A 288358-nucleotide genomic window follows, 5' to 3' on the forward strand; every position below is an offset into this window, starting at 1 on the left:
CTACTCTACTCTACTCTACTCTGTTCTACTCTACTCTACTCTACTCTTACTCTACTCTGTTCTACTCCGCTCTGTTCTACTTTACACTACTCTACTCTACTCTACTCAACTCTACTCTACTCTTACTCTACTCTGTTCTACTCCACTCTGTTCTACTCTACTTTACACTACACTACTCTACTCTACTTTTACTCTACTCTACTCTGTTCTACTCTGCTCTGTTCTACTCTACTTTACACTACTCTACTCTACTCTGTTCTACTCCGCTCTGTTCTACTCTACTTTACACTACTCTACTCTACTCTACTCTTAATCTACTCTACTCTACTCTGCTCTGTTCTACTCTGCTCTGTTCTACTCTACTTTACTTAAGCATTACATCACACGCAGGAGTGGTTTGTGACCAATAAACCATGCCTAGGGGTGGTTGTTAGGCCCGAGGCGCAGCCGAGGGTCGTTAGACCCCCCTAGGCATGGTTTATTGGTCACAAATCACGACTGCACGTGGTGTAAAGCTTTTATACAACTGCCAGATTCATCCAACCTTATTTCTATACAATAAACACACATTAATCGAAGATTTATTGAAAAAACCATCCGCCAGAAAAAGTAGTTCCCACAACTCCATGTGGAAGCAGCTTGAAGTGCATCCAACCAAACTAACACATCCAACTGTGTATTATTGGAATGATTGAGAGAAGTTGCCTCATGTGGAAGCAGCTTGAAGTGCATCCAACCAACTAACACATCCAACTGTGTATTATTGGAATGATTGATTGAAAATTTATTAAAACGTTTTCTTTGCCCTATAGGAAAAAAACGTTTTCTTCGCCCTATTTTTTTATTTATTTCTTTTAGCCTAAACTTAACCAGTTGGAAACCAGGGGTACAGTAATAAAATTAGCAATCAACCAATCAATCAATTCAATAGACCATGCTCACTTAAAACAGCGCTGCTTCTCTCTCAGTCTGACTCCCCCGCTGTTGCAGACAGGAGTGTGTGTGTGTGTGTGCGTGTGTGTGTGTGTGTGTGTGTGTGTGTGTCACAGTGTGTGTGTGCGTGTGTGTGTGTATGTGTGTGTGTGTGTGTGTGTGTATGTGTGTGTTTGTGGGTACGCCAGCGTCGGACAGTGTGAGAGAGAACGCTGCAGTCGGAAAGTAGGAAGGAAGAAATTTAAATCAATCAATTAATCTATCAATCAATCCGCGATTTTTCTTTTGTTCTAGATTGAGTCAAGACCCATCAATTACATCATCCAACATTGTTTAAAATACTAACACATTCCCCTTGACAGAATCGCTTCATATTTAGTCGTTATGGTGCTTTCAACATAACCATTTGTTGTCCGAGATCCTGTTTTCTCCCGGAGTGAGCCGGGGAGGGTTATGTGATTTGGTTGTGGGCGGGTCCTGAGCCCAGGACCGTGGATTGTTACCAATAAAGACGTGTGAATGGCCAATCAGAATCGAGAAATTTGCATGCCGTTGTATAAACTACACTACTCTCTTGTTGTTACTCTTGTTTTCAACTTCCTCTGACAGAAGCAACACATGTCTCTCTCTCTACTGTGTGTGTGTGTGTGTGTGTGTGTGTGTGTGTGTGTGTGTGTGTGTGTGTGTGTGTGTGTGTGTGTGTGTGTGTGTGTGTGTGTGTGTAGTGCCGTGTCCATCAGTCACCATGCTAATCAGAGGGTTGTCAGGACGACACACCTGGACGCTACAACTGAGACACCAACCCAGAGAGACCGGGATGAAGGTAACACACACACACACACACACACACACACACACACACACACAAGCAACTGAACAATTCATCGAAATGTAATCCATATCACATCACATGACCTAGAGCAATATCCATATCACAACTTTTTTTTTAGTCACGACACCCTTCATGCATTTATAGGTCCCACCCTCTGGCCTCTGAAGTTGCTAATGTATTTTTTATTTGGGCCTCACAGGGTTCAAAGTACCCCGTGAGACCGACGGTTGAAAAATTACTAAATCACGTTTAGCCATTTAAAAAAAAAATCATTTGAACACAGGATAACGAAGGTTATCCTATAACCCTAGTTATATGATTAGCGTAGCTGTCTGCTTCGCACTATGGGAATACACTCAGCGCCTGTGCACGTCCAATGAAAACTTCTCACATGCACCTCCCATCTGTCCGACCACGCCCACCTCCGGCCAGCTCATAGCCCAGGTGTGGTTGGTCAGCTCCCCCTTCCGAGTCTGAATTTCAGCGAAACACAGCCAAGGGTCCTCAGGGCTGCGATTAAAAAAACAGCTACGCTAATCATATATAGGGTTATAGGATAACCTTCGTTATATTTCATTAGCTACGCTGTCTGCTTCGCACTATGGGACAACGGGCGAAGCAGGGCGCGTAGCCCTGACAAATGCACCCCCTGAGGCCCCCTTCACGACCATCAGAAAAAATGGGGTGGGGTCCGGCCCCCTTGCGCCTCCTAATGAGGAGCGGAGGGAAGGACGCTAATCATGCGCAGTGGGGCGCAGGTACCCCAAAACACACAAGGTGAGTAGATCATGCGAAAAACCACCTTCTACCTCACCATGCACCCCGCCAGCCGCCCGGCAGCGGGATGCAGAAGGGGTTCCAGCTCCAAGAGCCGCACCTTTCCTTTACGGAGGCGGGGCCTCCCGGCCATGGCCGCGAGACAGAACCCCCCCGAAGGTTCCCATGAGGACCAAAGGACCTCACCCGGATTTACGACAGCGCCTTACCCCGTTTCTGTCTCCACGTCGCGTGTTGCTCTCTCCGTAACTGGCGAGGACGGGGCCCAGGGAACCCTCCTGTTGTCCGGGATTCCCTCTGACACGCTTCCCTCGAAGATGCGCTCCGCCACGTCCAGCCTGCAATTAACCCCACCACGCCACAGCATACCGGCAGTCCTTCGACGAGGAATTGTCTGTCTGCTAGGAAAACTCCATAACGAGCATTACAGCGGCACCTCAAGCACTTCTTCCGAACGCGCCGGGGAAGTCCTGAAACAAGGACTTCGGTGGCATATCCTTACAGCTCTTTTTTTTCTTTTTTTTTGTGCTTTTGTATTAACATTTATAGACAAACAACACTTACACAATACCTACAATGACATCAACAACACAACAGTACATCCAGATGGGCCCCTTGAATTCGGCCGTGCTCAGCCTCCCAGACCTCCATGAGAGGGGACCCCCCCTCGCGCCATCGACCCCCAGAAACAGGGCTCCCCCACATTCCAAGTTTATTTATAAAGTGTGACCCAAGCTAGCACGCATGTTACAACCGGACCAACACACGACGTTTGACTAACAAAAAATTAACAAAATTACTCTTCAGAGATATTTAACATTAGCATGTTCATTTTAGCATATAAATCAGATTAGGTGCATAACCATATCATCCTCATTCTTACCTGTAAATGGGCGATATGAACGAATGAAGCATTGTTGGATGAAGGTGTTGCTGAATTTAAGTCCAAGTTCGCAAAGAATGAGCAAGGTGCAACGCGCTCCAGGTTGTATTATGGAAGTGACATCACCACATCATTCAAATAAAACAATTAACACATAACAAATGACAAATCTGCAATAAACTAAATATTGGCGGGAAGCAATACACAGCAAAAAAAATAGAGAGAGAGAAACGTACTTATGGAATGAAAAAAATTATATAAAAAAAATATTATAATAATTATATAACTTTTTTATTTTTTTTATTCTTTTTACCAATTGTTTGAAGAGCCGCACATTGACGGGCAACGAGCTGCATGCGGCTCACGAGCCGCGGGTTGGACACCCCTGATTTAGAGCAATATCCATATCACATTATGATCTCTGTCTTCTCTTTCTCTCTCTGTGTCTCTCTATCTGTGTCTCTCTCTGTCTCTCCAGCAGGTATTTGTCCCAGAAGCCCCCCGCCCAGTGGCCCAGGAGGATTGTGGGATACGGTTTAATGTCAAACACAGACCTTTCCCTGATGATGTCGACAAGATCCCCTTTGTTAAGGCTGATCTGAGTATACCAGACCTCCATGATATAGTCAACAAGGAGGTACGTACTACTACTATTACTATTACTACTAGTACTACTATTACTGATCTGAGTATACCAGACCTCCATGATATAGTCAACAAGGAGGTACGTACTACTACTATTACTATTACTACTAGTACTACTATTACTGATCTGAGTATACCAGACCTCCATGATATAGTCAACAAGGAGGTACTATTACTATTACTACTAGTACTACTATTACTATTACTGATCTGAGTATACCAGACCTCCATGATATAGTCAACAAGGAGGTACTATTACTATTACTACTAGTACTACTATTACTATTACTGATCTGAGTATACCAGACCTCCATGATATAGTCAACAAGGAGGTACTATTACTATTACTACTAGTACTACTATTACTATTATTGATCTGAGTATACCAGACCTCCATGATATAACGGAACGTAGACCAATCTCAGTCACTCTTATTGTCTGGGACCAAATTCGGTCACGCCCCATTTTGCGCGACATCCAGGCTTTTTTTACCATCAGCGTTTGGGAATTTCATGTCGACAGGTAGATGTAGTGAAATTATACTTATTTTAGAATATATATATCTAATTTCATGAGTATTCATCTATATTTAGTCATCTAAAGACTATTAGATATGAACCTATGTACCCGTAAAAGTGGGAATCTCTAGAATGTGTTTTGGGCGACGGTGTTTACGGAAGTGCGGGTAGCCTCTCAGGTTGACGTTATACTATAACTTACACAACACTTTCTGTTGTCAGTAGATGGCAGCATTGGTTTAAAATTAAAAGGTGAAAATGTAAAAACTACAAAATGAATACAATTCCCAAGACCTTTAGCACAGGTCACAGGTCACTGGGACGCGTCTATTCTTTGACGCGATCTGAACAGCGTTAAACTATTAATGGGATCGAGAATGGTCACCCAATTATCTTAACAAAAGTGCATCATTAGCATTATGTTTATTGTCTAAACGGGAACATAATGGTACAATTTAAGATTTGAATGTTATCCCGCATATAAAGGACAAATAAAACATCGTTCGTTTGTAAGAAACCTCAATGAAAACGGCGCAGGGTAAGTTATATTCGCTGTTGTTATGAAAATGTGATAGAATCCTATAAAAATGTGGACGCATTTGGTCACCGTGACGTTAGTCAACAAGGAGGTACTACCACTATTACTATTATTACTACTAGTACTACTATTATTACTAGTACTACTACTACTACTACTACTACTACTACTACTACTACTACTACTATTACTATTACTACTAGTACCACTATTACTATTACTACTACTACTACTACTACTACTACTACTAGTACTACTATTACTACTAGTACTACTATTATTAACACCAGTACTACTATCTCTCACACTCTGTCTCTCTCTCTATCTATCTATCTCTTTATCTGTCTCTCTATCTCTCTCTATCTCTCTCTATCTCTCTCTATCTCTCTCTGTCTCTGTCTCTCTGTCTCTCTCTCCCAGTTGGAGTTGCAGCATGAGCGACTGCGTGGGCTGATGGGGAGGCAGGTGGAGTACGAGGCGTGGCTGGAGAGGAGCAGTGAGGAGCGTTGGAGGAGGAGGAGGAGTCACCCTGCCCCCTGCACACCTCCTCCCCCTGCTCAGGAGTTCCAGACCGCAAGACTGTTCCTATCACACTTTGGCTTCCTGTCGCTGGAGGCTCTGAAGGTACGGCAGAGAGAGAGAGTGGAGGAGAGAGAGGGAGAGAGGGAGAGGGAGAGAGACAGATATGGTAATGATGAGGAACATCACCCTGTCATCTCTACATTCAGTCTGACTTACAACCTGAGCATCGCTGTCTTATCTGTCTAAGCTATTTCTCTGTCTGTCTAACCCAGGATCCAGGTAACAGTCGCCTCCCTCCCCACCTGGTGGCACTAGACTCCAGTGTAGCAGGTTTCACTGATGACCTCAGCTCACTAGACCTGCTGCCCTGTCGACCCTGTGACACTGCTTTCATCTTCTATATGAGAGCTGGACAGAAGACTAGCACTGAGGTCTGTCGCTCTGTCGGTCTAACCTGTCTGTCTGTCTGGCTGTCTGTCTGTCTGTCTGTCTAACCTGTCGCTCTGTCGGTCTAACCTGTCTATCTGTCTGTTTGTCTGTCTGTCGGCTTAACCTATCTGTCTGTCTGTCGGTCTAACCTGTCTGTCTAACCTGTCGGTCTGTCTGTATGTCTGTCTGTCTGTTTGTCGGTCTGTCTGTTTGTCTGTCTGTCTAACCTGTCTATCTGTCTGTTTGTCTGTCTGTCGGTCTAACCTGTCTATCTGTCTGTTTGTCTGTCTGTCGGTCTAACCTGTCTATCTGTCTGTTTGTCTGTCTGTCGGTCTAACCTGTCTATCTGTTTGTCTGTCTGTCTGTCGGTCTAACCTGTCTATCTGTCTGTTTGTCTGTCTGTCGGTCTAACTTGTCTATCTGTCTAACCTGTCTGTCTGTAGATCTTAAAGAATGTGGAGTCGTCCTCCAGTGTCCAGCCTCAGTTCCTGGAGTTCCTGTTGTCTCTGGGTTGGTCTGTGGAAGTGGGTCATCACCCTGGCTGGACAGGCAGTGTCTACAGCAGCTGGGCCATCAACAACAACAACAACAACCATCACAACAACAACCACAACAACACAGAGAACAACAACAACAACCACAACAACACCACAGAGAACAACAACAACAACAACAACAGCTATTACAGCAGCAAAGGAAGCGACCTCAGCACAGCAGGTCAGACGGACGTCTTACTGGTGTTGATATGAAAGATGCACTTTAATTTAAACCTCTGCCATGGAATGTGTTCGTGAAAAACACATTAGCTCTTTATTGCTTCTACATCACAGAGTGGCGCTGGGCTCAGGCTGAACAAGAAAACACTTCCCAAAAGTGATGTATGAAGCTCTTCCTGAATGTCCCCAAAGGGATCAATTAAGGAAGATCTTCTCTTCTCTTCTGCTCAGCCACACCCAGTGCAGCAAAATCCTTAACCCTTTCACTACCACACTACCAAAGGGTTAACCCTTTCACTGCGACGAATACAGAAGGTTAACCCTTTCACTGCCACGCGACAAAGGGTTAACCCTTTCATAACCACACTACAGAACGGAACCGTAGTGAAAGGTTAACCTTCTGTAGTGTGGTAGTGAAAGGGTTAAAAGGCTTTGATCTCATTGCTAGAGCATAGAATGTGAACGAAACAATGTTACAGTGTTACCCTACTTGAGGAAATGCCTGTTTTATTGCCGCTTTCTCTGGTCACTTAAGGATTAAGTGTCTTGCTCAAGGACACTTCGACAGGAGCCCGGAATTGAACTGGGAATCTTCTGATTACCAGACAACTGCTCTACCTCCTGAGCTACTGTCGCCCCGTCCTCCATGTTTAACTCTTTAATTGCCAAACCCGAGAGAAGTCGGGTTAACTCGCCATGTGTTGGCTGCCAGACCCGAGATATCTCGGGTTTTGGTCGTTTATTCTTTTATTCAATATTTTTATTCATTATTCATCCAGGGACCTCTGTGTTACCATAGGAAATTAGTCTGAGATCGCCAAAGTGCAATACCGGCCGCATCCTGCTAGATGGCAGTATCGAGCACCCTTTGAAACATTATATCTTACTTACCCTGTGTTACGTTCAAATCCCTCCGGGCGCAGTTTTCTGGATCAGGCGAGTCGAGCGGTTGATCGTGCAATGTTTTCATACTGATCCAGCTGATCAGTGTTTTTAGTGTTCAAAACGAATGCAGTTACTGGCAATCAAAGCATCAGAAACGACCCCCCCCCCCCCCCTCTTCATGCATTCATGATGAAACATAATACCTATTATATACATTTGCTTTGGAAATAGTAGCGTGTCCAGGCAAGAAAGGCCAACGCTTATAGTAGAATACACGTAGCGCCCTATAACTCAGCGTTTCATGAATTATCGCGGATCACTCCTAAACTATACTTATATTCACCACAGGATAACGCGCAAACGTATGCATGAAAATTTGTTCTCTTTTTTGCATCTTGGACGGAAGAAAGTCACTGTCAAATGACCATAGTATTGTCTCCATAGCTATAATATAGAATATATATATAGCTTTCCAAACATAGTCAGCACAGTGAAAATATGTAATGGAAACCTGGCACGTTAGCTACAAGGCCAAGACTAATAGCTGGCACTGAATGAGTTAAACAAGGTGCAGTTACCTGTCATGGCCACAGGGTGCCAGTCTTCCATAGTGCAGCCTTAAAGGAAAACTCCAACATTTTGGGAAATTAGCTTATTTGCCATCTACCCTGGAGTTAGACAAGAAGATACATACTTTTTTCTTCTCTGTGCGTGCATTAGGCGAACCACTCCTCTCGGGGCGCAGTCAGTGATTTCAACGTGACGCCGTGTTTGTTTACATTCTCATTTTATTGAAAGGATCCGAACCGATTGAAGTTTATGTATACCATGACTGTCTATACGTTTATTTTGTACATTATCTAATGTTAACACGAACCTAAACTAACGTTACAACTAACCTAAAGTTAGATAATGTACAAAATAAACGTATTTCCGCTGCTACAGTATATACGTCGCTCTTTTATTTTGAAACCCCCCCGACCGGAAGTCATTACCCTTGTTATTTGCTTTAGTGTCCGCCCGGTTCTGTGTTTGTTGGTTAGCTCCGTTAGCTAGCAGCATATCAAGACCAGCCAGACCAGCCATGGGAATACTGTTTTCTAAATTGGGGAGGCTTTTAATCGTCAATGTAAGAGGATTTTAAGTCATGGTATCCATAAACTTCAATCGGTTTGGATCCTTTAAATAAAATGAGAATGTAAACAAACACTGCGTCACGTTGAAATCACTGACTGCGCCCCGAGACGAGTGGTTAGGCAATAAATAGTTCAGAGTATATTTGCTTAGAAAACGTAATTGTCGAATTCAATTATTTTTTATTTCTCCACGTGGTAAATACACAGGTCACAACATGTTTACAGGAACGTTTTGGAGTTGTATTTGGAGTGTATTTTCATGACTGTAGGGCACTGTAGGGAACGTCAGGGTACAAGTCTGACCCAATTCCAGTGATGAAGCTAACGGAGCGGCTGTTCCCTAAGCCTACTGCATGCACAGAGAAGAAAAAAGTATGTATCTTCTTGTCTAACTCCAGGATAGATGGCAAATAAGCTAATTTCCCAAAATGTTGGAGTTTTCCTTTAAGTTATCAGATCTGGAAGAGGGATTTCATCTGTTACTGAAGTGGCAAATTTTTCTTCAATAGAGAGATCTATCATGTGCCAGAAATACAGACAATAAAATGCTTTGATTTCTGCTATTTTGAATACGTCTGTTTGCATCAGATTGAAGTATTAGAGGAGATTCTCCAGTATGGATACCTTGTTGTAGTCTGGTGCCAGGTACCAACCCAGCTGACCTGACTGTGGTTCTGTCTACAGACGATTCTGTTGCCCTGGGCGACAGCGGAGGGGGCGTGTTCAACGGGGAGAGGCGTGTCCTGTACTACGCAGATGCCTTGACAGAAATCGCATTCGTTGTTCCCTCTCTCTCCTCCTCTTCCTCCTCTAATGGTGAGTCTCCTTTAATCTCTCTCCTCTTCCTCCTCTAATGGTGAGTCTTCTTTCATCTCTCTCCTCTTCCTCCTCTAATGGTGAGTCTCCTTTTATCTTTCTCCTCCTCTTCCTCCTCTAATGGTGAGTCTCCTTTACCTCCTTTATATGGTACCTCTTTTTCCTCATGTAGTAGAAAATGTATGGTTTCTATATATATGGGTCGATCTGCACTCTCCCACAGGAGCTCTGTAATATATTAACAGACCTCTGGTGGTATATTGACAGACCTCTGAGGGGATGTGTTGATCTTTACCAGGACGGGGGGGGTATAATGACATCCCGTGCAGGAGCATTTTGGGTCAGGATAGATGAGATCGTATGATGTTAGGGGAGGAGACGCCTGTCATGTTGTCATGTGATCAACTGTTCTAGAATGTCTATAAGTGTCAATGTAAGGGGAGGGACCTCTCTCTTCTCTTCCTCCTTCTTGGCCGGCGCCGGCTCCATATCAATTTGGTTCTGTATTACTTCTGTTCTGTATTACTTCTGTATTAATTCTGTTCTGTACTCTTAAACCAATGCTTTAAGTTGAATAAACTTCTATTGATAATAATTAAGACCAGCCTCGTCTGCTTTTCCTTTAGAAGCCCATTCTCCTTCACTCACCATACTAGATACTAATATTATCACCATACTAGATACTATATTATCACCATACTAGATACTATATTATCACCATACTAGATACTAATATTATCACCATACTAGATACTAATATTATCACCATACTAGATACTATATTTTCACCATACTAGATACCACATTATAACCATACTACTGTAGGTACCAGGGTTTCCCATTAATTACCTAGACTGTGGCGGCCCGCCACAGTCTATTTTTTTTAATATAAAGTTTGCCAATAGGGATGTATCAGTAGTATTGGCAGTGGTAGTAGTCATAATAGTAATCCACTATATTTCTTTATTTTCTAAAAAATAAACCAGTTCAACACAGGTAACCACTTTTGCTTCATTTCTTTGATGGCTCAAATGTATGCTCTAGTCCAGTGGTTCCCAAACCTCTCCTCGAGACACCCCAGCCATTCCATGCATTTGTTAAATTCCACCACCAGCACACCTTGATTCAACTAATAAAGGGCTAGTTAAGTTGAATCAGGTGTGCTGGTGGTGGAATTTAACAAATACATTGAACGGCTGGGGTGCTTCGAGGAGAGGATTGGGAAGCACTAGTCTAGTCGATTTTGTGTTTTGACCACAAAGTTCATCATAGACCTAGCCTCTTTATTTTGCTCTCAAAGTGCACCAGATTGATGCATTTAACTTTAAAATGTACAAACAAAAAAAGTTCAGGGGGGGCATGGCCCCGGACCCCCCTAGAGGGTCGGAGCGGAGGTTCACCCCCCATAGTCTCTGAATATCCTGTGGGAAACACTGAGGTACCATATAATCACAATACTTTGTACACCATAAGTGGGATATGTGTTTTTTTTGTTATCTTGTTGATGATGCTCCTCCCCCTCCTTTAGGTGATTGGCCAGAGAGCGTTGGTGAGGTGGAGCCACAGTTGGAACTATTGCCGCACATGCTGAGACAGTCCAACCTGACCCTGGAGCTGTTTCCTAACAATACTGTCCCCACGCCAAGGGTAAGAATCTGACCTCTAACCCCTAACCTCTGACCCTGGAGCTGTTTCCTAACAATACTGTCCCCAGGTATAATGTGGCGTAATGAGTTATAATTAGGTGTAAAGAGATATATTGAGGTATATTTAGGTGAAAAGAGGTATATTGAGGTATAATGTGGTGTATTGAGGTATAATTAGGTGAAAATTAGTATATTGAGGTGTAATGAGGTATGAGATGGCTTAAGGTGGAAGACAGAGTAAACCAGATAGGGATGTGCTTAGTTCACAGAGAATAGTGCACGGGGTAGTGCCAGTGTACTTTAACAACTACTTCAACCGAATCAGAGACACCCATCCATACCAAACTAGGCGCAGCTCAACTGACTTTGTGCCAGTCAGATTCAGGAGCTGTATTGGGAAGGAGTCTTTTCTGTATTCAGCAGCTATCTATTGGAACAGTCTGCCCAGTGAACTGAAAATCGTAGACAATGCCGTTAGATTCAAGTCCAGCCTGAAGACATGGCTCAAAAGGGACTATACTTGACCTAGACACTTAGCTTAAGGCACCCTTGCATGTTGTATGAGTCTGTATGTATATAAATGTTAAATGGTATATGTGATGTGTTGTGATGTCACGTTTTGTATGATGCATGTATTAAGCATCACACTCCCCCACCCCCCTACAAGGACCACAATGGAAATAAGCTCTGAGCTTTTTTGTGTTTCATCCTTGGCAGTATATCCTGACTGTGCTCTTCTGTCACATGTTTATTTTTATATTGTCAAATAAAGTCATTCATTCATTCAATGAGGTATAATTATGTGTAAAGAGGTTTATTGAGGTGTAATGAGGTATAATTAGGTGTAATTATGTGTAAAGAGGTATATTGAGGTATACTTAGGTGTAAAGAGGTATATTGAGGTATAATGAGGTGTAAAGATTTATATTGGTGTGTAATGAGGTATATTGAGGTATACATATGGTTATTGAGGTATAATGAGATATATTGAGGTATGAGATATTAGGGGTGGGAGGGGAAATCGATAAGTAGTAGTATCGCGATATTTTGCGTGGCGATACTGTATCGATACAGGGACGCCAAGTATCGATATAAATTTTTTTATTAAAAAAAAAACAAAACAAAAAAAATTTGATTTTGTTTTTATTTAATTTTTTTGTATAAGGAAGTTGCATTTGTTAATTTCAATACCTGTAATAGTACAGTAGTCCACACACACATGTGCATTCAGTTAAGTTGGAATATGACTGTAATACAAACAGTTCAGTTTGTCAGGTACATGCAACACAGATTACAGTGTTTAAATCTGTCTGCTTGAGAAAATACCATGTTCTGCAATAAAAATTATTGAAGTGAGATGAACAGACTGAACTTTATTGTATTAGATAAAACATGTTGACAAAGTTTTACTTTGCAGTTGAAAAAAGGTAATAAATCGCAATATATCGCAGTATTAATAGCGCAATACTCAGCATATCGCAATATATTTAGTATCGCAATACTATCGTATCGTGACTCAAGTATCGTGATGGTATCGTATCGTGAGGCCTCTGGTGATTCCCACCCCTATGAGATATATTGAGGTGTAATGACTAATGAGGTATATTGAGGTATAAATATGTATATTGAGGTATAAATATGTATATTGAGGTATAATGAGATATATTGAGGTATAAAATGTATATTGAGGTATAATGAGATATATTGAGGTGTAATGAGGTATAATGAGGGTAGGGTTTACTTTGGGCTTTAGTGGCGCTCACACCTCAGGCTCCTACACCAGAGAGTAACTGGTATCATGTGTTTTATTTTTTTCTCTCTTCTTCCCACAGAGTCCCACGGTGCGGTCTGGTAGGAAGATGCCGGCTGGTCGATCTGTTCCCCCCATCGGCCCTGAAACCAAAGTCCTCATCGTCTGGGTAGAGAGGTTTGACGACATCGGTAAATACTAAACTAACTAGTACTATTACTAATTATATTATATTATCATCCTGGTAGAGGGGTTTGACGACATCTGTAAATACTAAACGAACTAATACTATTACAAATTATATTATCATCTGGGTGGAGAGGTTTGACGACATGTGTAAATACTAAACTAACTAGTACTATTACAAATTATATTATTGTATTATATTGTATTGCCATCATCTGGGTGGGGAAGTTTGACAACATTAATAAATACTTTACTAACTAGTACTATTACAAATTATATTACATTATATTGTCATCTGAGTGGAGCGGTTTGACAACAGGGGTAAATTACAAACTAACCAGTAACACCAGACTATATAATTAATTAATATTAGAAGTGTTGTCGTCTGTTTTGACATGTGGATATGATATTAAAGTCTGGTCTTACTGTGTCTCAGAGAACTTCCCTCTGACTGAGCTGTTGGCTGAGACCAGCACTGGAGTAGAGAGCAACAACACAACTACACGGTAACACACATATGCACACACGCACACATGCACACACATTTACACACATCCAGGCAGAAATGTTGGACAGGCTGGCCGAGATCCGCTCAGAGACTTGGGTGTCTGAGGGAGGAAAGTACAGGAAGAGTTGAGTGTCATCAGCATAGCAGTTATATGAGAAGGCATGAGACGTGATAATGTTACCCAGAGATTTGGTGTAGAGAGAGAAGAGTAGGGGTCCAAGAACTGAGCCCTGGGGGACACCCGTCTGTAGGGGGCCGGGGGCCGACAGGGTACCTCTCCAAGATACTTCCTGGGAGCGGTCATCGAGGTAGGATGATAGCCATGCCAGCGCAGAACCTACAACTCCCATTCCTGCAAGGGGTGTGAGGAGGATCTGATGGTTGACTGGGCTGCTGGTCCAGGAGAATCAGGACAGAGGAGAGGCCTTTTCGCTCTTGCTAAGTGAAGAGCCTCTGTGACTGCTATGAGGGCCATCTTGAAGCCTGACTGATTCGGGTCTAGGAGGTCGTTCTGTAATAGATAATCAGTGAGCTGGTTGGATACGGCACAGTCAAGTGATTTAGAGAGGAAAGAGAGAAGAGAGACAGGGTGATAGTTATCTGTGACAGTGGGGTTCATGGTTGGTTCTTTTATGACCGGTGTGACTCTGGCTTGTTTTAGGGAGGGGGGAACCATCCAGAGTTGAGGGAGGAGTTGACAGTTGCAGTCAGGATGGGAGGATGTCTGGTGCCGTGGTCTGGAGGAGTGGGGAGGGTATCGGGTCCAGCTGGCATGTAGTGGGACGGTTCAACGTCAACAGTGTCAAGACTTTGGCATCTGTAATGGGAGAGAAAGATGACAGAGTGAATGAGGCTCCTGTTTCAATGGGTGGAGGTTGGGAGAAGCATCTACAGATGTTCTCTACCTTTTTCTCAAAGAAGGTGACAAAGTCTTCTGCAGAGAGGGGGTGAGGAGGGAAGACATGGTGGCATGCAGTTTGTGGAGTTTGTGGTAGTAGGGATGTTTTTGGAGAATGCTCACAACATGATAATGCTCATGATAAGTAGTGATGTCGTTTTGCACTTCCTCACTGCCACTCTCAAGCTCGGTCCTTCCTCTCTAACTGTCATCACATCATCATATCATATCATAATACATACACCTATCACAATAAATACACATATCTCTACCCCATTTTCTCTCTCTGTCTCTCTCTAATGGCTCTTTCTGTCTCTAAATCTTTATCTCTCTCTGTATCTCTCTATGTCTCTGTCTCTCCCTGTGTCTCTATGTCTCTCTCTCTGTCTCTATGTCTCTCTGTGTCTCTCTCTGTTTCCACATGTCTCTCTTTCTCTATGTCTCTCTCCGTCTCTCTCTCTCTCTCTCCGTATGTCTCTGTCTCTCCCTGTGTCTCTATGTCTGTCTCTATGTCTCTCTCTCTCTTTCTCTATGTCTCTCTCTGTCTCTCTCTCTCTCTCTCTCCATATCTTTCTATGTATCTGTCTGTCTCTCTCTGTCTTTCTATGTCTCTCTCGCAGTGTGTCAGAGAAGGACATTCAGGTGATATTTATCCATCCACTGAGGACTGGTCTGTTTCGGATCCGTTTCCACGGTAACGCCAGCAGCAAGTTCAGCCTGGTTGTCCCGCTGGTCGACGGAACCCTGGTCAGCAGGAGGGCTCTGGGTATGAACACAAGTGTGTGTGTGTGTGTGTGTGTGTGTATGTGTGTGTGTGTGTGTGTGTGTGTGTGTGTGTGTGTGTGTGTGTGTGTGTGTGTGTGTGTGTGTGTGTGTGTGTGTGTGTGTGTGTAAACAGTAAAGAAATCAACACCAGGTTACAACACTACATTGACAGCAAATTCAACAGTAATTTCAATCAATTAGCTAAAATCTCTAGTCTTAAATATGTCAAAAGTTAAAAAACAAATAATAAAAACAAATCTAAGGAAATAGGTTTTGACAATGTAAAGCCATAAAGTAACAGTATAAACAACTAAAAACACAAGTTCAATACTGATGAACCGGCAAAAATTGAGGAAGCAATTGACCTAAATGTATTCTCTGAGTTATGGAGGAAAAGCAGCTCCTCTGACAATAAGGGGGGAGATCCCAGTAGAAAAGGTGACACATGGAAATCATATTTTGACCAATAATTTTTTTAATCCAGAACACAAAGCTACACTAACACCTACCCGGTATGAATTAATCAATTTAAAGTCCAGGAAAGACCTGTTGAAGTAAATCGAGATGAGCTGGATTCACCTATCACAAAGTTTGAACTACAGGAGGGGGAAAAAACGCCTCCTATTTCCTGTTTTGTTGATTTCAGAAAAGCCTTTGATTCAATTTGGCATAAGGGCTTATTTCTTAAACGTCTTCAAAGAGGGATGAGGGGTCAAATGTATGACATCATAAGGGCAATGTACACAGACAGCAAATGTATGCCATCATAAGGGCAATGTACACAGACAGCAAATGTATGACATCATAAGGGCAATGTACACAGACAGCAAATGCTGTGTCAAGATTGTCCAAAAGAGAACATGATTTTTCCAACAGGGTTAGGAGTAAGACAAGGCTGTAGTCTATGTCCAACCTTGTTTAATATACAGTATATATACTGTATAAACAAATGGGATACATTAATTGAACAATCCCAAAGCCCAGGTCTCTTTTTAAATAGTAAGGTGATGAAACTAGCTTTTTGCAGATTACCTTGTTCTTCTATCTCCTTCTAAAGAGGGACTACAACAAAGACTCGCCCTGTTAGACAAATACTGCCAACACGGGGCATTGACAGTCAATTTAGAAATGGCATCACTGTGACCTCTCAGATATAGAGACTAAAATGCACTTCCTTCTCTCATGTCCAAAATATGTTAAGATAAGGGAAACATATTACCCTAAATTAGCAAATATATTTCCACATTTGAACACCTTTCAGAAACACAACCTTCTGCCTAATATTGGCAGCAAAATATGTAACAACATGCCACAGAATAGACAAAAATCCTGTACTATTGCTGTAATATGGTGTTTCAAATGTAGTGATTTGATTGTGTCTACCTCTGATTAATATTATACTAAATATATTTCAATGATATTTGAATGAGTAGAACAATTTATGCAGAGCTGCTGTACAATTGTTGTTCTTTTTTTATGTCCCATATGTGAATCAAACCTCATCAATGTCAGTGTTCAACCACGGACTGTCTCACGCCCCACTACAGAACCCGTACAGCTAAAACTAGCACTGTTCAACGTTAGAGCGCTGAAACAAAAATCATTTCTGATAAATGAACTCATAGTAAAAAAATGGTGTACATTGTATGTTTTTAGTAGAGACATGGCTAGACAACATCACTGGTGTAGCAACACTGATTGAGACCTGCCCTTCCAATTTTAAATTCTATCAATCAAACAGACAGAGTGAGAGGGGAGGAGGAATAGCAGCCATCATCTCCACTCAGTTTGTGTGCAGTGATATTGACCTGGGAACATTTTCATCATTTGAATACCTTGCTATTGTATTGAAAACAGAACTGCCGGGGGGGGGGGGCAGGTGGCGCACGGAGATTACGTTCGTCACCAACACCGGGAGACACTAGGATTCGCCTGTTCGAATCCATCTCCCGGCGTTGCTATCAGCTTGGCTGGCCTCTCACACTGATACAATTGGCTGTATCAGGGGGTGGGAAAGCTGAAGGGTGGGTCCTGGGCGTTGTGGACAGCGACCCCTACAGTTCGGTCGGGGCGCCTGCTCAGCGAGGGTTGGAACTGAGGAGAGATAGTGTGGCCTCCCACACGCTACACTCTCCCCGGTGAGAACCTGCGCGGCCAGGTTGGCTTGCCCCAGGCTGCACATGCGTCGGAGGAAAGCATGTGACAGTCTCCGGTCTCCCGGACCAACAGTAGGGGAAAGTACGCAACAACCAGGAAGGGTGGGATGGAAGAAAAATCGGGGAAAAGGAGGGGAAGAAAGATTAAAAAAGAAAAAAAACAGAACTGCCAGTAGTGTGTGTGACATTGTATCGACCACCAAAGTACTCACCACTCTTCATACAGGAATTTTCAGAACTCATATCGATCTGCATTACCAGGTATGATCGAATCATTCTAAATGGCGATCTAAACATTCATATCAACAAAAAGGATGACCCCAGGGGTAGCGAGTTTCTGAACCTACTGGACAGTTTTGGACTGATGCAACATGTTCACGAGGCCACCCACCAACATGGCAACACTCTGGACCTACTAATAACAACAGGGCTAAACATTGAGAATGTATCAGTAAAACAAATTCCAATTTCTGACCATTATTGTGTGTTCTATGGTACAAGTCTAATCTTACATAGGACCAGAAGCGAATTCCTAGTTCACAGAAGGCTTCTGGACGCTAGCGCTGAAGCAAAATTCTCTAGTATGATGAAATCATATGATCAATGCAGTGAATCCTCCTTAAATCAGATGGTGCAAAACTTCCACAGCACCTTGTCAACAGTGTTAGATACTGTCGCCCCTCTGAAGGTTAAGAAGGTAAAAACTGGGGAGCTCCAGTAGCTCACCACGTACCGCGAGTGCTATTTCAGCGCCGTGGACAACCGTGCTCGTCACGGATCTGGGGCTGAGCGCGTTCGAATCCCGGACGGCAGCCGTGCCTTTCCCAGAGTGTCTTCCCCCCCATCTGAACCCTTTCAGCCTGCTTCTGTCGGTCGAACTTGACCAAGTATGAATGCGATGAAAAAGCGATAAACGCTAAAAAGAACCAGCTGACTGGTCAAAGTTTAAAAAAAAAAAAAAAAAAAAGTAAAAACTGATAAAATCTCTCCATGGCTAAATAACACCAATGTTAAAGATAACAAGAGAAAATGTAGGATAGCTGAGCGAAAATGGAGGAAATTCAAACTCGCAGCTCACTGTAATTTATACAACGACGCCATGGGTGCATACAATAAGGCAATACAACTTGCGAGAAAGGATTATTTTTCCAAAATGATCTCAGAAAATATGGGTAACTCCAGGGTACTTTTCTCCACCATCGACCGGCTGATTAACATGCCACCCCCCCCCCCCCCCCCCCCATATACCGCAGCAGTCAGCCACAAAGTGTGAAGAGTTCGCAGTTTTCTTTAATGAAAAGATATCTTTGATTAGAGCAAGCATTGTCTCTGATATAGATCTGGCTGAGAGTGGCAACCCACCTGAGATCACTATGGGGAAATTCACATGTATTACATTACCTGACCTCTGTAAGATTGTCTCTGAGTGTAATTCCGCCACCTCCTGCCTTGATCCTATACCAACAGCATTTCTCAAGCGGGTGTTCGATAGCGTCTCAAATCATGTCCTTGAAATCATAAATATGTCGCTTCAAACAGGCACTTTTCCAGATGCATTCAAAACGGCTGTAGTAAAACCACTAAAGAAACCACTAAAGAAAACAAACTTAGATGTAAACGAACTAAAAAGCTATAGGCCAATATCGAACCTTCCATTTATCAGCAAGATATTAGAAAAGATAGTCTCAGTACAAATAAACTCCTTTCTCAAAGATAATAACATCATGGAGGAATTACAATCAGGTTTCAGAACAAATCACAGCACTGAAACTGCCCTTACTAAAATAGTTAGCGACCTCAGGCTAAACTCCGATGCTGGCAAAGTCTCAATTCTTGTCCTATTGGACCTTAGTGCAGCGTTCGATACGATTGACCATAATATCCTGATCAGTCGTCTTGAAAGACTGGTTGGTTTTTCCGGTCATGTACTAAATTGGCTCATAACATACATTAAGGGGAGAAAGTACTATGTTAAGCTTGGAGACAATGTATCCGAGAAACATGACAGCAACTTTGGAGTTGCACAAGGAAGCTGCCTTGGTCCATTACTCTTCTCGCTATATATGCTGCCCCTCGGGGACATAATTCGAGACCACAATGTATGCTTCCATAGTTATGCTGATGATACACAACTATATATCTCTGCAGAACCAAATAACACTACAGCCATACAGTCCATTACAAACTGTCTTTTAGCAATAAATAAGTGGATGAACAATAACTTCCTAAAATTAAACGAAAGCAAGACCAAAATCCTATTGATCGGCCCAAAAGCGAAAAGGGAAGTGCTGTGTGGAAACCTGGGGTCATCCTATGTAAAGACTGAGGTTACAAGCCTAGGTGTCATCTTGGACTCAGACCTGACCTTTAAGTCTCATATTAATAAGGCCATGAAAACGTCATTCTTTCACCTAAGAAACATAGCGAAAGTAAGACCATTCGTAAATAAAAAAGGATGCCGAGACACTGATTCATGCTTTTATCTCAAGCCGGCTTGACTATTGTAATGCACTGTTCACTGGTCTTCCCAAAGCAACCATTGGGAAGCTTCAGCTTATCCAAAACTCTGCAGCTCGATTACTAACTCGTACAAAGAGAAGAGAACATATCACTCCAGTCCTAGCCACAATGCACTGGCTGCCAATAACTCATAGAATTGATTTTAAGGTCCTTTTCCTGACATATAAAGCTATTAATGAGCAAGGCCCAAAATACATAGCAAATTCCCTAGTTAGTTATCTGCCCTCAAGAACGCTACGGTCATCCACTACAGGTTTATTAGACATACCCAGAAACCAAAAGAGGATCGGAAGTATGGCATTTGCCAACTATGCCCCAGAACTATGGAACACACTTCCAACACACATCAGGAACGCCAGCTCCATACACATTTTTAAAGGAAAATTAAAAACGTACCTATACAGTCTAGCTTACAAATAGTGTACCATGCCTTAGGGAAAGCGAGTATCTTATTGAAATGTTTTTATTATTGTTTTTATTTTATTTTATGTATTGATCTTTTACTGAAATGTTATTTTACTGTGCTTTGCCTATTGCCGTACTTTTATTACTGTTGTCTTATTAATGTGATGCTTTATATATGCGTATGTTTGTGTACAGCACTTTGAGCTGCATGACATGTATGAAAGGTGCTTTATAAATAAATACTTACTTACTTACTTACTTACTTACTTACTTACTTACTTACTTACTTACTTACTTACTTACTTACTTACTACTGTTTGATGTTTAATTATTTTATTAAAATAATTGTATTATTATTATTTTTTTTTCTTACTTGCAATGCTTTGGCAACACAAAAGGATCTTGTCCTGCCAATAAAGCGCATTTAGAATCTGAGAGAAAGACAGAGATATAAAAAAAAAAAATTGGCTCCTCCCCCATCTGTCTGACTCCTCCTCCAGGTTTCCTGGTGCGACAGACCGTGATTAACGGTTGCCGCCGGCGACGTCTGGAGAGCGACTCTTACCAGCCGCCTCACGTCCGACGCAAACACAAGATCTCTGACATTGTCCAGCGCTACAGGAACAAGCAGCTGGAGCCCGAGTTCTACACGGCGCTGTTCCAGGACACCGTCACTACGGCTGAACTATGACCTTTGACATATCTGATGTCATCCAGCGGCAAGCGCATGCGTACAATCTGAAGCCCACACTCCTACTCAGAGCTCCTGAACATCACGCAGCCTCGAACAGCTCTGCCCCAAGTGCCTCATTACTGTCACAGACGCTCACCTCCTCCACCAAATCAGTCTAAAATGCTGTAATAACTTTGAATTACGCATAGTATCACAAATAACCAAATAGTGAGCTTGTCTGGACATTGATGAGTCATGCAGTGATTTAGTTATCAGTAAAGTGAACGGACAATTCTTTCTGTGTAAGGAAACATTACCTTTGTGACTGTGTTCGTCGTTGTTTCCATGGACACGGTGAATAAACAAGGCTGCACAGACGTCGGACGTGCAAAGTAGACTCAAGAAGATCGGCGGAGAACAATTAACGTGATATTATTTATTCAATAAGTTGAGGGGAAATAATATGACTATAAGTAGCAGAAATTAGTTTACTTCCTCTTCGGGCAGAGATGTTTGACAGTGAAACGTCGTCCAACTCTCTACGTAGGAGTGTGCCTGAATTCTGCACCGTGATGTTCCAAGACAGCAGCCACTACACCTTGAACTCTGACCCCTCAACCTCTCACCTTTAACCTCTTACATCACAGGAGCAAACAACTGCAACCCTCTTCCAAGATACAGTCAGGAAAGTGGAATTATAATCTCTAAAAGCTACAGGAAGTAAATGAAGCTAACAGGAAGTAAAGCTCTCCTTGTTGACCTTTAAAACAACAGGATGTTCCCATGCTGTGTCTAAAGGGAACCACAACACTAGCTACACCGGGACTGAAGTCAAAACCCAATTCTTTAAACCTGCTCTCTGTAAAGTATGGCTTCTTTAGCAACATGAATCACAAGAGAAAACAATATATGAGCCCTTCTAGTCAGTACAGAGAACCACTTCAACACCACACTATGAAAGATATATACAGTACAGAGAACCATGTTAACACACACTATGAAAGATATATACAGTACAGAGAACCATGTTAACACACACTATGAAATATATATACAGTACAGAGAACCATGTCACACACTATGAAAGATATATACAGTACAGAGAACCACACACTATGAAAGATATATACAGTACAGAGAACCATGTTAACATACTATGAAGGACATGAACAACACTACAGACTACAGCTCCACGCTTCACATGTATGACACTCTGTCCTTGTTTTCTCATCCTCATCTGAGCAGTTACCTCTTGCGGCCACAGGGGGCCACCATCGACAGTTAAATGTGCAGGTTATGTAGTGCAGCTTTAAACTGCTAAAACTTACCCAAGGAACAAACACAAGACCTGAGTCTCATACAGCACTGTGATGACCTCTGACCTCTAAAAGTCACCTTTCACCTTTACAACTCGGCATGGATGTCAAGACCACCTTAGACCAGTCCAGGACAAACCGACATCAGTCTGACATCGGCTCGGGAGGTAGAGCAGGTGGTCTGGTAATCTGAAGGTTCCCGGTTCAATTCCGGCTCCTCCCGGAAGCTGGTCGAGGTGTCCTTGAGCAAGACACTTAACCCCTGACTGCCCAGCGATGTGAATGGGTTAAAAGCTGTTATATAAATGCAGTCCATTTACCAGGACAAACCAAAACTAATCCTAGTGGAGTCTGAGTGAAGGAAGGATCAGAGGGAAGTTCATGATAGTTGACATCATCAACCAAACTGTCTATAGGACCAAGCGACGAAGAATAGATAGAAAACACCACGTTTGAAACACCAAGCCAAGAAGGATTGTTACACCATTGCCATAACAACCTGCTGTCTGCCGCCATCTTGAGTACCTGATTCCTAACGTGGGACAGTGACCCGAGTAGCAGCTGATTGGCTCCACTGGACACATCATCATCTGACCTCTGACCCTGAAACTGTCCACCTGCCAGCTGACTGTTTCTGCTCAGACACACACACACACACCCTCACTCACTCACTCACTCACTCACTCACTCACTCACTCACTCACTCACAGAGTTCACAGTGTCAGTTTAGGGCTGGTAGAGTGATTTACTCTCAGGAAGTTGTCTTGTTGTTTTTCTTCAGTTTTTTGTTCCCAATAGTCTTGTCTGTCTCTCTCTCTCTCTCTCTCTCTCTCTCTCTGTCTGTTTGTCTCTCTGTCGGTCTGTCCTGTCCATTGTGATGCCAAGGGATAGTAGTAAACCTTTGGGTTGTCAGACACGACATGAAATCCCTTTTTAGTTTATTGCAGAGCAGGATTGTCCGTAATTATTTCAGTTGTTTATATAAGCGATGTTCTGAAAAAGGCTTTAAATCTGACTGGAGGAGAACAATGTGCCTGAGTTGAATTATGTTTCAGAATTCTGTCTTAGACACAGAAGACATTGTAACGGTTTTGAATGAGTTTAAAATCACGCTGAACCACATTGTTCATGATTTTCACTGTTATTTATCAGACACAGTATATTTTGTTTTGAGATTATTTCACTGGTTTTCTGTTTTATTCTGTTTTGTTTCTATATTCTATTAATTCTGAGTGTTATTGACTGTTATAGGATGAATCCTACATGACCAATCCAAATAGACATGAAGCTAACGTTACCTAAGAGACATGAAGCTAACGTTAGCTAAATCACATGAAGCTAACGTTAGCTAAGAGACATGAAGCTAACGTTAGCTAAATCACATGAAGCTAACGTTAGCTAAGAGACATGAAGCTAATGTTAGCTAAGAGATATGAAGCTAAAGTTAGCTAAGAGACATGAAGCTAACGTTAGCTAAGATATATGAAGCTAACATTAGCTAAGAGACATGAAGCTAACATTAGCTAAGTCACATTAAGCTAACGTTAGCTAAGAGACATGAAGCTAACGTTAGCTAAGAGACATGAAGCTAACGTTAGCTAAGAGACATGAAGCTAACGTTAGCTAAGAGTGATGTTCTATCTCCATGGCAATGCCAGACCCTGGCTCATAGTGATATACTTTTTTTTTGTATCCACTTTTTCTATTTTTCTTCCATCCCAATTTTGCTGTGCCAATTCTCCCCTGTCTTGAACGTTGCTCGCATATGTCCCCCACTGGCCGGTTGTAGGGAGGATAGAAGCCTTGCATCACGTGTCCCCTCCGATACACGAGGAGGCAGCCTGTCACATCTTTTCACCTGCCAGCGCGGACTCTCATTGACGAGGTGTAACGTGTGGGAGGCTCACACTACCCCCGCCATTTCCTGTCTCTGTTGTGCAGGCGTCCCCCAACCGACCTGTAGGAGTCGCTGTCCACAACGTCCAGATTACCACCCATCGACTTCCACCCGCTAACTCAGCCAATCGAGTTAATATGACGGCCGGCCCAAGCCGGAGGCAATGCCGACACCCGGATTCGAGACCGGAGTCTCTTGCATTGGTGACGAGTGCAATCTCCGCTGCGCCACCCAACCGCCCATCATAGTGATATTCTATCTCCCTGGCGATACCAGACACTCTTAGACCAGAGGAATAACATGTATGAATTGTGAAATTGAACGTTGTTCCCCTTCAACTGTAAATAGGGACATGCAGAGCTGTCAAATCATTACAACATCTAGTTCTGCAGGGACCGTCTCTCATCTCTTACTCTGAATCAGATTTGAGCAACAGGTTGACTTAAATAACATGATCTAGTTATCAATCTGCTTCATGGTTAAACCTGGTCCTTCAGGATAATCTGAGTCCTATACAGTTGAACCCTGGGATATGGAGACAGGGAGCTAAAGTTTGTTGTTTTTGCTGTCGACCAGAACAGTCTTACCTTTATGTAAAGTCATCTACAAGTAAACTAGTGACCACTGCTGTCCCTGTTGTCTGCTGTCAACACCACCATTCCTCCCAGGTGTCCGGCTCCTCATTCACTTCCATTCATCTTGAGGAGCTAGTCTACGTATCATACTTCTGAAGTATAAACAAACTGGTATGTGTAATATATTTTTCTGAATCAAAGGTACTTGTTTTTTGTTTAGTTTTTAGCGAATGTTGCCATTTTCTTAATGATCAGTAAAGGAACTATTTATCACCTGCAGTGTAGTTTGACCAACTGTCAACTTCTCACTCGAATCTTTCAAGGCAGGCAGGTAACCATGGTAACATAACCACTCCCCACCATTCCATGCAGGGCAAAGATACACAGCACACCCAAAGTTTCCAAACCTACAACAAACTGACCACATGGTTTTATTTTTCAAAGGTAATACAACTGTGAAAACACATCAAGTGCCGAAGAAAACGCATACCAGTGACTCAGAATGGTCTGTTTTATTGAAATACTTCAGAAGTATGATATTTTTGACCAGGTGTCCAAAATGAATGACGAGCCGGACACCTGGGAGGAATGGTGGTGTTGACAGCAGACGACAGGGACAGCAGTGGTCACTAGTTTACTAGTAGATGACTTTACATAAAGGTAAGACTGATCCATAGACGGCAAATAGTGGAACAACTCCTAGGACTCTATAGGGTGCGTTCTATGTACTGAAGCAGCACCTTGGACAGCGCTGAACATGGTGTGTTCTATGTACTGAAGCAGACTCTTGGACAGCACTGAAGAGGGTGTGTTCTACTGTATGTACTGAAGCAGCACCTTGGACAGCGCTGAACATGGTGTGTTCTATGTACTGAAGCAGAACCTTGGACAGCACTGAAGAGGGTGTGTTCTACTGTATGTACTGAAGCAGCACCTTGGACAGCGCTGAACATGGTGTGTTCTATGTACTGAAGCAGCACCTTGGACAGCGCTGAACATGGTGTGTTCTATGTACTGAAGCAGAACCTTGGACAGCGCTGAAGAGGGTGTGTTCTATGTACTGAAGAAGCACCTTGGACAGCGCTGAACATGGTGTGTTCTATGTACTGAAGCAGAACCTTGGACAGCACTGAAGAGGGTGTGTTCTATGTACTGAAGAAGCACCTTGGACAGCTCTGAACATGGTGTGTTCTATGTACTGAAAAAGCACCTTGGACAGCACTGAAGAGGGTGTGTTCTATGTACTGAAGCAGCACCTTGGACAGCGCTGAAGAGGGTGTGTTCTATGTACTGAAGCAGAACCTTGGACAGCGCTGAAGAGGGTGTGTTCTATGTACTGAAGCAGAACCTTGTACAGCGCTGAAGAGGGTGTAAATTATGTCCGCAGACTTTCACTCCTATTAAAGGCAAACCTTGATACTCTGGGTTTTAGAAAGTTATTTTTCTTGACCTGGAAATTCTCACGTTGTGGTTAAAAAGGTGGAAACAGCTTCGACGAGCAGCACAGAGATGTTGGCCATGGTGTCAGTGGGTCTCAACATGGACTCCTCCAGGGCGTCCCAGGGGAACAGCTTCACTTTGACAACATGTTATCAGATGGAAGTCCCTGAGACAACATGTGATCAGATGTGATCAATGAGACAACATGTGATCAGATGGGAGTCCCTGAGACAACATGTGATCAGATGTGATCAATGAGACAACATGTGATCAGATGGGAGTCCCTGAGATAACATGTGATCAATGAGACAACATGTGATCAGATGGGAGTCCCTGAGACAACATGTGATCAGATGTGATCAATGGGAGTCCCTGAGACAACATGTGATCAGATGAGACAACATGTGATCAATGGGAGTCCCTGAGACAACATGTGATCAATGGGAGTCCCTGAGACAACATGGGATCAATGGGAGTCCCTGAGACAACATGTGATCAATGGGAGTCCCTGAGACAACATGTGATCAATGGGCTCCACAAGCCTGATTCTGATCAATCTGGTCTCATTGACAGGAAAAAGGTTGAGAGCAACTGGTACCATAGTATCCATCTTTAGTGAAACCCATGGGTTTACATGAAGAAAACTAGCTCCAACAACATGTAATTTCTTGGTTAATTGAAGTAGCAACATGTTACCTTGTGAGGAATGATTTCAGACTGAAAGTCAAAGTGTCACGGTATCTTTTTAGACCCTGCTGTAGCAAAGAGCCACAAGGCTGGTTTGTATTGAAGCCAATGATACTGTTCTAAATATCCTGTATATATATAAAACGTGTGAATCTACAGAACCACATTGCTATTGAATGTAACACAGGATGTAATGATAATACAGTTTTTAATCCACTTCTTAAAGCAGTGTTTCCTGTCTTTATTGTTGTCGATGGAGGGATGACATTGAAGGAGAGAGGGAGGAGAGGATGGAGGGAAAGGAATTGGAAGGAAAGCAGATGATCCAGAGGGGGCGACAGAGAGCTGCAGGCAGGGAGACATCGGTGTGTAACTCATTTAGACCCGTCTCTCTGTACTGAGTCGGTTCCATCTACCATTGTACAGGTCACAGTAGAACAGTAATATCATGCTTTTATCGTGTGTTACCTGCTCTACCACTGCACACAGTAGAACAGTAATATCATGCTTTTATCATGTGTTACCTGCTCTACCACTGCACACAGTAGAACAGTAATATCATGCTTTTATCCTGTGTTACCTGCTCTACCACTGCACACAGTAGAACAGTAATATCATGCTTTTATCATGTGTTACCTGCTCTACCACTGCACACAGTAGAACAGTAATATCATGCTTTTATCATGTGTTACCTGCTCTACCACTGCACACAGTAGAACAGTAATATCATGCTTTTATCCTGTGTTACCTGCTCTACCACTGCACACAGTAGAACAGTAATATCATGCTTTTATCATGTGTTACCTGCTCTACCACTGCACACAGTAGAACAGTAATATCATGCTTTTATCATGTGTTACCTGCTCTACCACTGCACACAGTAGAACAGTAATATCATGCTTTTATCATGTGTTACCTGCTCTACCACTGCACACAGTAGAACAGTAATATCATGCTTTTATCATGTGTTACCTGCTCTACCACTGCACACAGTAGAACAGTAATATCATGCTTTTATCATGTGTTACCTGCTCTACCACTGCACACAGTAGAACAGTAATATCATGCTTTTATCATGTGTTACCTGCTCTACCACTGCACACAGTAGAACAGTAATATCATGCTTTTATCATGTGTTACCTGCTCTACCACTGCACACAGTAGAACAGTAATATCATGCTTTTATCCTGTGTTACCCGCTCCCCTCCACCACCTTTCCTATGATGTCATCCTCTGACATCATCCATGTTTCTCTCTCAAACACAGACCCAACAACACATACAGACATACTGTACACACGTAACCAGGGTGGTTAGTGAGTCAGTTACAGATGATGTACCTGCTCTAAAATGTCATCAGAAATGTCATAGTTGCAATATATTCTAGTGTGGTTACCTGAGGTCTGGTCTCCAAATTATACTCCATGTTGGTAAAAGCAACACTTAACGTTAAACCAATACAGAAACACGATTCTTCACTAACTGACACTGGTATTAAGAATCTGGTACTATTACCATAGTAACACCATGACAACGACCTCAGTACCATAGTAACACCATGACAACGACCTCAGTACCATAGTAACACCATGACAACGACCTCAGTACCATAGTAACACCATGATAACGACCTCAGTAAGTACTGGTCGAATCAAGTAGAGATTCAATTAGAATAAATCCTTTATTTATCCCAAGGGAAATTCGGCACTACAGATCACTCACAGTAAACAATAGGTAGTCAATAAGACTAAAATAAGAATATAATAATATAAAAAATAAGAATAAAATACGGTCCGGGATATACATTCTGGTATGTATATACTTTCTAAAATCTTAAATATAAAATATACATTAATAAGTGTAAAAATAAGAGCGGCTACGTGGTGCAGTGGGCAAGGCGCTCACCACGAATACTGGAGACTGGGCTCGAACAGGTACGAGCCCAGCACTCCACATTGCTTTCAGTTTAGCTGGTTGTCCGCACTAATACACATTGGCCGTATTAGGGGGAGGGAAACTGATGGGTGGGGATCGGGCGTTGTGGACAGCGACTCCTACAGGTCGGTTGGTGCGCCTGTGCAGTAGAATCAGGAAGCGACGGGGGCGGGGCCCCTCCAAAGCCCAGACCCCTGACGCTGAAAGATCGAGCCGCGCAGGTGGAAAGATGCGACTGCTGTTACCTCGAGTATCGGAGGGGACTCGTGCTATGTATGACTTAGTCCACATTGCAGCCGGCTTGTGGGAGGCATGAAACAGCATTCAAAGACAGGGGAGGGTTGAATTGGATGATACGAAAATTGGGATGGGAGAACATTTTAAATGGGAGAAAAAGTGGATAAAAGAAAATCAAAAAAAAAATAAGTGTAAAAATAATAATGTGTAAAGTGTCCAGGAAGATTATGCCAGACTGTACTGTCACCCTGTGCTCAGTGATGCGTTATAGAGATGGCTGTCGGAATGAAGGACTTCCTGTGCCGTTCAGTGTTGCATCTAGGGAGTCTTACACTGAACGCGCTCCTTCTATCAGCCAAGTCCTTGTGTAGTGGGTGGGAAGGATTGTCCATGATGGCGTGGAGCTTAGCAAGGCTCCTCCTCTCCGCCACCACCGCTAGAGAGTCCAGCTCCACCCCTACCACATTACTGGCCTTCCTGACCAGCTTTTCCAGCCTGTTTGTGTCCCCCGCTCTCAGTCCGCTGCCCCAGCAGGTCACAGTGTACAAGAAGGCGCCCGCCACCACCGACTCGTAGAACATCCTCAACATCCTTGTACAGATGTTGAAGGATCTCAGCCTTCTGAGGAAGTAGAGTCAGCTCTGGCCCTTCTTGTAGAGTGCCTCTGCGTTCAATTTGTTTTCGATGTGGACTCCAGGGTATCTGTAGTCCTCAAAAATGTCCACATCGACCCCCCTGATGGAAACGGGAGTCACAGATGTACTCCTCCTCCCCAGATCCACAGCCAGTTCCCTAGTCTTTGTCACATTTAGCTGGAGGTGGTTATTTTCGCACCATGTGACGAAGTTCGCCACCAGTGCCCCGTATTCCTCCTCAACACCGTCCTTTATACATCCCATTATCGCAGCAGAGTCATCAGAAAACTTCTGAAGGTGGCAGGACTCTGACTGATAGTGGAAGTCGTTGGTGTAGACGGTGAAGAGGAAGGGAGAGAGGACTGTCCCCTGCGGGGCCCCGGTGTTGCTGACCAGTGTCTGACACACAGCCTTGTAGGCGCACATACTGTGGTCTGCACGTCAGATAGTAAACAACCCAGGACACCAGGGGGGCCTCTACCTGCATCACCTCCAACTTCTCACCCAGCAGCCCAGGCCTTATGGTATCAAAAGCACTGGAGAAGTCAAAGAACATGACTCTCACAGTGCTCCCCGGCTTGTCTAGGTGAGTGTAGGCTCGGTTCAGCAGGTAGATGACAGCGTCCTCTACCCCCAGTCGGGGCTGGTAGGTGAACTGGAGTGGGTCTAGGTTGGGTTTGATCGCCGGGGCGGAGTTGCTCCAGGACCAACCTCTCCATGGTTTTCATAATGTGAGAGGTTAGAGCCACCTGCCTGTAGTCCTTGGATGTGCTGGGACAGGGCACTTAGGGACAGGGACCACACAGGAGGTTTTCCACAATGTAGGGACTTTCTGCAGCCTCAGGCTTGATTGATTGATTGATTGATTGATTGATTGATTGATTGAACATTTTATTAACAGATTGCAGAATGGGTACAATACAGTACAGCTCAATACACACAATTGTTAAGGGGATGCAGACCAGAGAAAGACTTTCGTCTTGTTTACATCAGGGTCCCCCATTTTCAATTCATCATAACATATATGACATACATGACATACAGATAGACAATACTGCTACATCTATACATTTATGACATACCAGATTTACAAATACAGTATTGTTTGTGATACAGAGAGAGTATATACATTTGACGAAGAAACTGTACATTGGAGGTAGTGGGGTAGGGGGGGGGGGGGTAACTGTACATTGGATTATCGACAAAACCTTACTTGGTCCCAAGAAGAGGGTCTCGTGTATTATTGGGTTAGGGCATTTACTGTACATTGGAGGGGGTTGGGTTAGGACATTTACAGGGGCCTGTTTCGGATTGCAGTTTCCCGTAGGTGCTCTTTGAGAGTGGTTTTGAAAGTGGGTAGTGATTTACATTCCTTTACAGCTCCGGGTAGGGCGTTCCACATTGATGTGGCATAATTGCTAAACGCGTTTAGTCCCTTGTTTGAGCCGAATCTGGGTTTAACATGATTTGTGGAGCTCCCTCTGGTGTTGTTACAGGTTGAAAAAACCCTCAGCTCGGAACTAGGCAAAATCTGCATATGGCTCGCCGACAACAAACTATCATTACACATGGGCAAAACAGAGTCCATTCTCTTCGGTTCAAATAACAAACTCAGCAAGACCGACAGCTTCTCAGTTACAGTGGGTGACAATATTGTCACAAGGAAAGATGAAATTACCTACCTGGGTTCCATCCTAGAGGCTAATCTTTCCTGTGACAAAATGGCATCCAATGTAATAAAAAAAAGTCAACCAACGAACTCGATTCTTGTACCGGATCTCCTCTCTGGTAAACAAGAATACCCTAAATACTCTGGCAGGAGCACTCATTCAAGGGTACTACGACTATGCTTGCACCTCATGGTACCAAAGCACCTCAAAGGCACTAAAAACCAAATTACAAACATCTCAAAACAAACTAGTCAGACTACTACTTGACCTGACTCCTAGAACCCACCTCACCCCTGCCCACTTTGACAACCTAGGATGGCTTAGAGTAGACGACAGAGTACAGCAACTTGCAATGGGCCTGGTCTACAAGATACACTACACGACCAAGGTACCCATGTACATGTCAAAATACTTCCCAAAGGTCAGTGAATACCACGGTCACAACACCAGAGGGAGCTCCACAAATCATGTTAAACCCAGATTCGGCTCAAACAAGGGACTAAACATGTTTCGCAATTATGCCACATCAATGTGGAACGCGCTACCCAAAGCTGTAAAGGAATGTGAATCACTACCCACTTTCAAAAACACTCTCAAAGAACACCTACGGGAGACTGCAATTCGAAACTGGCCCCTACAAATGTCCTAACCCAGTTGTACAGTAAATTACCAAGTATGGCTTTGTCAGTATTCCAATGTACAGTGTACAGTGTCCCCCACCCCCCCCCCCCCCCACACCTCCAATGTACAGCCCCCCCACCCACCCACCCAACCCCACCCCACCTACCCAACCTTCTCCAATGTACAGTTTCTACGTCAAATGTATATACACTCTTTTTCTGGACACTTTTTGTATCACAAACAGTACTGTATTTGCAAATCTGGTATGTCATAAATGTATAGATGTAGCAGTACTGTCTATCTGTATGTCGTGTGTGTCATATATGTTATGATGAATTGAAAATGGGGGACCCTGATGTAAACAAGACGAAAGTCTTTCTCTGGTCTGCATCCCCTTAACAATTGTATGTATTGAGCTGTACTGTACTGTACCCATTCTGCAATCTGTTAATAAACTTTTCAATCAATCAATCAATTGTGGTTGTGGTATTCACTGACCTTTGGGAAGTATTTTGACATGTACATGGGTACCTTAGTGGTGTAGTGTATCTTGTAGACCAGGCCCATTGCAAGTTGCTGTACTCTCGTCTACTCTAAGCCATCCTAGGTTGGCAAAGTGTGCAGGGGTGAGGTGGGTTCTAGGAGTAAGATCAAGCAGTAGTCTGACCAGTTTGTTTTGTGATGTTTGTAATCTTGTTTTTAGCGCCTTTGAGGTGCTTTGGTACCATGAGGTGCAAGCATAGTTGTAACTGAGGGGTACAATTCCCTGACTGTATTGATAAGTATGGTATCATTAAACCACTACCGCTTTATGTACTTTAATTACTGGCCATACAGTACACGATATATGAATATGATGAACACTTCCCACAATGAAATCGGTTCCAGTCAAAGGTATTAATCAAGTATTTAATGGAGCAAAAGGTACATAGGATACTTTACATTATTCTTTGAATGCACTTGTAAGGCAAAGGAATATGCGTAGGCAAATCAATAACGAATGTCCATTCTCTGGTTACGCAGGAGGTAATTATACAACCTGAATCTGAGGGAATTATATCTATGGTGCACTAGTAATATAGCGGAGGATACTGGAAGGGGTTCCCACTGGTTGTAAGCCAGCAGGGGGGTAGAAGATCTGTCGGTAGTAGGACGTCTGGTCAACGATGACTAGGGAGACTTCAGGTACAGAAGCCGGTGCAGTAGCCTCTTGATCCACAGACGAATACAGCTTGGTTCTCTTGTAGACTGTAGCTCCACAGGGAAGAAAGCTAGTCGGCCTCAGGCTCTCTGGGCGCCGACTCGACTTGACTCCTCTCGGGGTAAATCCAACACGTGCAGGCGTCGGCGATTATCCGCTCCATAAATCACAGGACCAAAGCAAATATATTCCAGCCGCAAAGGGCTATGTAGTCGTCGGGTAGATTAATCCAGTGTACATGTCCATACGGTTCTCGCCTAGGTCTCCTCGGGTGAAAGCACCATGCGGTCGGCCCAGCCTGGATAAGAACTCTAGCTAATACGAGAAAGCGTTGGAGATGCTGGTCACTATAGAATTCTAACCGCACGATACACTATACACAAATAGACTATTAAAGACTTAATAGAAATATGTCGCACTCGACGGTATAGCGCCAAACTCTGACAATTCAGTTATTAATTCGCACGCGGTCTCGATGCTCTATTCTGAGGCCAAACAGGCCATACTTCACCGCACGTTGTATCGTGGGTGAGGCTTCAACTTATCGGTAACATACTAAGGACGAAGGGTACGGAGGTAAGGGAAGAAGGGGCTTCTACATTCACCTGCGCCGTATTTATACGCACGGTGAACAAAACTAGTTCCACTCTCACTCCTGTCGCGTATCCCTGGGCAAGGCAGGGCATGTCCAGACACATCTTGACGGTGACTTTGAACCTGGCTACGGAGGCCGGTCCCTGGCGCCAGTGGACCGCTGTCCAATAGGAGAATGAAATATTATGGTCTGGGCTAAAGGGATATTCCGTGTATATGTACAAGGAATATACAGGGGATATCAAACGATATACAAATACTATGCAATATATATCAATAAATAAATATATATATTCGGTTTAATCTGATCCTTTGTAACAGCCGCCCCCTAATTAGTCCCACCTAATTAGCTAAGCAGAGACAGATTAACCGCACTGTCCACTACTCAATGTCTGTTGTGAGGGATCGGTCAGTTCACAAAGTCATGGGGTCATGGTCGTCATCGATGGTATCGGGGAGCCTTGGCAGTTCTATTAGCCTCGCCACGGGTCGGGTGTAGGTCCGCCCTTGGACGAGCACTTCGGCTGCTCGGACCTTTCCGTCGGCACCGGTGATCACTTTGCTTACGCGGCCAGCCGGCCACATAGCTCGGGGTAGTGACTGGTCGATAATCATGACGACTGTTCCTTCTGTCAAATTGTCTCTCTCTTTCACCCATTTCTTGCGGGTCTGTAGAGACGGTAAGTAGTGGAGTAGGAAGCTGTTCCAAAACTTGTCAGCCAATACTTGACTGTACCTCCACATTCTTCGGCCGTTCGCTTCTTCAGGCCTGTACATTGTCTGTGGTAGCGCGGGGTCCAGCCGCACCATCAAGAGTGTGTTGGGGGTGACTGGGTCGACATCTGCTACATCACTTGAGACGTAACCGAGGGGCTTTGAGTTCAATACTCCCTCGATCTCCGTGAGGACTGTCATTAAGACTTCTTCCGCCACGGTCTGGGCCCCAAGCACGGCGTACAGGGCTGTCTTTATTGAACGTACTTCTCGTTCCCAAGTTCCACCGAAGTGAGGTGCGTTCGGGGGATTAAACTGGAAGTCAATCTGGTATGGAGCGAGGTGGGTCTTAAGTTCTGGGCCCATAGCTTGGAAGCTCTCTCTCAGCTCTCTTTCTCCGCCTTTGAAGTTTGTCCCGTGATCAGACAACAATATAGACGGTTTGCCTTTCCGCGATGTGAATCTTCGGAAGGCCATAAGGAATGAGTCTGTGCTCATGGTTGGAAGGAGTTCTATATGCATCGCTCGGGTGGTCATGCATTTGAATACAATACCCCACCGCTTCTCGGTGCCTCTTCCTTTCTTTATATACAGCGGGCCGAAACAGTCCATACCGGTGGAGTGAAAGGGCTTGTCGCCAAGTCGGAGGCGACAGGGAGGTAGGTCAGCCATCCGGGGTATACTGGGCTGCGCTCGCCACTTACGACAGTCTAGACAGGTTCGCTGGAAGCGCCGCACTGCTTCTCTCCCTTGCAGTATCCAATAACGACGTCTGATCTCCGCGAAGACTCTCTCTGCCCCGGCGTGATGCACATCCTCGTCGTATTTCTTTATGATCAGCTCTGTGACCTTGTGTCGGCTGTTTAAGACTATCGGGTACTTGACGTCATCCGGTAAGTCTGGGGCTCTCCGCAAACGACCACCCACTCTGATGAGACCATGGGCGTCGCTCTCTGGGGCTAGGTGGAGCAGTCTGCTGTCTGATGGGACTGGCTTTGCTCCCTGTAGACAGTCTAGCTCATCGGGGAACGAGTCTCTCTGGGCTCGTTGTAGTAGAAGAAGTTCCGCTTCTTCGTAGTCAGCTGCAGTAATGTCAGTAGTGAGCTGAACCTCTGGGTGGTGCCACAGGAATGTCTTTAGCTGCGCACTCTCTAGGGTGAGGCAATCGTCTATGTCGGGGTCTGTGGAGACGAGTGTGTTCAATCCACAGAACATAGATTTCTTGTTTTCTGCCTCCTCTTTACTCGCTTCCCGTGGGGTGGGTGTAGGCCACTCTTCTTCCGGGAGCTTGAGGAACTCTGGCCCGTCACTGTATAGGTTGTGACGGGTGAGGTCATCCAGGGACATTCCCCGGGTGATGACGTCAGCTGGGTTGTGTTTTGTGTCCACATACCTCCAGCTTGCTACTTCTGTTAAATCTTGAATCTCTGTGACTCTGACTCCCACGAAGACCTTGTATCTGCACGAATCAGACCGGATCCATGTGAGTACTGTCGTGGAGTCTGACCACAAGATTGTTCTTTGCACCGGAATGGTGAGTTCACGTTGGATTAACGTGGCGAGTTGCGCTCCTGCTAGGGCTGCGCAGAGCTCTAGACGCGGGATAGATTGTTGCTTTCGTGGGGCTATTCTTGAGCGAGCCAGGATGAAAGCAGTATGTATTTCTCCTCCCTCCTCTCGGGCACGCAAGTAGGCCACCGAACCGTAGGCTACTTCGGAGGCGTCGCTGAAAACGTGCAGGTCCATCTGGCACGTCTCCGGCCTCACTGTGGGTGGGAAGTAGCTGCGGCGTATGTTAACACCTGGGAGTGAGCTGAGTTCCGTCTCCCACTCTCTCCATGTGGATGCAATGTGTTCGGGTATGGGGTCGTCCCAGCCCTGGTCCTTGTCCCATAACGCTCTTACAATCATCTTTGCCCTGGTGGTGTAAGGTAGAATACATCCCAACGGGTCATATTGTCTGGCGAGTGTTCTGTATACACTCCGTCTGGTGGTCGGTAGTGCAGTCGACCTTCCCTGCTCCTTGGTCAGGGGTGTGTGTTTATAATGGAGCGAGTCTGTTTTGAAGCGCCAGACTAGTCCTAATGTCATTTCTTGGGCTTCTCCTGGGGTGGTCGCCATCCAGGTCTCGCTGCTTGCTGCCTTGTCCTCGGGGGAGAGGCTGCGCAATACTTGCGGGTCGCTGCTGGCCCACTGCCTGAGATCAAAGCCGCCTTTGATCAGGGAGGCGCGGAGCTTGAGTAGAAGGGCCTCGGCTTCTTCTGGCGTCGAGACGCTTTGCAGACAGTTGTCCACGTAGAAACTATTTTCTACACTTTTTCGGACCTCTTCATCAGCTGCTGGGTCCTCTGCGACGTGTTTTTGCAGTGCAAACGTAGCACAGCATGGGCTGCATGTGGTTCCGAAAGGGAGGACTTCCCATTGATAGATGGCTGGTTGCTCATCCCCGATCCTCTCTCTCCATAGGAACCGCAGCAGGGGCTTGTCCTCCTCCACTAGTCTCACCTGCAGGAACATCCCTTTGATGTCGCCGCTGATGGCCACCTTGTCCTGGCGGAAACGTAGTAACACGCCTAGTAGGGAGGGGCCGAGTGTTGGGCCGGGCAAGAGCTCTTTATTCAGATTTTGTGATCCGATCTGGTAGCTGCAGTTGAACACAATACGATCCTTGCCGTTGTGGTGGACTTTGTGGTGCGGCACGTACCATGATTCGGTCGTCTGATCGGCCTCTTTAATGTCAATTTTCTTTATGTGTCCCGCTGTGATTAGCTTGTTAATCTCAGCGCGGTACACAGTCTTTTGAGCGGGGTCTCTGGCTAGGCGCCGCTCTGTGTTCAATAGATACCGCTCCGTCGCTTCTTTTGGGGCGTGGAAGGTGGGCATACCCTCTCGCCTCAAGAGTGGAGTTGTGTATCTCATCACTCCGTTGACTTTGACTCTTTGTCCCTTGCTCGAGGAGTGCTATGGCGTAAATGTCTTCCTTGGAACGAATGTCTTTCTTTTCGTTCTTAAAGGGCATTGTCTCTAGTGTCCATAGCCTCTCGACATGCTGTAGGAGGGTGGTGTCTTCTTCTGTCACTCTGGAGTGGAGGCAGCTAGTGGCTGCTGTTCGGTTAAGAGACTTAGCGAGGGGGCCTTGTAATGTCCATCCTAGGCGGGTCTCGACTGCTGCAGGACAGCCTCTGGGCCCTGTGTGGACCCGGTCTATCGGGACTATGAGGTCTGCATGGTCGGAGCCTATCAGCAGGGTCGGGGTGGCGCCGTCTATGAGCGGGATAGGTAGTTGACGCAGGTGCACATATTTATCCATCAGCTTGGCGATGGGGTAGGTATACTGCGACAGGCCTATTTCTTGGCTGGTGAAAGCATTAGTAATCCTATACCGTCTCTCTGGCTGCCCGCTTGCTGCGATAGTGAAGGAGACATTCTCGCCCTTTATCGTCTTTAGATCTCTTCTTATTGTCCGAATCGTCATCTGGTTTTCGCTCCCCCGCAGCCCCAGCTGGGCCGCAGCGGATGCGAGGAGAAGGGTCTTCTCTGACCCGTCGTCAAGGACGGCGTAAGTGTCCATGACCTTGTCTTGGTAACTCAGGGTTACGCGGACCACCTTTAAGAGCACTCGGGCGCCAAACTCTGACAATTCAGTTATTAATTCGCACGCGGTCTCGATGCTCTATTCTGAGGCCAAACAGGCCATACTTCACCGCACGTTGTATCGTGGGTGAGGCTTCAACTTATCGGTAACATACTAAGGACGAAGGGTACGGAGGTAAGGGAAGAAGGGGCTTCTACATTCACCTGCGCCGTATTTATACGCACTGTGAACAAAACTAGTTCCACTCTCACTCCTGTCGCGTATCCCTGGGCAAGGCAGGGCATGTCCAGACACATCTTGACGGTGACTTTGAACCTGGCTACGGAGGCCGGTCCCTGGCGCCGGTGGACCGCTGTCCAATAGGAGAATGAAATATTATGGTCTGGGCTAAAGGGATATTCTGTGTATATGTACAAGGAATATACAGGGGATATCAAACGATATACAAATACTATGCAATATATATCAATAAATAAATATATATATTCGGTTTAATCTGATCCTTTGTAACAATAGTCGTAGTACCCTTGAATGAGTGCTCCTGCCAGAGTCTTCAGGGTATTCTTGTTTACCAGACAGGAGATCTGGTACAAGAATCTAGTTCGTTGGTTGACTTTTTTGATTACATTGGATGCCATTTTGTCACAGGAAAGATTTGCCTCTAGGATGGAACCCAGATAGGTAATTTCATCTTTCCTTGTGACAATGTTGTCACCCACTGTAACTGAGAAGCCGTCGGTCTTTCTGAGTTTGTTATTTGATCCGAAGAGAATGGACTCTGTTTTACCCAGGTGTAATGATAGTTTGTTATCAGCGAGCCAGGTGCAGATTTTGCCTAGTTCAGAGCTGAGGGTTTTTTCAACCTGTAAAGTCTCATATTGATTATGTGCTGGAGCACATCACACAGCTGAGAGGCACAGGCTTTGAGTACCCTTGGGTTTAGGCCTTGCCTGCGTGTATTTTGCTCAGCTGTTTATTCACCTGGTTTGCAGAAAGCCACACTATGGGGGTCTCAGGTGTTGGGGGGAGGGGCGGGTCGTCAAGCTGTACCAGGAAGGCTGCACCAGGAAGGGGGGGGGGGGGTGGGGTTGCTGGAGTTGAGGGGCTGAGAGGCGGCGGACAGGGCAACTGGACTTGTGTGTGTGTGGGGGGGGGGGACAGAGACTAGCAGGGGCCACTGAGTCAATCCTGTTGTAAAACAGGTTTAGCTCATTAGCCCTATCCTTGTCTCCATCCACTCCCCTTCCCCCCGCCGGTTTAATGCCGGTTATGGTTTGCATGCCCAACCAGACTGATTTGACATTGTTTTTCTCGAGTTTACCCTCCAACTTCCTCCTGTAATTGTCTTTGGCCTCCCTGAGGTTGGTTCTCAGCAGCCCCTGAACTCTTTTTACCTCCTCCCTGTTACCTGCGTTGAAAGCCCTCCTCTTTTCGTTCAGTAGGGCTTTGATGTCCTTAGTGACCCATGGCTTGTTGTTAGGGTAGCAGGTAACAGTCCTTGATGGGACATTGGAGTCCACACAAAAGTCGATGTAGTCTGTGATACTGTTGTAATCACGGCGAGAGCCTTCCTCACCCCTCCTCCTTCCTCACCATCACCATCACGGCGGAAGCCTCCCTCACCCCTTATCCTCTCACACCCTTATATGGGCAGCATCCGTTCCCCGGTTTCCCACGCTGCCAGCACCTCAATCAACATGGCTGTGACGGATTCCCTCATCAGCGTGAGTGAGGATACTTCAGCCCGCAGATCCTGTTCTACCCTCGTCGGAGTGTTAACCTTACTTCCTAGGTACGACGACTAGCTCTAGCCTTGCTACTCAAACCTTGTTGAATTGCCTTGTCCTAATCCTGTTCTCTCTGTGCCCCAGGACCACCGTCCTGGTACTTCGCTCACCTGGACGCCCGGTGCGGCACATGGAATGCACCATTCCTCATCTCGAGAACATTCTTGTACCTGTCGCACATTCCTATTTGTGAAACTGTCTGCTTCCCCGTGCGGCACATGGAACGCACCATTCCTCATCTCGAGAACATTCTTGTACCTGTCGCACATTCCTATTTGTGAAACTGTGCTTAGGTAATCATAATTAAAACCAACCTAAACCGCTCCATTCTCTCTCCTCCTGTGTTCTGCAATTGGGCTCCGCCAAACCCCTATCCTAACAGAACACTCCGACCAGATGACGAACCCAGCATCACCGGAGCCCGGAGAATGGAGGGAATTCCAGACCGTCCTCAATGGACACGCCGTTCTGGTAAACCAACACTCACAATTACTGGATGAAACTATTACCCAACTTGGCGCTCTCACACTCAGCTCTGCGGAGCGAGACAACCGATGTAACCGTTTTGATGCATACATCTCTGCCCAGCCAACCCCACCTGTCGCGCCCCCATACTGGGAGCCCCATGTCCCCGCACCAGAACGCTACGACGGGGACGTCTCTAAGTGTCGTGCCTTTATCTTCCAATGTTCATTAGTATTCGGACAACAGCCACAGACCTTCCTAAGTGATAAGTCTAAAGTCTCTTACCTGTCGGGTCTGCTCAAAGGTCCCGCGTTATAATGGGCAACCGCCCTCCACTTCAGTCGGTACCCCCTCTGCGATTCATACTCCGCATATATCGGCGACATGCGCAAAGTCTTCGACAATCCTCCTGGGGGCTCGGATAGTACTGCCGGCTTGTTCACAATCCGCCAAGGTAATCGCAACGTGAGCGAATATGCAATTGAATTCCGTATCCTAGCAGCAGGTTCCGAGTGGAATGACACGCCATTACGAGGGGCTTTTCGCCAAGGCCTCAGTGACGTCCTAAAGCAGGGGTCAGCAACCTTTTTGACATGGAGTGCCTGTTTGAAATATAGTTGTAACTAGTGTGCCTCAACAATATTCTATGCATCATAATTTTTTTTCTCATAATCAGGTATTTTTAATGATAATTTTTACATTATTACATCATTATTGTTATTGTTATTATTTTTGTATTTTATTTTTTTATTGTTATTATTAACAATATTATTATGATGGTTGTATCAACCCTAAATCTGAGTTGGGGGGGGGGGGGGGAATGCAATGCAGACAAACAGCTGCATACAGTGCGACCATTTCACTCACATTTGCCCATTCATTTTTGGACACATCACACACCATCAGTGTGTGTACTGTACGTGTGCTGTCATAGCTCCACCTACAGACCTAATGGAGAACACCAGGAGAACACCAGGATGTGAATGGAGGGTGAATGTGAGGTATATCGTATAAATAAGTTTTGATTGATCGCAAGACTACACTGTAAAAAAAAAATAATAATAAGTTACCAGAACTTAAAAATATTGAGTTCAGTTACTGTGCATTAATGTTTTCAGTTTTCAATCCATAATAAGTTAACAGAAAAATAAGTACACAACCACATTATTTCAACCTAATAAAACTATGTTTATTGTCATTGTTTTAAGAACACAAGTTGACTTGGTAATACTCACATTTAGAGTAAAAAAAATGGCTTTTAACATGTGCAATGTTCAATGAAATAGACAAATAAATAATAAAATGTTGATTAATCCCACTGGTCACAATGGTGACCGTAATAATGTTTTTGTTATAAGGCTCTGCAAATATTACTGAATGATGTAGCAATGTATTTCCAGCTAAATTGAAATAATAAACAAATAAAGGGTCTCAATTAAATATGTGGTAGTAAAAAGAACCTGTGGGAGGATTTCAACAAGATAAATGCGACAACAGTGCAAAATAGTTCACTATAATATATATAAAAAAAAAAAAAATGATATATATATTTTCTTTTATGTTTTTTTTTTAATGCTGCCCCCTGTGCCTATGAAAATGCCCCCGCGTGCCTATGCAGGCACGCGTGCCTAGGGTTGCCTACCCCTGTCCTAAAGGATGAATTGGCGTCCAAGGAGAAGCCGTCTTCCCTAGATGAGCGAATTAATTTAGCCAGAGAACTGGACACGCGCCTTCGCGAACGCCGCAGTGAAAAAGCTAGCGGTGCTCGTCCGCCATTGCCCAGCTCACCTCGCTCTCCCCCCTCCGGGCGCACCGTCCGCGCCGAGCACAGCCTCTCTGAACCTATGGAGCTCGACCGCTCTCACCTCTCTCCCAGCGAACGCCATCACAGACTCCAGACGGGGGCATGCCTGTATTGCGGTCAACTTGGCCACTCCCTCGCTGCATGTCCGATTCGCCCAAACGTTCCGGCTCGACAGTAATGCTGGGGGCATGTTCGGGCCCAAATTATGCTCCCAGCTCCGGTCCAAACATGCAATTCAGTGCCACGCTGTGTTACAACGGCCAACGGGAAGCTTCTCTCGCGAATAACTCGTCACACCAGACCCCTCCGCCTCCTGCTCTCAGGGAATCATAGCGAGGTTATCCGCTTCCACGTCACTAATTCCCCCCATAATCCCATTGTTCTCGGCATGCCTTGGCTAAAGCTGCACAACCAGTGGCGGCTCGCCACTAGGGGCGCAAGGGTGCCGACCCACCTGCTGGCCAGCTGCTGTTAAATCAGAGAAGAAGACAATAAAACTTTTTCGTTTTGGTGTTTTATAGCCCTATAAATAATATAAACATGTTTAAAATGAATAATATTTACTCATTTTAAGTATGTTTGTATTTCCAATGCACAATATAATGTTATTATCTAAATTAAAAAAACATCGTTTTCATGAGCAGGAAGTGACGTTTTTTTTTATTTTTTCGTATTTCTCGCCCGGGCTAGAAGCGATAGCGCTCTGAGTGCGCGTCACAGTTTGATCGCTGTCTCCGTCACAGCCAATCAGTGCATACGGCGTTGTGCGTTGAAATATGACTATTATGTTGGAATACGAGCGCGATTTGAAGCGGTCTAGGCAGCAGCGTGAACTTCCGTGAAGAATTTCCATAGCCGCATTTTCGTGGAGACGCTCTCTGATTGGCCGACGCGATGCCAGTTTTTTTCCATAGCCGCATTTCTCGGGTTGGCTTAGAGAGAGAATGCGCCAGGAGGAGGTTTATCACAGCAACAGCAGTTCAGTCGACTCGTCAACAACAACAGCAACTACACTGAGCTTAGGCACTCTTTCAAAGTTGGTTAAGGTTAGAGTTTGTCTTAGAGCATGGCGATAGAACGCCAGGTAGTTTGCAGGCTGTTCGAGGCGGAAATGGACAAAGACACAGCTCTTCACTCACACAGCTTGTTGGCTAACAACAAGCTATATGGATGCGGACAATGGATGGACATCAACACAGGCTGGATGGACAATGCCATGGAGTGGATATACTTTATCAACAAGCCAACAACAAGGTAGATTAGCGATCTTAACTCTAGTTTAATACATGATACGTTGTCTACTGATGCCGCATAACGTTGTAACGTTACAGCTACTGCTAGCTGTTAGCTCCGTCATCTTAGCTGGCCACTTTTATAATTACTTCATGGAAACGGAGTAACGTTAACGTTTAAACGTTATGTCGAGGTCATACAATACTACAGTCGACATAAGGTTAACGTTACCCCGTTTCCATGAAGTGTTTAAATAGCAGCAATCTTGTTGAAAATGTAACTTTATTAAAATGCTCTCTCTCTCTCGCTCTCGCTCTCTCTCTCTCTCTCTAATTTCGCCGCATGTGGGACATAACCACTCAGACAATGAATGGTAACTTGTTTAAAATAACGAGCTTTACAAATGTGTTTATTATTGAATGGATCTGACATCATCTGAGAGAGAGAGAGCGAGAGAGAGAGAGAGAGCGAGAGAGCTGTGCGTGTTTGTGTTGGGCTTTTTTTACCAAACATTTGCTAAATGTTTGGTATAGCGCCCCTAGTGGCGAAGTACCCAGCGGCCGCCACTGTGCACAACCCTGTGATAAACTGGCCAACAGGCTTGGTCGTGAGCTGGAGCGCTCACTGCCACGCCTCTTGTCTACAGTCAGCTCGGCCGCCACTGGAGGCCGCTGGTTCTCGCGTTCCCAACAAACCCATTGACCTTTCTGCTATCCCTCCAATTTATCATGATTTAGAGGCTGTTTTTAGTAAACAGCGTGCTCTCTCCTTGCCACCCCATCGCCTGTACAACTGTGCTATTGACCTGCTCCCGGGGGGCCGCTCCCCGCTAGTCGCCTGTTCAATCTCTCACGCCCGGAGAGGGAGTCCATGGAGAAATACGTCCACGACTCCCTGGCCTCAGGCATTATTACCCCCTCCTCCTCTCTTCGTTTCCAAAAAAGATGGCTCCCTTCGCCCCTGTATTGACTACCGGGGTCTCAACAACATCACGGTCAAGAACAAGTACCCCCTGCCATTAATTGACTCTGCTTTTGAGCCCCTGCAAGGTGCCACCATTTTCACGAAGCTGGACCTCAGGAACCAGGGTTAGAAATAAACTTTTTTTTTTTCAGGGCTTTTTTTGCCCCCCTTAATTGATTTTCGGGGGCTTTTTTTGTATTTCGGGGGCACTGCATTTTTTTTGATAAATTAACAAAGATTATAAAACATTGTAGACACTTTTTTTTACAGTCTTCGTCCCTATGTTTGATAATGTAATGTTAGTGTCTCCATATATAAGGCTCTACGCTAACCTTTTTCCCAAGGAGCACATCAAATTTAAATAAATAAAATCTAAAGAAAGAAAGAAAATTGTTCAAGTAACAGAGTTTATTAACAAACAATTTATTACATGCATATTATACTGTGCGTGTGCATAGTAAGGGCTAAACATCTGTGCAAATAGCACATACCACCAAAATCACAAATTGGCCCATGCCTACTAGACGCAAAGGATATCAGTTGTCAAGCTGCTTTTGTATGTTGTAGTCTTGTCACGATACCAACATTTTGACTTTGATACAGATAAGAAAGGCAATGGAATATATTATTAGATGACAGAACATGGAAAATTCTTTATACAATTCTTTAATTCATTATAATTGAAACGCTATTGAATAATAGTTAATTAATAGTTAATACAATTATTCTGTTACAGCTACAACCAGGGGCGGACTGGGACACAAATTCAGCCCGGGACATACAGACGCACCAACCCACGCACCGGTCCACGCACCAGCCCCGAAACTGGCCCACACAGCGGCCGTTATGAAACAGTATTAAACAACCCAAGGCTGTGGCTAAGGAGTCAACATCAGGGAGACCAAATCTACACCCCGCCCCTAGATGTGCACTTGTGCACAGTGCACACACACACACACACACACACATATATATACCGTTACTTCCTGTCATTGGCATACGTTCTTTTTCTTTTACTAACATCTTAGTGCCTCATTAGCCTAGGGATTAAGGATACATGAAGTATTAACTACACCGTAATAATATTGAGGTTTTGATCCATAGAAAGGTCTGTGCTACACAATTTCAGTTAGATTAGATTTATTGTCCTTTAATTTTGCACTCATGACATTGATTGATTGATTGATTGATTGATTGATTGAAAACTTTATTAACAGATTGCAGAATGGGTACAATACAGTACAGCTCAATACACACAATTGTTAAGGGGATGCAGACCAGAGAAAGACTTTCGTCTTGTTTACATCAGGGTCCCCCATTTTAGTTGCTTGCCGTTTAATCAACATCGAAAGACCCCCCACTTCCTCCCAGACACCCATTCCAAGAGCCTGTTCGCTTTCCAGGTCTCTCTCTCTCTCTCTCTCTCTCTCTCTCTCTCTCTCTCTCTCTCTCTCTCTCTCTCTCTCTCTCTCTCTCTCTCTCTCTCTCTCTCTCTCTCTCTCTCTCTCTCTCTCTCTCTCTCTCTCTCTCTCTCTCTCTCTCTCTCTCTCTCTCTCTGTCTGTCTGTGTGTCTCTCTCTCTCTGTCTGTGAGAGACAGGTAGATTGCGGGCTGATTTCAAGTAGATCTCGATTTATAAAAGTGTTATTTTTTATTAGATCACTAACAAAATAATAAAAGAAAAAATACTAATTTAATCAGATTAATCACTTTATTCAAATTGAGGATTTAGGCCCTGTCCACACGAGCGCTGGATTTAATATAACCATGATTGTATGTGCGCAGTTGCACTGTTCGGCCACACACAACCGGGGATTTGCTACACTGCAACCGCGGTCTTGAAAACCGGAGCCCAGGGTGAAGTTTTGCGGTTTTGCAGTTGCGTGTGGGCATAGCAACCGAGGTTATTCCCAGTGTTTACAGCAGAGCTGTCGCAATTATTTCCCATGTTCACGGCGGACTGTCAAACAATAGCAAGTTAGCAACCGAGTGCGGGGTAGAGAGATTAGAGCAGAGCCAGCTACACCAGTGTTTACAGCAGAGCTGTCCCAAGTAGCGTTATATGAAAATGATTGTAACAAACTTTTGTTCGAAACGTATCGTCTGTGTTGAAGAGTGTTGTGATCGACTGATGTCTGTTGTCGCATTCCTGACCTGATGCTCAGAGTAAACATGTAGCTGCGGCTAAACTAAACTCATGTGTTGTCAAGTTATTGTTATAAGGAACCCAGTCCAGACTGCATCCCCTTAACAATTGTTTGTATTGAGCCGTATTGTATTGTACCCATTCTGCAATGTGTTAAATAATGTTTGCATCCATTCATAGCGGTAACGTTACCACATTACGTTAGCATTTAAGCTATATACTATACATAGATATAGCCATTCACATTAGCATGTAGCTAACAACACCGGCGGTCTTTTGTGAGACTAATCTATCCGCTCTTGGTGGTAAATTGTGTTGCTGATGGTTTTGTTTCATCAACAAATGAAAGGCAGAACACACAGTGAATGTATCCGTTTGTTTATTGCACTTTTATTGCAGTTTCTTTCTTTGCTGAAAATATATGTTCCGTTGGCAAAATGATGGCTATGGTGTTTCTAAACAGGAAGTTTAGTGAGCGTTCAATCTTTTCTGATTGGTTGAAATGGCCTTCATGTCTGAACAACATCGCCGCCTACTGCTTTGACATTGCACTACATGTATCGGTTTGCTGGTTTTCCAGCCACCGTGAGTACGTAATTATATGCGGTTGTTCACCTGTGTGGACAGAGGTTTATTTTTTTCAAACTTCGGTTACATTAAATCCAGCGCTCGTGTGGACAGGGCCTTAGTTTGAGGATATAAAAAAAAAATTATAAAAGAAAATGAGAATTATTTCTTTTTTATTTAAATTTTTTAATTAAAAACGAAGGTTCGAATGTCAGTTCGAAAAACCCTGACGAAGTTTGAATCACTTTATTCAAATTGAGGATTTAGTTTGAGGGGAAAACAATTATAAAATTATTATTTTTTAATTTAAATTTTTTTCGAAGGTTCGAACGTCCGTTCGAAGAACCCTGATGAAGTTTAAATCCCCAAAAAAGGCTTCGGGGACAGCCTTACCAAACATATTATTTATATTATTCAAATGGCACTCAAACATGTTCCGTTGTGATGTCACAGTATGATGTCATAATAGCACATTCTAGAACATTTGTGATGTCACAGTATGATGTCATAATAGCACATTCTAGAACATTTGTGATGTCACAGTATGATGTCATAGTATGATGTCATAATCAAACATTCTAGAACATTTGTGTATCTATTCAACAATTCTCTCAGAAGATCTCATTGTGCATATTGAAACAGTACTGAACAGATAGACTAAACAACATAGATTGAAGTTTGCATTTCGCAACCAAGGTGCCTTGCCTACCGTTTTGCTGTGGAAAGGCGAGTCCACAACGGCTAGCTAGCTGTTCTACTTCAGGGGTTCCCAAACTTTTCAGGCCGCGACCCAAAAATAACGGGGTCAGAGAGCCGCGACCCCCACTATTATAGGAGGTAAAGAAAATAAAATAAAATTATTATTATTTTTTTTTTTTATTATATATAAATGGAAATGTATGGTTGAAACATGCACACGTTCAAACGCACACACACTAATAAGCATTGGAGGCTTTTAACCAGGGCCGGACTGGGGAAATCATTCAGGCCAGGAAATATTATAATAATAATAATAACTTTATTTGTATAGCACTTTTCATACAGAGGTTGCAGTTCAAAGTGCTTCACAACAGTAAAAAATACAGGCATGAGCGAGCATAGCAAGATATGGCAAATCACAGTGTTTCACATTAGGATCTAGCATCCTAATAGGCTCTCTATTCAGTAATACTCCTGTAATTCCCAACATACTTCACAGTACATATTGCTGTAACTTTAGTGATATTAGATCACAGGGACACGAACCCACACTGTAACTGAGGGGTACAATTCCCTGACTGTATTAATCAAGTACTGATATCATTGAATCACTACCGACTTGTACATTGCTGGCCAACACCGTACAAAGGTATTCTAGATGACGACACTCGCACAATAACAGGTTTTCCACTCAAAATACTCGTTTACAATATTTATTACACAAAGGGGATATTAGGTTACATCACTTGGTCACTTTAGATGCGCTTATAAGGCAAATAGAATGTGCAGGTAAATCAATAATGGATATTAAGGATTATCTAGGGATCTTCTGGGAAAGGGTGTACTACCGGTTGTAAGCCAGCAGAGGGGGCCAAAGCTCTATGCAAGTCAATGGTTCAGGGGGGCAATATCACCCCTGGAGCAGTGGGGATAGGCAACCTGGTCCCAGGATGCGCGCCGTGTAGGTGAGAGCCGTCGAGCCTCTGTTACGACAGAGACAGGCTTGAGTGATGGTCTCACGGGCAGGTGTAAATCCCACAGTAGCAGTGGGGTAGGCGGTTCTCTGTTCCAGCAGCTTGGTCAAAGCAATGAAGAAGAATAATCCTTGCCCGGAGAGTGGCACTGCCGGTGGGGTGTAAGTCCTCCGTGGTGCTGCTGCTCCGGTGTAGATATCCTCTCCGGTGCGGTAATGCACGGCTGAGCTTGACGTTAATATACTATTAGCACGCGGCAATAAGTGCTCTATTATAGACACACAATTACCCACTTCACGTGGTCTTTGACTCGTAATGAAGGTTTACTAATATATAGAGAACGATACGACAAACGGACGTATTTAGGATAACACGATTCTATCTTGGGCGATACGAGCCCTGCTATACCGCACGTTACGTAGTGGGTAAGGCTTTACTTGGTAACTGAACCAGACAACTGAAGGCGAACTGAAGAGGAACTGCAAGGGGGGTTCTGTATTCTTGCGCCATATTTATATCCACGGTGGACAAATAGTGCCTATCTCATTTCTGTCGCCTCTAGGTCTCGTAGCCGTAGGCGAAAAGCGGGCATGTTCAGACATATCTCGTCGGTACCTTTCAAGTCAGCTCGAGGGGGCAAGGCTTTACTCGGTAGCTGGCGCCATGGGATCGCTTCCAATAGAGGAATGAATATTATGGTCTGTCCTGCTAGACTAAAGGGATATTCCGTGCATATTGTACAAGGAATATACAGGGGATATCAAACGATATACAAATATTATACATGGGATCTCAGGCAATAAATATATATATTCGGTTTAGTCTGACCCTTTGTAACACACACTGTAACTTTAGTGATACTAGATCACAGGGACTCGAACCCACACTGTAACTTTAGTGATACTAGATCACAGGGACTCGAACCCACACTGTAACTTTAGTGATACTAGATCACAGGGACTCGAACCCACACTAACTTTAGTGATACTAGATCACAGGGACTCGAACCCACACTGTAACTTTAGTGATACTAGATCACAGGGACTCGAACCCACACTGTAACTTTAGTGATACTAGATCACAGGGACTCGAACCCACACTGTAACTTTAGTGATATTAGATCACAGGGACTCGAACCCATACTAAATAGTGGGACCTATTGCATGAACAAATAATCACAGTGTTTCACATTTGGATCTAGCAAATAATAAAAATAGTTTAAAATGATTCAGTTTAAAAATAGTCATCAGTAAGAAGTAAAAATTGCAATAACCGACACATGAATTTGATAGGCAGTGTATAAGAGTAGGCAGGGTAAGAATAGTGCAGGTAAATACAAGTTGTGTCAGGATATCCCTGATGTTTCCTCTTGCCACTAGGTGGTAGCAGATATCTATCAGTGAAATGCCTGAGCAAAGAGATAGGTTTTAAGCTGTCTTTTAAAGATGTCTAGCGAGTTGGCTTCCCTGATGTTTTGGGGTAGTTTGTTCCATAGTTTTGGGGCATAGTTGATAAAGGCTGCATTACCGATCCTCTTTTGACTGCTTCTGGGAGCCTCTAGTAGTCCAGCAGCTGATGATCGCAGTGTTCTTGCTGGTGTGTAATTTATTAGAGTGTTGGCGATGTAGCTAGGTCCCTGTCCATTTAGAGCTTTGAATGTAAGGAGAAGGACCTTAAAGTCAATTCTAAATGTTACAGGAAGCCAGTGTAAAGCAGCTAAGACTGGACTAATGTGCTCTCTCCTTTTGGTTCTAGTTAGCAGTCGGGCTGCAGAGTTTTGGATTAGCTGAAGCCTCTCTGTGGTTTTCTTAGGGAGACCTGTGAAAAGTGCATTACAGTAGTCTAACCGGCTAGATATGAATGCATGAATTAGCTTCTCAGCATCGTTCTGATTAATAAATGGTCGTACTTTTGCTATATTTCTGAGATGGAAGAACGATGTTTTTGTCACTTTGCTAGTATGAGAATTGAAGTTCAGTTTTGAATCTATGATAACCCCAAGACTAGTGACCTCAGATTTGATCCAAGGGGTTAGTCCCCCCAGGTTCTTTATTAATGTTTCTTTTTTAGTTTTGGAGCCGATAATTAGAATTTCAGTTTTGTTCTCGTTTAGTTTCAGGAAGTTCTTACTCATCCATTTATTTATTGCCAGTAAGCAGTCTGTAATGGAGCTAATCGCTGTATCATTTGGTTCAGCAGATATGTACAGTTGTGTATCATCCGCATAGCTATGGAAATCTACATTATGTTCTCTGATGATATCACCCAGCGGTAACATGTAAAGGGAGAAGAGTAAAGGACCTAAGCAACTCCCTTGTGCAACTCCATAGTTGTTGTCGTATATATCAGACATGTGATCTCCTAGTTTAACATAGAATTTCCTCCCTCTGATGTATGTTTTAAACCAGCCCAGCACATGTTCTGAGAAACCGACATGGTTTTCAAGACGATCGATTAGAATATCGTGATCGATTGTATCAAATGCTGCACTGAGATCTAACAGGATAAGGATGGAGATCTTATTCTCGTCAGAGTTTAGTCTGAGGTCACTGATTATTTTGGTGAGGGCAGTTTCAGTGCTATGATATTTTCTGAATCCTGACTGAAATTCTTCTAAGATGTTGTTTTCTTCAAGAAAGGAATTTATTTGAACTGAAACTATCTTTTCAAGTACTTTACTAATGAATGGTAGGTTGGATATTGGACGATAATTTGCCATTTCATTACTATCCAAGTTAGGTTTTTTTAGTAATGGCTTTACAACTGCTGTTTTAAAGGCATCCGGGAAAATACCAGTCCTAAGGGAAGTGTTTATGATATCTAGCACAGGGCTTGAAATATAGTGCAAAATATAGCCCCAGTCAGGCCACTTTTTAAGCAGGGGGTCTGGGGGCTAGCATATGTATGATTAGCAACAACACTGATTTTGATGGATTTTCAGTTTTTTTGTAATGTCAGATTGAAAATAATACAATCTTTTATTCAACTTCAGCCCTTATCATAACACCACATATTCATTTTATAATTCTAAACCTTTAAATGCCAGTGTGTGTGATGGCATATATTTGCAATATATCAAATGCAAAGTAGATTTTTCTGGGGGGGATTATTACAGGCTAGCATGTGTCAATGATTAGCAACAACAGTTTTTTTGTAAGGGTCCCGCCTCCACCAATCACATGCGGCTCCTTTTGTGAGAGAGAGATAGTTCTCCAACTTGTGTGAGTTGCAGTGATCTCCTGGTTGTTCCCCCCCTAGGTTATCTAACTATTGCGCTGCTGCAACTAGAAACACTGTCCTGGCCTGCTTCTAAGTTCAGTGGCCTGACTGCAAAAAAAAATAGATTTTTTTTAATCTGGCGGTATAGGTGGTTGCTAGGGTGTTTCTATGTGGTTGCTAGGGTGTTATAGGTGGTTGCTAGGGTGTTTCTAGGTGGTTGCTAGGGTGTTATATGTGGTTGCTAGGGTGTTATAGGTGGTTGCTAGGGTGTTATAGCTGGTTGCTAGGGTGTTTCTAGGTGGTTGCTAGGGTGTTATAGGTGGTTGCTAGGGTGTTTCTAGGTGGTTGCTATGGTGTTTCTAGGTGGTTGCTAAGGTGTTATAGGTGGTTGCTAGGGTGTCTAATGTAAGTGGTATAGTTAAAGGGTTAACCCATTGTATAGAGGTCATGGCTAACATCCACCAATGAATGTAGAAGTCAGTACTGAGTTGATTGACACCTCCCTTAAGTGTCAAGCACATGCAGGTGTCAATCAACTCAGTACACCTGCAAGCCTTAATTGATTCAAATCCTGTGGTCAACATAGACCAATGAAAGAGGATATCCCTGAGTACAATGGCACAACCCGCAAGTCTCTACGACAAACGGTTCAAAAGATACACAAAGGGGGAGGAGCCAAACCATGGGGGCCTGGTCAACATAGACCAATGAAAGAGGATATCCCTATTGAGTACAATGGCACAACCCTAACCTCGTTCCCAGTTTTATCTCCTCCGTGAGATAAAGACTGGTAAAGCACTACGGCCGAAAGTGTGAATTTCCGGTGTATGTACTTCCCCTGGAAGCTGCCTCCGAACGGACCAAACTTTTCCCGAATCCTGTCGGCAAACAAGCTAGAACGTCCCGGTCATGTAGTCAATTCTTCAGGCAAAGCCGTTGCAGTGGCTTAAACGAGGAAATATTGTGCACTTCACACATTTCTATAATTGTTTTGTTGAAACCGGAAAGCCTGTAGCCGGTACTTCCTGTACTTCTGTTTTCACACTTTAGGAGGCATATCTTTACCAGCCTAGGCACAACCCGCAAGTCTCTACGACAAGCGTTTCAAAAGATACAAAAAGGGGGCGTGTCCTAATGATCAATGGCACTCCCCTGAAGGGGGAGGAGCCGAGCCATGGGGGCGTGGTCAACATAGACCAATGAAAGGATATCCCTACTGATTATGATGTCATAATAGAACATTCTAGAACATTTGTTTATGTATTCAACCATTCTCTCAGAATATCTCATTGTGCATCTCGAAACAGGTCTTTTCAGTCCTGTTCAGACAGATAGACTTTTTTTTATGACACAAGGGGCAAGCCAATGCTTGTAGTTGGCAAAGAATTTAAATTATGTTTTATGTGCATTGTATGCCTGTACCTGTGCCTTTCATCCAAAAATGAAATACAAATATATTTCTTTTATCCACTTTTTCTCCCATTTTCTATATTTTTCTCCCATCCCAATTTCGTATCATCCAATTCAACCCTCCCCTGTCACGAACGCTGTTTCTTGCCTCCCACAAGCCGGCTGCAATGTGGACTAAGTCATACATAGCACAAGTCCCCTCCAGTACTTGAGGTAACAGCAGTCGCATCTTTTCACCTGCGCAGCTCGATCTCTCAGTAGCGAGGAGTAACGCGTGGGAGGCTCACGCTGCCCCCGACACTTCCTGATTCTACTGCGCAGGTGCACCAACCGACCTGTAGGAGTCGCTGTCCACAACGCCCGATCTCCACCCATCAGTTTCCCACCCCCTAATACGGCCAATGTGTATTAGTATGAACGACCAGCTAAACTGAAAGCAATGTGGAGCGCTGGGCTCGAACAGGCAAGCCCAGCGTCTCCGTCATTCGTGGTGAGCGCCTTGCCCACTACGCCACGTAGCCGCCCTAAATGAAATACAAATATATAATTTTTTTTATTATCTTTTTTAAGACCTCGCTGAATAGATATCCACTCCAAATTCCACGTCAACTTTCTTTAAAAGATTTCTTGGCAATGCCTCAACCTTTTTGTGGATGATGTATAGGGGGGCCCTGACTAATGTTGTTGTTTCTTTCTCTCTTGTTTCCTTTCTCCCAGACGGATGCTGTGCCAGTCGGGTGGAGATATGAATCTGAGGTGGGAGATGAGGCTGGTACTGTCAGCTGTCCTGCTGGTGTTCTGTGGCGCCTCGCCGAATCACATCCTGTACCGGCTGAACGAGGATCAGCCGTACAACACCCTCATCGGCAGCCTGGCGGCGGACGAGAACCTGACCGATTCCGGCCACCTGTACGAACTGGTGGTGGGCTCCCGTTACCTGCGGGTGGACGGCAAGACCGGAGACATCTACACCACCATGCTACCCATCGACCGCGAGAGCGAGACACTGTGCCCCAATGTGTTCGAGGGCGAGTGTTTCCTGGAGTTCAAGGTGTCCATCACGGACATGAAGGGGATCAAGAGAGAGATTGAGGGCCGCATCGAGGTATTGGATGTCAATGACAACACGCCGCAGTTCTCCTCAGACCTCCTCACCCTGTCGATCCCAGAGAACACCCCCCTCCGCGCTCGCTTCACCATCCCCATGGCCCACGACAAGGACTCAGGCCTCAACGCGGTGGCCAACTACTCGCTGATCACCGGGCCGGACGACCCCTTCAGCCTGCAGGTGGACGAGGATATGGGCCAGAAGCTGCCGCAGCTCATCGTCATAGGCCACCTGGACCGCGAGCAGAAGGACTCTTATGACCTGTACATCGGCGTGAAGGACGGGGGCAACCCAATGCTGGCCAGCAGCGCTGTGCTCAGAGTCACCGTCACGGACCAGAACGACAAGTTCGAGAGGAGCCACTATTTGGCTGAGCTGTCGGAGAACAGCCCGACCGGGCACTCTGTCCTGCAGGTGAGATGCACGTGTACACACACACACACACACACACACACACACACACACACACACACACACACACACACACACACACACACACACACACACACAGGGCCGCCTGGGAGAAATGCGAGGCCCTGTGCGAGATTTAAAATAATAGCGCATGTATCATGCCCAGCCTCGGGCAGCGCTATTATTTAAGAATATGTTGACTGTAAATTTTTTTTTTTTTTTTTTTTTTTTTTTTCATACAGTCAACATATTCTTAAATAATAGCGCTGCCCAGGGGAGCTCCAGTAGCTCACCACGTACCGCGAGTGCTATTTCAGCGCCGTGGACAACCGTGCTCGTCACGGATCTGGGGCTGAGCGAGTTCGAATCCCGGACTGCAGCCGTGCCTTTCCCAGAGTGTCTTCCCCCCCATCTGAACCCTTTCAGCCTGCTTCTGTCGGTCGAACTTGACCAAGTATAAATGCGATAAACGTATAAAAGAGCCAGGGAAATGGCCAAAGTTTAAATTAAAAAAAAATAGCGCTGCCCGAGGCTGGGCATGATACAGTCAACATATAGCAAGAGAGAGAGCGAGAGAGAGCTCCCGTTCTACAGTCAATATACAGTGTACAGAGAGAGAGAGAGAGAGAGAGACACATTGGAAAGAAATTGAAATTCTATTTGGCCCTAAACAGAGAGTACACAGTGGCAGAATACCTGAGCACTGTGACTGAAGATCCTTGACTAGGTACAGACTCAGCGAGCACAGCCTAGCCATCGAGAAAGGCCGCCATAGGCAGACTGTGTGTGTTAGAAAGAGAGAGAGAGAGAGAGAGAGAGAGAGAGCATGTCTGTGTCGTGTGTGTGTGTGTTAGAGAGAGAGCATGTATGAGAGAGATAAGCAAAGATGAGCCCCTAAAGGATATTCAACTTTTAATGGAAGAACAAAACAGAAGGAAAAGATAACTTCACAAAGGCAACATGAATATACATAGATCCAAAAGGACAAAGATCAACACTTAAATCCAAAGAGAAGAGGGTCTATACCAGAGAAAACAAAGTAGCAAGGAGCCAATGGCCGACATCAGCTAAATAGGCTAACTGCAAATAGAGTAGCCAGGTACTGACACCAGGCCACACACAGCTTTGGCCAACGCTACCCAAGCTACACAAACGACCAAGACAATTCACACACAGCACATGTCGTATCTCCAAATGTTGTGAAGTAACATATGTTTTGCCTGGAAAAAAACATCGTTATTAACAAAACATTCGGGAGGGGAAGGAAGGAAGAGTGGGGTAATGTCCAATGGACATCTTACCTGCACCAAGGAACGCAGGGCGAAAGGCCGCAACACAGCTCTCCACGTTGACGAAAGGCCTCTCGCTGGCGGGACAAAAAGAAGCTATGGCCGGAGCCTTGTCATGGTGCAGGCCCGACTACATCTTCTGTCAAAGATGATGTCGTAGTCAGAGTGCCAGGGCCTGCTATTCTCACGGCTAATGTCAATGGTCGTAGCACAAGCTAACAGCTAACTCTAGGCTAACTGATAGCATCAAGCTAATGTTCCCAGCCGAGCGAAAACGAGCAGCTAACGTCGTAGCTAAACAGCTAACTGGCTAACAGTTAGCTCAACCCGGCTATCGCTAACCATTAGCTAACGCAGAAGCAAGGTATGCGGCTACCACTGAAAAACTGTACAACGTGAGAAAAGCAATACAGGCCAACACTTCAGACAGCCGCTGTGTTTTCCTCTTCTCATACGGAGAGAGAAGGGAAAAAGAAGGCAATACACGTCCCACTACAGAGTGGTGTTTACCATAGCGGTGCTGGCAACAAGTCCCTCGCGGACTATAGCCGACTTGAGCATGGAGATATTCTCATAATGAAACACCAAGCTCACCTCCCTCGCACCAGGTGCTGACACCAGGCCACACACCGTTAGCTACTAGTACTACAACAGCTAGTCGGCCCGTTTGGCTCCCGAGAGAGAGAGAGAGAGAGAGAGAGAGAGAGAGAGAGAGAGAGAGAGAGAGAGAGAGAGAGAGAGAGATATCCACGGTGGGAATAGAATAGAGTGCATTAAAAACTCACCAAACGTCCAAGAGGATGGAGACAACCGCGTGGAGTTGACGAAGTTCATCTGCCGAACGACCGTCCTCTTCATCTTGGCATAACAATGCTGCACGCGCTGTCTCTAGGTTAGCTAACGCTAGTTAGCCTTTAGCTAAGCTAGCTACTAGCCGACATCATCATGGCTATATCCCGACTGAACCACACGTTAGCACTCAATATTATAACGTAGCTAAAGCTAACTAGCTGTCCCTGTCTTTAGCCGGGATGGCTAGCCTGACTGAACTGTCTAACATGCAACAACTTTCATCTTCAGTCCATCTGCCGAACGATGTCCTCTTCATCTTGGCTGGCATAACCTCCAATGCTGCACGCGCGAAATAGTCAGACGCTACCTTACCTGTAACCCCTCCCCTCATTGAAACCAATTCTGCTGCCTGCAGAGCCTCAGAGCTGCCTCCAATAGTGTATCTGCAGAGCCTCAGAGCCAGGAACAAGTCAGACACATTCTACAAACGTGTCTAATGTGAAATATATAAGCATATAAGCAAAACTAGATTTTAGGTCTGTGATGAAAAAGGGCCTCGCGGGAAGGGGGGCCTCGCAAAAAAAGAAAAAATAAAGAAAAATAATAATAATAAATAAAAAATATATTTTTTTTATTTTTTTTTATTTTTTTTGTGCGAGGCCCCCCTTCCCACGAGGCCCTGTGCGACCGCACTGCTCGCACACCCCCTGAGGCGGCCCTGCACACACACACACACACACACACACACACACACATACACAGACAAACACACACCCAGACAAACACGTACACAGACAAACACACATACACAGACAAACACACACCCAGACAAACACACACACGAACAAACACACACACATACACAGACAAACAAACAAACACACACACAGACAAACACACACACGTACACACACACACACACACACACTCACACACACACACATACACACAAACACACACACAGAGACACACACAAATGCTATCATAATGCAGAAAGAGGTAATATTGTCCTTTGTTTTACCACTTTGTGATCAAGGTATTTAAAACAGAAACATTTTAAACCATTGAATTACACACAGTATTATGTTTCTATACCACTAATTAGAAGGCGTTTAGACTGCAGCATGTGAGGGAGCTGGTAAACTAACATGATAGTTCAAGAGCACTCAAGCCTCCCTCATAGCATGACAAGCAACCTTGTTTAATTAGGGGCCTCGTCTTCCCCCTGGGGCCTGGGCAATGATCCAGAACAATGGGGTTATGGTTAAAGAAACAAGTGAAGTCAAATCAATTGATTGAAATTGATTTCCCTTCTTTAAACACCAGATGTTACAGAACACAAGTTAATTATTGACAAGTTCCTAGAATTGCATATTGAGTTGCAGCATGTGAGCACAGCCGCCACTATGATTAGGCACAGCCATTGAGTTGGCTATTTTCCAGGGTCAATTTGAGGCAAATGTCCAGGCATAAAATTGGTATAAATACTGTTAATCTCCTAGTCAACTATTAGTCGGCACAATCTAGTTATTTTCAATGGGTGTGTTGAGTATGCACCCCCCCCCCCCCCCCCCCCCTTCATAATCTTCCATGGGATGCAGCAGCAAACGAACAGTGGGAGTAAAAGTGGTCTAATTGAAGTCTTAAGCAGGTCAGGAGTGTCAATCAAGCATTTATGCTGCCTCAAAAGAGCCACTCTTCAAATGCACCCTACGTGAAATGATTTCTCTGGGTTTCCAGTGACAGATGTAATAGAATGAGTCACATATAGAGCAATAATACCAATAAGCTCCATGGATAATCTCCTGACGGAGTCAGATTCAGTCACACATGGTGCGGTGGAGGGTTAGCTGGCCCCTATTTGAGGAAGTGATATAGTGCCATGTGATATATCCCCCAAGGTGTGTATGAGGACAAGTGATGCCATAAAATCACATTGCCAAGGTGAGTACTTGGCACGTCTGATGGCACGTGTGACACACATTATTGCAATTGGACCAAGATTGTACTCAACATCTCGGGAGAATCGCAAGTTAACATGTAGTCTAAGTGCTGCACTTACATGACCTAGTAATTTCTATGACCCCACTTTAACACCTGCTGATCTCTACTAAATCAATCAGACCTGAGCTCATAGTCGCCACACTTCTGAAAGTAGCAGTACTGGTCTACATCACATCCAATGTACTATATACACAAGACTTATGATCATAACTCTTACATTAAGATGCTTGATGAATTCAGGCCCTGGACATATGATTGTATCATATTGATTAGTTGATTGATTGATTGGTATTCTGAGAAGACATGGTTGATAGTGTGTAATTCATTATTTAATCAATGCATTTGTGTCCTCAGTATATGAAGATGAATCTTGGCACACTTCCTAAGGAGGGCCAAGCAAATTGATTGTCACCAGTGTCTGTCACTCCTCCATCCTCTTCTAAGGGCATTTTGATAATGAGAGGAACATTAACACAATCACTCATCTGCCCATTAGATGCCAATGACGCATTTGACAATCACAGGATGTTTATATGGACATGGGGGTGTGCACTTAGTTTTCATAAGCCATTATGTAATATGCAGAGCATGAACTAAAAAAGAAAAAAAAATATCAATAAAGCAAAGCTTTGTAGTAATTATATGTATCATGAATGACATATTATTACATAGTAATGGGTAGGGCTGTACCGAATGTCATTTTTTAACATTCGAAGCTTCTATTGAAGTATTCGAACGAAGCTTCGAATGTCTGTCGTCATATTTTATGACGTAATCCAATTTTTTTTTTCTTTTTTATATCCTCAAAAAAAATCCTCAATTTGAATAAAGGGATTAATCTGATTAAATTAGTATTTTTTTTTTATTAAATCAACTTTCTTTAATGAATATAACTCATCAATTTTGTCAACATAAATAATCCAATAAGGGCATGGTTGGTACGAAAGCGCCGAGTGCCAAGCGGATGCTACATTATTTATGATAAATGTTTTATAATAAAATGTATGACTAGTCATATACTATAATAGTATAATACTATAATATTAGTGTAGCCTAATCATTATCTGCAACTGTGAAGAAAAACCCCATTGGTTTAAACAGAATGAATAGACACATTCGGTACAGCCCTAGTAATGGTGTTACTACACGCAATTAAGAAAATGTGTGTATACAGCAAACAAGCTTGGACCTTGTTTTATTTGTCCTGCTAATTCAAAACGTCTCCACTTGTCTGTCCTGCAGGTTAGAGCCAATGACAATGACACAGGCACCAACTGTGAGTTTGTCTACAGCCTTCTCGCGCCATCTGAGACTGTTCAGAGACTCCTCCGCATCGATAACTCGACAGGCATAATCTACGTCAAGGGCCTGGTGGACCGTGAGAAGGAGAACTTGAAATTCCTCATATTCTCTGTGGTGGCCAAAGGCTGTGGTCCCAAGAGCTCAAAGGTCACGGTGAACATCAAAATCAGGGACCAGAATGACAATGCACCGGCCATCGAGATTCGTGGATTTGGCCTCGTCATACACCAGGACGGCGTGGCCAACATTTCAGAGGACATGCCCATCAGGACTCCTGTGGCTATGGTTGAGGTGTCGGACCGCGATGAGGGCGAGAACGCTGTAGTCACCTGTGTGGTGGATGACAACGTACCATTCCAGCTGCGACTCGCTAGCGAGTCGGCCAATGACCACCGCAAGAGTAAGTATTTCCTGCAGACCACCACTTTGCTGGACTATGAGCGCGTCAAGGATTACAGGATCGAGATTGTTGCCGTGGACTCTGGTAACCCAGCCCTGTCCAGCACAAATTCCCTCAAAGTCCAGGTGACAGACATGAATGACAACATTCCCATCTTTTCCCCGACAATGCTGGAGGTGGACTTTGCTGAGGGTAACCAACCAGGTGACAAGGTTTGTTACGTGGTGGCGATGGATGCGGACAGCGGCACCAATGCTGAGCTGACCTATAGCATTATTGAAGCCTCAGCTACCGAGCTTTTTGAAATCGACCCCAACACTGGTGAAGTGCGCGTGAAGAACCTGCTGGATCGGGAAGACACAGAGCGCTATAAGTTCCATGTGGCAGCTGCAGACAAGGGTGTTCCCAGCAAGACGGGCACTGCCACAGTGGTGATCAATGTTCTTGACTGTAACGACAATGACCCCAAGTTTATGTTGAGTGGCTACAGCTTCTCTGTCTCAGAGAACATGGCTCCGCGCAACCCTGTTGGCGTTGTTACAGTCACTGATGCCGATAAAGGTGAGAATGCCAGGGTAAGGCTCTATGTCGAGCCGGACAATGGCAAGTTTGTCATCCAGAATGGCACTGGCACCATCCTGTCCGTTATCTCCTTTGACCGGGAAAAGGAGAGCACCTACACCTTCCGCCTCAAGGCTGTGGATGCCGGGGACCCACCCAGGTCTTCCTACGTAGGGGTGACCATCAACGTCTTAGATGAGAACGACAATGCCCCCTACGTAACCAAGCCGTCCAATTCCACCTACAAATTCCTACCACCTGTTACTGCTCCAGAAACCCGTGTGGAAGTAGTGGAGGCAGAAGACATAGATGCAGGGCCCAACGCTGAGCTTGTGTACAGCATCACTGGCGGCAACCCACATGGACTGTTCCACATCTCGCCTACCAGTGGGGAGATCACACTGGCTCAGGAGTTCACCCGCAAACACAATGGCCTGCACCGCCTGGTTGTGAAGGTCACTGACAAGGGCAAACCCCCTTGCCACACCACCGCCCTGGTCCATATTTTTGTCAATGATACCATTGGCAACGTCAACCTCATAGAGTCCCTAGTAGGACACAGCCTTTACACTCCCCTGACAACAGACATTGCCGGCGACCCTAACTATGCCCTGGCCCAGGGCAGCAACATCCTGTACGGCAGCTTGGCAGGCATCGCTGGGGTCATCCTGGTCATTGTGGCCATAGTGGTGATCAGATATTTAGTCATTTAGCTAACGCTTTTATCCAAAGCGACTTACAAGTTCTGTACGACAAGTCATCAGGAAGGGTACAACTCTATCAGCTGAGTAACAATGTTCATCAAAGTGTTGCGTGTTACAGTGTATGTAACTGAGGGGTACAATTCCCTGACTGTATTAATCAAGTATGGTATCATTAAACCACTACCGTCTTATGTACATTATTCTCTCTTAACTCCTCCACAATGATACGGTTTCCACACAAAGTACTCGTTTAGAAGAATATTTATTAACAGCAAATATTATTACATAATATACTTTACTTAGATTGCGCTTATAAGGCAAAGAATGTGCGTTGGCAAATCAATAATGAATGTTAGGAATTATCTAGGGAATACTTGTAAGGGGGTTACTACCGGTTGTAAGCCAGCAGGGGGAGGCAATGCTCTACTACAAAGTCAATGGTTCCACAGGGACTCTAATAAGCTCCTGCGAGGGGGAGCGGTATTACTCCCTGGCTCAGCGGATGAAAGTCAGCCGCTGTAATCCCAATGTGCGGGCGGCACAGGTGGAACCGGTCAGCCTCCTACAGAGACGGGCTCGAATGATGGTCCTCACGGTAGATCCCACACAGCAGCGGGGTAGACGGTTCTCTGCTCCAGCAGCCACAGTACCAAAGCAATAATCCAGCCGGAAAGGGGCTCTGCTGGCGCCGGTGTAGATATCCTCCGGTGCACGGTGGTTCACAGTTGAACTTGACGTTACTATCCTATTCGCACGCGGCTATAAGTGCTCTATTTAGACACACAATTACTCACTTCCCGTGGTCTTTGACTCGTAATGAAGGCTTACTAGTAAGTAGCGAACGATACGCTGAACAAACGTATTAGGATAAAAACACGACTCTATTTTGGGGCAATACGGGCCCTACTTCACCGCACGTTGCATAGTGGGTGAGGCTTCACTTGGGTGACTCGAACTGAACGGACTGCGGACGGAACTGAACAAGACTGAACCGAAAGCGAACTACTTCTGTATTTCACCTGCGCCATATTTATATGTACGGGGAATAAACAAGTGCCAGCCTCCTCACTGTCTCGTAGCCCTGGGCAAAAGCGGGCATGTTGAGACAAGCCTTGACGGTAGCTTTGAAGTCGGCTCTAGGGGCACGGCACTGGCGCTGGTGGCACGCCATCCAATAGGAGAATGAAATATTATGGTCTGTAGGCTAAAGGGACATTCCGTGTATATGTACAAAGAATACACAAGGGATATCAAACGATATACAAATATTATGCAATATATATCAATCAATAAATACATATATTCGGTTTAATCTGACCCTTTGTAACAGCCGCCCCCTAATTAGTCCCACCTAATTAGCTAAGCAGAGACAGATTAACCGCACTGTCCACTACTCAATGTCCGTTGTGAGGGGTCGGTCAGTTCACAAAGTCATGGGGTCATGGTCGTCATTAAGCGAGTCGGGGAGCCTTGGCGACTCTATCAGCCTCGCCACGGGTCGGTTGTAGGTCCGCCCTTGGCCGAGCACTTCTGCCACTCTGACCTTTCCGTCGGCACCAGTGGTCACTTTGCTTACGCGGCCGGCCGGCCACGCAGCTCGGGGTAGTGACTGGTCTATGGTCATGACGACTGGACGGGATGAAGGGGGCCTTAGGAGGAAGCGGGCCTGAGACTGCTTTGATCTGTGCTTGGCTGTGCCTCCTCCTCCTCCGTCTGTTTCTCTTGTTTGCTCTGTACCCCGTCTGAGGAGGGGCCGGTCCCGGCCGCCCCGTCAAGGAGTCGCTTGGGGTGCTGGGTTCGAGGTCAGCTACGTCTGAAGCGCAGCTGAGGGGGGTGGAGTTCCGAACTCCCTCTGGTACCCACGGTTCTCTCACGGGCCTCTCGCTTAATGTCAATAGCCTCTGCTGTACGGGGGAGAGGCCGGTGTCGCTCGCCTTTGTGTGTAGGCAGCGTGTAGACGTGGGTTGACTGTCAAGTCCGTAGAGGGGGCCCTGGAGCGTCCATCCCAGTCGGGTCTGAACCGCGACTGGGCATCCTTTGGGTCCGACGTGGGCCGCCTCAATTGGGAGAATGAGGTCCGCGTGGTCGGAGCCGATGAGCAGGGTCGGTGTGGCGCCGTCGATAAGCGGTATAGGTAGTTGACGTAGGTGCACATACTTAGCCATCAGCTGTGGGATGGGGTAGGTGTACTGAGACAAGCCTATGTCGTGGCTGGTGAAGACGTTAGTTATACTATACTGCTTCTCGGGCTGGTCCACCGCTGCTATCTTGAAGGAGACCTTTTCACCCTTTATGGTCTTCTGGTCCCTTCTGATGGTGCGTATGGTCATGGTATCTTTGACACCTCGCAGGCCCAACTGGGCTGCTGCGGAAGCGAGGAGGAGAGTCTTTTCAGACCCATCGTCCAGGACGGCGTAAGTGTCCAGGACCTTGTCCTCGTAGCTCAGGAGCACTCTGACCACTTTGAGGAGCACACGGGGGGTCCCGCTATGCTGGTCAATGTGGAGCACTCCTGTTGGTTGGTTGCCTTGGACCTTCTGGTGGGCTCCGCACCGTGTTGCGCGGTAAGCGGCGCCCGCCTGGGCCGCCCCTGCGTGGCAAGCGGCGCCCGCCTGGGCCGCCTCACGCCACTGGTCCACTTGGACGGGGTTCAGTGTCTTATATTCGGCGCACTGTGCCAGCCAGTGTCCGCCGTCGCAGTAGGTACAGTAGGGAGCGGTCTGGTGGCTCTTCGGTACTGGTGCCACCGCCTCGGCATGGTACATTACCGCGACGGGCCCACTCTGTTGTCCTGGCTGACGCCTGTTGATGTCATGCAGGACCTCCAGGTGGGTGCCACCGCACCTGCTGCACTTCTTCTTCAAGCGGCACTCAGCTGCTAGGTGGCTGCGCGCGCAGCGGAAGCAGCGGCGGTGGTCCTTGGTCCACTGGCTCACTTCGTCCGTGGTCAGCTTCCCGAAGGTGTCGCATTGGTACAGCCGATGTTCTCCCTCACAGTACTGGCACTCAATCTTCCACTGGTCCTCTTTCGTCGAGGGGGTGTTGTGGTTCTTGTGCTGCGGTACTGATTCGGCTTGGTGCATAACGGTCACCAACCGGCGGTTATCCGTTTGTCCCCGAGGTCCGAGTCTTGGGCTTGGTCCACTCCATACGAACGTGTCGAGTCGTAGGCTACTGACCTCCCTGGCGAGGAACTCAGATAGGTCTAGGAGGGATGCCTCTGGACCGTTGGGGTCGCGGTAGTCTCTCTGCCGCCTGAAGCGCTCTTGTCGGGCGGGAGGGAGCTTCTCTAATATCCTCTCTACATTAGAGTTAGCGTACAGTTCATAGATACCCTTTTCCTTTTGGGACCCCAGCATCCCTACCAGGGACTGTACCTTGATAGACAGGTCATCTAATGCTCTGTTGTCTCTGGCTGGGGGGAGACGGTCAATGTCTCTTATCTCCTGTATCACATAGTCCCATACGCGTCCATAATGTTGGTCGAGTGCTGCTAGAGCCGCTGTGTATGGGGTAGTAGAGTTGGCATAGGCCAGCGCTATATTGTGCGCTCGGGGCACCTTGAGGTGCTTCAGTAGGATAGCATACTTGTACGGTTCGTCAGCTACATCGGACAACATTGTCTCTAAGCACATTCGTAGCTCCGTGTACTGTGCTCTGTTCTCATGGGTGAAGTCCGGGATGGTCGGTGTGCCAAGGTACGATGCCATGGATGACTGGCACATCGGTGAGCGTTGGGGGAGAGGCCTCCTAGGCGAGTCTCCTCTGGCGTGTCGTCTTGGGCTGGTACTTGGTGGGTACCGAAGGTCGGGTACCCAGGTGCTGTCCCTCGGGGCTGGCGGTGCGTCAAACTCACCCGTGAGTTGAGTCGGGGGTTTGTAGCGCAGGGCCTCGGGGCTGACTTCTGGGCTGTACTGGACCTCCTGGTCCTGAGTACGTTGCTGCTGGTCGGGGCTGTACTGGGCCTCCTGGGCCAGAGTATGTTGCTGCTGGTCGGTTTGACATTCCTCCTCTTCCTCCTCCTCTCCCTCTGCTAGGACCTGGAGTCTTCTGTTCAGTCTCTCGGCGTGGTCCGGTTCTTCCCGGTTGCTGGGTCTCGTATGGACCCGCCGGGGAGGGGGTTCGGAGACGTGGACAGAATCCTCCTGGTGGCGGGGTCCCGGGTCGCTTGGTCGGGTAGGGGAATGTGTCCTAGACCCATGTCTTGACGATCTCTGAGAGCTCCGTGCGGAGTGAGGGGGTGTCGCCATGGCAACCAGTTTGTCTATCAGCTCCGCCTGCAGCCGGTCGCGCTCTGCCTCGCGCTGGGCATGGGCTGCGTCGCGCGCTGCTTCGCGCTGGGCATTGGCGGCGTCGCGCTGCGCATTGGCGCTGGCCTGGGCGGCGTCGCGCTGTGCGTTGGCGGCGTCGCGCTGGCCGTTGGCGCTGGCATGGGCGGCATGGAGCTGTGCATTTGCGACGGCGTGCTGTGCATCGGCGCGGCTTCTTTCAATGTTCTCTTCCGTCTGGAGGCGTCTGGTCTCCAGTCTTATGCGGTCGTCTTCACTCCTTTGTTGCGCCTGGAAGCGCTCTCGCTCGCCTGCAAAATGTTTGCGCTCGCGCGTCTGTTGCGCTTGAAGTCGATCGCGTTCGGTGGAGGCTGCCAGGGTGGCGATGAGTGCCTGTGCCAGCATCTTGTCCGCCTCGCTGGGGGAAGACGCCGTTCGGGGCGATTGGCTCCCGGCAGTACTTGTTGGAGATGCGTTCTCCTGCGGGGAGTCCTGGAGCTCTATCTCCTGGGCGCTCTCCTCTTCTTGTACCGGGCAGAGTTCCATCTCTGGAGGGTTGTCTTTCTCCTGGAGCTCTCCGGGGACTACTTCTTCGGTCTTGGCGGGGGGTAAAGTCGTGTCAGTTCCCTCCTGGTCCCCACCGTGAGCTTGGTCAGTTACATTAGAACCCACTAGGGCCTCTGTTGGCGGGGTAGCCTGGTTGATAGGGTCGGACATAATTTTACTATCCGCTTTAGTTATTTTATCCGTATTTAACTTCCCTTTAAAGCTAGGTATTGGACTGACAGTGTATGCCTCTAGATAGGGAGGTGGCTGCCGTCTGCGCTGCGGGCGATCTAGCTTAGGAGAACCGTTTGTGGAGTGTTCGTCATCGGCCATGTCAATATTAATATTATATTAATATTACGCTAATTATTATCCGGCTCGAAGGACCAATTGTAACTGAGGGGTACAATTCCCTGACTGTATTAATCAAGTATGGTATCATTAAACCACTACCGTCTTATGTACATTATTCTGGCCATACCGTACACAAGTATATGATGAGAACTCCTCCACAATGATACGGTTTCCACACAAAGTACTCGTTTAGAAGAATATTTATTAACAGCAAATATTATTACATAATATACTTTACTTAGATTGCGCTTATAAGGCAAAGAATGTGCGTCGGCAAATCAATAATGAATGTTAGGAATTATCTAGGGAATACTGGTAAGGGGGTTACTACCGGTTGTAAGCCAGCAGGGGGAGGCAATGCTCTACTACAAAGTCAATGGTTCCACAGGGACTCTAATAAGCTCCTGCGAGGGGGAGCGGTATTACTCCCTGGCTCAGCGGATGAAAGTCAGCCGCTGTAATCCCAATGTGCGGGCGGCACAGGTGGAACCGGTCAGCCTCTGGTCCAACAGAGACGGGCTCGAATGATGGTCCTCACGGTAGATCCCACACAGCAGCGGGGTAGACGGTTCTCTGCTCCAGCAGCCACAGTACCAAAGCAATAATCCAGCCGGAAAGGGGCTCTGCTGGCGCCGGTGTAGATATCCTCCGGTGCGCGGTGGTTCACAGTTGAACTTGACGTTACTATCCTATTCGCACGCGGCTATAAGTGCTCTATTTAGACACACAATTACTCACTTCCCGTGGTCTTTGACTCGTAATGAAGGCTTACTAGTAAGTAGCGAACGATACGTTGAACAAACGTATTAGGATAAAAACACGACTCTATTTTGGGGCAATACGGGCCCTACTTCACCGCACGTTGCATAGTGGGTGAGGCTTCACTTGGGTGACTCGAACTGAACAGACTGCGGACGGAACTGAACAAGACTGAACCGAAAGCGAACTACTTCTGTATTTCACCTGCGCCATATTTATATGTACGGGGAATAAACGAGTGCCAGCCTCCTCACTGTCTCGTAGCCCTGGGCAAAAGCGGGCATGTTGAGACAAGCCTTGACGGTAGCTTTGAAGTCGGCTCTAGGGGCACGGCACTGGCGCTGGTGGCACGCCATCCAATAGGAGAATGAAATATTATGGTCTGTAGGCTAAAGGGACATTCCGTGTATATGTACAAAGAATACACAAGGGATATCAAACGATATACAAATATTATGCAATATATATCAATCAATAAATACATATATTCGGTTTAATCTGACCCTTTGTAACAGTGTATGTTAGTTTATTAGGTGCATGACAGTAAGGTTAGTTAGGGTTAGTTTTTGTTTTTGTTTTTTGTTTTTATTATTTCAGATAATGGTTGAAGAAGTGCGTCTTTAGTCGACGGCGAAAGATTGGACGGGATTCGGCTGTCCTAACTGGGGTGGGTAGTTTATTCCACCATTGTGGGGCAAGGACTGAGAATAGGCGGCTTCTCTTTGATGACCCTCCCGGAGCTTGGATAGGAGTAGGTCTGAGGCGGCCAGAAGATGCAGAGCGTAGGGGTCTTGAGGGTGTTTAGTTAGAGACCATTGACCGGAGGTAGGCAGGAGCGGTTCTCTTTGCCGCACGGTATGCTAGGTCGAGGGCCTTGAAGCGGATAAGTGCAGCAATGCGGAGCCAATGCAGGGCCCTAAGAAGTGGGGTGACATGGGCCGACTTCGGTAGGTTTGAGATCAGGCGGGCCGCAGCCTTTTGAATGAGTTGAAGAGGCTTGGTGGCGGTGGCCGGGAGGCCAGCGAGCAGTGCGTTGCAGTAGTCGAGGCGGGAGATGACTGTTGATTGGATGAGGAGTTGGGTGGCTTCTTTTGTCAGGAAGGGGCGGATCCTTCTGATGTTGCTCAGAAGGAATCTGCAGGTTCTGGTTGTCGCTGCGATGTGAGCAGAGAAGTTCAACTGGTCGTCGAGGACAACACCAAGGTTCTTGGCGGTCGGGGACGCGGTCACAGCTGCATTCTCGACTGTGATGGAAAGGTCGGTCAGGTGGGAGGATTTGGCCGGCAGGTGGAGCAATTCTCTTTTGCTTAGGTTCAGTTTGAGGTGGTTGGTCGTCATCCAGGCGGAGATGTCGGACAGCCAGGCCGAGATCCGTTCAGAGACGTGAATATCTGAGGGAGGGAAGGAGAGGAAGAGTTGAGTATCATCGGCATAACAATGATACGAGAAGCCATGAGATGTGATAATGTTACCCAGTGATTTAGTGTAGAGAGAGAAGAGAAGGGGTCCTAGGACCGAGCCCTGGGGGACACCCGTCCGCAGGGGGGTGGTTGGCCAACAGGGTCCCTCTCCATGACACTTGGTAGGAGCGGTCATTGAGGTATGATGACAGCCATGTCAGCGCAGTTCCAGCCACTCCCATTCCTGCAAGTGCCGCGAGGAGGATCTGATGGTTGACTGTCGAAGGCTGCAGATAGATCTAGGAGAATCAGGACAGAGGAGAGGCCTTTCGCTTTTGCTAAGTGAAGTGACTGTGACCGCAATGAGGGCCGTTTCTGTGGAGTGGCCAGTCCGGAAGCCAGACTGATTAGGGTCTAGGACAGGGGTCGGCAACCTGTGGCTCCGAGGCCGCATGCGGCTCTTTAGCCAATCAGCTGCGATCATACTGTGACACTGCAATGACAAAATATTTCATCAACTAAGATATTTAGTCAACAAAAGGCTTACCTGTATGCCTGATATGTGGTGCGAAATTTGCGAACAACGAAAAATTTACTTTTTATTTTATAGATTTTCCACAAATAAGGGAAGGGCTCTAATAGAGCTGCATAGTTCAGGGTTTTATTTCAAAGTAGGTCTACAGATGCCAGTGTTTTTTCTCCTTTTCTGTGTTTTATTTCAAAGTAGGTCTACACATGGTAGTCTTTTTTCAAAGTGGACTACCTTTTATTTTATAAATGTTCCACAAATAAGGGAAGGACTCAAATATACCTGAATAGTTCAGGGTTTTATTTCAAAGTCGGTCTACAGACACCAGTGTTTTGTCTCTTCTGTGTTTTATTTAAAAATAGGTCTACACAGCCAGTATTTTTTCTCTTCATAAGAGTTTGAGGTTTTCCTTTGTTATAAACAGGTAAATACAGCAACAACATTTTTCTTTTTGTTGCTTTATAATCCCATTAATGCAACAAACTGTGTGCTATAAGTATAAAGTATAATAAATCGCAAATTACTTTGGGTATGCAATTGTCAGGCGTTTTATGCTATATGTGGGGTATGCTTGGGGTTGGGGATATATAAAACGTTATACACTGTTATCTTCATTTTAAGGGTAAATAGGTTGTGCGGCTCCCTGAGCATTTTATTTTGTGGGATGGGGGAAAAGTGGCTCTTTTGATAGTAAAGGTTGCTGACCCCTGGTCTAGGAGATCATTCTGTAAGAGATAAGCAGTAAGTTGGTTGGATACAGCACGTTCAAGTGTTTTAAAAAGGAAGGAGAGAAGCGAGACAGGACGATAGTTGCCTATGGCGGTGGGGTTCAGTTTTTTTTTTTTTATTAGGGGCGTGACTCTGGCTTGTTTTAGGGAGGTGGGGACCACCCCCGAGTTGAGTGAGGAGTTGATGGTTGCAGTTAGGAATGGGAGGATGTCCGGTGCTATGGTCTGGAGGAGTGGGGAGGGTAGCTGGTCCAGCTGGCATGTAGTCGGACGGTTCGACGTTACCAGTGTCAGGGTCTCAGCTTCTGTAATGGGAGAGAAAGATGACAGAGTGAAGGATGAGGTTCTCGATTCAGTGTTTGGAATGGGTGGGGGTTGGGAGAAGGAGCTGCGGATGTTCTCTACTTTTTCCTCAAAGAAGATCGCAAAGTCTTCGGCAGAGAAAGATGAGGGAGGAGGGGGTGGCGGGGGAGTCAGGAGGGAGGACATGGTAGCATGCAGTTTGCGAAGATTCTTGGCAGAGGCCTCGATCCTATGGTGAAAGAAAGAAGCTTTGGCATTAGTAATGGTTTTGGAGAATGTTAACAAGAGGTGATATGTGTCGATGTCAGCAGTGAGGCGTGACTTTCTATACTTCCTCTCAGCCGCTCTCAGGACCTGTCTTTGTTCTCTCACTGCATCTGTCAGCCATGGACTGGGTGGGGAACGGCGGGCAGGTTTCTCAACGAGGGGACAGAGCTTGTCGAAGGAGGTTGCAAGGGCTGAGAGGAGGGTGGAGGTTGCCATCTCTGTGGGGAGAGCAGAGAAGGTGTCACTCAAAGGTAGAGCCGATAGTATGTCAGAGGAGAGGGTGGAGGGGGATAGGGAGGGCAGGTTGCGTCTGAGTGAGACGGTTTGAGTTGGGATGAAGACCTTTCGGTTAAGCATGAGAGTTAGTGAGAAGGATATGAAGGAATGGTCAGATACATGTAGGGGAGTTACCGTGGTGTTAATGATGCTGGAGTTACGGAAAAATATGAGATCCAAGGAGTTGCCTGCTTTGTGGGTGGGAGGCATGGCAGTGGGAGTCAGGTTTTGATTGTAGGAGGGAGACCACTGGGACCGACTGAAATCAGTCAGGCAGGCTGAAGTCGCCCAATAGAAAGAGAGGGGTACCATCTTCCGGTAAGGAGCTTAGAAGCATGTCCAGCTCAACTGTGAAGTGATTGAGGGGACCTGGAGGGCGATAGAGTGTAACAATGGTGAGAATGAAAGGATTAGAGACAGATACTGCATGATATTCGAGAGAGGAGAGTGACAGATCTGGGAGTGGTGTTATCGCCTGCAAAAAGACACCATGAGTGGCTACCAGGCTGGCAAGAAAGAGAGCAAGGACCTGTATGCACCTAAACAAGGGCCCAAGAATGGCAAGGGGAAAAAGAGCAAAAAGGGGAAGGCTCCCAAACCTGCTAAGCCTGTGGAAGAGGATGAGGAGGCCAGCCTTCAGAAGGGCCTTAAGTTCAACCTCATCAATGACAACGTCAATGACAGCCCCCGAATCCATCTGCCCCTGAACTACCCCCCAGGGAGCCCCGACCTGGGCAGACACTACTGCTCTAACTCCCCCCTGCCCTCCATCCAGCTGCAGCCCCAGTCCCCCTCTGCCTCCAAGAAGCACCAAGCCGTACAAGACCTGCCCGCCACCAACACCTTTGTGGGCACAGGCGACAACAACTCAACAGGCTCGGACCAATATTCGGATTACAGCTACAAGGCTAACCCGCCGAAATACAGCAGCAAACAGGTAGGCGACTACTTCGCAAACACGGCAGGGTACAACAGGAACATCATATGGACCAACCAGGTGTGGTAGAAACACAGGACTGATTCTCACACCAGATCCGCTACTACCAAAGCTGCACTGATTACTCCTTTTCACCTTTTCAGGGTGGGTTAAATAAAGGAATTCGTGTTTTTATTTTTGTTTATTCCAAAGTGGCATATTTCTGATTGGGCATGGGAGTTTACTCACATATACATTTAAGTTTGAATGTGTTTTTGGAGGTTCCGGTTCCCGGTCGAGGATGTGAAGTCGCACTCTGCTACGCTGTTACTCCCTTTTTTATATTTTAACTTTAAAAGCCTCTTTTTATACTCTCAACTCGGTTAAACCTTTATGTATACATCACCTTAGGTTTCCTACTAACTATTTTGACTGAAATAACCACAATGAAGAAATCAACGAGAAGCTAATCAAAGAAAGACGACGTTCCCACTGATATGATCGCCATTGCTAAGCTAATCGAAGAGCTCAGGCAATCCTTAACGGACGGTGTACAATCCTTAACCAACCAGGCTACCTCTATCGAAACCAAACTCGACAGCCTCTGGGCTGCGGTTGGTGAACATGCCGGGCGTCTGACCGCTGTGGAAGCCGGCTTGAATACTTGGACTGACACGGTGGACGTGATAGATGCTAGATGTTTGGCTCTAGAAGAAAGCAATGATAAGCTAAAGGCTAAGCTAACCGACGTCGAATCCCATATCCGTCGATCCAATATACGCATAATAGGACTGGATGAGTCCGTGAATAGCGACCAACCCAATGTCTTGTTTGCAAAGGTACTGGTTGATATTCTGGGGGAGGGGATCCTCCCTACGACACCCGAATTGGACCAGTGTTACAGAGCCGGTGCCAAAGCAACAAATAGCTCCAGGCCTAGAGCAGTTATTGCTAGCTTACGTCATTATGGAATAAAATAAATAATTATTCGGGAGGCACGGAAGAGGAGGGGTAAGCTGGTATACGGAGGGAAACCAGTCCAAATCTTTGAAGACTACTGTCCTGAAGTCGTGGAGCAGCGTTCCCGCTACAGAGCCACCATGGGCCCACTCTACAATCTAGGTTTCAAACCGTCCCTACAATACCCTGCGAAGCTGTTCATTACCAAAGACGGAGTGAGGATACCGATTTCCTCGCCTAAGGAAGCCGCAACCTTCTTGAAGACCCAGGAGGAGGCCACGTACTAGGTGACAGTAGCCTGTTTTTGTGCAGTTAGCACTTCGTTATGGCTTAAACGCCGAGCGGCGTCATATAATTTCAATAACTTTGTTTTTATAAATAGGTTAACTGTGATGCTGGGTATCGCCTAGATACTTTATTTAAATGTTTCGCTACATCTGATATAAGGGGGGTTTGGTCGGTTTTATTTTGTATAACCATTGCATGATTTTTTTATACGTCCACTAAGGCTGGGGAGATAAACGATAGCTCTGTTTAAATGATCTATGACTTTTATGCATGTCACTTACGTCGCGCCATGACTTGGCTTAATACCTCCGTGGGTCCGTGTAGCGTTTTTTTTTTTATTATTATTATTCTGTGTGTGTACATATTTTTATTGGACTTCAAAGATCCATTAACGTTTCAGATACGTTCTGCTAACCACACACACGGCATACGTCATCATCTGAGGTTCATATGCTGTTGACCTACTAGGTCGAAAAAAAATAAGAAACTGTTGTACAGCGCCTCGTCTGACAAGGCGGTCTAATTACACTATGACAATGCTGGAATATTCTGTAACCTCTACTCTATGTGAATCATAGGAAACAACAGACTTCACAGCGGAACCTCGCCCTCCCCTGGCCTGGTGGACGCACTGACTGCACACATATTATAACCCCCCCCCCCCTTTTGCAATAATTCCAATTCTAGGCTTTTTGTTTTTATTTTTTTATTTATTTATTTTTAAACTTAGCCATGTTCTTATAAGGTTTAAGTGAATTTACTTTTTGAGGCATTTTATCTCTTTTTTTTGGGAGTGTGGCTAGCAGACACTGAGAGAATAATCTACTTATGGTAGGTTTGAGAGTTTTAGACCCTATGGTAATATGCATAGGGTTAAAAAAAAGCGGCACGGTGGTGTAGTGGTTAACACTGTCGCCTCACAGCAAGAAGGTCCAGGGTTCGAATCCCGCTTGGGGACCAGGTTTCCATGATGCCAGTTACCCAGGTGGGGTATCTCCCAGGCCTTTCTGTGTGGAGTTTGCATGTTCTCCCCGTGCTCGCAAGGGTTTCCCCCCCGATAAGATAAAAACCCAATGGAAAAACATGCACAACAACAAGATCGCTAACGCTGTGGCGTCCTTGACGAAGACGGACAGGAGCACTTGGATTGGTCCCCTGGCGCGGCTCACGTTGACGCCTGTCTGCTCCCGGCTGCCCTTGGGGGGGAAGGACAACGGGATGGGTTAATCGCAGATACGAATTGCATGCATGCATCGCATGTGTGCCAATTGATGACCTCGGAGCAGGTCTTAAATTATTATTATTATTATTATTATAATTATTATTATAAATTATGTTATGGTTGATATGCTCGATATGGGGATACTGGATAAGTATTTTAAAGGGGGGGAGGGGGGTGTGAATGGGGGATGGGGGGTTTTGTGTTTTTTGTTTGTTTTTATGCTCACGCTCGGATCTCAACAGGACCTTAACAGTTGGATATATATCTATAATGAAGTGCTACTCCAGACGAATTACATTCAGGCATACTGCAACCTGTTTAGACTATGGCTAATTTAAATATCTTGATTTGGAATACAGGGGGTCTTAATATTCATCATAAACGCACAAGCGTATTAACATGGATGAAAAGACAACAGGTTGATGTGGCTCTTTTAAGTGAAACGCATATTTTAATGGCTGACGATGCAAAGCTGGCGGATAAAGTATCAAAACATAAGCCCCTCCTCCTTTGGCACCAAGTAGCTAAACGGAAGTTGAATATAAAATTATTAGACATGGTCTGATACAGATGGTCGAGTTACTATTGCCAAGATAGATTATTTTAACAGGAAAATTGCTTTGGTAGCGGCTTACGCCCCTAATGTTTATGACGCTAACTTCTATGCTTCACTCACTAGAACGATGCTAGATCTCCCTGAGTATTCATTTATAATTGGTGCAGATTTTAATGCCATCTGGGATCCCTTGATTGATAAATCTAGTCTCACCACAACCTATGACCAGAGACAGGCCTCTACGGCACTACAGGCCTGGTCCAAGGACACAGGAGTAATTGATTTGTGGCGATCGCTCAATCCAACGGCGCAAGATTTTTCCTTTTTCTCAGCAAGACACAAAACATTTTCTACATTTACATTTACATTTAGTCATTTAGCTGACGCTTTTATCCAAAGCGACTTACAAGTTCTGTACGACAAGACAGCAAGAAGGGTACAACTCTATCAGCTGAGTAACAATGTTTATCAAAGTGTTGCGTGTTACAGTGTAGGTTAGTTTATTAGGACAAGTGCATGACAGTAAGGTTAGTCAGGGTTAGAGATATATATATATATATTCTTTTTTTTTATCATTTCAGATAATGGTTGAAGAAGTGAGTCTTTAGTCGATGGCGAAAGATTGGACGGGATTCGGCTGTCCTAACTGGGATGGGTAGTTCATTCCACCATTGTGGGGCAAGGACTGAGAATAGGCGGCTTCTCTTTGATGACCCTCCGGGAGCTTGGATAGGAGTAGGTCTGAGGCGGCCAGAAGATGCAGAGCGTAGGGGTCTTGAGGGTGTGTAGTTAGAGACCATTGACCGGAGGTAGGCGGGAGCGGTTCCCTTTGCCGCACGGTATGCTAGGTCGAGGGCCTTGAAGCGGATACGTGCAGCAATGGGGAGCCAGTGCAGGTCCCTAAGAAGTGGGGTGACATGGGCCGACTTCGGTAGGTTTGAGATCAGGCGGGCCGCTGCGTTTTGAATGAGTTGAAGAGGCTTGGTGGCAGTGGCCGGGAGGCCAGCTAGCAGTGCGTTGCAGTAGTCAAGGCGGGAGATGACTGTTGATTGGACGAGTAGTTGGGTGGCTTCTTTTGTCAGGAAGGGGCTTATCCTTCTGACGTTGCTCAGGAGGAATCTGCAGGTTCTGGTTGTCGCTGCGATGTGAGCAGAGAAGTTCAACTGGTCGTCGAGGACAACACCAAGGTTCTTGGCGGTCGGGGACACGGTCACAGCTGCATTCTCGACTGTGATGGAGAGGTCGGTCAGAGGGGAGGATTTGGCCGGCAGGTGGAGCAATTCTGTTTTGCTTAGGTTCAGTTTGAGGTGGTTGGTCGTCATCCAGGCGGAGATGTCGGACAGACAGGCCGAGATCCGCTCAGAGACGTGGATATCTGAGGGAGGGAAGGAGAGGAAGAGTTGAGTATCATCGGCATAACAATGATACGAGAAGCCATGAGACGTGATAATGTTACCCAGTGATTTAGTGTAGAGGGAGAAGAGAAGGACCGAGCCCTGGGGGACACCCGTCCGCAGGGGGCGGGTGGCCGACAGAGTCCCTCTCCATGACACTTGGTAGGAGCGGTCGTTGAGGTATGATGTCAGCCATGTCAGCGCAGATCCAGCCACTCCCATTCCTGCATTCCACTAGCAATACTGAACGCTCCTGATCTCAAAGCAGTAGATACCAAAGCCTTCCAGAGCTTCGCCCTTAGCATCGACTTGCTAGTGGGAATGCTGACATCGCTGGAAGGACCTAACGGGATGGAAGTCATGTCGACCGGCCATGTGGACCGGCTCCTTAGTAAGCTCCCTAAGCAAGTGAGGGACGGCTTTGTGGAGCACCTACTGGCTCAAGGTCGCCTCAACACGACTAGCCTAAACCCTTACAATCTTCGAGACCTCGCCGACTGGCTCAGGGTAAAGGCTGAAGCTCAAAGACTGTCAGAGAGAATGGCACAGCGTTATCGGATGGAAGGGACACAGTTCTCTAACAGAGACAAGCAAGTTCCCCCACCCAGACCTCACAACCAGCCTTTCTCGGTTTATTATTGCTCCGCCAAGCCTAAACAAGACAGCCGTCAGCCTGTTGAGACATCTCGATCAGAAGCCAAGAAGCAGAAGTTCAAGAGGATGTGTCTCTTCTGTAGGAGTGCCGAGCACTACCTATCGCAGTGTCCAGACATTGTCCAATGCTCGCCGGGAAAGGTTGAGAAGTGGATAGCAAATGGCAAACGTTGTCGTAATTGCGGTCGTACCAACCATGAGCAAGATGCCTGCACCTTGAGGAAACCATGCAGTGAGTGCCAGGAGGTCCACCTCAGAGTTCTCCATGCCATCGCCAAGCCGGGTCCCCGTGCCTACCTCTGCACACCAAAGGATGGTGCCTCGCTCTCCAACTCCAAACAAGGAGGAAAGGTGTACCTTAAGGTTGTACCAATCGTCATTACTAACGGGAGCAAGTCACTGCACACTTATGCGATCCTAGACGATGGAGCTGAACGCACGATAATACTGCCAGCTGCAGCTCGACACCTGGACCTTAAAGGCGAAGCGGAGTCCCTCGCACTGCGGACGATTCGCCAGGACGTGGCTCGCCTCACTGGCAAGTCTGTAGATTTCCATGTGGCCTCCCTGACTCATCCTTCTGAACAGCACCTGGTGAAGGGCGCCTTCACAGCACGTCGATTAGCCCTGTCAGAGCAGTCTTACCCTGTGACTGCGCTTCAGGAACGCTATCGCCACCTGAGGGGGCTCCCATTGCAGGACTTCAGTCAAGTGCATCCACTACTGCTAATTGGTGCAGACTGCACCCATCTGATCACATCCCAAGAACCCATCAGATTCGGCCCCAAAGGTGGACCCGCAGCAGTCCACACAGCGCTCGGCTGGGCACTCCAAGGCCCAGATGGTCTTGCGTCACAGGCTACTTCATGCTACTTTACCTCTCTCAAGTCTGCACCGGACGACCTCTATCAACACGTTGAACGTCTCTGGCAGCTTGATGTGCTTCCATTTAGAAGTGAAAAGCTAGCAGTAAGGTCCCGTCTGGACCACGAGACTGTGGGCATCCTGGAAGCACGCACTGAGAGGGTGAAGGTTGGTGACACACTCCGATACGCCACGCCTCTGCTCCGCGCAAAGGACGCGCCACCACTGAAAGCCACTGCCAAAGCAGTCATGCCAATGCCCCGTAACACAGAGCAAAGACTGGTAGGAGATCCAGCTAAGGCTCAAATCACTGGAGCAGAGATCAAAAAGCTCGATGGAGGATGTGTTGCCAAGCTGGGTGAAGAAGCGGTAAATGAGTCTGACGAGTCATGGTTCACCCATCACGGGGCGGCGGCCGACTCCTCCTTACCTCAACCTAACCTGCATGACACCGAAGTCTTCCTGCTGAAGACCAGCCAGGCGGACTGCTTCCCAGAGGGATTTAAGTGTCTCAGAGCTGGAAACCCAGTACTGCCCAGTAGTAAGCTCAGTACGCTCTCACCAGAGATGGATCATACAATGGGTCTTCTCCAAATTGGTGGACGCTCTTGTCACCTGGACACCTCCTGTTCTACTGACATCCACCCCATAGTTCTCGATCCTGGCCATGCAGTGACGAAACTCATCAAGGATGTAGATGCCCGCCTACTCCACCCAGGGCCCGATAGGGTCTTCGCAGAGATCAGGCACCAGTACTGGGTCCTGTGGGGAAGACGGGCCATCAAGCATCATCAGAGTACCTGCACAGGATGTAGGAAGTGGAGGTGGGAGCCGGTGGCTCCAATGGTGGCAGACTTACCTCCTGCCCGGTTGCGGCCCCTTAAGCCACCATTATGTGACACCAAACAGGTTGCTGATGGGGCGGCGGGATGCCTCCCTGCCACAAGTGTCCTACGCTCCCGACCCGACTGTGGCAAATGATGGCGACAATCAGAGACCTCGGTAGCCACTTAGGGAATTTGACTGTTTACATAATAGCTATGCTATTCTTGGGGCGGCTGTTGTAAATTCCCCATTATTTGTTATCCTGTGTATTGTTATTTCCAGTCAGGCACTTCTTTGATGGCCCAGGGGTCCTATTATTTATAGTCTGGCATCTCTCTGGACAGCCCAGGGGTCCTAATGGGTTTAAATACAGCGGCCATCTTGCCGCCCATGTGTTCCATTGCTGTCTGCTTTCCCAGTGAGAGAGTGCGTTCATGAACTAAGTAAGTCACCAATAGCCTACAAATATAGTGCCTATGGTAATGATAGATACATGTCATATGTAGCCTGCCTTATGTGTTGAGATGCTGTGACATGCATGTGTGACTATGATTTGGTTTGCTACGTTGTGTTAATTCATGCTGCTAATTGAGCTATGCTAATGCCAATAATGCTATAGCATCTCTTCAGTTGTGTGTTCTGGATGCCATTGCATTCTGCCATTTACTTATGTTTGGTCCATGCGGCCGATGCTAATATGCTAGATAGCATCTTTTCAGTTGTGTGCATTATGTTTGGTCCATGCGGCCAATGCTAATATGCTAGATAGCATCTTTTCAGTTGTGTGCATTATGTTTGGTCCATGCGGCCAATGCTAATATGCTAGATAGCATCTTTTACTGTGTGTGTTCAGGTTATGATTAATAAGTATGTACCTCTGTTAATTATTGTGTGTTCTGCTTATCTGTTGCAGAACACCACTCACTCAATCTTTGATTGCTCCATCCAGCCCTACGACCTGGATGGAAGCATTCTTGAGATATCGCTCAACAACAGAATCCTTAATAAATACGAAAGGACTGTTCTCTGTGTCTGCGTCCGCTCTCTGACCGGGGTGTGCCGTTCTGGATGAAGTGGCTCCAGCAAACTTTGCAAACAAGCATTATATCTTCAATACCTAGACTATTTGATAGCTTTGACGTTGAATTGGGGCCCATTGCATTGTCAGACCACAAGTATTTACTTCTAAAGGGTTCACTCAGTAGAATGACATCCCGAGCCCCAAGATGGCGCTTTAACTCGACACAGTTGAAGAACAATGAATTCAACCTGCAATTTAAAGATAAACTCATTGAATACCTGCAGTTTAATGTGGGATCGGTACAAGACCCCAGAATTGTATGGAACTCGGTTAAGGGTTTTATCAGGAGTAACACTACTATCTTTGCCTCCAACCTCCGCAAGAAACTTCTCTCCAAATTGGTAGAACTGGAAGGGCTTCACTCTTCGTTGTTCTCCTCTTTACAACGCAACTACTCGTGTCGACTGGAGTTTCAAATTAAAATGTTGAAAAAGGAGATTAACTCCATTTTAAGACAACAATCTGAATTTCAAATACACAGAACAAGACAACATTATTACTTTCATGGCTCTAAACCTAGTCACCTACTAGCTATGAAGATACGGGCCAGTGAACAATTTGCGGATATCCCTGCCATCAAGGACCAACAGGGGATGGTTACCACCGACCCCAAAAAAATCAACAAGACTTTTCGTTCATTTTATTCTAACCTGTACGAGTCAGAAGTGATCTTTGATCATAATAAGCTGGAGGATTTCCTGGATCAAATTAACTTACCAAAACTCTAAGAGGAAGACGCTAAATGGTTAGATGCACCTATTACACTAGAGCAGGGGTCTCAAACTCAATTTACCTGGGGGCCGCTGGAGGTAGAGTCTGGGTGAGGCTGGGCTGCATCAAATATTCCACAAAAAAAGGGTTTCAAGTATTCAAAAAAAAAGTACAACTGATCCAATCTTCTCAATCTTTAGCAATTTAACAGTTCTTCAGAACATGAACGGTTCTTCAGGCTTCTCAGTGGTCAGTGGACTCATCCACAGCTATGGAAATGCACTGTGCATTTTTTTATTCTATCACAAAGCTGTGAGAACACTATTATTATCTTTTTATTAATATGGTTTTATTATTATCCTAAAGTAAGTTAATGTAGATGACACAAAAGTATAATTGCCTGTATTATAAAAAAAATAGGTAAAAACCATATTATGCGTTTTCATCAATAAATAAATGCCCCAAATTTTTTTATAGATTGGGGGCCCACAAATTGATTCTTTCATGGGGCCCAGAATCTCCAGCTACGCCCCTGGCTGGGACGCAAGGCTGCCTAGGCTGAATGCATATTTTCCCGTCCATTCACCTTTGAATTGCAGTCGACTTTCCTTTTACTGACCATCTTTGAAAATGCCATATTTTTCTGCTGGCTGCCTGCTGGCGAAAATAGGCTAATAGCTACATTTATCTCACAGAGATAAAACTGGGAGCGAGTTTACTGTCGACAATCAATCAATCAATCAATGCGCTTTCAACTCTGCTCCGATTTGAACTGAAAGAGAGAGACGACATGCAGTCAGGAAGCATCTCCATGCAGTCCGTGAAGACCCGCCCTACTCCCCTACTCTGCCTCTGATTCGCAGACTGTGGGTGAGGGGGAAAAACGCTGACGGGACGCGTATGTGATTGGACCAGACCCGTACACACAGACAGACAGACATGCAGAGCATGAGTGCTCGCAGAGGAGAGAGATAGCGAGGATGCATTTGCTTCCACTTTACTTGGTATCACTCCGGAATCACGTTTCAACCAAGTCACTAACATAACGTTGCTGACATGAGCCTGCGCTATTATAGCCTACAAGTGATAAAATAAATAAAACGTCCAACTCTCGCGCAACGACTCGGCAAACAGTTGCGCGCGGGCCGCATTAACACTAAACGTTGATGTCCAGTAGGGGGCCGCAAAATATCATCCCGCGGGCCGCAATTGGCCCGCGGGCCGCGAGTTTGAGACCCCTGCACTAGAGGAACTTGGGGAGGCTATTTCGGACTTGCAAAGTGGTAAGGCCCCTTGCTGGGACGGTATTCCGCCCGAACTGTACCTCATGCTGGGATGTAATTGGACCCCTATTACTTGATATGATTTTACACTCAGTCAAAGAGGGAAACTTTTCCAGGGATGTCAATGGCACTCATATCTGTCCTACTTATGAAAGATAAGGACCCCACCGAATGTAGCAGTTATAGACCCTTAAGCCTCCTTGGAACCGATCTCAAGCTGTACGCTAAGGTACTAGCCATCCGACTTCAAAAGCACATGACATCTCTAGTTCATCCTGATCAGACAGGCTTCATAAGAGGCCGCCTGATCACGGATAATATTAGACGGTTACTGCATGTGATAGATGCCAGCAAGGATGCCGTGCCCCCTACGGCTGTCTTATACTTAGACGCGATGAAGGCCTTTGACAGGTTGGAATGGTCTTATTTATGGGCAGTACTTAGAAGGATGGGGTTAGGTGAAGGGTTCATACATATGATCAAAGTACTATATACAGGTCCATCGGCCATGATTTTAACAGGTAAACTGCTCTCCACTCTTCCCTGTGTCGCGCTCGTCTAGATAGGGTTGTCCTCTTAGTCCCGGACTATTTGCTCTATCCCTTGAACCTTTAGCACAGTACATAAGACAATCTCAGTCCATAGCACCGATCTCAATTAAGGGCACACAGCATCACATCAGCTTATATGCAGATGATGTAATCTTGTTCATGCAAAACCCCGCCACCTCCCTACCTCATCTTCTCAAAGTAATAGATGATTTTGGCAATCTATCGGGATTTAAGATAAACTGGCCAAAATCGGCCTTCCTTCCACTCAATTTGACTGCGAAGGCTACCATCCTCCCAGCAAATATACCCATGGTAGAACACTTTAAATGTCTTGGAATTGAAATATTCCCCACTATAAGCCAAACGGTGAAGTATAATTATTCCGGATTGCGAGACAGGATCACAGATGACTTCAGCAGGTGGTCAAAATAAAAAAACTCATTACAGGCCCGAGCGTCAATAGTTAAGATGAATGTTTTGCCCAGAATTAACTTCATCAGCTCCATGTTGTCGTTACCCCCCTCTGCTGGTTACTGGCAAAAACTACACTCTGCTGCATATAAATTTATTTGGAACAGCAAACGCCCACGATTAAAAAGATCCACTGCACAGAGAAATAAAACCGACCTTTCCAGACTTCAAATATTACTTTAAAGCGTTCTCTTTAACCCTTAGAAGTCAACGGGGCTTATTGCTCCCGTGGGCGGAGAACAAAAGAATTAGAATCTCTCACAAATGCTCAGGAAGTCCCGTTTTTCAAAAATCTGTAAAAATAGAACAAAGACAATTTCGAGTGCATATAGTGTAATCTATATGTATCCTTACTTGCTAAACATAATACGACTTGTAAATATGTTTAATTCTTGCTCAATTGTATAGTTCTAAATATCCCTGTATTCCCCCGAAACTACAACGCGTCACGTACATGCACGCGCGCACACACAAACAGCGCATAGGTGTTAATCACTGAGTGATCTAATATGCATATTCTTCAGCGCGAGAGGGGGGGGGGGGGTTGTGTTTCTCACTGTCTGTCGTTGATAATAATAGTCCTGCAGTTCGCAGTTCATTCAGCGCGCATCACGGTGATGACAGCTCTCTAGTCTAGAGTAGAGAGGTGGCCTGTTACTGTTCCATGATTTTCATTCGGCGCTTCAGCTCACCTCGCAGAGCAGCGGTCCTGCGCTCCTGCGGTCCGTTGTTGACGAGTTCGAATCCCATACAAAAATTTTTTTTAATGTGATTTTTTTTTTTACACATGTATTCTTTCGCCGGTTAAGGTTAGGCATGGTTAAGGTTAAGGTTCTAGAATGTTCGATTATGATATCATACTGTGACATACTCTTGGTCACCCGCGCTGTCTAAACACGGTGCTTTAGTTGACAGCGCATCGATGCGCTTTGTGAAGGAAAGATGACATCGCCTCTCTCTCTCTCTCTCTCTCTCTGTCTGTCTCTCTATCTGTCTGTCTGTCTGTCTGTCTGTCTGTCTGTCTGTCTGTCTGTCTGTCTGTCTGTCTGTCTGTCTGTCTGTCTGTCTGAGAACCCAGGTTGCTTTCTAACCTATATATATCTCTCTCCCTCTATCTCTCCCTCTCTCTCTCCCTCTCTCTATCTATATCTCCCTATCTCCCTCTCTCTCCCTCCATCTCTCCTCTGTATCTCCCTCTCTGAGACTACTCCCGGTCTGAGACTACTTCTGTGTGTGTGTGTAACCAAATGCATACCTACATGTATGACCTATATCTATCTAATACTTTTGGATATGAGCATTCTTTTCAATAAGTATGGAAGCCTGAACACAGAATGACACCAGTATCACTGACTACCACGGCAAGCCTATAGAAAATTATTCTATTTAATAATAATAATAATTATTATTATTATTATTATTATTATAAATGTCTCTCTCTCTGTTTCTTTCTTTCTTTCTTTCTTTCTTTCTTTCTTTCTTTCTTTCTTTCTTTTTCTTTCTTTCTTTCTTTCTTTCTTTCTTTCTTTCTTTCTTTCTTTCTTTCTTTCTTTCTTTCTTTCTTTCTTTCTTTCTTTCTTTCTTTCTTTCTTTCTTTCTTTCTTTCTATCTCTCTCTCTCTCTCTCTCTCTTTCTATTATATTACTATTATATATCTATCTAAATATCTAAACCTCTGTCTATCTAGTGTGTGTATATGCATGGCATCAAATCAAAGTGTGTGTTGCCTGTATTGATCAGTCACACTATACCCCATTCAGCTGTAATTGTTCCCTGCTGGGCCTTTGTTTCATGGTGTGAATTAGTCATTGAAATTAACATTGACATCACATTGAATTCTGGGAAGGAGTGTAGTTCCCTTATCATTAGCTGAATTCACTGAATTCTCTTCAGAGGCTCCTGCTGCAAATTGGCAATGACTGTACCAGAATGTTTGATAGGACATTGATTGAAAACTATCGTCTCAAATTTGACAATTGATGGCTTATTTTGAAGGTATGAATCTGTAATTTTATATTATGTAACAAAAAAAAAGGGGGAAATTCTCAGGAGGAGGAGCTATTTAGGTTAGACTTCTAAGGGTTAAGACCACTGATCACCTGGTTTGATTCTCAAGCAGCGGTATCCTGGAGACCATTAGATGAGAACATAGTGGCACCACATAGACTGCAGGATATAGTGTACACCAACATATCAATTAAGCAATGCAACTTAAGATTTGGCCCTCTTATTACACATGTGATCCGGATATGGCGTGACACACAGAAAACGTGTACTAACCACCATAAATGGCACAGGCATTCCCCCCTATTTAATAACAATTTACTCCTTATTGAACAACAACCTATCAGATACCCTGATTGGGAAAAGAAAGGCATACACACATTGGGGGATATCTTCGATGACTATGGTCTCCTCAGTCTTCGAGATATATCCAACAAATTTGACCTCACCAGTTCCACTTTTTTCTTCTATTTACAAATAAGAGCAGCTTTGAAAGCTCACAGAGTCCCATTAGATGTTCCACTTGAGCACCACAGGTTTCACAAATTCTTTTATGACAAGGAGACGTCGAGAGGCTTCGTCTCTGACTTTTATCGCCACTTACTTACGTCCTCATATAAGGTCCTTCCCCTAGACTCGGTTTGGAGGAAGGATATCCCAAACCTGGAAGTAGATTTTGATTGGGATGCAGTCTGGGAAAATGTTCGGCTATCATCACGCAACCCAGATCACCAACAGATTAATCTTAACTTTGTTCATAGGACTTACCTGACCCCTAGACGATTGTACCTAATGGGTCTCAGACCTGACTCTCGATGCTCCTTGTGTTCAAATGATACTATTGGTACATATATGCATATGTATTGGGAATGCCCTCCTGTTAAGACTTTCTGGGAAAATATCACCACTCAATTATCAGAATTTTTATCTCTGACCATACCGACATTGCCTTCTGTACTGTTGTTGAATGATGTTTCTCAGTTATCGACCTCTGTACAGGTAAAGAGACTCATTTTGGCGGGTCTTACGGTTGCCAAAAGGTTAATAGCATCACGCTGGATTCAACCGGATAAAATGTGTCGGAAGGTATGGATTCTCACCTATCTCCATGTGATTTATCTAGAGATATCTACTGCACGAATTTTAGGTGTTAATGAAGCCAGCATAGCAGTCTGGGTAGCTGTGGTGGATAAGATAAAGGAACGCATATAAATTTGGAATTCTCTCATGTTGAATGAAGTAGTGGATGTATAGCCCAAGTAGGGGTCCTGTGGGGGGGGGGGGGAGAGCGAGCAAGAGCCCATGTATTGTATTTATTATTTTTATGTCATTTAGTCTACTTTCATTCTGATTTAATTACTGGACTGTCATTATTGTTATTATGATTTCTGTTATTGTTCTGTGATTTATCGTTGATTATTACTGTTACTGTATTATTTGTCTTGTTTCATGTAAAAAAAGGGAAAATAAAAAACATTTGTTCAACATTGGAGAGGCGATTTGATTTTAGAGCCCTTCTTTATGGCAGGATCATTATCATACCACCCCCTTTCTCACCCACAGAAGACTATCCAAGGCCCCATCCACACAAGCACTGGTTTTAATATAACCATGATTGTATGTGCGCAGTTGCACTGTTCGGCCACACACAACCGGGGATTTGCTACACTGCAACCGCGGTCTTTGAAACCGGTGCCCAGGGTGAAGTTTTGCGGTTTTGCAGTTGCGTGTGGGCATAGCAACCGAGGTTATTCCCAGTGTTTACAGCAGAGCTGTCGCAATTATTTCCCATGTTCACGGCAGACCGCGGGGTAGAGAGATTAGAGCAGAGCCAGCTACACCAGTGTTTACAGCAGAGCTGTCCCAAGTAGCGTTATATGAAAATGATTGTAACAAACTTTTGTTCAAAACGTGTTGAAGAGTGTTGTGATCGACTGATGTCTGTTGACGCTCAGAGAAAACATGTAGCTGCAGCTAAACTAAACTCATGTGTTGTCAAGTTATTGTTATAAGGAACCCAGTCCAGACTGCATCCCCTTAACAATTGTTTGTATTGAGCCGTATTGTATTGTACCCATTCTGCAATGTGTTAAATAACGTTTGCATCCATTCATAGCGGTAACGTTACCACATTACGTTAGCATTTAAGCTATATACTATACATAGATATATAGCCATTCACATTAGCATGTAGCTAACAACACCGGCGGTCTTTTGTGAGACTAATCTATCCACTCTTGGTGGTAAATTGTGTTGCTGATGGTTTTGTTTCATCAACAAATGAGAGGCAGAACACACAGTGAATGTATCCGTTTGTTTATTGCACTTTTATTGCAGTTTCTTTCTTTGCTGAAAATATATGTTCCGTTGGCAAAATGATGGCTATGGTGTTTCTAAACAGGAAGTTTAGTGAGCGTTCAATCTTTTCTGATTGGTTGAAATGGCCTTCATGTCTGAACAACATCGCCGCCTACTGCTTTGACATTGTACTACATGTATCGGTTTGCTGGTTTTCCGGTATGCAATTATATGCGGTTGTTCACCTGTGTGGACAGAGGTTTATTTTTTTCAAACTTCGGTTACATTAAATCCAGCGCTCGTGTGGACAGGGCCTTAGTTTGAGGATATAAAAAAAAATGTATAAAAGAAAATGAGAATTATTTCTTTTTTATTTAAATTTTTTAATTAAAAACGAAGGTTCGAATGTCCGTTCGAAAAACCCTGACGAAGTTTGAATCACTTTATTCAAATTGAGGATTTAGTTTGAGGGGGGAAAAAATTATAGATTATTATTTTTTAATTTTAATTTTTTTCGAAGGTTTGAACGTCCGTTCGAAGAACCCTGATGAAGTTTAAATCCCCAAAAAAGGCTTCGGGGACAGCCTTTATTTATATTATTCAAATGGCACTCAAACATGTTCCGTTGTGATGTCACAGTATGATGTCATAATAGCACATTCTAGAACATTTGTGATGTCACAGTATGATGTCATAATAGCACATTCTAGAACATTTGTGATGTCACAGTATGATGTCATAGTATGATGTCATAATCAAACATTCTAGAACATTTGTGTATCTATTCAACAATTCTCTCAGAAGATCTCATTGTGCATATTGAAACAGTACTGAACAGATAGACTAAACAACATAGATTGAAGTTTGCATTTCGCAACCAAGGTGCCTTGCCTACCGTTTTGCTGTGGAAAGGTGAGTCCACAACGGCTAGCTAGCTGTTCTACTTCAGGGGTTCCCAAACTTTTCAGGCCGCGACCCAAAAATAACGGGGTCAGAGAGCCGCGACCCCCACTATTATAGGAGGTAAAAAAAAATTTTTTTTTTTTATATATAAATGGAAATGTATGGTTGAAACATGCACACGTTCAAACGCACACACACTAATAAGCATTGGAGGCTTTTAACCAGGGCCGGACTGGGGAAATCATTCAGGCCAGGAAATATAGTGCAAAATATAGCCCCAGTTAGGCCACTTTTTAAGCACGGGGTCTGGGGGCTAGCATATGTATGATTAGCAACAACACTGATTTTGATGGATTTTCAGTTTTTTTGTAATGTCAGATTGAAAATAATACAATCTTTTATTCAACTTCAGCCGTGATCATAACACCACATATTAATTTTATCATTCTAAACCTTTAAATGCCAGTGTGTGTGATGGCATATATTTGCAATATATCAAATGCAAAGTAGATTTTTCTGGGGGAGATTATTACAGGCTAGCATGTGTCAATGTTTAGCAACAACAGTTTTTTGTAAGGGTCCCGCCTCCACCAATCACATGCGGCTCCTTTTGTGTGTGTGTTATAGGTGGTTGCTAGGGTGTTATAGCTGGTTGCTAGGGTGTTTCTAGGTGGTTGCTAGGGTGTTATAGGTGGTTGCTAGGGTGTTTCTAGGTGGTTGCTATGGTGTTTCTAGGTGGTTGCTAGGGTGTTATAGGTGGTTGCTAGGGTGTCTAATGTAAGTGGTATAGTTAAAGGGTTAACCCATTGTATAGAGGTCATGGCTAACATCCACCAATGAATGTAGAAGTCAGTACTGAGTTGATTGACACCTCCCTTAAGTGTCAAGCACATGCAGGTGTCAATCAACTCAGTACACCTGCAAGCCTTAATTGATTCAAATCCTGTGGTCAACATAGATAGACCAATGAAAGAGGATATCCCTGAGTACAATGGCACAACCCGCAAGTCTCTACGTCAAACGGTTCAAAAGATACACAAAGGGGGAGGAGCCAATTACCATGGGGGCGTGGTCAACATAGACCAATGAAAGAGGATATCCCTATTGAGTACAATGGCACAACCCTAACCTCGTTCCCAGTTTTATCTCCTCCGTGAGATAAAGACTGGTAAAGCACTACGGCCGAAAGTGTGAATTTCCGGTGTATGTACTTCCCCTGGAAGCTGCCTCCGAACGGACCAAACTTTTCCCGAATCCTGTCGGCAAACAAGCTAGAACGTCCCGGTCATGTAGTCAATTCTTCAGGCAAAGCTGTTGCAGTGGCTTAAACGAGGAAATATTGTGCACTTCACACGTTTCTATAATTGTTTTGTTGAAACCGGAAAGCCTGTAGCCGGTACTTCCTGTACTTCTGTTTTCACACTTTAGGAGGCATATCTTTACCAGCCTAGGCACAACCCGCAAGTCTCTACGACAAGCGTTTCAAAAGATACAAAAAGGGGGCGTGGCCTAATGATCAATGGCACTCCCCTGAAGGGGGAGGAGCCGAACCATGGGGGCGTGGTCAACATAGACCAATGAAAGGATATCCCTACTGATTATGATGTCATAATAGAACATTCTAGAACATTTGTTTATGTATTCAACAATTCTCTCAGAATATCTCATTGTGCATCTCGAAACAGGTATTTTCAGTCCTGTTCAGACAGATGGCCTTCATGTCTGAACAACATCGCCGCCTACTGCTTTGACATTGTACTACATGTATCGGTTTGCTGGTTTTCCAGCCACCGTGAGTACGCAATTATATGCGGTTGTTCACCTGTGTGGACAGAGGTTTATTTTTTTCAAACTTCGGTTACATTAAATCCAGCGCTTGTGTGGACAGGGCCTTAGTTTGAGGATATAAAAAAAAAATGTATAAAAGAAAATGAGAATTATTTCTTTTTTATTTAAATCTTTTAATTAAAAACGAAGGTTCGAATGTCCGTTCGAAAAACCCTGACGAAGTTTGAATCACTTTATTCAAATTGAGGATTTAGTTTGAGGGGGGAAACATTTTTTAATTATTATTTTTAAATTTAAATTTTTTTCGAAGGTTCGAACGTCCGTTCGAAGAACCCTGATGAAGTTTAAATCCCCAAAAAAGGCTTCAGGGACAGCCTTTATTTATATTATTCAAATGGCACTCAAACATGTTCCGTTGTGATGTCACAGTATGATGTCATAATAGCACATTCTAGAACATTTGTGATGTCACAGTATGATGTCATAATAGCACATTCTAGAACATTTGTGATGTCACAGTATGATGTCATAGTATGATGTCATAATCAAACATTCTAGAACATTTGTGTATCTATTCAACAATTCTCTCAGAAGATCTCATTGTGCATATTGAAACAGTACTGAACAGATAGACTAAACAACATAGATTGAAGTTTGCATTTCGCAACCAAGGTGCCTTGCCTACCGTTTTGCTGTGGAAAGGTGAGTCCACAACGGCTAGCTAGCTGTTCTACTTCAGGGGTTCCCAAACTTTTCAGGCCGCAACCCAAAAATAACGGGGTCAGAGAGCCGCGACCCCCACTATTATAGGAGGTAAAAAAAAATTTTGTTTATATATAAATGGAAATGTATGGTTGAAACATGCACACGTTCAAACGCACACACACTAATAAGCATTGGAGGCTTTTAACCAGGGCCGGACTGGGGAAATCATTCAGGCCAGGAAATATAGTGCAAAATATAGCCCCAGTTAGGCCACTTTTTAAGCACGGGGTCTGGGGGCTAGCATATGTATGATTAGCAACAACACTGATTTTGATGGATTTTCAGTTTTTTTGTAATGTCAGATTGAAAATAATACAATCTTTTATTCAACTTCAGCCGTGATCATAACACCACATATTAATTTTATAATTCTAAACCTTTAAATGCCAGTGTGTGTGATGGCATATATTTGCAATATATCAAATGCAAAGTAGATTTTTCTGGGGGAGATTATTACAGGCTAGCATGTGTCAATGATTAGCAACAACAGTTTTTTGTAAGGGTCCCGCCTCCACCAATCACATGCGGCTCCTTTTGTGTGTGTGTTATAGGTGGTTGCTAGGGTGTTATAGCTGGTTGCTAGGGTGTTTCTAGGTGGTTGCTAGGGTGTTATAGGTGGTTGCTAGGGTGTTTCTAGGTGGTTGCTATGGTGTTTCTAGGTGGTTGCTAGGGTGTTATAGGTGGTTGCTAGGGTGTCTAATGTAAGTGGTATAGTTAAAGGGTTAACCCATTGTATAGAGGTCATGGCTAACATCCACCAATGAATGTAGAAGTCAGTACTGAGTTGATTGACACCTCCCTTAAGTGTCAAGCACATGCAGGTGTCAATCAACTCAGTACACCTGCAAGCCTTAATTGATTCAAATCCTGTGGTCAACATAGATAGACCAATGAAAGAGGATATCCCTGAGTACAATGGCACAACCCGCAAGTCTCTACGTCAAACGGTTCAAAAGATACACAAAGGGGGAGGAGCCAATTACCATGGGGGCGTTGGTCAACATAGACCAATGAAAGAGGATATCCCTATTGAGTACAATGGCACAACCCTAACCTCGTTCCCAGTTTTATCTCCTCCGTGAGATAAAGACTGGTAAAGCACTACGGCCGAAAGTGTGAATTTCCAGTGTATGTACTTCCCCTGGAAGCTGCCTCCGAACGGACCAAACTTTTCCCGAATCCTGTCGGCAAACAAGCTAGAACGTCCCGGTCATGTAGTCAATTCTTCAGGCAAAGCCGTTGCAGTGGCTTAAACGAGGAAATATTGTGCACTTCACACGTTTCTATAATTGTTTTGTTGAAACCGGAAAGCCTGTAGCCGGTACTTCCTGTACTTCTGTTTTCACACTTTAGGAGGCATATCTTTACCAGCCTAGGCACAACCCGCAAGTCTCTACGACAAGCGTTTCAAAAGATACAAAAAGGGGGCGTGGCCTAATGATCAATGGCACTCCCCTGAAGGGGGAGGAGCCGAACCATGGGGGCGTGGTCAACATAGACCAATGAAAGGATATCCCTACTGATTATGATGTCATAATAGAACATTCTAGAACATTTGTTTATGTATTCAATAATTCTCTCAGAATATCTCATTGTGCATCTCGAAACAGGTATTTTCAGTCCTGTTCAGACAGATGGCCTTCATGTCTGAACAACATCGCCGCCTACTGCTTTGACATTGTACTACATGTATCGGTTTGCTGGTTTTCCAGCCACCGCGAGTACGCAATTATATGCGGTTGTTCACCTGTGTGGACAGAGGTTTATTTTTTTCAAACTTCGGTTACATTAAATCCAGCGCTTGTGTGGACAGGGCCTTAGTTTGAGGATATAAAAAAAAAAATTATAAAAGAAGAATTATTTCTTTTTTATTTAAATTTTTTAATTAAAAACGAAGGTTCGAATGTCCTTTCGAAAAACCCTGACGAAGTTTGAATCACTTTATTCAAATTGAGGATTTAGTTTGAGGGGGGAAAACATTTTAAATTATTATTTTTTAATTTAATTTTTTTTCAAAGGTTCGAACGTCTGTTCGAAGAACCCTGATGAAGTTTAAATCCCCAAAAAAGGCTTCGGGGACAGCCTTTATTTATATTATTCAAATGGCACTCAAACATGTTCCGTTGTGATGTCACAGTATGATGTCATAATAGCACATTCTAGAACATTTGTGATGTCACAATATGATGTCATAATAGCACATTCTAGAACATTTGTGATGTCACAGTATGATGTCATAGTATGATGTCATAATCAAACATTCTAGAACATTTGTGTATCTATTCAACAATTCTCTCAGAAGATCTCATTGTGCATATTGAAACAGTACTGAACAGATAGACTAAACAACATAGATTGAAGTTTGCATTTCGCAACCAAGGTGCCTTGCCTACCGTTTTGCTGTGGAAAGGTGAGTCCACAACGGCTAGCTAGCTGTTCTACTTCAGGGGTTCCCAAACTTTTCAGGCCGCGACCCAAAAATAACGGGGTCCTACTATTATAGGAGGTAAAACATTTTTTTTTTATATATAAATGGAAATGTATGGTTGAAACATGCACACGTTCAAACGCACACACACTAATAAGCATTGGAGGCTTTTAACCAGGGCCGGACTGGGGAAATCATTCAGGCCAGGAAATATAGTGCAAAATATAGCCCCAGTCAGGCCACTTTTTAAGCACGGGGTCTGGGGGCTAGCATATGTATGATTAGCAACAACACTGATTTTGATGGATTTTCAGTTTTTTTGTAATGTCAGATTGAAAATAATACAATCTTTTATTCAACTTCAGCCGTGATCATAACACCACATATTAATGTTATAATTCTAAACCTTTAAATGCCAGTGTGTGTGATGGCATATATTTGCAATATATCAAATGCAAAGTAGATTTTTCTGGGGGAGATTATTACAGGCTAGCATGTGTCAATGATTAGCAACAACAGTTTTTTGTAAGGGTCCCGCCTCCACCAATCACATGCGGCTCCTTTTGTGTGTGTGTTATAGGTGGTTGCTAGGGTGTTATAGCTGGTTGCTAGGGTGTTTCTAGGTGGTTGCTAGGGTGTTATAGGTGGTTGCTAGGGTGTTTCTAGGTGGTTGCTATGGTGTTTCTAGGTGGTTGCTAGGGTGTTATAGGTGGTTGCTAGGGTGTCTAATGTAAGTGGTATAGTTAAAGGGTTAACCCATTGTATAGAGGTCATGGCTAACATCCACCAATGAATGTAGAAGTCAGTACTGAGTTGATTGACACCTCCCTTAAGTGTCAAGCACATGCAGGTGTCAATCAACTCAGTACACCTGCAAGCCTTAATTGATTCAAATCCTGTGGTCAACATAGATAGACCAATGAAAGAGGATATCCCTGAGTACAATGGCACAACCCGCAAGTCTCTACGTCAAACGGTTCAAAAGATACACAAAGGGGGAGGAGCCAATTACCATGGGGGTGTTGGTCAACATAGACCAATGAAAGAGGATATCCCTATTGAGTACAATGGCACAACCCTAACCTCGTTCCCAGTTTTATCTCCTCCGTGAGATAAAGACTGGTAAAGCACTACGGCCGAAAGTGTGAATTTCCAGTGTATGTACTTCCCCTGGAAGCTGCCTCCGAACGGACCAAACTTTTCCCGAATCCTGTCGGCAAACAAGCTAGAACGTCCCGGTCATGTAGTCAATTCTTCAGGCAAAGCCGTTGCAGTGGCTTAAACGAGGAAATATTGTGCACTTCACACGTTTCTATAATTGTTTTGTTGAAACCGGAAAGCCTGTAGCCGGTACTTCCTGTACTTCTGTTTTCACACTTTAGGAGGCATATCTTTACCAGCCTAGGCACAACCCGCAAGTCTCTACGACAAGCGTTTCAAAAGATACAAAAAGGGGGCGTGGCCTAATGATCAATGGCACTCCCCTGAAGGGGGAGGAGCCGAACCATGGGGGCGTGGTCAACATAGACCAATGAAAGGATATCCCTACTGATTATGATGTCATAATAGAACATTCTAGAACATTTGTTTATGTATTCAATAATTCTCTCAGAATATCTCATTGTGCATCTCGAAACAGGTATTTTCAGTCCTGTTCAGACAGATGGCCTTCATGTCTGAACAACATCGCCGCCTACTGCTTTGACATTGTACTACATGTATCGGTTTGCTGGTTTTCCAGCCACCGTGAGTACGCAATTATATGCGGTTGTTCACCTGTGTGGACAGAGGTTTATTTTTTTCAAACTTCGGTTACATTAAATCCAGCGTTTGTGTGGACAGGGCCTTAGTTTGAGGATATAAAAAAAAATATATAAAAGAAGAATTATTTCTTTTTTATTTAAATTTTTTAATTAAAAACGAAGGTTCGAATGTCCGTTCGAAAAACCCTGACGAAGTTTGAATCACTTTATTCAAATTGAGGATTTAGTTTGAGGGGGGAAAACATTTTAAATTATTATTTTTTAATTTAATTTTTTTTCGAAGGTTCAAACGTCTGTTCGAAGAACCCTGATGAAGTTTAAATCCCCAAAAAAGGCTTCGGGGACAGCCTTTATTTATATTATTCAAATGGCACTCAAACATGTTCCGTTGTGATGTCACAGTATGATGTCATAATAGCACATTCTAGAACATTTGTGATGTCACAATATGATGTCATAATAGCACATTCTAGAACATTTGTGATGTCAGAGTATGATGTCATAGTATGATGTCATAATCAAACATTCTAGAACATTTGTGTATCTATTCAACAATTCTCTCAGAAGATCTCATTGTGCATATTGAAACAGTACTGAACAGATAGACTAAACAACATAGATTGAAGTTTGCATTTCGCAACCAAGGTGCCTTGCCTACCGTTTTGCTGTGGAAAGGTGAGTCCACAACGGCTAGCTAGCTGTTCTACTTCAGGGGTTCCCAAACTTTTCAGGCCGCGACCCAAAAATAACGGGGTCCTACTATTATAGGAGGTAAAACATTTTTTTTTTATATATAAATGGAAATGTATGGTTGAAACATGCACACGTTCAAACGCACACACACTAATAAGCATTGGAGGCTTTTAACCAGGGCCGGACTGGGGAAATCATTCAGGCCAGGAAATATAGTGCAAAATATAGCCCCAGTCAGGCCACTTTTTAAGCACGGGGTCTGGGGGCTAGCATATGTATGATTAGCAACAACACTGATTTTGATGGATTTTCAGTTTTTTTGTAATGTCAGATTGAAAATAATACAATCTTTTATTCAACTTCAGCCGTGATCATAACACCACATATTAATGTTATAATTCTAAACCTTTAAATGCCAGTGTGTGTGATGGCATATATTTGCAATATATCAAATGCAAAGTAGATTTTTCTGGTGGAGATTATTACAGGCTAGCATGTGTCAATGATTAGCAACAACAGTTTTTTGTAAGGGTCCCGCCTCCACCAATCACATGCGGCTCCTTTTGTGTGTGTGTTATAGGTGGTTGCTAGGGTGTTATAGCTGGTTGCTAGGGTGTTTCTAGGTGGTTGCTAGGGTGTTATAGGTGGTTGCTAGGGTGTTTCTAGGTGGTTGCTATGGTGTTTCTAGGTGGTTGCTAGGGTGTTATAGGTGGTTGCTAGGGTGTCTAATGTAAGTGGTATAGTTAAAGGGTTAACCCATTGTATAGAGGTCATGGCTAACATCCACCAATGAATGTAGAAGTCAGTACTGAGTTGATTGACACCTCCCTTAAGTGTCAAGCACATGCAGGTGTCAATCAACTCAGTACACCTGCAAGCCTTAATTGATTCAAATCCTGTGGTCAACATAGATAGACCAATGAAAGAGGATATCCCTGAGTACAATGGCACAACCCGCAAGTCTCTACGTCAAACGGTTCAAAAGATACACAAAGGGGGAGGAGCCAATTACCATGGGGGCGTTGGTCAACATAGACCAATGAAAGAGGATATCCCTATTGAGTACAATGGCACAACCCTAACCTCGTTCCCAGTTTTATCTCCTCCGTGAGATAAAGACTGGTAAAGCACTACGGCCGAAAGTGTGAATTTCCAGTGTATGTACTTCCCCTGGAAGCTGCCTCCGAACGGACCAAACTTTTCCCGAATCCTGTTGGCAAACAAGCTAGAACGTCCCGGTCATGTAGTCAATTCTTCAGGCAAAGCCGTTGCAGTGGCTTAAACGAGGAAATATTGTGCACTTCACACGTTTCTATAATTGTTTTGTTGAAACCGGAAAGCCTGTAGCCGGTACTTCCTGTACTTCTGTTTTCACACTTTAGGAGGCATATCTTTACCAGCCTAGGCACAACCCGCAAGTCTCTACGACAAGCGTTTCAAAAGATACAAAAGGGGGCGTGGCCTAATGATCAATGGCACTCCCCTGAAGGGGGAGGAGCCGAACCATGGGGGCATGGTCAACATAGACCAATGAAAGGATATCCCTACTGATTATGATGTCATAATAGAACATTCTAGAACATTTGTTTATGTATTCAACAATTCTCTCAGAATATCTCATTGTGCATCTCGAAACAGGTCTTTTCAGTCCTGTTCAGACAGATAGACTTTTTTTTATGACGCAAGGGGCAAGCCAATGCTTGTAGTTGGCAAATAATTTAAATTATGTTTTATGTGCATTGTATGCCTGTACCTGTGCCTTTCATCCAAAAATGAAATACAAATTTCTTTTTTTATTCACTTTTTCTCCCATTTTCTATATTTTTCTCCCATCCCAATTTCGTATCATCCAATTCAACCCTCCCCTGTCACGAACGCTGTTTCTTGCCTCCCACAAGCCGGCTGCAATGTGGACTAAGTCATACATAGCACAAGTCCCCTCCAGTACTTGAGGTAACAGCAGTCGCATCTTTTCACCTGCGCAGCTCGATCTCTCAGTAGCGAGGAGTAACGCGTGGGAGGCTCACGCTGCCCCCGACACTTCCTGATTCTACTGCGCAGGCGCACAAACCGACCTGTAGGAGTCGCTGTCCACAACGCCCGATCCCCACCCATCAGTTTCCCACCCCCTAATACGGCCAATGTGTATTAGTATGAACGACCAGCTAAACTGTAAGCAATGTGGAGCGCTGGGCTCGAACAGGCAAGCCCAGCGTCTCCGTCATTCGTGGCGAGCGCCTTGCCCACTACGCCACGTAGCCGCCCTAAATGAAATACAAATATATAAATTTTTTTATTATCTTTTTTAAGACGTCGCTGAATTGATATCCACTCCAAATTCCACGTCAACTTTCTTTAAAAGATTTCTTGGCAATGCCTCAACCTTTTTGTGGATGATGTATAGGGGGGCCCTGACTAATGTTGTTGGTTCTTTCTCTCTTGTTTCCTTTCTCCCAGACGGATGCTGTGCCAGTCGGGTGGAGATATGAATCTGAGGTGGGAGATGAGGCTGGTACTGTCAGCTGTCCTGCTGGTGTTCTGTGGCGCCTCGCCGAATCACATCCTGTACCGGCTGAACGAGGATCAGCCGTACAACACCCTCATCGGCAGCCTGGCGGCGGACGAGAACCTGACCGATTCCGGCCACCTGTACGAACTGGTGGTGGGCTCCCGTTACCTGCGGGTGGACGGCAAGACCGGAGACATCTACACCACCGGGATGCCCATCGACCGCGAGAGCGAGACACTGTGCCCCAATGTATTCGAGAGCAAGTGTTTCTTGAAGTTCGAGGTGTCCATCACGGACATGATCAAGGGGATCAAGAGAGAGATTGAGGGCCGCATCGAGATATTGGATGTCAATGACAACGCGCCACAGTTCTCCTCGGACACCCTCACCCTGTCGATCCCAGAGAACACACACATCGACGCTATCTTCGCCATCCCCATGGCCCACGACAAGGACTCTGGCCTCAACGCGGTGGCCAATTACTCGCTGTTCACCGACGCCGACACAGCCCAGCTCTTCAGCCTGCAGGTGGACGAGGATATGGGCCAGAAGCTGCCGCAGCTTATCGTCATAGGCAACCTGGACCGCGAGCAGAAGGACTCTTATGAAATGTTCATCGGCGTGAAGGACGGGGGCAACCCGCCGCGGGCCAGCAGCGCTGTGCTCATAGTCATCGTCACGGACAAGAACGACAAGTTCGAGAGGAGCCACTATGAGGCTGAGCTGTCGGAGAACAGCCCGACCGGGCACTCTGTCCTGCAGGTGAGATGCACGTGTACACACACACACACACACACACACACACACACACACACACACACACACACACACACACACCCAGACACCCAGACACACACACACACACACACACACACACACACACACACACACACACACACACACACACACACACACACACACACACACACACACACAGAGACAGACAGACAGACAGACAGACACACACCCAGACAAACACGTACACAGACAAACACACACACATACACAGACAAACACACACACAGACAAACACACCCAGACACACACGTACAAACACACACACATACACAGACAAACAAACACACACACACACACAGACAAACACAGACACGTACACACACACGTACAAACACACACACATACACAGACAAACAAACACACACACACACACACAGACAAACACAGACACGTACACAGACAAACACACACGTACACACACACACACACACACACACAAACACACACACACACACACACACACAGACAAAACACACACACAGAGACACACACAAATGCTATCATAATGCAGAGAGAGGTAATATTGTTCTTTGTTTTACCACTTTGTGATCAAGGTATTTAAAACAGAAACATTTTAAACCATTGAATTACACACAGTATTATGTTTCTATACCACTAATTAGAAGGCATTTAGACTGCAGCATGTGAGGGAGCTGGTAAACTAGCATGATAGTTCAAGAGCACTCAAGCCTCCCTCATAGCATGACAAGCAACCTTGTTTCATTAGGGGCCTCGTCTTCCCCCTGGGGCCTGGGCAATGATCCAGAACAATGGGGTTATGGTTAAAGAAACAAGTGAAGTCAAATCATAATCGCCACTGCCAATTGATTTCCCTTCTTTAAACACCAGATGTTACAGAACACAAGTTAATTATTGACAAGTTCCTAGAATTGCATATTGAGTTGCAGCATGTGAGCACAGCCGCCACTATGATTAGGCACAGCCATTGAGTTGGCTATGCCATAAAATCACATTGCCAAGGTGAGTACTTGGCACGTCTGATGGCACGTGTGACACACATTATTGCAATTGGACCAAGGTTGTACTCAACATCTCGGGAGAATCGCAAGTTAACATGTAGTCTAAGTGCTGCACTTACATGACCTAGTAATTTCTATGACCCCACTTTAACACCTGCTGACCTGAGCTCATAGTCGCCACACTTCTGAAAGTAGCAGTACTGGTCTACATCACATCCAATGTACTATATACACAAGACTTATGATCATAACTCTTACATTAAGATGCTTGATGAATTCAGGCCCTGGACATATGATTGTATCATATTGATTAGTTGATTGATTGATTGATTGATTGGTATTCTGAGAAGACATGGTTGATAGTGTGTAATTAATTATTTAATCAATGCATTTGTGTCCTCAGTATATGAAGATAAATCTTGGCACACTTCCTAAGGAGGGCCAAGCAAATTGATTGTCACCAGTGTCTGTCACTCCTCCATCCTCTTCTAAGGGCATTTTGATAATGAGAGGAACAATCACTCATCTGCCCATTAGATGCCAATGACGCATTTGACAATCACAGGATGTTTATATGGACATGGGGGTGTGCACTTAGTTTTCATAAGCCATTATGTAATATGCAGAGCATGAACTAAAAAAGAAAAAGAAATATCAATAAAGCAAAGCTTTGTAGTAATTATATGTATCATATATAACATGAATGACATATTATTACATAGTAATGGGTAGGGCTGTACCGAATGTCATTTTTATTAAATTTCTTTAAACTTTGACCAGTCAGCTGGTTCTTTTCGCGTTTATCGCTTTTTCTGGTCAAGTATGACCGACAGAAACAGGTTGAATGGGGTATAGATGGGGGGAAAGACACTCTGAGAAAATACGGCGAACTCGTGTACCCCAGATCCGTGACGCGCACGGTTGTCCCCGACGCCGAAATAGCGTTCGAGGTACGCGGTGAGCTACTGGAGCTCCCCTCGAATGTCATTTTTTAACATTTGAAGCTTCTATTGAAGTATTCGAACGAAGCTTCGAATGTCTGTCGTCATATTTTATGACGTAATCCAAATATTTTTTTTTCTTTTTTATATCCTCAAAGAAAATCCTCAATTTGAATAAAGGGGTTAATCTGATTAAATTAGTTTTTTTTTTTTTTATTAAATCAACTTTCTTTAATGAATATAACTCATCAATTTTGTCAACATAAATAATCCAATAAGGGCATGGTTGGTACGAAAGCGCCGAGTGCCAAGCGGATGCTACATTATTTATGATAAATGTTTTATAATAAAATGTATGACTAGTCATATACTATAATAGTATAATACTATAATATTAGTGTAGCCTAATCATTATCTGCAACTGTGAAGAAAAACCCCATTGGTTTAAACAGAATGAATAGACACATTCGGTACAGCCCTAGTAATGGTGTTACTACACGCAATTAAGAAAATGTGTGTATACAGCAAACAAGCTTGGACCTTGTTTTATTTGTCCTGCTAATTCAAAACGTCTCCACTTGTCTGTCCTGCAGGTTAGAGCCAATGACAATGACACAGGCACCAACTGTGAGTTTGTCTACAGCCTTCACGGGGCATCTGAGACTGTTCAGAGACTCCTCCGCATCGATAACTCGACAGGCATAATCTACGTCAAGGGCCTGGTGGACCGTGAGAAGGAGAACTTGAAATTCCTCATATTCTCTGTGGTGGCCAAGGGCTGTGGTCCCAAGAGCTCAAAGGTCACGGTGACCATCAAAATCAGGGACCAGAATGACAATGCACCAGCCATCAAGATTCGTGGATATGGCCTCGTCATACACCAGGACGGCGTGGCCAACATTTCAGAGGACATGCCCATCGGGACTCCTGTGGCTATGGTTGAGGTGTCGGACCGCGATGAGGGCGAGAACGCTGTAGTCACCTGTGGTGGCTGGCAACGTGCCATTCCAGCTGCGACCCGCTAGCGAGTCGGCCAATGACCACCGCAAGAGGAAGTATTTCCTGCAGACCACCACTTTGCTGGACTATGAGCGCGTCAAGGATTACAGGATCGAGATTGTTGCCGTGGACTCTGGTAACCCAGCCCTGTCCAGCACAAATTCCCTCAAAGTCCAGGTGACAGACATGAATGACAACTAGGGCTGCAACGATTAGTCGACATAATCGACAATGTCGATTATAAAAAAATCGTTGACGAGAAATTGTTGCGTCGATTAGTCATTAAAAAAAAAAAAAAAAAAAAACTTTATTAATTTTTTTTTTTTTTTTTTTTTGTGCACTACCTATCTTTGTGAGAGTGGCTTCTCAGGGTTCCAGACAACATCATAACATGATGATCCCATAGCAAATTTTGGACATTGAAAACATTGTTCCCCTGCAGGAGATGATGATCAGACTAGACACACAATACATTACACACGCACTCCTCTCACTCACACACAGCGATCAGAGTAAGACACACACATACACACTCCTCTCACTCACACACAGCGATCAGAGTAAGACACACACACATACACACTCCTCTCACTCACACACAGCGATCAGAGTAAGACACACACACATTCACACTCCTCTCTCTCACACACAGCGATCAGAGTAAGACACACACACATTCACACTCCTCTCACTCACACACAGCGATCAGAGTAAGACACACACACATACACAAATTACACAGTACACACCTCTCACTCACACAGCGATCAGAGTAAAACACACACAAATTACACAGTACACACACTCCTCTCACTCACACAGCGATCAGAGTAAGACACACACACATACACACACACACACGGACTCCTCTCACACACAGCAAACAAAAGTTATTTAAAGTACACTTCCACTTTAATTTGTATTATTTAATTTATTTATCTTGTTATGAGTGATTGCTGTATTGTTCTTCAAATACATTTTCATTTAAAGTGGCTTAAAGATCCAAATTCAAATGTTTCTTGAGTCATTATTTTAATTTGCTATGGGATCATCATGTTATGATGTTGTTTGGTCCTGACAAGAGTCTCAAAGTCTGGGGTGATGGTAGACAAGCAACTCTGAGGTCATGCTCAATGTCCAATCTGTTCCTCTGCTCTGTCTTCAGCTGGACCAGCGCTGAGAAGCCACTTTCACAAAGATAGGTAATTAAAAAAAAAAAAAAAAAAAAATCCTTTTTTTTTGTTGTTGTTTACATTGGTTTTCGATTAGTCGACTAATCGAAAAAATAATCGGCAGATTAGTCGACTACCAAATTAGTCATTAGTTGCAGCCCTAATGACAACATTCCCATCTTTTCCCCGACAATGTTGGAGGTGGACTTTGCTGACGGTAACCAACCAGGTGACAAGGTTCGTTACGTGGTGGCGATGGATGCGGACAGCGGCACCAATGCTGAGCTGACCTATAGCATTATTGAAGCCTCAGCTACCAAGCTTTTTGAAATCGACCCCAACACTGGTGAAGTGCGCGTGAAGAACCTGCTGGATCGGGAAGACACAGAGCGCTATGAGTTCCATGTGGCAGCTGCAGACAAGGGTGTTCCCAGCAAGACGGGCACTGCCACAGTGGTGATCAATGTTCTTGACCGTAACGACAATGACCCCAAGTTTATGTTGAGTGGCTACAGCTTCTCTGTCTCAGAGAACATGGCTCCGCTCAACCCTGTTGGCGTTGTTACAGTCACTGATGCCGATAAAGGTGAGAATGCCAGGGTAAGGCTCTATGTCGAGCCGGACAATGGCAAGTTTGTCATCCAGAATGGCACTGGCACCACCCTGTCCAGTATCTCCTTTGACCGGGAAAAGGAGAGCACCTACACCCTCCGCCTCAAGGCTGTGGATGCCGGGGACCCACCCAGGTCTTCCTACGTAGGGGTGACCATCAACGTCTTAGATGAGAACGACAATGCCCCCTACGTAACCAAGCCGTCCAATTCCACCTACAAATTCCTACCACCTGTTACTGCTCCAGAAACCCGTGTGGAAGTAGTGGAGGCAGAAGACATAGATGCAGGGCCCAACGCTGAGCTTGTGTACAGCATCACTGGCGGCAACCCACATGGACTGTTCCACATCTCGCCTACCAGTGGGGAGATCACACTGGCTCATGAGTTCACCCGCAAACACAATGGCCTGCACCGCCTGGTTGTGAAGGTCACTGACAAGGGCAAACCCCCTCGCCACACCACCGCCCTGGTCCATATTTTTGTCAATGATACCATTGGCAACGTCAACCTCATAGAGTCCCTAGTAGGACACAGCCTTTACACTCCCCTGACAACAGACATTGCCGGCGACCCTAACTATGGGGTCCTACTAATCACCCCAAAGTACCAGAAAATACCAGAAAATACCAGAAACTACCCCAAAATACCCCAAAGTATACCCCAAAATACCAGAAACTACCCCTAAATACCCCAAAATACCAGAAAATACCAGAAAATACCAGAAAATACCCCAAAATACCCCAAAGTATACCCCAAAATACCAGAAAATACCAGAAACTACCCCAAAATACCCCAAAGTATACCCCAAAATACCAGAAACTACCCCAAAATACCCCAAAATACCAGAAAATACCAGAAAATACCCCAAAATACCCCAAAGTATACCCCAAAATACCAGAAAATACCCCAAAATACCAGAAAATACCCCAAAATACCCCAAAGTATACCCCAAAATACCAGAAACTACCCCAAAATACCAGAAAATACCCCAAAGTATACCCCAAAATACCAGAAACTACCCCAAAATACCAGAAACTACCCCAAAATACCCCAAAGTATACCCCAAAATACCAGAAAATACCAGAAACTACCCCAAAATACCCCAAAGTATACCCCAAAATACCAGAAACTACCCCAAAATACCCCAAAATACCAGAGAATACCAGAAACTACCCCAAAATACCCCCAAAATACCAGAAAATAACAGAAAATACCAGAAACTACCCCAAAATACCCCAAAGTATACCCCAAAATACCAGAAAATACCAGAAAATACCCCAAAATACGCCAAAGTATACCCCAAAATACCAGAAACTACCCCAAAATACCAGAAAATACCCCAAAATACCAGAAACTACCCCAAGATACCAGAAAATACCCCAAAATACCCCAAAATACCCCAAAATACCCCAAAGTATACCCCAAAATACCAGAAACTACCCCAAAATACCAGAAACTACCCCAAAGTATACCCCAAAATACCAGAAAATGTCTAGGAAGAGAAAACCACCTTGTGTCATCCTTTACTTTGATGAACAATTAGAAGATGTTAGAAGATTTTGTTGTGGGCAGGATGCTACATCTGTTTTAGGAGTGGATCGCACATTTAATTTGGGGGCTTGCTTCTTAACAGTGACTGTGTTCAAAAACCCAAAACGTTTTAAGAAAGAGACTGGAGAGCCACCATTATTCATTGGGCCACTGTATTTGCACTGGGACGGCAGCTTTGAGACTTACCATGATTTCTTTGCCCATTTGAAATCAAAGTTGTCGGTGGCATATTTAGCAACAGAAATAAATATCAGTGAGGACATAGTTATTGGATCCGATCAGGAACGGGCAATTTTAAAGGCCATAGAGTCTTTGTTTCCTGAAGCGAGTCATATTTTGTGTTCAAAACATATTCGGGATAATGTGAAACATTATCTAACACATAAAGTGGGAATGGACGCAAAAAAGAGAGCAGTACTTGAGAATAAGCTGTTCCATAATGCTAATTCTCTTACCTACTGTAAAAAACGAGTATGACTTTTGTGAAAATGTACTTGAACTTGAAACATATATAGAATCAAATTGCCCAGAGTTCACTACATATTTCTCTAAGTTAATACCTACATTGAAAAAGAAAATAATGGAGACAAAGAACAGAAAGAAATGGATTCCTGATAATTGGACAAATAATAATTGTGAAGCAATGAATCATGTAATTAAGCTGGCTACTAATTGGAACCCACAAAAGTTACCAGATCTGATATTAAAACTCCAACAAATTTCTCAACTTCAAAATATAGATGTGCGCAGATGCCTTCATGGCCAAGGTAATTGTAACTGAGGGGTTACAAAACCCTGTGTGAGGTTTTGCCCGCTGCTCACTACCTTTTCTCTGTCTTCTTTAAGCCTACTGTTAGGAATTCCCTACTCACTCTCTCTAGCCCCCACCCTCTCGTTTCTTACCCTTAGTGGCCACACCTGTTTGATATTCTATTATCTCTCGCACCTGTGATGGCAGGCTAATTAGTCCCCCTGTGGGCTTTAAATACCAGGGCGCTTCCCCTCGTTTTGGCTTGGGGTCGTGTTGTATTCATGCCGAGTCATATTCTCTAACATCTAGACTCTTTCGGGAGATCCTCTGGTCTACCAATGCTGTAAGATGGATCTCTCCAGCCTTGAGATGTTTGCTCCAGCCTTCGTCTGCTGTCGCCGTAGCCTGTGGAGGAGACTGTTCTGCGCTCCCTGTAACTTCCATGGGAGGCACCCCAGCGTTCCACTGCAGACCCCAGCGCAGCTGTTCGTCCTGACGCACATCTAGACCAACGCGCATCTCCCGGACCCTCGAGCTTGGCATGCTCTCCAGTCACCAGCGCGCAACGCGCATCTTCAAGGGCTTGGCCACCTGTCGCCGTTTGCCTGGAGGGAGACATTGTACTGCGCTCTCTAATTCTCTACGGGAGGTATTCCAGTGTTCCACTCCAGACCAGCGCGCCAGATGCGCTCAAGCCTTCGCCACCTGCCGCCGTTTGCCTGGAGGGAGACACTGTTCTGCGCTCTCTAATCCTCTACGGGAGGTATTCCAGTGTTCCACTTCAGACCTTCGAGCTTGGCACGCTCCTCCGTACCAGCGCACAGACGCGCATCTTCCAGACCTTCGAGCTTGGCACGCTCCTCCGTACCAGCGCACTGACGCGCATCTTCCAGACCTTCGAGCTTGGCACGCTCCTCCGTACCAGCGCACAGACGCGCATCTTCCAGACCTTCGAGCTTGGCACGCTCTCCAGACCTCAGCGCGCCGACGCGCATCTTCCAGACCTTCGTGCTTGGCACACTCCTCCTCGCAGACGCACCCCGAGGCGTCTCCCTGTTCCGACGCGCACACCAAGGTGTGGCGCGCACTCTGTTCCTCGGCTCCGACAGTGGCTACCCGGTGGACGACATCCTCGCCACCGCCACTGTTCCAGCTCCTTGTTCCGACGCGCACACCAAGGTGTGGCGCGCACTCTGTTCCTCGGCTCCGACAGCGGCTACCCGGTGGACGATGCCCTCGTCACCGCCACTGTTCCAGCACTCTGTTCCTCGGCTCCGACAGCGGCTACCCGGTGGACGACATCCTCGCCACCGCCACTGTTCCAGCTCCCTGTTCCGACGCGCACACCAAGGTGTGGCGCGCACTCTGTTCCTCGGCTCCGACAGTGGCTACCCGGTGGACGACATCCTCGCCACCGCCACTGTTCCAGCTCCCTGTTCCGACGCGCACACCAAGGTGTGGCGCGCACTCTGTTCCTCGGCTCCGACAGCGGCTACCCGGTGGACGATGCCCTCGTCACCGCCACTGTTCCAGCACTCTGTTCCTCGGCTCCGACAGCGGCTACCCGGTGGACGACATCCTCGCCACCGCCGCTGTTCCAGCGCTCTGTTCCTCGGCTCGGACAGCCAGCCACCCGGTGGCGATGCCCTCGCCCCGTTGCTGTCCCTGTACCTTTACGCATACGCCTGGGTGAGTTTTGATTGTGATGTCACTCACTCAGCGTAATGCTTTTTGCCCCCGTTCCCGTTGCTGTCCCTGTACCTTTACGCATACGCCTGGGTGAGTTTTGATTGTGATGTCACTCACTCAGCGTAATGCTTTTTGCCCCCGTTCCCGCTGCTGTCCCTGTACCTTTACGCATACGCCTGGGTGAGTTTTGATTGTGATGTCACTCACTCAGCGTAATGCTTTTTGCCCCCGTTCCCGCTGCTGTCCCTGTACCTTTACGCATACGCCTGGGTGAGTTTTGATTGTGATGTCACTCACTCAGCGTATTGCCCCTTGCCCTCGTCCCGCTGCTGTTCCCCAGCGTATTGCCTCCTTTAGTTCTCACTTAGTTATTAGTTTGGACATTTCATCTCCCACTCTGTTTTGTTCTCTCGTGGATATTATTTTGGACATTCCATCTCCCACTGTGTGTTTGTTCACACGAAGATAGTATTTACTTTGTTACTTTGTTATTTGGACTGTTCTGCATCTGCTCTGTTTTTTCCCTTTGCATATTAACCCTCTCCTCTGTTCTGCAGAGCGGCCCAGATGTTTTCCCACCAGTCCCCAGTTCCTCCCTGTCCCCAGCCCGCCTCCGCGGGCCTCTGTTCCCTCTGTCACCAGAACCTGGCCCTCTGTTCCCCAGAACCTGTTTCCCTAGTTTCTCCTAGTCCCTAGTCCTCTATCCCTAGTTCTCCTAGTCCCTAGTCCTCTATCCCTAGCTCTCCTAGTCCCTAGTCCTCTGTCCCAAGGCGTTCCCTTAACCTTCCCAAGGCGTTCCCTTAACCTTCCCAAGGCGTTCCCTTAACCTTCCCTTAGGCGTTCCCTTTTACCTTCCCCTCTTGTGTTATTCCAGTGTTTTGTGTTTTCTCCCTTAAAGGGACAGTGCCCTTTTTTCCCTGTTCTAAATAAATATCTGTTTCTTGGCAAACCATCATACCTGTCTTGTGTTGTGCGATTGGGGTCGGTTACAAACCATAACACCCTGACTGTATTAAAGATTGTGATAGATTAAACCACTGCTAGTTATGTACTTTAATTACTGGCCAGACAGTACATCAAATATAGATGGTGAACACCCACAAGAACACGGCATTGACAAAGAATTAGTATTTGAGGGTATTTTATTATTATGCAACATTAGGTTACAGAATGAGAATTAGGGTCGCGCTTGTATGGCGAAGAATATGCGTAAAGTCAGTCAATAGCATGAGTCACTAAGAATAGCAGGAATCCTACGATGGGTCTAAGTTGACACCACCTGTCGTACAATAGCAACTATATAAGGCAACGCTGATGCAGCCTGGAGACAATGGGTTCCCTCCGGGGGTGTAAGGCCTGGAGGGTAGAGGAATGTTCGGATACTCCGTCTGATTTAATGAAGAATAAAGAGACTCCAGGTACAGGAGTCGGTCCTTGTAAATCCCACGATCAGCAGCAAAGCAATAGTTGTAATCCAAATGCTCGATAGCACTGATGACAGCTAGCCAGCCTCCGTCCACGAGGCCAGCCCGAGTTGTAATCCTCACGAGGTTGAATCCCAAACGATAGTGGAAATCAACGATGCTCTTCTCCGGGTAACACGTTCCAAATCAATATAATCCAACCAGTAATGGTTCTGCAATCACCGACGTTGGTTCTCCTGTGCACATGTCCAACGGTTCTCCGACTAGGACTCCTCGGGTGTGGGCAACGTATTTAGGCCACACACCCTGGCTAAGTACACTAGCTAAAAACACGACGAACCGCTGGGTAATGCTACACATGAACGAACTGTGGCCGCACGATATACAATAAATGAACGACTATTTACTTCACATTAGATTAGGTCGAACTTGACGTTACTACATTAAACTCTGACACTTTACTATTCTATTCGCACATATTCTCAACGCACGAGTTGCTCACTTCACCACGATGAACTACATTGGCTTGTTTAGATGGACAAGCAGGTGCTCGGGGTAAGGTGGGGTAAGGTGGGGTAAGGTACTGCTGCGCGCATCTTGCGCTGTATATATACTTAAGTGACGATCTAGTCCCAAACCGCAGTCTTTGTCTGGTATCAATACGCTGTCTCCGGGCATGTTCTGACATGCCTGAACTTGTCTTTGAACCTGGCATTGGGGGCCTGCGAGGTGGCGCCTAGGGGCGCTGTCCAATAAGGAGAGCGAATATTACTCTGGTTTGAACGCAGGTAAAGGGATATTCCGTGTATATATAAATAATATACAAAGTATATCAAACAATAAAGGTAGATTCTCAGTTTAATCTGGCCCTTCACAACAGTAATTATACTTTAAAGCCAGAATTTAAAAGATATGAGGTCCCCAATGTCATATGGGACACTATAACTAAAGATGAGCAGAATGAGCTATATTTAAAGTTCTTGAAAGTTAAGATGGTACCTAAGGCTAAAACAATAGAATCAAATGATGGTCAGTTGAGCATTCCAGTGGTACCCCAGCTAGCCAAAAAGCCTGGCCAAAAAAGAATGGCAAAAAATGAGCGAACAACTTCAAAAAGAAGAAAAGTGAAGAAAAGTCAAGTCAAGTCAAGAGTTTTAATTGTCACGGCATACAGGTATACAATGAAATGCGGGTGGTCTAGCCCGCAACGATGTGCAATACAGTGGTACATATAATAGAATCAAAGAAGAAAACAACATTGTGCAGTAACAGGTAACAGGTAACATGGAGTGACATCTCGGTATCTGTACATAGTTATTTACAGAGCATATGGGACATGTTAGTTAGCTTTGGTAGTGCAATACACTGTTCCTGTTATTCTAATTTAAAGTGTCCTTTCCTTTGGCCATAAGTGTGCGTGTGTGCGACATGAGTGTGTGCCCGCTCATGTTAAAGTGTTAAGTGGCTGCTCGTGTGTGAGTGTGCACAGTGTGCGTGTCGTGTGTGTGTTCATGTGTGCTTGTGTGTGGACAGTTCAATGTTCTGAGCACTCAATGTTCATTGTTCATGGCTCTGATGGCCTGGGGGAAGAAGCTGAGCCTAAGCCGCTCTGTCCTAGTAGCTGGGGTTCGCAGGCGTCTGCCTGACCTCAGCAGCTGAAACAGGCTGTTATTGGGGTGGTGAGGGTCTTTCATTATCCTGCAGGCTCTGGATTTGCACCTCTTGTTGTATAGAACCTGCAGGGGGGGTAGTGCAATACCCGTGGTACGCTCGGCTGAGCGCACCACTCTCTGTAGGGCCTTCTTGTCCTGTGCCGTGCTGTTTCCATACCAGGCAGTGATGTTTCCGGTCAGGATGCTCTCTACAGCTCCTGAGTAGAAGGACTGGAGTATCTTTCCCGATACTCTGAACTTCCTTAACTGTCTCAGGTGGTAGAGACGCTGTTTCGCCTTCTTTACTACTGTGTCTATGTGTGTTGACCATGTCAGGTCCTCTGAGATGTGGACCCCCAGGTACTTGAAGCTGCTCACCCTGTCCACGGTAGCCCCGTTAATCATCAGTGGTGTGTGCGTCTCCTGCTGTCCTCTCCTATAATCCACGATCAGCTCCTTGGTTTTACCAATGTTCAGGAGCAGGCTGTTGTCCTGGCACCAGCGTTCCAGTACCTCAACCTCCTCCCGGTAGGCCTTCTCGTCGTTGTCCGAGATCAGCCCCACCACCACCGTGTCATCTGCGAACTTCACTATGGAGTTGGAGCTGAACTTGGCCACACAGTCGTGTGTGTAGAGTGAGTACAGCAGGGGGCTCAGAACACAGCCCTGGGGGGACCCAATGCTCAGGGTGATGGTGTTGGAGGTCTGACCCCCCACCCTGACCGCCTGGGGTCTTTCGCTCAGAAAGTCCAGTACCCAGGCGCTCAGGGCGGAGCTCAGACCTAGCTCGATCAGCTTGTCCACCAGTCTGGTGGGGACTATGGTGTTGAACGCTGAGCTGTAGTCAATGAACAACAGTCTCACATAGCCCCCCTTCTGACGGTCAAGGTGCGAGAGGGTGCTGTGCAGTACCTGGGAGACCGCGTCGTCGGTGGACCTGTTTGTCCTGTATGCAAATTGCATAGGGTCCATATCACTGGGGAGGGAGGCACAAATGTGGTCCTTGACCAGCCTCTCGAAACATTTCATGACCACAGAGGTGAGTGCCACCGGTCTGTAGTCATTTGGGCATGTTGGGGAGGGTTTCTTCGGCACAGGGATGATGGTAGACATCTTGAAGTATGCATAAGTATGTTCACTTCATGCATGCTCATAAGAGATTTGATTTCGTTTTTTATATTTTTTTTATATATATGTGTTTTTTTTTAGATGACACAGAATTTTTTATTTATTTTGTATTTAACCAGGAAGTCCCATTGAGATACAAGATCTCTTTTGCAAGGGAGACCTGGCCAAGATGACAGCAATAACATTTGCAATATATCAGACAGCAATGTTTTTGTGTTTACATGTATTGTATATTGTATATATGCACTTTTATTATGTTCTTGTGTGATGTATACAATATACAATACATGTAAACACAAAAACACAAAACAGAATAGTCTACATAATAGTAAAGGTGTATGACAGTAAAATACAGGGTAATACAGTAATTTAGCAGTTTTGCAGTTGGGACCCGACTACAGAAAGCAGCGAAATTCTTTTTGTAGGAAGTTATGTAATACAGATTTAAATTTGTTGAGAGAGACCAGGGTATCTAAGTGGATATGGTCTTGTAGCCCATTCCATGACCAAGGTGTGAAGCTTGAAAAAGCTGTTCTTCCTAGTTCAGTGTGTATTCTAGTTTTTTAAGTAGCCATCTTGTGGACCTGAATGTAATGTAATGACACAGTTAGAATGTCCTGTTATGTTGTCATGTATAGCCTATAGTTGTCTCTTTTCTTCTGTCCTTACTGGAATTTGTTCAAAAATGTTATACTGTTCTGTTATTATTGTTGTTGTTTTGTTATTGTTGAACATTTAAAATAAAATTGATAAAAAAAAATGTATACTGTTTGTTCAGTGTTCAATACAGATGTTATTACATTTGGAGATTATAAATATATTAAAATAAACATTTGTTTTGAAAATATGTGGTACTTTGGGAATGGGAAATGGACTCCACATATATAGCACTTTCCTACCTGCACAAATAGCTTTATAATTGCCTCTCCTTCACCAATTCACACATGCACTCACAGAGCAATGGCAGCCAGATGCCATGCAAGGTGCTAGCCTGCTTATTGGAGTAATTTGGGGTTCAGTGTCTTGAAGGACACTTCGGCATGTGAACAGAAGGAGCTGGGATTCAAACCACTGACCAAACCATTGACCATATGATCATTAGTTGACCTGCTCTACCTCTGAGCCAGTATTTTGTGGTACATTGAGGTATACTTTGGGGAACTTTGAGGTTCTTTGGGGTATTTCGTGATACTTTGGTATTTTAGGGTATACTTTGTGGTATACTTTGGGGTATTTTAGGGTATTTTGGGGTATTTTCTGGTATTTTCTGGTACTTTGGGGTATACTTTGGGGTATTTTAGGGTAGTTTCTGGTATTTTCTGGTATTTTGGGGTATTTTGGGGTAGTTTCTGGTATTTTGGGGTATACTTTGGGGTATTTTGGGGTAGTTTCTGGTATTTTCTGGTATTTTCTGGTATTTTGGGGTATTTTGGGGTAGTTTCTGGTATTTTGGGGTATACTTTGGGGTATTTTGGGGTATTTTCTGGTATTTTCTGGTATACTTTGGGGTATTTTGGGGTATTTTCTGGTATTTTCTGGTATTTTGGGGTATTTTGGGGTAGTTTCTGGTATTTTGGGGTATTTTGGGGTAGTTTCTGGTATTTTCTGGTATTTTCTGGTACTTTGGGGTGATTAGTAGGACCCTAACTATGCCCTGGCCCAGGGCAGCAACATCCTGTACGGCAGCTTGGCAGGCATCGCTGGGGTCATCCTGGTCATTGTGGCCGTAGTGGTGATCAGATATTCACATTTAGTCATTTAGCTGACGCTTTTATCCAAAGCGACTTACAGGTTCTGTACGACAAGTCGTCAGGAAGGGTACAACTCTATCAGCTGAGTAACAATGTTCATCAAAGTGTTGCGTGCATGACAGTAAGGTTAGTTAGGGTTAGTTTTTGTTTTTGTTTTTTGTTTTTATTATTTCAGATAATGGTTGAAGAAGTGCGTCTTTAGTCGACGGCGAAAGATTGGACGGGATTCGGCTGTCCTAACTGGGGTGGGTAGTTCATTCCACCATTGTTGGGCAAGGACTGAGAATAGGCGGCTTCTCTTTGATGACCCTCCCGGAGCTTGGATAGGAGTAGGTCTGAGGCGGCCAGAAGATGCAGAGCGTAGGGGTCTTGAGGGTGTGTAGTTAGAGACCATTGACCGGAGGTAGGCAGGAGCGGTTCCCTTTGCCGCACGGTATGCTAGGTCGAGGGCCTTGAAGCGGATACGTGCAGCAATGCGGAGCCAGTGCAGGTCCCTAAGAAGTAGTGTTGTCAAAAATATCGAAGTATCGATACATATCGATACTGAATATTTAAAACGGCTTCGATACTCATTTCCCGAAGTACCGATACTTTCTGCAGTATCGGTACCAGCTGGCGAGTGTTCTACCGCAAGTTGTTGACGCGCTGTTCAGAGCGCTCAGCGCGCTTGCCCCCCGGCTCCTCCGAGTCCAGCCCTCCCCCTCACAGAGTCACAGAGAGCCGTCTTCTTCAGTTAGTAAACAAACATTTTAGCTGAAGATGGTAAATGCAGAGCCTCCGCAACTTGTGCTTGTGGATAAAGAAAACAGCAGAAGTGCTGTTTGGAGGTACTTCGGGTTTCAAGTAAACAACGAAGGACAAGCTACAAATGCCCCAATGCTATTTGCAAGCGGTGTTAGAGCAGTGCCAGCGCCGATCTCCATAAAGAAATGAAAGAGGTTCGTGACAGCTGCTCTTTTAACGTCACTGTGACTGAAGCATTAAACCATTAACTCTAGTTTAATACATGATACGTTGTCTACTGATGGCGCATAATATCAACAGCTGATTCGTTGTAACGTTACAGCTACCAGCTAACGTTAGCTACTGCTAGCTCCGTTAGCTTAGCTGGCTACTTGTATAATTACTGCATGGTAACGGAGTAACGTTAACGTTTAAACGTTATGTCGAGGTCATACAATACTACAGTCGACATAAGGTTAACGTTACCCCTTTCCATCAAGTGTTTAAATAGCAGCAATCTTGTTGAAAATGTAACGTTACTAAAATGCTCCGAGCATAGCCTCTCTCTCTCTCTCTCTCTCTATCGCTACCTCTCTCTCTCTCTCTCTCTCTCTCTCTCTCTCTCTCTCTCTCTCTCTCTCTATCTACCGCTACCTCTCTCTCTCTCTCTACCGCCCTCTCCCTCTCTCTCTCTCTCTCTCTCTCTCTCTCTCTCTCTCTCTCTCTCTCTCTCTCTCTCTCTCTCTCTCTCTCTCTCTCTCTCTCTCTCTCTCTCTCGTTATCTTTAAATAAAAACGAAACTGTTACTAACTGTAATATAAACAGTTCAGTTTGTCAGGTACATGCAACAGTGTTGGGACTAACGCCGCAACTAGTACTCTAACGCATTACTTTTGAAATTCAGTAACGCTACTTACGTTACTGAATGGTTTGTTAGTTCGTTACTGCGTTCTTTTTATGTAGATTCATAGCGAGCGTCCTTATTTCGCCTGCGTTTGTTTTGTTTACTGTAGACTGAAAGGCGCTATATAAAACGAAGTATTATTATTATTATTATTTCTTTCCGTAGCCTCATTCTGGTTTCGCACTTCTGATTGGCCACTGACGTTCTGAAAGAAATAGGCGCTCTCTACAGTAAACAACAAGAGGACGCTCGCTATGAATCTACATAATAAGAACGCAGTAATAATAACGAACTAACAAACCATTTAGCAACTACTTGGAGAGATAATTAATATACAACATGGAAACGAGATAAAGAACATGTTTGAAGGGCTGCTGGAGTCAACTGGACTAACGTTACATCTCGACCACCGCAGACTGGTGACGGTGAGTGCAATGTGTTCACTGAAACTCAAGATCAACGGATTTTGACTGTACGAAATCTGCCAGGGAATCTCATAATACTAATCAAACAATATAAATATAGTCCTTTCATGCACAATTGATATCCTAACTATTCTAACGTTGCAATGCTTTGATAACAACGCTGCAAGATGGTTATGAATGAATTAATGAATGGATGAATGAATGAATGAATGAAAACTTTATTTAACAGATTGCAGAATGGGTACAATACAGTACGGCTCAATACATACAATTGTTAAGGGGATGCAGACCTGAGAAAGACGTTTGTCTTGTTTCCATCAGGGTCCCCCATTTTCAATTCATATAGACATTTATGACATACACAACATACATGACATTTATGGCATAGGGACATATAGGTATTTAGTACTGATACATTTGTGACATAAGCGGTATTCAAATATACAGTACTGTTACCCCTAGATCCTGACAGAGTATATACATATGATGGGGAGGGGACTGTACATTAGGAGGGGGTGGGTGGGTGGGAGAGAAATATACATACAGCGGGGAGGGAATATATAATGAAACGCTCTAGACCACATTGCTTAGCAGAGTTCGGTGATGTGAATGGAAACTGTCAAGTTGATCAACCGATTTTGAGTATATGGGGCATGGGACTTGAGCAATTTTTTTTTATTTTTTTTTTTAAATAACTAAATAGTTACTTTTCACAGTAACTCATTACTTTTGGGTGTAAGTAACTAGTACAGTAACGAAGTTACTTTGAAATGAAGTAACTAGTAAAGTAACTGAGTTACTATTTTTCAGTAACTAGCACAACACTGTGCAACACAGATTACAGTGTTTACATCTGTCTGCTTGAGAAAATACCATGTTCTGCAGGGGTGCGGGTGGCCAACAGGGTCCCTCTCCATGACACTTGGTAGGAGCGGTCATTGAGGTATGATGACAGCCATGTCAGCGCAGTTCCAGCCACTCCCATTCCTGCAAGGGCAGCGAGGAGGATCTGATGGTTGACTGTGTCGAAGGCTGCAGATAGATCTAGGAGAATCAGGACAGAGGAGAGGCCTTTCGCTTTTGCTAAGTGAAGTGACTGTGACCGCAATGAGGGCCGTTTCTGTGGAGTGGCCAGTCCGGAAGCCAGACTGATTAGGGTCTAGGACAGGGGTCGGCAACCTGTGGCTCCAAGGCCGCATGCGGCTCTTTAGCCAATCAGCTGCGGCTCCCTGGCAAAAAAATTAAATAAAAATGACTTATTTTCTTTTTTTTTATCCACTTTTTCTCCCATTTTCTATATTTTCTCCCATCCCAATTTCGTATCATCCAATTCAACCCTCCCCTGTCACGAACGCTGTTTCTTGCCTCCCACAAGCCGGCTGCAATGTGGACTAAGTCATACATAGCACAAGTCCCCTCCGGTACTTGAGGTAACAGCAGTCGCATCTTTTCACCTGCGCAGCTCGATCTCTCAGTGGTGAGGAGTAACGCGTGGGAGGCTCACGCTGCCCCCGACACTTCCTGATTCCACTGCGCAGGCGCACCAACCGACCTGTAGGAGTCGCTGTCCACAACGCCCGATCCCCACCCATCAGTTTCCCACCCCCTAATACGGCCAATGTGTATTAGTACGGACGACCAGCTAAACTGAAAGCAAATGTGGAGCGCTGGGCTCGAACAGGCGAGCCCCGCGTCTCCAGATTTCGTGGCGAGCGCCTTGCCCACTACGCCACGTAGCCGCCCAAATTACTTATTTTCTTTAAACTTTTTTTTATTTTTTTTATTTTTTTCGAGATCGATGTCATACTGTGACACTGAAATTAAAAAATATTTCATCAACTAAGATATTTAGTCAACAAAAGGCTTACCTGTATGCCTGATATGTGGTGCGAAATTTGCGAACAACGAAAAATTTACTTTTTATTTTATAGATTTTCCACAAATAAGGGAAGGACTCTAATAGAGCTGCATAGTTCAGGGTTTTATTTCAAAGTAGGTCTACAGATGCCAGTGTTTTTTCTCCTTTTCTGTGTTTTATTTCAAAGTAGGTCTACACATGGTAGTCTTTTTTCAAAGTGGACTACTTTTTATTTTATAAATGTTCCACAAATAAGGGAAGGACTCAAATATACCTGAATAGTTCAGGGTTTTATTTCAAAGTCGTTCTACAGACACCAGTGTTTTGTCTCCTCTTCTGTGTTTTATTTAAAAATAGGTCTACACAGCCAGTATTTTTTCTCCTCTTCATAAGAGTTTGAGGTTTTCCTTTGTTATAAACAGGTAAAAACAGCAACAACATTTTTCTTTTTGTTGCTTTATAATCCCATTAATGCAACAAACTGTGTGCTATAAGTATAAAGTATAATAAATCGCAAATTACTTTGGGTATGCAATTGTCAGGCGTTTTATGCTAAATGTGGGGTATGCTTGGGGATATATAAAACGTTATACACTGTGTTATCTTCATTTTAAGGGTAAATAGGTTGTGCGGCTCCCTGAGCATTTTATTTTGTGGGATGGGGGAAAAGTGGCTCTTTTGATAGTAAAGGTTGCTGACCCCTGGTCTAGGAGATCATTCTGTAAGAGATAAGTAGTAAGTTGGTTGGATACAGCACGTTCAAGTGTTTTAGAAAGGAAGGAGAGAAGAGAGACAGGACGATAGTTGCCTATGACGGTGGGGTTCAGGGTTTTGTTTTTTATTAGGGGCGTGACTGGCTTGTTTTAGGGAGGTGGGGACCACCCCCGAGTTGAGTGAGGAGTTGATGGTTGCAGTTAGGAATGGGAGGATGTCCGGTGCTATGGTCTGGAGGAGTGGGGAGGGTAGCTGGTCCAGCTGGCATGTAGTCGGACGGTTCGACGTTACCAGTGTCAGGGTCTCAGCTTCTGTAATGGGAGAGAAAGATGACAGAGTGAAGGATGAGGTTCTCGATTCAGTGTTTGGAATGGGTGGGGGTTGGGAGAAGGAGCTGCGGATGTTCTCCACTTTTTCCTCAAAGAAGATCGCAAAGACTTCGGCAGAGAAAGATGAGGGAGGAGGGGGTGGCGGGGGAGTCAGGAGGGAGGACATGGTAGCATGCAGTTTGCGAAGATTCTTGGCAGAGGCCTCGATCCTATGGTGAAAGAAAGAAGCTTTGGCATTAGTAATGGTTTTGGAGAATGTTAACAAGAGGTTGTGATATGTGTCTGTCAGCAGTGAGGCGTGACTTTCTATACTTCCTCTCAGCCGCTCTCAGGACCTGTCTTTGTTCTCTCACTGCATCTGTCAGCCATGGACTGGGTGGGGAACGGCGGGCAGGTTTCTCAACGAGGGTACAGAGCTTGTCGAAGGAGGTTGCAAGGGCTGAGAGGAGGGTGGAGGTTGCCATCTCTGTAGGGAGAGCAGAGAAGGTGTCACTCAAAGGTAGAGCGGATAGTATGTCAGAGGAGAGGGTGGAGGGGGATAGGGAGGGCAGGTTGCGTCTGAGTGAGACGGTTTGAGTTGGGGTGAAGACCTTTCGGTTAAGCATGAGAGTTAGTGAGAAGGATATGAAGGAATGGTCAGATACATGTAGGGGAGTTACCGTGGTGTTAATGATGCTGGAGTTACGGAAAAATATGAGATCCAAGGAGTTGCCTGCTTTGTGGGTGGGAGGCATGGCAGTGGGAGTCAGGTCAAAGGATTGTAGGAGGGAGACCACTGGGACCGACTGAGATGAGTCAGGCAGGTTGAAGTCGCCCAATAGAAAGAGAGGGGTACCATCTTCCGGTAAGGAGCTTAGAAGCATGTCCAGCTCAACTGTGAAGTGATCGAGGGGACCTGGAGGGCGATAGAGTGTAACAATGGTGAGAATGAAAGGATTAGAGACAGATACTGCATGATATTCGAGAGAGGAGAGTGACAGATCTGGGAGTGGTGTTATCGCCTGCAAAAAGACACCATGAGTGGCTACCAGGCTGGCAAGAAAGAGAGCAAGGACCTGTATGCACCTAAACAAGGGCCCAAGAATGGCAAGTGGAAAAAGAGCAAAAAGGGGAAGGCTCCCAAACCTGCTAAGCCTGTGGAAGAGGATGAGGAGGCCAGCCTTCAGAAGGGCCTTAAGTTCAACCTCATCAATGACAACGTCAATGACAGCCCCCGAATTCATCTGCCCCTGAACTACCCCCCAGGGAGCCCCGACCTGGGCAGACACTACTGCTCTAACTCCCCCCTGCCCTCCATCCAGCTGCAGCCCCAGTCCCCCTCTGCCTCCAAGAAGCACCAAGCCGTACAAGACCTGCCCGCCACCAACACCTTTGTGGGCACAGGCGACAACAACTCAACAGGCTCGGACCAATATTCGGATTACAGCTACAAGGCTAACCCGCCGAAATACAGCAGCAAACAGGTAGGCGACTACTTCGCAAACACGGCAGGGTACAACAGGAACATCATATGGACCAACCAGGTGTGGTAGAAACACAGGACTGATTCTCACACCAGATCCGCTACTACCAAAGCTGCACTGATTACTCCTAGCTCAAATATGGCAAAGCACAGCACCACGAGCACCACCACCCACTTCTCAGACCAGCGCACGCTTGCCTTTTTCAACCTTTTCTTTCTGTTTTGGTTCTGTTCATGTTTATATTTTTTCACACCATTAAAATGGACTCAACCACAAGTTCACACCTAAAAGGGTATTTTATTTAAGTTATTTTTCACCTTTTCAGGGTGGGTTAAATGAAGGAATTCGTGTTTTTATTTTTATTTATTCCAAAGTGGCATATTTCTGATTGGGCATGGGAGTTTACTCACATATACATTTAAGTTTGAATGTGTTTTTGGAGGTTCCGGTTCCGGGTCGAGGATGTGAAGTCGCACTCTGCTACGCTGTTACTCCCTTTTTTATATTTTAACTTTAAAAGCCTCTTTTTATACTCTCAACTCGGTTAAACCTTTATGTATACATCACCTTAGGTTTCCTACTAACTATTTTGACTGAAATAACCACAATGAAGAAATCAACGAGAAGCTAATCAAAGAAAGACGACGTTCCCACTGATATGATCGCCATTGCTAAGCTAATCGAAGAGCTCAGGCAATCCTTAACGGACGGTGTACAATCCTTAACCAACCAGGCTACCTCTATCGAAACCAAACTCGACAGCCTCTGGGCTGCGGTTGGTGAACATGCCGGGCGTCTGACCGCTATGGAAGCCGGCTTGAATACTTGGACTGACACGGTGGACGTGATAGATGCTAGATGTTTGGCTCTAGAAGAAAGCAATGATAGTTTCAAGTTTCTTTAATAGTTGTCATACAGAAGTACAGAATACTTTTGTACAAAATGCTTCTTACTGTTGCGCTCCAGAGACTGTGCATGACAAGATAAGTATGAAATAAAAACATAGTAAAAATTAGAAGAAAAAAAAGAGGTCACAGTGTTCAGTTTAGACATATGTACAATGTTCGTAGACGTAGTTACCATACAATATACAATACTGTGCAGTGTACTAATATACAATACTATATAGTGCAAGGCATAAATGGACGAGGTGCAGTTTAGGTACAATTCACAGTAGGTGTACGAGTTGTAGTGCAAATCCTTTATCAATAAATATAAAGTGTAAGTGTGTTTGTGTGATCTAAAGTGTGGAGAGTGGGTGCTGCAGTGTGTTGTTTGTTTGAGTGAGTGTGTGTGTGCGTGTGGGTGTGTGTGCTGTGTGCATTTGATGGTTGTTGCATAGTGATTATTGTTCGTTTAGCGATTATTGTTCGTTTAGCAGCCTGATGGCCTGGGGATAGAAGCTCCTTCTGAGTCTTTCTGTGCTCGCCATAAGACTCCGGTATCGCTTGCCTGACGGCAGCAGTTCAAAGAGGCAGTTGTTCGGGTGGCTCGAGTCCTTAATAATTCTCTTAGCCTTCCCCTTGCACCGCTTGTTGTAAATGTTCTGGAGGGTGGGAAGCCCCCCTCTAATTGTGCGTTCGGCTGAACGTGTCACTCTTTGTAGTCTGCTACGGTCTTGTGCAGTGCTATTCCCAAACCAGGAGGTGATGTTGCCGGTCAGGATGCTCTCTATTGTACATGAGTAGAAGTTCCTAAGGATCTTCTGACTGACTTGGAACTTCCTTAGGCGCCTGAGGAAGTAGAGGCGTTGTCGTGCCTTCTTCACAACACTGTCAATGTGTGTGGTCCATGTCAAGTCCTCGGATATGTGGGCTCCGAGGTACTTGAAACTGTTCACTCTCTCAACTGGTGCCCCGTCGATGCTGAGGGGGCTGTAGTCCTTGACCCCCGACCTCCTGAAGTCCACAATCATCTCTTTTGTTTTGCTGACGTTCAGGGAGAGGCAGTTCTCCTGACACCACTGTGACAGGTTCTCTACCTCTTCCAGGTAGGCCCTTTCGTCGTTGGCAGAGATCAGCTAAAGGCTAAGCTAACCGACGTCGAATCCCGTATCCGTCGATCCAATATACGCATAATAGGACTGGATGAGTCCGTGAATAGCGACCAACCCAATGTCTTGTTTGCAAAGGTACTGGTTGATATTCGGGGGGAGGGGATCCTCCCTACGACACCCGAATTGGACCAGTGTTACAGAGCCGGTGCCAAAGCAACAAATAGCTCCAGGCCTAGAGCAGTTATTGCTAGTGTTGTGAAGGATCAGATTAAACCGAATATATATATTTATTTATGGATATATATTGAATAGTATTTGTATATCGTTTGATATCCCTTGTATATTCCTTGTACATATACACGGAATATCCCTTTAGTCTACTAGCCCATAATAGTTCATTCTCTTATTGGACAAGGACCTGGCGCCAGGGACAAGCCCCTTGGAGCCAAGTTCAATGGTACCGACGAAACATGTCCCTACTAGCCCCGGCTCTGCGCAGGAATACGGCTACCGAAAAGAGAGTGGCACTATTTGTTCACCGTGCATATAAATATGGCGCAAGAGATGTAGAAGTCCTCTCTTATCCCTTCGTCTTCTACCCAACTAAGTAACAGAACGTGAAGCCTCACCCCACGATACCGCGTGCGGTGTAGTATGGCCTGTTTGGCCTTAGAATAGCATTGAGACCTCGTGCGAATTAATAGCTGAATTGTCAGAGTTTGGCACCGTATTTCTATTAAGTAATAATAGTCTATTATGTATGGTGCATCGTGCGGTTAGAGTTCTAAAGTGAGCAGCACCCCCATCGCTTCCTCGTGTTATCTAGAGTCTTAACCAGGTTGGGCAGACCACACGTGGTGCTTTCATCCGAGGAGTTCTAGGCGAGGACCGAGTGGACCTGTACATTGGATTACCTACCCGACGACTGCTGAGCCCTATGCGGCATGGAATATATATTTGCTTTGGTACTTTGATTTGTGGAGCGGATAATCGCCAACACCGGTGAGTGTTGGATCTACCCCGAAAGGAGTCAAGGTGAGACGGCGCTCAGACCAGACTGAGGTCGCCTCGCTTCTTCTTCACTGTGGAGCTACAGCTACAGCCTACAAGAGAGCCAAGGTGTATTCATCTGTGGATCAAGATTCTACTGCACTGTCTTCTGTACGTGAAGTCTCCCTAGACATCGTTGACCAGACGGGATACTGCCGACGGCTCTCCTACCCCCCCTACCGGCTTACAACCGGGAGGACCCCTACAGTATATCCAGCTATAATCATTAAGTGTGCCATCGTTATAATTCCCTAAGAGCCAGGTTGTATACTTGCTTCCTGCGTAACCAGAGATTGGACATTCAGTGTTGATTTGCCTACGAGTACTCATTTGCCTTACAAGAGCATTCAAATCATAAACGTAATGGTGAATATTATATGTACCCTTTGCTATATATTAAATATTTGATTATTACCTTTGTGTGGACCTGGTTTCATGGTGGGAAAGTGTTCATCATATTTAGATATCGTGTACTGTATGGCCAGTAGTTAAAGTACATAAAGCGGTAGTGGTTTAATGATACCATACTTATCAATACAGTCAGGGAATTGTACCCCTCAGTTACAATTGGTCCTTCGAGCCGGAGGGTAATTAGTGTAATATTAATATAGTGGTATTAATATTGAAATGGCCTATGATGAACACTCCACGAAACGGTCCTCCTAAAGTAGAACGCCCGCAGCGTAGACGACAGCCACCTCAGTACTTAGAGGATTACGCTGCCAGTATACTACCTAGCCTTCTACAAACGGTAAACGCGGTAAAAGTAGAAAGTAAAATTATGTCTGACCCTATCAACCAGGATACCCCGACCACAGAGGCCCTAGTGGGTTCTAATGTAACTGACCAAGCTCACGGTGGGGACCAGGAGGGAACTGACACGACTTTACCCCCCGCCAAGACCGAAGAAGTAGTCCCCCAAGAGCTCCGGGAGGAAGACAACCCTCCAGAGATGGAACACTGCACGGAACAAGATGAGGAGAGCGCCGAGGAGATAGAACTCCAGGACTCCCCGCAGGGGAACGCATCCCCGACCGGTACTGCCAGGAGCGGATCACCTCAACAAGCGTCTTCCCCCAGCGAGGCAGAGAGGATGCTGTCACAGGCGTTCCTCGCCACCCTGGCAGCCTCTACCGAACGCGATCGACTTCAGGGTGAACGCGATCGACTTCAGGGTGAACGCGATCGACTCCAAACACAGCAACGGAGCGAAGAAGAGCACATACGTCTGGAGCTGAGACGCCTTCAGACGGAAGAGAATATGGCAAGAGACCGGGCCGACACCCAGCGCGCCGCTGACGGTGCCCAAAGAGAAGCAGAGCGCGACATCGCTCTCATCCAGCGCGAAGCCGAGCACGACAGACTACAAGCCGAGCGCGACAGACTACAAGCGCAGCTAATGGAGCAGCTGATCACCAGGGCAACACCCCCTCCCTCCACAAGGGGTTCCAGGGCCTCGTCAAGACACGGGTCAAGGGCACCCTCCCCTAACCGATTAAGCGACCCTGAGCCCGACCACCAGAGAGAGTCTATACCCCCCTCCGAACTCCTTCCCCGACCGGTCCAAGTGAGACCCAGCCACAAGGAAGGAACGGCGGACACCGCGGAGAGGCTAAATAGACGACTACAGGATCTAGAAGACCTGGCAGAGGAAGAAGAGGGAGAAGAGGAGAGTCAAGCCCGACAGCAGCACATTACTCCACAGGACCAGGAGGTCCAGTACAGCCCAGGCTATACCCCCGCGGCTCTGCGCTACAGACCCCTGACTCGATTCACGGGTGAGCATGACGCACGACCAGTCCCGAGGAATAGCACCTGGACCAGCGGGCCATGGTACCCTGCCAGTACCAGCCCACCGAGAGGCGTAAGAGGAGACTCGCCCAGGAGGCCTCTCTTCCAACGCTCACCGATGTGCCAGCCATCCACGGCGTCATACATTGGCACACCGACGTTTCCAGACTTCACCCATGAGAACCGAGCACAGTACACGGAGCTACGGATGTGCTTAGAGACAATGATGGTGGATGTAGCTGATGAACGCCACAAGTATGCGATCCTATTGAAGCACCTGAAAGTGCCCAGAGCGCACAACATAGCGCTGGCCTATGCCACCTCTACTACCCCATACACAGCGGCTCTAGCAGCACTAGACCAAAGATATGGACGTATATGGGATTACGTAATACAAGAGATAAGGCATATTGACCGCCTACCCCCAGCAACAGACAATCGCTCACTAGACGACCTATCTATCAAAGTACAATCCCTGGTAGGGATGCTGGGGGCGCAACGAGAAAAGGGTATGCACGAACTATACGCAAACTCGAACGTCGAGAGGATTTTAGAGAAGCTGCCGCCCGCCCGACAGGAGCGCTTCAGGCGGCAAAGAGACCACCGTGATCCTAACGGTCCCGAGCCATCCCTCCTAGACCTAGCCGACTTCCTGGCGAGAGAAGTCAGCAGCCTACGGCTGGATACGTTCGTGCGGAGCACACCCAGCTCCAGAGAGGGACCTAGGAGAGTAAACGATGGCCGAAGATCGGTGACTGTCATGCACCAATCAGAATCAGTACCGAGCAGCAAGAACCACAGTACCCCCTCGATGAAAGAGAAGTGGAAGATGGTGTGCCCGTACTGCGAGAAGGAACACTGGTTGTCACAATGTGACCAGTTCAAGAAGATGACCGCTGAAGAAGTGAGTCACTGGATAAAGTCCAACAGGCGCTGTTACCGATGTGCGCGCAGTCACATGGCAGCCGAGTGCCGCCTCAAGAAGAGGTGTAGTCGGTGTGACGGAGCCCATCTAGATGTCCTACACGACAGTAACAAAAGAAAGCCTGCACCATCCAGCAGCACAAAGGCAAGCGTTATGTACATTGACCCCGCTAGCAGCAGCGGTGCCCAGGTGCTCTTAAAGGTGGTCCGCGTAACACTGAGTTACCAAGATAAGGTCATGGACACTTACGCCGTCCTTGATGACGGGTCAGAGAAGACCCTTCTCCTCGCGTCCGCTGCGGCCCAGCTGGGGCTGCGGGGGAGCGAGAACCAGATGACTATTCGGACAATAAGAAGAGATCTAAAGACGATAAAGGGCGAGAATGTCTCCTTCACTATCGCAGCAAGCGGGCAGCCCGAGAGACGGTACAGGATTACTAATGCTTTCACCAGCCAAGAAATAGGACTATCGCAGTACACCTACCCCATCGCCAAGCTGATGGATAAATATGTGCACCTGCGTCAACTCCCTATCCCGCTCATAGACGGTGCCACCCCGACCCTGCTGATAGGCTCCGACCATGCAGACCTCATAGTCCCGATAGACCGGGTCCATACAGGACCCAGAGGTTGTCCTGCAGCAGTCGAGACCCGCCTAGGATGGACATTACAAGGCCCCCTCGCCAAGTCTCTTAACCGAACAGCAGCCACTAGCTGCCTCCACTCCAGAGCGACAGAAGGAGACACCACACTCCTGCAGCATGTCGAGAGGCTATGGACACTAGAGACAATGCCCTTTAAGAACGAAAAGAAAGACATTCGTTCTAAGGAAGATAGTTACGCTATAGCCCTCCTCGAGCACGGGACAAAGAGAGTCACAGTCAACGGAGTGATGAGATACGCAACTCCACTCTTGAGGCGAGAGGGAATGCCCACCTTTCACGCCACAAAAGAGGCGACGGAGCGGTATCTATTGAACACAGAGCGGCGCCTAGCCAAAGACCCCGCTCAAGAAGCTGTGTACCGCGCTGAGATTAACAAGCTAATCACAGCGGGATACATAAAGAAAATTGACTGGCGACGTCGTGCGCTGCTCCGCGCCTCCCTGATCAAAGACGGCTTTGATCTCCGGCAGCGGGCCAGCAGCGACCCCCCAGTACTGCGCAGCCTCTCCCCCGAGGACAAGGCAGCGAGCAGCGACACCTGGATGGCGACCATCCCAGGAGAAGCCCAAGAAATGACACTAGGACTAGTCTGGCGCTTCAAAACAGACTCGCTCCATTATAGACACAAACCCCTGACCAAGGAGCAGGGAAGGTCGACGGCAATACCGACCACCAGACGGAGTGTATACAGAACACTCGCCAGACAATATGACCCGTTGGGATGTATTCTACCTTACACCACCAGGGCAAAGATGATTGTAAGAGCGCTATGGGACAAAGACCAGGGCTGGGATGATCCCATACCCGAACACCTTGCATCCACATGGAGAGAGTGGGAGACGGAACTCCGCTCACTCCCAGGTGTTAATATACGCCGCAGCTACTTCCCACCCACAGTGAGGCCAGAGACATGCAAGATCGACCTGCACGTATTCAGCGACGCCTCCGAAGTAGCCTACGGTTCGGTGGCTTACTTGCGTGCCCGAGAGGAGGGAGGAGAAATACATACTGCTTTCATCCTGGCTCGCTCAAGAATAGCCCCACGCAAGCAACAATCTATCCCGCGTCTAGAGCTCTGCGCAGCCCTAGCAGGAGCGCAGCTCGCCACGTTAATCCAACGTGAACTCACCATCCCGGTGCAAAGAACAATCTTGTGGTCAGACTCCACAACCGTACTCACATGGATCCGGTCTGATTCGTGCAGATACAAGGTCTTCGTGGGAGTCAGAGTCACCGAGATTCAAGAGTTAACAGAAGTGGCGAGCTGGAGGTATGTGGACACCAAACACAACCCAGCTGACGTCATCACCCGGGGAATGTCCCTGGATGACCTCACCCGTCACAACCTCTACAGTGACGGGCCAGAGTTCCTCAAGCTCCCGGAAGAAGAGTGGCCTACACCCACCCCACGGGAGGCGAGTAAAGAGGAGGCAGAGAACAAGAAACCTATGTTCTGTGGGTTGACACACACACTCGTCCCCACAGACCCCGATCTAGACGATTGCCTCACCCTAGAGAGTGCGCAGCTAAAGACATTTCTGTGGCACCACCCAGAGGTTCAGCCCACAACTGACATTTCAGCAGCTGACTACGAAGAAGCAGAACTTCTTCTACTACAACGAGCCCAGAGAGACTCGTTCCCAGACGAGCTAGCCTGTCTACAGGGAGCAAAGCCCGTCCCATCAGACAGCAGACTGCTCCACCTAGCCCCCGAGAGCGACGCCCATAATCTCATCAGAGTGGGTGGTCGTCTGCGGAGAGCCCCAGACTTACCGGATGACGTCAAGTACCCGATAGTCTTGAACAGCCGACACAAGGTCACAGAGCTGATCATAAAGAAATACGACGAGGATGTGCACCACGCAGGGGCAGAGAGAGTCTTCGCGGAGATCAGACGTCGTTATTGGATACTGCAAGGGAGAGAAGCAGTGCGGCGCTTCCAGCGAACCTGTCTAGACTGTCGTAAGTGGCGAGCCCAGCCCAGTATACCCCGGATGGCTGACCTACCTCCCTGTCGCCTCCGACTCAGCGACAAGCCTTTTCACTCCACCGGTATGGACTGTTTCGGCCCGCTGTATATAAAGAAAGGAAGAGGAACCGAGAAGCGGTGGGGTATTGTATTCAAATGCATGACCACCAGAGCGATACATATCGAACTCCTCCCAACCATGAGCACAGACTCATTCCTTATGGCCTTCCGAAGATTCACATCACGGAAAGGAAAACCGTCTACATTGTTGTCTGATCACGGGACAAACTTCAAAGGCGGAGAAAGAGAGCTGAGAGAGAGCTTCCAAGCTATGGGCCCAGAACTTAAGACCCACCTCGCTCCATCCCAGATTGACTTCCAGTTTAATCCCCCGAACGCACCTCACTTCGGTGGAACCTGGGAACGAGAAGTACGTTCCATAAAGACAGCCCTGTACGCCGTGCTTGGGGCCCAGACCGTGGCGGAAGAAGTCCTAATGACAGTCCTCACGGAGATCGAGGGAGTATTGAACTCAAAGCCCCTCGGTTACGTCTCAAGTGATGTAGCAGATGTCGACCCAGTCACCCCCAACACACTCTTGATGGGGCGGCTGGACCCCGCGCTACCACAGACAATGTACAGGCCTGAAGAAGCGAACGGCCAAAGAATGTGGAGGTACAGTCAAGTACTGGCTGACAAGTTTTGGAACAGCTTCCTACTCCACTACCTACCGTCTCTACAGACCCGCCAGAAGTAGGTAAAAGAGAGAGACAATTTGACAGAAGGAACAGTCGTCATGATTATCGACCAGTCACTACCCCGAGCTATGTGGCCGGCTGGCCGCGTAAGCAAAGTGATCACCGGTGCCGATGGAAAGGTCCGAGCAGCTGAAGTGCTCGTCCAGGGACGGACTTACACCCGACCCGTGGCAAGGCTAATAGAACTGCCAAGGCTCCCCGATACTATCGATGACGACCATGACCCTACGACTTTGTGAGTTGACTGACCCTTACAGCGGACATTGAATAGTGGACAGTGCGGTTAATCTGTCTCTGCTTAGCTAATTAGGTGGGACTAATTAGGGGGCGGCTGTTGTGAAGGATCAGATTAAACCGAATATATATATTTATTTATGGATATATATTGAATAGTATTTGTATATCGTTTGATATCCCTTGTATATTCCTTGTACATATACACGGAATATCCCTTTAGTCTACTAGCCCATAATAGTTCATTCTCTTATTGGACAAGGACCTGGCGCCAGGGACAAGCCCCTTGGAGCCAAGTTCAATGGTACCGACGAAACATGTCCCTACTAGCCCCGGCTCTGCGCAGGAATACGGCTACCGAAAAGAGAGTGGCACTATTTGTTCACCGTGCATATAAATATGGCGCAAGAGATGTAGAAGTCCTCTCTTATCCCTTCGTCTTCTACCCAACTAAGTAACAGAACGTGAAGCCTCACCCCACGATACCGCGTGCGTGTGGCCTGTTTGGCCTTAGAATAGCATTGAGACCTCGTGCGAATTAATAGCTGAATTGTCAGAGTTTGGCACCGTATTTCTATTAAGTAATAATAGTCTATTATGTATGGTGCATCGTGCGGTTAGAGTTCTAAAGTGAGCAGCACCCCCATCGCTTCCTCGTGTTATCTAGAGTCTTAACCAGGTTGGGCAGACCACACGTGGTGCTTTCATCCGAGGAGTTCTAGGCGAGGACCGAGTGGACCTGTACATTGGATTACCTACCCGACGACTGCTGAGCCCTATGCGGCATGGAATATATATTTGCTTTGGTACTTTGATTTGTGGAGCGGATAATCGCCAACACCGGTGAGTGTTGGATCTACCCCGAAAGGAGTCAAGGAGAGACGGCGCTCAGACCAGACTGAGGTCGCCTCGTTTCTTCTTCACTGTGGAGCTACAGCTACAGCTACAGCCTACAAGAGAGCCAAGGTGTATTCATCTGTGGATCAAGATTCTACTGCACTGTCTTCTGTACGTGAAGTCTCCCTAGACATCGTTGACCAGACGGGATACTGCCGACGGCTCTCCTACCCCCCCTACCGGCTTACAACCGGGAGGACCCCTACAGTATATCCAGCTATAATCATTAAGTGTGCCATCGTTATAATTCCCTAAGAGCCAGGTTGTATACTTGCTTCCTGCGTAACCAGAGATTGGACATTCAGTGTTGATTTGCCTACGAGTACTCATTTGCCTTACAAGAGCATTCAAATCATAAACGTAATGGTGAATATTATATGTACCCTTTGCTATATATTAAATATTTGATTATTACCTTTGTGTGGACCTGGTTTCATGGTGGGAAAGTGTTCATCATATTTAGATATCGTGTACTGTATGGCCAGTAGTTAAAGTACATAAAGCGGTAGTGGTTTAATGATACCATACTTATCAATACAGGAATTGTACCCCTCAGTTACAGCTAGCTTACGTCATTATGGAATAAAATAAATAATTATTCGGGAGGCACGGAAGAGGAGGGGTAAGCTGGTATACGGAGGGAAACCAGTCCAAATCTTTGAAGACTACTGTCCTGAAGTCGTGGAGCAGCGTTCCCGCTACAGAGCCGCCATGGGCCCACTCTACAATCTAGGTTTCAAACCGTCCCTACAATACCCTGCGAAGCTGTTCATTACCAAAGACGGAGTGAGGATACCGATTTCCTCGCCTAAGGAAGCCGCAACCTTCTTGAAGACCCAGGAGGAGGCCACGTACTAGGCGACAGTAGCCTGTTTTTGTGCAGTTAGCACTTCGTTATGGCTTAAACGCCGAGCGCCGTCATATAATTTCTATAACTTTGTTTTTATAAATAGGTTAACTATGTGACGCTGGGTATCGCCTAGATACTTTATTTAAATGTTTCGCTACATCTGATATAAGGGGGGTTTGGTCGGTTTTATTTTGTATAACCATTGCATGATTTTTCTATACGTCCACTAAGGCTGGGGAGATAGACGATAGCTCTGTTTAAATGATCTATGACTTTTATGCATGTCACTTACGTCGCGCCATGACTTGCTTAATACCTCCGTGGGTCCGTGTAGCGTTTTTTTTTTTTTATTATTCTGTGTGTACATATTTTTATTGGACTTCAAAGATCCATTAACGTTTCAGATACGTTCTGCTAACCACACACACGGCATACATCATCATCTGAGGTTCATATGCTGTTGACCTACTAGGTCGATAAAAAAATAAGACAAACTGTTGTACAGCGCCTCTTCTGACACGGCGGTCTAATTACACTATGACAATGCTGGAATATTCTGTAACCTCTACTCTATGTGAATCATAGGAAACAACAGACTTCACAGCGGAACATCGCCCTCCCCCGGCCTGGTGGACGCACTGCACACGTATTATAACCCCCCCCCCCCCCCCCTTATTTTGCAATAATTCCAATTCTAGGCTTTTTATTTTTATTTTTTTATTTTATTTATTTTTAAACTTAGCCATGTTCTTATACGGTTTAAGTGAATTTACTCTACTTTTTGAGGCATTTTATCTCTTTTTTTTGGGAGTGTGGCTAGCAGACACTGAGAGAATAATCTACTTATGGTAGGTTTGAGAGTTTTAGACCCTATGGTAATATGCATATGGTTGTTATGGTTGATATGCTCGATATGGGGATACTGGATAAGTATTTTAAAGGGGGGGAGGGGGTGGGAATGGGGGATGGGGTTTTTTGTGTTTTTTGTTTGTTTTTATGCTCACGCTCGGATCTCAACAGGACCTTAACAGTTGGATATATATCTATTATGAAGTGCTACTCCAGACGAATTACATTCAGGCATACTGCAACCTAGACTATGGCTAATTTAAATATCTTGATTTGGAATACAGGGGGTCTTAATATTCATCATAAATGCACAAGCGTATTAACATGGATGAAAAGACAACAGGTTGATGTGGCTCTTTTAAGTGAAACACATCTTTTAATGGCTGACAATGCAAAGCTGGCGGATAAAGTCTATCAAAACATAAGCCCCTCCTCCTTTGGCACCAAGTAGCTAAACGGAAGTTGAATATAAAATTATTAGACATATGGTCTGATACAGATGGTCGAGTTACTATTGCCAAGATAGATTATTTTAACAGGAAAATTGCTTTGGTAGCGGCTTACGCCTCTAATGTTTATGACGCTAACTTCTATGCTTCACTCACTAGAACGATGCTAGATCTCCCTGAGTATTCATTTATAATTGGTGCAGATTTTAATGCCATCTGGGATCCCTTGATTGATAAATCTAGTCTCACCACAACCTATGACCAGAGACAGGCCTCTACGGCACTACAGGCCTGGTCCAAGGACACAGGAGTAATTGATTTGTGGCGATCGCTCAATCCAACGGCGCAAGATTTTTCTTTTTTCTCAGCAAGACAAAACATTTTCTACATTTACATTTAGTCATTTAGCTGATGCTTTTATCCAAAGCGACTTACAAGTTCTGTACGACAAGACAGCAAGAAGGGTACAACTCTATCAGCTGAGTAACAATGTTTATCAAAGTGTTGCGTGTTACAGTGTAGGTTAGTTTATTAGGACAAGTGCATGACAGTAAGGTTAGTCAGGGTTAGAGATATATATATATATTTTTTTTTTAATTATCATTTCAGATAATGGTTGAAGAAGTGAGTCTTTAGTCGATGGCGAAAGATTGGACGGGATTCGGCTGTCCTAACTGGGATGGGTAGTTCATTCCACCATTGTGGGGCAAGGACTGAGAATAGGCGGCTTCTCTTTGATGACCCTCCGGGAGCTTGGATAGGAGTAGGTCTGAGGCGGCCAGAAGATGTAGAGCGTAGGGGTCTTGAGGGTGTGTAGTTAGAGACCATTGACCGGAGGTAGGCGGGAGCGATTCCCTTTGCCGCACGGTATGCTAGGTCGAGGGCCTTGAAGCGGATACGTGCAGCAATGGGGAGCCAGTGCAGGTCCCTAAGAAGTGGGGTGACATGGGCCGACTTCGGTAGGTTTGAGATCAGGCGGGCCGCTGCGTTTTGAATGAGTTGAAGAGGCTTGGTGCAGTGGCCGGGAGGCCAGCTAGCAGTGCGTTGCAGTAGTTGAGGCGGGAGATGACCGTTGATTGGACGAGTAGTTGGGTGGCTTCTTTTGTCAGGAAGGGGTGTATCCTTCTGACGTTGCTCAGGAGGAATCTGCAGGTTCTGGTTGTCGCTGCGATGTGAGCAGAGAAGTTCAACTGGTCGTCGAGGACAACACCAAGGTTCTTGGCGGTCGGGGACGCGGTCACAGCTGCATTCTCGACTGTGATGGAGAGGTCGGTCAGAGGGGAGGATTTGGCCGGCAGGTGGAGCAATTCTGTTTTGCTTAGGTTCAGTTTGAGGTGGTTGGTCGTCATCCAGGCGGAGATGTCGGACAGACAGGCCGAGATCCGCTCAGAGACGTGGATATCTGAGGGAGGGAAGGAGAGGAAGAGTTGAGTATCATCGGCATAACAATGATACGAGAAGCCATGAGACGTGATAATGTTACCCAGTGATTTAGTGTAGAGGGAGAAGAGAAGGGGTCCTAGGACCGAGCCCTGGGGGACACCCGTCCGCAGGGGGCGGGTGGCCGACAGAGTCCCTCTCCATGACACTTGGTAGGAGCGGTCGTTGAGGTATGATGTCAGCCATGTCAGCGCAGATCCAGCCACTCCCATTCCTGCGAGGGCCGCAAGGAGGATCTGATGGTTGACTGTGTCGAAGGCTGCAGATAGATCTAGGAGAATCAGGACAGAGGAGAGGCCTTAGGCTTTTGCTAAGTGAAGTGCCTCTGTGACCGCAATGAGGGCCGTTTCTGTGGAGTGGCGAGTCCGGAAGCCAGACTGATTGGGGTCTAGGAGGTCATTCTGTAAGAGATAAGCAGTAAGTTGGTTGGATACAGCATGTTCAAGTGTTTTAGAAAGGAAGGAGAGAAGAGAGACAGGACGATAGTTGCCTATGACGGTGGGGTTCAGGGTTGTTTTTTTATGAGGGGCGTGACTCTGGCTTGTTTTAGGGAGGTGGGGACCACCCCCGAGTTGAGTGAGGAGTTGATGGTTGCAGTTAGGAATGGGAGGATGTCCGGTGCTATGGTCTGGAGGAGTGGGGAGGGTAGCTGGTCCAGCTGGCATGTAGTCGGACGGTTCGACGTTACCAGTGTCAGGGTCTCGGCTTCTGTAATGGGAGAGAAAGATGACAGAGTGAAGGATGAGGTTCTCGATTCTGTGTTTGGAATGGGTGGGGGTTGGGAGAAGGAGCTGCGGATGTTCTCCACTTTTTCCTCAAAGAAGATCGCAAAGTCTTCGGCAGAAAAAGATGAGGGAATAGATTATGTTTTTGCATCCCCTAGACTATTTGATAGCTTTGACGTTGAATTGGGGCCCATTGCATTGTCAGACCACAAGTATTTACTTCTAAAGGGTTCACTCAGTAGAATGACATCCCGAGCCCCAAGATGGCGCTTTAACTCGACACTGTTGAAGAACAATGAATTCAACCTGCAATTTAAAGATAAACTCATTGAATACCTGCAGTTTAATGTGGGATCGGTACAAGACCCCAGAATTTTATGGAACTCGGTTAAGGGTTTTATCAGGAGTAACACTACTATCTTTGCCTCCAACCTCCGCAAGAAACGTCTCTCCAAATTGGTAGAACTGGAAGGGCTTCACTCTTCGTTGTTCTCCTCTTTACAACGCAACTACTCGTGTCGACTGGAGTTTCAAATTAAAATGTTGAAAAAGGAGATTAACTCCATTTTAAGACAACAATCTGAATTTCAAATACACAGAACAAGACAACATTATTACTTTCATGGCTCTAAACCTAGTCACCTACTAGCTATGAAGATACGGGCCAGTGAACAATTTGCGGATATCCCTGCCATCAAGGACTAACAGGGGATGGTTACCACCGACCCCAAAAAAATCAACAAGACTTTTCGTTCATTTTATTCTAACCTGTACGAGTCAGAAGTGATCTTCGATCATAATAAGCTGGAGGAATTCCTGGATCAAATTAACTTACCACAACTCTAAGAGGAAGACGCTAAATGGTTAGATGCACCTATTACACTAGAGGAACTTGGGGAGGCTATTTCGGACTTGCAAAGTGGTAAGGCCCCTTGCTGGAACGGTATTCCGCCCGAACTGTACCTCATGCTGGGATGTAATTGGACCCCTATTACTTGATATGATTTTACACTCAGTCAAAGAGGGAAACTTTTCCAGGAATGTCAATGGCACTCATATCTGTCCTACTTAAGAAAGATAAGGACCCCACCGAATGTAGCAGTTATAGACCCTTAAGCCTCCTTGGAACCGATCTCAAGCTGTACGCTAAGGTACTAGCCATCCGACTTCAAAAGCACATGACATCTCTAGTTCACCCTGATCAGACAGGCTTCATAAGAGGCCGCCTGATCACGGATAATATTAGACGGTTACTGCATGTGATAGATGCCAGCAAGGATGCCGTGCCCCCTACGGCTGTCTTATACTTAGACGCGATGAAGGCCTTTGACAAGTTGGAATGGTCTTATTTATGGGCAGTACTTAGAAGGATGGGGTTAGGTGAAGGGTTCATACTTATGATCAAAGTACTATATACAGGTCCATCGGCCATGATTTTAACAGGTAAACTCTGCTCTCCACTCTTCCCTGTGTCGCGCTCGTCTAGATAGGGTTGTCCTCTTAGTCCCGGACTATTTGCTCTATCCCTTGAACCTTTAGCACAGTACATAAGACAATCTCAGTCCATAGCACCGATCTCAATTAAGGGCACACAGCATCACATCAGCTTATATGCAGATGATGTAATCTTGTTCATGCAAAACCCCGCCACCTCCCTACCTCATCTTCTCAAAGTAATAGATGATTTTGGCAATCTATCGGGATTTAAGATAAACTGGCCAAAATCGGCCTTCCTTCCACTCAATTTGACTGCGAAGGCTACCATCCTCCCAGCAAATATACCCATGGTAGAACACTTTAAATGTCTTGGAATTGAAATATTCCCCACTATAAGACAAACGGTGAAGTATAATTATTCCGGATTGCGAGACAGGATCACAGATGACTTCAGCAGGTGGTCAAAATAAAAAAACTCATTACAGGCCCGAGCGTCAATAGTTAAGATGAATGTTTTGCCCAGAATTAACTTCATCAGCTCCATGTTGTCGTTACCCCCCTCTGCTGGTTACTGGCAAAAACTACACTCTGCTGCATATACATTTATTTGGAACAGCAAACGCCCACGATTAAAAAGATCCACTGCATAGAGAAATAAAACCGACAGGGGTTTAGCCTTTCCAGACTTCAAATATTACTTTAAAGCGTTCTCTTTAAGACCACTGATCACCTGGTTTGATTCTCAAGCAGCGGTATCCTGGAGACCATTAGATGAGAACATAGTGGCACCACATAGACTGCAGGATATAGTGTACACCAACATATCAATTAAGCAATTCAACTTAAGATTTGGCCCTCTTATTACACATGTGATCCGGATATGGCGTGAAAACACAGAAAACGTGTACTAACCACCATAAATGGCACAGGCATTCCCCCCTATTTAATAACAATTTACTCCTTATTGAACAACAACCTATCAGATACCCTGATTGGGAAAAGAAAGGCATACACACATTGGGGGATATCTTCGATGACTATGGTCTCCTCAGTCTTCGAGATATATCCAACAAATTTGACCTCACCAGTTCCACTTTTTTCTTCTATTTACAAATAAGAGCAGCTTTGAAAGCTCACAAAGTCCCATTAGATGTTCCACTTGAGCACCACAGGTTTCACAAATTCTTTTATGACAAAGAGACGTCGAGAGGCTTCGTCTCTGACTTTTATCGCCACTTACTTACGTCCTCATATAAGGTCCTTCCCCTAGACTCTGTTTGGAGGAAGGATATCCCAAACCTGGAAGTAGATTTAGATTGGGATGCAGTCTGGGAAAATGTTCGGCTATCATCACGCAACCCAGATCACCAACAGATTAATCTTAACTTTGTTCATAGGACTTACCTGACCCTAGACGATTGTACCTAATGGGTCTCAGACCTGACTCTTGATGCTCCTTGTGTTCAAACGATACTATTGGTACATATATGCATATGTATTGGGAATGCCCTCCTGTTAAGACTTTCTGGGAAAATATCACCACTCAATTATCAGAATTTTTATCTCTGACCATACCGACATTGCTTTCTGTACTGTTGTTGAATGATGTTTCTCAGTTATCGACCTCTGTACAGGTAAAGAGACTCATTTTGGCGGGTCTTACGGTTGCCAAAAGGTTAATAGCATCACGCTGGATTCAACCTGATAAAATGTGTCGGAAGGTATGGATTCTCACCTATCTCGATGTGATTTATCTAGAGATATCTACTGCACGAATTTTAGGTGTTAATGAAGCCAGCATAGCAGTCTGGGTAGCTGTGGTGGATAAGATAAAGGAACGCATATACATTTGGAATTCTCTCATGTTGAATGAAGTAGTGGATGTATAGCCCAAGTAGGGGTCCTGTGGGGGGGGGGGGGGGGGGGTTGGAGCGAGCAAGAGCCCATGTATTGTATTTATTATTTTTATGTCATTTAGTCTACTTTCATTCTGATTTAATTACTGGACTGTCATTATTGTTATTATGATTTCTGTTATTGTTCTGTGATTTATCGTTGATTATTACTGTTACTGTATTATTTGTCTTGTTTCATGTAAAAAAAGGGAAAATAAAAAACATTTGTTCAACATTGGAGAGGCGATTTGATTTTAGAGCCCTTCTTTATGGCAGGATCATTATCATACCACCCCCTTTCTCACCCACAGAAGACTATCCAAGGCCCCATCCACACAAGCACTGGTTTTAATATAACCATGATTGTATGTGCGCAGTTGCACTGTTCGGCCACACACAACCGGGGATTTGCTACACTGCAACCGCGGTCTTTGAAACCGGTGCCCAGGGTGAAGTTTTGCGGTTTTGCAGTTGCGTGTGGGCATAGCAACCGAGGTTATTCCCAGTGTTTACAGCAGAGCTGTCGCAATTATTTCCCATGTTCACGGCAGACCGCGGGGTAGAGAGATTAGAGCAGAGCCAGCTACACCAGTGTTTACAGCAGAGCTGTCCCAAGTAGCGTTATATGAAAATGATTGTAACAAACTTTTGTTCAAAACGTATCGTCTGTGTTGAAGAGTGTTGTGATCGACTGATGTCTGTTGACGCTCAGAGAAAACATGTAGCTGCAGCTAAACTAAACTCATGTGTTGTCAAGTTATTGTTATAAGGAACCCAGTCCAGACTGCATCCCCTTAACAATTGTTTGTATTGAGCCGTATTGTATTGTACCCATTCTGCAATGTGTTAAATAACGTTTGCATCCATTCATAGCGGTAACGTTACCACATTACGTTAGCATTTAAGCTATATAATATACATAGATATATAGCCATTCACATTAGCATGTAGTTAACAACACCGGCGGTCTTTTGTGAGACTAATCTATCCACTCTTGGTGGTAAATTGTGTTGCTGATGGTTTTATTTCATCAACAAATGAGAGGCAGAACACACAGTGAATGTATCCGTTTGTTTATTGCACTTTTATTGCAGTTTCTTTCTTTGCTGAAAATATATGTTCCGTTGGCAAAATTATGGCTATGGTGTTTCTTTTTTTTTTTTTTTTTTTGTCTTTTTCCCCCTCCATTTTCCTCCGATTTTCTCCCCATCCCAATGTTAGTCGTATGCCAATTCCCAGTCCCTTCCTGGTCGCTGCGCACTTACCCCCCACAGTCAGATCATCTGGGAGAGTGGAGGCTACCACGTGCTTCCTCCGACACACGTCCAGCCAATCACCGCTTCTTTTCACCTGGCAGCGCGGATTCTCATTGAGAGGGCGTAGCAGCGTGTGGGAGGACCACACTATCCCCCTCACGTCCAATCCGCGCTTAGCAGGCGCCCCGACCGAACTGTAGGAGTCGCTGTTTACAACGACCCGGACCCACCCCGCCAGCTTCTCCCACCCTCTGATACAGCCAATTGTATCAGTGCAGACGGCCAGCCAAGCTGGTGACAACCCCGGAGCTGTGAGCTGGATTCGAACAGGCAAATCCAGCTCAGCTCCGGGGCTGGTGACGAACGCAATCTCCGCTCGGCCACCTAACCGCTTGGCTATGGTGTTTCTAAACAGGAAGTTTAGTGAGCGTTCAATCTTTTCTGATTGGTTGAAATGGCCTTCATGTCTGAACAACATTGCCGCCTACTGTTTTGACATTGTACTACATGTATCGGTTTGCTGGTTTTCCAGCCACCGTGAGTACGCAATTATATGCAGTTGTTCACCTGTGTGGACAGAGGTTTATTTTTTTCAAACTTCGGTTACATTAAATCCAGCGCTCGTGTGGACAGGGCCTTAGTTTGAGGATATAAAAAAAAATGTATAAAAGAAAATGAGAATTATTTCTTTTTTATTTAAAATCTTTAATTAAAAACGAAGGTTCGAATGTCCGTTCGAAAAACCCTGACGAAGTTTGAATCACTTTATTCAAATTGAGGATTTAGTTTGAGGGGGGGGGAAATTATAAATTATTATTTTTTTAATTTAAATTTTTTTCGAAGGTTCGAACGTCCGTTCGAAGAACCCTGATGAAGTTTAAATCCCCAAAAAAGGCTTCGGGGACAGCCTTTATTTATATTATTCAAATGGCACTCAAACATGTTCCGTTGTGATGTCACAGTATGATGTCATAATAGCACATTCTAGAACATTTGTGATGTCACAGTATGATGTCATAATAGCACATTCTAGAACATTTGTGATGTCACAGTATGATGTCATAGTATGATGTCATAATCAAACATTCTAGAACATTTGTGTATCTATTCAACAATTCTCTCAGAAGATCTCATTGTGCATATTGAATCAGTACTGAACAGATAGACTAAACAACATAGATTGAAGTTTGCATTTCGCAACCAAGGTGCCTTGCCTACCGTTTTGCTGTGGAAAGGTGAGTCCACAACGGCTAGCTAGCTGTTCTACTTCAGGGGTTCCCAAACTTTTCAGGCCGCGACCCAAAAATAACGGGGTCAGAGAGCCGCGACCCCCACTATTATAGGAGGTAAAACATTTTTTTTTTATATATAAATGGAAATGTATGGTTGAAACATGCACACGTTCAAACGCACACACACTAATAAGCATTGGAGGCTTTTAACCAGGGCCGGACTGGGGAAATCATTCAGGCCAGGAAATATAGTGCAAAATATAGCCCCAGTCAGGCCACTTTTTAAGCACGGGGTCTGGGGGCTAGCATATGTATGATTAGCAACAACACTGATTTTGATGGATTTTCAGTTTTTTTGTAATGTCAGATTGAAAATAATACAATCTTTTATTCAACTTCAGCCCTGATCATAGCACCACATATTAATTTTATAATTCTAAACCTTTAAATGCCAGTGTGTGTGATGGCATATATTTGCAATATATCAAATGCAAAGTAGATTTTTCTGGGGGAGATTATTACAGCCTAGCATGTGTCAATGATTAGCAACAACAGTTTTTTGTAAGGGTCTCCACCAATCACATGCGGCTCCTTTTGTGTGTGTTATAGGTGGTTGCTATGGTGTTATAGCTGGTTGCTAGGGTGTTTCTAGGTGGTTGCTAGGGTGTTATAGGTGGTTGCTAGGGTGTTTCTAGGTGGTTGCTATGGTGTTTCTAGGTGGTTGCTAGGGTGTTATAGGTGGTTGCTAGGGTGTCTAATGTAAGTGGTATAGTTAAAGGGTTAACCCATTGTATAGAGGTCATGGCTAACATCCACCAATGAATGTAGAAGTCAGTACTGAGTTGATTGACACCTCCCTTAAGTGTCAAGCACATGCAGGTGTCAATCAACTCAGTACACCTGCAGGCCTTAATTGATTCAAATCCTGTGGTCAACATAGATAGACCAATGAAAGAGGATATCCCTGAGTACAATGGCACAACCCGCAAGTCTCTACGTCAAACGGTTCAAAAGATACACAAAGGGGGAGGAGCCAATTACCATGGGGGCGTGGTCAACATAGACCAATGAAAGAGGATATCCCTATTGAGTACAATGGCACAACCCTAACCTCGTTCCTAGTTTTATCTCCTCCGTGAGATAAAGACTGGTAAAGCACTACGGCCGAAAGTGTGAATTTCCGGTGTATGTACTTCCCCTGGAAGCTGCCAAACTTTTCCCGAATCCTGTCGGCAAACAAGCTAGAACGTCCCGGTCATGTAGTCAATTCTTCAGGCAAAGCCGTTGCAGTGGCTTAAACGAGGAAATATTGTGCACTTCACACGTTTCTATAATTGTTTTGTTGAAACCGGAAAGCCTGTAGCCGGTACTTCCTGTACTTCTGTTTTCACACTTTAGGAGGCATATCTTTACCAGCCTAGGCACAACCCGCAAGTCTCTACGACAAGCGTTTCAAAAGATACAAAAAGGGGGCGTGGCCTAATGATCAATGGTACTCCCCTGAAGGGGGAGGAGCCGAACCATGGGGGCGTGGTCAACATAGACCAATGAAAGGATATCCCTACTGATTATGATGTCATAATAGAACATTCTAGAACATTTGTTTATGTATTCAACAATTCTCTCAGAATATCTCATTGTGCATCTCGAAACAGGTCTTTTCAGTCCTGTTCAGACAGATAGACTTTTTTTTATGACGCAAGGGGCAAGCCAATGCTTGTAGTTGGCAAAGAATTTAAATTATGTTTTATGTGCATTGTATGCCTGTACCTGTGCCTTTCATCCAAAAATGAAATACAAATATTTTTTTTTTATCCACTTTTTCTCCCATTTTCTATATTTTTCTCCCATCCCAATTTCGTATCATCCAATTCAACCCTCCCCTGTCACGAACGCTGTTTCTTGCCTCCCACAAGCCGGCTGCAATGTGGACTAAGTCATACATAGCACAAGTCCCCTCCAGTACTTGAGGTAACAGCAGTCGCATCTTTTCACCTGCGCAGCTCGATCTCTCAGTGGCGAGGAGTACCGCGTGGGAGGCTCACGCTGCCCCCGACACTTCCTGATTCTACTGCGCAGGCGCACCAACCGACCTGTAGGAGTCGCTGTCCACAACGCCCGATCCCCACCCATCAGTTTCCCACCCCCTAATACGGCCAATGTGTATTAGTATGAACGACCAGCTAAACTGAAAGCAATGTGGAGCGCTGGCCGCTGGGCTCGAACAGGCAAGCCCAGCGTCTCCGTCATTCGTGGCGAGCGCCTTGCCCACTACGCCACGTAGCCGCCCTAAATGAAATACAAATATATAATTTTTTTTTTTATCTTTTTTAAGACCTCGCTGAATAGATATCCACTCCAAATTCCACGTCAACTTTCTTTAAAAGATTTCTTGGCAATGCCTCAACCTTTTTGTGGATGATGTATAGGGGGGCCCTGACTAATCGTGTTGTTGTTGTTTGTTTCTCTCTTGTTTCCTTTCTCCCAGACGGAGGCTGTGCCAGTCGGGTGGAGATATGAATCTGAGGTGGGAGATGAGGCTGGTACTGTCAGCTGTCCTGCTGGTGTTCTGTGGCGCCTCGCCGAATCACATCCTGTACCGGCTGAACGAGCAGCAGCCGTACAACACCCTCATCGGCAGCCTGGCGGCGGACGAGAACCTGACCGATTCCGGCCACCTGTACAAACTGGTGGTGGGCTCCCGTTACCTGCGGGTGGACCGTTACCTGCGGGTAGACGGCAAGACCGGAGACATCTACACCACCAAGATACCCATCGACCGCGAGAGACGGTGCCCCAATGTGTTCGAGGGCGAGTGTTTCCTGGAGTTCAAGGTGTCCATCACGGACATGAAGGGGATCAAGAGAGAGATTGAGGGCCGCATCGAGGTATTGGATGTCAATGACAACACGCCGCAGTTCTTCTCGGACACCCTCACCCTGTCGATCCCAGAGAACACACGCATCGGCGCTCTCTTCTCCATCCCCATGGCCCACGACAAGGACTCAGGCCTCAACGCGGTGGCCAACTACTTGCTGATCACCGGGTCGGACACGGACCAGCTCTTCAGCCTGCAGGGGGACGATTATATGGGCCTGAAGGTGCCGCAGCTCATCGTCATAGGCAACCTGGACCGCGAGCAGAAGGACTCTTATGACCTGTACATCGTCGTGGAGGACGGGGGCAACCCAATGCGGGCCAGCAGCGCTGTGCTCAGAGTCACCGTCACGGACCAGAACAACAAGTTCGAGAGGAGCCACTATGAGGCTGAGCTGTCGGAGAACAGCCCGACCGGGCACTCTGTCCTGCAGGTGAGATGCACTTGTACACACACACACACACACACACACACACACACACACACACACACACACACACACACACACACACACACACACACACACACACACACAAACACACACACACACACACACACACACACACACACACACACACACACACACACACACACACACACACACACACACACACACACACACACACACAGACAAACACACACCCAGACAAACACATACACACACACACACACAGACAAACACACACCCAGACAAACACGTACACAGACAAACACACACACATACACAGACAAACACGCACACAGACAAACACACACCCAGACACACACGTACAAACACACACACATACACAGACAGACAAACACACACGTACACACACACACACACACACGTACACACAAACACACACACACACACACACACACACACACAGACAAAACATACACACAGAGACACACACAAATGCTATCATAATGCAGAGAGAGGTAATATTGTCCTTTGTTTTACCACTTTGTGATCAAGGTATTTAAAACAGAAACATTTTAAACCATTGAATTACACACAGTATTATGTTTCTATACCACTAATTAGAAGGCGTTTAGACTGCAGCATGTGAGGGAGCTGGTAAACTAGCATGATAGTTCAAGAGCACTCAAGCCTCCCTCATAGCATGACAAGCAACCTTGTTTCATTAGGGGCCTCGTCTTCCCCCTGGGGCCTGGGCAATGATCCAGAACAATCGGGTTATGGTTAAAGAAACAAGTGAAGTCAAATCATAATCGCCACTGCCAATTGATTTCCCTTCTTTAAACACCAGATGTTACAGAACACAAGTTAATTATTGACAAGTTCCTAGAATTGCATATTGAGTTGCAGCATGTGAGCACAGCCGCCACTATGATTAGGCACAGCCATTGAGTTGGCTATTTTCCAGGGTCAATTTGAGGCAAGTGTCCAGGCATAAAATTGGTATAAATACTGTTAATCTCCTAGTCAACTATTAGTCGGCACAATCTAGTTATTTTCAATGGGTGTGTTGAGTATGCCCCCCCCCCCCCTCCTTCATAATCTTCCATGGGATGCAGCAGCAAACGAACAGTGGGAGTAAAAGTGGTCTAATTGAAGTCTTAAGCAGGTCAGGAGTGTCAATCAAGCATTTATGCTGCCTCAAAAGAGCCACTCTTCAAATGCACCCTACGTGAAATGATTTCTCTGGGTTTCCAGTGACAGATGTAATAGAATGAGTCACATATAGAGCAATAATACCAATAAGCTCCATGGATAATCTCCTGACGGAGTCAGATTCAGTCACACATGGTGCGGTGGAGGGTTAGCTGGCCCCTATTTGAGGAAGTGATATAGTGCCATGTGATATATCCCCCAAGGTGTGTATGAGGACAAGTGATGCCATAAAATCACATTGCCAAGGTGAGTACTTGGCACGTCTGATGGCACGTGTGACACACATTATTGCAATTGGACCAAGGTTGTACTCAACATCTCGGGAGAATCGCAAGTTAACATGTAGTCTAAGTGCTGCACTTACATGACCTAGTAATTTCTATGACCCCACTTTAACACCTGCTGACCTGAGCTCATAGTCGCCACACTTCTGAAAGTAGCAGTACTGGTCTACATCACATCCAATGTACTATATACACAAGACTTATGATCATAACTCTTACATTAAGATGCTTGATGAATTCAGGCCCTGGACATATGATTGTATCATATTGATTAGTTGATTGATTGATTGATTGATTGATTGATTGATTGATTGATTGATTGATTGATTGGTATTCTGAGAAGACATGGTTGATAGTGTGTAATTCATTATTTAATCAATGCATTTGTGTCCTCAGTATATGAAGATGAATCTTGGCACACTTCCTAAGGAGGGCCAAGCAAATTCATTGTCACCAGTGTCTGTCACTCCTCCATCCTCTTCTAAGGGCATTTTGATAATGAGAGGAACATTAACACAATCACTCATCTGCCCATTAGATGCCAATGACGCATTTGACAATCACAGGATGTTTATATGGACATGGGGGTGTGCACTTAGTTTTCATAAGCCATTATGTAATATGCAGAGCATGAACTAAAAAAGAAAAAGAAATATCAATAAAGCAAAGCTTTGTAGTAATTATATGTATCATATATAACATGAATGACATATTATTACATAGTAATGGCTAGGGCTGTACCGAATGTCATTTTTATTTTATTTTTTTAAACTTTGACCAGTCAGCTGGTTCTTTTCGCGTTTATCGCTTTTTCTGGTCAAGTATGACCGACAGAAACAGGTTGAATGGGGTATAGATGGGGGAAAAGACACTCTGAGAAAATACGGCGAACTCGTGTACCCCAGATCCGTGACGCGCACGGTTGTCCCCGACGCCGAAATAGCGTTCGAGGTACGCGGTGAGCTACTGGAGCTCCCCTCGAATGTCATTTTTTAACATTCGAAGCTTCTATTGAAGTATTCGAACGAAGCTTCGAATGTCTGTCGTCATATTTTATGACGTAATCCAAATATTTTTTTTTCTTTTTTATATCCTCAAAGAAAATCCTCAATTTGAATAAAGGGGTTAATCTGATTAAATGAGTTTTTTTTTTAAATTAAATCAACTTTCTTTAATGAATATAACTCATCAATTTTGTCAACATAAATAATCCAATAAGGGCATGGTTGGTACGAAAGCGCAGAGTGCCAAGCGAATGCTACATTATTTATGATAAATGTTTTATAAAAAAAATTATGACTAGTCATATACTATAATAGTATAATACTATAATATTAGTGTAGCCTAATCATTATCTGCAACTGTGAAGAAAAACCCCATTGGTTTAAACAGAATGAATAGACACATTCGGTACAGCCCTAGTAATGGTGTTACTACACGCAATTAAGAAAATGTGTATACAGCAAACAAGTTTGGACCTTGTTTTATTTGTCCTGCTAATTCAAAACGTCTCTACTTGTCTGTCCTGCAGGTTAGAGCCAATGACAATGACACAGGCACCAACTGTGAGTTTGACTACAGCTTTCACAGGGCATCTGAGACTGTTCAGAGACTCCTCCGCATCGATAACTCGACAGGCATAATCTACGTCAAGGGCCTGGTGGACCGTGAGAAGGAGAACTTGAAATTCCTCATATTCTCTGTGGTGGCCAACGGCTGTGGTCCCAAGAGCTCAAAGGTCACGGTGACCATCAAAATCAGGGACCAGAATGACAATGCACCAGCCATCGAGATTCGTGGATTTGGCCTCGTCATACACCAGGACGGCGTGGCCAACATTTCAGAGGACATGCCCATCGGGACTCGTGTGGCTATGGTTGAGGTGTCGGACCGCGATGAGGGCGAGAACGCTGTAGTCACCTGTGTGGTGGATGGCAACGTACCATTCCAGCTGCGACCCGCTAGCGAGTCGGCCAATGACCACCGCAAGAGGAAGTATTTCCTGCTGACCACCACTTTGCTGGACTATGAGCGTGTCAAGGATTACAGGATCGAGATTGTTGCCGTGGACTCTGGTAACCCAGCCCTGTCCAGCACAAATTCCCTCAAAGTCCAGGTGACAGACATGAATGACAACATTCCCATCTTTTCCCCGACAATGCTGGAGGTGGACTTTGCTGAGGGTAACCAACCAGGTGACAAGGTTCGTTACGTGGTGGCGATGGATGCGGACAGCGGCACCAATGCTGAGCTGACCTATAGCATTATTGAAGCCTCAGCTACCAAGCTTTTTGAAATCGACCCCAACACTGGTGAAGTGCGCGTGAAGAACCTGCTGGATCGGGAAGACACAGAGCGCTATGAGTTCCATGTGGCAGCTGCAGACAAGGGTGTTCCCAGCAAGACGGGCACTGCCACAGTGGTGATCAATGTTCTTGACCGTAACGACAATGACCCCAAGTTTATGTTGAGTGGCTACAGCTTCTCTGTCTCAGAGAACATGGCTCCGCTCAACCCTGTTGGCGTTGTTACAGTCACTGATGCCGATAAAGGTGAGAATGCCAGGGTAAGGCTCTATGTCGAGCCGGACAATGGCAAGTTTGTCATCCAGAATGGCACTGGCACCATCCTGTCCAGTATCTCCTTTGACCGGGAAAAGGAGAGCACCTACACCTTCCGCCTCAAGGCTGTGGATGCCGGGGACCCACCCAGGTCTTCCTACGTAGGGGTGACCATCAACGTCTTAGATGAGAACGACAATGCCCCCTATGTAACCAAGCCGTCCAATTCCACCTACAAATTCCTACCACCTGTTACTGCTCCAGAAACCCGTGTGGAAGTAGTGGAGGCAGAAGACATAGATGCAGGGCCCAACGCTGAGCTTGTGTACAGCATCACTGGCGGCAACCCACATGGACTGTTCCACATCTCGCCTACCAGTGGGGAGATCACACTGGCTCATGAGTTCACCCGCAAACACAATGGCCTGCACCGCCTGGTTGTGAAGGTCACTGACAAGGGCAAACCCCCTCGCCACACCACCGCCCTGGTCCATATTTTTGTCAATGATACCATTGGCAACGTCAACCTCATAGAGTCCCTAGTAGGACACAGCCTTTACACTCCCCTGACAACAGACATTGCCGGCGACCCTAACTATGGGGTCCTACCAGGGTTCGAATTATCACCTGAGAGCTATTGGGGCCCCCTGAATTATTTTTTTTACAATTTTTTTTCTGAAATTATGGCTGATTTCGAAGTCATATTTAGAGGAATATCTCATTAGGATTAGTCTAATACTAAGTAATAATGACATCACACAACAGTCTAATCATTAGACTATTGTGTGATGTCATTATTCAGTCTCATTCTTAACCATCAATATTTGTTCATTTTCTTACTCACCTCTGATATATAATGCCATATTTACTTATTTGCATTTTGCATCTGATAAAATACAACAATTTAATTTGAAACATTTGACAATTTATGAACTTGAATGAACATTTATTTGTCTCTGCACTTATAAATCAAAAACTAACAAAATAATCGAATGGAAAATAAATAGTTGTATGGCACAACAGCAGCATTTATCAGGATACAGTAAGTAACATTATCATCTGATAATAAAATTAACATAAAATAAATACTTGTATAAATCTAAATAAATAATGTTTTTTTTCATCTCTGTGGCAATGTGCTCTATGATCTGTGCACAAGAATGATCGGATCGGTGAGCTGGCCCGACTGTCGCACCGTTCAACTCATTAAGTGTCATAAGGGGGTTCAATTTGGTATACGGCAACCTTTCTTTAGCGACAGTATATGCTGCCCTGAATGAACTGGCTGTCTCCTTGAGCAAGGCAGATGTGATTTCGCTCACTTTTTTTGGAAGCACTTCCTTCTGGTTTTGACTTTCTATTTCTATAGCTTGCTTATGAGCAATGCTATCACTGTGCAAGTATATTTTCTTCCTCAACTTCTTGCTCTGAGAGCTAGTCACAGTCCCATTCATCCACTGCTCTGCCAAATGGGCTCCAAATGATTTATTTAACAATGTCTTGGCGCATCCCTCCTTGGCAAATAACCAGCTACTGTATATTTATTTTTCCAAAGGTTCCACTGACTCGGACCCCAGCATTGTGGTGGTTGAGTAGCAGCACAGTCCAGGTCTAGTGGTGGAGACTCGGGTCTGGCAGTGGCAACCGGCGCGGTAACAATAATAGGCGCACTGCGCACAGGAGCAGCAGAGCTAACACTAGTACTAGCACTAGCAGTGTCAACTTCAGTGACAGTAGCGCTGCTAGCTGCTGCACTAACAGCGTCAGTCTTTGGCCTTTTTATAAAACCAAAGCTGTCCAGCTTTATACAGCCTTGCGGCGGGTCGAGCCTTTTTTTTGGCGGCATGTGGCGTACTGTTTAGTGTTTATGTGTTTCAGTTGCAGGACACGGACCAGCAGATTTCTGTTTACAGCAGCTGCTTGCTGCTTCTTCTTCACTAGGTTGGAGTAGCGTTAAACTTATGGGCGACGCTCATGGGCGACGCATAGCGTCTTGGAGGTGAAATGAAGCCTATTCCACAACATTAATTACTCTGTTATTTTAAAAACTGAAAAGAAAAATATGATCTATTAACAATTTATTTAGGTAACATAAATAATACTAATTCGTACATAAAAAAAAAAAAAAAAAATTATATAATTTTTTTGAGAGACCCCCACAGGGGGTCTTGACTATGGGGGCTCAGACTCTAGCTATGGGGGCTGAGCCCCTTTTGGTCCCCTCATAATTCGAACACTGGGTCCTACTAATCACCCCAAAGTACCAGAAAATACCAGAAAATACCAGAAACTACCCCAAAATACCCCAAAGTATACCCCAAAATACCAGAAACTACCCCAAAATACCAGAAAATACCAGAAAATACCAGAAAATACCCCAAAATACCCCAAAGTATACCCCAAAATACCAGAAAATACCAGAAACTACCCCAAAATACCCCAAAGTATACCCCAAAATACCAGAAACTACCCCAAAATACCCCAAAGTATACCCCAAAATACCAGAAAATACCCCCAAAATACCCCAAAGTATACCCCAGAGTCATGGGCACCCTGGACCGCGAGCGGAAGGACTCTTATGACCTGTACATCGGCGTGGAGGACGGGGGGAACCCACTGCTGGCCAGCAGCGCTGTGCTCAGAGTCACCGTCACGGACCAGAACAACAAGTTCGAGAGGAGCCACTATGAGGCTGAGCTGTCGGAGAACAGCCCGACCGGGCACTCTGTCCTGCAGGTGAGATGCACGTGTACACACACACACACACACACACACACACACACACACACACACACACACACACACACACACACACACACACACACACACACACACACACACACACACACACACACACACACACACCCAGACAAACACACACACAAACACACACACACACACACACACACACACACACACACACACACACACACACACACACACACACACACACACACACACACACACACACACACACAGACAAACACACACCCAGACAAACACGTACACAGACAAACACACACACATACACAGACAAACACGCACACAGACAAACACACACCCAGACACACACACGTACAAACACACACACAGACAAACAAACACACACACACACAGACAAACACACACGCGTACACAGACAAACACACACGTACACACACACACACACACGTACACACAAACACACACACACACACACACAGACAAAACACACACACAGAGACACACACAAATGCTATCATAATGCAGAGAGAGGTAATATTGTCCTTTGTTTTACCACTTTGTGATCAAGGTATTTAAAACAGAAACATTTTAAACCATTGAATTACACACAGTATTATGTTTCTATACCACTAATTAGAAGGCGTTTAGACTGCAGCATGTGAGGGAGCTGGTAAACTAGCATGATAGTTCAAGAGCACTCAAGCCTCCCTCATAGCATGACAAGCAACCTTGTTTCATTAGGGGCCTCGTCTTCCCCCTGGGGCCTGGGCAATGATCCAGAACAATGGGGTTATGGTTAAAGAAACAAGTGAAGTCAAATCATAATCGCCACTGCCAATTGATTTCCCTTCTTTAAACACCAGATGTTACAGAACACAAGTTAATTATTGGCAAGTTCCTAGAATTGCATATTGAGTTGCAGCATGTGAGCACAGCCGCCACTATGATTAGGCACAGCCATTGAGTTGGCTATTTTCCAGGGTCAATTTGAGGCAAGTGTCCAGGCATAAAATTGGTATAAATACTGTTAATCTCCTAGTCAACTATTAGTCGGCACAATCTAGTTATTTTCAATGGGTGTGTTGAGTATGCCCCCCCCCCCCCCTCCTTCATAATCTTCCATGGGATGCAGCAGCAAACGAACAGTGGGAGTAAAAGTGGTCTAATTGAAGTCTTAAGCAGGTCAGGAGTGTCAATCAAGCATTTATGCTGCCTCAAAAGAGCCACTCTTCAAATGCACCCTACGTGAAATGATTTCTCTGGGTTTCCAGTGACAGATGTAATAGAATGAGTCACATATAGAGCAATAATACCAATAAGCTCCATGGATAATCTCCTGACGGAGTCAGATTCAGTCACACATGGTGCGGTGGAGGGTTAGCTGGCCCCTATTTGAGGAAGTGATATAGTGCCATGTGATATATCCCCCAAGGTGTGTATGAGGACAAGTGATGCCATAAAATCACATTGCCAAGGTGAGTACTTGGCACGTCTGATGGCACGTGTGACACACATTATTGCAATTGGACCAAGGTTGTACTCAACATCTCGGGAGAATCGCAAGTTAACATGTAGTCTAAGTGCTGCACTTACATGACCTAGTAATTTCTATGACCCCACTTTAACACCTGCTGACCTGAGCTCATAGTCGCCACACTTCTGAAAGTAGCAGTACTGGTCTACATCACATCCAATGTACTATATACACAAGACTTATGATCATAACTCTTACATTAAGATGCTTGATGAATTCAGGCCCTGGACATATGATTGTATCATATTGATTAGTTGATTGATTGATTGATTGATTGGTATTCTGAGAAGACATGGTTGATAGTGTGTAATTAATTATTTAATCAATGCATTTGTGTCCTCAGTATATGAAGATGAATCTTGGCACACTTCCTAAGGAGGGCCAAGCAAATTGATTGTCACCAGTGTCTGTCACTCCTCCATCCTCTTCTAAGGGCATTTTGATAATGAGAGGAACATTAACACAATCACTCATCTGCCCATTAGATGCCAATGACGCATTTGACAATCACAGGATGTTTATATGGACATGGGGGTCTTGCACTTAGTTTTCATAAGCCATTATGTAATATGCAGAGCATGAACTAAAAAAGAAAAAGAAATATCAATAAAGCAAAGCTTTGTAGTAATTATATGTATCATATATAACATGAATGACATATTATTACATAGTAATGGGTAGGGCTGTACCGAATGTCATTTTTTAACATTCGAAGCTTCTATTGAAGTATTCGAACGAAGCTTCGAATGTCTGTCGTCATATTTTATGACGTAATCCAAATATTTTTTTTCTTTTTTATATCCTCAAAAAAAATCCTCAATTTGAATAAAGGGATTAATCTGATTAAATTAGTATTTTTTTTTTATTAAATCAACTTTCTTTAATGAATATAACTCATCAATTTTGTCAACATAAATAATCCAATAAGGGCATGGTTGGTACGAAAGCGCCGAGTGCCAAGCGGATGCTACATTATTTATGATAAATGTTTTATAATAAAATGTATGACTAGTCATATACTATAATAGTATAATACTATAATATTAGTGTAGCCTAATCATTATCTGCAACTGTGAAGAAAAACCCCATTGGTTTAAACAGAATGAATAGACACATTCGGTACAGCCCTAGTAATGGTGTTACTACACGCAATTAAGAAAATGTGTGTATACAGCAAACAAGCTTGGACCTTGTTTTATTTGTCCTGCTAATTCAAAACGTCTCCACTTGTCTGTCCTGCAGGTTAGAGCCAATGACAATGACACAGGCACCAACTGTGAGTTTGACTACAGCCTTCACGCGCCATCTGAGACTGTTCAGAGACTCCTCCGCATCGATAACTCGACAGGCATAATCTACGTCAAGGGCCTGGTGGACCGTGAGAAGGAGAACTTGAAATTCCTCATATTCTCTGTGGTGGCCAAAGGCTGTGGTCCCAAGAGCTCAAAGGTCACAGTGACCATCAAAATCAGGGACCAGAATGACAATGCACCAGCCATCGAGATTCATGGATTTGGCCTCGTCATACACCAGGACGGCGTGGCCAACATTTCAGAGGACATGCCCATCGGGACTCCTGTGGCTATGGTTGAGGTGTCGGACCGCGATGAGGGCGAGAACGCTGTAGTCACCTGTGGTGGCTGGCAACGTACCATTCCAGCTGCGACCCGTTAGCGAGTCGACCAATGACCACCGCAAGAGGAAGTATTTCCTGCAGACCACCACTTTGCTGGACTATGAGCGCGTCAAGGATTACAAGATCGAGATTGTTGCCGTGGACTCTGGTAACCCAGCCCTGTCCAGCACAAATTCCCTCAAAGTCCAGGTGACAGACATGAATGACAACATTCCCATCTTTTCCCCGACAATGCTGGAGGTGGACTTTGCTGAGGGTAACCAACCAGGTGACAAAATTCGTTACGTGGTGGCGATGGATGCGGACAGCGGCACCAATGCTGAGCTGACCTATAGCATTATTGAAGCCTCAGCTACCAAGCTTTTTGAAATCGACCCCAACACTGGTGAAGTGCGCGTGAAGAACCTGCTGGATCGGGAAGACACAGAGCGCTATGAGTTCCATGTGGCAGCTGCAGACAAGGGTGTTCCCAGCAAGACGGGCACTGCCACAGTGGTGATCAATGTTCTTGACCGTAACGACAATGACCCCAAGTTTATGTTGAGTGGCTACAGCTTCTCTGTCTCAGAGAACATGGCTCCGCTCAACCCTGTTGGCGTTGTTACAGTCACTGATGCCGATAAAGGTGAGAATGCCAGGGTAAGGCTCTATGTCGAGCCGGACAATGGCAAGTTTGTCATCCAGAATGGCACTGGCACCATCCTGTCCAGTATCTCCTTTGACCGGGAAAAGGAGAGCACCTACACCTTCCGCCTCAAGGCTGTGGATGCCGGGGACCCACCCAGGTCTTCCTACGTAGGGGTGACCATCAACGTCTTGGATGAGAACGACAATGCCCCCTACGTAACCAAGCCGTCCAATTCCACCTACAAATTCCTACCACCTGTTACTGCTCTAGAAACCTGTGTGGAAGTAGTGGAGGCAGAAGACATAGATGCAGGGCCCAACGCTGAGCTTGTGTACAGCATCACTGGCGGCAACCCACATGGACTGTTCCACATCTCGCCTACCAGTGGGGAGATCACACTGGCTCATGAGTTCACCCGCAAACACAATGGCTTGCACCGCCTGGTTGTGAAGGTCACTGACAAGGGCAAACCCCCTCGCCACACCACCGCCCTGGTCCATATTTTTGTCAATGATACCATTGGCAACGTCAACCTCATAGAGTCCCTAGTAGGACACAGCCTTTACACTCCCCTGACAACAGACATTGCCGGCGACTCTAACTATGGGGTCCTACTAATCACCCCAAAGTACCAGAAAATACCAGAAAATACCAGAAACTACCCCAAAATACCCCAAAGTATACCCCAAAATACCAGAAACTACCCCAAAATACCCCAAAATACCAGAAAATACCAGAAAATACCCCAAAATACCCCAAAGTATACCCCAAAATACCAGAAAATACCAGAAACTACCCCAAAATACCCCAAAGTATACCCCAAAATACCAGAAACTACCCCAAAATACCCCCAAAATACCAGAAAATACCAGAAACTACCCCCAAATACCCCAAAGTATACCCCAAAATACCAGAAAATACCCCAAAATACCCCAAAGTATACCCCAAAATACCAGAAACTACCCCAAAATACCAGTAAATACCCCAAAGTATACCCCAAAATACCAGAAACTACCCCAAAATACCAGAAACTACCCCAAAATACCCCAAAGTATACCCCAAAATACCAGAAAATACCAGAAACTACCCCAAAATACCCCAAAGTATACCCCAAAATACCAGAAACTACCCCAAAATACCCCAAAATACCAGAAAATACCAGAAACTACCCCAAAATACCCCAAAGTATACCCCAAAATACCAGAAACTATCCCAAAATACCAGAACATACCAGTAAATACCAGAAAATACCCCAAAATACCCCAAAGTATACCCCAAAATACCAGAAAATACCAGAAACTACCCCAAAATAACCCAAAGTATACCCCAAAATACCAGAAACTACCCCAAAATACCCCAAAATACCAGAAAATACCAGAAAATACCAGAAACTACCCCAAAATACCCCAAAGTATACCCCAAAATACCAGAAAATACCCCAAATACCCAAAAGTATACCCCAAAATACCAGAAACTACCCCAAAATACCAGAAACTACCCCAAAATACCAGAAAATACCCCAAAATACCCCAAAGTATACCCCAAAATACCAGAAACTACCCCAAAATACCCCAAAGTATACCCCAAAATACCAGAAAATACCAGAAACTACCCCAAAATACCAGAAAATACCAGAAACTACCCCAAAATACCCCAAAGTATACCCCAAAATACCAGAAAATACCAGAAAATACCCCAAAATACCCCAAAGTATACCCCAAAATACCAGAAACTACCCCAAAATACCGGAAAATACCCCAAAATACCAGAAACTACCCCAAAATACCAGAAAATACCCCAAAGTATACCCCAAAATACCAGAAACTACCTGAAAATACCAGAAACTACCCCAAAGTATACCCCAAAATACCAGAAAATTTCTAGGAAGGGAAAACCACCTTGTGTCATCCTTTACTTTGATGAACAATTAGAAGATGTTAGAAGATTTAGTTGTGGGCAGGATGCTACATCTGTTTTAGGAGTGGATCGCACATTTAATTTGGGGGCTTGCTTCTTAACAGTGACTGTGTTCAAAAACCCAAAACTTTTTAAGAAAGAGACTGGAGAGCCACCATTATTCATTGGGCCACTGTATTTGCACTGGGACGGCAGCTTTGAGACTTACCATGATTTCTTTGCCCATTTGAAATCAAAGTTGTCGGTGGCATATTTAGCAACAGAAATAAATATCAGTGAGGACATAGTTATTGGATCCGATCAGGAACGGGCAATTTTAAAGGCCATAGAGTCTTTGTTTCCTGAAGCGAGTCATATTTTGTGTTCAAAACATATTCGGGATAATGTGAAACATTATCTAACACATAAAGTGGGAATGGATGCAAAAAAGAGAGCAGTACTTGAGAATAAGCTGTTCCATAATGCTAATTCTCTTACCTACTGTAAAAACGAGTATGACTTTTGTGAAAATGTACTTGAACTTGAAACATATATAGAATCAAATTGCCCAGAGTTCACTACATATTTCTCTAAGTTAATACCTACATTGAAAAAGAAAATAATGGAGACAAAGTACAGAAAGAAATGGATTCCTGATAATTGGACAAATAATAATTGTGAAGCAATGAATCATGTAATTAAGCTGGCTACTAATTGGAAACCACAAAAGTTACCAGATCTGATATTAAAACTCCAACAAATTTCTCAACTTCAAAATATAGATGTGCGCGGATGCCTTCATGGCCAAGGTAATTGTAACTGAGGGGTTACAAAACCCTGACTGTATTAAAGATTGTGATAGATTAAACCACTGCTAGTTATGTACTTTAATTACTGGCCAGACAGTACATCAAATATAGATGGTGAACACCCACAAGAACACGGCATTGACAAAGAAATAGTATTTGAGGGTATTTTATTATTATGCAACATTAGGTTACAGAATGAGAATTAGGGTCGCGCTTGTATGGCGAAGAATATGCGTAAAGTCAGTCAATAGCATGAGTCACTAAGAATAGCAGGAATCCTACGATGGGTCTAAGTTGACACCACCTGTCGTACAATAGCAACTATATAAGGCAACGCTGATGCCGCCTGGAGACAATGGGTTCCCTCCGGGGGTGTAAGGCCTGGAGGGTAGAGGAATGTTCGGATACTCCGTCTGATTCAATGAAGAATAAAGAGACTCCAGGTACAGGAGTCGGTCCTTGTAAATCCCACGATCAGCAGCAAAGCAATAGTTGTAATCCAAATGCTCGATAACACTGATGACAGCTAGCCAGCCTCCGTCCACGAGGCCAGCCCGAGTTGTAATCCTCACGAGGTTGAATCCCAAACGATAGTGGAAATCAACGATGCTCTTCTCCGGGTAACACGTTCCAAATCAATATAATCCAACCAGTAATGGTTCTGCAATCACCGACGTTGGTTCTCCTGTGCACATGTCCAACGGTTCTCCGACTAGGACTCCTCGGGTGTGGGCAACGTATTTAGGCCACACACCCTGGCTAAGTACACTAGCTAAAAACACGACGAACCGCTGGGTAATGCTACACATGAACGAACTGTGGCCGCACGATATACAATAAATGAACGACTATTTACTTCACATTAGATTAGGTCGAACTTGACGTTACTACATTAAACTCTGACACTTTACTATTCTATTCGCACATATTCTCAACGCACGAGTTGCTCACTTCACCACGATGAACTACGTTGGCTTGTTTAGATGGACAAGCAGGTGCTCGGGGTAAGGTGGGGTAAGGTGGGGTAAGGTACTGCTGCGCGCATCTTGCGCTGTATATATACTTAAGTGACGATCTAGTCCCAAACCGCAGTCTTTGTCTGGTATCAATACGCTGTCTCCGGGCATGTTCTGACATGCCTGAACTTGTCTTTGAACCTGGCATTGGGGCAGGGCTGTACGCTAAGCTTTTTCACTAGGGGCACACTTGCCCCTAAATGAGAAATTTAGGGGCAAAAAATATTTTTTAGGGGCAAATTTTTTAATAACAATTTTACCATTATTAAAAAAAATATGTTCCTCCTGCCTCATTACTGTGGTCCTTTTATTTAACATTTAAGTGCGTTTGTTTTCAGGTTTGTATCTTTTATAATGAACCAACTGAGAGTGTGTAAATGACTAATAGAACAAAAACAACAAACTGTGTGTGTGTGTGTGCGCGCGCTTGTGTAGTGCTCCTTGAATGAGATCACAACACACACACACCATTAATCAGGAGGAGAAGAAACTCTGCATACATTTGTTTCACAATGAAAAGTGCTTTAGAAATCAAATGAATTATTATTATTGTAAATAACCTCATGAAAGGTTTATTATTTGTATGGGTAATTACCTGCTTCATATTTGTGATGTTACTGGTTTCAGTGTGTGCCTAAAGTGATCAATGTGTTGGGCCGTTTATAGAGATCTATGCCAATTAATGTTTATGTATATCCGGGACTTTTTTTATATAAGAATTGAGAGGTATTTGTATATATGACCTTTATTTTGAAAACTGTTGCAACGCAACCTTATTTACATTTGCGCTTTTGACAGTGAAATGTTCAGTCCAACTTAGCTCGAAGGAAAGACTAATAAAAAAGGTTTAATTGACTCGTATGAGGCTCTTACGGTAGGACTTTGATTGTTTATAGAAGTGGAATGTAATACTATGCAAAACGAGAAATAAACAGTGATTTTACCAGCAGTCATTTCATTTCATATACGGGGAACCGACAATTATTAGTATTATATTATTTGCATATCGTCTCATTATTAGATAGATAGGTTGATACTTTATTGATCCGCGGTGTCAATTTAAGTAGACAGTATTTCACGTCCTAATAGTGGGGTACTCACGTAATGCATGGCTGATCCTGAACGTTAGAAGTTTCCGTGTCCCCGTCAATCAATCATCACATCATCACGTCAATCATCATCATCTTATCATCTCTCCACATCGGACGTGGTTGTCATAAGATGGACTGATATCCACTCCGTCTTTTTTGCGTCTTAAATGTATTGAAATGAGGTGCTTCTTTGGCGATGCAATAGCTCATATTGAAAGGAAGAGAGCCCACATTCAGTTTCGTTTCGCTAGGAATTATGGGATTTGGTGTTGGATGTATAGACTACGCAGACAGGGACATGGTCTTTAATCGCACGATAGACTACAAGTTCCAAGTATATAGCGTGACCCAGATTCACTCCGCGCAAATCTTTTTTTTCACTCAGGCTATGGGTGATCGCAGTAAGTTCATTCATTGCCGACAGATTCTTTCATAGCACCACGACATTGTGTCGCACTGACAGCTCGCGTGAGTGGCGTCATCACACGCCTTGGATAATTTAGGAGTGTAATGCGAATGCAAGGCTTGAAAGCACTACTCGCAAGCCCGCCCCCAGATAATATTTACCAATCGCAACGGCCAATTAAAGGGGCAATTCGCGATCATATCGCAGTGTACAGGCCTGCATTGGGGGCCTGCGAGGTGGCGCCTAGGGGCGCTGTCCAATAAGGAGAGCGAATATTACTCTGGTTTGAACGCAGGTAAAGGGATATTCCGTGTATATATAAATAATATACAAAGTATATCAAACAATAAAGGTAGATTCTCAGTTTAATCTGGCCCTTCACAACAGTAATTATACTTTAAAGCCAGAATCTAAAAGATATGAGGTCCCCAATGTCATATGGGACACTATAACTAAAGATGAGCAGAATGAGCTATATTTAAAGTTCTTGAAAGTTAAGATGGTACCTAAGGCTAAAACAATAGAATCAAATGATGGTCAGTTGAGCATTCCAGTGGTACCCCAGCTAGCCAAAAAGCCTGGCCAAAAAAGAATGGCAAAAAATGAGCGAACAACTTCAAAAAGAAGAAAAGTGAAGACAAGTCAAGTCAAGTCAAGAGTTTTAATTGTCACGGCATACAGGTATACAATGAAATGTGGGTGGTCTAGCCCGCAACGATGTGCAATACAGTGGTACATATAATAGAATCAAAGAAGAAAACAACATTGTGCAGTAACAGGTAACAGGTAACATGGAGTGACATCTCGGTATCTGTACATAGTTATTTACAGAGCATATGGGACATGTTAGTTAGCTTTGGTAGTGCAATACACTGTTCCTGTTATTCTAATTTAAAGTGTCCTTTCCTTTGGCCATAAGTGTGCGTGTGTGCGACATGAGTGTGTGCCCGCTCATGTTAAAGTGTTAAGTGGCTGCTCGTGTGTGAGCGTGCACAGTGTGCGTGTCGTGTGTGTGTTCATGTGTGCTTGTGTGTGGACAGTTCAATGTTCTGAGCACTCAATGTTCATTGTTCATGGCTCTGATGGCCTGGGGGAAGAAGCTGAGCCTAAGCCGCTCTGTCCTAGTAGCTGGGGTTCGCAGGCGTCTGCCTGACCTCAGCAGCTGAAACAGGCTGTTATTGGGGTGGTGAGGGTCTTTCATTATCCTGCAGGCTCTGGATTTGCACCTCTTGTTGTATAGAACCTGCAGGGGGGGTAGTGCAATACCCGTGGTACGCTCGGCTGAGCGCACCACTCTCTGTAGGGCCTTCTTGTCCTGTGCCGTGCTGTTTCCATACCAGGCAGTGATGTTTCCGGTCAGGATGCTCTCTACAGCTCCTGAGTAGAAGGACTGGAGTATCTTTCCTGATACTCTGAACTTCCTTAACTGTCTCAGGTGGTAGAGACGCTGTTTCGCCTTCTTTACTACTGTGTCTATGTGTGTTGACCATGTCAGGTCCTCTGAGATGTGGACCCCCAGGTACTTGAAGCTGCTCACCCTGTCCACGGTAGCCCCGTTAATCATCAGTGGTGTGTGCGTCTCCTGCTGTCCTCTCCTATAATCCACGATCAGCTCCTTGGTTTTACCAATGTTCAGGAGCAGGCTGTTGTTTCAAGTTCAAGTTCAAGTTCAAGTTTCTTTAATAGTTGTCATACAGAAGTACAGAATACTTTCATACAAAATGTTGTCCTGGCACCAGCGTTCCAGTACCTCAACCTCCTCCCGGTAGGCCTTCTCGTCGTTGTCCGAGATCAGCCCCACCACCACCGTGTCATCTGCGAACTTCACTATGGAGTTGGAGCTGAACTTGGCCACACAGTCGTGTGTGTAGAGTGAGTACAGCAGGGGGCTCAGAACACAGCCCTGGGGGGACCCGATGCTCAGGGTGATGGTGTTGGAGGTCTGACCCCCCACCCTGACCGCCTGGGGTCTTTCGCTCAGAAAGTCCAGTACCCAGGCGCTCAGGGCGGAGCTCAGACCTAGCTCGATCAGCTTGTCCACCAGTCTGGTGGGGACTATGGTGTTGAACGCTGAGCTGTAGTCAATGAACAACAGTCTCACATAGCCCCCCTTCTGACGGTCAAGGTGCGAGAGGGTGCTGTGCAGTACCTGGGAGACCGCGTCGTCGGTGGACCTGTTTGTCCTGTATGCAAATTGCATAGGGTCCATATCACTGGGGAGGGAGGCACAAATGTGGTCCTTGACCAGCCTCTCGAAACATTTCATGACCACAGAGGTGAGTGCCACCGGTCTGTAGTCATTTGGGCATGTTGGGGAGGGTTTCTTCGGCACAGGGATGATGGTAGACATCTTGAAGTATGCATAAGTATGTTCACTTCATGCATGCTCATAAGAGATTTGATTTCGTTTTTTATATTTTTTTTATATGTGTTTTTTTTTTTAGATGACACGGAATTTTTTATTTATTTTGTATTTAACCAGGAAGTCCCATTGAGATACAAGATCTCTTTTGCAAGGGAGACCTGGCCAAGATGACAGCAATAACATTTGCAATATATCAGACAGCAATGTTTTTGTGTTTACATGTATTGTATATTGTATATATGCACTTTTATTATGTTCTTGTGTGATGTATACAATATACAATACATGTAAACACAAAAACACAAAACAGAATAGTCTACATAATAGTAAAGGTGTATGACAGTAAAATACAGGGTAATACAGTAATTTAGCAGTTTTGCAGTTGGGACCCGACTACAGAAAGCAGCGAAATTCTTTTTGTAGGAAGTTATGTAATACAGATTTAAATTTGTTGAGAGAGACCAGGGTATCTAAGTGGATATGGTCTTGTAGCCCATTCCATGACCAAGGTGTGAAGCTTGAAAAAGCTGTTCTTCCTACTGTAGTTCAGTGTGTATTCTAGTTTTTTAAGTAGCCATCTTGTGGACCTGAATGTAATGTAATGACACAGTTAGAATGTCCTGTTATGTTGTCATGTATAGCCTATAGTTGTCTCTTTTCTTCCGTCCTTACTGGAATTTGTTAAAAAATTTTATACTGTTCTGTTATTATTGTTGTTGTTTTGTTATTGTTGAACATTTAAAATAAAATTGATAAAAAAAATGTATACTGTTTGTTCAGTGTTCAATACAGATGTTATTACATTTGGAGATTATAATATATTAAAATAAAAATTTGTTTTGAAAATATGTGGTACTTTGGGAATGGGAAATGGACTCCACATATATAGCACTTTCCTACCTGCACAAATAGCTTTATAATTGCCTCTCCTTCACCAATTCACACATGCACTCACAGAGCAATGGCAGCCAGATGCCATGCAAGGTGCTAGCCTGCTTATTGGAGTAATTTGGGGTTCAGTGTCTTGAAGGACACTTCGGCATGTGAACAGAAGGAGCTGGGATTCAAACCACTGACCAAACCATTGACCATATGATCATTAGTTGACCTGCTCTACCTCTGAGCCAGTATTTTGTGGTACATTGAGGTATACTTTGGGGAACTTTGAGGTTCTTTGGGGTATTTCGTGATACTTTGGTATTTTAGGGTATACTTTGTGGTATACTTTGGGGTATTTTGGGGTATTTTCTGGTATTTTCTGGTACTTTGGGGTATACTTTGGGGTATTTTAGGGTAGTTTCTGGTATTTTCTGGTATTTTATGGTATTCTGTGGTATTTTGGGGTAGTTTCTGGTATTTTGGGGTATACTTTGGGGTATTTTGGGGTAGTTTCTGGTATTTTCTGGTAGTTTCTGGTATTTTGGGGTAGTTTCTGGTATTTTGGGGTATACTTTGGGGTATTTTCTGGTATTTTCTGGTATACTTTGGGGTATACTTTGGGGTATTTTCTGGTATTTTGGGGTATTTTGGGGTAGTTTCTGGTATTTTGGGGTATACTTTGGGGTATTTTGGGGTAGTTTCTGGTATTTTCTGGTATTTTCTGGTACTTTGGGGTGATTAGTAGGACCCTAACTATGCCCTGGCCCAGGGCAGCAACATCCTGTACGGCAGCTTGGCAGGCATCGCTGGGGTCATCCTGGTCATTGTGGCCGTAGTGGTGATCAGATATTCACATTTAGTCATTTAGCTGACGCTTTTATCCAAAGCGACTTACAGGTTCTGTACGACAAGTCATCAGGAAGGGTACAACTCTATCAGCTGAGTAACAATGTTCATCAAAGTGTTGCGTGTTACAGTGTAGGTTAGTTTATTAGGTGCATGACAGTAAGGTTAGTTAGGGTTAGTTTTTGTTTTTGTTTTTTGTTTTTATTATTTCAGATAATGGTTGAAGAAGTGCGTCTTTAGTCGACGGCGAAAGATTGGACGGGATTCGGCTGTCCTAACTGGGGTGGGTAGTTCATTCCACCATTGTGGGGCAAGGACTGAGAATAGGCGGCTTCTCTTTGATGACCCTCCCGGAGCTTGGATAGGAGTAGGTCTGAGGCGGCCAGAAGATGCAGAGCGTAGGGGTCTTGAGGGTGTGTAGTTAGAGACCATTGACCGGAGGTAGGCAGGAGCGGTTCCCTTTGCCGCACGGTATGCTAGGTCGAGGGCCTTGAAGCGGATACGTGCAGCAATGCGGAGCCAGTGCAGGTCCCTAAGAAGTAGTGTTGTCAAAAATATCGAAGTATCGATACATATCGATACTGAATATTTAAAACGGCTTCGATACTCATTTCCCGAAGTACCGATACTTTCTGCAGTATCGGTACCAGCTGACGAGTGTTCTACCGCAAGTTGTTGACGCGCTGTTCAGAGCGCTCAGCGCGCTTGCCCCCCGGCTCCTCCGAGTCCAGCCCTCCCCCTCACAGAGTCACAGAAAGCCGTCTTCTTCAGTTAGTAAACAAACATTTTAGCTGAAGATGGTAAATGCAGAGCCTCCGCAACTTGTGCTTGTGGATAAAGAAAACAGCAGAAGTGCTGTTTGGAGGTACTTCGGGTTTCAAGTAAACAACGAAGGACAAGCTACAAATGCCCCAATGCTATTTGCAAGCGGTGTTAGAGCAGTGCCAGCGCCGATCTCCATAAAGAAATGAAAGAGGTTCGTGACAGCTGCTCTTTCAACGTCACTGTGACTGAAGCATTAAACCATTAACTCTAGTTTAATACATGATACGTTGTCTACTGATGGCGCATAATATCAACAGCTGATTCGTTGTAACGTTACAGCTACCAGCTAACGTTAGCTACTGCTAGCTCCGTTAGCTTAGCTGGCTACTTGTATAATTACTGCATGGTAACGGAGTAACGTTAACGTTTAAACGTTATGTCGAGGTCATACAATACTACAGTCGACATAAGGTTAACGTTACCCCTTTCCATCAAGTGTTTAAATAGCAGCAATCTTGTTGAAAATGTAACGTTACTAAAATGCTCCGAGCATAGCCTCTCTCTCTCTCTATCGCTACCTCTCTCTCTCTCTCTCTCTCTCTCTATCTACCGCTACCTCTCTCTCTCTCTCTACCGCCCTCTCCCTCTCTCTCTCTCTCTCTCTCTCTCTCTCTCTCTCTCTCTCTCTCTCTCTCTCTCTCTCTCTCTCTCTCTCTCTCTCTCTCTCTCTCTCTCTCTCTCTCTCTCTCGTTATCTTTAAATAAAAACTAAACTGTTACTAACTGTAATATAAACAGTTCAGTTTGTCAGGTACATGCAACACAGATTACAGTGTTTACATCTGTCTGCTTGAGAAAATACCATGTTCTGCAGGGGTGCGGGTGGCCAACAGGGTCCCTCTCCATGACACTTGGTAGGAGCGGTCATTGAGGTATGATGACAGCCATGTCAGCGCAGTTCCAGCCACTCCCATTCCTGCAAGGGCAGCGAGGAGGATCTGATGGTTGACTGTGTCGAAGGCTGCAGATAGATCTAGGAGAATCAGGACAGAGGAGAGGCCTTTCGCTTTTGCTAAGTGAAGTGACTGTGACCGCAATGAGGGCCGTTTCTGTGGAGTGGCCAGTCCGGAAGTGGCATATTTCTGATTGGGCATGGGAGTTTACTCACATATACATTTAAGTTTGAATGTGTTTTTGGAGGTTCCGGTTCCGGGTCGAGGATGTGAAGTCGCACTCTGCTACGCTGTTACTCCCTTTTTTATATTTTAACTTTAAAAGCCTCTTTTTATACTCTCAACTCGGTTAAACCTTTATGTATACATCACCTTAGGTTTCCTACTAACTATTTTGACTGAAATAACCACAATGAAGAAATCAACGAGAAGCTAATCAAAGAAAGACGACGTTCCCACTGATATGATCGCCATTGCTAAGCTAATCGAAGAGCTCAGGCAATCCTTAACGGACGGTGTACAATCCTTAACCAACCAGGCTACCTCTATCGAAACCAAACTCGACAGCCTCTGGGCTGCGGTTGGTGAACATGCCGGGCGTCTGACCGCTGTGGAAGCCGGCTTGAATACTTGGACTGACACGGTGGACGTGATAGATGCTAGATGTTTGGCTCTAGAAGAAAGCAATGATAAGCTAAAGGCTAAGCTAACCGACGTCGAATCCCGTATCCGTCGATCCAATATACGCATAATAGGACTGGATGAGTCCGTGAATAGCGACCAACCCAATGTCTTGTTTGCAAAGGTACTGGTTGATATTCTGGGGGAGGGGATCCTCCCTACGACACCCGAATTGGACCAGTGTTACAGAGCCGGTGCCAAAGCAACAAATAGCTCCAGGCCTAGAGCAGTTATTGCTAGCTTACGTCATTATGGAATAAAATAAATAATTATTCGGGAGGCACGGAAGAGGAGGGGTAAGCTGGTATACGGAGGGAAACCAGTCTAAATCTTTGAAGACTACTGTCCTGAAGTCGTGGAGCAGCGTTCCCGCTACAGAGCCGCCATGGGCCCACTCTACAATCTAGGTTTCAAACCGTCCCTACAATACCCTGCAAAGCTGTTCATTACCAAAGACGGAGTGAGGATACCGATTTCCTCGCCTAAGGAAGCCGCAACCTTCTTGAAGACCCAGGAGGAGGCCACGTACTAGGCGACAGTAGCCTGTTTTTGTGCAGTTAGCACTTCGTTATGGCTTAAACGCCGAGCGCCGTCATATATTTTCTATAACTTTGTTTTTATAAATAGGTTAACTATGTGACGCTGGGTATCTCGACTGTGATGGAGAGGTCGGTCAGAGGGGAGGATTTGGCCGGCAGGTGGAGCAATTCTGTTTTGCTTAGGTTCAGTTTGAGGTGGTTGGTCGTCATCCAGGCGGAGATGTCGGACAGACAGGCCGAGATCCGCTCAGAGACGTGGATATCTGAGGGAGGGAAGGAGAGGAAGAGTTGAGTATCATCGGCATAACAATGATACGAGAAGCCATGAGACGTGATAATGTTACCCAGTGATTTAGTGTAGAGGGAGAAGAGAAGGGGTCCTAGGACCGAGCCCTGGGGGACACCCGTCCGCAGGGGGCGGGTGGCCGACAGAGTCCCTCTCCATGACACTTGGTAGGAGCGGTCGTTGAGGTATGATGTCAGCCATGTCAGCGCAGATCCAGCCACTCCCATTCCTGCGAGGGCCGCAAGGAGGATCTGATGGTTGACTGTGTCGAAGGCTGCAGATAGATCTAGGAGAATCAGGACAGAGGAGAGGCCTTTCGCTTTTGCTAAGTGAAGTGCCTCTGTGACCGCAATGAGGGCCGTTTCTGTGGAGTGGCGAGTCCGGAAGCCAGACTGATTGGGGTCTAGGAGGTCATTCTGTAAGAGATAAGCAGTAAGTTGGTTGGATACAGCATGTTCAAGTGTTTTAGAAAGGAAGGAGAGAAGAGAGACAGGACGATAGTTGCCTATGACGGTGGGGTTCAGGGTTGTTTTTTGGGGGTGGGGACCACCCCCGAGTTGAGTGAGGAGTTGATGTTTGCAGTTAGGAATGGGAGGATGTCCGGTGCTATGGTCTGGAGGAGTGGGGAGGGTAGCTGGTCCAGCTGGCATGTAGTCGGACGGTTCGACGTTACCAGTGTCAGGGTCTCGGCTTCTGTAATGGGAGAGAAAGATGACAGAGTGAAGGATGAGGTTCTCGATTCTGTGTTTGGAATGGGTGGGGGTTGGGAGAAGGAGCTGTGGATGTTCTCCACTTTTTCCTCAAAGAAGATCGCAAAGTCTTCGGCAGAAAAAGATGAGGGAATAGATTATGTTTTTGCATCCCCTAGACTATTTGATAGCTTTGACGTTGAATTGGGGCCCATTGCATTGTCAGACCACAAGTATTTACTTCTAAAGGGTTCACTCAGTAGAATGACATCCCGAGCCCCAAGATGGCGCTTTAACTCGACACTGTTGAAGAACAATGAATTCAACCTGCAATTTAAAGATAAACTCATTGAATACCTGCAGTTTAATGTGGGATCGGTACAAGACCCCAGAATTTTATGGAACTCGGTTAAGGGTTTTATCAGGAGTAACACTACTATCTTTGCCTCCAACCTCCGCAAGAAACGTCTCTCCAAATTGGTAGAACTGGAAGGGCTTCACTCTTCGTTGTTCTCCTCTTTACAACGCAACTACTCGTGTCGACTGGAGTTTCAAATTAAAATGTTGAAAAAGGAGATTAACTCCATTTTAAGACAACAATCTGAATTTCAAATACACAGAACAAGACAACATTATTACTTTCATGGCTCTAAACCTAGTCACCTACTAGCTATGAAGATACGGGCCAGTGAACAATTTGCGGATATCCCTGCCATCAAGGACCAACAGGGGATGGTTACCACCGACCCCAAAAAAATCAACAAGACTTTTCGTTCATTTTATTCTAACCTGTACGAGTCAGAAGTGATCTTCGATCATAATAAGCTGGAGGAATTCCTGGATCAAATTAACTTACCACAACTCTAAGAGGAAGACGCTAAATGGTTAGATGCACCTATTACACTAGAGGAACTTGGGGAGGCTATTTCGGACTTGCAAAGTGGTAAGGCCCCTTGCTGGAACGGTATTCCGCCCGAACTGTACCTCATGCTGGGATGTAATTGGACCCCTATTACTTGATATGATTTTACACTCAGTCAAAGAGGGAAACTTTTCCAGGAATGTCAATGGCACTCATATCTGTCCTACTTAAGAAAGATAAGGACCCCACCGAATGTAGCAGTTATAGACCCTTAAGCCTCCTTGGAACCGATCTCAAGCTGTACGCTAAGGTACTAGCCATCCGACTTCAAAAGCACATGACATCTCTAGTTCACCCTGATCAGACAGGCTTCATAAGAGGCCGCCTGATCACGGATAATATTAGACGGTTACTGCATGTGATAGATGCCAGCAAGGATGCCGTGCCCCCTACGGCTGTCTTATACTTAGACGCGATGAAGGCCTTTGACAGGTTGGAATGGTCTTATTTATGGGCAGTACTTAGAAGGATGGGGTTAGGTGAAGGGTTCATACTTATGATCAAAGTACTATATACAGGTCCATCGGCCATGATTTTAACAGGTAAACTCTGCTCTCCACTCTTCCCTGCTCGTCTAGATAGGGTTGTCCTCTTAGTCCCGGACTATTTGCTCTATCCCTTGAACCTTTAGCACAGTACATAAGACAATCTCAGTCCATAGCACCGATCTCAATTAAGGGCACACAGCATCACATCAGCTTATATGCAGATGATGTAATCTTGTTCATGCAAAACCCCGCCACCTCCCTACCTCATCTTCTCAAAGTAATAGATGATTTTGGCAATCTATCGGGATTTAAGATAAACTGGCCAAAATCGGCCTTCCTTCCACTCAATTTGACTGCGAAGGCTACCATCCTCCCAGCAAATATACCCATGGTAGAACACTTTAAATGTCTTGGAATTGAAATATTCCCCACTATAAGACAAACGGTGAAGTATAATTATTCCGGATTGCGAGACAGGATCACAGATGACTTCAGCAGGTGGTCAAAATAAAAAAAACTCATTACAGGCCCGAGCGTCAATAGTTAAGATGAATGTTTTGCCCAGAATTAACTTCATCAGCTCCATGTTGTCGTTACCCCCCTCTGCTGATTACTGGCAAAAACTACACTCTGCTGCATATACATTTATTTGGAACAGCAAACGCCCACGATTAAAAAGATCCACTGCATAGAGAAATAAAACCGACGGGGGTTTAGCCTTTCCAGACTTCAAATATTACTTTAAAGCGTTCTCTTTAAGACCACTGATCACCTGGTTTGATTCTCAAGCAGCGGTATCCTGGAGACCATTAGATGAGAACATAGTGGCACCACATAGACTGCAGGATATAGTGTACACCAACATATCAATTAAGCAATTCAACTTATTACACATGTGATCCGGATATGGCGTGAAAACACAGAAAACGTGTACTAACCACCATAAATGGCACAGGCATTCCCCCCTATTTAATAACAATTTACTCCTTATTGAACAACAACCTATCAGATACCCTGATTGGGAAAAGAAAGGCATACACACATTGGGGGATATCTTCGATGACTATGGTCTCCTCAGTCTTCGAGATATATCCAACAAATTTGACCTCACCAGTTCCACTTTTTTCTTCTATTTACAAATAAGAGCAGCTTTGAAAGCTCACGAAGTCCCATTAGATGTTCCACTTGAGCACCACAGGTTTCACAAATTCTTTTATGACAAGGAGACGTCGAGAGGCTTCGTCTCTGACTTTTATCGCCACTTACTTACGTCCTCATATAAGGTCCTTCCCCTAGACTCTGTTTGGAGGAAGGATATCCCAAACCTGGAAGTAGATTTAGATTGGGATGCAGTCTGGGAAAATGTTCGGCTATCATCACGCAACCCAGATCACCAACAGATTAATCTTAACTTTGTTCATAGGACTTACCTGACCCCTAGACGATTGTACCTAATGGGTCTCAGACCTGACTCTTGATGCTCCTTGTGTTCAAACGATACTATTGGTACATATATGCATATGTATTGGGAATGCCCTCCTGTTAAGACTTTCTGGGAAAATATCACCACTCAATTATCAGAATTTTTATCTCTGACCATACCGACATTGCTTTCTGTACTGTTGTTGAATGATGTTTCTCAGTTATCGACCTCTGTACAGGTAAAGAGACTCATTTTGGCGGGTCTTACGGTTGCCAAAAGGTTAATAGCATCACGCTGGATTCAACCGGATAAAATGTGTCGGAAGGTATGGATTCTCACCTATCTCGATGTGATTTATCTAGAGATATCTACTGCACGAATTTTAGGTGTTAATGAAGCCAGCATAGCAGTCTGGGTAGCTGTGGTGGATAAGATAAAGGAACGCATATACATTTGGAATTCTCTCATGTTGAATGAAGTAGTGGATGTATAGCCCAAGTAGGGGTCCTGTGGGGGGGGGGGGGGGGGGGAGAGCGAGCAAGAGCCCATGTATTGTATTTATTATTTTTATGTCATTTAGTCTACTTTCATTCTGATTTAATTACTGGACTGTCATTATTGTTATTATGATTTCTGTTATTGTTCTGTGATTTATCGTTGATTATTACTGTTACTGTATTATTTGTCTTGTTTCATGTAAAAAAAGGGAAAATAAAAAACATTTGTTCAACATTGGAGAGGCGATTTGATTTTAGAGCCCTTCTTTATGGCAGGATCATTATCATACCACCCCCTTTCTCACCCACAGAAGACTATCCAAGGCCCCATCCACACAAGCACTGGTTTTAATATAACCATGATTGTATGTGCGCAGTTGCACTGTTCGGCCACACACAACCGGGGATTTGCTACACTGCAACCGCGGTCTTTGAAACCGGTGCCCAGGGTGAAGTTTTGCGGTTTTGCAGTTGCGTGTGGGCATAGCAACCGAGGTTATTCCCAGTGTTTACAGCAGAGCTGTCGCAATTATTTCCCATGTTCACGGCAGACCGCGGGGTAGAGATTAGAGCAGAGCCAGCTACACCAGTGTTTACAGCAGAGCTGTCCCAAGTAGCGTTATATGAAAATGATTGTAACAAACTTTTGTTCAAAACGTATCGTCTGTGTTGAAGAGTGTTGTGATCGACTGATGTCTGTTGACGCTCAGAGAAAACATGTAGCTGCAGCTAAACTAAACTCATGTGTTGTCAAGTTATTGTTATAAGGAACCCAGTCCAGACTGCATCCCCTTAACAATTGTTTGTATTGAGCCGTATTGTATTGTACCCATTCTGCAATGTGTTAAATAACGTTTGCATCCATTCATAGCGGTAACGTTACCACATTACGTTAGCATTTAAGCTATATAATATACATAGATATATAGCCATTCACATTAGCATGTAGCTAACAACACCGGCGGTCTTTTGTGAGACTAATCTATCCACTCTTGGTGGTAAATTGTGTTGCTGATGGTTTTATTTCATCAACAAATGAGAGGCAGAACACACAGTGAATGTATCCGTTTGTTTATTGCACTTTTATTGCAGTTTCTTTCTTTGCTGAAAATATATGTTCCGTTGGCAAAATGATGGCTATGGTGTTTCTAAACAGGAAGTTTAGTGAGCGTTCAATCTTTTCTGATTGGTTGAAATGGCCTTCATGTCTGAACAACATCGCCGCCTACTGCTTTGACATTGTACTACATGTATCGGTTTGCTGGTTTTCCAGCCACCGTGAGTACGCAATTATATGCGGTTGTTCACCTGTGTGGACAGAGGTTTATTTTTTTCAAACTTCGGTTACATTAAATCCAGCGCTCGTGTGGACAGGGCCTTAGTTTGAGGATATAAAAAAAAATGTATAAAAGAAAATGAGAATTATTTCTTTTTTATTAAAATTTTTAAATTAAAAACGAAGGTTCGAATGTCCGTTCGAAAAACCCTGACGAAGTTTGAATCACTTTATTCAAATTGAGGATTTAGTTTGAGGGGGGAAAAAATTATAAATTATTATTTTTTTAATTTTAATTTTTTTCGAAGGTTCGAACGTCCGTTCGAAGAACCCTGATGAAGTTTAAATCCCCAAAAAAGGCTTCGGGGACAGCCTTTATTTATATTATTCAAATGGCACTCAAACATGTTCCGTTGTGATGTCACAGTATGATGTCATAATAGCACATTCTAGAACATTTGTGATGTCACAGTATGATGTCATAATAGCACATTCTAGAACATTTGTGATGTCACAGTATGATGTCATAGTATGATGTCATAATCAAACATTCTAGAACATTTGTGTATCTATTCAACAATTCTCTCAGAAGATCTCATTGTGCATATTGAATCAGTACTGAACAGATAGACTAAACAACATAGATTGAAGTTTGCATTTCGCAACCAAGGTGCCTTGCCTACCGTTTTGCTGTGGAAAGGTGAGTCCACAACGGCTAGCTAGCTGTTCTACTTCAGGGGTTCCCAAACTTTTCAGGCCGCGACCCAAAAATAACGGGGTCAGAGAGCCGCGACCCCCACTATTATAGGAGGTAAAAAAAAAAAAATTATATATAAATGGAAATGTATGGTTGAAACATGCACACGTTCAAACGCACACACACTAATAAGCATTGGAGGCTTTTAACCAGGGCCGGACTGGGGAAATCATTCAGGCCAGGAAATATAGTGCAAAATATAGCCCCAGTCAGGCCACTTTTTAAGCACGGGGTCTGGGGGCTAGCATATGTATGATTAGCAACAACACTGATTTTGATGGATTTTCAGTTTTTTTTGTAATGTCAGATTGAAAATAATACAATCTTTTATTCAACTTCAGCCCTGATCATAGCACCACATATTAATTTTATAATTCTAAACCTTTAAATGCCAGTGTGTGTGATGGCATATATTTGCAATATATCAAATGCAAAGTAGATTTTTCTGGGGGAGATTATTACAGGCTAGCATGTGTCAATGATTAGCAACAACAGTTTTTGTAAGGGTCCCGCCTCCACCAATCACATGCGGCTCCTTTTGTGTGTGTGTTATAGGTGGTTGCTAGGGTGTTATAGCTGGTTGCTAGGGTGTTTCTAGGTGGTTGCTAGGGTGTTATAGGTGGTTGCTAGGGTGTTTCTAGGTGGTTGCTATGGTGTTTCTAGGTGGTTGCTAGGGTGTTATAGGTGGTTGCTAGGGTGTCTAATGTAAGTGGTATAGTTAAAGGGTTAACCCATTGTATAGAGGTCATGGCTAACATCCACCAATGAATGTAGAAGTCAGTACTGAGTTGATTGACACCTCCCTTAAGTGTCAAGCACATGCAGGTGTCAATCAACTCAGTACACCTGCAACCCTTAATTGATTCAAATCCTGTGGTCAACATAGATAGACCAATGAAAGAGGATATCCCTGAGTACAATGGCACAACCCGCAAGTCTCTACGACAAACGGTTCAAAAGATACACAAAGGGGGAGGAGCCAAACCATGGGGGTGTGGTCAACATAGACCAATGAAAGAGGATATCCCTATTGAGTACAATGGCACAACCCTAACCTCGTTCCCAGTTTTATCTCCGTGAGATAAAGACTGGTAAAGCACTACGGCCGAAAGTGTGAATTTCCGGTGTATGTACTTCCCCTGGAAGCTGCCTCCGAACGGACCAAACTTTTCCCGAATCCTGTCGGCAAACAAGCTAGAACGTCCCGGTCATGTAGTCAATTCTTCAGGCAAAGCCGTTGCAGTGGCTTAAACGAGGAAATATTGTGCACTTCACACGTTTCTATAATTGTTTTGTTGAAACCGGAAAGCCTGTAGCCGGTACTTCCTGTACTTCTGTTTTCACACTTTAGGAGGCATATCTTTACCAGCCTAGGCACAACCCGCAAGTCTCTACGACAAGCGTTTCAAAAGATACAAAAAGGGGGCGTGGCCTAATGATCAATGGTACTCCCCTGAAGGGGGAGGAGCCGAACCATGGGGGCGTGGTCAACATAGACCAATGAAAGGATATCCCTACTGATTATGATGTCATAATAGAACATTCTAGAACATTTGTTTATGTATTCAACAATTCTCTCAGAATATCTCATTGTGCATCTCGAAACAGGTCTTTTCAGTCCTGTTCAGACAGATGGCCTTCATGTCTGAACAACATCGCCGCCTACTGCTTTGACATTGTACTACATGTATCGGTTTGCTGGTTTTCCAGCCACCGTGAGTACGCAATTATATGCGGTTGTTCACCTGTGTGGACAGAGGTTTATTTTTTTCAAACTTCGGTTACATTAAATCCAGCGCTCGTGTGGACAGGGCCTTAGTTTGAGGATATAAAAAAAAATGTATAAAAGAAAATGAGAATTATTTCTTTTTTATTAAAATTTTTAAATTAAAAACGAAGGTTCGAATGTCCGTTCGAAAAACCCTGACGAAGTTTGAATCACTTTATTCAAATTGAGGATTTAGTTTGAGGGGGGAAAAAATTATAAATTATTATTTTTTTAATTTTAATTTTTTTCGAAGGTTCGAACGTCCGTTCGAAGAACCCTGATGAAGTTTAAATCCCCAAAAAAGGCTTCGGGGACAGCCTTTATTTATATTATTCAAATGGCACTCAAACATGTTCCGTTGTGATGTCACAGTATGATGTCATAATAGCACATTCTAGAACATTTGTGATGTCACAGTATGATGTCATAATAGCACATTCTAGAACATTTGTGATGTCACAGTATGATGTCATAGTATGATGTCATAATCAAACATTCTAGAACATTTGTGTATCTATTCAACAATTCTCTCAGAAGATCTCATTGTGCATATTGAATCAGTACTGAACAGATAGACTAAACAACATAGATTGAAGTTTGCATTTCGCAACCAAGGTGCCTTGCCTACCGTTTTGCTGTGGAAAGGTGAGTCCACAACGACTAGCTAGCTGTTCTGCTTCAGGGGTTCCCAAACTTTTCAGGCCGCGACCCAAAAATAACGGGGTCAGAGAGCCGCGACCCCCACTATTATAGGAGGTAAAAAAAATAAAAATTATATATAAATGGAAATGTATGGTTGAAACATGCACACGTTCAAACGCACACACACTAATAAGCATTGGAGGCTTTTAACCAGGGCCGGACTGGGGAAATCATTCAGGCCAGGAAATATAGTGCAAAATATAGCCCCAGTCAGGCCACTTTTTAAGCACGGGGTCTGGGGGCTAGCATATGTATGATTAGCAACAACACTGATTTTGATGGATTTTCAGTTTTTTTTGTAATGTCAGATTGAAAATAATACAATCTTTTATTCAACTTCAGCCCTGATCATAGCACCACATATTAATTTTATAATTCTAAACCTTTAAATGCCAGTGTGTGTGATGGCATATATTTGCAATATATCAAATGCAAAGTAGATTTTTCTGGGGGAGATTATTACAGGCTAGCATGTGTCAATGATTAGCAACAACAGTTTTTTGTAAGGGTCCCGCCTCCACCAATCACATGCGGCTCCTTTTGTGTGTGTGTTATAGGTGGTTGCTAGGGTGTTATAGCTGATTGCTAGGGTGTTTCTAGGTGGTTGCTAGGGTGTTATAGGTGGTTGCTAGGGTGTTTCTAGGTGGTTGCTATGGTGTTTCTAGGTGGTTGCTAGGGTGTTATAGGTGGTTGCTAGGGTGTCTAATGTAAGTGGTATAGTTAAAGGGTTAACCCATTGTATAGAGGTCATGGCTAACATCCACCAATGAATGTAGAAGTCAGTACTGAGTTGATTGACACCTCCCTTAAGTGTCAAGCACATGCAGGTGTCAATCAACTCAGTACACCTGCAACCCTTAATTGATTCAAATCCTGTGGTCAACATAGATAGACCAATGAAAGAGGATATCCCTGAGTACAATGGCACAACCCGCAAGTCTCTACGACAAACAGTTCAAAAGATACACAAAGGGGGAGGAGCCAAACCATGGGGGTGTGGTCAACATAGACCAATGAAAGAGGATATCCCTATTGAGTACAATGGCACAACCCTAACCTCGTTCCCAGTTTTATCTCCGTGAGATAAAGACTGGTAAAGCACTACGGCCGAAAGTGTGAATTTCCGGTGTATGTACTTCCCCTGGAAGCTGCCTCCGAACGGACCAAACTTTTCCCGAATCCTGTCGGCAAACAAGCTAGAACGTCCCGGTCATGTAGTCAATTCTTCAGGCAAAGCCGTTGCAGTGGCTTAAACGAGGAAATATTGTGCACTTCACACGTTTCTATAATTGTTTTGTTGAAACCGGAAAGCCTGTAGCCGGTACTTCCTGTACTTCTGTTTTCACACTTTAGGAGGCATATCTTTACCAGCCTAGGCACAACCCGCAAGTCTCTACGACAAGCGTTTCAAAAGATACAAAAAGGGGGCGTGGCCTAATGATCAATGGTACTCCCCTGAAGGGGGAGGAGCCGAACCATGGGGGCGTGGTCAACATAGACCAATGAAAGGATATCCCTACTGATTATGATGTCATAATAGAACATTCTAGAACATTTGTTTATGTATTCAACAATTCTCTCAGAATATCTCATTGTGCATCTCGAAACAGGTCTTTTCAGTCCTGTTCAGACAGATGGCCTTCATGTCTGAACAACATCGCCGCCTACTGCTTTGACATTGTACTACATGTATCGGTTTGCTGGTTTTCCAGCCACCGTGAGTACGCAATTATATGCGGTTGTTCACCTGTGTGGACAGAGGTTTATTTTTTTCAAACTTCGGTTACATTAAATCCAGCGCTCGTGTGGACAGGGCCTTAGTTTGAGGATATAAAAAAAAATGTATAAAAGAAAATGAGAATTATTTCTTTTTTATTTAAAATTTTTAATTAAAAACGAAGGTTCGAATGTCCGTTCGAAAAACCCTGACGAAGTTTGAATCACTTTATTCAAATTGAGGATTTAGTTTGAGGGGGGAAAAAATTATAAATTATTATTTTTTTAATTTAAATTTTTTTTGAAGGTTCGAACGTCCGTTCGAAGAACCCTGATGAAGTTTAAATCCCCAAAAAAGGCTTCGGGGACAGCCTTTATTTATATTATTCAAATGGCACTCAAACATGTTCCGTTGTGATGTCACAGTATGATGTCATAATAGCACATTCTAGAACATTTGTGATGTCACAGTATGATGTCATAATAGCACATTCTAGAACATTTGTGATGTCACAGTATGATGTCATAGTATGATGTCATAATCAAACATTCTAGAACATTTGTGTATCTATTCAACAATTCTCTCAGAAGATCTCATTGTGCATATTGAAACAGTACTGAACAGATAGACTAAACAACATAGATTGAAGTTTGCATTTCGCAACCAAGGTGCCTTGCCTACCGTTTTGCTGTGGAAAGGTGAGTCCACAACGGCTAGCTAGCTGTTCTACTTCAGGGGTTCCCAAACTTTTCAGGCCGCGACCCAAAAATAACGGGGTCAGAGAGCCGCGACCCCCACTATTATAGGAGGTAAAACATTTTTTTTTATATATATAAATGGAAATGTATGGTTGAAACATGCACACGTTCAAACGCACACACACTAATAAGCATTGGAGGCTTTTAACCAGGGCCGGACTGGGGAAATCATTCAGGCCAGGAAATATAGTGCAAAATATAGCCCCAGTCAGGCCACTTTTTAAGCACGGGGTCTGGGGGCTAGCATATGTATGATTAGCAACAACACTGATTTTGATGGATTTTCAGTTTTTTTGTAATGTCAGATTGAAAATAATACAATCTTTTATTCAACTTCAGCCCTGATCATAGCACCACATATTAATTTTATAATTCTAAACCTTTAAATGCCAGTGTGTGTGATGGCATATATTTGCAATATATCAAATGCAAAGTAGATTTTTCTGGGGGAGATTATTACAGCCTAGCATGTGTCAATGATTAGCAACAACAGTTTTTGTAAGGGTCCCGCCTCCACCAATCACATGCGGCTCCTTTTGTGTGTGTGTTATAGGTGGTTGCTAGGGTGTTATAGCTGGTTGCTAGGGTGTTTCTAGGTGGTTGCTAGGGTGTTATAGGTGGTTGCTAGGGTGTTTCTAGGTGGTTGCTATGGTGTTTCTAGGTGGTTGCTAGGGTGTTATAGGTGGTTGCTAGGGTGTCTAATGTAAGTGGTATAGTTAAAGGGTTAACCCATTGTATAGAGGTCATGGCTAACATCCACCAATGAATGTAGAAGTCAGTACTGAGTTGATTGACACCTCCCTTAAGTGTCAAGCACATGCAGGTGTCAATCAACTCAGTACACCTGCAAGCCTTAATTGATTCAAATCCTGTGGTCAACATAGATAGACCAATGAAAGAGGATATCCCTGAGTACAATGGCACAACCCGCAAGTCTCTACGTCAAACGGTTCAAAAGATACACAAAGGGGGAGGAGCCAATTACCATGGGGGCGTGGTCAACATAGACCAATGAAAGAGGATATCCCTATTGAGTACAATGGCACAACCCTAACCTCGTTCCCAGTTTTATCTCCTCCGTGAGATAAAGACTGGTAAAGCACTACGGCCGAAAGTGTGAATTTCCGGTGTATGTACTTCCCCTGGAAGCTGCCTCCGAACGGACCAAACATTTCCCGAATCCTGTCGGCAAACAAGCTAGAACGTCCCGGTCATGTAGTCAATTCTTCAGGCAAAGCCGTTGCAGTGGCTTAAACGAGGAAATATTGTGCACTTCACACGTTTCTATAATTGTTTTGTTGAAACCGGAAAGCCTGTAGCCGGTACTTCCTGTACTTCTGTTTTCACACTTTAGGAGGCATATCTTTACCAGCCTAGGCACAACCCGCAAGTCTCTACGACAAGCGTTTCAAAAGATACAAAAGGGGGGCGTGGCCTAATGATCAATGGTACTCCCCTGAAGGGGGAGGAGCCGAACCATGGGGGCGTGGTCAACATAGACCAATGAAAGGATATCCCTACTGATTATGATGTCATAATAGAACATTCTAGAACATTTGTTTATGTATTCAACAATTCTCTCAGAATATCTCATTGTGCATCTCGAAACAGGTCTTTTCAGTCCTGTTCAGACAGATAGACTTTTTTTTATGACGCAAGGGGCAAGCCAATGCTTGTAGTTGGCAAAGAATTTAAATTATGTTTTATGTGCATTGTATGCCTGTACCTGTGCCTTTCATCCAAAAATGAAATACAAATATTTTTTTTTGATCCACTTTTTCTCCCATTTTCTATATTTTTCTCCCATCCCAATTTCGTATCATCCAATTCAACCCTCCCCTGTCACGAACGCTGTTTCTTGCCTCCCACAAGCCGGCTGCAATGTGGACTAAGTCATACATAGCACAAGTCCCCTCCGGTACTTGAGGTAACAGCAGTCGCATCTTTTCACCTGCGCAGCTCGATCTCTCAGTGGCGAGGAGTAACGTGTGGGAGGCTCACGCTGCCCCCGACACTTCCTGATTCTACTGCGCAAGCGCACAAACCGACCTGTAGGAGTCGCTGTCCACAACGCCCGATCCCCACCCATCAGTTTCCCACCCCCTAATACGGCCAATGTGTATTAGTATGAACGACCAGCTAAACTGAAAGCAATGTGGAGCGCTGGGCTCGAACAGGCGAGCCCAGCGTCTCCGTCATTCGTGGCGAGCGCCTTGCCCACTACGCCAAATACAAATATATAATTTTTTTTATAATTTTTTTTAAGACCTCGCTGAATAGATATCCACTCCAAATTCCACGTCAACTTTCTTTAAAAGATTTCTTGGCAATGCCTCAACCTTTTTGTGGATGATGTATAGGGGGGCCCTGACTAATCGTGTTGTTGTTTGTTTCTCTCTTGTTTCCTTTCTCCCAGACGGATGCTGTGCCAGTCGGGTGGAGATATGAATCTGAGGTGGGAGATGAGGCTGGTACTGTCGGCTGTCCTGCTGGTGTTCTGTGGCGCCTCGCCGAATCACATCCTGTACCGGCTGAACGAGGAGCAGCCGCACAACACCCTCATCGGCAGCCTGGCGGCGGACGAGAACCTGACCGATTCCGGCCACCTGTACAAACTGGTGGTGGGCTCCCGTTTCCTGCGGGTGGACGGCAAGACCGGAGACATCTACACCACCACGCTACCCATCGACCGCGAGAGACGGTGCCCCAATGTGTTCGAGGGCGAGTGTTTCCTGGAGTTCAAGGTGTCCATCACGGACATGATCAAGGGGATCAAGAGAGAGATTGAGGGCCGCATCGAGGTATTGGATGTCAATGACAACACGCCGCAGTTCTCCTCGGACATCCTCACCCTGTCGATCCCAGAGAACACACGCATCGGCGCTCTCTTCTCCATCCCCATGGCCCACGACAAGGACTCAGGCCTCAACGCGGTGGCCAACTACTGGCTGATCACCGGGCCGGACACGGACCAGCTCTTCAGCCTGCAGGTGGACGATGATATGGGCCAGAAGCTGCCGCAGCTCAGAGTCATAGGCACCCTGGACCGCGAGCGGAAGGACTCTTATGAACTGGTCATCGGCGTGGAGGACGGGGGGAACCCGCCGCGGGCCAGCAGCGCTCTGCTCAGAGTCACCGTCACGGACCAGAACAACAAGTTCGAGAGGAGCCACTATGAGGCTGAGCTGTCGGAGAACAGCCCGACCGGGCACTCTGTCCTGCAGGTGAGATGCACGTGTACACACACACACACACACACACACACACACACACACACACACACACACACACACACACACACACACACACACACACACAGACAACACACACACACACACACACACACACACACACACACACACACACACACACACACACACACACACACACACACACACACACACACACACACACACACACACACACACAGACAAACACACACCCAGACAAACACGTACACAGACAAACACACACACATACACAGACAAACACGCACACAGACAAACACACACCCAGACACACACACGTACAAACACACACACATACACAGACAAACAAACACACACACACACACACAGACAAACACACACACGTACACAGACAAACACACACGTACACACACACGCACACACACGTACACACAAACACACACACACACACACACACACACACACACAGACAAAACACACACACAGAGACACACACAAATGCTATCATAATGCAGAGAGAGGTAATATTGTCCTTTGTTTTACCACTTTGTGATCAAGGTATTTAAAACAGAAACATTTTAAACCATTGAATTACACACAGTATTATGTTTCTATACCACTAATTAGAAGGCGTTTAGACTGCAGCATGTGAGGGAGCTGGTAAACTACAGTAGCATGATAGTTCAAGAGCACTCAAGCCTCCCTCATAGCATGACAAGCAACCTTGTTTCATTAGGGGCCTCGTCTTCCCCCTGGGGCCTGGGCAATGATCCAGAACAATGGGGTTATGGTTAAAGAAACAAGTGAAGTCAAATCATAATCGCCACTGCCAATTGATTTCCCTTCTTTAAACACCAGATGTTACAGAACACAAGTTAATTATTGACAAGTTCCTAGAATTGCATATTGAGTTGCAGCATGTGAGCACAGCCGCCACTATGATTAGGCACAGCCATTGAGTTGGCTATTTTCCAGGGTCAATTTGAGGCAAGTGTCCAGGCATAAAATTGGTATAAATACTGTTAATCTCCTAGTCAACTATTAGTCGGCACAATCTAGTTATTTTCAATGGGTGTGTTGAGTATGCCCCCCCCCCCCCCCCCCCCCCCTCCTTCATAATCTTCCATGGGATGCAGCAGCAAACGAACAGTGGGAGTAAAAGTGGTCTAATTGAAGTCTTAAGCAGGTCAGGAGTGTCAATCAAGCATTTATGCTGCCTCAAAAGAGCCACTCTTCAAATGCACCCTACGTGAAATGATTTCTCTGGGTTTCCAGTGACAGATGTAATAGAATGAGTCACATATAGAGCAATAATACCAATAAACTCCATGGATAATCTCCTGACGGAGTCAGATTCAGTCACACATGGTGCGGTGGAGGGTTAGCTGGCCCCTATTTGAGGAAGTGATATAGTGCCATGTGATATATCCCCCAAGGTGTGTATGAGGACAAGTGATGCCATAAAATCACATTGCCAAGGTGAGTACTTGGCACGTCTGATGGCACGTGTGACACACATTATTGCAATTGGACCAAGGTTGTACTCAACATCTCGGGAGAATCGCAAGTTAACATGTAGTCTAACTTAAGTGCTGCACTTACATGACCTAGTAATTTCTATGACCCCACTTTAACACCTGCTGACCTGAGCTCATAGTCGCCACACTTCTGAAAGTAGCAGTACTGGTCTACATCACATCCAATGTACTATATACACAAGACTTATGATCATAACTCTTACATTAAGATGCTTGATGAATTCAGGCCCTGGACATATGATTGTATCATATTGATTAGTTGATTGATTGATTGATTGATTGGTATTCTGAGAAGACATGGTTGATAGTGTGTAATTCATTATTTAATCAATGCATTTGTGTCCTCAGTATATGAAGATGAATCTTGGCACACTTCCTAAGGAGGGCCAAGCAAATTGATTGTCACCGGTGTCTGTCACTCCTCCATCCTCTTCTAAGGGCATTTTGATAATGAGAGGAACATTAACACAATCACTCATCTGCCCATTAGATGCCAATGACGCATTTGACAATCACAGGATGTTTATATGGACATGGGGGTGTGCACTTAGTTTTCATAAGCCATTATGTAATATGCAGAGCATGAACTAAAAAAGAAAAAGAAATATCAATAAAGCAAAGCTTTGTAGTAATTATATGTATCATATATAACATAAATGACATATTATTACATAGTAATGCGTAGGGCTGTACCGAATGTCATTTTTTAACATTCGAAGCTTCTATTGAAGTATTCGAACGAAGCTTCGAATGTCTGTCGTCATATTTTATGACGTAATCCAAATATTTTTCTTCTTTTTTATATCTTCAAAGAAAATCCTCAATTTGAATAAAGGGGTTAATCTGATTAAATGAGTTTTTTTTTTTTATTAAATCAACTTTAATGAATATAACTCATCAATTTTGTCAACATAAATAATCCAATAAGGGCATGGTTGGTACGAAAGCGCAGAGTGCCAAGCGGATGCTACATTATTTATGATAAATGTTTTATAAAAAAATGTATGACTAGTCATATACTATAATAGTATAATACTATAATATTAGTGTAGCCTAATCATTATCTGCAACTGAAGAAAAACCCTATTGGTTTAAACAGAATGAATAGACACATTCGGTACAGCCCTAGTAATGGTGTTACTACACGCAATTAAGAAAATGTGTGTATACAGCAAACAAGCTTGGACCTTGTTTTATTTGTCCTGCTAATTCAAAACGTCTCCACTTGTCTGTCCTGCAGGTTAGAGCCAATGACAATGACACAGGCACCAACTGTGAGTTTGACTACAGCCTTCACGCGCCATCTGAGACTGGTCAGAGACTCCTCCGCATCGATAACTCGACAGGCATAATCTACGTCAAGGGCCTGGTGGACCGTGAGAAGGAGAACTTCCTCATATTCTCTGTGGTGGCCAACGGCTGTGGTCCCAAGAGCTCAAAGGTCACGGTGACCATCAAAATCAGGGACCAGAATGACAATGCACCAGCCATCAAGATTCGTGGATATGTCCTCGTCATACACCAGGACGGCGTGGCCAACATTTCAGAGGACATGCCCATCGGGACTCCTGTGGCTATGGTTGAGGTGTCGGACCGCGATGAGGGCGAGAACGCTGTAGTCACCTGTGTGGTGGCTGGCAACGTACCATTCCAGCTGCGACCCGTTAGCGAGTCGACCAATGTCCACCACCAGAGGGAGTATTTGCTGCAGACCACCACTTTGCTGGACTATGAGCGCGTCAAGGATTACAAGATAGAGATTGTTGCCGTGGACTCTGGTAACCCAGCCCTGTCCAGCACAAATTCCCTCAAAGTCCAGGTGACAGACATGAATGACAACATTCCCATCTTTTCCCCGACAATGCTGGAGGTGGACTTTGCTGAGGGTAACCAACCAGGTGACAAGGTTCGTTACGTGGTGGCGATGGATGCGGACAGCGGCACCAATGCTGAGCTGACCTATAGCATTATTGAAGCCTCAGCTACCAAGCTTTTTGAAATCGACCCCAACACTGGTGAAGTGCGCGTGAAGAACCTGCTGGATCGGGAAGACACAGAGCGCTATGAGTTCCATGTGGCAGCTGCAGACAAGGGTGTTCCCAGCAAGACGGGCACTGCCACAGTGGTGATCAATGTTCTTGACCGTAACGACAATGACCCCAAGTTTATGTTGAGTGGCTACAGCTTCTCTGTCTCAGAGAACATGGCTCCGCTCAACCCTGTTGGCGTTGTTACAGTCACTGATGCCGATAAAGGTGAGAATGCCAGGGTAAGGCTCTATGTCGAGCCGGACAATGGCAAGTTTGTCATCCAGAATGGCACTGGCACCATCCTGTCCAGTATCTCCTTTGACCGGGAAAAGGAGAGCACCTACACCTTCCGCCTCAAGGCTGTGGATGCCGGGGACCCACCCAGGTCTTCCTACGTAGGGGTGACCATCAACGTCTTAGATGAGAACGACAATGCCCCCTACGTAACCAAGCCGTCCAATTCCACCTACAAATTCCTACCACCTGTTACTGCTCCAGAAACCCGTGTGGAAGTAGTGGAGGCAGAAGACATAGATGCAGGGCCCAACGCTGAGCTTGTGTACAGCATCACTGGCGGCAACCCACATGGACTGTTCCACATCTCGCCTACCAGTGGGGAGATCACACTGGCTCATGAGTTCACCCGCAAACACAATGGCCTGCACCGCCTGGTTGTGAAGGTCACTGACAAGGGCAAACCCCCTCGCCACACCACCGCCCTGGTCCATATTTTTGTCAATGATACCATTGGCAACGTCAACCTCATAGAGTCCCTAGTAGGACACAGCCTTTACACTCCCCTGACAACAGACATTGCCGGCGACCCTAACTATGGGGTCCCACCGTCCTACTAATCACCCCAAAGTACCAGAAAATACCAGAAAATACCAGAAACTACCCCAAAATACCCCAAAGTATACCCCAAAATACCAGAAACTACCCCAAAATACCCCCAAATACCAGAAAATACCAGAAACTACCCCAAAATACCCCAAAGTATACCCCAAAATACCAGAAACTACCCCAAAATACCCCAAAATACCAGAAAATACCAGGAAATACCAGAAACTACCCCAAAATACCCCAAAGTATACCCCAAAATACCAGAAAATACCAGAAACTACCCCAAAATACCCCAAAATACCAGAAACTACCCCAAAATACCAGAAACTACCCCAAAATACCCCAAAGTATACCCCAAAATACCAGAAAATACCCCAAAATACCCCAAAGTATACCCCAGTGTCATGGGCACCCTGGACCGCGAGCGGAAGGACTCTTATGACCTGTACATCGGCGTGGAGGACGGGGGGAACCCACTGCTGGCCAGCAGCGCTCTGCTCAGAGTCACCGTCACGGACCAGAACGACAAGTTCGAGAGGAGCCACTATGAGGCTGAGCTGTCGGAGAACAGCCCGACCGGGCACTCTGTCCTGCAGGTGAGATGCACGTGTACACACACACACACACACACACACACACACACACCCAGACAAACACACACACAAACACACACACACACACACAGACAAACACACACCCAGACAAACACGTACACAGACAAACACACACACATACACAGACAAACACGCACACAGACAAACACACACCCAGACACACACACGTACAAACACACACACATACACAGACAAACAAACACACACACACACAGACAAACACACACACGTACACAGACAAACACACACGTACACACACACACACACGTACACACAAACACACACACACACGCACACACACAGACAAAACACACACACAGAGACACACACAAATGCTATCATAATGCAGAGAGAGGTAATATTGTCCTTTGTTTTACCACTTTGTGATCAAGGTATTTAAAACAGAAACATTTTAAACCATTGAATTACACACAGTATTATGTTTCTATACCACTAATTAGAAGGCGTTTAGACTGCAGCATGTGAGGGAGCTGGTAAACTAGCATGATAGTTCAAGAGCACTCAAGCCTCCCTCATAGCATGACAAGCAACCTTGTTTCATTAGGGGCCTCGTCTTCCCCCTGGGGCCTGGGCAATGATCCAGAACAATGGGGTTATGGTTAAAGAAACAAGTGAAGTCAAATCATAATCGCCACTGCCAATTGATTTCCCTTCTTTAAACACCAGATGTTACAGAACACAAGTTAATTATTGACAAGTTCCTAGAATTGCATATTGAGTTGCAGCATGTGAGCACAGCCGCCACTATGATTAGGCACAGCCATTGAGTTGGCTATTTTCCAGGGTCAATTTGAGGCAAATGTCCAGGCATAAAATTGGTATAAATACTGTTAATCTCCTAGTCAACTATTAGTCGGCACAATCTAGTTATTTTCAATGGGTGTGTTGAGTATGCCCCCCCCCCCCCCTCCTTCATAATCTTCCATGGGATGCAGCAGCAAACGAACAGTGGGAGTAAAAGTGGTCTAATTGAAGTCTTAAGCAGGTCAGGAGTGTCAATCAAGCATTTATGCTGCCTCAAAAGAGCCACTCTTCAAATGCACCCTACGTGAAATGATTTCTCTGGGTTTCCAGTGACAGATGTAATAGAATGAGTCACATATAGAGCAATAATACCAATAAGCTCCATGGATAATCTCCTGACGGAGTCAGATTCAGTCACACATGGTGCGGTGGAGGGTTAGCTGGCCCCTATTTGAGGAAGTGATATAGTGCCATGTGATATATCCCCCAAGGTGTGTATGAGGACAAGTGATGCCATAAAATCACATTGCCAAGGTGAGTACTTGGCACGTCTGATGGCACATGTGACACACATTATTGCAATTGGACCAAGGTTGTACTCAACATCTCGGAGAATCGCAAGTTAACATGTAGTCTAAGTGCTGCACTTACATGACCTAGTAATTTCTATGACCCCACTTTAACACCTGCTGACCTGAGCTCATAGTCGCCACACTTCTGAAAGTAGCAGTACTGGTCTACATCACATCCAATGTACTATATACACAAGACTTATGATCATAACTCTTACATTAAGATGCTTGATGAATTCAGGCCCTGGACATATGATTGTATCATATTGATTAGTTGATTGATTGATTGATTGGTATTCTGAGAAGACATGGTTGATAGTGTGTAATTCATTATTTAATCAATGCATTTGTGTCTTCAGTATATGAAGATGAATCTTGGCACACTTCCTAAGGAGGGCCAAGCAAATTGATTGTCACCAGTGTCTGTCACTCCTCCATCCTCTTCTAAGGGCATTTTGATAATGAGAGGAACATTAACACAATCACTCATCTGCCCATTAGATGCCAATGACGCATTTGACAATCACAGGATGTTTATATGGACATGGGGGTCTTGCACTTAGTTTTCATAAGCCATTATGTAATATGCAGAGCATGAACTAAAAAAGAAAAAAAAATATCAATAAAGCAAAGCTTTGTAGTAATTATATGTATCATATATAACATGAATGACATATTATTACATAGTAATGGGTAGGGCTGTACCGAATGTCATTTTTTAACATTCGAAGCTTCTATTGAAGTATTCGAACGAAGCTTTGAATGTCTGTCGTCATATTTTATGACGTAATCCAAATATTTTTTTTCTTTTTTATATCCTCACAAAAAAAATCCTCAATTTGAATAAAGGGATTAATCTGATTAAATTAGTATTTTTTTTTTATTAAATCAACTTTCTTTAATGAATATAACTCATCAATTTTGTCAACATAAATAATCCAATAAGGGCATGGTTGGTACGAAAGCGCCGAGTGCCAAGCGGATGCTACATTATTTATGATAAATGTTTTATAATCAAATGTATGACTAGTCATATACTATAATAGTATAATACTATAATATTAGTGTAGCCTAATCATTATCTGCAACTGTGAAGAAAAACCCCATTGGTTTAAACAGAATGAATAGACACATTCGGTACAGCCCTAGTAATGGTGTTACTACACGCAATTAAGAAAATGTGTGTATACAGCAAACAAGCTTGGACCTTGTTTTATTTGTCCTGCTAATTCAAAACGTCTCCACTTGTCTGTCCTGCAGGTTAGAGCCAATGACAATGACACAAGCACCAACTGTGAGTTTGACTACAGCCTTCACGCGCCATCTGAGACTGTTCAGAGACTCCTCCGCATCGATAACTCGACAGGCATAATCTACGTCAAGGGCCTGGTGGACCGTGAGAAGGAGAACTTGAAATTCCTCATATTCTCTGTGGTGGCCAAAGGCTGTGGTCCCAACTCCAAGAGCTCAAAGGTCACGGTGACCATCAAAATCAGGGACCAGAATGACAATGCACCAGCCATCGAGATTTGTGGATTTGGCCTCGTCATACACCAGGACGGCGTGGCCAACATTTCAGAGGACATGCCCATCGGGACTCCTGTGGCTATGGTTGAGGTGTCGGACCGCGATGAGGGCGAGAACGCTGTAGTCACCTGTGTGGTGGCTGGCAACGTACCATTCCAGCTGCGACCCGCTAGCGAGTCGGCCAATGACCACCGCAAGAGGAAGTATTTCCTGCAGACCACCACTTTGCTGGACTATGAGCGCGTCAAGGATTACAGGATCGAGATTGTTGCCGTGGACTCTGGTAACCCAGCCCTGTCCAGCACAAATTCCCTCAAAGTCCAGGTGACAGACATGAATGACAACATTCCCATCTTTTCCCCGACAATGCTGGAGGTGGACTTTGCTGAGGGTAACCAACCAGGTGACAAGGTTCGTTACGTGGTGGCGATGGATGCGGACAGCGGCACCAATGCTGAGCTGACCTATAGCATTATTGAAGCCTCAGCTACCAAGCTTTTTGAAATCGACCCCAACACTGGTGAAGTGCGCGTGAAGAACCTGCTGGATCGGGAAGACACAGAGCGCTATGAGTTCCATGTGGCAGCTGCAGACAAGGGTGTTCCCAGCAAGACGGGCACTGCCACAGTGGTGATCAATGTTCTTGACCGTAACGACAATGACCCCAAGTTTATGTTGAGTGGCTACAGCTTCTCTGTCTCAGAGAACATGGCTCCGCTCAACCCTGTTGGCGTTGTTACAGTCACTGATGCCGATAAAGGTGAGAATGCCAGGGTAAGGCTCTATGTCGAGCCGAACAATGGCAAGTTTGTCATCCAGAATGGCACTGGCACCATCCTGTCCAGTATCTCCTTTGACCGGGAAAAGGAGAGCACCTACACCTTCCGCCTCAAGGCTGTGGATGCCGGGGACCCACCCAGGTCTTCCTACGTAGGGGTGACCATCAACGTCTTAGATGAGAACGACAATGCCCCCTACGTAACCAAGCCGTCCAATTCCACCTACAAATTCCTACCACCTGTTACTGCTCCAGAAACCTGTGTGGAAGTAGTGGAGGCAGAAGACATAGATGCAGGGCCCAACGCTGAGCTTGTGTACAGCATCACTGGCGGCAACCCACATGGACTGTTCCACATCTCGCCTACCAGTGGGGAGATCACACTGGCTCATGAGTTCACCCGCAAACACAATGGCCTGCACCGCCTGGTTGTGAAGGTCACTGACAAGGGCAAACCCCCTCGCCACACCACCGCCCTGGTCCATATTTTTGTCAATGATACCATTGGCAACGTCAACCTCATAGAGTCCCTAGTAGGACACAGCCTTTACACTCCCCTGACAACAGACATTGCCGGCGACCCTAACTATGGGGTCCTACTAATCACCCCAAAGTACCAGAAAATACCAGAAACTACCCCAAAATACCCCAAAGTATACCCCAAAATACCAGAAACTACCCCAAAATACCAGAAAATACCAGAAAATACCAGAAAATACCCCAAAGTATACCCCAAAATACCATAAAATACCAGAAACTACCCCAAAATACCCCAAAGTATACCCCAAAATACCAGAAACTACCCCAAAATACCCCAAAATACCAGAAAATACCAGAAAATACCAGAAACTACCCCAAAATACCCCAAAGTATACCCCAAAATACCAGAAAATACCCCAAAATACCCCAAAGTATACCCCAAAATACCAGAAACTACCCCAAAATACCAGGAAATACCCCAAAATACCAGTAAATACCCCAAAATACCAGTAAATACCAGAAAATACCCCAAAATACCCCAAAGTATACCCCAAAATACCAGAAAATACCAGAAACTACCCCAAAATACCCCAAAGTATACCCCAAAATACCAGAAACTACCCCAAAATACCAGAAAATACCAGAAAATACCAGAAACTACCCCAAAATACCCCAAAGTATACCCCAAAATACCAGAAAATACCCCAAAATACCCCAAAGTATACCCCAAAATACCAGAAACTACCCCAAAATACCAGAAAATACCCCAAAATACCCCAAAGTATACCCCAAAATACCCCAAAGTATACCCCAAAATACCAGAAAATACCAGAAACTACCCCAAAGTATACCCCAAAATACCAGAAACTACCCCAAAATACCCCAAAATACCAGAAAATACCCCAAAATACCCCAAAATACCAGAAACTACCCCAAAATACCAGAAAATACCCCAAAATACCCCAAAGTATACCCCAAAATACCAGAAACTACCCCAAAATACCAGAAAATTTCTAGGAAGGGAAAACCACCTTGTGTCATCCTTTACTTTGATGAACAATTAGAAGATGTTAGAAGATTTTGTTGTGGGCAGGATGCTACATCTGTTTTAGGAGTGGATCGCACATTTAATTTGGGGGCTTGCTTCTTAACAGTGACTGTGTTCAAAAACCCAAAACTTTTTAAGAAAGAGACTGGAGAGCCACCATTATTCATTGGGCCACTGTATTTGCACTGGGACGGCAGCTTTGAGACTTACCATGATTTCTTTGCCCATTTGAAATCAAAGTTGTCGGTGGCATATTTAGCAACAGAAATAAATATCAGTGAGGACATAGTTATTGGATCCGATCAGGAACGGGCAATTTTAAAGGCCATAGAGTCTTTGTTTCCTGAAGCGAGTCATATTTTGTGTTCAAAACATATTCGGGATAATGTGAAACATTATCTAACACATAAAGTGGGAATGGATGCAAAAAAGAGAGCAGTACTTGAGAATAAGCTGTTCTATAATGCTAATTCTCTTACCTACTGTAAAAACGAGTATGACTTTTGTGAAAATGTACTTGAACTTGAAACATATATAGAATCAAATTGCCCAGAGTTCACTACATATTTCTCTAAGTTAATACCTACATTGAAAAAGAAAATAATGGAGACAAAGAACAGAAAGAAATGGATTCCTGATAATTGGACAAATAATAATTGTGAAGCAATGAATCATGTAATTAAGCTGGCTACTAATTGGAAACCACAAAAGTTACCAGATCTGATATTAAAACTCCAACAAATTTCTCAACTTCAAAATATAGATGTGCGCAGATGCCTTCATGGCCAAGGTAATTGTAACTGAGGGGTTACAAAACCCTGACTGTATTAAAGATTGTGATAGATTAAACCACTGCTAGTTATGTACTTTAATTACTGGCCAGACAGTACATCAAATATAGATGGTGAACACCCACAAGAACACGGCATTGACAAAGAAATAGTATTTGAGGGTATTTTATTATTATGCAACATTAGGTTACAGAATGAGAATTAGGGTCGCGCTTGTATGGCGAAGAATATGCGTAAAGTCAGTCAATAGCATGAGTCACTAAGAATAGCAGGAATCCTACGATGGGTCTAAGTTGACACCACCTGTCGTACAATAGCAACTATATAAGGCAACGCTGATACCGCCTGGAGACAATGGGTTCCCTCCGGGGGTGTAAGGCCTGGAGGGTAGAGGAATGTTCGGATACTCCGTCTGATTCAATGAAGAATAAAGAGACTCCAGGTACAGGAGTCGGTCCTTGTAAATCCCACGATCAGCAGCAAAGCAATAGTTGTAATCCAAATGCTCGATAGCACTGATGACAGCTAGCCAGCCTCCGTCCACGAGGCCAGCCCGAGTTGTAATCCTCACGAGGTTGAATCCCAAACGATAGTGGAAATCAACGATGCTCTTCTCCGGGTAACACGTTCCAAATCAATATAATCCAACCAGTAATGGTTCTGCAATCACCGACGTTGGTTCTCCTGTGCACATGTCCAACGGTTCTCCGACTAGGACTCCTCGGGTGTGGGCAACGTATTTAGGCCACACACCCTGGCTAAGTACACTAGCTAAAAACACGACGAACCGCTGGGTAATGCTACACATGAACGAACTGTGGCCGCACGATATACAATAAATGAACGACTATTTACTTCACATTAGATTAGGTCGAACTTGACGTTACTACATTAAACTCTGACACTTTACTATTCTATTCACACATATTCTGAACGCACGAGTTGCTCACTTCACCACGATGAACTACGTTGGCTTGTTTAGATGGACAAGCAGGTGCTCTGGGTAAGGTGGGGTAAGGTGGGGTAAGGTACTGCTGCGCGCATCTTGCGCTGTATATATACTTAAGTGTCGATCTAGTCCCAAACCGCAGTCTTTGTCTGGTATCAATACGCTGTCTCCGGGCATGTTCTGACATGCCTGAACTTGTCTTTGAACCTGGCATTGGGGGCCTGCGAGGTGGCGCCTAGGGGCGCTGTCCAATAAGGAGAGCGAATATTACTCTGGTTTGAACGCAGGTAAAGGGATATTCCGTGTATATATAAATAATATACAAAGTATATCAAACAATAAAGGTAGATTCTCAGTTTAATCTGGCCCTTCACAACAGCCGCCTCCTAATTAGTCTGCACGTAATTAGTTAAGGGGAGACAGATTAATAGTCCAGTCAACTGCTCAATGTCTGTTGTGGGGAGTAGGGCAATCTACAAAGTCAGTGGGTCATGATCGTCATCAGGGGAGTCAGGGAGCCTCGGCAACTCTATCAGCCTCGCCACGGGTCGGGTGTAGGTCCGCCCCTGGACAATAACTTCTGCCGTTCTGACCTTTCCGTCGGCACCAGTGATCACTTTGCTTACGCGGCCGGCCGGCCACATAGCTCGGGGTAGTGACTGGTCTATGATCATAACGACTGTGTCCACTTGTAAGTTGTCTCTGTCCTTTACCCATTTCTGACGGGTTTGGAGAGACGGTAGGTAGTGGAGGAGGAAACTGTTCCAAAACTTGTCAGCCAATATTTGACTGTACCTCCACATTCTTTGGCCGTTCGCTTCTTCAGGTCTGTACACCGTCTGTGGAAGCGCAGGGTCCAGCCGCCCCATCAAGAGAGTGTTGGGGGTGACTGGGTCGACATCTGCTACATCACTTGAGACGTACTCGAGGGCGTTGTGCTCGCCACTTGCGACAGTCTAGACAAGTCCGCTGGAAGCGACGTACTGCTTCTCTTCCTTGCAGTATCCAATAACAACGTCGGATCTCAGCGAAGACTCTCTGCCCCAGCGTGGTCCACATCCTCGTCGTATTTCTTTATGATGAGCTCAGTGACCTTGTGTCGGCTGTTGAGGACTATAGGAAACTTGACGTCATCCGTTAAGTCCGGGGCCCGTCTCAGACGACCACCCACCCTGATGAGGCCATGGGTGTCGCGCTCAGGGGCCAAGTGGAGCAGTCTGCTGTCTGAAGGGATTGGCTTTGTTCCCTGCAGGCAGTCTAGCTCGTCGGGGAACGAGTCTCTTTGGGCTCGCTGTAGCAGAAGGAGTTCTGCCTCTGCATAGTTCGATGCGTCAATGTCTGTAGTGGGGGGAACCTCAGGGTGGTGCCACAGGAATGTTTTTAGCTGCGCACTCTCAAAGGTGAGGCAGTCGTCTATGTTAGGGTCAGTGGGGACTGGGATGTGCGTCAACCCACAGAACATAGATTTCTTGATCTCTGCCTCCTCTTGACTAGCCTCCCGTGGGGTGGGGGTAGGCCACTCCTCCTCCGGGAGCTTGAGGAACTCAGGACCGTCACTATAGATATTGGGACGTGTGAGGTCATCTAGGGACATCCCCCGTGTGATGACATCGGCTGGGTTCTGTTTCGTGTCCACGTACCTCCAGCACGCTGATCCTACCAGGTCTTGAATCAATGTGATTCTGACTCCCACGAAGACCTTGTATCTACAAGAATCAGACTGGATCCATGTGAGTACGGTCATGGAGTCTGACCACAAGATTGTTCTTTGCACCGGGATGGTGAGTTCACGTTGGATTAACGTGGCGAGTTGCGCGCCTACCAGAGCTGCGCAGAGCTCTAGACGCGGGATCGATTGTTGCTTGCGGGGGGCTATCCTTGAGCGAGCCAGGATGAAGGCTGTATGTATTTCTCCTCCCTCCTCTCGGGCCCGCAAGTAGGCCACCGAACCGTAGGCCACTTCCGAGGCGTCACTGAAGACGTGCAGGTCCATCTGGCACGTCTCCAGCCGCACTGTGGGTGGGAAGTAGCTCCGGCGTATGTTCACATTTTGGAGCGAGCTGAGTTCTCTCTCCCACTCTCTCCAGGTGGAAGCTAGGTGGTCGGGTATGGGGTCGTCCCAGCCCTGTTCCTTGTCCCACAGCTCTCGTACAATCATTTTCGCCCGGGTGGTGTAAGGTAGGATACACCCCAGCGGGTCGTATTGACTTGCGAGTGTTCTGTATACGCTCCGTCTGGTGGTCGGTAGAGGGGTCGACCTTCCCTGCTCCGGGGTCAGGGGTGTGTATTTGTAATGGAGCGAGTGTTTTGAATCGCCAGACTAGGCCCAATGTCATTTCCTGTGCTTCACCTGGGGTGGTCGCCATCCAGGTCTCGCTGCTTGCTGCCTTTGTCTCTGGGGAGAGGCTGCGAAGTACTTGAGGGTCACTGCTGGCCCACTGCCGGAGATCAAAGCCGCCTTTGATCAGTGAGGCGCGGAGCTTGAGCAGGAGGGCTTCGGCTTCTTCTGGCGTCGAGACGCTTTGCAGACAGTTGTCCACGTAGAAACTCCTCTCTACACTTTGTCTGACCTCCTCGTCAGCTTCAGGGTCTTCTGTCACATGTTTTTGAAGTGCGAACGTAGCACAGCATGGGCTGCATGTGGTGCCGAAGGGGAGGACCTCCCATTGGTAGATGGATGGTTGCTCATCGTTGATCCTCTCCCTCCATAGGAACCGCAGCAAGGGCTTGTCCTCCTCCACTAGTCGCACCTGCAGGAACATCCCTTTGATGTCGCCGCTGATGGCCACCTTGTCTTGGCGGAAACGTAGTAGTACGCCGAGGAGAGAGGGGCCGAGTGTCGGGCCGGGCAAGAGTTCTTTATTCAGATTCTGTAGTCCGATCTGGTAGCTGCAGTTGAATACAATGCGATCCTTGCCGTTGTGGTGGACCTTGTGGTGGGGCACGTACCAGGATTCAGTCATCTGGTCGGCCTCTTGAATGTCAATTTTCTTTATGTGTCCCGCTGTGATCAGCTTGTCGATCTCAGCGCGGTACACAGTGGCTTGAGTGGGGTCTTTGGCTAGACGCCGCTCGGTGTTCAGTAGATATCGCTCTGTCACTTCTTTTGAGGCGTGGAGGGTGGGCATACCCTCTCGCCTCAAGAGTGGAGTTGCGTATCTCATCACTCCGTTGACCTCGACTCTCTTTGTCTTCTGCTCGAGGAGGGCTATGGCATAAGTGTCTTCCTTTGAGCGAACGAGTTTCTTTTCATTCTTAAAGGGCATCGCGTCTAATGTCCATAGCCTCTCGACGTGCTGCAAGAGGGTGGTGTCGTCTTCGTTTATCCTCGTGTAGAGGCAGCGAGTGGCTGTCGGTCGGTTGGAAGACCCGGAGAGGGGGCCTTGTAGTGTCCAACCCAGGCGGGTCTCGACCGCTGCTGGACAGCCTCTGGGCCCGATGTGGACCCGGTCCGTTGGGACGATGAGGTGTGCGTGGTCGGATCCTATGAGCAGGGTCGGGGTGGCGTCGTCGATGAACGGTATAGGTAGTTGACGTAGGTGCACATATTTTTCCATCAGCTTTGTGATGGGGTAGGTGTACTGTGACAGGCCTATGTCGTGGCTGGTGAAGGCGTTAGTGATGCTATACTGCTTCTCGGGCTGCTCGACCGCTGCTATCGTGAAGGAGACATTTTCACCCTTTATGGTCTTCAGGTCTCTTCTAATGGTACGGATTGTCATTGTTTCTTCGTTCCCCCGCAGACCCAGCCGGGCTGCGGCGGATGCGAGGAGGAGTCTTTTCTGACCCATCATCTAGGACGGCGTAAGTGTCCATGACCTTGTCCTCGTAGCTTAAGAGCACTCGGACCACCTTCAAGAGCACTCGGGAGCTCCCGCTCTTCGCAGGGTCTATGTACATGACGTTCACTCTCGAGCTGCTTGGGGGTACGGGTTTCTTCTTGTTGCTGTCGTGTAGGACCTCCAAGTGGGCGCCGTCGCACTTGCTGCATCTTTTCTTTAGGCGGCACTCAGCTGCCATATGGCTGCGCGCGCAGCGGAAGCAGCGGCGGTTGGCTTTGATCCACTGACTCACCTGGTCAGCGGTCAGCTTCTTGAAGGTGTCACATTGAGACAGCCAATGTTCATTTTCACAGTACTGGCATACAATCTTCCACTTCCCCTTCGCGTGGGGGGTGCTGTGGTTCTTGTGCTGCGGCACTGACTCGGCCTGGTGCATAACTGTCACTGACCGGCGGTTATCGTTGGACCTCCGAGGTCCATCACTTGGGCTAGAGCCACTCTACACGAATGTGTCCAGTCGTAGACTGCTAACTTCCCTTGCGAGGAAAGCAGCCAGGTCTAGGAGGGATGGCTCTGGGCCGTTGGGGTCACGGTGGTCTCTCTGCCGCCGAAAACGCTCTTGGCGGGCTGGAGGGAGCTTCTCCAGTATTCGCTCCACATTAGAATTTGCATACAGTTCATATCTCCCCTTCTCCTTTTGGGACCCCAGCATCCCCACGAGGGATTGTACCTTGATAGAGAGGTCATCCAGTGCTCTATTGTCTTTGGCTGGGGGGAGGCGGTCGATATCCCGTATTTCTTGGATCACGTAATCCCATATGCGTCCATAACGCTGGTCGAGGGCCACCAGAGCCGCGGAGTATGGGGTGCTTGAGTTGGAATATGCCAGCGCTATGTTATGCGCTCTGGGCACCTTGAGATGCTTGAGGAGGATGGCATATTTATACGACTCGTCGTGGACGTCGGACATCATAGTCTCCAAACACATGCGTAATTCCGTGTACTGTGCTCTGTCCTCGCGCGTAAAGTCTGGGAACGTCGGTGTGCCAAGGTACGATGCCATGGATGGCTGGTACATTGGTGAGCGTAGGGGAAGAGGCCTCCTGGGCGAGTCTCCCCGTACGTGTGGTCGTGGGTTAGTACTTGGTGGGTACCAGAGGCCGGGTCCCCAGGTGCTGTTCCTCGGTGCTGACTGTACGTCAAACTCACCCTTGAGTTGGGTCGGGGGTTTGTAGTGCAGTGACTCGGGGCTGAAGTCGGGGCTGTACTGGGCCTCCTGGTCCAAAGTATGTTCGTGCTGGTGGGCTTGATATTCCTCCTCTTCCTCTTCTAGGTCCTGGAGTCTTCTAGTTAGTCTCTCGGCGACGTAGGCCGGTTCTTCCCGTTGGCTGGGTCTCGTATGGACCGGTCGGGGAGGGGGCTCGGAGACGTAGACAGGTTCCTCCTGTTGGCCGGGTCCCGGGTAGCTTTGTCGGGTAGGGGAAGGTGCCCTAGACCCTTGTCGTGATGATCTCCGGGAGCTCCGTGCGGAGAGAGGGGGTGTCGCCCTGGCGATCAATTGTTCTATCATCTGCGCCTGCAGCCGGTCCCGCTCTGCTTCGCGCTGCGCATTGGCGGCGTCGCGCTCTGCTTCGCGCTGTGCATTGGCGGCGTCGCGCTGTGCATTGGCGCGGTCTCGTTCGATGTTCTCTTCCGTCTGAAGGCGCCTCTCCTCCAGTCTGATGCGGTCGTCCTCACTCCGTTGTTGCGCCTGGAGGCGCTCTCGTTCCGTTGCAGAGTGTTCATGCTCACTAAGGGCTTGCGCTTGGAGTTGCGCGTGGAGGCGCTCTCGTTCCGCTGCAGAGTGTTCGCGCTCGCTTAATTGTTGTGCCTGGAGGCGCTCTCGTTGTTCGCGCTCGCTCATTTGTTGAGCCTGGAGGCGCTCTCGTTCCACGGCAGAGTGTTCGCGCTCACTTAATTGTTGCGCCCGGAGGCGCTCTCGTTCCGCTGCAGAGTGTTCGCGCTCACTAAGGGCTTGCGCTTGGAGTTGCGCGTGGAGGCGCTCTCTTTCCGTGGCAGAGTGTTCGCGCTCACTAAGCGTCTTTGCTTGAAGCCGGTCGCGCTCACCCTGGAGTCGGTCTCTTTCGGTTGAGGCTGTCAGCGTGGCGATCAAGGCTTGCGCCAGTCTCTGGTCCGCCTCGCTGGGGGATGACACTGACGGAGGTGATCGGGTGCTGACAGGGCTTGTTGGAGATCTGTTCTCCTGGCGCGCTCCGAGGTCTATCTCCTGAGCGCGGTACTCTTCTCTTGGTTGTGTGTCGGGTTCTATCCTTGGAGCGCTTTCTTTATCCTGGTGCGCTCTGGGGTCTATCCCGGTGACGCTGTCTGGAGGTATAGTCACGTCATGTCCCACTTGGTCCCCCCCGTGAGCTAAGTCAGTTTCGTTTGAACCCACTGGGGTCTCTACTGGCAGGGTCGCCAAGTCGATAGGATTGGACATGCTTAAACTATCCGATTTATCCGTATTTAACGTCTGTTTAGATAAGCTAGGGGGTAGAACGAAAGCGAAGTCCTCCAGATATGGAGGTAGCTGACGTTTGCGCTGCGGGCGTTCTAGCTTAGGGGAGCCGCTTGGAGAGTGTTCACCGCTGGCCATGTCAATATTAATATTATATTAAATATTACACTGATACCCTCCGGCTCGAAGGACCAATTGTAACTGAGGGGTTACAAAACCCTGACTGTATTAAAGATTGTGATAGATTAAACCACTGCTAGTTATGTACTTTAATTACTGGCCAGACAGTACATCAAATATAGATGGTGAACACCCACAAGAACACGGCATTGACAAAGAAATAGTATTTGAGGGTATTTTATTATTATGCAACATTAGGTTACAGAATGAGAATTAGGGTCGCGCTTGTATGGCGAAGAATATGCGTAAAGTCAGTCAATAGCATGAGTCACTAAGAATAGCAGGAATCCTACGATGGGTCTAAGTTGACACCACCTGTCGTACAATAGCAACTATATAAGGCAACGCTGATACCGCCTGGAGACAATGGGTTCCCTCCGGGGGTATAAGGCCTGGAGGGTAGAGGAATGTTCGGATACTCCGTCTGATTCAATGAAGAATAAAGAGACTCCAGGTACAGGAGTTGTAATCGAAATGCTCGATAGCACTGATGACAGCTAGCCAGCCTCCGTCCACGAGGCCAGCCCGAGTTGTAATCCTCACGAGGTTGAATCCCAAACGATAGTGGAAATCAACGATGCTCTTCTCCGGGTAACACGTTCCAAATCAATATAATCCAACCAGTAATGGTTCTGCAATCACCGACGTTGGTTCTCCTGTGCACATGTCCAACGGTTCTCCGACTAGGACTCCTCGGGTGTGGGCAACGTATTTAGGCCACACACCCTGGCTAAGTACACTAGCTAAAAACACGACGAACCGCTGGGTAATGCTACACATGAACGAACTGTGGCCACACGATATACAATAAATGAACGACTATTTACTTCACATTAGATTAGGTCGAACTTGACGTTACTACATTAAACTCTGACACTTTACTATTCTATTCGCACATATTCTCAACGCACGAGTTGCTCACTTCACCACGATGAACTACGTTGGCTTGTTTAGATGGACAAGCAGGTGCTCGGGGTAAGGTGGGGTAAGGTGGGGTAAGGTACTGCTGCGCGCATCTTGCGCTGTATATATACTTAAGTGACGATCTAGTCCCAAACCGCAGTCTTTGTCTGGTATCAATACGCTGTCTCCGGGCATGTTCTGACATGCCTGAACTTGTCTTTGAACCTGGCATTGGGGGCCTGCGAGGTGGCGCCTAGGGGCGCTGTCCAATAAGGAGAGCGAATATTACTCTGGTTTGAACGCAGGTAAAGGGATATTCCGTGTATATATAAATAATATACAAAGTATATCAAACAATAAAGGTAGATTCTCAGTTTAATCTGACCCTTCACAACAGTAATTATACTTTAAAGCCAGAATTTAAAAGATATGAGGTCCCCAATGTCATATGGGACACTATAACTAAAGATGAGCAGAATGAGCTATATTTAAAGTTCTTGAAAGTTAAGATGGTACCTAAGGCTAAAACAATAGAATCAAATGATGGTCAGTTGAGCATTCCAGTGGTACCCCAGCTAGCCAAAAAGCCTGGCCAAAAAAGAACGGCAAAAAATGAGCGAACAACTTCAAAAAGAAGAAAAGTGAAGACATAAGTATGTTCACTTCATGCATGCTCATAAGAGATTTGATTTCGTTTTTTATATTTTTTTTATATGTGTTTTTTTTTAGATGACACAGAATTTTTTATTTATTTTGTATTTAACCAGGAAGTCCCATTGAGATACAAGATCTCTTTTGCAAGGGAGACCTGGCCAAGATGACAGCAATAACATTTGCAATATATCAGACAGCAATGTTTTTGTGTTTACATGTATTGTATATTGTATATATGCACTTTTATTATGTTCTTGTGTGATGTATACAATATACAATACATGTAAACACAAAAACACAAAACAGAATAGTCTACATAATAGTAAAGGTGTATGGCAGTAAAATACAGGGTAATACAGTAATTTAGCAGTTTTGCAGTTGGGACCCGACTACAGAAAGCAGCGAAATTCTTTTTGTAGGAAGTTATGTAATACAGATTTAAATTTGTTGAGAGAGACCAGGGTATCTAAGTGGATATGGTCTTGTAGCCCATTCCATGACCAAGGTGTGAAGCTTGAAAAAGCTGTTCTTCCTAGTTCAGTGTGTATTCTAGTTTTTTAAGTAGCCATCTTGTGGACCTGAATGTAATGTAATGACACAGTTAGAATGTCCTGTTATGTTGTCATGTATAGCCTATATACATTACTGGAATTTGTTCAAAAATGTTATACTGTTCTGTTATTATTGTTGTTGATGTTGTTTTGTTATTGTTGAACATTTAAAATAAAATTGATAAAAAAAAATGTATACTGTTTGTTCAGTGTTCAATACAGATGTTATTACATTTGGAGATTATAATATATTAAAATAAACATTTGTTTTGAAAATATGTGGTACTTTGGGAATGGGAAATGGACTCCACATATATAGCACTTTCCTACCTGCACAAATAGCTTTATAATTGCCTCTCCTTCACCAATTCACACATGCACTCACAGAGCAATGGCAGCCAGATGCCATGCAAGGTGCTAGCCTGCTTATTGGAGTAATTTGGGGTTCAGTGTCTTGAAGGACACTTCGGCATGTGAACAGAAGGAGCTGGGATTCAAACCACTGACCAAACCATTGACCATATGATCATTAGTTGACCTGCTCTACCTTTGAGCCAGTATTTTGTGGTACATTGAGGTATACTTTGGGGAACTTTGAGGTTCTTTGGGGTATTTCGTGATACTTTGGTATTTTAGGGTATACTTTGTGGTATACTTTGGGGTATTTTGGGGTATTTTATGGTATTTTCTGGTACTTTGGGGTATACTTTGGGGTATTTTAGGGTAGTTTCTGGTATTTTCTGGTATTTTGGGGTATTTTGGGGTAGTTTCTGGTATTTTGGGGTATACTTTGGGGTATTTTGGGGTAGTTTCTGGTATTTTGGGGTATTTTGGGGTAGTTTCTGGTATTTTGGGGTATACTTTGGTATATTTTGGGGTATTTTCTGGTATTTTGGGGTATTTTGGGGTAGTTTCTGGTATTTTGGGGTATACTTTGGGGTATTTTGGGGTCGTTTCTGGTATTTTCTGGTACTTTGGGGTGATTAGTAGGACCCTAACTATGCCCTGGCCCAGGGCAGCAACATCCTGTACGGCAGCTTGGCAGGCATCGCTGGGGTCATCCTGGTCATTGTGGCCGTAGTGGTGATCAGATATTCACATTTAGTCATTTAGCTGACGCTTTTATCCAACGCGACTTACAAGTTCTGTACGACAAGTCATCAGGAAGGGTACAACTCTATCAGCTGAGTAACAATGTTCATCAAAGTGTTGCGTGTTACAGTGTAGGTTAGTTTATTAGGTGCATGACAGTAAGGTTAGTTAGGGTTAGTTTTTGTTTTTGTTTTTTGTTTTTATTATTTCAGATAATGGTTGAAGAAGTGCGTCTTTAGTCGACGGCGAAAGATTGGACGGGATTCGGCTGTCCTAACTGGGGTGGGTAGTTCATTCCACCATTGTGGGGCAAGGACTGAGAATAGGCGGCTTCTCTTTGATGACCCTCCCGGAGCTTGGATAGGAGTAGGTCTGAGGCGGCCAGAAGATGCAGAGCGTAGGGGTCTTGAGGGTGTGTAGTTAGAGACCATTGACCGGAGGTAGGCAGGAGCGGTTCCCTTTGCCGCACGGTATGCTAGGTCGAGGGCCTTGAAGCGGATACGTGCAGCAATGCGGAGCCAGTGCAGGTCCCTAAGAAGTAGTGTTGTCAAAAATATCGAAGTATCGATACATATCGATACTGAATATTTAAAACGGCTTCGATACTCATTTCCCGAAGTACCGATACTTTCTGCAGTATCGGTACCAGCTGGCGAGTGTTCTACCGCAAGTTGTTGACGCGCTGTTCAGAGCGCTCAGCGCGCTTGCCCCCCGGCTCCTCCGAGTCCAGCCCTCCCCCTCACAGAGTCACAGAGAGCCGTCTTCTTCAGTTAGTAAACAAACATTTTAGCTGAAGATGGTAAATGCAGAGCCTCCGCAACTTGTGCTTGTGGATAAAGAAAACAGCAGAAGTGCTGTTTGGAGGTACTTCGGGTTTCAAGTAAACAACGAAGGACAAGCTACAAATGCCCCAATGCTATTTGCAAGCGGTGTTAGAGCAGTACCAGCGCCGATCTCCATAAAGAAATGAAAGAGGTTCGTGACAGCTGCTCTTTCAACGTCACTGTGACTGAAGCATTAAACCATTAACTCTAGTTTAATACATGATACGTTGTCTACTGATGGCGCATAATATCAACAGCTGATTCGTTGTAACGTTACAGCTACCAGCTAACGTTAGCTACTGCTAGCTCCGTTAGCTTAGCTGGCTACTTGTATAATTACTGCATGGTAACGGAGTAACGTTAACGTTTAAACGTTATGTCGAGGTCATACAATACTACAGTCGACATAAGGTTAACGTTACCCCTTTCCATCAAGTGTTTAAATAGCAGCAATCTTGTTGAAAATGTAATGTTACTAAAATGCTCCGAGCATAGCCTCTCTCTCTCTCTCTCTCTATCGCTACCTCTCTCTCTCTCTCTCTCTCTATCTACCGCTACCTCTCTCTCTCTCTCTCTCTCTCTACCGCCCTCTCCCTCTCCCTCTCTCTCTATCTCTCTCTCTCTCTCTCTCTCTCTCTCTCTCTCTCTCTCTCTCTCTCTCTCTCTTGTTATCTTTAAATAAAAACAAAACTGTTACTAACTGTAATATAAACAGTTCAGTTTGTCAGGTACATGCAACACAGATTACAGTGTTTACATCTGTCTGCTTGAGAAAATACCATGTTCTGCATTTGCAATAAAAATGATTGAAGTGAGATGAACAGTTATTTTTAAATGTGTGATCTAAAGATAAACAAAGGGTTTTAAAATTGTTATATTTATCTTCTCTTATAGTACCAGAGAGAAGCTAAATTTGAAGCTAAATTTGTTTAAAAAAAAAAAAAAAAAAATTATATATATATATTTTTTGATATCGAAATAATATCGAAGTATCGATACTTTTCAAGGTATCGTATCGAAGTCGAAATTCCAGTATCGTGACAACACTACTAAGAAGTGGGGTGACATGGGCCGACTACGGTAGGTTTGAGATCAGGCGGGCCGCTGCGTTTTGAATGAGTTGAAGAGGCTTGGTGGCGGTGGCCGGAAGGCCAGCGAGCAGTGCGTTGCAATAGTCGAGGCGGGAGATGACTGTTGATTGGACGAGGAGTTGGGTGGCTTCTTTTGTCAGGAAGGGGCGTATCCTTCTGACGTTGCTCAGGAGGAATCTGCAGGTTCTGGTTGTCGCTGCGATGTGAGCAGAGAAGTTCAACTGGTCGTCGAGGACAACACCAAGGTCCTTGGCGGTCGGGGACGCGGTCACAGCTGCATTCTCGACTGTGATGGAGAGGTCGGTCAGAGGGGAGGATTTGGCCGGCAGGTGGAGCAATTCTGTTTTGCTTAGGTTCAGTTTGAGGTGGTTGGTCGTCATCCAGGCGGAGATGTCGGACAGACAGGCCGAGATCCGCTCAGAGACGTGGATATCTGAGGGAGGGAAGGAGAGGAAGAGTTGAGTATCATCGGCATAACAATGATACGAGAAGCCATGAGACGTGATAATGTTACCCAGTGATTTAGTGTAGAGGGAGAAGAGAAGGGGTCCTAGGACCGAGCCCTGGGGGACACCCGTCCGCAGGGGGCGGGTGGCCGACAGAGTCCCTCTCCATGACACTTGGTAGGAGCGGTCGTTGAGGTATGATGTCAGCCATGTCAGCGCAGATCCAGCCACTCCCATTCCTGCGAGGGCCGCAAGGAGGATCTGATGGTTGACTGTGTCGAAGGCTGCAGATAGATCTAGGAGAATCAGGACAGAGGAGAGGCCTTTTGCTTTTGCTAAGTGAAGTGCCTCTGTGACCGCAATGAGGGCCGTTTCTGTTGAGTGGCCAGTCCGGAAGCCAGACTGATTGGGGTCTAGGAGGTCATTCTGTAAGAGATAAGCAGTAAGTTGGTTGGATACAGCATGTTCAAGTGTTTTAGAAAGGAAGGAGAGAAGAGAGACAGGACGATAGTTGCCTATGACGGTGGGGTTCAGGGTTTTTTTATGAGGGGCGTGACTCTGGCTTGTTTTAGGGAGGTGGGGACCACCCCCGAGTTGAGTGAGGAGTTGATGGTTGCAGTTAGGAATGGGAGGATGTCCGGTGCTATGGTCTGGAGGAGTGGGGAGGGTAGCTGGTCCAGCTGGCATGTAGTCGGACGGTTCGACGTTACCAGTGTCAGGGTCTCGGCTTCTGTAATGGGAGAGAAAGATGACAGAGTGAAGGATGAGGTTCTCGATTCTGTGTTTGGAATGGGTGGGGGTTGGGAGAAGGAGCTGCGGATGTTCTCCACTTTTTCCTCAAAGAAGATCGCAAAGTCTTCGGCAGAAAAAGATGAGGGAATAGATTATGTTTTTACATCCCCTAGACTATTTGATAGCTTTGACGTTGAATTGGGGCCCATTGCATTGTCAGACCACAAGTATTTACTTCTAAAGGGTTCACTCAGTAGAATGACATCCCGAGCCCCAAGATGGCGCTTTAACTCGACACTGTTGAAGAACAATGAATTCAACCTGCAATTTAAAGATAAACTCATTGAATACCTGCAGTTTAATGTGGGATCGGTACAAGACCCCAGAATTTTATGGAACTCGGTTAAGGGTTTTATCAGGAGTAACACTACTATCTTTGCCTCCAACCTCCGCAAGAAACGTCTCCAAATTGGTAGAACTGGAAGGGCTTCACTCTTCGTTGTTCTCCTCTTTACAACGCAACTACTCGTGCCGACTGGAGTTTCAAATTAAAATGTTGAAAAAGGAGATTAACTCCATTTTAAGACAACAATCTGAATTTCAAATACACAGAACAAGACAACATTATTACTTTCATGGCTCTAAACCTAGTCACCTACTAGCTATGAAGATACGGGCCAGTGAACAATTTGCGGATATCCCTGCCATCAAGGACCAACAGGGGATGGTTACCACCGACCCCAAAAAAATCAACAAGACTTTTCGTTCATTTTATTCTAACCTGTACGAGTCAGAAGTGATCTTCGATCATAATAAGCTGGAGGAATTCCTGGATCAAATTAACTTACCACAACTCTAAGAGGAAGACGCTAAATGGTTAGATGCACCTATTACACTACTAGAGGAACTTGGGGAGGCTATTTCGGACTTGCAAAGTGGTAAGGCCCCTTGCTGGAACGGTATTCCGCCCGAACTGTACCTCATGCTGGGATGTAATTGGACCCCTATTACTTGATATGATTTTACACTCAGTCAAAGAGGGAAACTTTTCCAGGAATGTCAATGGCACTCATATCTGTCCTACTTAAGAAAGATAAGGACCCCACCGAATGTAGCAGTTATAGACCCTTAAGCCTCCTTGGAACCGATCTCAAGCTGTACGCTAAGGTACTAGCCATCCGACTTCAAAAGCACATGACATCTCTAGTTCACCCTGATCAGACAGGCTTCATAAGAGGCCGCCTGATCATGGATAATATTAGACGGTTACTGCATGTGATAGATGCCAGCAAGGATGCCGTGCCCCCTACGGCTGTCTTATACTTAGTCGTGATGAAGGCCTTTGACAGGTTGGAATGGTCTTATTTATGGGCAGTACTTAGAAGGATGGGGTTAGGTGAAGGGTTCATACATATGATCAAAGTACTATATACAGGTCCATCGGCCATGATTTTAACAGGTAAACTCTGCTCTCCACTCTTCCCTGTGTCGCGCTCGTCTAGATAGGGTTGTCCTCTTAGTCCCGGACTATTTGCTCTATCCCTTGAACCTTTAGCACAGTACATAAGACAATCTCAGTCCATAGCACCGATCTCAATTAAGGGCACACAGCATCACATCAGCTTATATGCAGATGATGTAATCTTGTTCATGCAAAACCCTGCCACCTCCCTACCTCATCTTCTCAAAGTAATAGATGATTTTGGCAATCTATCGGGATTTAAGATAAACTGGCCAAAATCGGCCTTTCTTCCACTCAATTTGACTGCGAAGGCTACCATCCTCCCAGCAAATATACCCATGGTAGAACACTTTAAATGTCTTGGAATTGAAATATTCCCCACTATAAGCCAAACGGTGAAGTATAATTATTCCGGATTGCGAGACAGGATCACAGATGACTTCAGCAGGTGGTCAAAATAAAAAAACTCATTACAGGCCCGAGCGTCAATAGTTAAGATGAATGTTTTGCCCAGAATTAACTTCATCAGCTCCATGTTGTCGTTACCCCCCTCTGCTGGTTACTGGCAAAAACTACACTCTGCTGCATATAAATTTATTTGGAACAGCAAACGCCCACGATTAAAAAGATCCACTGCATAGAGAAATAAAACCGACGGGGGTTTAGCCTTTCCAGACTTCAAATATTACTTTAAAGCGTTCTCTTTAAGACCACTGATCACCTGGTTTGATTCTCAAGCAGCGGTATCCTGGAGACCATTAGATGAGAACATAGTGGCACCACATAGACTGCAGGATATAGTGTACACCAACATATCAATTAAGCAATTCAACTTAAGATTTGGCCCTCTTATTACACATGTGATCCGGATATGGCGTGACACACAGAAAACGTGTACTAACCACCATAAATGGCACAGGCATTCCCCCCTATTTAATAACAATTTACTCCTTATTGAACAACAACCTATCAGATACCCTGATTGGGAAAAGAAAGGCATACACACATTGGGGGATATCTTCGATGACTATGGTCTCCTCAGTCTTCGAGATATATCCAACAAATTTGACCTCACCAGTTCCACTTTTTTCTTCTATTTACAAATAAGAGCAGCTTTGAAAGCTCACGAAGTCCCATTAGATGTTCCACTTGAGCACCACAGGTTTCACAAATTCTTTTATGACAAGGAGACGTCGAGAGGCTTCGTCTCTGACTTTTATCGCCACTTACTTACGTCCTCATATAAGGTCCTTCCCCTAGACTCTGTTTGGAGGAAGGATATCCCAAACCTGGAAGTACATTTAGATTGGGATGCAGTCTGGGAAAATGTTCGGCTATCATCACGCAACCCAGATCACCAACAGATTAATCTTAACTTTGTTCATAGGACTTACCTGACCCCTAGACGATTGTACCTAATGGGTCTCAGACCTGACTCTTGATGCTCCTTGTGTTCAAACGATACTATTGGTACATATATGCATATGTATTGGGAATGCCCTCCTGTTAAGACTTTCTGGGAAAATATCACCACTCAATTATCAGAATTTTTATCTCTGACCATACCGACATTGCTTTCTGTACTGTTGTTGAATGATGTTTCTCAGTTATCGACCTCTTTACAGGTAAAGAGACTCATTTTGGCGGGTCTTACGGTTGCCAAAAGGTTAATAGCATCACGCTGGATTCAACCGGATAAAATGTGTCGGAAGGTATGGATTCCTACCTATCTCGATGTGATTTATCTAGAGATATCTACTGCACGAATTTTAGGTGTTAATGAAGCCAGCATAGCAGTCTGGGTAGCTGTGGTGGATAAGATAAAGGAACGCATATAAATTTGGAATTCTCTCATGTTGAATGAAGTAGTGGATGTATAGCCCAAGTAGGGGTCCTGTGGGGGGGGGGGGGGGGAGAGCGAGCAAGAGCCCATGTATTGTATTTATTATTTTTATGTCATTTAGTCTACTTTCATTCTGATTTAATTACTGGACTGTCATTATTGTTATTATGATTTCTGTTATTGTTCTGTGATTTATCGTTGATTATTACTGTTACTGTATTATTTGTCTTGTTTCATGTAAAAAAAGGGAAAATAAAAAACATTTGTTCAACATTGGAGAGGCGATTTGATTTTAGAGCCCTTCTTTATGGCAGGATCATTATCATACCACCCCCTTTCTCACCCACAGAAGACTATCCAAGGCCCCATCCACACGAGCACTGGTTTTAATATAACCATGATTGTATGTGCGCAGTTGCACTGTTCGGCCACACACAACCGGGGATTTGAAACCGGTGCCCAGGGTGAAGTTTTGCGGTTTTGCAGTTGCGTGTGGGCATAGCAACCGAGGTTATTCCCAGTGTTTACAGCAGAGCTGTCGCAATTATTTCCCATGTTCACGGCAGACCGCGGGGTAAGAGAAATTAGAGCAGAGCCAGCTACACCAGTGTTTACAGCAGAGCTGTCCCAAGTAGCGTTATATGAAAATGATTGTAACAAACTTTTGTTCAAAACGTGTTGAAGAGTGTTGTGATCGACTGATGTCTGTTGACGCTCAGAGAAAACATGTACTGTAGCTGCAGCTAAACTAAACTCATGTGTTGTCAAGTTATTGTTATAAGGAACCCAGTCCAGACTGCATCCCCTTAACAATTGTTTGTATTGAGCCGTATTGTATTGTACCCATTCTGCAATGTGTTAAATAACGTTTGCATCCATTCATAGCGGTAACGTTACCACATTACGTTAGCATTTAAGCTATATACTATACATAGATATATAGCCATTCACATTAGCATGTAGCTAACAACACCGGCGGTCTTTTGTGAGACTAATCTATCCACTCTTGGTGGTAAATTGTGTTGCTGATGGTTTTGTTTCATCAACAAATGAGAGGCAGAACACACAGTGAATGTATCCGTTTGTTTATTGCACTTTTATTGCAGTTTCTTTCTTTGCTGAAAATATATGTTCCGTTGGCAAAATGATGGCTATGGTGTTTCTAAACAGGAAGTTTAGTGAGCGTTCAATCTTTTCTGATTGGTTGAAATGGCCTTCATGTCTGAACAACATCGCCGCCTACTGCTTTGACATTGTACTACATGTATCGGTTTGCTGGTTTTCCAGCCACCGTGAGTATGCAATTATTATGCGGTTGTTCACCTGTGTGGACAGAGGTTTATTTTTTTCAAACTTCGGTTACATTAAATCCAGCGCTCGTGTGGACAGGGCCTTAGTTTGAGGATATAAAAAAAAAAATTATAAAAGAAAATGAGAATTATTTCTTTTTTATTAAATTATTTTAATTAAAAACGAAGGTTCGAATGTCCGTTCGAAAAACCCTGACGAAGTTTGAATCACTTTATTCAAATTGAGGATTTAGTTTGAGGGGGGAAAAAATTATAAATTATTCTTTTTTAATTTAAATTTTTTTCGAAGGTTCGAACATCCGTTCGAAGAACCCTGATGAAGTTTAAATCCCCAAAAAAGGCTTCGGGGACAGCCTTTATTTATATTATTCAAATGGCACTCAAACATGTTCCGTTGTGATGTCACAGTATGATGTCATAATAGCACATTCTAGAACATTTGTGATGTCACAGTATGATGTCATAATAGCACATTCTAGAACATTTGTGATGTCACAGTATGATGTCATAGTATGATGTCATAATCAAACATTCTAGAACAGTTGTGTATCTATTCAACAATTCTCTCAGAAGATCTCATTGTGCATATTGAAACAGTACTGAACAGATAGACTAAACAACATAGATTGAAGTTTGCATTTCGCAACCAAGGTGCCTTGCCTACCGTTTTGCTGTGGAAAGGTGAGTCCACAACGGCTAGCTAGCTGTTCTACTTCAGGGGTTCCCAAACTTTTCAGGCCGCGACCCAAAAATAACGGGGTCAGAGAGCCGCGACCCCCACTATTATAGGAGGTAAAACATTTTTTTTTTTATATATAAATGGAAATGTATGGTTGAAACATGCACACGTTCAAACGCACACACACTAATAAGCATTGGAGGCTTTTAACCAGGGCCGGACTGGGGAAATCATTCAGGCCAGGAAATATAGTGCAAAATATAGCCCCAGTCAGGCCACTTTTTAAGCACGGGGTCTGGGGGCTAGCATATGTATGATTAGCAACAACACTGATTTTGATGGATTTTCAGTTTTTTTGTAATGTCAGATTGAAAATAATACAATCTTTTATTCAACTTCAGCCCTGATCATAGCACCACATATTAATTTTATAATTCTAAACCTTTAAATGCCAGTGTGTGTGATGGCATATATTTGCAATATATCAAATGCAAAGTAGATTTTTCTGGGGGAGATTATTACAGGCTAGCATGTGTCAATGATTAGCAACAACAGTTTTTTGTAAGGGTCCCGCCTCCACCAATCACATGCGGCTCCTTTTGTGTGTGTGTTATAGGTGGTTGCTAGGGTGTTTCTAGGTGGTTGCTATGGTGTTTCTAGGTGGTTGCTAGGGTGTTATAGGTGGTTGCTAGGGTGTCTAATGTAAGTGGTATAGTTAAAGGGTTAACCCATTGTATAGAGGTCATGGCTAACATCCACCAATGAATGTAGAAGTCAGTACTGAGTTGATTGACACCTCCCTTAAGTGTCAAGCACATGCAGGTGTCAATCAACTCAGTACACCTGCAAGCCTTAATTGATTCAAATCCTGTGGTCAACATAGATAGACTAATGAAAGAGGATATCCCTGAGTACAATGGCACAACCCGCAAGTCTCTACGTCAAACGGTTCAAAAGATACACAAAGGGGGAGGAGCCAATTACCATGGGGGCGTGGTCAACATAGACCAATGAAAGAGGATATCCCTATTGAGTACAATGGCACAACCCTAACCTCGTTCCCAGTTTTATCTCCTCCGTGAGATAAAGACTGGTAAAGCACTACGGCCGAAAGTGTGAATTTCCGGTGTATGTACTTCCCCTGGAAGCTGCCTCCGAACGGACCAAACTTTTCCCGAATCCTGTCGGCAAACAAGCTAGAACGTCCCGGTCATGTAGTCAATTCTTCAGGCAAAGCCGTTGCAGTGGCTTAAACGAGGAAATATTGTGCACTTCACACGTTTCTATAATTGTTTTGTTGAAACCGGAAAGCCTGTAGCCGGTACTTCCTGTACTTCTGTTTTCACACTTTAGGAGGCATATCTTTACCAGCCTAGGCACAACCCGCAAGTCTCTACGACAAGCGTTTCAAAAGATACAAAAAGGGGGCGTGGCCTAATGAGCAATGACACTCCCCTGAAGGGGGAGGAGCCTAACCATGGGGGCGTGGTCAACATAGACCAATGAAAGGATATCCCTACTGATTATGATGTCATAATAGAACATTCTAGAACATTTGTTTATGTATTCAACAATTCTCTCAGAATATCTCATTGTGCATCTCGAAACAGGTATTTTCAGTCCTGTTCAGACAGATGGCCTTCATGTCTGAACAACATCGCCGCCTACTGCTTTGACATTGTACTACATGTATCGGTTTGCTGGTTTTCCAGCCACCGTGAGTACGCAATTATATGCGGTTGTTCACCTGTGTGGACAGAGGTTTATTTTTTTCAAACTTCGGTTACATTAAATCCAGCGCTTGTGTGGAGGGTAGTTTGAGGATATAAAAAAAAAATGTATAAAAGAAAATGAGAATTATTTCTTTTTTATTTAAATTTTTTAATTAAAAACGAAGGTTCGAATGTCCGTTCGAAAAACCCTGACGAAGTTTGAATCACTTTATTCAAATTGAGGATTTAGTTTGAGGGGGGAAAAAAATTTAAATTATTATTTTTTAATTTTAATTTTTTTCGAAGGTTCGAACGTCCGTTCGAAGAACCCTGATGAAGTTTAAATCCCCAAAAAAGGCTTCGGGGACAGCCTTTATTTATATTATTCAAATGGCACTCAAACATGTTCCGTTGTGATGTCACAGTATGATGTCATAATAGCACATTCTAGAACATTTGTGATGTCACAGTATGATGTCATAATAGCACATTCTAGAACATTTGTGATGTCACAGTATGATGTCATAGTATGATGTCATAATCAAACATTCTAGAACATTTGTGTATCTATTCAACAATTCTCTCAGAAGATCTCATTGTGCATATTGAAACAGTACTGAACAGATAGACTAAACAACATAGATTGAAGTTTGCATTTCGCAACCAAGGTGCCTTGCCTACCGTTTTGCTGAGGAAAGGTGAGTCCACAACGGCTAGCTAGCTGTTCTACTTCAGGGGTTCCCAAACTTTTCAGGCCGCGACCCAAAAATAACGGGGTCAGAGAGCCGCGACCCCCACTATTATAGGAGGTAAAAAAAAATTTTTTTTATATATAAATGGAAATGTATGGTTGAAACATGCACACGTTCAAACGCACACACACTAATAAGCATTGGAGGCTTTTAACCAGGGCCGGACTGGGGAAATCATTCAGGCCAGGAAATATAGTGCAAAATATAGCCCCAGTCAGGCCACTTTTTAAGCACGGGGTCTGGGGGCTAGCATATGTATGATTAGCAACAACACTGATTTTTATGGATTTTCAGTTTTTTTGTAATGTCAGATTGAAAATAATACAATATTTTATTCAACTTCAGCCGTGATCATAACACCACATATTAATTTTATAATTCTAAACCTTTAAATGCCAGTGTGTGTGATGGCATATATTTGCAATATATCAAATGCAAAGTAGATTTTTCTGGGGGAGATTATTACAGGCTAGCATGTGTCAATGATTAGCAACAACAGTTTTTTGTAAGGGTCCCGCCTCCACCAATCACATGCGGCTCCTTTTGTGTGTGTGTTATAGGTGGTTGCTAGGGTGTTATAGCTGGTTGCTAGGGTGTTTCTAGGTGGTTGCTAGGGTGTTATAGGTGGTTGCTAGGGTGTTTCTAGGTGGTTGCTATGGTGTTTCTAGGTGGTTGCTAGGGTGTTATAGGTGGTTGCTAGGGTGTCTAATGTAAGTGGTATAGTTAAAGGGTTAACCCATTGTATAGAGGTCATGGCTAACATCCACCAATGAATGTAGAAGTCAGTACTGAGTTGATTGACACCTCCCTTAAGTGTCAAGCACATGCAGGTGTCAATCAACTCAGTACACCTGCAAGCCTTAATTGATTCAAATCCTGTGGTCAACATAGATAGACCAATGAAAGAGGATATCCCTGAGTACAATGGCACAACCCGCAAGTCTCTACGTCAAACGGTTCAAAAGATACACAAAGGGGGAGGAGCCAATTACCATGGGGGCGTGGTCAACATAGACCAATGAAAGAGGATATCCCTATTGAGTACAATGGCACAACCCTAACCTCGTTCCCAGTTTTATCTCCTCCGTGAGATAAAGACTGGTAAAGCACTACGGCCGAAAGTGTGAATTTCCGGTGTATGTACTTCCCCTGGAAGCTGCCTCCGAACGGACCAAACTTTTCCCGAATCCTGTCGGCAAACAAGCTAGAACGTCCCGGTCATGTAGTCAATTCTTCAGGCAAAGCCGTTGCAGTGGCTTAAACGAGGAAATATTGTGCACTTCACACGTTTCTATAATTGTTTTGTTGAAACCGGAAAGCCTGTAGCCGGTACTTCCTGTACTTCTGTTTTCACACTTTAGGAGGCATATCTTTACCAGCCTAGGCACAACCCGCAAGTCTCTACGACAAGCGTTTCAAAAGATACAAAAAGGGGGCGTGGCCGAATGATCAATGGCGCTCCCCTGAAGGGGGAGGAGCCGAACCATGGGGGCGTGGTCAACATAGACCAATGAAAGGATATCCCTACTGATTATGATGTCATAATAGAACATTCTAGAACATTTGTTTATGTATTCAACAATTCTCTCAGAATATCTCATTGTGCATCTCGAAACAGGTCTTTTCAGTCCTGTTCAGACAGATGGCCTTCATGTCTGAACAACATCGCCGCCTACTGCTTTGACATTGTACTATATGTATCGGTTTGCTGGTTTTCCAGCCACCGTGAGTGAGTACGCAATTATATGCGGTTGTTCACCTGTGTGGACAGAGGTTTCTTTTTTTCAAACTTTGGTTACATTAAATCCAGCGCTCGTGTGGACAGGGCCTTAGTTTGAGGATATAAAAAAAAATGTATAAAAGAAAATGAGAATTATTTCTTTTTTATTAAATTTTTTTAATTAAAAACGAATGTTCGAATGTCCGTTCGAAAAACCCTGACGAAGTTTGAATCACTTTATTCAAATTGAGGATTTAGTTTGAGGGGGGAAAAAATTATAAATTATTATTTTTTAATTTTAATTTTTTTCGAAGGTTCGAACGTCCGTTCGAAGAACCCTGATGAAGTTTAAATCCCCAAAAAAGGCTTCGGGGACAGCCTTTATTTATATTATTCAAATGGCACTCAAACATGTTCCGTTGTGATGTCACAGTATGATGTCATAATAGCACATTCTAGAACATTTGTGATGTCACAGTATGATGTCATAATAGCACATTCTAGAACATTTGTGATGTCACAGTATGATGTCATAGTATGATGTCATAATCAAACATTCTAGAACATTTGTGTATCTATTCAACAATTCTCTCAGAAGATCTCATTGTGCATATTGAAACAGTACTGAACAGATAGACTAAACAACATAGATTGAAGTTTGCATTTCGCAACCAAGGTGCCTTGCCTACCGTTTTGCTGTGGAAAGGTGAGTCCACAACGGCTAGCTAGCTGTTCTACTTCAGGGGTTCCCAAACTTTTCAGGCCGCGACCCAAAAATAACGGGGTCAGAGAGCCGCGACCCCCACTATTATAGGAGGTAAAACATTATTTTTTTATATATAAATGGAAATGTATGGTTGAAACATGCACACGTTCAAACGCACACACACTAATAAGCATTGGAGGCTTTTAACCAGTGCCGGACTGGGGAAATCATTCAGGCCAGGAAATATAGTGCAAAATATAGCCCCAGTCAGGCCACTTTTTAAGCACGGGGTCTGGGGGCTAGCATATGTATGATTAGCAACAACACTGATTTTGATGGATTTTCAGTTTTTTTGTAATGTCAGATTGAAAATAATACAATCTTTTATTCAACTTCAGCCCTGATCATAGCACCACATATTAATTTTATAATTCTAAACCTTTAAATGCCAGTGTGTGTGATGGCATATATTTGCAATATATCAAATGCAAAGTAGATTTTTCTGGGGCAGATTATTACAGGCTAGCATGTGTCAATGATTAGCAACAACAGTTTTTTGTAAGGGTCCCGCCTCCACCAATCACATGCGGCTCCTTTTGTGTGTGTGTTATAGGTGGTAGCTAGGGTGTTATAGCTGGTTGCTAGGGTGTTTCTAGGTGGTTGCTAGGGTGTTATAGGTGGTTGCTAGGGTGTTTCTAGGTGGTTGCTATGGTGTTTCTAGGTGGTTGCTAGGGTGTTATAGGTGGTTGCTAGGGTGTCTAATGTAAGTGGTATAGTTAAAGGGTTAACCCATTGTATAGAGGTCATGGCTAACATCCACCAATGAATGTAGAAGTCAGTACTGAGTTGATTGACACCTCCCTTAAGTGTCAAGCACATGCAGGTGTCAATCAACTCAGTACACCTGCAAGCCTTAATTGATTCAAATCCTGTGGTCAACATAGATAGACCAATGAAAGAGGATATCCCTGAGTACAATGGCACAACCCGCAAGTCTCTACGACAAACGGTTCAAAAGATACACAAAGGGGGAGGAGCCACACCATGGGGGCGTGGTCAACATAGACCAATGAAAGAGGATATCCCTATTGAGTACAATGGCACAACCCTAACCTCGTTCCCAGTTTTATCTCCTCCGTGAGATAAAGACTGGTAAAGCACTACGGCCGAAAGTGTGAATTTCCGGTGTATGTACTTCCCCTGGAAGCTGCCTCCGAACGGACCAAACTTTTCCCGAATCCTGTCGGCAAACAAGCTAGAACGTCCCGGTCATGTAGTCAATTCTTCAGGCAAAGCCGTTGCAGTGGCTTAAACGAGGAAATATTGTGCACTTCACACGTTTCTATAATTGTTTTGTTGAAACCGGAAAGCCTGTAGCCGGTACTTCCTGTACTTCTGTTTTCACACTTTAGGAGGCATATCTTTACCAGCCTAGGCACAACCCGCAAGTCTCTATGACAAGCGCTTCAAAAGATACAAAAAGGGGCGTGGCCTAATGATCAATGGTACTCCCCTGAAGGGGGAGGGGCCGAACCATGGGGGCGTGGTCAACATAGACCAATGAAAGGATATCCCTACTGATTATGATGTCATAATAGAACATTCTAGAACATTTGTTTATGTATTCAACAATTCTCTCAGAATATCTCATTGTGCATCTCGAAACAGGTCTTTTCAGTCCTGTTCAGACAGATAGACTTTTTTTTATGACGCAAGGGGCAAGCCAATGCTTGTAGTTGGCAAAGAATTTAAATTATGTTTTATGTGCATTTTATGCCTGTACCTGTGCCTTTCATCCAAAAATGAAATACAAATATTTTTTTTTATCCACTTTTTCTCCCATTTTCTATATTTTTCTCCCATCCCAATTTCGTATCATCCAATTCAACCCTCCCCTGTCACGAACGCTGTTTCTTGCCTCCCACAAGCCGGCTGCAATGTGGACTAAGTCATACATAGCACAAGTCCCCTCCGGTACTTGAGGTAACAGCAGTCGCATCTTTTCACCTGCGCAGCTCGATCTCTCAGTGGCGAGGAGTAACGTGTGGGAGGCTCACGCTGCCCCCGACACTTCCTGATTCTACTGCGCAGGCGCACAAACCGACCTGTAGGAGTCGCTGTCCACAACGCCCGATCCCCACCCATCAGTTTCCCACCCCCTAATACGGCCAATGTGTATTAGTATGAACGACCAGCTAAACTGAAAGCAATGTGGAGCGCTGGGCTCGAACAGGCGAGCCCAGCGTCTCCGTCATTCGTGGCGAGCGCCTTGCCCACTACGCCAAATACAAATATATAATTTTTTTTATAATTTTTTTTAAGACCTCGCTGAATAGATATCCACTCCAAATTCCACGTCAACTTTCTTTAAAAGATTTCTTGGCAATGCCTCAACCTTTTTGTGGATGATGTATAGGGGGGCCCTGACTAATCGTGTTGTTGTTGTTTGTTTCTCTCTTGTTTCCTTTCTCCCAGACGGATGCTGTGCCAGTCGGGTGGAGATATGAATCTGAGGTGGGAGATGAGGCTGGTACTGTCAGCTGTCCTGCTGGTGTTCTGTGGCGCCTCGCCGAATCACATCCTGTACCGGCTGAACGAGGAGCAGCCGCACAACACCCTCATCGGCAGCCTGGCGGCGGACGAGAACCTGACCGATTCCGGCCACCTGTACGAACGGGTGGTGGGCTACCCTCACCTGTGGGTGGACGACAAGACCGGAGACATCTACACCACCGGGACACCCATCGACCGCGAGACACTGTGCCCCAATGTGTTCAAGTGTTTCCTGAAGTTCAAGGTGTCCATCACGGACATGATCAAGGGGATCAAGAGAGAGATTGAGGGCCGCATCGAGGTATTGGATGTCAATGACAACACGCCGCAGTTCTCCTCGGACACCCTCACCCTGTCGATCCCAGAGAACACACGCATCGGCGCTCTCTTCTCCATCCCCATGGCCCACGACAAGGACTCAGGCCTCAACGCGGTGGCCAACTACTTTCTGTTCACCGAGGCCGACGCGGCCCAGCTCTTCAGCCTGCAGGTGGACGATTATATGGGCCTGAAGGTGCCGCAGCTCAGAGTCATGGGCAACCTGGACCGCGAGCGGAAGGACTCTTATGACCTGTACATCGTCGTGGAGGACGGGGGGAACCCAATGCGGGCCAGCAGCGCTCTGCTCAGAGTCACCGTCACGGACCAGAACGACAAGTTCGAGAGGAGCCACTATGAGGCTGAGCTGTCGGAGAACAGCCCGACCGGGCACTCTGTCCTGCAGGTGAGATGCACGTGTACACACACACACACACACACACACACACACACACACACACACACACACACACACACACACACACACACCCAGACAAACACACACACACACACACACACACACACACACACACACACACACACACACACACACACACAGACAAACACACACCCAGACAAACACATACACAGACAAACACGCACACAGACAAACACACACCCAGACACACACACGTACAAACACACACATACACAGACAAACAAACACACACACGTACACAGACAAACACACACGTACACACACACGTACACACAAACACACACACACACACAGACAAAACACACAGAGACACACACAAATGCTATCATAATGCAGAGAGAGGTAATATTGTCCTTTGTTTTACCACTTTGTGATCAAGGTATTTAAAACAGAAACATTTTAAACCATTGAATTACACACAGTATTATGTTTCTATACCACTAATTAGGAGGCGTTTAGACTGCAGCATGTGAGGGAGCTGGTAAACTAGCATGATAGTTCAAGAGCACTCAAGCCTCCCTCATAGCATGACAAGCAACCTTGTTTCATTAGGGGCCTCGTCTTCCCCCTGGGGCCTGGGCAATGATCCAGAACAATGGGGTTATGGTTAAAGAAACAAGTGAAGTCAAATCATAATCGCCACTGCCAATTGATTTCCCTTCTTTAAACACCAGATGTTACAGAACACAAGTTAATTATTGGCAAGTTCCTAGAATTGCATATTGAGTTGCAGCATGTGAGCACAGCCGCCACTATGATTAGGCACAGCCATTGAGTTGGCTATTTTCCAGGGTCAATTTGAGGCAAATGTCCAGGCATAAAATTGGTATAAATACTGTTAATCTCCTAGTCAACTATTAGTCGGCACAATCTAGTTATTTTCAATGGGTGTGTTGAGTATGCCCCCCCCCCCCCCCCCCCCTCCTTCATAATCTTCCATGGGATGCAGCAGCAAACGAACAGTGGGAGTAAAAGTGGTCTAATTGAAGTCTTAAGCAGGTCAGGAGTGTCAATCAAGCATTTATGCTGCCTCAAAAGAGCCACTCTTCAAATGCACCCTACGTGAAATGATTTCTCTGGGTTTCCAGTGACAGATGTAATAGAATGAGTCACATATAGAGCAATAATACCAATAAGCTCCATGGATAATCTCCTGACGGAGTCAGATTCAGTCACACATGGTGCGGTGGAGGGTTAGCTGGCCCCTATTTGAGGAAGTGATATAGTGCCATGTGATATATCCCCCAAGGTGTGTATGAGGACAAGTGATGCCATAAAATCACATTGCCAAGGTGAGTACTTGGCACGTCTGATGGCACGTGTGACACACATTATTGCAATTGGACCAAGGTTGTACTCAACATCTCGGGAGAATCGCAAGTTAACATGTAGTCTAAGTGCTGCACTTACATGACCTAGTAATTTCTATGACCCCACTTTAACACCTGCTGACCTGAGCTCATAGTCGCCACACTTCTGAAAGTAGCAGTACTGGTCTACATCACATCCAATGTACTATATACACAAGACTTATGATCATAACTCTTACATTAAGATGCTTGATGAATTCAGGCCCTGGACATATGATTGTATCATATTGATTAGTTGATTGATTGATTGATTGATTGATTGATTGATTTGTATTCTGAGAAGACATGGTTGATAGTGTGTAATTCATTATTTAATCAATGCATTTGTGTCCTCAGTATATGAAGATGAATCTTGGCACACTTCCTAAGGAGGGCCAAGCAAATTGATTGTCACCAGTGTCTGTCACTCCTCCATCCTCTTCTAAGGGCATTTTGATAATGAGAGGAACCTTAACACAATCACTCATCTGCCCATTAGATGCCAATGACGCATTTGACAATCACAGGATGTTTATATGGACATGGGGGTGTGCACTTAGTTTTCATAAGCCATTATGTAATATGCAGAGCATGAACTAAAAAAGAAAAAGAAATATCAATAAAGCAAAGCTTTGTAGTAATTATATGTATCATATATAACATGAATGACATATTATTACATAGTAATGGGTAGGGCTGTACCGAATGTCATTTTATTTTTATTTTTTTAAACTTTGACCAGTCAGCTGGTTCTTTTCGCGTTTATCGCTTTTTCTGGTCAAGTATGACCGACAGAAACAGGTTGAATGGGGTATAGATGGGGGGAAAGACACTCTGAGAAAATACGGCGAGTCCGGGAGTCGAACTCGTGTACCCCAGATCCGTGACGCGCACGGTTGTCCCCGACGCCGAAATAGCGTTCGAGGTACGCGGTGAGCTACTGGAGCTCCCCTCGAATGTCATTTTTTAACATTCGAAGCTTCTATTGAAGTATTCGAACGAAGCTTCGAATGTCTGTCGTCATATTTTATGACGTAATCCAAATTTTTATTTTTTTTTTTATATCCTCAAAGAAAATCCTCAATTTGAATAAAGGGGTTAATCTGATTAAATGAGTTTTTTTTTTATTAAATCAACTTTCTTTAATGAATATATCAATCAATTTTGTCAACATAAATAATCCAATAAGGGCATGGTTGGTACGAAAGCGCAGAGTGCCAAGCGAATGCTACATTATTTATGATAAATGTTTTATAAAAAAATGTATGACTAGTCATATACTATAATAGTATAATACTATAATATTAGTGTAGCCTAATCATTATCTGCAACTGTGAAGAAAAACCCCATTGGTTTAAACAGAATGAATAGACACATTCGGTACAGCCCTAGTAATGGTGTTACTACACGCAATTAAGAAAATGTGTGTATACAGCAAACAAGCTTGGACCTTGTTTTATTTGTCCTGCTAATTCAAAACGTCTCCACTTGTCTGTCCTGCAGGTTAGAGCCAATGACAATGACACAGGCACCAACTGTGAGTTTGACTACAGCCTTCACGCGCCATCTGAGACTGTTCAGAGACTCCTCCGCATCGATAACTCGACAGGCATAATCTACGTCAAGGGCCTGGTGGACCGTGAGAAGGAGAACTTGAAATTCCTCATATTCTCTGTGGTGGCCAACGGCTGTGGTCCCAAGAGCTCAAAGGTCACGGTGACCATCAAAATCAGGGACCAGAATGACAATGCACCAGCCATCGAGATTCGTGGATTTGGCCTCGTCATACACCAGGACGGCGTGGCCAACATTTCAGAGGACATGCCCATCGGGACTCCTGTGGCTATGGTTGAGGTGTCGGACCGCGATGAGGGCGAGAACGCTGTAGTCACCTGTGTGGTGTATGGCAACGTACCATTCCAGCTGCGACCCGCTAGCGAGTCGGCCAATGACCACCGCAAGAGGAAGTATTTCCTGCAGACCACCACTTTGCTGGACTATGAGCGCGTCAAGGATTACAGGATCGAGATTGTTGCCGTGGACTCTGGTAACCCAGCCCTGTACAGCACAAATTCCCTCAAAGTCCAGGTGACAGACATGAATGACAACTAGGGCTGCAACGATTAGTCGACATAATCGACGACGTCGATTATAAAAAATCGTCGACGAGAAATTGTTGCGTCGATTAGTCATTAAAAAAAAAAAAAAAAAAATATTATTTAATTTTTATTTATTTTTTGTGCACTACCTATCTTTGTGAGAGTGGCTTCTCAGGGTTCCAGACAACATCATAACATGATGATCCCATAGCAAATTTTGGACATTGAAAACATTGTTCCCCTGATCAGACTAGACACACAATACATTACACACGCACTCCTCTCACTCACACACAGCGATCAGAGTAAGACACACACATACACACTCCTCTCACTCACACACAGCGATCAGAGTAAGACACACACACATACACACTCCTCTCACTCACACACAGCGATCAGAGTAAGACACACACACATTCACACTCCTCTCTCTCACACACAGCGATCAGAGTAAGACACACACACATTCACACTCCTCTCACTCACACACAGCGATCAGAGTAAGACACACACACATACACAAATTACACAGTACACACCTCTCACTCACACAGCGATCAGAGTAAGACACGCACAAATTACACAGTACACACACTCCTCTCACTCACACAGCGATCAGAGTAAGACACACACACATACACACACACACACGGACTCCTCTCACACACAGCAAACAAAAGTTATTTAAAGTACACTTCCACTTTAATTTGTATTATTTAATTTATTTATCTTGTTATGAGTGATTGCTGTATTGTTCTTCAAATACATTTTCATTTAAAGTGGCTTAAAGATCCAAATTCAAATGTTTCATGAGTCATTATTTTAATTTGCTATGGGATCATCATGTTATGATGTTGTTGTTTGGTCCTGACAAGAGTCTCAAAGTCTGGGGTGATGGTAGACAAGCAACTCTGAGGTCATGCTCAATGTCCAATCTGTTCCTCTGCTCTGTCTTCAGCTGGACCAGAGCTGAGAAGCCACTTTCACAAAGATAGGCAAAAAAAAAAAAAAAAAAAAAAAATCCTTTTATTTTTTTTTGTTGTTGTTTACATTGGTTTTCGATTAGTCGACTAATCGAAAAAATAATCGGCAGATTAGTCGACTACCAAATTAGTCATTAGTTGCAGCCCTAATGACAACATTCCCATCTTTTCCCCGACAATGTTGGAGGTGGACTTTGCTGACGGTAACCAACCAGGTGACAAGGTTCGTTACGTGGTGGCGATGGATGCGGACAGCGGCACCAATGCTGAGCTGACCTATAGCATTATTGAAGCCTCAGCTACCAAGCTTTTTGAAATCGACCCCAACACTGGTGAAGTGCGCGTGAAGAACCTGCTGGATCGGGAAGACACAGAGCGCTATGAGTTCCATGTGGCAGCTGCAGACAAGGGTGTTCCCAGCAAGACGGGCACTGCCACAGTGGTGATCAATGTTCTTGACCGTAACGACAATGACCCCAAGTTTATGTTGAGTGGCTACAGCTTCTCTGTCTCAGAGAACATGGCTCCGCTCAACCCTGTTGGCGTTGTTACAGTCACTGATGCCGATAAAGGTGAGAATGCCAGGGTAAGGCTCTATGTCGAGCCGGACAATGGCAAGTTTGTCATCCAGAATGGCACTGGCACCATCCTGTCCAGTATCTCCTTTGACCGGGAAAAGGAGAGCACCTACACCTTCCGCCTCAAGGCTGTGGATGCCGGGGACCCACCCAGGTCTTCCTACGTAGGGGTGACCATCAACGTCTTAGATGAGAACGACAATGCCCCCTACGTAACCAAGCCGTCCAATTCCACCTACAAATTCCTACCACCTGTTACTGCTCCAGAAACCTGTGTGGAAGTAGTGGAGGCAGAAGACATAGATGCAGGGCCCAACGCTGAGCTTGTGTACAGCATCACTGGCGGCAACCCACATGGACTGTTCCACATCTCGCCTACCAGTGGGGAGATCACACTGGCTCATGAGTTCACCCGCAAACACAATGGCCTGCACCGCCTGGTTGTGAAGGTCACTGACAAGGGCAAACCCCCTCGCCACACCACCGCCCTGGTCCATATTTTTGTCAATGATACCATTGGCAACGTCAACCTCATAGAGTCCCTAGTAGGACACAGCCTTTACACTCCCCTGACAACAGACATTGCCGGCGACCCTAACTATGGGGTCCTACTAATCACCCCAAAGTACCAGAAAATACCAGAAAATACCAGAAACTACCCCAAAATACCCCAAAATACCAGAAAATACCAGAAAATACCAGAAAATACCCCAAAATACCCCAAAGTATACCCCAAAATACCAGAAAATACCTGAAACTACCCCAAAATACCCCAAAGTATACCCCAAAATACCAGAAACTACCCCAAAATACCCCAAAATACCAGAAAATACCAGAAAATACCAGAAACTACCCCAAAATACCCCAAAGTATACCCCAAAATACCCCAAAGTATACCCCAAAATACCAGAAACTACCCCAAAATACCAGAAAATACCCCAAAATACCAGAAAATACCCCAAAATACCCAAAAGTATACCCCAAAATACCAGAAACTACCCCAAAATACCAGAAAATACCCCAAAGTATACCCCAAAATACCAGAAACTACCCCAAAATACCAGAAACGACCCCAAAATACCCCAAAGTATACCCCAAAATACCAGAAAATACCAGAAACTACCCCAAAATACCCCAAAGTATACCCCAAAATACCAGAAACTACCCCAAAATACCCCAAAATACCAGAAACTACCAGAAACTATCCCAAAATACCCCAAAATACCAGAAAATACCAGAAAATACCAGAAACTACCCCAAAATACCCCAAAGTATACCCCAAAATACCAGAAAATACCAGAAAATACCCCAAAATACCCCAAAGTATACCCCAAAATACCAGAAACTACCCCAAAATACCAGAAAATACCCCAAAATACCAGAAACTACCCCAAAATACCAGAAAATACCCCAAAATACCAGAAACTACCCCAAGATACCAGAAAATACCCCAAAATACCCCAACGTATACCCCAAAATACCAGAAACTACCCCAAAATACCAGAAACTACCCCAAAATACCAGAAACTACCCCAAAGTATACCCCAAAATACCAGAAAATGTCTAGGAAGGGAAAACCACCTTGTGTCATCCTTTACTTTGATGAACAATTAGAAGATGTTAGAAGATTTTGTTGTGGGCAGGATGCTACATCTGTTTTAGGAGTGGATCGCACATTTAATTTGGGGGCTTGCTTCTTAACAGTGACTGTGTTCAAAAACCCAAAACTTTTTAAGAAAGAGACCGGAGAGCCACCATTATTCATTGGGCCACTATTTGCACTGGGACGGCAGCTTTGAGACTTACCATGATTTCTTTGCCCATTTGAAATCAAAGTTGTCGGTGGCATATTTAGCAACAGAAATAAATATCAGTGAGGACATAGTTATTGGATCCGATCAGGAACGGGCAATTTTAAAGGCCATAGAGTCTTTGTTTCCTGAAGCGAGTCATATTTTGTGTTCAAAACATATTCGGGATAATGTGAAACATTATCTAACACATAAAGTGGGAATGGACGCAAAAAAGAGAGCAGTACTTGAGAATAAGCTGTTCCATAATGCTAATTCTCTTACCTACTGTAAAAACGAGTATGACTTTTGTGAAAATGTACTTGAACTTGAAACATATATAGAATCAAATTGCCCAGAGTTCACTACATATTTCTCTAAGTTAATACCTACATTGAAAAAGAAAATAATGGAGACAAAGAACAGAAAGAAATGGATTCCTGATAATTGGACAAATAATAATTGTGAAGCAATGAATCATGTAATTAAGCTGGCTACTAATTGGAAACCACAAAAGTTACCAGATCTGATATTAAAACTCCAACAAATTTCTCAACTTCAAAATATAGATGTGCGCAGATGCCTTCATGGCCAAGGTAATTGTAACTGAGGGGTTACAAAACCCTGACTGTATTAAAGATTGTGATAGATTAAACCACTGCTAGTTATGTACTTTAATTACTGGCCAGACAGTACATCAAATATAGATGGTGAACACCCACAAGAACACGGCATTGACAAAGAAATAGTATTTGAGGGTATTTTATTATTATGCAACATTAGGTTACAGAATGAGAATTAGGGTCGCGCTTGTATGGCGAAGAATATGCGTAAAGTCAGTCAATAGCATGAGTCACTAAGAATAGCAGGAATCCTACGATGGGTCTAAGTTGACACCACCTGTCGTACAATAGCAACTATATAAGGCAACGCTGATACCGCCTGGAGACAATGGGTTCCCTCTGGGGGTGTAAGGCCTGGAGGGTAGAGGAATGTTTGGATACTCCGTCTGATTCAATGAAGAATAAAGAGACTCCAGGTACAGGAGTCGGTCCTTGTAAATCCCACGATCAGCAGCAAAGCAATAGTTGTAATCCAAATGCTCGATAGCACTGATGACAGCTAGCCAGCCTCCGTCCACGAGGCCAGCCCGAGTTGTAATCCTCACGAGGTTGAATCCCAAACGATAGTGGAAATCAACGATGCTCTTCTCCGGGTAACACGTTCCAAATCAATATAATCCAACCAGTAATGGTTCTGCAATCACCGACGTTGGTTCTTCTGTGCACATGTCCAACGGTTCTCCGACTAGGACTCCTCGGGTGTGGGCAACGTATTTAGGCCACACACCCTGGCTAAGTACACTAGCTAAAAACACGACGAACCGCTGGGTAATGCTACACATGAACGAACTGTGGCCGCACGATATACAATAAATGAACGACTATTCTATTCGCACATATTCTCAATGCACGAGTTGCTCACTTCACCACGATGAACTACGTTGGCTTGTTTAGATGGACAAGCAGGTGCTCGGGGTAAGGTGGGGTAAGGTGGGGTAAGGTACTGCTGCGCGCATCTTGCGCTGTATATATACTTAAGTGACGATCTAGTCCCAAACCGCAGTCTTTGTCTGGTATCAATACGCTGTCTCCGGGCATGTTCTGACATGCCTGAACTTGTCTTTGAACCTGGCATTGGGGGCCTGCGAGGTGGCGCCTAGGGGCGCTGTCCAATAAGGAGAGCGAATATTACTCTGGTTTGAACGCAGGTAAAGGGATATTCCGTGTATATATAAATAATATACAAAGTATATCAAACACTAAAGGTAGATTCTCAGTTTAATCTGGCCCTTCACAACAGCCGCCTCCTAATTAGTCCGCACCTAATTAGTTAAGGGGAGACAGATTAATAGTCCAGTCAACTGCTCAATGTCTGTTGTGGGGAGTAGGGCAATCTACAAAGTCAGTGGGTCATTATCGTCATCAGGGGAGTCAGGGAGCCTCGGCAACTCTATCAGCCTCGCCACGGGTCGGGTGTAGGTCCGCCCCTGGACAATAACTTCTGCCGTTCTGACCTTTCCGTCGGCACCAGTGATCACTTTGCTTACGCGGCCGGCCGGCCACATAGCTCGGGGTAGTGACTGGTCTATGATCATAACGACTGTGTCCACTTGTAAGTTGTCTCTGTCCTTTACCCATTTCTGACGGGTTTGGAGAGACGGTAGGTAGTGGAGGAGGAAACTGTTCCAAAACTTGTCAGCCAATATTTGACTGTACCTCCACATTCTTCGGCCGTTCGCTTCTTCAGGTCTGTACACCGTCTGTGGAAGCGCAGGGTCCAGCCGCCCCATCAAGAGAGTGTTGGGGGTGACTGGGTCGACATCTGCTACATCACTTGAGACGTACTCGAGGGCGTTGTGCTCGCCACTTGCGACAGTCTAGACAAGTCCGCTGGAAGCGACGTACTGCTTCTCTTCCTTGCAGTATCCAATAACAACGTCGGATCTCAGCGAAGACTCTCTCTGCCCCAGCGTGGTGCACATCCTCGTCGTATTTCTTTATGATGAGCTCAGTGACCTTGTGTCGGCTGTTGAGGACTATAGGAAACTTGATGTCATCCGTTAAGTCCGGGGCCCGTCTCAGACGACCACCCACCCTGATGAGGCCATGGGTGTCGCGCTCAGGGGCCAAGTGGAGCAGTCTGCTGTCTGAAGGGATTGGCTTTGTTCCCTGCAGGCAGTCTAGCTCATCGGGGAACGAGTCTCTTTGGGCTCGCTGTAGCAGAAGGAGTTCTGCCTCTGCGTAGTTCGATGCGTCAATGTCTAGTGGGGGGAACCTCATGGTGGTGCCACAGGAATGTTTTTAGCTGCGCACTCTCAAAGGTGAGGCAGTCGTCTATGTTAGGGTCAGTGGGGACTGGGATGTGCGTCAACCCACAGAACATAGATTTCTTGATCTCTGCCTCCTCTTGACTAGCCTCCCGTGGGGTGGGGGTAGGCCACTCCTCCTCCGGGAGCTTGAGGAACTCAGGACCGTCACTATAGATATTGGGACGTGTGAGGTCATCTAGGGACATCCCCCGTGTGATGACATCGGCTGGGTTCTGTTTCGTGTCCACGTACCTCCAGCACGCTGATCCTACCAGGTCTTGAATCTCTGTGATTCTGACTCCCACGAAGACCTTGTATCTACAAGAATCAGACTGGATCCATGTGAGTACGGTCATGGAGTCTGACCACAAGATTGTTCTTTGCACCGGGATGGTGAGTTCACGTTGGATTAACGTGGCGAGTTGCGCGCCTACCAGAGCTGCGCAGAGCTCTAGACGCGGGATCGATTGTTGCTTGCGGGGGGCTATCCTTGAGCGAGCCAGGATGAAGGCTGTATGTATTTCTCCTCCCTCCTCTCGGGCCCGCAAGTAGGCCACCGAACCGTAGGCCACTTCCGAGGCGTCACTGAAGACGTGCAGGTCCATCTGGCACATCTCCAGCCGCACTGTGGGTGGGAAGTAGCTCCGGCGTATGTTCACATTTTGGAGCGAGTTGAGTTCTCTCTCCCACTCTCTCCAGGTGGAAGCTAGGTGGTCGGGTATGGGGTCGTCCCAGCCCTGTTCCTTGTCCCACAGCTCTCGTACAATCATTTTCGCCCGGGTGGTGTAAGGTAGGATACACCCCAGCGGGTCGTATTGACTTGCGAGTGTTCTGTATACGCTCCGTCTGGTGGTCGGTAGAGGGGTCGACCTTCCCTGCTCCGGGGTCAGGGGTGTGTATTTGTAATGGAGCGAGTCTGTTTTGAATCGCCAGACTAGGCCCAATGTCATTTCCTGTGCTTCACCTGGGGTGGTCGCCATCCAGGTCTCGCTGCTTGCTGCCTTTGTCTCTGGGGAGAGGCTGCGAAGTACTTGAGGGTCACTGCTGGCCCACTGCCGGAGATCAAAGCCGCCTTTGATCAGTGAGGCGCGGAGCTTGAGCAGGAGGGCTTCGGCTTCTTCTGGCGTCGAGACGCTTTGCAGACAGTTGTCCACGTAGAAACTCCTCTCTACACTTTGTCTGACCTCCTCGTCAGCTTCAGGGTCTTCTGTCACATGTTTTTGAAGTGCGAACGTAGCACAGCATGGGCTGCATGTGGTGCCGAAGGGGAGGACCTCCCATTGGTAGATGGATGGTTGCTCATCGTTGATCCTCTCTCTCCATAGGAACCGCAGCAGGGGCTTGTCCTCCTCCACTAGTCGCACCTGCAGGAACATCCCTTTGATGTCGCCGCTGATGGCCACCTTGTCTTGGCGGAAACGTAGTAGTACGCCGAGGAGAGAGGGGCCGAGTGTCGGGCCGGGCAAGAGTTCTTTATTCAGATTCTGTAGTCCGATCTGGTAGCTGCAGTTGAATACAATGCGATCCTTGCCGTTGTGGTGGACCTTGTGGTGGGGCACGTACCAGGATTCAGTCGTCTGGTCGGCCTCTTTAATGTCAATTTTCTTTATGTGTCCCGCTGTGATCAGTGGGGTCTTTGGCTAGACGCCGCTCGGTGTTCAGTAGATATCGCTCTGTCGCTTCTTTTGAGGCGTGGAGGGTGGGCATACCCTCTCGCCTCAAGAGTGGAGTTGCGTATCTCATCACTCCGTTGACCTCGACTCTCTGTCTTCTGCTCGAGGAGGGCTATGGCATAAGTGTCTTCCTTTGAGCGAACGAGTTTCTTTTCATTCTTAAAGGGCATCGCGTCTAATGTCCATAGCCTCTCGACGTGCTGCAAGAGGGTGGTGTCGTCTTCGTTTATCCTCGTGTAGAGGCAGCGATTGGCTGTCGGTCGGTTGGAAGACCCGGAGAGGGGGCCTTGTAGTGTCCAACCCAGGCGGGTCTCGACCGCTGCTGGACAGCCTCTGGGCCCGATGTGGACCCGGTCCATTGGGACGATGAGGTGTGCGTGGTCGGATCCTATGAGCAGGGTCGGGGTGGCGTCGTCGATGAGCGGTATAGGTAGTTGACGTAGGTGCACGTATTTTTCCATCAGCTTTGTGATGGGGTAGGTGTACTGTGACAGGCTTATGTCGTGGCTGGTGAAGGCGTTAGTGATGCTATACTGCTTCTCGGGCTGCTCGACCGCTGCTATCGTGAAGGAGACATTTTCACCCTTTATGGTCTTCAGGTCTCTTCTAATGGTACGGATTGTCATTGTTTCTTCGTTCCCCCGCAGACCCAGCCGGGCTGCGGCGGATGCGAGGAGGAGAGTCTTTTCTGACCCATCATCTAGGACGGCGTAAGTGTCCATGACCTTGTCCTCGTAGCTTAAGAGCACTCGGACCACCTTCAAGAGCACTCGGGAGCTCCCGCTCTTCGCAGGGTCTATGTACATGACGTTCACTCTCAAGCTGCTTGGGGGTACGGGTTTCTTCTGTCGTGTAGGACCTCCAAGTGGGCGCCGTCGCACTTGCTGCATCTTTTCTTTAGGCGGCACTCAGCTGCCGAAAACGCTCTTGGCGGGCTGGAGGGAGCTTCTCCAGTATTCACTCCACATTAGAATTTGCATACAGTTCATATCTCCCCTTCTCCTTTTGGGACCCCAGCATCCCCACGAGGGATTGTACCTTGATAGAGAGGTCATCCAGTGCTCTATTGTCTTTGGCTGGGGGGAGGCGGTCGATATCCCGTATTTCTTGGATCACGTAATCCCATATGCGTCCATAACGCTGGTCCAGGGCCACCAGAGCCGCGGAGTATGTGGTGCTTGAGTTGGAATATGCCAGCGCTATGTTATGCGCTCTGGGCACCTTGAGATGCTTGAGGAGGATGGCATATTTATACGACTCGTCGTGGACGTCGGACATCATAGTCTCCAAACACATGCGTAATTCCGTGTACTGTGCTCTGTCCTCGCGCGTAAAGTCTGGGAACGTCGGTGTGCCAAGGTACGATGCCATGGATGGCTGGTACATTGGTGAGCGTAGGGGAAGAGGCCTCCTGGGCGAGTCTCCCCGTACGTGTGGTCGTGGGTTAGTACTTGGTGGGTACCAGAGGCCGGGTCCCCAGGTGCTGTTCCTCGGTGCTGACTGTACATCAAACTCACCCTTGAGTTGGGTCGGGGGTTTGTAGTGCAGTGACTCGTGGCTGAAGTCGGGGCTGTACTGGGCCTCCTGGTCCAAAGTATGTTCGTGCTGGTGGGCTTGATATTCCTCCTCTTCCTCTTCTAGGTCCTGGAGTCTTCTAGTTAGTCTCTCGGCGACGTAGGCCGGTTCTTCCCGTTGGCTGGGTCTTGTATGGACCGGTCGGGGAGGTGGCTCGGAGACGTAGACAGGTTCCTCCTGTTGGCCGGGTCCCGGGTAGCTTTGTCGGGTAGGGGAAGGTGCCCTAGACCCTTGTCGTGATGATCTCCGGGAGCTCTGTGCGGAGAGAGGGGGTGTCGCCCTGGCGATCAATTGTTCTATCATCTGCGCCTGCAGCCGGTCGCGCTCTGCTTCGCGCTGCGCATTGGCGGCGTCGCGCTCTGCTTCGCGCTGTGCATTGGCGGCGTCGCGCTGTGCATTGGCGCGGTCTCGTTCGATGTTCTCTTCCGTCTGAAGGCGCCTCTCCTCCAGTCTGATGCGGTCGGCCTCACTCCGCTGTTGCGCCTGGAGGCGCTCTCGTTTCGTTGCAGAGTGTTCACGCTCACTAAGGGCTTGCGGTTGGAGTTGCGCGTGGAGGCGCTCTCGTTCCGCTGCAGAGTGTTCGCGCTCGCTTAATTGTTGCGCCTGGAGGCGCTCTCGTTGTTCGCGCTCGCTCATTTGTTGAGCCTGGATGCGCTCTCGTTCCACGGCAGAGTGTTCGCGCTCACTTAATTGTTGCGCCCGGAGGCGCTCTCGTTCCGCTGCAGAGTGTTCGCGCTCACTAAGGGCTTGCGCTTGGAGTTGCGCGTGGAGGCGCTCTCTTTCCGTGGCAGAGTGTTCGCGCTCACTAAGCGTCTTTGCTTGAAGCCGGTCGCGCTCACCCTGGAGTCGGTCTCTTTCGGTTGAGGCTGTCAGCGTGGCGCTCTGGGGTCTATCCCGGTGACGCTGTCTGGAGGTATAGTCACGTCATGTCCCACTTGGTCCCCCCTGTGAGCTAAGTCAGTTTCGTTTGAACCCACTGGGGTCTCTACTGGCAGGGTCGCCAAGTCGATAGGATTGGACATGCTTAAACTATCCGATTTATCCGTATTTAACGTCTGTTTAGATAAGCTAGGGGGTAGAACGAAAGCGAAGTCCTCCAGATATAGAGGTAGCTGACGTTTGCGCTGCGGGCGTTCTAGCTTAGGGGAGCCGCTTGGAGAGTGTTCACCGCTGGCCATGTCAATATTAATATTATATTAAATATTACACTGATACCCTCCGGCTTGAAGGACCAATTGTAACTGAGGGGTTACAAAACCCTGACTATTAAAGATTGTGATAGATTAAACCACTGCTAGTTATGTACTTTAATTACTGGCCAGACAGTACATCAAATATAGATGGTGAACACCCACAAGAACACGGCATTGACAAAGAAATAGTATTTGAGGGTATTTTATTATTATGCAACATTAGGTTACAGAATGAGAATTAGGGTCGCGCTTGTATGGCGAAGAATATGCGTAAAGTCAGTCAATAGCATGAGTCACTAAGAATAGCAGGAATCCTACGATGGGTCTAAGTTGACACCACCTGTCGTACAATAGCAACTATATAAGGCAACGCTGATACCGCCTGGAGACAATGGGTTCCCTCCGGGGGTGTAAGGCCTGGAGGGTAGAGGAATGTTCGGATACTCCGTCTGATTCAATGAAGAATAAAGAGACTCCAGGTACAGGAGTCGGTCCTTGTAAATCCCACGATCAGCAGCAAAGCAATAGTTGTAATCGAAATGCTCGATAGCACTGATGACAGCTAGCCAGCCTCCGTCCACGAGGCCAGCCCGAGTTGTAATCCTCACGAGGTTGAATCCCAAACGATAGTGGAAATCAACGATGCTCTTCTCCGGGTAACACGTTCCAAATCAATATAATCCAACCAGTAATGGTTCTGCAATCACCGACGTTGGTTCTCCTGTGCACATGTCCAACGGTTCTCCGACTAGGACTCCTCGGGTGTGGGCAACGTATTTAGGCCACACACCCTGGCTAAGTACACTAGCTAAAAACACGACGAACCGCTGGGTAATGCTACACATGAACGAACTGTGGCCGCACGATATACAATAAATGAACAACTATTTACTTCACATTAGATTAGGTCGAACTTGACGTTACTACATTAAACTCTGACACTTTACTATTCTATTCGCACATATTCTCAACGCACGAGTTGCTCACTTCACCACGATGAACTACGTTGGCTTGTTTAGATGGACAAGCAGGTGCTCGGGGTAAGGTGGGGTAAGGCGGGGTAAGGTACTGCTGCGCGCATCTTGCGCTGTATATATACTTAAGTGACGATCTAGTCCCAAACCGCAGTCTTTGTCTGGTATCAATACGCTGTCTCCGGGCATGTTCTGACATGCCTGAACTTGTCTTTGAACCTGGCATTGGGGGCCTGCGAGGTGGCGCCTAGGGGCGCTGTCCAATAAGGAGAGCGAATATTACTCTGGTTTGAACGCAGGTAAAGGGATATTCCGTGTATATATAAATAATATACAAAGTATATCAAACAATAAAGGTAGATTCTCAGTTTAATCTGGCCCTTCACAACAGTAATTATACTTTAAAGCCAGAATTTAAAAGATATGAGGTCCCCAATGTCATATGGGACACTATAACTAAAGATGAGCAGAATGAGCTATATTTAAAGTTCTTGAAAGTTAAGATGGTACCTAAGGCTAAAACAATAGAATCAAATGATGGTCAGTTGAGCATTCCAGTGGTACCCCAGCTAGCCAAAAAGCCTGGCCAAAAAAGAACGGCAAAAAATGAGCGAACAACTTCAAAAAGAAGAAAAGTGAAGACATAAGTATGTTCACTTCATGCATGCTCATAAGAGATTTAATTTCGTTTTTTATATTTTTTTTATATTTGTGTTTTTTTTTAGATGACACAGAATTTTTTATTTATTTTGTATTTAACCAGGAAGTCCCATTGAGATACAAGATCTCTTTTGCAAGGGAGACCTGGCCAAGATGACAGCAATAACATTTGCAATATATCAGACAGCAATGTTTTTGTGTTTACATGTATTGTATATTGTATATATGCACTTTTATTATGTTCTTGTGTGATGTATACAATATACAATACATGTAAACACAAAAACACAAAACAGAATAGTCTACATAATAGTAAAGGTGTATGACAGTAAAATACAGGGTAATACAGTAATTTAGCAGTTTTGCAGTTGGGACCCGACTACAGAAAGCAGCGAAATTCTTTTTGTAGGAAGTTATGTAATACAGATTTAAATTTGTTGAGAGAGACCAGGGTATCTAAGTGGATATGGTCTTGTAGCCCATTCCATGACCAAGGTGTGAAGCTTGAAAAAGCTGTTCTTCCTAGTTCAGTGTGTATTCTAGTTTTTTAAGTAGCCATCTTGTGGACCTGAATGTAATGTAATGACACAGTTAGAATGTCCTGTTATGTTGTCATGTATAGCCTATAGTTGTCTCTTTTCTTCCGTCCTTACTGGAATTTGTTCAAAAATGTTATACTGTTCTGTTATTATTGTTGTTGATGTTGTTTTGTTATTGTTGAACATTTAAAATAAAATTGATAAAAAAAAATTTATACTGTTTGTTCAGTGTTCAATACAGATGTTATTACATTTGGAGATTATAATATATTAAAATAAACATTTGTTTTGAAAATATGTGGTACTTTGGGAATGGGAAATGGACTCCACATATATAGCACTTTCCTACCTGCACAAATAGCTTTATAATTGCCTCTCCTTCACCAATTCACACATGCACTCACAGAGCAATGGCAGCCAGATGCCATGCAAGGTGCTAGCCTGCTTATTGGAGTAATTTGGGGTTCAGTGTCTTGAAGGACACTTCGGCATGTGAACAGAAGGAGCTGGGATTCAAACCACTGACCAAACCATTGACCATATGATCATTAGTTGACCTGCTCTACCTCTGAGCCAGTATTTTGTGGTACATTGAGGTATACTTTGGGGAACTTTGAGGTTCTTTGGAGTATTTCGTGATACTTTGGTATTTTAGGGTATACTTTGTGGTATACTTTGGGGTATTTTAGGGTATTTTGGGGTATTTTCTGGTATTTTCTGGTACTTTGGGGTATACTTTGGGGTATTTTAGGGTAGTTTCTGGTATTTTCTGGTATTTTATGGTATTTTGGGGTAGTTTCTGGTATTTTGGGGTATACTTTGGGGTATTTTGGGGTAGTTTCTGGTATTTTCTGGTATTTTGGGGTAGTTTCTGGTATTTTGGGGTATACTTTGGGGTATTTTGGGGTATCTTCTGGTATACTTTGGGGTATTTTGGGGTATTTTCTGGTATTTTCTGGTATTTTGGGGTATTTTGGAGTAGTTTCTGGTATTTTGGGGTATACTTTGGGGTATTTTGGGGTCGTTTCTGGTATTTTCTGGTACTTTGGGGTGATTAGTAGGACCCTAACTATACCCTGGCCCAGGGCAGCAACATCCTGTACGGCAGCTTGGCAGGCATCGCTGGGGTCATCCTGGTCATTGTGGCCGTAGTGGTGATCAGATATTCACATTTAGTCATTTAGCTGACGCTTTTATCCAAAGCGACTTACAAGTTCTGTACGACAAGTCATCAGGAAGGGTACAACTCTATCAGCTGAGTAACAATGTTCATCAAAGTGTTGCGTGTTACAGTGTAGGTTAGTTTATTAGGTGCATGACAGTAAGGTTAGTTAGGGTTAGTTTTTGTTTTTGTTTTTTGTTTTTATTATTTCAGATAATGGTTGAAGAAGTGCGTCTTTAGTCGACGGCGAAAGATTGGACGGGATTCGGCTGTCCTAACTGGGGTGGGTAGTTCATTCCACCATTGTGGGGCAAGGACTGAGAATAGGCGGCTTCTCTTTGATGACCCTCCCGGAGCTTGGATAGGAGTAGGTCTGAGGCGGCCAGAAGATGCAGAGCGTAGGGGTCTTGAGGGTGTGTAGTTAGAGACCATTGACCGGAGGTAGGCAGGAGCGGTTCCCTTTGCCGCACGGTATGCTAGGTCGAGGGCCTTGAAGCGGATACGTGCAGCAATGCGGAGCCAGTGCAGGTCCCTAAGAAGTAGTGTTGTCAAAAATATCGAAGTATCGATACATATCGATACTGAATATTTAAAACGGCTTCGATACTCATTTCCCGAAGTACAGATACTTTCTGCAGTATCGGTACCAGCTGGCGAGTGTTCTACCGCAAGTTGTTGACGCGCTGTTCAAAGCGCTCAGCGCGCTTGCCCCCCGGCTCCTCCGAGTCCAGCCCTCCCCCTCACAGAGTCACAGAGAGCCGTCTTCTTCAGTTAGTAAACAAACATTTTAGCTGAAGATGGTAAATGCAGAGCCTCCGCAACTTGTGCTTGTGGATAAAGAAAACAGCAGAAGTGCTGTTTGGAGGTACTTCGGGTTTCAAGTAAACAACGAAGGACAAGCTACAAATGCCCCAATGCTATTTGCAAGCGGTGTTAGAGCAGTGCCAGCGCCGATCTCCATAAAGAAATGAAAGAGGTTCGTGACAGCTGCTCTTTCAACGTTACTGTGACTGAAGCATTAAACCATTAACTCTAGTTTAATACATGATACGTTGTCTACTGATGGCGCATAATATCAACAGCTGATTCGTTGTAACGTTACAGCTACCAGCTAACGTTAGCTACTGCTAGCTCCGTTAGCTTAGCTGGCTACTTGTATAATTACTGCATGGTAACGGAGTAACGTTAACGTTTAAACGTTATGTCGAGGTCATACAATACTACAGTCGACATAAGGTTAACGTTACCCCTTTCCATCAAGTGTTTAAATAGCAGCAATCTTGTTGAAAATGTAACGTTACTAAAATGCTCCGAGCATAGCCTCTCTCTCTCTCTCTCTCTATCGCTACCTCTCTCTCTTTCTCTCTCTCTCTATCTACCGCTACCTCTCTCTCTCTCTCTCTCTACCGCCCTCTCCCTCTCTCTCTCTCTCTCTCTCTCTCTCTCTCTCTCTCTCTCTCTCTCTCTCTCTCTCTCTCTCTCTCTCTCTCTCTCTCTCTCTCTCGTTATCTTTAAATAAAAACGAAACTGTTACTAACTGTAATATAAACAGTTCAGTTTGTCAGGTACATGCAACACAGATTACAGTGTTTACATCTGTCTGCTTGAGAAAATACCATGTTCTGCATTTGCAATAAAAATGATTGAAGTGAGATGAACAGTTATTTTTAAATGTGTGATCTAAAGATAAACAAAGGGTTTTAAAATTGTTATATTTATCTTCTCTTATAGTACCAGAGAGAAGCTAAATTTGAAGCTAAATTTGTTTAAAAAAAAAAAAAAAAAAATGTATATATATATATATATATTTTGATATCGAAATAATATCGAAGTATCGATACTTTTCAAGGTATCGTATCGAAGTCGAAATTCCAGTATCGTGACAACACTACTAAGAAGTGGGGTGACATGGGCCGACTACGGTAGGTTTGAGATCAGGCGGGCCGCTGCGTTTTGAATGAGTTGAAGAGGCTTGGTGGCGGTGGCCGGGAGGCCAGCGAGCAGTGCGTTGCAATAGTTGAGGCGGGAGATGACTGTTGATTGGACGAGGAGTTGGGTGGCTTCTTTTGTCAGGAAGGGGCGGATCCTTCTGACGTTGCTCAGGAAGAATCTGCAGGTTCTGGTTGTCGCTGCGATGTGAGCAGAGAAGTTCAACTGGTCGTCGAGGACGACACCAAGGTTCTTGGCGGTCGGGGACGCGGTCACAGCTGCATTCTCGACTGTGATGGAAAGGTCGGTCAGGGGGGAGGATTTGGCCGGCAGGTGGAGCAATTCTGTTTTGCTTAGGTTCAGTTTGAGGTGGTTGGTCGTCATCCAGGCGGAGATGTCGGACAGACAGGCCGAGATCCGTTCAGAGACGTGGATATCTGAGGGAGGGAAGGAGAGGAAGAGTTGAGTATCATCGGCATAACAATGATACGAGAAGCCATGAGACGTGATAATGTTACCCAGTGATTTAGTGTAGAGAGAGAAGAGAAGGGGTCCTAGGACCGAGCCCTGGGGGACACCCGTCCGCAGGGGTGCGGGTGGCCAACAGGGTCCCTCTCCATGACACTTGGTAGGAGCGGTCATTGAGGTATGATGACAGCCATGTCAGCGCAGTTCCAGCCACTCCCATTCCTGCAAGGGCAGCGAGGAGGATCTGATGGTTGACTGTGTCAAAGGCTGCAGATAGATCTAGGAGAATCAGGACAGAGGAGAGGCCTTTCGCTTTTGCTAAGTGAAGTGACTGTGACCGCAATGAGGGCCGTTTCTGTGGAGTGGCCAGTCCGGAAGCCAGACTGATTAGGGTCTAGGACAGGGGTCGGCAACCTGTGGCTCCGAGGCCGCATGCGGCTCTTTAGCCAATCAGCTGCGGCTCCCTGGCAAAAAAATTAAATAAAAATTACTTATTTTCTTTTTTTTATCCACTTTTTCTCCCATTTTCTATATTTTCTCCCATCCCAATTTCGTATCATCCAATTCAACCCTCCCCTGTCACGAACGCTGTTTCTTGCCTCCCACAAGCCGGCTGCAATGTGGACTAAGTCATACATAGCACAAGTCCCCTCCGGTACTTGAGGTAAGAGCAGTCGCATCTTTTCACCTGCGCAGCTCGATCTCTCAGTGGTGAGGAGTAACGCGTGGGAGGCTCACGCTGCCCCCGACACTTCCTGATTCCACTGCGCAGGCGCACCAACCGACCTGTAGGAGTCGCTGTCCACAACGCCCGATCCCCACCCATCAGTTTCCCACCCCCTAATACGGCCAATGTGTATTAGTACGGACGACCAGCTAAACTGAAAGCAAATGTGGAGCGCTGGGCTCGAACAGGCGAGCCCCGCGTCTCCAGATTTCGTGGCGAGTGCCTTGCCCACTACGCCACGTAGCCGCCCAAATTACTTATTTTCTTTAAACTTTTTTTAATTTTTTTTCTTGTTTTCGAGATCGATGTCATACTGTGACACTGAAATGAAAAAATATTTCATCAACTAAGATATTTAGTCAACAAAAGGCTTACCTGTATGCCTGATATGTGGTGCGAAATTTGCGAACAACGAAAAATTTACTTTTTATTTTATAGATTTTCCACAAATAAGGGAAGGACTCTAATAGAGCTGCATAGTTCAGGGTTTTATTTCAAAGTAGGTCTACAGATGCCAGTGTTTTTTCTCCTTTTCTGTATTTTATTTCAAAGTAGGTCTACACATGGTAGTCTTTTTTCAAAGTGGACTACTTTTTATTTTATAAATGTTCCACAAATAAGGGAAGGACTCAAATATACCTGAATAGTTCAGGGTTTTATTTCAAAGTCGGTCTACAGACACCAGTGTTTTGTCTCCTCTTCTGTGTTTTATTTAAAAATAGGTCTACACAGCCAGTATTTTTTCTCCTCTTCATAAGGTTTTGAAGTTTGAGGTTTTCCTTTGTTATAAACAGGTAAAAACAGCAACAACATTTTTCTTTTTGTTGCTTTATAATCCCATTAATGCAACAAACTGTGTGCTATAAGTATAAAGTATAATAAATCGCAAATTACTTTGGGTATGCAATTGTCAGGCGTTTTATGCTAAATGTGGGGTATGCTTGGGGATATATAAAACGTTATACACTGTGTTATCTTCATTTTAAGGGTAAATAGGTTGTGCGGCTCCCTGAGCATTTTATTTTGTGGGATGGGGGAAAAGTGGCTCTTTTGATAGTAAAGGTTGCTGACCCCTGGTCTAGGAGGTCATTCTGTAAGAGATAAGTAGTAAGTTGGTTGGATACAGCACGTTCAAGTGTTTTAGAAAGGAAGGAGAGAAGAGAGACAGGACGATAGTTGCCTATGACGGTGGGGTTCAGGTTTTTTTTTTATTAGGGGCGTGACTGGCTTGTTTTAGGGAGGTGGGGACCACCCCCGAGTTGAGTGAGGAGTTGATGGTTGCAGTTAGGAATGGGAGGATGTCCGGTGCTATGGTCTGGAGGAGTGGGGAGGGTAGCTGGTCCAGCTGGCATGTAGTCGGACGGTTCGACGTTACCAGTGTCAGGGTCTCAGCTTCTGTAATGGGAGAGAAAGATGACAGAGTGAAGGATGAGGTTCTCGATTCAGTGTTTGGAATGGGTGGGGGTTGGGAGAAGGAGCTGCGGATGTTCTCCACTTTTTCCTCAAAGAAGATCGCAAAGACTTCGGCAGAGAAAGATGAGGGAGGAGGGGGTGGCGGGGGAGTCAGGAGGGAGGACATGGTAGCATGCAGTTTGCGAAGATTCTTGGCAGAGGCCTCGATCCTATGGTGAAAGAAAGAAGCTTTGGCATTAGTAATGGTTTTGGAGAATGTTAACAAGAGGTTGTGATATGTGTCAATGTCAGCAGTGAGGCGTGACTTTCTATACTTCCTCTCAGCCGCTCTCAGGACCTGTCTTTGTTCTCTCACTGCATCTGTCAGCCATGGACTGGGTGGGGAACGGCGGGCAGGTTTCTCAACAAGGGTACAGAGCTTGTCGAAGGAGGTTGCAAGGGCTGAGAGGAGGGTGGAGGTTGCCATCTCTGTGGGGAGAGCAGAGAAGGTGTCACTCAAAGTTAGAGCGGATAGTATGTCAGGAGAGGGTGGAGGGGGATAGGGAGGGCAGGTTGCGTCTGAGTGAGACGGTTTGAGTTGGGGTGAAGACAGTGGCGGTTGGAATGCCCCACGGGCCCTGAGGCGAGATTGACAGCTCTTGACAGCTCGGGCCAGCTCGGGCCCCCCCCCCCCCCCCCCCCCCACACCACCTGACCCGGCACCGGGACATCCCTCCCTCCTCCCACGTGTGCGCAACACGGACATTAATAAGAACGCTTCAATAAGGAAAGTCACGGAGCATGGAGGGTCATAAAAAAATAAAGTGATCAAATCGCTTTTGTCTTCTCTCTTCTACTGTGAAGCCAAGCTTGGTCATGCAGGTCTCTCTCCCATTTCTCTCTCCTATGATCCCAATATCTCTCACACACAATTCTGGAAATTCCTGGAATAGTGGAATAAAACAGGAAAAACATTTCAGCACCACGGAGAGTGTTCTCTGCACTGCCGCTGCGGTATATAAAGCAGGCCCAGGCTCACCACAACAGTGGATTTAAAAGCCTTTTATAGATAATTCATTTGTATCGCAACGGAGTCACGGATTTAGTCTTGCCACGTAGCATTATGTAGACAAAATTCATATAGAATAAACAAGTCTAAAACAAAGACTTTTAAACGAAGTTTAGCCTATTAAATCATTTTATAAGCATTCGTTTATTTGCGGTCTGTGTGAGAACTGAAGCAACCACCATCTGCAGAACACCAGCCCAGCTCTCTCTGTCCCCACGCTGGCCGTGAGGCCGCGGTGGTATATAAAGTCACTGTGACTGAACTGCTTGGCTGTTCTGAATCTGACTGGTGGTTATGCCTGTAAAGTGCAAACAAAGGCCGATAAATGATCTCTAAAAACCAAGTATGTTATTTACATTAATAAGCGCCATGGCTGCTGGGCCGCCGCCGCCCTAATAGATGTATAAATATAAGTTTATGGTAAACTGTAATCTCATTATCTGTCCAACAGTCCAAGGTTACCTGCTGCTGCATGGTAGTTGACACACCGCGGCTGAAGGCAGTGTCCGTGATCAGGTGAAGGGCTTGTTGTTGTTGGGGATGGGAGGTCAGGAGGAGGAGGAACGTCGGCACGAGGCCCTGTTACTTTTATAACAAATGCGTCTAATTTAGGTAGCTTTGCGTTCTTCTCGTCCCGTTCTTTTTTGTCTGTTCTTTTTTGACGGCCACATTTATGTTTGTAAGGCTTAGTTGCGGAATATAATGGATCATTCACTTTCACTCACTGATGATTTCACTCGCTGTAAGAGACAGACGTCTGCTGTTCGTTTTAATTTCCGCACCAGGTAAATTGTCTCATGACGCAATGATGCATTGATTGCTGGGTAATGTTGTTGTCCTCCAGTAACAAGTCAGATTTTGCACTGGAGGCACAACAGGAGAGACAACATTTCCCAGCAATCATCATTCTTTAATTTATTTTAGGCTACAATCGGGAAGAATAGGAGGGCCTATTAGTTTCTATGTCAAATGTATATACTCCCTTTTCTTGACTCCTTCTGTATCACAAACAGTACTGTATTTGCAAATCTGGTATGTCATAAATGTATAGATGTAGCAGTACTGACTATCTGTATGTCATGTATGTCATAAATGTCCTGATGAATTGAAAATGGGGGACCCTGATGTAAACAAGACGAAAGTCTTTCTCTGGTCTGCATCCCCTTAACAATTGTGTGTATTGAGCTGTACTGTATTGTACCCATTCTGCAATCTGTTAATAAAGTTTTCAATCAATCAATCAAGCCTGACAGCGTGGGGACAGAGAGAGGAGAGGAGAGGAGAGGAGAGGAGAGGAGAGGAGAGGAGAGGAGAGGAGAGGAGAGGAGAGGAGAGGAGAGGAGAGGAGAGGAGAGGAGAGGAGAGGAGAGGAGAGGAGAGGGGAGGGCTGGGCTGGGCTGGTGTTCTGCAGATGGTTGCTTCAGTGTTCTCACGCAGACCACAAATAAACGAACGCTTATAAAATGATTTAATAGGCTAAACTTCGTTTAAAAGTCTTTGTTTTAGACTTGTTTATTCTATTTGAATTTATTCGACATAATGCTACGTGGCACGACTAGATCCATGACTCCGTTGCGATACAAATAAATTATCTATAAAAGTGCCCTATCTTTTAAATCCATCCACTGCTGTGGCGAGCCTGGGGCGAGCCTTTATCGCTACTGGGAAAACATAGCGGGAACATAGGGGGCCCGGGGAACATAGAACCCTTTTGGAACATGGGAAACATAGGGGGCCCGGGGAACATAGGACCCGCCCCGGGGCATGGCGCAATGCAGTCTGTCATCCAGTCCCACGAACGAACGGCAACTCCATTCAGTCCCGGCCGGGCCCGGGCCCTAGACCCCCCGCGGGCCCTAAGGCGGCTGCCTCAGCCGCCTCGCCTATATATCCGCGGCTGGGTGAAGACCTTTCGGTTAAGCATGAGAGTTAGTGAGAAGGATATGAAGGAATGGTCAGATACATGTAGGGGAGTTACCGTGGTGTTAATGATGCTGGAGTTACGGAAAAATATGAGATCCAAGGAGTTGCCTGCTTTGTGGGTGGGAGGCATGGCAGTGGGAGTCAGGTCAAAGGATTGTAGGAGGGAGACCACTGGGACCGACTGAGATGAGTCAGGCAGGTTGAAGTCGCCCAATAGAAAGAGAGGGGTACCATCTTCCGGTAAGGAGCTTAGAAGCATGTCCAGCTCAACTGTGAAGTGATCGAGGGGACCTGGAGGGCGATAGAGTGTAACAATGGTGAGAATGAAAGGATTAGAGACAGATACTGCATGATATTCGAGAGAGGAGAGTGACAGATCTGGGAGTGGTGTTATCGCCTGCAAAAAGACACCATGAGTGGCTACCAGGCTGGCAAGAAAGAGAGCAAGGACCTGTATGCACCTAAACAAGGGCCCAAGAATGGCAAGCGGAAAAAGAGCAAAAAGGGGAAGGCTCCCAAACCTGCTAAGCCTGTGGAAGAGGATGAGGAGGCCAGCCTTCAGAAGGGCCTTAAGTTCAACCTCATCAATGACAACGTCAATGATAGCCCCCGAATCCATCTGCCCCTGAACTACCCCCCAGGGAGCCCCGACCTGGGCAGACACTACTGCTCTAACTCCCCCCTGCCCTCCATCCAGCTGCAGCCCCAGTCCCCCTCTGCCTCCAAGAAGCACCAAGCCGTACAAGACCTGCCCGCCACCAACACCTTTGTGGGCACAGGCGACAACAACTCAACAGGCTCGGACCAATATTCGGATTACAGCTACAAGGCTAACCCGCCGAAATACAGCAGCAAACAGGTAGGCGACTACTTCGCAAACACGGCAGGGTACAACAGGAACATCATATGGACCAACCAGGTGTGGTAGAAACACAGGACTGATTCTCACACCAGATCCGCTACTACCAAAGCTGCACTGATTACTCCTAGCTCAAATATGGCAAAGCACAGCACCACGAGCACCACCACCCACTTCTCAGACCAGCGCAGGCTTGCCTTTTTCAACTTTTTCTTTCTGTTTTGGTTCTGTTCATGTTTATATTTTTTCACACCATTAAAATGGACTCAACCACAAGTTCACACCTAAAAGGGTATTTTATTTAAGTTATTTTTCACCTTTTCAGGGTGGGTTAAATGAAGGAATTCGTGTTTTTATTTTTGTTTATTCCAAAGTGGCATATTTCTGATTGGGCATGGGAGTTTACTCACATATACATTTAAGTTTGAATGTGATTTTGGAGGTTCCGGTTCCGGGTCGAGGATGTGAAGTCGCACTCTGCTACGCTGTTACTCCCTTTTTTATATTTTAACTTTAAAAGCCTCTTTTTATACTCTCAACTCGGTTAAACCTTTATGTATACATCACCTTAGGTTTCCTACTAACTATTTTGACTGAAATAACCACAATGAAGAAATCAACGAGAAGCTAATCAAAGAAAGACGACGTTCCCACTGATATGATCGCCATTGCTAAGCTAATCGAAGAGCTCAGGCAATCCTTAACGGACGGTGTACAATCCTTAACCAACCAGGCTACCTCTATCGAAACCAAACTCGACAGCCTCTGGGCTGCGGTTGGTGAACATGCCGGGCGTCTGACCGCTGTGGAAGCCGGCTTGAATACTTGGACTGACACGGTGGACGTGATAGATGCTAGATGTTTGGCTCTAGAAGAAAGCAATGATAAGCTAAAGGCTAAGCTAACCGACGTCGAATCCCGTATCCGTCGATCCAATATACGCATAATAGGACTGGATGAGTCCGTGAATAGCGACCAACCCAATGTCTTGTTTGCAAAGGTACTGGTTGATATTCTGGGGGAGGGGATCCTCCCTACGACACCCGAATTGGACCAGTGTTACAGAGCCGGTGCCAAAGCAACAAATAGCTCCAGGCCTAGAGCAGTTATTGCTAGCTTACGTCATTATGGAATAAAATAAATAATTATTCGGGAGGCACGGAAGAGGAGGGGTAAGCTGGTATACGGAGGGAAACCAGTCCAAATCTTTGAAGACTACTGTCCTGAAGTCGTGGAGCAGCGTTCCCGCTACAGAGCCGCCATGGGCCCACTCTACAATCTAGGTTTCAAACCGTCCCTACAATACCCTGCGAAGCTGTTCATTACCAAAGACGGAGTGAGGATACCGATTTCCTCGCCTAAGGAAGCCGCAACCTTCTTGAAGACCCAGGAGGAGGCCACGTACTAGGCGACAGTAGCCTGTTTTTGTGCAGTTAGCACTTCGTTATGGCTTAAACGCCGAGCGGCGTCATATAATTTCTATAACTTTGTTTTTATAAATAGGTTAACTATGTGACGCTGGGTATCGCCTAGATACTTTATTTAAATGTTTCGCTACATCTGATATAAGGGGGGTTTGGTCGGTTTTATTTTGTATAACCATTGCATGATTTTTTATACGTCCACTAAGGCTGGGGAGATAAACGATAGCTCTGTTTAAATGATCTATGACTTTTATGCATGTCACTTACGTCGCGCCATGACTTGGCTTAATACCTCCGTGGGTCCGTGTAGCGTTTTTTTTAAAATGATTATTCTGTGTGTGTACATATTTTTATTGGACTTCAAAGATCCATTAACGTTTCAGATACGTTCTGCTAACCACACACACGGCATACGTCATCATCTGAGGTTCATATGCTGTTGACCTACTAGGTCGATAAAAAAATAAGACAAACTGTTGTACAGCGCCTCTTCTGACACGGCGGTCTAATTACACTATGACAATGCTGGAATATTCTGTAACCTCTACTCTATGTGAATCATAGGAAACAACAGACTTCACAGCGGAACATCGCCCTCCCCCGGCCTGGTGGACGCACTGCACACGTATTATAACCCCCCCCTCCCTTATTTTGCAATAATTCCAATTCTTGGCTTTTTATTTTTATTTTTTTATTTATTTATTTTTAAACTTAGCCATGTTCTTATAAGGTTTAAGTGAATTTACTCTACTTTTTGAGGCATTTTATCTCTTTTTTTTGGGAGTGTGGCTAGCAGACACTGAGAGAATAATCTACTTATGGTAGGTTTGAGAGTTTTAGACCCTATGGTAATATGCATAGGGTTGTTATGGTTGATATGCTCGATATGGGGATACTGGATAAGTATTTTAAAGGGGGAGAGGGGGGTGTGAATGGGGGATGGGAGGTTTTGTGTTTTTTGTTTGTTTTTATGCTCACGCTCGGATCTCAACAGGACCTTAACAGTTGGATATATATCTATTATGAAGTGCTACTCCAGACGAATTACATTCAGGCATACTGCAACCTGTTTAGACTATGGCTAATTTAAATATTTTGATTTGGAATACAGGGGGTCTTAATATTCATCATATACGCACAAGCGTATTAACATGGATGAAAAGACAACAGGTTGATGTGGCTCTTTTAAGTGAAACGCATCTTTTAATGGCTGACGATGCAAAGCTGGCGGATAAAGTCTATCAAAACATAAGCCCCTCCTCCTTTGGCACCAAGTAGCTAAACGGAAGTTGAATATAAAATTATTAGACATATGGTCTGATACAGATGGTCGAGTTACTATTGCCAAGATAGATTATTTTAACAGGAAAATTGCTTTGGTAGCGGCTTACGCCCCTAATGTTTATGACGCTAACTTCTATGCTTCACTCACTAGAACGATGCTAGATCTCCCTGAGTATTCATTTATAATTGGTGCAGATTTTAATGCCATCTGGGATCCCTTGATTGATAAATCTAGTCTCACCACAACCTATGACCAGAGACAGGCCTCTACGGCACTACAGGCCTGGTCCAAGGACACAGGAGTAATTGATTTGTGGCGATCGCTCAATCCAACGGCGCGAGATTTTTCCTTTTTCTCAGCAAGACACAAAACATTTTCTACATTTACATTTACATTTAGTCATTTAGCTGACGCTTTTATCCAAAGCGACTTACAAGTTCTGTACGACAAGACAGCAAGAAGGGTACAACTCTATCAGCTGAGTAACAATGTTTATCAAAGTGTTGCGTGTTACAGTGTAGGTTAGTTTATTAGGACAAGTGCATGACAGTAAGGTTAGTCAGGGTTAGAGATATATATATATATATTTTTTTTTTATCATTTCAGATAATGGTTGAAGAAGTGAGTCGTTAGTCGATGGCGAAAGATTGGACGGGATTCGGCTGTCCTAACTGGGATGGGTAGTTCATTCCACCATTGTGGGGCAAGGACTGAGAATAGGCGGCTTCTCTTTGATGACCCTCCGGGAGCTTGGATAGGAGTAGGTCTGAGGCGGCCAGAAGATGCAGAGCGTAGGGGTCTTGAGGGTGTGTAGTTAGAGACCATTGACCGGAGGTAGGCGGGAGCGGTTCCCTTTGCTGCACGGTATGCTAGGTCGAGGGCCTTGAAGCGGATACGTGCAGCAATGGGGAGCCAGTGCAGGTCCCTAAGAAGTGGGGTGACATGGGCCGACTTCGGTAGGTTTGAGATCAGGCGGGCCGCTGCGTTTTGAATGAGTTGAAGAGGCTTGCTGGCAGTGGCCGGGAGGCCAGCTAGCAGTGCGTTGCAGTAGTCGAGGCGGGAGATGACTGTTGATTGGACGAGTAGTTGGGTGGCTTCTTTTGTCAGGAAGGGGCTTATCCTTCTGACGTTGCTCAGGAGGAATCTGCAGGTTCTGGTTGTCGCTGCGATGTGAGCAGAGAAGTTCAACTGGTCGTCGAGGACAACACCAAGGTTCTTGGCGGTCGGGGACGCGGTCACAGCTGCATTCTCGACTGTGATGGAGAGGTCGGTCAGAGGGGAGGATTTGGCCGGCAGGTGGAGCAATTCTGTTTTGCTTAGGTTCAGTTTGAGGTGGTTGGTCGTCATCCAGGCGGAGATGTCGGTGTTACGACCCTGGCTCATGGGCGCGCAACCTATGTGCAAACCAACACCAAAACCCTGTGCTCTAACTCAAAGTGCTACTATCTCAAGGAACTATTAATGTAAATGTAAACTAAAGTACTAATATAAACCCAACGGACAAGGACTGGAAGAACCTGACAGCTCTTTCTCTAAGCACAGACACTGCATGTGTGTTACTAGGTCTGCCTTTAAAGCTCCCAGCAGGTAACCAATCAGCACTAATTGGCTAATTGGCAGCCCTCACCTGCATGCCCCGTGACACAGGAGTGATCAGCTCCTGGTACATAACACCTCCCCCACCAAACTGGTTGCCCCAGAGGCAACCACCACACAACAACCCATAAACAAAAACAAAAAAAACCACTGTGACCCATTAGTTGTCAGGGCCACTACCACAACAGCGATAGCGGGTCGGCCCCTGTCGAAGACGACCACCGATACCGATCTGTCAAAAATAGACTGCAAACCAAAATCAACCTGAGAACTGCGCTCAACAGAACAGAACACAGCACAACAAAAACCATAGATCACTGATACCACCACCGCGCCCATATCCATCCCACCTGGCACTGGCAGTTCAGGATACTGCAAACCGTGAACATCCAGAGTAGGATGTACCGCCTCAGGTACAGCCCCAGCGTACCGGGAACATGGCAGTACGACAGTCACAAAAACGTCTGGAACACCATCTAAAATGGCGTCACCCAAAATAACATTGTCCTGATCAAAATCAAAATGGCTGCCACTCAACAGACCAGGTCGCGAAGGCGGCTCTTGCTCCACAGGACACAGGTAACTAGGTTGACCATCCCACCTAGTGCATGGCAGAGAATCAGTGTGGACATGTGGATCAATGTCAGAATCATCAACTGACATACTGGGACCATCCCTGTCCATAAGTGAAACATTAGGGACAATAGAGCTACTGTGGGAAGGCTGGCAGCCTAAGTCAGGCTTAGTAGCCTCTCCAACTAGAACGGTGTCACATGAAACAACAGCACCTCTCATAGCATCCTTCCCACACTCATCCTCCAATTCGTTCGTGGCCTTAGCCACCGTACAGGCTGGGAAGACCTTGAGACACTGCGCTGCCATATCATCTCCTGTCACATGCTTCTCCGGCACGCATGTCAACTCTGGTTTCACCACCGGGCCTAACACAAAGCCACAATCAAGAGAATCATTATGCAGAGGTACATCCACAGTGTGCTTTCCAAAATTCTCAACAGGTACACATTTTAATTCAACAAAGAATGTGTCACTAAGTGTAATGTCCCAAGTCGAAGTATCAACAACATCACTTTTGTCCTTTGACATTTCTCGTGCCACAGCACACACAGGAAACACTCCTGGATGTTTCTGTGCCAGCTCATTAGAGACCTCAGAAACCACAGGAATGGGAGTTACAACCGGAGTAGCCAACACTTTGTCACCAGCCAAATCATTCCCTAGAATGAAGGACACCCCCTTTATGGGAATGTGAGAACATACCCCCACAACAACATTGCCTGATACTAAGGGAGAATTGAGCGTGTAATGGGAATTATTAAAGGACAAACGATGAGCCGTTTACATTAATCATTCTGAGTCATTATTCATAATAATAAAAAGGTTTATTCAATAAAGAAAGGTTATGACAGCGTGGCCACGCTGCCAGGCCAGTCACCCGCCAGAGACAGACATTGATTGATTGATTGATTGAAAAGTTTATTAACAGATTGCAGAATGGGTACAGTACAGTACATCTCAATACATACAATTGTTAAGGGGATGCAGACCAGAGAAAGACTTTCGTCTTGTTTCCACCAGGGTCCCCCATTTTCAATTCATCATAACATATATGACATACATGACATACAGATAGACAGTACTGCTACATCTATACATTTATGACATATCAGATTTGCAAATACAGTACTGTTTGTGATACAAAAGTGTCCAGAAAAGGAGTGTATATACATTTGGCGTAGAAACTGTACATTGGAGGAGGTTGGTGGGGTGGGGTTGGGTGGGTTGGGTGAGGGCTGTACATTGGAGGTGGGGGGGGGGGGGGGGGGGTTGGGTAGGGGACACACACACATTTTACACTGTACATTGGAATGTTGACAAAGCCTTACTTGGTCATTTACTGTACAACTAGGTTAGGACATTTGTAGGGGCCAGTTTCGAATTGCAGTCTCACGTAGGTGTTTTTTGAGAGTGTTTTTGAAGGTGGGTAGTGATTCACATTCCTTTCACATCCACATGTTTACCCACTAGCGTCTGACAGGGGACTGACCCAGAGGCCTGGTCAGACATACAATTGAATACATGAAATGACGTAGAAGAAAACAAAATGGCTGGTTAGAGAAATTAATAATACGACTATGTTATGGCTAAGCCTGGAAGGAAAACAGCGCTCCATCTTACAGTTCCCATGACCTTGGGTCATGGCTCTATGGCTGGTAGAAACAGCAACTTCGTTATGACTGAGAAAATGATAGAGTAATCTTAAAGAGACATACACACATTAACCAGTAAATCTGGTCGGACTGAAACTCAAGCTGTATGACATGATAAAACAACACAGATCCATAATGACATGATAATATTTCCACGACAGTTCCCTCCTCTTGATAATTATTAATCACAATCATTATCCTTTCATAAAGACAACAAAAAATATTATCATTCAAACACAGATTATAATAACCCAGCAAAAACTATTTTTATTATCTAAAAAACAGTCACTAGAGGGAGAACGAAATCGAAGCATGAATGATGACGGATGACAGGTAAACAGGTTGTCTCCAGCAAAACCCCTGTCTCGATGGTCGGGATTTCACAACACAGTGTCCCGGCTCTGGGCGCTCAAGGCCATACTTCTCCCACCACCAAGCTGAAAAATTGAAATCACAAAAGAAAAACAGGGCAGTACCTTGCAAAAGCATAATTTCCCTTATATAAAACATTAAGTCAAGATAGACTGCACTCCCAAAATATAACACAGGGTGCATTAATCCCGTGTAGTATACTAGAAGACAAAAACATTCTCACAAAACTCATAGCGAAAACAGAATACCAGCAACACGTGACTCCATTCTCACAGAGGCCGGGAGATAGCCAAAACAAAACAAAAACAATTTGCAGACTCCTCACAAAGAATGAAAAAAATAACTGGTCACCATTGCAATGCACAACATATTAAAAAATATCCAACTGAATCAAAGTTCATTACATCATTACCTAACATCCCTTAGGACGATACTGTAATATCTGCATGTATTGTGGTTCAAACCTAAGTATTGTGGGTAAAACTTGCCTCATCCCGGAACGGTCTCTTCTCCCTCCCCCGGTCGCTGGTCCAAGCACCCCCCTCTGCGTTGTCCATGCGGTGCCGTGCGTCCTCGTGTCCAGCTGCATGCAGTAGGCCAGCTGCAGGCTAGAGCAGGCTAGTAGGTATATGCTCCTCCGGGAACAGCTTCCTCTCACTGAGGCAGTGGTCAGTAGGGCCCGGCGGTCATTTGTTTGGCACAGAGACGGAGGACCCCCCCCCTGAGAAACAGAGGACAGGTCTAAGACTGAACCGAACTTAAAGGGGAGACATGATCCGACTCTCTCAGAAACCAGCTGGAAACTGTCATTCAGATCTTTATCAGTCAGTTGATGCCATCAGCTGTCGGTCGATGGTCTTAACGCCCCAACGTATAGGCCCTCTGCCCCCCCCCAGTTCTGGAGAAGATAGATTGTAGATTGGGACAGCTCACTTTCTCAGAAACCAGCTGTAGTCGCCCCCCCCCCCCCCCCCCCCCCACACTCAGGCCCTCGGTTGTGGCTCTCATGAAGCAGCTGCAGAACGGAACTCAGGTCAGCAGATCAGCCGGGCCAGCTTGTCTCATGAAACAGGCCTGCTGGAAACGCCTCACAGATCTTTGTGTCGGCAGATGGTCACGGAGTACTGTCCATGTGTCACCGCTGTAACTGCAGAAGCCTGGTACAGACAGTGGTCCACTGCACGTCCTCCTCTTGGTCAGAGACGGGTGCCCGGACCGCAAGGAGAGTGAAGAGAGACCGCTCAGCGAGAGACCCCACCACAGAAAAAAGAGAAAAAAAAGGAACCATCCATCAGTACATCAGTACATAGCTCAAACACAACTGAACACAATCACGTGCACTCCTGTGACATACGAATAAGATTAAAGAGAGAGAAAGAAATAAAAAATTTAAAAGAAAATGTATTCTGAAGCTGGACGAAGGTCATTCAATCACATTGTCACTCAGGGGTGACCTGTTGTAGTTCTCACATCCTTACCAGAGGACAGGTCTAAGACTGAACTGAACTTAAAGAGGAGACACTGCAGGTGAACATATATATATATATCACAATGAAACTTCCGCAGTTGACTACTCACATTATATATATATTGAAATTCTTTATTTGGAATTACCCCTTGAGATGAACCATCTCGTTTTCAAGGGGGTCCACATTAAGACAATACTTTTTTTTTTTTATCACAATTGTATGTTCAAATATGCACTGAGGCCTGATCTACTTAAATATGCACTAATTTGCATATAATTCCAGGACAGAAATCTGAACATTGGATAAAGCCCTTTTCAAAATTATAGTTTCATTTTGTTGACATATTTTTTCGCAATAAATGACAGGATCTCAGCCTGTGGAGTTTTTTACCTAGGCATAAGTGACCATATTGTAACACTGAAATTGATGTTCAGTCCCCTGGACTCCTTTGTAAATACATTTAATTTACTAGTTGACAAACATACTCCTTTTAAAAAAAGTCTGCATTAAAGATAGAGTAATACCCTGGTTTTCTCAGGAATTGTCAACCTTAATTAAAGACAGAAATGCTGCATGGTCTCGGGCAAGGCGTTCTGGAGACCCTCAACATTGGCTTTCTTTCAGGCAAATTAGGAACAAATGTACTGTTCTGCGGGCAAGGCTGACTACTATGGCTGCTTTACAAGGAAAACAAAACGGATCTATGAGCAATAACTTGTTCTGAGGCCAAAGTTGAAATAAGGAATAGAAGATAGTTTTAATTCCTCACATTGATCAATTGATAAGGAATGCGCAGTTGGTAATCAGACCATGTAAACAAATGTCCGATCACCAAGTGAGAGCGATCTTTCGTTCGGCAAGACAGTTAATACACACATGACGTGGAAGGAGCTGGAACAACATCACCCTGAGGATTGGCTGTTATGACTGTCTTCTAAGGAAACAAAACAGTTCCCATAACAGCGTGACTTACGGCCTTATAGCATTCAGGGTTTTAATACACTTACAAGGATACAAGGGCCGCAAGCAATATTGTTGTGACTGGCTAATAAGTGCTTCTCTTAAAGAGAAACGCACACATTACGTTGATATATGATGACAGCGCCCTCTCATACAACACCATGGTATGATAATATATTTCCACGACACTCCCTCCTCTGATAATATAATCAATCATTATCTATCACCATATAAAACAAACAGAAATATTTATCATTTTTAAACAAAAATGTATTTAATAGGAACTATAATTAGACTAGGCAGAATTTCTGAAAATGTGCTTGTATAAAGTGCTGAAGGCATTTCGTGTTTATTTTTGGTACACAAAATTTCTAGGGGTATTAAGGGGTGCTGAATCCAAATCTGCTGTATACCAAGCTCAAAAATGTCAAATAAGGCCTCAAAATTGAGAAATCCAACATGGCCGCCAGCACCAGGCCCTCTCTCCACAAAAACAGGTGCTAAACCCACAGTTTTTATTCTACTGACATGAAACTTTGCACAGAACATCTGCACCCATGGAGGAAGAAAGTAGGAATATAGCTAGGGTGCAACCATGAGTAACAGGGTGTTTTTGACTGTCTAACTGTAATCTTTGTATAGGCGAGGATAAATAAAATTAAATGTCTTCAGTGTTTGCAGGAATACTACAGCAATTTGGTAATAACTGTACAGTGTTGGTCACCAACATTAGAATCCCCCAAGTCTTAGCTTTCTTCAGGTACCAAGTGTATGCAGGTAGCTCTTATAAATCTGGATATATAAGCATTTTAATGTAAGCATGCTGTTTTAGGCGAATTTTCTAAAAATAAATGGTGGGGCTTAATGAGTTAAGTGTGACTACACAAGGTACAAACCTGAATTAAATGTGCTTTTGTAAGTTTTCTTACATACATCAACAAGGACGTAGTCACACCGGAGATTCAAGAATCCATACTTGGCGCAGAACACCTTGGACAGGCACAACTGAACATGTTTGTGGACAAACGTTTGTGTGAACCTCCAGATAGTGACCAGCACCTGAACCTGAAACCACCCATTCGAATGAACAAAGCCAAGACATTTGCCTCTTTGTATGAAGTTCTGCAACTTTCCAAGAACAAGCAAAACACCATCAAAGTGGACAGGCAGATTCTACAAATGCTCATCACAGCTTACAGAGCAGGTCGTAAGGTAGACCTTGACAATATCCTCCAGCATGAGCTCATGCCCATCCCGCCATCTCTGGGCACAACTAACGGGAGTCTACATTCCACCAACAAGTCTGTGTTTGCAAATATACTGACGAAACAAGTTAAAACCCCTGCAGATCTTACCTTTCAGGGACCCTGCTGCCTGGTCATTGATGGCCAAGCTCTGGTAATGGCACTCGGAAAGCCACCTGACACTACAACATTTGGTGACTATGCGAACAAGTTCACTGACACCGTGTTGAAGATGGGAGCAAAATACCAGAGAGTAGATGTCGTCTTTGACAGATACCATGACCAATCCATCAAAACAGGCACAAGGGTGAAACGCAAACAGCGCCACAGACCAGTACGTTGTGAAATCAAAAACAAGTCTGTTCCGCTTCCTGCCGATTGGTCGAGCTTCATGGCCCTTGAAGACAACAAATCAGATATCGCTCAACTACTCTCAAACCACCTGATAGAACACAGCCCGGATGATGAACCTGTAGTTGTAGTATCAGAGAGGTTTGCTGAAGCGACAACTGTCAAGTCAACAGATCCAGATCTTGAAGTCTCCTCTCTGAATGCTGACCATGAGGAAGTCTGATTTTCTCATCCAGGCTCCAGTGGAAACAATCGTCGTGTCAGCGCGTGACACAGATGTGCTGCTTCTACTCTTGGCTCACTATGACAGAATCCGATGTACGCATCTCTACATGAAAGCTGGGACATCGAAGGATCCAAAATATTTTCCAGTACATGACATTAGAAAGCTACTATCTGATGATCAACTGGACACAATCCTTGCCTTCCATGCCCTCACCGGCTGTGACAGTGTGTCCCAGTTCAGTGGTCATTGAAAGAAAACAGCCTGGCAGGTGTTCGAGCACCATCACACTGATCTTGCTGGCCTTGGGAAGGGCCCTTTCACAGAAGATATTGTGACATCAACAGAGAGATTCATCTGCAAGATCTATGGTGTGCCTGAGGTGGATACGTGCAACAAAGCAAGAGTTATTCTGCAAAGGCCGTCCACAAGATACTCTGCCACCAACCTCGGATGCTACATCTGTTCCTCCCTCCCCATCAACCTGGACCCCCTGCAATTTGCATACCGCCCCAACAGGTCCACGGAGGACGCCATAGCCCATGTGCTGCACACAGCAGCATCACACCTGGACAAGAGGCAGGGGAACTATGTGAGAATGCTATTCATTGACTACAGCTCAGCATTCAATACCATAGTCCCCTCCAAACTCATAGCCAAGCTCAGGGACCTGGGCTTGAACTATGACCTCTGCCAGTGGGTCTTGGACTTCCTGACGGGCAGACCCCAGGTGGTGAGAGCAGGCAACTGCACCTCCTCATCCATCACTCTCAACATAGGGGCCCCCCAGGGCTGTGTCCTGAGTCCCCTCCTCCACTCCCTGTACACACATGACTGTGTGGCACAGCGGAAACAACAACACAATCATCAAATTTGATGACGACACAGTAGTGGTGGGCCTGATCTCTGCAAACAACGAGGGGCCTACCTGGAAGAGGTTAAGGTTCTAGCGGGATGGTGTCAAGAGAACAGCCTCTCCCTGAACGTCAGCAAAACAAAGGAGATGATTGTGGACTTTAGGAGGCCGGGGTCAGGGAATACAGCCCCCTCGGCATCGACGGGGCACCGGTTGAGAGAGTGAACAGTTTTAAGTACCTCGGAGTCCACATATCCGAGGACTTGACATGGACCACACACATTGACAGTGTTATCAAGAAGTCACAACAACGCCTCTACTTCCTTAGGCGCTTAAGGAAGTTCAACGTGAGTCAGAAGATCCTCAAGAACTTCTACTCATGCACAATAGAGAGCATCTTGACTGGCAATATCACCTCCTGGTTTGGGAATAGCACTGCACAAGACCGCAGCAGACTACAGAGAGTGGCCCGTTCAGCCGAACGCACAATTGAATGTGGGCTTCCCACTCTCCAAGACATTTACAACAAGCGGTGCATGGGCAAGGCTAAGAGAATAATCAAAGACTCCAGCCACTCAAACAACTGCCTCTTTGAACTGCTGCGGTCAGGCAAGTGATACCGGAGTCTCATGGCAAGCACAGAGAGACTCAGAAGGAGCTTCTATCCCCAGACCATCATGATGCTCAATGAATTAACAATGAACAATAAGCAAACCATCAACACACCCACAGCGCACATACACTCACTTAAAGGTGACATGCATTATAAATGTCATTTTTCAGTCTCTAGCATTGTATTATAGTAATAGGAGTTAGTATCAATGTGTTTTTGTGTCTAAATACCATATTGGCGGATTGCTCTCATACAGCTCAGACCATTTCCTGCTAGATTTAATTAGGTCATCCTGATTTGAGGCATATCGTGACGTCGCCGGGGCCTGGGTAAGCGGACAGTGATGCGATTGGCTCTGTGGTTGGAGCTAATGCCCCGCCCACAATCTACCTAGACTACACAGCGAGTGGAAACCACTTCCTCATACTGGGAGGCAGAGTGAAACCCGACACCTCTGCATGCACTCTGCGAGGGAGAGAGAGAGAGAGAGAGAGATAGAGAGAGGAAGAGAGAGAGGGAGAGACAGAGAGAGAGAGAGAGAGACCACTGTGCAAACACTCCGCGCGCAGGTCCCCCCCCCCGCACAGAAACACCGCCCTGCGGAGAGCAGAATGATACAGAGGGAGAGAGTGAAAGAAAAAAAGAAGAAAGGAAGAGAGAGGGTAGGGCCTTATCAATAACGGCTTGTCTTTTTCCCCTGGTCTGCTGGACGCACACAAGGACGTGAATTCTCTCTCTCTCTCTCTCTCTCTCTCTCTCTCTCTCTCTCTCTCTCTCTCGTTCTCTTTCTCTCTCTCTCTCTCTCTCTCTCTCTCTCTCTCTCTCTCTCTCTCTCTCTCTCTCTCTCTATCTATCTATCTATCTATCTATCTATCTATCTATCTATCTATCTATCTATCTATCTATCTATCTATCTATCTATCTATCTATCTATCTATCTATCTATCTATCTATCTATATATATATATACATATATATACCAGTTGCAGACTGTGTGGGCTGACTTTCACTCAAAGTGCTTATGGGCAAAGCCAGGCCATAACAGCCTGAAATCCTGAGGCTGAAAAATGATGGTTTTGAGTACTTGATTAGAATAATTTTTTGAAAAAAAACTTACAGATGTCTTCAATAGACTCACAGGAATTGTGTAAAGTTGCCCAAATAGTGCTAGGAATAGCAATGCAGGTCCCATTTAAATAAACAACACACTGTAGCACCCACTTTACCACTTTAGACACACTTTACACTTTATATTTATATTATTGGTAAGGAAATTGCACATCATTCTCATTCCTTATTGCACCTCACCACTACAAGGTGGCACCACAAGCTAAGCTATACCTCACCATTTTTGTACCAGCTGTACATACTGTATAGATACACTGAACAATTTTGTTGTTTACACTTGTTTACGTACTTGACTTCTTGACTTTCTATTTTATACTTATTATACTTATTTTATACTATCTTGTTATTATCTAGCACACTCTCAGGAGCAACACAGAAAGAAACATTTTATGCAAAGTATTCCGTATTCTGTATGACAACTAATAAAGAAACTTGAACATTCACTTATATTGATATGGTAAAATAATATTTTTATTTTATTATATTATAATCTATTCTATTTTATTCAGGAAAAGTGGCATTGGATGAATCATGCAACTGCAAGACACCTGCGACACCTGCCTGAATACGATTGATGACTGACAATAAATGACTGTACCTAAGCTACTGTACGCATATTAAGGACTATCTAATTTGCATAAATGGCATGTTGATTAACAAAAATCAAGAGAAAAGAGTTTGATGAATAAATCCATGGCCTGGGATCATCCTGCTTTTCTTATTTGGTTGATGAGTTATGCATCAATAACGACCACAGTTTCTGCTATAAATATGAGTTTCAAGCAACATTTTCACAACTGATCTAAAATCAGGATATGATTTTAAATTCCTCATGTATGCAAACATATAAAAACACATTTCATTCATGTTTCTACCTTGTTTAGTCAAAAAGATATGCACTTAAATAGATTTCAGCCTGGCGCTGGCGGCCATGTTGGATTTATCAATTTTGAGGCCTTATTTGACATTTTTGAGCTTGGTATACAGCAGATTTGGATTCAGCACCCCTTAATACCCCTAGAAATGTTGTGTACCAAAAATAAACACGAAATGCCTTCAGGGTTATGATTTTCTGAAAATTGACCCTGTCTAAATGGACCTTGTCCTGTTGATTCTGATTGTTTGTACCCTGTGGGCGTCACTTCCCATTTCTCCTTTCAACCTTCTACACAGTCAGCTGTATTTGATGCTTTTGCAATCAATTGATGCAAAGTGTTCTACAGGTGAGGATAACTTGGAGTCTTTTTATTAAGTTGGCTGCACCAGTTATCGCTGAACAGATTACTTATATTTTGAACCTCTCTATCTCATCAGGTAGATTTCCTCTAGTTTGGAAATCTGCTTAGCTAAAGCCCTGGAAACACTAGTAAGTAAACAACTCAAATATTACCTTTCAACTAACTCCATACTTAGCTCCCAAAAATCTGGTTTTAGAGCCAAACTTAGTACAACATCTGCCATTACTTTGGTTACAAATGACATTATTTCAGCATTAGACCATTCAGTCAGGTTGCTGATACCTCCATTTTAACACGCTTATTTTCTTTTGACAGACAAAAAACTAAACAAAATTAAATCCAGGAAAACAAAAACAAACAAAACTCTTTGAACTCAATAATTGTCTTTCAGATTTGAAGATGTAGGCTATTGCTCCTTTTGATAATATGTGGCGAGAGAGTCTATAGAGAGAGTGATAGACAGGTAATTTGCCAGTCTGCTGGCAGTATAGGCTCATGAAATGAATAATCAAATGAGATCTTGCTAACGAAAATAATTTGTTCATCACTTCCAGAATAACGATAAAAACAAACCCAAATAGTATATCTAATTGATACGAATTATATCATGAGGACATCTGTATGTGCTTAGGTATCAATATTATGTACTATATCAATACATGGTTTCCAAAGAGAGGCTTGGAGGGAGGCCTGCAGTTACACTATTAATCAGGTTTTAATCTATTTTGGACCTAATCCATACACGCATTGGATTGATTCCCATTTGGTTTTACCAGTGACACCTCATGTTCATCATCAGATAACAGTGCTTGAAAAGATAAATGCATTTTCTCGAATTCATTCAAAGGCTCATTCAAATCCATCAAACAGCGCATCTCCTCATATATTTTTGTCCCAGTTACAATATCACAATACCGTGTGACACTATCACAGTGATACAATTAAATATTCCACAGATTCAGATTCCTCATAATTCATATCCACAATCCGCGCATAGATGCTTCAGCTTGAATGAAACGCATCCGGGTGCTCCGTTATTAAAATAACTGTGTGTCGCGACTCGCAAGTGCCGTATCCGTATAAATATGACGTGCATTATATATGACAAAGTAAATTTGTAACTGAGGGGTACAATTCCCTGACTGTATTGTTAGATATGATACTTACTACCACTACCTCTTGTACTTTAGACTCTGGCCACCCAGTACTAGGTATAAATAATTATGATAAACACTCCCACCTGATGAAACGGATCCAACACAAATGTACCAAGTCGAAAGTCTGCGTTTAATAATAATACATAGCAAAAGGTATGTACAACGATCACTTAATTACATTTATGATTTGAAATAGTATGCACTTTTATGGCAAATGAGTATTCGTAGGTAGATCAATATCGAATGTCCAATCTCTGATTGCGCAGGAAGCAAATATACAACCTGGAATATTTAGGGAACAATAGCAATGATACTTGAATGATTATATAGCTGGATACACTAGGGGGAGGTTCCGACTGCTTGTAGGACAGCTGGAGGGGGGGGGTAGAGTCTGGCTGTATCCCGTCTGGCCGAGGGTATCCTGGGAGAGCCCACAGTCGTGCGACCCGGTGCCCAGCGATCCTCGATCCACAGATGAAAGCAGTTGGACTCTCTGTGGCCGGCGTCCTCCGGTCCACGATGGAGAGACGTGAGGCGACCTCGTCGTGTAGAGCGTCTTCTCACCTGTCGTCCTCTCCGGGGGGGGGGTATTTCCAACACACCGCAGTGTTGGCCTTTATCCATAGAATAATCAAAGTACTCAAAGCATAATCCAAGCCGGGGAAGGCTAGCCGTCGTCGGTAGAATAATCCAATATACAGGTCCACTCGCTCTTTGGCCTGGAGCTCCTCGGGTGCAGCTTCACGTGGGGTCAACCACCCTGGATAAGCGTCCAGCTGATGCCCGAAACAATGGGGGTGCTGATTACTATAGAACTCTTACCGCACGAGGCACTACATATGAATAGACTATTATTAGCTTAATAGAATACGTCCAACTCGACGATATAGTGCCAAATATGACTATTCAAATATTAATATACACGATGTCTCAATGCCGATACTGGGCCGAATTGGCCTTACTGCCCACACGTGGTTCGCGGGGAGGCTTTTGCGTCTGTCACTCTGTTGGAGGGTAAGGAACTGGACTAAAAGGAAGTTCTACTTTAATAGCGCAGTATATATACGCACTATGAACAAATAGTACCATTAGTGGTGCGGTAGACATATTCCTACGCGGAACTAGGACTTGTCCATCCATGTTGAGCGGTACGATTGAACCTGGTCTGAGGGGTATGGCGACCTGGCACCAAGGTCTCGTCCAATGGTAGAATGGAGACTATTATGGGATGTTCAGTAGACTAGAAGGGATATTCAATGCATATTGTACAAGGAATATACAAGGGATATCAGGGGATATACAAATACAATTAAATATATATATATAAATAAATATATATATTCGGTTTAATCTGATCCTTCAGAACAAAATTCATAGGCTGAATATGATTTATTATCAGCGTTACTGCAGACATATTATTTTACATTTCAAACGAAGCACAAGAACATAATTCAGAATGGTATAATGAAAGGTTTAGACTGTGAGAATAATTTCAAGAAGCGAGCTGGCATTTCTTTGCGGGGCTGTGGCCATGGTTCATCCAGCTAACTGAACTTAACCCTGCTCTCGACCAGGCTCAAACTTTTTGATCTGTTGTCATAGTGATTTAGACAATCGAGCGTCGGGGAATGGAAAGGTCTGACTTAATGGAATAGACCACCCTGTCATTCTTTGTTGATGGTCAGCAATACAATGTTGACGTATAAGACAGCTATATATATATATGTAATCTGCAGAGTGCCTTTTACTGTTTATCTGTTAAATACAGCTTTCATCCATTCATTCACATTTTGTATCATAATAATCATTCTCGAAGACACTATGACGTCACGAGACCGCCGCCATCTTGGTAGTTGGGAAACAAACGGATTTCTACCATCAAATGTATGCGTTGAGCTCCGTCTTTATTACCTATTTTATCACATTCCTGTTAATTTCATAACCTTTTCATATCATTTGTTTCGAAAATATTGAGGCCAACATGGCATTTCACTATTTCGAAAGCCCTTCTGGTGATTCTAAGTGCATGTAATAACACAGCACCTGACACCCTCACTTGGTCTGCTCCGGTCTTGAACTTTCCATAACGTGTCTCGATAAATCCATTTGATTAGATCCAGCACTGAATGCATTTAGTGATTATCACGACAGCCATCACTTTGTATTTCCTTGATAACCATAACGGACCAGAGCCACGAGCCGGCTCTGTAACGGAGATAGGACCCCGGAGTGGCGTCACACGAATGCGACTGCTCAGTGGAAATGCGTTGGAAAATCTGTTGGTAAAAGCAATGACGCCTGCCGCGGACGTTAAGTTGGTAAAGTTTCTACACTAACTTTACGAAACGTGTGAAGACATTTTGATCGACTTCTTTTTTAGTTCATGTTATTAGATTAAGCACTTATTGTATACACATGAAGCACTAGATAGACTATTTGTTTAGTTAAATAGTTGTTCTTAAAGAAACATTCCCATCAGGCATCTCGCGGAACCCCTGTGTGCCCCGTGGTGTGCAGGCAATCTACCCGTTATGTCAGTCCTTTGACCACCCGCTTATTGTAAACACTGATGCATGTAATTGTGTTAACGTTATTCTGTGTCGTAGCCACCCGTTTATTCATTTTGTTAGCTATTTAGCTAATGTTGTCATCACTAAGCGAACACCACCCATAACGCTACTCTGTTAAAAGGAAACACTATTGAGAAATGTAGTTAAGCTATACGTGGCTGACGTTGCTATAGGCAAGCTCAAAATCATTGCATTCATTTCAAACCTTGCGGCAATTAATCGATTTATTTATTGTATGATAGCGCACATAAGTCCTTTTAGACCCAGTGTCATCTCTCTATAAACTCTCACTATAGACCGCTCTCTATAGACTCACTATGTTTGCCACATGTATTCCCACTGTACTGTATTTGTGCTGTATAACGACAACACATTCGACACTTAAGTATGGATAAGTTCTATGTATTGATCACAGACACAAGTGTCAATCTATGTAAATATTGATGAGTATTTTGGTGGCTGGTACAATGTAATGATGAGCAAAAAACAGTCCAGCTCTACTGTCAATAACAAGATACTAACTGACGTAAATTCACCCATGGCACTGTCAACACATACAAACGATGCAGATAAAATAGCGAATTGTTTATCCCCTATCACAGCGTGCATGCATGTAAACGTGTGTGTGTGTGTGCCTACACAGACAGAGGAAAATATTTCTATGTAATATAACAGCGTGCACAGCCTGTGCTACAGTATGCACTTGTTTCCATTCTATGCTGCATTTAATAAAAAATAATTACCCATATTTGTGCCTTTATGGCTGCTCTTTTTATGTTGATTCAAAACAGGGTATATATTGAAATGTATTTAAATCGCAGTCTCAAAGGTATACCTAACCCTTATATAAGAAAGGTTGAGATCCAAGGCAGCTCTACAGTTTTTTAAAAAGCCCTTAATAAGTGGCTTACATTATTTAGAAAAATCTTTTAAAAGTCCAACATGTTTCGGCCTACATGGCCTTCTTCAGGGTTCACCTAACCCTATCCACTTTATGATCACTTTGGAGCTACTAATACAAATTGGAGATGGTTATAGGACAGAGACTTGTATGGTTCCAATGAGCCAACCCTTTACATACCGTGCGTGCATGTGAGTGTGCGCTATACATTGCCTGCCATTATCCTGTCCCGAGCCTCAGGTCGATGTCTCCCCGCCGTGCGTCCAGTCAATGCGCTGAGGGCTCGTCCCGTCCTGCACCTCCGCACGCTCTTCAGCGTACACCCTCACCATCCAGCCTCATGTGTGGCCGCTGCGGCGGGTGGCTCTCCTCGCACCGGAGTTGATGGTCGCCGGCGAGACCAGCGGATAGGAAACGGGACGGCCGGTGACGCACACGGAAAAACACTGAGCCCAAAATCCAGCCCCGGGCACACCGTGGGAGAAAATACAGAAAACAGATTCTTAGCTTCTCCCGTCATGACCCCACAGGCCCCCCTTTCTGGCCCCTCTAAACTGTCCACATTCTCCATTTTCTAGGTAAACACAAAACAAACAAAAACAAAAACAAAACTAAATTATGTGGCCCCCAAAAATGGTTCCTCCTGAGCACTCGGAGATAAAAAGCTCTGTGAAACAGCGTATTTCACGCCCTATCCTATTTCCTTTAAGAAAAACTGCAGTTTGACCAGATAGGTGATAGAAATTAATCACGCACAAACCCAGCACCTGTTCCCTCTTGGTATCCTCACGCACGGACCCTCTTCCCGCCTCTTTGTGATAACCCAAAAACAGTGCTTAAAGGGGAACTCCAACATTTTGGGAAATTAGCTTATTTAACATCTTCCCTGGAGTTAGACAAGAAGATACATACCTTTTTTGTCTCTGTGCGTGCATTTTAGCTTTGGGAATAGACGCTCCGTTAGCATAGCTTAGCTTCATCACTGGAAGTGAGGCAGGACAGTAGCCTTACAGTGCCTTACAGTGTATTGCAAGGTCTGACATTGACCAAACTTGATATGCATGACCTTGGTGGGCTCTAGGTCAACTCTTGAAAAGGGGGTCAATGTCAGACTTTGCAATCAAAAGTTAGGGGGCTAATAACCCTTGCCATAATTTCAGTGCGCCCCCTAACTTTTGATTGCAAGGTCTGACATTGACCCCCTTTTCAGGAGTTGACCTAGAGCCCACCAAGGTCATGCATATCAAATTTGGTCAATGTCAGACCTTGCAATACACTGTAAGGCACTGTAAGGCTACTGTCCTGCCTCACTTCCAGTGATGAAGCTAAGCTATGCTAACGGAGCGTCTATTCCCAAAGCTAAAATGCACGCACAGAGACAAAAAAGGTATGTATCTTCTTGTCTAACTCCAGGGAAGATGTTAAATAAGCTAATTTCCCAAAATGTTGGAGTTCCCCTTTAAGTGAAACGCATCTTTTAATGGCTGACGATGCAAAGCTGGCGGATAAAGTCTATCAAAACATAAGCCCCTCCTTTGGCACCAAGTAGCTAAACGGAAGTTGAATATAAAATTATTAGACATATGGTCTGATACAGATGGTCGAGTTACTATTGCCAAGATAGATTATTTTAACAGGAAAATTGCTTTGGTAGCGGCTTACGCCCCTAATGTTTATGACGCTAACTTCTATGCTTCACTCACTAGAACGATGCTAGATCTCCCTGAGTATTCATTTATAATTGGTGCAGATTTTAATGCCATCTGGGATCCCTTGATTGATAAATCTAGTCTCACCACAACCTATGACCAGAGACAGGCCTCTACGGTACTACAGGCCTGGTCCAAGGACACAGGAGTAATTGATTTGTGGCGATCGCTCAATCCAACGGCGCAAGATTTTTCCTTTTTCTCAGCAAGACACAAAACATTTTCTACATTTACATTTACATTTAGTCATTTAGCTGACGCTTTTATCCAAAGCGACTTACAAGTTCTGTACGACAAGACAGCAAGAAGGGTACAACTCTATCAGCTGAGTAACAATGTTTATCAAAGTGTTGCGTGTTACAGTGTAGGTTAGTTTATTAGGACAAGTGCATGACAGTAAGGTTAGTCAGGGTTAGAGATATATATATATATATATATATATATATATATATATATATTTTTTTTTTATCATTTCAGATAATGGTTGAAGAAGTGAGTCTTTAGTCGATGGCGAAAGATTGGACGGGATTCGGCTGTCCTAACTGGGATGGGTAGTTCATTCCACCATTGTGGGGCAAGGACTGAGAATAGGCGGCTTCTCTTTGATGACCCTCCGGGAGCTTGGATAGGAGTAGGTCTGAGGCGGCCAGAAGATGCAGAGCGTAGGGGTCTTGAGGGTGTGTAGTTAGAGACCATTGACCGGAGGTAGGCGGGAGCGGTTCCCTTTGCCGCACGGTATGCTAGGTCGAGGGCCTTGAAGCGGATACGTGCAGCAATGCGGAGCCAATGCAGGTCCCTAAGAAGTGGGGTGACATGGGCCGACTTCGGTAGGTTTGAGATCAGGCGGGCCGCTGCGTTTTGAATGAGTTGAAGAGGCTTGGTGGCAGTGGCTGGGAGGCCAGCTAGCAGTGCGTTGCAGTAGTCGAGGCGGGAGATGACTGTTGATTGGACGAGTAGTTGGGTGGCTTCTTTTGTCAGGAAGGGGCTTATCCTTCTGACGTTGCTCAGGAGGAATCTGCAGGTTCTGGTTGTCGCTGCGATGTGAGCAGAGAAGTTCAACTGGTCGTCGAGGACAACACCAAGGTTCTTGGCGGTCGGGGACGCGGTCACAGCTGCATTCTCGACTGTGATGGAGAGGTCGGTCAGAGGGGAGGATTTGGCCGGCAGGTGGAGCAATTCTGTTTTGCTTAGGTTCCGTTTGAGGTGGTTGGTCGTCATCCAGGCGGAGATGTCGGTGTTACGACCCTGGCTCATGGGCGCGCAACCTATGTGCAAACCAACACCAAAACCCCGTGCTCTAACTCAAAGTGCTACTATCTCAAGGAACTATTAATGTAAATGTAAACTAAAGTACTAATATAAACCCAACGGACAAGGACTGGAAGAACCTGACAGCTCTTTCTCTAAGCACAGACACTGCATGTGTGTTACTAGGTCTGCCTTTAAAGCTCCCAGCAGGTAACCAATCAGCACTAATTGGCTAATTGGCAGCCCTCACCTGCATGCCCCGTGACACAGGAGTGATCAGCTCCTGGTACATAACACCTCCCCCACCAAACTGGTTGCCCCAGAGGCAACCACCACACAACAACCCATAAACAAAAACAAAAAAAACCACTGTGACCCATTAGTTGTCAGGGCCACTACCACAACAGCGATAGCGGGTCGGCCCCTGTCGAACACGACCACCGATACCGATCTGTCAAAAATAGACTGCAAACCAAAATCAACCTGAGAACTGCGCTCAACAGAACAGAACACAGCACAACAAAAACCATAGATCACTGATACCACCACCGCGCCCATATCCATCCCACCTGGCACTGGCAGTTCAGGATACTGCAAACCGTGAACATCCAGAGTAGGATGTACCGCCTCAGGTACAGCCCCAGCGTACCGGGAACATGGCAGTACGACAGTCACAAAAACGTCTGGAACACCATCTAAAATGGCGTCACCCAAAATAACATTGTCCTGATCAAAATCAAAATGGCTGCCACTCAACAGACCAGGTCGCGAAGGCGGCTCCTGCTCCACAGGACACAGGTAACTAGGTTGACCATCCCACCTAGTGCATGGCAGAGAATCAGTGTGGACATGTGGATCAATGTCAGAATCATCAACTGACATACTGGGACCATCCCTGTCCACAAGTGAAACATTAGGGACAATAGAGCTACTGTGGGAAGGCTGGCAGCCTAAGTCAGGCTTAGTAGCCTCTCCAACTAGAACGGTGTCACATGAAACAACAGCACCTCTCATAGCATCCTTCCCACACTCATCCTCCAATTCGTTCGTGGCCTCAGCCACCGTACAGGCTGGGAAGACCTTGAGACACTGCGCTGCCATATCATCTCCTGTCACATGCTTCTCCGGCACGCATGTCAACTCTGGTTTCACCACCGGGCCTAACACAAAGCCACAATCAAGAGAATCATTATGCAGAGGTACATCCACAGTGTGCTTTCCAAAATTCTCAACAGGTACACATTTTAATTCAACAAAGAATGTGTCACTAAGTGTAATGTCCCAAGTCGAAGTATCAACAACATCACTTTTGTCCTTTGACATTTCTCGTGCCACAGCACACACAGGAAACACTCCTTATAATATTTTATTTTCAGCTTTTATAGTTTCACAAACATACATCAAGACAAATCACAAACACAAAGAAAATAAAAAGTAAATAAAAAGAACACAAACAGTATGTTGCCAGACACTGTCACATCAATGAACAAACATACACCATGTCAAATGCTATACACTAAGGACGCAAGGGGCTGATTCTCTGACATATATACACATACATATATATATACATATATATATACACACATACATAGTAGTGTTGTCAATACATAGTACAGAAAATACACAGGAGGACATTGAGAAGCACTTATGTTCTAGCTAAGCATTCCAAAAAGGGACCCCATATCATTTCAAATTTGTTCAAGGTCTCAGACCTACTGTGACGAATGCTTTCCAGCTGCAGAGAGGAGACCATCTCAGTAAGCCACCTTTTAAAATTTGGAGATGACGTGTCTTTCCATTCCTTCAGGATAATTCTTTTGGCCACAGCCATACCAAACATCAGGGCCTCCTGCTCATTGTAAGGTAATTCTGCAGTGTTAGCTGAACAGCCGAGTAAAGCTAGAAGGCAGTCTGGGGCAATCTCTCTTTTGTACGCCTTGGTATACCAGTCAAAAATGTCTACCCAGTACTTAAATAGCTTGGGACAAAACCAAAACATATGTGAAAGATTGCCCTCTGCGGACATGCAACGATCACAGATAGGCGATACAGAGGGATAGATTCTATGCAGTTTGGTTTTAGAGTAATGTAGTCTGTGAATGACCTTAAACTATAAGTTGGACTCTGGCATTAATAGAACATTTATGTATCCTGCTAAGTCCCTCCTCCCACATCTCATCAGAGATTTCCATACTAAGCTCTGTGGACCATACATCTTTAATGTGGTCGGAGGAAGCCATAGATTGGACAGAGAAATATGAAACAAAATCAGATATCAGGTGTTTTGAAACTGGTGATCGGCTCATGAGATTATAAAACTGGTAGTCAGCAGGACATGTCTCAAAGTCTGGGATATTACTGCGGACATAATTTCTAACCTGCAGGTAACGAAAGAAGTGTGAGCTTGTAAGATTAAACTTAGACTTAAGTTCGTTAAATGAGGCAAAGTGACGATCAACATATAGATCTTTAATAGTGGCCAGTCCCTTTCCCTTCCATAATGAAAAAACAATATCAGATTGACCAGGGGGAAAATTATGGTTATCACATATTGGAGCATATGCCGAGGTTGAAGGTACTTTGAAAACCTTTTTGATTTGACTCAATATTCTCAGTGAGTTCCGAAGGATAAAATTGTTGAGAGCCATTTTATTAATCGTATCACACTTAGAAAATAACATTGCAGGAAGAGAGCTTTTTAGGTTCACATGCGCCTCCATGTCTAGCCACCTGGGGGCGTCCATGGCTACTGTAGCATCACCTATGAAGTAATCTTGCCAGAAGGTCATGGCCCTTGCATTAGCAGCCCAGTAGTAGTGCTGGAATACCGGCAGGGCCAGCCCCCCCATATGCTTTGGCTTCTGCAAGTGTGCTTTTGAAATACGATGTGCTTTATAGCCCCAGACAAATGGCAGAAGTATAGTGTCTATCTGTTTAAAGAAAGAGGCAGTCAAAAAAATAGGCACGCTCTGAAAAAGGTAAAGGAACCTTGGGAGAACCACCATTTTTATGACATTCACACGCCCCACCAAAGACACTGGCAAAATTCTCCACCTCTCCATATTTTTCTTCAATTTTGAGACCATTTCACCAAAGTTCAGTTTAAATAGGAGTTTGGGATCCTTTGGTATAACTACTCCCAGATAGGTGAAGTGGTCATATTCTATTTTAAAGGGTAAGCTGTCAGTAAAGGAAGAGTCTAGGCTCCCTGAGATGGGCATGAACACACTTTTCTCCCAGTTAATGGAGTAACCAGAGAAAATACCAAACTGCCTGATTAAATCTAGGAGACATGGGACGGAGGAGGCAGGATCAGCAAGATACAGGACCACATCATCCGCATATAGCGAAATACGGCTCTCATACTTTCCCAACTTTATTCCTGTGATGTTGGGATGACTCCTGATACTGATAGCCAGGGGTTCGAGGGCTAAATTGAACAGTAAGGGACTAATACAACATCCTTGTCGGGTGCCGCGATGGAGTGGGAAGGAGTCAGATCTATCAGAATTGGTAAGAATAGAAGCTCTGGGATGAGCATACACCATTCCAATAAGAGAACGAAACCTGTCACCGAAACCAAAGCGCTGGAGGACACTGAACATATATTTCCATTCGATCTGGTCGAATGCTTTTTCAGCGTCAAGTGATATGATCGCCGGCTTAGTGTCCTTTCTTTGGTTAGAGTACAATATGTTTAGTAATTTCCGAATATTAGAAAAAGCAAGCCTGCCAGGAATGAATCCTGTTTGGTCGGTGTAACTGAGGGGTACAATTCCCTGACTGTATTACTAGATATGATACTTACTACCACTACCTTTGTACTTAATATTCGGCCACCCAGTACACGGCATAAATATATTATCATGAACACTCTCACGTAGATGAAACGGATCCAACACAAATGTACGAATTAGAAACAGGTCTTTATTTCTACACAGCGATGGTGTGTAGAATAAGCACTTAATCACTTAATTACATTTATGAATTGAAATAGTATGCACTTTTATGGCAAGGAGTATTCGTCGGTATATCAATAGAGAATGTCCAATCTCTGAAGGCGCAGGTGGTAAATATACGACCTGGAATAGTTAAGGAATAACAGCAATGATACTTTAATGATTATACTAGATACACTAGAGGGGGTTAATCCGGTCGCTTGTAAGCCGACAGGAGTAGGAGGGGGGGGGGGGGGGGTAGAATCCGGCTGCCTCGTCCGGCCAAGGGTATCCCAGGTGAACCCACTGTAGTGCCGTTCAATGCGCCGGCGATCCTTGGACCACAGATGAAAGCAGGTGGACTCTTTGTGGGCCGGCTCTCTCCGGTCCACGGGGGAGAGACGTGAAGCGACCTCGTCTTGCAGAGCGTCTCCTCACCTTGCGTCCTCTCCAGGGGGGGGGGGGTTCCAACACACGGCAGTGTCGGGGGTCTTTATCCATGGAATAATCAAAGTATCCAAAGCATAATCCGTGCCTGGGAAGGCGGGCTGTCGTCGGTAGAATAATCCGGTATACAGGTCCACTCGCTCGTCGGCTCTGGGGCTCCTCGGGTGCAGCTTCACATAGGGTCAACCACCCTGGGTAAGCAGCCAGTTCTCTGCCCGAAACGATGGGGTACTGACTATGGTAGTATTCTCACCGCACGAAGCACTATATATTAACAGACTATTATTAGCATAATAGACTACGTCCAACTCGACGATATAGTGCCAAATATGACTATTCAAATATTAATATACACGATGTCTCAATACCGATGGTAGGCGAACTTGGCCTTACTCCCACACGTGGCGTCGCGGGGAGGCTTTTAAGTCTGTGACTCTATTGGAGGGTAAGAAACTGGACTGAAAAGAAAGTCCTACTTTAGTAGCGCAGTATATATACGCACTATGAACAAATAGTCCCATTAGTGGTGCGGTAGCCAGATTCCTACGCGGAATTAGGACTTGTTCGTACATGTCGAGCGGTACGTTTGAACTGGGTCTGAGGGGTATGGCAGCCTGGCACCAAGGTCTCGACCAATAGTAGAATGGAGACTATTATGGGATGTTCAGTAGGCTAGAATGGATATTCAATGCATATTGTACAAGGAATATACAAGGGATATCAGGGAATATTAGAGAATATACAAATACAATTAAATATATATATATAAATAAATATATATATTCGGTTTAATCTGGCCCTTCACAACAGCCACCCCCTGAATAGGTCCCAGACCTAATCAGTTAAACAGAGACAGATTAACCGCGTTGTCTATTTACACATAAGGGTTTGCTGTAGGGGTCAGTCAACTTCACAAAGTCATAGGGTTGTAGGGTCATGGTCATCATCGATTGTGTCTGGGAGTCGAGGCAGTTCTATGAGCCTTGCCACGGGACGGGTGTAAGTGCGACCCTGGACGAGCACTTCAGCTGCTCGGACCTTGCCGTCGGCACCGGTGATCACTTTGCTTACGCGGCCGGCCGGCCACATAGCTCTGGGCAGTGATTGATCAATAATCATGACGACTGTTCCTTCTGTCAAATTGTCTCTCTCCTTTACCCACTTCTGGCGGGTCTGTAGAGACGGTAGGTAGTGCAGTAGGAAACTGTTCCAAAACTTGTCGGCTAATACTTGGCTGTACCTCCACATTCGTCGGCCGTTCGCTTCTTCAGGCCGGTACATTGTCTGGGGTAATGCAGGATCTAGCCGCCCCATCAGGAGTGTGTTGGGGGTAACTGGGTCGATATCCGCCACATCACTGGAGACATATCCGAGGGGCTTCGAGTTAAGTACTCCCTCAATCTCCGTGAGGACTGTCATTAGGACTTCTTCCGCCACAGTCTGGGCCCCAAGTACTGCGTACAGGGCTGTCTTTATGGAGCGCACTTCTCGTTCCCAAGTGCCACCGAAGTGGGGTGCGTTTGGGGGGTTGAATTGAAAATCAACCTGTGCTGGAGCGAGGTGGGTCTTAAGTTCTGGGCCCATAGCTTGGAAGCTCTCTCTCAGCTCTCTTTCGCCGCCTTTGAAGTTTGTCCCATGATCGGACAATAGGGTAGACGTCTTCCTTTCCGTGATGTGAATCTTCGGAAGGCCATGAGGAATGAGTCTGTGCTCATGGTCGGGAGAAGCTCGATGTGTATCGCTCTGGTGGTCATGCATTTGAATACAATACCCCACCGCTTCTCGGTTCCTCTTCCTTTCTTTATATGCAGCGGGCCAAAGCAGTCCATACCCGTTGAGTGGAATGGCTTGTCACCGATTCGGAGGCGACATGGAGGAAGGTCAGCCATCCTTGGTATGCTGGGCTGCGCGCGCCACTTGCGGCAGTCTAGACATGTTCGCTGGAAGCGTCGTACCGCCTCTCTTCCTTGTAGGATCCAGTAACGACGTCTGATTTCCGCGAAGACTCTTTCTGCTCCTGCGTGATGTACATCCTCATCGTATTTCTTTATAATCAGCTCTGTGACCTTGTGTCGGCTGTTCAATACGATCGGGTATTTAATGTCATCCGGTAGATTGGGGGCTCTGCGTAGGCGACCACCCACTCTGATGAGGGTATGAGCGTCGCTCTCGGGGGCCAGGTGAATTAATCTGCTGTCGGATGGGACGGGCTTTCCTCCCTGTAGACAGGCCAATTCATCGGGGAACGAGTCTCTCTGGGCTCGCTGCAGTAGAAGCAATTCTGCTTCCTCGTAGTTAGCTGCTGACATATCAGCGGGGGACTTGCACTCCGGGTGGTACCGCAGGAATGTTCTTTGTTGTGCACTCTCTATGGACGTGCAATCGTCTATGTTAGGGTCGGTGGAGGCTACGGTGCTCAATCCACAGAACACAGACTTCTTAATTTCCACCTCCTCTGGACTTGCTTCCCTCGGGATAGGCATGGGCCACTGTCCTTCCGGGAGTCTTAGGAATGCGGGGCCGTCACTGTAGACATTGCGACGGGTGAGGTCATCCAGGGGCATCCCCCGGGTGATGACGTCAGCTGGGTTCTGTTTTGTATCAACGTAGCGCCACTCTGTTTCTCCAGTTAACTCTTCGGTTAAGTCTTGAATCTCGGTGACTCTGACTCCCACGAAGACTTTGTACTTGCATGAGTCCGATTTGATCCAGGCGAGTACCGTCGTGGAATCTGACCACAGGATTGTTCTAGACACCGGTATGGTGAGCTCACGTTGGATGAGCGTGGCTAGGTGCGCTCCGGCTAGGGCTGCGCAGAGCTCTAGACGTGGGATAGATTGTTGCTTGCGTGGGGCTATTCTCGAGCGGGCGAGGACAAATGCTGTGTAGATCTCTCCCCCCTGGTCTTGGGCCCGCAAGTAGGCTACTGATCCGTATGCGACCTCTGAGGCGTCACTGAAGACGTGTAAGTCCATTTTACATGTCTCTGGCCTCACCGTGGGTGGGAAGTAGCTTCGGCGCATATTAACGCCTGGGAGTGAGTGGAGCTCCATCTCCCACTCTCTCCAGGTGGATGCAAGGTGTGCGGGAATGGGATCGTCCCAGCCCTGGTCCTTGTCCCACAATGCTCGTACAATCATTTTTGCCCTGGTGGTGTACGGTAGAATACATCCTAGCGGGTCATATTGTCGGGCGAGTGTTGTGTACACACTCCGTCTGGTGGTCGGCGCCGCCGCCGGCCTTCCCTGCTCCGTAGTCAGGGGCTTGTGTCTGTAGTGAAGCGAATCTGTTTTGAATCGCCACACCAATCCCAGGGTCATCTCCTGGGCTTCTCCCGGGGTTGTAGCCATCCAGGTCTCGCTGCTGGCTGCCTTGTCCTCGGAGGAGAGGCTGCGCAGTACTTGCGGATCGCTGCTGGCCCACTGCCTGAGATCAAAGCCGCCTTTGATCAATGAGGCGCAGAGTTTAATCAGGAGAGCCTCGGCTTCTTCCTGGGTTGAAAGGCTTTGTAGACAGTTGTCTACGTAGAAGCTGTTCTTTACGCTGTGTCGGACCTCTTCGTCCGCTGCTGGGTCCTCTGCTACATGTTTCTGTAGTGCAAATGTCGCACAGCAGGGGCTGCACGTCGTTCCGAAGGGGAGGACTTCCCATTGGTAGATGGCTGGGTGCTCATCTCCTGGCTTCTCTCTCCATAGGAACCGTAACAGGGGCTTGTCCGCCTCTACTAATCTCACCTGCAGGAACATTCCTTTAATGTCCCCGCTGATGGCCACCTTTTCCTGGCGGAAGCGGAGTAGAACGCCGAGTAGGGAGGGGCCGAGTGTGGGACCGGGCAGTAACTCTTTATTCAGATTTTGGGATCCGATCTGGTAGCTGCAGTTAAATACTATGCGGTCTTTACCGTTGTGATGGACCTTGTGGTGGGGCACGTACCACGATTCAGTGGTCTGGTCAGCCTCTTTAATGTCCATCTTTGTGACGTGTCCCGCTGTGATGAGCTTCTCAATCTCAGCGCGGTATACACTCTCTTGGGCGGGGTTCTTGGCTAAGCGCCGCTCCGTGTTCAGCAGGCACCGTTCTGTGGCGTCTGTCTTGGCGTGGAAAGTAGGCATTCCTTCTCGCCGCAGGAGTGGCGTGGCGTATCTCAACACGCCGTTGACCGGGACTCTCTTGGTCCCTGTCTCGAGGAGGTGAATGGCGTAAATGTCATCTTTAGAGCGAATGTCTTTCTTTCCATTCTTAAAAGGCATTTGTTCCAAGGTCCATAGCCGCTCTACGTGTTGCAGGAGTGCGGTTTCTCCCTCTGTGACTCGGGAGTGGAGACATCTAGTGGCTGTACTTCGGTTGAGAGATTTGGCGAGCGGGCCTTGGAGAGTCCATCCCAAACGGGTCTCGACTGCTGCAGGGCAGCCTCGGGGTCCGGTATGAACCCGGTCTATCGGGACAATGAGGTCTGCATGGTCGGAGCCTATCAACAGGGTCAGCATTGTCTATGAGCGGGATCGGTAACTTGCGCAGATGTGCATATTTCTCCATCAGCTTGGCGACGGGGTATGTGTACCGCGACAGTCCTATTTCTTGGCTGGTGAAAGCGTCTGCAATCTGGTACCGTCGCTCAGGCTGGCCGCTTGCTGCGATAGAGAATGAGACATTCTCGCCCTTTATCGTCTTCAAATCTCGTCTTATTGTCCGAATTGTCATTTGGGTTTCGCTTCCCCGCAGCCCTAGCTGGGCCGCAGCGGAGGCGAGCAGCAGGGTCTTCTCTGACCCGTCATCGAGGACGGCGTAAGTGTCCAGGACTTTATTCTGGTAGCTTAGTGTCACACGCACTACTTTTAGGAGTACTCGGGCTCCACTGCTGCTGGCGGGATCGATGTACATGACGCTCGCTTTGCGGCTGGATGGTGCAGGTGAAGGGCGCCGTCTGTTACTGTCGTGAAGTATGTCCAGATGGGCTCCATCGCACTTGGTGCACATTTTCTTTAAGCGGCATTCGGCTGCCATGTGTGAGCGCGCACAGCGAAAACAGCGCTTGTTGGACTTTATCCATTGACCTGCTTCCTCCGCGTTCAGCTTGGGGAAGGAGTCACATTGCGCTAGCCAGTGTTCTTTCTCACAGTAGGGGCACACTATCTTCCACTTCTCCGTTCTGGAGGGGGTACTGTGGCTCCTGCTGCTCGGTACTGACTCCGATTGGTGCATCACAGTCACCGATCTTCTTCCATCATTTAGTCGTCTGGTTCCTTCTCTGGAGCCAGGGGTGCTCCGTCCGAATGTATCTAGCCGTAGGCTGCTGACTTCTCTCGCCAGGAAGTCTGCTAGATCGAGGAGGTTCGGTTCGGGGCCATTCGGGTCTCTGTGGTCCCTCTGCCGCCTAAAGCGCTCCTGACGAGCGGGCGGCAGCTTCTCCAGGATCCTTTCCACATTTGAGTTGGCGTAAAGTTCATGCCTCCCCTTCTCTCTTTGCGCTCCCAACATCCCTACCAGGGACTGCACTCTGATGGACAGGTCGTCCAGTGCTCGATTGTCTATTGCTGGGGGTAAGCGGTCGATGTGTCGGATCTCCTGGATCACGTAATCCCATATGCGCCCATACCTCTGGTCCAATGCTACCAGCGCTGCTGTGTATGGGGTGGTGGAAGTCGCGTAGGCGAGCGCTATATTATGTGCGCGGGGTACCTTTAAGTGCTTCAGTAGGATGGTGTATTTGTGGCGTTCATCCAATACATCCACCAACATGGTCTCCAGACACATGCAGAGTTCTGTATACTGGGCCCGGTTCTCTTGGGTGAAGTCGGGTACCATAGGCGTGCCAATGTATGACGCTGACTGTGGATACATCGGCGAGCGTTGGGGGAGAGGCCCCCTAGGCGAGTCTCCTCCCGCTCCTTGGTATGGGCTGGTACCGGCAGTGTACCATGGCCCACTTGTCCAGGTGCTGTTCCTCGGTGCGGGTCGTGCGTCGTGCTCACCCGTGTATAGAGTCGGGGGTCTGTAGCGCAGCTCCGCGGGAGTATAGCCTGGGCTGTACCGGACCTCCTGGTCCGGTAGAGTACTGTGCTGTCTTCGGGCGTGGTTCTCCTCCTCTTCCTCTTCGTCTTCAGTTAGGTCATCCAGTGCTTGTAGTCTCTGATTTAGCCTCTCCACAGGATATGCTGCTCCTTCCCGGTTGCTAGGTCTCGCTTGGACCGGTGGGGGGAGGTGGTCTGTGGGGGGTATAGACCTCGTCTGTTGGTCAAGTTCAGGGTTGTTTACTCGGCTAGGGGATGCCGCCCTGGAGGTGTGTCTAGACGAGTTCCTGGAGCCTCTGGCGGAGGGAGAGGGTGTTGTCCGTCTGATCAGCTGTTCTATTAGTTGCGCTTGCTGTCTGTCGCGCTCTGCGTCCCGTAGAGCACCAGCAGCTGCTCGCTGGCTGTCTGCTCGGTCTCGGGCCACATTCTCTTCCATCTGAATGCGTCTTATTTCTAGACGTATATGCTCTTCTTCGCTCCGCTGCTGGATCTGCAGTCGGTCGCGTTCAGCAGCGGCGTTCAGGCTGATGAGGAAGGCCTGCTGTAGGGTCCTCTCTGCCTCGCTGGGAGAAGGCGGTTGTATAGGGGAGCCTTCCCTCGGGGTACTCCTTGCGGAGCCTTGGAGTTCTATCTCCACGGTGCTCTCCCCGTCTTCTTCCGTGCCGAGTTCTCTCTCGGTAGCGTTGTATTCCTCCCGGGACTCATCGGGGACTACTTCTTCAGTACTGGCGGGGTGTGAAGTCATGTCTGGTTCCCACTGGTCCCCACCGTGAACTTGGTCAGTTACATTAGAGCCCGTAGGGGCCTCTATGGTCGGGGTAGTCTGGGCGTTGGGGTTAGACATACTTTTACTTTCTAGTTTTACCGCGTTTACTGTTAGTAGAAGACTAGGTTGTTGACTGACAGCGTAAGCCTCTAAGTACTGAGGGAGCCGTCGTTCGCGCTGCGGGCGTTGGTTAGGAGGATCGTTTCGTGGAGTGTTCATCATAGGCCATTTCAATATTAATAACACTATATTAATATTACACTAATTACCCTCCGGCTCGAAGGACCAATTGTAACTGAGGGGTACAATTCCCTGACTGTATTACTAGATATGATACTTACTACCACTACCTTTGTACTTAATATTCGGCCACCCAGTACACGGCATAAATATATTATCATGAACACTCTCACGTAGATGAAACGGATCCAACACAAATGTACGAATTAGAAACAGGTCTTTATTTCTACACAGCGATGGTGTGTAGAATAAGCACTTAATCACTTAATTACATTTATGAATTGAAATAGTATGCACTTTTATGGCAAGGAGTATTCGTCGGTATATCAATAGAGAATGTCCAATCTCTGAAGGCGCAGGTGGTAAATATACGACCTGGAATAGTTAAGGAATAACAGCAATGATACTTTAATGATTATACTAGATACACTAGAGGGGGTTAATCCGGTCGCTTGTAAGCCGACAGGAGTAGGAGGGGGGGGGGGGTAGAATCCGGCTGCCTCGTCCGGCCAAGGGTATCCCAGGTGAACCCACTGTAGTGCCGTTCAATGCGCCGGCGATCCTTGGACCACAGATGAAAGCAGGTGGACTCTTTGTGGGCCGGCTCTCTCCGGTCCACGGGGGAGAGACGTGAAGCGACCTCGTCTTGCAGAGCGTCTCCTCACCTTGCGTCCTCTCCAGGGGGGGGGGGTTCCAACACACGGCAGTGTCGGGGGTCTTTATCCATGGAATAATCAAAGTATCCAAAGCATAATCCGTGCCTGGGAAGGCGGGCTGTCGTCGGTAGAATAATCCGGTATACAGGTCCACTCGCTCGTCGGCTCTGGGGCTCCTCGGGTGCAGCTTCACATAGGGTCAACCACCCTGGGTAAGCAGCCAGTTCTCTGCCCGAAACGATGGGGTACTGACTATGGTAGTATTCTCACCGCACGAAGCACTATATATTAACAGACTATTATTAGCTTAATAGACTACGTCCAACTCGACGATATAGTGCCAAATATGACTATTCAAATATTAATATACACGATGTCTCAATACCGATGGTAGGCGAACTTGGCCTTACTCCCACACGTGGCGTCGCGGGGAGGCTTTACGTCTGTGACTCTATTGGAGGGTAAGAAACTGGACTGAAAAGAAAGTCCTACTTTAGTAGCGCAGTATATATACGCACTATGAACAAATAGTCCCATTAGTGGTGCGGTAGCCAGATTCCTACGCGGAATTAGGACTTGTTCGTACATGTCGAGCGGTACGTTTGAACTGGGTCTGAGGGGTATGGCAGCCTGGCACCAAGGTCTCGACCAATAGTAGAATGGAGACTATTATGGGATGTTCAGTAGGCTAGAATGGATATTCAATGCATATTGTACAAGGAATATACAAGGGATATCAGGGAATATTAGAGAATATACAAATACAATTAAATATATATATATAAATAAATATATATATTCGGTTTAATCTGGCCCTTCACAACAGTCGGAGTGGACGAGAGATCCGACATGCTGAGCCAACCTAGTGGCCAACACCTTGGCAACTGTCTTTTGGTCAAAATTTAACAAACTTATAGGCCGGAACCCTGCTGGATCAGTCCCATCCCTACCTTTCTTGAGTAAATGGCACACATTTGCTTCGTAAAGGGAGTCAGGGAAGACATTATTAGTGATAGAATGTTGAATCATTCTAAGAAGTAGAGGGGCCAAAATGTCACTGTAAGTTTTATAAAACTCCGCCCCATACCCATCCGGGCCAGCGGCCTTCCCGCTAGGGAAAGACTTTATTGCACTTGTTATTTCCTGCAGGCTGAAATCAGCATCTAGCTCATCCCTTGCCTTATCACTAAGCACTGGCATATCAATATTGTCCAGGAAGCTCTCAACCTCAGAGTCTGGGGCATGGCATCTAGAGGTATAAAGGCCAGTATAAAATTCTTTAAAACGGTCATTTATGTCTTTAGGGTTAGTCAGCAAGCTGCCCGATATAGATTTGATACTATGAATTGCCTGGCTGGCCTGTACACCCCTCAGCTGCCTAGCCAACAGTCTGTCTGGTTTATCACTTAGTTCAAAGTGCTTCTGTCTGAGTTTAAGGAGGAGGGTACTAACCTGCTTGCCCAGAATAGAATTGTATTCATACTTCAATTTTAAAATGTTATTTAAGTCCATTTGGGATTGTGATAGTCTGTAAACCTGCTCCAGCGAGGGGAGCCGTGCCTCAATCTCAGCCAGGCGCTTACGTCTTTCTCTCTTTCCAAAGGCTTCATAAGATATAATGTGCCCTCTCAATACCACCTTAAGAGACTCCCATAGTGTAGCGTCGGAGACATCACCGGTATCATTAGTCTCCATAAACTCAATGAGTCGAGATCTCATTTGATCGCGAAATGCTTTCTCCGAGAGCAAAGAGGGGTTGAAGCGCCAACTGTATCGCGTCTGTGGCAGTGCCAGCTTTACCAACATAGTGATTGGCGCATGATCTGAAATAAGGATGCTATGATATTTAGTTTGCAGCACACTAGATATAAATTTAGCATCGACAAGAAAATAATCTATTCTTGTATACGATTTGTGGACGTGGGAAAAGAAAGAATAATCCCTGTCTGTAGGGTGCTGCAATCTCCATATGTCAACTATGTTCATAGAACGCATTAAATTGTTTAGTACTCCAACGGAATTAATGGTCGGAGGCGGACGAGTGGACGTACGATCAAGATAGGGATCTAGATAGCAATTAAAATCTCCACCTAAAATCAAGTTGGTGGTATTCAGATCAGGGATTATGTCAAATATTTTACGAAAAAAGCTTGGGTCGTCAATGTTAGGACCATAAATATTCAGGCATGTTATTGGTAGTGAATTAATGCTACCAGACACCATGACATATCTGCCTCCGGGGTCGGAGACTACCGTGGTCATTTGAAATGGGACAGATTTACTAAATAAAATAGCAACCCCTCTTGCTTTGGAAGAAAAAGCAGATTGGTACACTTGTGACACCCAGTGCTTCCTCAGGCGCCTCTGTTCCGTTGGAGCTATATGAGTCTCTTGTAAAAATATAATATCGGCAGACAATGTTTTCAAATGAGCAAATACTTTTCCCCTTTTAACTGCACTACCCAATCCTTTAGTGTTCCATGACACCATCGTAATAGGCTTCTCACCCCCCGATATATTAACCCCTTGCGTCATCACGACCAAGTGATAACAATCTTAATACAAACAGCATGGTATATGAAGTACATTTTAATCCATTGATCATCCACCTTCTTGAAAGAGACTTCAGATACAAAAATATAACAATAAGGACTGGCAATACAATAAACCCCCCCACCCCCCCACCGCCGCTTACCAAAACTGAACGGCAAAATCCCCATATACTCACGAAGACAGCTGGGCAAAAGAATAGGCATCGCATTGCACCGGTTAACGTTATAGTTACCAATACCTAGACAGCTGTCCCTCCACAACTCAGTGGATGAAAAATAATAAAGTGTTCACACGTGTTTTATGTTGAATAGTCAACAAATCAGTTTATATACAGTCAGCTTGAGACCGCCAGCATGGGACCAGGTCCATCAGTTGAGAGAGTCTTGGAAAAGCGCACAGCCTCCTCCGGGGTGCCAAACATTGTGACAGTAGAGTTGTGCTCGACGCGCAACTTGGCTGGGAAGCGTAGGCTGTATTTCACATTTGCCTCTCGGAGGGTCTTCATCACATCACTGAAGGCTCTGCGCTGGGTCATCACGTCCGCTGTATAATCAGGAAAAATATACACTCTGGATCCTTTGTAGTAAAGAGGACCGTGCTCACGGCTGAGACGCAGGACCCGGTCCTTGTCTTTGTCGTGGTGCATCTTGGCGATAATGGTGCGTGGTTTCTCCCCCTCAGCGGGCTTGGCTAACAGGATACGATGGGCTCTGTCCACTTTAATTGGCTTGGTGAAGTTTTCACTGCCAAGTAGTTGCGAGACCAACTCGGTCACAAAGTCAGTAGGCCTTCCCTTCTCCTCGCCCTCTTTGATTCCCACGAATTTGAGGTTCAGCCGGCGGGACCGGCCCTCTAAGTCGTTGAGCTTAGCCCGGAGTTCTGTGTTTTCCTTCCGTAAGGATTTTTGGGATTCTTCCAGGAGTTTCAGACGCGCGTCGTGGTCGTTCACCGTCACTTCTATCCCCGTCACTAGCTGCTTCACGCTGTTCTGCTCGGACTGCAGGGATGCCAAAGTGGCTTCAAACTTGTCCAAACGGGATGTGATAGAGACTCGGGTCTCGTCCATCGCTTTCTTCAGACTCTTACCCTGGCTTTCAATTGCAGCCAGAATAGCAGCGCTGGTAGTGTCGTCAGATGTTTGGGCTGCTGCTGCTTTTCTCGTAGTGGCCATTGTTTGTCGTTTGCCAGCTGCGGTTGCCTTTTTTTTGTTTGTTTGGCCCCTTCCCATCGGTAAATTCCATATAATCTCAACTTTCCACGGCGGTAGTGTTATATTTAGTCTGTTGATACTTTTTCAAGCAAACTGTTAGATAAACGTGTGTTTTTTATACAAAATTAGAAGTTGAGGAGGGAGCTCAGAAAAATGCGACTACTCCATTCACCGCTCACTAGCGCCCCCCCACAGGAAACACTCCTGGATGTTTCTGTGCCAGCTCATTAGAGACCTCAGAAACCACAGGAATGGGAGTTACAACCGGAGTAGCCAACACTTTGTCACCAGCCAAATCATTCCCTAGAATGAAGGACACCCCCTTTATGGGAATGTGAGAACATACCCCCACAACAACATTGCCTGATACTAAGGGAGAATTGAGCGTGACCTCATGCAAAGGTGCATCCACAAATCCACCCCCAAAGCCCCGAACAACGACACCGGAATGCAAAGAAGAGTTTTATGAAAACGGCAAAACCCCCTCCAGAATGAGGGACTGAAAAGCACCGGTATCTCTCCAAATTTTTATAGCCTGTTTGGACTCTAGTGCATTAGTCAGGGAAAAAAATCCATTCATCATAAACCTTGAGGAACCCTCTAGCTCCCTGTCTGCACCTTTGATACTTCGCACCCCACCCTCTAATGTCGGCATAGGTGTCCTGTATATGGTTTCTACCAGAGCCACGGTTCTGACATTTTTCTGCTCAAGCACCGGGCACCCAGCAACGATATGACCAGGTTCTTTACAGTAGAAACAGATAATCCCTTCTGGGAATGCACCAGCAGAACCACCCCGCCTAGGAGGTGAAGTTAACTGACCAGCAGACACAGGTTTTGGGAAACGGCCCCCCTGAACAGGACGCCTATCCCCGGACTCAACACGGTAGTCCTCCAAAAACACGGACTTGTGGGTCAACACAAACTCATCAGCGAAGACAGCGGCGTCGCCTATCTTCGATACCTTACGCTCATTTAGATGTGTGGAAACGGTATCAGGAACACATCTTTTAAATTCCTCTAGGAGAATCAACTGCCTAAGCTGCTCTCTTGACTCTGCCTTCTGAGAAGTGCACCACCTGTCAAACAGGTTCTCCTTCTCCCTTCCAAATTCAACATAAGACTGCCCCTCCGACCTGCGATAACCTCTAAAACGCTGACGATAGGCCTCGGGGACCAACTCATAAGCCCTCAAAATGGAAGCTTTAACCAGCTCATAATCAGCGCTTTGTTCAAGGGACAGAGCAGTGTAGGCTTCTTGTGCCCTACCAACTAAAACACATTGCAGCAGCAGTGTCCAGGCGGTATCAGGCCACTTCAATGTGGTTGCCACCCGTTCAAAAAGGGGAAAATATCTTTCCACGTCTTTCTCAAAAAATGGAGGCACCATCCTAATATTCCTGCCTACATCAAAACCGGAACGTGACTCTGGATGCAGAGCACCCGCCTGCAAGACAGCGTGCTTATAATCAAGCTCCTTCTGCGCACGCTCGTGCTCTAAGTCCTTCAAGTAACGCTCTTGTTGTAGCTGCCTCTCCTTAAGCTCACGCCCATGCTCACGCTCCTTCTGCGCACGCTCCTCTCTCCTCTCCTCACTGTTAAGCTCACGCTCCTCTCTTCTCTCTCTCTCCTTAAGCTCACGCTCCTCTCTCCTCTCCTCACGCTCCCGCTCTAGCTGCCTTTCCTTAAACTCCAACTCCCTAATCCTCCACTCACCCTCTGCACCAGATAATAGCGGAGACACGTCAGACAAAGGAGGCTCCTCCACCCTCGCCACAAGCACCTGCTCTCTAATGAGTAACACCCTCAAAGCACCCAAGGCAGTTGGCTTCAACCGTTTCTCACTGGGAGAAAGCTCCACCTTGTAGTGTACAGCAAGCTCCAGAAGCTGTTCTTTGGAAAACCTCTCCAACATGTCATGCAAAGGGAGATCAACAAAATCCCTAATGGAAGCCATCTTTCCTGCACCAGCGCCACAACCCGTTCACTTTAGAGTCACAACAGCTGCCAAAAGCACCCTAGCACACACACAACCTACCTAAAGAGCCACTAAAGAAACACTAAAGAACCACTGAAGAACGACTAAAGAACCACGACGAACCACTGAAGAACCATAAAGAATGCCAAAGCCACTAATAATAACCATAAAGGGACGCGGTGGCAATGTGTGCTACGGAGCGCACATTTCTAGGACGCAAAAAAAACATAAAAATAAAACACACCCACCCCAAATAGACGTGTCATACATGCAGGGTGTTAGGTGCTACCAGGTATGCTTACCAAACAACAACAAAAAAAAAAAAAAACAAAAAAAAAATCAAAACAGGTGCGCCTTCTAACCTGATATGACTACATATGCTTCTACGTCTAAACTGCAGTCAAAACCGGCCCACCACATGTCTACCCTAAGAAACACTAAATCAAGCCCTACCACACTACCTGTGTTTTCTGGCCGCCCTAATCTACCTACCCTTAAACTAATGCCCTGTAGACCTAACTTTCTTCAACCACACCTGCTACCAGTCAAAGATCATATACCAATCATTTCATTGACCGCCCCAGGAGTACGTGGTGCACAGGACGCTAACCAACAACCAGAAAATAATGTCCCTATCTACATGTGGTGCCCACTAAACTATATATTTTAACAGCATAAGTAGTCACATCAAATTACAAACATATACGGCATACTCACCTGTTTGATGAAATGGCTCAGCCCCCACGTTACACCATATGTAACGAACACCACCCAAACCATAATACCATGACACCCCGTGTAACACACAAAAAAACCACCAAACAAATTTCTAGGGGTAAATATCCCGGACGAGCGCCCAACTGTTACGACCCTGGCTCATGGGCGCGCAACCTATGTGCAAACCAACACCAAAACCCTGTGCTCTAACTCAAAGTGCTACTATCTCAAGGAACTATTAATGTAAATGTAAACTAAAGTACTAATATAAACCCAACGGACAAGGACTGGAAGAACCTGACAGCTCTTTCTCTAAGCACAGACACTGCATGTGTGTTACTAGGTCTGCCTTTAAAGCTCCCAGCAGGTAACCAATCAGCACTAATTGGCTAATTGGCAGCCCTCACCTGCATGCCCCGTGACACAGGAGTGATCAGCTCCTGGTACATAACAGTCGGACAGACAGGCCGAGATCCGCTCAGAGACGTGGATATCTGAGGGAGGGAAGGAGAGGAAGAGTTGAGTATCATCGGCATAACAATGATACGAGAAGCCATGAGACGTGATAATGTTACCCAGTGATTTAGTGTAGAGGGAGAAGAGAAGGGGTCCTAGGACCGAGCCCTGGGGGACACCCGTCCGCAGGGGGCGGGTGGCCGACAGAGTCCCTCTCCATGACACTTGGTAGGAGCGGTCGTTGAGGTATGATGTCAGCCATGTCAGCGCAGATCCAGCCACTCCCATTCCTGCGAGGGCCGCAAGGAGGATCTGATGGTTGACTGTGTCGAAGGCTGCAGATAGATCTAGGAGAATCAGGACAGAGGAGAGGCCTTTCGCTTTTGCTAAGTGAAGTGCCTCTGTGACCGCAATGAGGGCCGTTTCTGTGGAGTGGCCAGTCCGGAAGCCAGACTGATTGGGGTCTAGGAGGTCATTCTGTAAGAGATAAGCAGTAAGTTGGTTGGATACAGCACGTTCAAGTGTTTTAGAAAGGAAGGAGAGAAGAGAGACAGGACGATAGTTGCCTATGACGGTGGGGTTCAGGTTTTTTTTTTTATGAGGGGCGTGACTCTGGCTTGTTTTAGGGAGGTGGGGACCACCCCCGAGTTGAGTGAGGAGTTGATGGTTGCAGTTAGGAATGGGAGGATGTCCGGTGCTATGGTCTGGAGGAGTGGGGAGGGTAGCTGGTCCAGCTGGCATGTAGTCGGACGGTTCGACGTTACCAGTGTCAGGGTCTCGGCTTCTGTAATGGGAGAGAAAGATGACAGAGTGAAAGATGAGGTTCTCGATTCAGTGTTTGGAATGGGTGGGGGTTGGGAGAAGGAGCTGCGGATGTTCTCCACTTTTTCCTCAAAGAAGATCGCAAAGTCTTCGGCAGAAAAAGATGAGGGAATAGATTATGTTTTTGCATCCCCTAGACTATTTGATAGCTTTGACGTTGAATTGGGGCCAATTGCATTGTCAGACCACAAGTATTTACTTCTAAAGGGTTCACTCAGTAGAATGACATCCCGAGCCCCAAGATGGCGCTTTAACTCGACACTGTTGAAGAACAATGAATTCAACCTGCAATTTAAAGATAAACTCATTGAATACCTGCAGTTTAATGTGGGATCGGTACAAGACCCCAGAATTTTATGGAACTCGGTTAAGGGTTTTATCAGGAGTAACACTACTATCTTTGCCTCCAACCTCCGCAAGAAACGTCTCTCCAAATTGGTAGAACTGGAAGGGCTTCACTCTTCGTTCTCCTCTTTACAACGCAACTACTCGTGTCGACTGGAGTTTCAAATTAAAATGTTGAAAAAGGAGATTAACTCCATTTTAAGACAACAATCTGAATTTCAAATACACAGAACAAGACAACATTATTACTTTCATGGCTCTAAACCTAGTCACCTACTAGCTATGAAGATACGGGCCAGTGAACAATTTGCGG

The 288358-nt window shown here is 45.3% G+C and overlaps 6 protein-coding genes across 6 annotated transcripts in view; all 6 read left to right on the forward strand.

Annotated features, from left to right (window-relative positions):
• Nucleotides 1-24981, forward strand: part of LOC311229752 (ral GTPase-activating protein subunit beta-like) — a 120724-nt gene extending 95743 nt beyond the window's left edge. The window contains 11 exon segments of the mRNA XM_084315827.1: nucleotides 1659-1756; nucleotides 3904-4062; nucleotides 5547-5750; nucleotides 5921-6079; nucleotides 6521-6794; nucleotides 9499-9630; nucleotides 11159-11277; nucleotides 13109-13217; nucleotides 13649-13718; nucleotides 15239-15384; nucleotides 20965-24981. Coding sequence (XP_084171953.1) covers nucleotides 1659-1756; nucleotides 3904-4062; nucleotides 5547-5750; nucleotides 5921-6079; nucleotides 6521-6794; nucleotides 9499-9630; nucleotides 11159-11277; nucleotides 13109-13217; nucleotides 13649-13718; nucleotides 15239-15384; nucleotides 20965-21155 — 1661 coding nt within the window. The 3' untranslated portion in view covers nucleotides 21156-24981.
• A 14918-nt stretch (nucleotides 24982-39899) lies between these two features.
• LOC311229753 (protocadherin-1-like) lies at nucleotides 39900-72526 on the forward strand (the record flags this gene model as incomplete). Its single annotated transcript, XM_084315828.1, has 5 exons — nucleotides 39900-39981; nucleotides 40125-40161; nucleotides 54237-55041; nucleotides 60366-62090; nucleotides 71996-72526. The coding sequence occupies 5 exons, from the start codon at nucleotides 39900-39902 to the stop codon at nucleotides 72524-72526; spliced, it is 3180 nt and encodes a 1059-aa protein (XP_084171954.1).
• A 4681-nt stretch (nucleotides 72527-77207) lies between these two features.
• LOC311229754 (protocadherin-1-like) lies at nucleotides 77208-120382 on the forward strand (the record flags this gene model as incomplete). The annotated part of the gene is given in 7 exon segments (XM_084315829.1): nucleotides 77208-79198; nucleotides 98396-99209; nucleotides 101760-102151; nucleotides 102153-102365; nucleotides 103496-104534; nucleotides 113786-113878; nucleotides 119831-120382. Coding segments are annotated over 7 exon segments (5094 nt in total).
• A 10926-nt stretch (nucleotides 120383-131308) lies between these two features.
• Nucleotides 131309-163926, forward strand: LOC311229756 (protocadherin-1-like; the record flags this gene model as incomplete). The annotated part of the gene is made up of 4 exons (XM_084315831.1): nucleotides 131309-131448; nucleotides 143219-144041; nucleotides 147045-148676; nucleotides 163804-163926. 4 exons carry the CDS (start codon nucleotides 131309-131311, stop codon nucleotides 163924-163926), a joined length of 2718 nt encoding a protein of 905 aa, XP_084171957.1.
• A 2761-nt stretch (nucleotides 163927-166687) lies between these two features.
• Nucleotides 166688-245400, forward strand: LOC311229757 (protein dachsous-like; the record flags this gene model as incomplete). Its single annotated transcript, XM_084315832.1, has 7 exons — nucleotides 166688-166827; nucleotides 180541-181348; nucleotides 184112-185745; nucleotides 186145-186340; nucleotides 188956-190590; nucleotides 202826-202918; nucleotides 244849-245400. 7 exons carry the CDS (start codon nucleotides 166688-166690, stop codon nucleotides 245398-245400), a joined length of 5058 nt encoding a protein of 1685 aa, XP_084171958.1.
• On the forward strand, nucleotides 207353-243069 carry LOC311230684 (protocadherin-1-like; the record flags this gene model as incomplete). The annotated part of the gene is made up of 6 exons (XM_084317045.1): nucleotides 207353-207369; nucleotides 218680-219481; nucleotides 222367-222951; nucleotides 224064-225131; nucleotides 236864-236956; nucleotides 243001-243069. 6 exons carry the CDS (start codon nucleotides 207353-207355, stop codon nucleotides 243067-243069), a joined length of 2634 nt encoding a protein of 877 aa, XP_084173171.1.
• Nucleotides 245401-288358: the final 42958 nt, after the last annotated feature.

The sequence above is a fragment of the Notolepis coatsorum genome (genome assembly GCF_963971535.1).
Source record: "Notolepis coatsorum genome assembly, chromosome: 6".
Classification (NCBI taxonomy): domain Eukaryota; kingdom Metazoa; phylum Chordata; class Actinopteri; order Aulopiformes; family Paralepididae; genus Notolepis; species Notolepis coatsorum.